This window comes from Nothobranchius furzeri, chromosome 5 (genome assembly GCF_043380555.1).
Source record: "Nothobranchius furzeri strain GRZ-AD chromosome 5, NfurGRZ-RIMD1, whole genome shotgun sequence".
In the NCBI taxonomy this organism is placed as follows: Eukaryota; Metazoa; Chordata; class Actinopteri; order Cyprinodontiformes; family Nothobranchiidae; genus Nothobranchius; species Nothobranchius furzeri.
This window is the reverse complement of record NC_091745.1, coordinates 54,762,969-54,986,496: the sequence shown is the minus strand read 5'-3', so window position 1 is coordinate 54,986,496 and position 223,528 is coordinate 54,762,969. Positions and strand designations below refer to the sequence as shown.

Here is a 223,528-nt window from a genome sequence, read left to right as displayed (position 1 = left end):
GCATAATAGTAAGGATATTCCTACTAAAAGTGCCCCCATCTGCGATGGAAGTAACAGCTGTGAAGAAGTTAGTTAGAAACTGTGATGCAGGGCTGATGGTGATGTAATGGTTTTTAAAATAGTGTCTGCATAAATCTGTATGACATTGTTTGGATGGGAGCTATTGTTATGAGTCTCTCTCCATCTTTGCTGTAAGAAAACATGTAGGAACATTTGTCTTGGGTTATCAGGGGATGATCTATAGTCTAGCCTGCGGAGAAACACGTGTTGAGCTTTAATCTAGAGTGCATAGGCCAGTATTCATGGCCAGCAGCTGGAGAAAATCACAGGAGACGAAGAGTCCACAGCAGAGAAAGGAGACGTATGCCTGCCTGGCAAATGCTGTTATCGTCCCTCCTTCCACCTTATTTATGTGGTGACTTACAACCAGTCGCCCCCTTTTCTCCTCCTTGTTGCCCAGATATTTTCATATGAATGAATGTCTTTTCATTTTCTCATTGACAAAGACAATCCAAGGCTCACTTTTGGTGATATCAGCATCATCAGACTTTTTCTCTTGTAAAAAGTTGCCTTTTCTGCTAAAAATGAAAATTTGCCAAAAAAGACATACATTTTCTCTCAGGGTTTGGATAAATTTGAAAACATTAACATTTACAACCACATTAACAGCTCTGTGAGGCCATAGCCAGTCAGATTAGCGCTCTGAGCTATATGCTAATATCAGTGAATATGGTTGGTTTAATTATCTCCAAACATACATTTGGTTATAAACCAAAGTCATGCCCCGAGCCATAGTTTAACTGTGCAAAAAAGTACATTATATCTCTCAAATAAAACTATGGTGCAGGATTAATTTGGTTTATGCTCTAGAAACACACACACGTGCTTTTCCTTTTATGCTGCGTGTCAATTCCAGTATCTCCTTTTCACAGAAGCACTGAAACATTTGCACAATCGCCTCACATCTATTTATTAGTTCCTCTTTTATGCCTCAGTTTCACGCTGCCTCTCTTGTATCGACAAGCGCCCACTGTGATATTTATGTCACATATTTAATATGGACATGGGAATGATTATCAAATCCATACTTGCCACGAGAGCCTGATCAGCCCTAAATAATGGATGAGCAAGGATGCGACTCAATTTGAGGCCGCACTGAAAGACCAGGCAAGTGTCGCAATAATCGACCCCCTCCACCCGCCCCAAACACCTCCCGTGCTCTCTGGAACGTCATTATTCCGGTCGATCTTTTCACCCCTCGCTTGACATCATTCAATGTAATCATCCTTCAATAAAAAACCTGCTTGTAATAAAAGGAACAAGTCGGGTCAATACACAGAATATGGAGAAGGATGACCCTGCAGTGGGACACGGCGTATAAATGGGCCTCTTTATCAAAGCAGATAGCCGCCTGGTGCCTTAACAGGAATTCGACCGTGGCTGGAGTTATCATTGCTGTTACCTTTTGTATCATCAGTGCTTGGACTCCGTGAATATGAGGAAGAGTGATGGCTACATTAATGAATCAATGAGCTAATGAAGCAGCCTTTGTGTTGGTTTATTGAAATACACTGAGGAAAATTGAAGACTTCTGCAGCATCTCCGTTGAATGCTCTGCTGTCATATCATCCGAAACGGCAAAAAGTAGAAAAAAATCAAAGGAAAAAAATTGTTCTATCCAAACTGCACACGTTCAGGGGAAAATGAAGCAATTCTGAAGAAAGAAGCAAAAAGTTTGCAAAGATCACACCGATACCAGGCACCATTCTTCACACAAATGCAAGCTAAAGCCGAGACCAAAGAGCCTTGTCTGGAATGAGAATAGTTTGAGGGGTCAAATTAGCTGACAGGGTAATCTTGTAGGGGCGACATGCCGAGCTGCTGATTATCCCTGAGCTAGCATCATTTTTGTTTATCAAAAAATGTTAATTGCCTGTTTTTACGAGTAGGAAAAGATTAAAAGTTAATAGCAGAGACTAAATAAACACAATGCAATTGCATGGGGCTCTAGAAGATGGTAATTAATTTGTGGCCACCCCTGAGCTAATTAGCTGATATAAAGCAGGAAAAAAGAAGTTAATGAGGCTTAATGTAACTGATACACTGAAAAGTTAGCGCTAATGAATTTATGAATGCGTGAGGAAATGCTCGTTCCAACTTTCACTCTGCACCTCCTGGAGATAGAAAACTTTGTTGCTGCTCCCGAGCTCGATCACCTTGAGTGCACGCTGTGTTAAAGTCTATATAAAATTTCATAGCTCTGTTAGATCCGGCGTGTGGAAGCAGCATCAGAAGTGCTGCCTCCATGCAGAGACAGAGATGGTAGACCATGGGAGGGCCCATACCAGCCCAGCGGTTTGTTGTTTTGTCGATCCTTAGGGTGTAGCCGGTCTGAAGATGTAGAGGCTTCTATATCAGAAGGTGTGAGGAGGTCAGTACGCCCAAGGAAATGGAGCTATGGACGACAGTAATCTGCTACAGGTTTCCTACGGGGCTTCTTCTGAGGATGATCCAGGGAGTTGTGTCACGGTGTCATCAGCTGCATGCCAATCACCGCATACACAAGCATCTAAACTGCTCCTGTCATTCCTTTCCCTGGATCTGATTGGGATGCCACTTCCTCACATGCTCATTCCGCTAACATCCTGTCCAGCTCATTTTACCCCCGATTTCACCTCCACACTCTCTGCTTATTTTAAACTGAGGTTCAAGGGTCATTTAAATGAAATGATAGGACCCTGTTGAGTCCTGCCATCATAAAGAGGTAGTTGACCCTGTCATACATACGATTTATCTGTGAGGCAAGGATCATCAGAGGTGACTAGTAAGCACACTTAACAGGCTGACCTGTCAAGCCTTCATGTGGTGACTTTATGTCTTTATGAAGTGTAGAATGGGAGAATAATCCCATCATAACATCCCTGTTGTATTATATAAATCAGCTCTTCTCTCTACAAGTTAGCCTCCTTCCTCTGTGTTTACTGCTCGTAATTTATCATCACACTCAGATGGAGGAGCACATACATTGTTTATGACATCCAGATAATAGATTTATGACTACCAGGGACCAGACTTTATTGTCATAAATGAGAACCCAAGGATTAGGGTGTTTGTATTGAAACACAGTTGGAATAGTTGGAGTTGGTCTCAAAAATGTTTGATCAAAAACAAAAAAAGTGAAGGAATTACGTTTTTTGTCTCATTGTGCACATTTGATTTTCTGAACTACGTTTATGACAAAAATGTTTGATTTATTAGTCCAGAACTCCCCATGCACCTTAATCTAGATTGAGGTGGCTTCACATTTTATCAGCAGCAGCTATTTGAAACATCAATGTCCAAACAGAAACAATTCTCTTACAGCCTGAAATATAAAGGAATAATACTAAAACTATCTTTTCTAAACCAAATTATTTAGTGTTTAGAGTTAATCATGCAGTGTAACCTGCAGATCCTCCACCAGAGGGCAGCATACATATTTAGGCCTGGATATGGAAGCTTTTTGATGAACGTACTAATCCTAATTCTCCATCCGTGTACTTGAAGCCCAGAAGAGGTTTGATGCTAATTTGTGACAATACTCCACATGGAGTTAAAGGTGTTGGGTGATGGAATATATAGGTTAGTAGTAGTAAAACCGCCAAAGTTTCCCGGCTATGTCTGCAGCTCACCGCTCCCCCAGGTGATTCGTCAAATGTGGAGAACAAATTTCACACACCAGTGTGACAAATAATGGGACTTTAACGTTAACTTACTTTTAGTGCCACTATAAAATTTACCTTGTACAAACCATTAGATACCTGAAATTCACTGAAACAAAGCAGATTAGTTTTGCTTAATTTCCTTTCGCTTGGCACATTCATTATTGTGAAGAAAATAATCAGAATATATTATCGAATTAGATTTTGGGTTCTATTTGTTCCAAACTGAGACACTGCAGGTGTACATTAGACCAGCAGAAGCCATCATGTTTCTGGACTGTGACTGTTGGGACTTAGTTTTGAATGGTCACTAACACAACAAATCGCTGACGATGCAATCTGTTGGGTTCCTTAAAAAGGAAACTTTTAACTGGCAAAATGAACTGAACTCAATGCACTGATAAGTGGATTAAATTGGAGTTTACTTTGTGATGTACCTTAAGACAACTCTTGGTTGTGATTTGGCAATTTATGAATAAACTGAATTGAATTGAGGGACCACACAAGTGGTGATTAAAATAACACAGACATTCCAGATTTAGTCCTACAATGTGTGGTGTGTCACAGCACAGCTACAACTACACATTACAAATGAAATTTGAAACGTAAATTTGAAATGAATTTTCACCACGCAGATATCTGCCAGTCAGACAAGAAATCCCATGAGATTAAACTTCACTTCAAAATAAACAAACATGGAGGAGGAGCATGCAGCGTGTTTTCATAACCTTGCTTTCTGTCTGGCTACAAAAATCAGACCAAGTCAATCGAACACGTTTGATATTTATAGTCAGACATGTCTCAATGTCTTCCCGAGCAGACCAAAGTACTCACAACACACCACACATTTATCCATCCATCTATGTTCATCTGCTTATTCATGGTCGGTTTTGGGGACAACAACTTAAGCAGAGAGGCCCAGACCTCCCCTATCCAACCACTTACTCTAAAGCATGTCCTGGCCTACCTTTGGGTCTCCTCCCGGTTGGGCGTGCCTGAAAAACCTCACCAGGGAGGCATCCAGGAGACAACCTAACTAGATGAATGATGACCTCTTGATGTGGAGGAGTAGTGGATCTACTCCGAGCCCCTCCTGGATAACCAAGCTTCTCAACCTTACTCAAAAGCCAGGTGGACATTGCAACTTTTTCACTCATAGCGTTCAGCTTCAGCTCAAACTCTACGATTTCCTGGCATGCAAATCTCACGAGTCTATGTACATCTAGTAGCAACACGTTGGACCTACAAATATGCTAAAAAAAAGCAGTTTTTACACAACACGCCAGATTTTTTGGTGTTGGTATTGATGTCTGTTGTTCTTTGGGAGTGCTATAGGAGGACAGGTACAGAACTCTATAAATAAAAGCGACGAACGTGCGTTAAAAGGGAAATAGCTGGCAAGCTGTGGTGACGCATGTTTGCGCATACACCGTGCAGGGTTCGAGTAGTTTTTGGGTCGCAACACCGATTCAACAGTGCAATACCCTCACAAGGAATGAGCAAAATATCAAACACGCCAGACATTCGTACGAGCTCATGATTGCTAAATGGTAGCTGGTCACTTGGTGTCAATCGCTTCTCGGAACCCCCTGTACACTACACGACGCTCAGTGCAATACTCGCCCCGATTTGTAGATTTTTGAACAAAAGGAAATTCGGCTCAAAAAATTAAACAAGTTGTACAGAGTATGCCTGGCTTAAAAGAGAGTTGAGACACCCTGCAGGGAAAACTCATTTTGGCCGCTTGTGTCTGCAATCTCATTCGTACGGTCACTACCCACAGCTCGTGATCATAGGGTAGGAACGCAGACTAACTGGTAAATCGAGAGCTTTGCCTTCCAGTTCAGCTCTCTTTTCACCATGACAGACCGGTACAACCCCTGCATCACTGCTGACGCAGCACCAATTTGCCTGTCGATCTTGTGATCCAACTTTCCCTCACTCGTGAACAAGACCCTGAGATACTCCTCCACATGAGGCAGGATGTTGTCCCTGACCTGGAGAAGGTCTTCTACCCTTTTCTGATTCAAGACCATGGTCTCAGAAGTAAGTTTTAACTGATAGGATTATCTTTAGAGCCATTACATTAATTGTGCACATCATTAAGTTTGTTGGAGGGGGAAGACCGGGTGAGTTATTGGCAAGATTATCCTGCTTTGTCAACATGTTGGCCCAACATGTTTGAAAGACTGAATTTTGGGTAAAAAGTTGCCTGTTGGTGAAATTAATCTATGTAGGGTAGATATGTGGTCAAAATCCATTGTATTTCAAAGGTTTTGTTCGAGTGTTCTGATGAATTAAATGATTTATCTTACTGGAGAATTGCAGGAGCATTCCCAAACAGTGTCCTCCTGGGTGAAAAACAATTGACATTGACTTGGCTCAAATCTTTTTGAGGCTCCGGTCCAAAACCTGTTGAGGGGCATGTCGAAAGCTCGCTGACAACAATTTGTTCCTTAATTCAAAACGCCAACCCGGTTGATCCAAAGTTGATTCATATATAGCCGGGCTGATGGGAAGGACCATATTATCAAGGGAAGCAGAAAAACCAAATCAAAGCAAATGAATAGCAGCTCAGAGGGTTGCCGTGGCGACCCTTATTTTATCCTCAGTAACATTGTGCGGTGGACAGTTGGTGCATAGTAATCAAAGGATGGAGATGACGGGATTGCCATAGTGGGTCAAATACTCATTTCATAAAAGCCTCCAGCAGAAAACTAAAACATGATGGGTCAAATACAGGTCTAAATGCCTTTTCCAGTTTTCCTATTTTCTCATTTTCTCATATCCGTCTGCACTCTCTCGCCTCTGTAATGGAAAACTATTTCACAAGCATTTCTTCGTTGGTGAGGGGGTCAAGGGGTCATCGCTGATGTCACTCTCAAAGTAACCAGTGGCAAATAGGTCCTGACATGTGCTCTCCACTGAGGGAATGAGACTGGACAGCTCCTCTGGATTTCCGACTGATAAGCCATAGAAAAGAATATGTGCTTCTGCCTTTTGAGAGACTAATACCAGCAGCTGAATTAAGGCACAAATAACAACTGGGTGATCTGAAGCAAGGTCCTGATGTTTTTTTTTTTCCTCTCTTCTTTTCCTTTTCTCCCTTGTTTGACAAAATGTGATTTTTTAAGCTGGATTGATTTATTACTCAACCGAGTTTCAGACCAATCTGCACATTTTCTCTAAGAGACTTCACATCACTTGACAAAAGTGAAACCCTTCAGTTGCGCTGTGTGCTTTACTTCATGTAAGTGACACTCATGTTCTTTTCCTCCTTCCACCGTCTTCTTGTCTTTGTCTCAAGTGTGAGAGCGAAACAAATTCCTCTTGTTCTCTGTCAGAGGCATGTGGGGTGCGTGACTCGCTCAACACATCCCCATCTAGTACTGATTTCTACGCTTGTTTGTTCTGTACAAGCAGGCAAAAAGCCACCATACAGCGAGAGCACTTCTTTACTGTCATCTCATCTGTTCTCTTGTCATAGCAGGAAATATAAGAGAAGTCATTAAAATGATGATGTCGACTGAATAATTGCATTTAGTAGTCTAACTACAGATATTTTCATCTAATTCTTTGCAGTTTAATGTTTACTCTTTTTTTTCTCTCCACTCAAAAGCTATTTTTGTCATAACCCTTAGAGTTGATTGTGGTAATTACGTAGGGTCAATATTTATAATCGACAAATATTCTTAATGTGTGTTTTTCTGAATCTACATTTCAGCTGAAAATGTACCACCTCCATACCACTGTATCAGTCGGCCCTGACCCCTGTCATTCATTTATTTTTTATTACTAACTTAAAATGAAATAGTTGTCATTTTACACAGACAATGTTTAAAGCTTAAGCATTCATGATAGGGGATATGATGATATAAATTATTTATTCTTTTCTTTTTGTACTAAGGGAGACCCCACACATATCCATATTGATTATATCGGTTTCGAGAATTTAGAGTTAGACAATATCGGATATCAGTAAACAACCCTAAGAAAGCCTTCTTCCTATTGGCTGGTTCCAGTTTTATGTCTAGCTTACTTCATGTAAACAAAAAAAACTTAGAAAATGAATTATGCTTTCTCATTTAGTTGTGTAGAAGCCAAATATGAACATAATTATTTATTTGCTGCCTACAAAGTACCACTATTACATAAGGAGAAGTGAGCGGGGCTTTCACATACTCCGAGTCCAAAACCAACATGGCAGCAGATCTAAATGGGATATTGTGGCTTCACTATTCTACAACACAAGAAGGTGGAAATAATATTCATAATTTTGAAAACAAAAATTGTGTGCTTACATTTAGTTGATTTACGCTGTTCCTGCGTGTTAGAGTGCAGCTTTTATGAAGGCCGACATATCAGCTGTATTAACCATTAGGGCACATTTAATTATCTATAATTATGGCTAGCAAATTACATTTAAATTAGACAGATTTTTATGTATTACATGAAATTTATGATACATATAACAGACCTATAGTTGAAAAGAGCCTTGTTTTTGATCGTCTACAGGTCAGTTTCAGTCTAACAGGAGTTCAGAACAAGTGGAAATGTTGACATTTACTGTCTTATTTTATTGCTAAAAACTATTTTAAATACATAAATATTAAGATCTTTGCTGTATTTTTCACTTTTTAGCAGTTTTTTTTTACTTGTTTTGTAAAATATGCTGCTGAACTGCGAGCGTCTGTTTAAAAAAGCAGTCTTTATTTTTGAAAATGTAAAAGGTCCTAGCTGTTCTTTTTTGAATAAAATAAAATGTTAACTGAGGTGAAATCAAGTCTCCTTGAATAAAAAATAAATATGAAGTGAACAAACAAAAATCTTACAGCGCAGAAAGTAAGTGTCCTCTTCAGTGGATGTAAGGAGCTTTTATGAGGAATCCTAAAGTTAACTGATACAAAAACCTTAACTGAGGTTTATTTTGACTGATGAAGTAAAATGCATCTTTTGGGTATTTTAAAAGTCAACTGGAGTCAATGAAACTCCAGGTGGAACAAATATGTGTTGACAGAAAAAGCAGTAAGATGGCTAATCCTTCATCTGAACAATTTCACATTCTTTTGCTAAAATCAAAACAATCTGACTGACAAAGAAAAGGAATTAAACTAAAGGGCATAAAAAGAAATCCTCAGAACAGATTCCTAGGGAGTCAATCTGAGCACGCACTTTTCAGCCGTCCATAACGGTATTTCATACCAATTATTGCCCCCACTGAGCAGGTGACAGACTGGTGTGCAGAAGGCAGCCACATACAAAAACTCCCTATAATCCCAGAATGACGGATTGGGGAGGAAGCCTTGCAGTGATTTGTGACAAAGTAACTGAACATAGACTCCTGTACTTAGAAACGTCAGAGCGGTTTGCCTTCATGCTTATGGGAACAGTCTGCGCGGTGATTTGATGCACGGGTTTAACTCGCTCTCGGCTTACGGGGGCCATCACCACTCAAGTTCTAAATTGAAAAATTACTGTAGGGTGTCTGGTTGGTGTTTACTGTGTAATAATCAATAAATATGATACATTTGCTTCAGACATTTTGTAAAACCCCTGACACGGATGCAGTTTATTTATTTTCAGACTTTTTTCTCTTGTCATTTTATTACTTTTTTTTTTTTACTCCTGTCCAATGTTTCCTGCAGAACTGATGCTGTCCTTTTCACTCTGACTGTTGCCTATAAAACCCATACACTCTTCCAGGGTGTAATTTTTGAAGCCTTAAAGCTTCCCACTTGTTATGTTTCCTTCACATCAATATGTCACCCAGCTGCTACGCAAGGATGTCAGCTTAATGCAACTCTGGGGTTAACAAAACACCATCTTTGCCTGCTGATTGATAGCCTGTCAGAGCTCACAAAACAGACAAAAAAAGTTTAGAAATTTGATCCACCTGTCATCTCGCCTGTGATTATGAATCTCTTCCTCTTAGGCCTGTTCAGATGCATTCTAGCTTGGATCTAGTTACATGAGTGAGAGGGCAAACCTCCAATCACTAGAAATGTGTGTGTGTGTGTGTGTGTGTGTGTGTGTGTGTGTGTGTGTGTGTGTGTGTGTGTGTGTGTGTGTGAAGAGAGTAAGAAAACAATCTTTTTATTTTGCCTCTAAAGATAAAAATCACAAAGCACTTCACAAAAACAAAACAAAACAACCTAAATATAAAAAAATAAAAAAATGATTAAAAATATGTTTAAAATGAGAAGAAATAAAATTTGTGAATGAAAATGTGAGGAAAAGAGAGAGAACATGAATAGGAAAGAGGGAAATCAGTGGATCTTGGGAAAGCTAGACAAAGAGAGAGATAGAGCGAAAGAAAGAGATAGATAGCTAGATAATGAGAAAGAAGAGAGAGAGAGAGAGAGAGAGAGAGAGAGAGAGAGAGAGAAAGAAAGAGATGGAGAAAGAGAGAGAAAGAAAGAGATGGAGAGAGAGAGAGAGAGAGAGAGAGGGAGAGACAGAGACAGAAAGAGAGAAGAAAGAGATAGATAGATAGAAAACGAGAATAAAAGAGAGATAATTATAGAGAGAGAAAGGATGACAGAGATATAGATGGAGAGCGAGAGAGAGAAAGAGAGAAGGAAAGAGATAGATGATGATAGATAGATAGATAGATAGATAGATAGATAGATGATAGATAGATAGATAGATAGATAGAGAGATGCTAGATAGATAGATAGAGATATGCTAGATAGATAGATAGAGAGAGAGAGAGAGAGAGAGAGAGAGAGAGAGAGAGAGAGAGAGAGAGAGAGAGTCTTGATATAAACAACTGGGGCCGCATTTATCAAGCTTGCTTACGAACAAAACGGGATCGGACAACTGCGTATGCAACTTTCCATGCAAACTTTGGGATTTATGTGCACAACTTTAAGTTGACTAAGGACCTGGCTTATGCACATTTTGGACATAGAGCACCTGCAGTGCTGTTGCTGAGAAGAATACAATTATGAAATCCTGCAGCATTATCAATTGTACTGCTTCGGTTTCACACTGAACACACAAATGCGCGCACACTCACACACACGCGAGCGTGCGCACACACACACAGCCTGAAGTGCAGAATGCAGAGTATCAGCAGGGGGACAGATTCAGACAGAATGTCATGCATCTGTGACAGTGTGTGTCCTGTCACTGTGACCCGAATGATCATGTGCCCTGGCTTCAACCACAGGAGAGATCTTTGTTTGGCTGACTGGTTAGCGCACGTGACTTTCACCTGGGAGTCTGAGGATCGAATCCCGATTGGACCATTTTTTTATATCCGCCACAGATCTCTGAAGAATTCACAACATTGACGGCTTCAGCAAGTTTGTGCCACTCCGTGGATTTTCTCTTATTTTTTGCAAAAGCACTTCCTTTCATTTCTCCAACACCCCCACAGGTATCTCAATTTCTGCGCTCTGTGAAATTGCGCTTCCTTGATCTGCCTTGATCTACAGTCATTCCATCGTCATTGGCGGAGTGCTGTAATAGCCAGCTTATGTATATGCATGAGATCCACAAGGCACTTTGCATTGACTATTTATGGCAGTAAGTGGGCGTGGTGAGGGCGGGATGTGACTAAAAAGCAGCTGAGAGACATTCTCGTTAGTTTCCGATTCATGAAGAGGAGATTGCATGCAGCTGTGCGTACTCCATGTTTGACAGATCACAAACCTAGCTGGCGTAAGTACATTTTTTTTTTGCTGAGCTCAAGTACAGTTTCAGTAAGGAAATGTTTGATAAATGAGACCCCTGGATACTGTGCTGATCCCGCCAAAATAATACGCCACCACACTGTTAAATCTGACGACTAATATCTACAATAAAAATGACTTAATTATAACTTACTCTAACCAAGTCAAACTAGTACAAAGTACTTGGAAAGTTGTTGAACTAGTTTATCTAAAGCCCTTTTCAGACAGACATTCTGGAACATTTGCGGACAATTCAATCCGGTTTTTAACCGGAACTGTGTTTTCAGACACACCACTTTTGTACCGGAACTTGTCCTTTCAGCTGCGTTCACACAGCAGGGAAAAGTTCCAGATGTCTGACGGCGGCGGGGGGTGGGGTGGGGTGGGAATCGGACTTAAGAAGAAGAAGAAGAAAATAACATTTCTATAGCGCCTCTCAAGATAAAAATCACGAGGCGCTTAAGCATAATTCTGCGCACACGAAGACGCATAAGAGACCTGGATGATGAAGCTCAATGGTTAAAGGAATCACTGAAGCGGTGTGAAGCGCTCCGTCGCGCGTCTAGACGGTACCGTAGGAGGCGAGCTGCCGTGGTTCGCCGCATGCTACAGCAGCGGGCTATCTAGGTGCGCACAGCGTCCCCCGGTCCCCTCCTCCTCCCCCTCCCACTTGTCCGGAACTACCTCACCAGTCTGAATCAGCCACCCTGTCCGTAACAAGTCCGGACCTGTTACTAGGGGCTTCGTCCGGATAAATTCCGGAACACATTATCCGGATGTTTGTATTCAGACAGAAAGTTCTTACGGACAGATTCCGGCACATTTCCGTTTTTCATGGCCTGTCTGAAGGGGGCTTGAGTTGTAGATCCCTAAGCTTTAGTGAACTGCAAGCAAAATTTTGAGTACAATGTACTCGTTTGTCTTACCCCTACTGCACACTGGAAGCAAAAGCGGCGCGGAACAGCACCGCTTCAAATATAATCCATTATAGTCTATGGCGTGTAGCAAACCAGTCGCAACGCCGCAATTTCCAGAAGCAGCACAGAAGCGGCACACCGCGCCGCTAAAGGTTTGTGTTCTGTTTTTTCGGCGAGCCGCTTCTGGGATGCGCCAATTTACCGCAGTTAACATAGGGCTAGACAGGAAATCACACATGGTTTCAGTATAAAATCCCCAGTAATTTTAAAAATAAAAGTATTGCAGCAATACAGTTTCATATATATGCAGCTTCCGTGTGACCTAATGGCTTATTTACTCACAGCATCGTTCCAGAAGTTTGGTGGTGTGTTTTCATGACTTTCATCCTGGTGGTGGAGAGGAACTACATCATATATGGCATCAAACAGCGATGTCAAACGTGATTTCCTTATTTTTAGTTTAAAGGCAGACTGCATAAACAAACATAATCTTTGAAGTCCCGAGGGATCCTGTGATCTCATCAGTCGAGCAAGGCAGAGAAGCTGCTTCACTGCTGAGACTTTCCCAGTGTGCAGTTGAGTCCTGTGATTGTCGCGATTAAACCGTTACACTGCTGTTCCGTGCCGCTGATGATTTCAGTGTGAAACTGGGGTGAGAAAAAAGGGGTGGAGTCTGCAAAATAACTCTGCAGGTGTTATAGCCGCTGTGGGAGTTCAGAATTAGCTGTTGAGGGGTTATTTTGTCCAAAATGATCTCTACAGAGTTAAGAAACACTCCTTCACTGGGTTTTAACTCTCACATCAGTGTTACATATCAACTGTATGACTTTTTTAGTGTTAAATTAATTATTCTTAATGTTAAATGAACAATTCTTAGTGTAAATTTGACCAACACTCCAACATTCACACTCAAATTTGCTGTGTAGAGTGCAAGTAAGGGTAGCATACACTTTAAAGTTTTTGACAAAAATCGTCATTTGCATGTTTTTACTGTGTGGGCATCGGAATGAGCCCCCGCACCGTGAGAACAAACATCTCAGCTCTAAAGCCGATCTTCATCCGCATACGTCACACGTCACGTGATCAGGAAGCAGAAAATCCATGTGTTAGGAGATCGTTTTGGGCCACTGCTGTAAAAAAAAGTGAGGCGCGAAACGGAAAAGCCTCTGCCGATCACAATTCAACAACGGATTATGAAAGAAACGTTTGAAACTTGCAGCTTGAAATGCGCAGATTCTTCCTGATGTAAGAGGTGAGTCTCCGCTTTGTTTTGGTTGTTTTGGCGTCGACATCATCCTAGCGCGCAACGTTCTGTGACTCTTAAAAAAACTGTAAAAACAGTGAGAAATGCTGGCAGCGAAGGGCTTTTACCGATCAGAAAACGGCTGGCAGCGAATGAGTTAAACACTGTGAAGTTCAATGAACTTAAATGTGCTAGTAGAAGAAACTCACACCATGTAACGGTTACTCAGAATAAAAAGTGACATGTACTTGTTTGATATTCAATTAATGTTTACTTCATAAAATCTAGTTAGTAGCAGTATTTAGTACCAGTAACTCATCTAAAGCAAGCGATGACTCCTATTGTAAAAGTTCTTTGCATCAAAATGTGATTGGGTTCATGGAGGTCAAACAGGACAAATAAATCATCAGATTGATGCTGATAATAAAAAAATAACGAATCAAGCAAAAATTTAAAAGCCTTAATTTTCTATGTCCCGGTTAGCTTTGTAACCCCCCCCCCCCCTCTTCCTCCCACAAACAGAGGAGGACATGTTGCTTTATCCATAACCTCACAGTGAACTGCAGATGACCCTTGAGTCAACTGCATTAGCTTTGGGGTGGTCAGACTGAAGTCGGTGTGTGTGTGTGTGTGTGTGTGTGTGTGTGTGTGTGTGTGTGTGTGTGTGTGTGTGTGTGTGTGTGTGTGTGCGTGCGTTCATGGGGTGCCAGAAGTGAGTGAAAGAAAAGGGGGGTGGAGGGGTGTTTCAAGCTCTCCATTACTGTTGTTTAGGTTAGGGGGGTTAACTCAATGAGGCTAAGTGAGTCTGAGCTGCAAATCAGATCAGAATACTTGTGCATGCACATATGCACAATTGCAAATGTACAACACAGGAGTAATCACATTAAGGGATCACTAATGCATTTTGTTGAATCCTCCCTCTATGGAGGTTTATTTGTAGCAAAACTGAATCGTATCTTGCTAATATTTGCAATGAACTTCATTACCCTCCAACCATTAAGCTGTCAGGATTTGAACTTGCAACCTAGAGGTGTTAAACCCATAAATCCAAGCTGTCTTCTTCCAACACAAAAACAAAAAACAAATCATAGTTTTCAGTTTCAAACTTTGGCGTCTGCCAGATAGCTCATGAGACAGATTTATTTGAGATTTTCTTTGTTTTGATTGTTTTGTTGTAGCAGGCTGGGAAGATGGGACTTCCAGCTGCTCTCGATGCGTGGAAGTCCTGGGAGTCCTGGCCCGGCTGCCCTCCCCGCCGGCCCCGCCAAGCAAGCATGCGCTGTTGTGGTGAGCGGCGGGGGGTTGATGGGGCTTAGTAGGCTGGGCCAGGAGACCACAGATGCCTCAAATGACTTGGCATGATGGGATAGTGAAGGGTTAGGAGCACGACTCACGAGTAAATCAAAACGTTTTTTCAGTGATATGTTGGGTGAGTTTTACCAGGAGGAGGAGGAGGAGGAAGGAGCCAAGTGAACAGAATAAAGGCAGAGAAACAAAAATGTCTTAAGTCATACTTGGGTAAATTCAACAATGATGTCATTTGGTTTCAGTTTTACATTTTTACTCCTTTCTTAGCCAGTATCTCACTAGGCTATAGCATGAGGGAAATTCTAGTCATACATTTTCAAATAAAAATCTTATAGGTGTGTGATTTTAGTATTCTAGAACCCATCAAACAATTTTCAGCTTAGTTTCTTTTTGAAAACTAGCTCGGGCACTAGGCCTGTCTCTCTACAAACATAGAGCACTGTGATTGGCTGGACACATAACTGTTCGGTCCAATGGTAGACCAGCTGAGGCTACAATGGAGCGTGGCTAGACTTACCTGCAAAGCTCTGTCTTTTGCTACGGTTGGTCTGGATTTGTAGGCTGACCAGGTAGTGGTCAGTTGACAGCTCCGCCCCTCTCTTCACCCGAGTGTCCAAGACATGCGACCGCAGGTCAGATAAAACAACAACAAATTCGATCATCGAGCTGCGGCCTAAGGTATCCTGGTGCCAAGAGTACATATGGACACCTTTATGTCTGAACATGGTGTTCATTATGGACAATCCATGACTGGCACAGAAGTCCAATAACAAAACTCCACTCGAATTCAGATCAGGGGGGCCATTACTCCCAACCACACCTCTCCAGGTCTCACTGACATTGCCCACATGAGCGTTAAAGTCCCCCAGCAGAACAAGGGAGTCACCGGTAGGAGCGCTTTCCAGCACCCTCTCCAAGCTCTCCAAAAAGGGTGGGTAGTCTGAACTGTAGTTTGGTGCATAAGCACAGACCACAGTCAGAACCAGTCCCCCCACGGCGGGAGGCTACCCTCTCATTCACTGGAGAAAACCCCAACATACAGGCACCAAGATGGGGCAACTAGTATGCCCACCCCTGCTCGGCGCCTCTCAGTGGGAGCAACTCGAGAGTGGTAGAAAGTCCAACCCCTTTCAAGGAAACTGGTTCCAGAGCCAGAGCCATGCGTTGAGGTGAGTCCGACTATATCTAGTCGGTACCTCTCAACCTCACACACCAAAGCAGGCTCCTTCCCCACCAGAGAGGTGACATTCCATCTGCCAAGAGCCAGCTTCTGTAGCCGAGGATCAGACCACCAAGGTCCCCGCTCTCGACTACCACCCATCACACACTGCACCCGACCCCTTTGGCCCCTCCCATGAGTGGTGAGCCCATGGGAAGGGGGACCCATGTTTCCTCTTCGGGCTGTGCCCAGCCGGGTTCCATGGGTGAAAGCCCAGCCACCAGGTGCTCGCGAACGTGCCTTACCACCAGGCCTGGCTCCAGAGGGGGGCCCCGGTGACCCACGTCTGGGTGAGGGAACACGGTTTCCATTTATATAATTCATCATAAGAGGTCTTCGTGCGACTCTTTGTCTGAGCCCTCACCTAGGACTTGTTATCCATGGGTGACCCTACCAGAGGCACAAAGCCTCAGACAACTTAGCTCCTAGGATCATCGAGACACTCAAACCACTCAACCATGGTAAGGTGGCAGCCCAGGGAGAGGCTTATCAGATAATCCTATCTTTTGCGGTGTGTTAAGAGCGCTGCAGTCTGATTGGAAGGACATCAGGAGCACTTCAATCATAAATCGGGGCTTTGAAACATGTTGGATTGTTTTGATCTGGTTTTCAGGGACAAATGAGCGTGCTACCCATTGGAATTAGGTGTTTAGCCAATCTGAAAGCGTGGTGATGAAAGCACGCAGCACACTCCTTCTCTGTCATGTTTGTCCACTTCTAAGTCGCGTTTTAAGTTGTGAGATTTCCCACTTGAGCTGAGGATCCTGCTACACACCACAGTAGGACCAAAACTGGTATATCCTTTTCTTTCAACACCTAGATTTCTCAACAGCCTTGAACACATTTTGAAACCTGTCCTGTGAATTTGCTTAAGACACTGGTTTACATGTTTCTTCTAAAAACATGACATTGATGTGACTTTTTTTTTACAAAGTCAAATAATGTCAAATATATTTTAAAAATCTGTGTCTGGCACAGAGAGAGGACCGATCTCTCTTGTCTGTGAATCTCTGACCCAGGACGATCCTGACTGGTCTTGGCTGACTGTCCATAACTGACTTGCGCCTTTCAGGGCTTCAAACCTGCACTTGAAGCACCCCTGATGACAGAAAGACAGAAGGGCCTCCATTAGATAGGAATTCATGTGGAAGCTGTGGAGCTGCAATATCATTATCAAGCAGGAGAGCTGCCAGCTTTCTGTTGTGGCACAGCTTGATCGTGGAGCGCTATTATTTGCTTTTCTTCAGAACAAACAAGCGTAATTGTTTTATTTTTATTTTAGGGGAAATTTTTTAGTCTCATATAAAAAGAAGAAAATCCCATGATACATATTAAACTGAAAATAAACCATCCAGCATCATATTTTATTTGAGTAATTTTAGGAGTCATTTATTTTCTTGATCCATAACATCCTAATCATGGCTTGTTTGATGTGCAACATTGGTCCATCAAGTTTTGTGATGCTTATTTTAACCACAATCAGTCCCACTTGCTCCCATTTCACTCACAGCTGGCACATGTGGGATTAATACTCTCTTGTTATAAACAGTAGCTTTGGAGGGGCCCAGGCTGGAGGATCGCTTGACAAAGATGTGAAGTTTATGCTGTGGCACACAGTTTGATATGAAAAACACGTACGCGGAAATGTACTGCATAAAAGAACATTACAAAATTAGTTAATAGGATGCATGCCAGCTCAGAGAAACTCACGCCTTTCCTCTTTTTTTTGTGTGCTCTCCCAATTTCAAACAGTCTCCTGCGACAGCGCTCAAGCACAGACGCTCACACTGTGAAAGGCACCAAAAAATATAGGTGATCAGGTGGGACCCAGTGAGGGAGGGGGAGCCAAACAAGTCCCTTTAACTTTCTAAAGACTTTTCAGCATTTGTTCTGCACACTTACCTACGCAAACTCCAAGGGGCCGCAGTGACTGGGGTCCCATTTCAGGCCCAGCGTGGAGCCGGAGAGCTCCTCAGCTGTAAAATGAGAGCGCCGGAGTGCAGTGTGAAAATGGATTAGCCTCGCTGAGATAAGGGGAGCCCTCAGCGAGCCATGCACGCCTTCAATGGGGAAAAAGAACTGCTGTACAAATTGTTTTTGGTACATTAAGTACCTGTTACTTTATTTCACAGATGGAAAACAATAACACAGGCTCTGGGGTTGGAACCACCGTTGCACTGAGTTAGTGAGAGGCTCGGCTCACCTAGCGTTCGCCCCTTTTTCTTAATATGCAAAGTGATTTTCATAAGTACTGTTGACTAAAAGAATTCAGCAGATTGACAAACATAACATATGATGATAAATGACGCAGAACCAGGCCGGCAGCAAACACCCCACTGAGGGAAAACATATAGAATACCCAGGCTAACAAAATAAAAATAAAATAAAATAAAACTGACTGAATGTTCCCACTCAGCAAACAGGGCAGGGACTGTTCATTAATAGGCTCGCTGCTGCAGCCCCCCTCCAAATTAAATGAGTGTGTCAGATCTGGGATGATTTATACATTTGGACTGATCTAACAGCTTCGTGGAACAGCTATGACACCCTGACAAGCCTACAATGGTTATGAAAAATGAGCCAATACCACAGCGCTAAATCTGGGACTTTCAAAGCCAAATGCACACGCAGAAACGAAACCTCACACATGCTTGTGAACATAATGAAAATAAAGTGGGAGGGAAGAAAAAACCCATAACAATCTCTGCGCAATTTTAGCTAAATCATTCACAGTTTATATGAATAGAGTGATGGAGACAAATTGGTCCGAGTGGAGTGTGGCAGTACGTTGCTTTTCTGATGTCTTTTTGTGGCTGCGAGGAGAGGACATCACATCACAGCAGAATGAGATATCAGGCTTATTTCTGAGCTTTGACTCAATAGGAAAACGTCCAATTGAGTTAGCGCCGAGGTGCTTCTGAGAACACCTCGATTCTTTTTCCGCTTCTATTAAATAAAGGAGAAAAATGTGTAAATTAATGCTTTGACTTTCTGGTAATTCAAATAAAATGTTACTTTGGTTGTAGGGAGCAGCAGAAACAATCTTTTCTCCAGTGACAAAAACTGTGTTTATAATTATGTTGTGAGGACGGCTAGTGGCCTGGCTGGCGTGCTAGATGAAGTGATAAAAACCAACATGATGAGATAAAGCATTTTTGCTTTTCTTAGTGTTGTCCTTTTACCCTCTCATCCTCTCTCTGATGAAAAACTGGTGTTCCTCAGAGCTCAGCAGATTTAGAGGAAACAATTACCAGTCCAGTGATCTCTGCTTCTCCAGTCCCACCAATAAACACCCAGTGCCCTGCGGTCTGGTCGGGAAAATGATACAGTTTTAAATGGGATAAATTTCATTGTTTCCTACAACCCCTCCTCCTTCCTCTGCTCTCCCCCCTTAGAGGTTTTATTTCACAAAAGTGTGAACACATTTTTTTGTTTTGATGGGGGCAAAAAAAATAAATAAAATAAACGCTGAAACAATAAAGAATATGAAAAGCCCATCTTCACAGAACATTAGGCATCACAAAACAACCCAAAGCTATGATCAGATATATCAAAACTGACAAGCAAAAGTTGATTGCTTGGTGTCTGCTGATTGAGCCATACTTCACCGGGCGAGCACAGCCTCGTAGTGGTTTTCAGAGTGCACCAAACCCTGCTGCAGAGATGCATTTATTGGTGACAGCTGGTAATATGGAGCTAGCCAGCTACAGTTGGTCAGTCCACACATAAACACCTCGTTAGTAACTTACTTTACATTATATGCAGCTCTTACAATAATACAATTCTCTCAATTTACAAAAAAGTTACGACAAAGAATGTCAGCTGTTTGTTAGCATTTCCGTACAATTATTCTAGCCACAGTGTGTAACTTTTTACCTGTTTACTATCAAATTCTGTGTAGTCGGTTCACAAACTTGTCCTCTTTCACATTTATGATCAACATCTATTCAAACTATTCTTCTTGACTTGAAATGTTATATTTTTTAACACCTTAACTGTGGTTAACGCGCCATGGTCATGCACCATCTTGAAGTACACCTTGGAAGCATGGAGTTTGCTGTAGTGAACTAAAGGGCCATGCTTTTCATCAAACACGACCAGAAGTTAACTTTTAGCTTACAGGCCAAACTTCTTCATACAGGTCAATCTGACACAGTGGTGCCAATATGAAGAAATGAACTTGAGCCAATATTCTTAACTAATCCTGCATACGTCCTGGTTCCTCAAGGCTGCAAGACGCAGGACTTTTATCTATCCTCTTTGAACAAAGTCTATCTTCCCTGGCTCTCACATGCATTTTAAAGTCTTTTATGAGAACCACGTCAAATTTGTCAGACGCTCGTCTTGTCCAACTCTTGGCAGATGCTCATGATGAGCTCCTCGCCTGCCTTTAGCTAGACACCAGCCTCCAAGTGGTGTCCCTGACTCCCTAACTCACCTCAGGTTGCTCATTGGTCTTTTAGTCAAACTAGAGCTCTCAATCTGGTCCCATCGTATCAGTTCCAACGTCCTTCTTCAAGATGCCTCCTAAAGTTTCTTCTACTAAAGTCTCTCCTCCTCCGGCAGCCTTTTGTGTCTCTCCCAACATATTCTGGCGTTCTTCCGCTAGCCGGTGGTTGAGTCAGCATCGTTTATTTTATCTCAACAGCATATCCCTGGCTCACACCAGTTTTTCTCTGCTAGCCAGTGGTGGCTCATCCATAGGGGACGCTAGGGCACCGCCTTATGAGTCTCATAGAAAGAGGAAGAAGAATATATAAAAAAATTTAAAAAATATATAAAAAAAAGAAAATTAAGCTTAATGATCTATACATCATACAGATGATAAGTGACGTGTATTTTTAAGTATAGTTTAAAATGTTATTTACACTTTTACCACAACCGAATTATCTTGCAATGTATTTCCTGTTCCGTTTGGGCGCAGTAATCTCTACCATAGACCTACGCTAACTGGTGCATGCGCGCTGGATCCCTCCTCCAATACAAAGAATAGGAGAGCCTTTGGGCGCAGAAGTATAGCGATTGTGAAGAAACGTGCAGAAGACTGGCTGAGCCTCAGCTCAGGTTAGGATAAAACCAGAAATTCTCCACAGTTCACCGTCCTTTGTTGTTGTAGAGCAGCTGAGTACACTTCATGTAGTTTTTTTATTATGAAGAACCCTAAAATGAAGGAATGTGACATCAGAGACTAATAAACACTCCCGTAGATTAAAAAAAAAGCAAAGAACCTGCTCAGTTTGACGTTGGACATTGGATTACACAAACCAAGTGTTTATTTTTTTTACAACACAAATTATTGTGACCAAAAATCAGCAAAGGTAAGACTGCTTACACTTTTGTCTTCATGAAGTTAGCCTTGTTTGTTTTGCTGCTGAGTTCCTTGTGTTTTGCTGTTAGAGTGATGGTCCTTCTTATGTTGTTGTAAAGACGAGAGTCTGGGCTTTAATTGAAATGGCTGCTTCTGTGGATAGGACCATGTTGCATTGTTGCTGCCGTGTTTATTTTCAATGTGTGTATTTAGCTTTTTTCAGCCTTATTATCTAGCATCAATTTCGAGGTAAAACATGTATTTTATCATAATAATGGTAAATTGGCATCCTCTAGTGCTGATATGGGGTTGGCACATCTAACATCTCAGATGGCATAAATGCGCTCCACAAAAAAAAAAAAAAAAAAAAATTCACCAGCCACCACTGCTGCTAGCCGGTGGCTAACCCCTCCTTTCCACTGGAGCCGTCAGCAGCACGTTACTGCAGCAGCACGTCATAGCTGCTGATAGGAACCAGTGTGGTCAACAGAACCTTTTCCACCGGAGCCGTTAGCAGCACGTTACTGCAATAGCACATCATTGCTGCTGATAGGAACCAGTGGTCAACAGAACCTTTTCCACCGGAGCCGTTAGCAGCACGTTACTGCAATAGCACATCATTGCTGCTGATAGGAACCAGTGGTCAACAGAACCTTTTCCACCGGAGCCGTCAGCAGCCGTCAGCAGAGCGAGTCGGCCGCGTCTCAAGAGCATGTCGTGGTCCTTACGCGCCGGTTCTATTTTCTTTGCGCTACATCTCTGAAACGGGTCAAGTTTGACATTATTGGGGAAGCAAAGACAGGAAATCGGACGCGGAAATGGAGCGAAGCTTCCAGAGATTTTCAGAATAAAGAAACGTACTGCCTTCCGGTTGCTTTACTTTAAAAAAAAGTTATCACCTAGCTAGCGGTCTCTTTTGTTTTTCCATAATGGACAACGAAAGGTTGATTACTGAAGTGGAGAAGTACACATGTTGTAGTTTTCTCCTGCTTTGTGTTGTGTTTACTGACGAAGTCACGCGTGATTTTGCTAACGTCTTGTGACTTTGTGCTCTGTCGGTGACAGCTGATCCCCTGCTGCTTCACGTCTCGTGGAAAGGGCCAAGCAGCAGCATATGCGAGCAAGACGGGCTGCTGCAGTAACTTGCTGTTGACGGCTCCGGTGGAAAGGAAGGGTAACATGCAGCCAGTGTTGTCAGCTCCCTCTCCACAGCGTCTCCTCGGCTTATGGCAGCGTTCATCCATTAGCTGGTTGCTAAATGGCAGCCAGCTTAAGCCTGGTTTATGCTTCTCCGTCAGCTACACAAGGGACAGACACGCACGGATTGACGGAAGCGTTTTGCTCTCATACTTCTCCGTCTCCTGGAGAGTGTTGCAAAGCAATTGCCTGGCAGGACCACAGAGGGCGTAGTGCTGTTCTGTGGTATCCTGTCATGTATCGGTCCAAGATAGTGTGTTTATATTGTGTTTTTTGTGTATATAAGAGACTTTTAACACGGACATGTTTGTCTCTCATTCTCCCACCGCTTCATGCGCTCCCCACCTCTAAACCCACGTTTCCTGTCATTTCCGTCCACAAATAAAACACTTGCTGCGCATCTTTTCACTCCTCCAGTCACGGGAGAATTAAACGTTCATATTTTTAGAGTTTTTTCGCGAGGTATTCTTCAAGCTTCTCCGTGTCTGCCGCTAGTTATCCTCGGCTCTCTTTGCAATGGCGGCGCTGTAAACAACAGCGGCGTCCTGACCAATCACAAGCTTGCGTAATCCGTCTCATTCGACAGATGTTTAAAAAAGTGGGCTCGACTCCGTACGTACTTGCGTGCCTGCCGGGGCCCTACGCAAGGACGGATAATGGCGTTGCGTGTGCTCCGCACTGACGCAGACGGAGAAGCATAAATCAGGCTTTACTCCAACGCTGCTCTCCGAGTGACGCAGGACTCCCCGGCTCACACGACCCCTCCTCCATGTGTTAATCTGTGATAGATGTGCTCTTCAAGTGGCCTGACAGAACTTGCTTGCTTCCTACAAGACTGGTATGTTAATGTAACTGATAGCTTGATCGTAGTAGTTTTATGGCTTGTGTGGGTTAGGCTTCAGCTTAAGCTCATGCTATTTATAAAGACTGGAACTGATGGCTGGAGTGAAAGCTGGAGGTTGTTGACATATTGCCTTTTTGATGCATGGCTGCAACACTTACTCTGAGCTTCATGGCGCTAAACAGTTGACTTTTTTTTTTACAAACAGGGCACACATTGCACAATGCCCCTTCAAGTTATAATAATTCAGGCCCACGTTAATGTCCTTATTTCAAGGTTACCTCTTTAACAAGTACTCCACTCTTCTGCCCAGAGATGGCGTTTGAGGATGTTTGCAGCAGCTGTTCAGGTTTTAGCTTTTATTATGAAGCAAAGCTTTATTTTTCAAACTTTGCCCTCCAGTTTGCACATAAACTTTGATTTGGGATGCTGTTTGTTCGTCTCATTAGACACAGATGTCTGCAGGGTGTTTTAATCAAAATGCATCATTCTACAGGTCACAAAAAGTTGATTTACTTTGACGCGTTGTTTCATCACATTAAACGGTCATCTGTAAAGCAGGGTGCCTAACAGCAGGATTTGATACAATTAAGCTTTCACCTAAACCTCTCATGATTGTTTAAAATTCTGCACAGAAAAAAAAAATATTTGAAGATTAAGTCACCCCATGAAATTAGAATTAAAGAATGTTTAAGTCAAGTTAATGTGGAAAAATAATTAAAATAAAGCAAAGAAAAGTTATCTGAAAATGAGGTATTTGTTATAGAAAAGTCTGTTTAGGTGTTTTATACAGAAGGTTACATTAACCCTATAACATTAATGAAAAGGCCTCTTATAAAGGAAAAAAACACTGAAAATATCCACTCTTGAATGAAAACAGACTCTGTTTTCTAACCGTGTGCCGCTCAGTTATGACAAGCACGCAGCAATATGATCATCTGTAATTTGTGTCTTTATCCCCAACATATGAGAGAAATAGATGGGGAAAAAACAGGGGATGACAAATAGGCCAAATGATGACAGGGCATGAGACGCTTGAGCTGCAGAAAAGGCCAAGTGATCTGAACAGTGCACAGCACCAGAATGATTGAATGATCCCATTCTGGGCTTTTTGTTAGACACCAGGCTGCGATGTATGAAGATTGATACACAAGTGCTCGACTCGCTTTGCTGGATCATCAAACGGATTGATATTATACTCCAGCCAAGGATGAAGACAAAGTAAGTGTTATCATACTCAATACTGGGGCTTGTCAGAGGCGGGAAATCATCTCGTGTCACTGGCTATGGGAGCGTTTTGTGGTCTGTGTTGAGAATTTATCAGGAAGATGTGGCGCTCTGTGGCAGGCGGCAGCTGATGGTAGAGGTCCTGGCAGTGCCGTAAAGATCTAAATCAGAGATTGAATTACAACACCCTGCTTTGGAATACATTTATTTCAATGCTATCGTGGTTCTCCCCGTAGACACTGTACACCCCTGATGTTCATGCAGCCATTTAATGTCACTCAAAAAGCATTATTCACCGTGATCATTATGGAGATTTGTTTATCTGTTACACAACAAGGGCTTCGTGTAGAACTCCTGTGGTTTATCAAGCTTCTCTCTCTCTTTTTCTCTTTCTCAACACATATCATAACCAGACACATCAACCCTAAAGCTGGGAATATACCAACGCTTTAACATTTCGTTTATACAGACAGCAAGTTCAGATTCTTGCTGCTGAACAGCTCGTAGTACTGGAGGATTTTACTAGGGGGCACAGTACGGAACTCAGTCCGGATAGAATGCCGGATTTTGGACAAACGAATTAAAAATGGCAACAAAAAAAAAAAAAGACCAGCAGATGCTTAATTTTGAGATCGTGACAGAAAAAAATACAGCATAGATTATATGTAAGAACAATAACCCAGACTCAGCTTGACTTTGGAAAGTATGTCTCGCTCATTTTGTCAGAGACAAACACTCCCCCTCCTGGTTGCTCGCATGTAGGGAGCCTAAGTCTCCTCCCTTCCCGGTAGGCTCATGGGTCCCTGGAAGAAGGAAAAAATGAATGAAAGTCAACGGGCTAAAAGAGCTATTTTCTAATTCACTGTGTCTAACGCCCCAAACCAAACATATGTTGTACTTTAATTTAAAGGAAAAGTAATGATGTGTGTTTCGACCACGCCAGTATACTTCATTTGTCATCTTGTAAAAATTTGCAATTGCTATCAGAAGTCGGCACGTTGCATATGTGACATCGCCACCGAATCTCTGCTGCACAGCGTAGCTGCTACTCACCATGTGGCAAGTTTAGTGTTGCCTCATTCAGAAATATGCACTTTCTTGGCATCAGAATGTGTCTCTAAAACTCACAGACATCATATGGGAAATCCATGACACATAACAAACGTGACTAGAAAATAACTTTTATTGCCCCATTGACTTATATCATTCTTTTTCTTCCAGCGACCCATGGTCCAAAAGTAGATGGGCGTGACTTAGGCTCCTTATTGCAGCTTACAAATGTGTTGCATTCATTTAATAAAAACGCACACAAACGACACTTCAAACAAACTCGGGTTATGAAAGGAAGCAGGATTAGCTGCCGCTAAAACAAAACCTGAATCTCAGCCTAAGAGCTGCTTCTCTGCTGTGATACTTGCTAGACTTGTGAGATCACAAAATCTTGCTGCACTTCTGGAACAATGTTGCAGGTAAATAAGCCGTTAGGTCACTTGTATTGACATAATCTACATATATATGAAATGCAATAGTCTTTTATTTTGAAAATACTGGGAGTTTTACACTGAAACCATATGTGATTTCCTCTCTAGCCCTGTGTTAACAGCAGAAATTGTCCTTTCCCAGAAGCGGCTCGCAGCAAAAATAGAACCCGATCCTACCTTTAGCGGCATGACGAGCGTCAGTGTCGCGGCTGGTTTGAATCACCCCATAGACTATAATGGATTCTTTTTGAAGCAGTGAAGTTGACATTCTGCACCGCTGATTTAGGAAGTAGAGATAAGGGTTTCTTCCTTCCTCAGACCAAAAACATGCATGGTTAAGTTGATGGTATAGTGACTCTAAATTGTCCCCAAGTGTGTGTCTCTGTGTGGTCTTGTGATGGACTGGAGACCTGTCCAGGGTGTCCCCTACTTCCTATTTGATGACTGCTGAAGTTAGACATCAGCTTCTTACATGACCCTAGAGACGATTAAGCAATACAAAAAAAAAAGGATGGATAATTGTTATAACTGATGGTTTTGATTCTGTTATATAAGTCTTTTCAAATAGAAATGCATTGTGGAATTCCATCTAATAACGCCAAATTGGAATTTAAGCCTCTCAGTGAAGTAAACTTAAAAACTATGTTTTTGACTGATGTGTTTATTTTATTTATTTTTTATTTGGGGGGGGGGGGGGGGTACTTCATGCAGAGATTTATACCACATTCTTCAGATGGCGCAGTTTTCTTAACAGTGTAACAGACAGGAAAGTGTAACTATGCACCTCTCTGTATGGAGTGGTTTAATGCACACTGTAAAGCTGTCGTTTGTGCATGCATGCTGTGTCCTTACCATGTTCTGTAGGGGAAACGCTGCAGGCCGAGCCACTTATGAATGTTTCACTCCACATTCATCATTTTTACATAGTCTCGAGTAGCTGTGAGGGCTGTCAAAAAGAATTACTGCTTTTCATCTTCATATTGAAAGTCCCAGAGAGGGAGGTTTGCTTGTATATCTCTATTGTTATGGCGAGCTGAACAGTTAGCCCATTTATGCACAAAGGGAAACACTTAGCTCAGCCTGAAGGTGTGATAGCTGCACAGGCTGAAAAGAGAGGGCAAAACTGTGTGTGTGTGTGTGTGTGTGTGTGTGTGTGTGTGTGTGTGTGTGTGTGTGTGTGTGTGTGTGTGTGTGTGTGTGTGTGTGTGTGTGGGTGTGTGTGTGTGTGCGTGTGTGTGTGTGTGTGTGTGTGTGTGTGTGTCTGTGTGTGTGTGTGTGTGTGTGTGTGTGTGTGTGTGTGTGTGTGTGTGTGTGTGTGTGTGTGTGTGTGTGTGTGTCTGTGTGTCTTTTGGCAATAGTAGAAGGAGGGGCGTCCTAGGTTTGAGTTTGGGGCCCTACCAAGGGACAAACTTCTCCAGCACAACAAACACATGATCCATCACCCTTTTTAGCCGGTGTCAGGACCACTTTATGTGACGATGATTTGATGCTGGGTTCTAGCTCTTCTTCTCACACGTTCAGATTGAGCTGTATGATAGTCTGAGCCGGGACCACTTTGCTGCTGCTGCAGCCAACCTTTAGATGTTTCCTATTAGTCCCACTGAATCACAATGAAAACCACAGTAATGCTATATATTATATAAAGTGGTATAATTTACATATGATAATAAAAAAAATCACCATTTCTAAACAACAAATTGAACTAATTAAAAGGTTGTGCCCTTTTTTGTATGATCATCTTACCTGTGATTGATTACTTTTTAAAATTTCCTCCTTTAGAAGAAACACAAGCAAGTGATTTCAACGCTAGTAACAGCAGATTTAATTCCAAAGTGTATTTCTACATCATAAACATGCTAATGCAGTCTTTTTAAAGCTTTTATACTACTGTGCTTCTGCAGTGCGATTTTATTCCACCAGCACATTAATTAGGCACAATTTTATTAATGTTAAAAAATGCATTTTTTTTATCAGTCAAAATATAGTTTGGTGATTTTGATCAGATTTTTTTTAAATTTGTTTCTGCAAAAGAACTCTTCATATTATAAAACAGTAACTAAAAATGTTACACACTAGAGATGCACCAAAAATCAGCTGATGGTCACTGGAGAGTAGATTTTTTCAGAGTACTTTATTCCTTTAAAAAGGCCTTGTTGTTAATGGTATAGGGTTAATGTAACCTTCTGTGTAAATTCAAAAATCCTGCACCATTAGCTTAACTAACAAACATCAACCTGAATCTCAAGAATTGTCTTTGGTCTATGAAAATTATATGCCAAGAAAAAACTGTATTAAACAATTTTTCTTCTCTACAAATCCATGCTCCACATGAAAAATTGCTTTTCAAGGGGTACGGGGTAATTCTCCCAGCCAATTACAAATCTACTAGTTTGAATTTTTTACTTTCTGATCGATAATTTTCTTTTATTAATAATCATTTTAAAAAGAACCTAATTTGCTTGTAATAGTTATTTTAAATAAACTAAAAACACCCAATATAAGTATCAGCAGATCAAAAGAAGAAGAAACATGTTTTTTTTTATTTAACGCTTCTACATGAAAATTACGAGGTGCTTCACAAGAACAAACATTAAATAAAAAATGATTTAAAAAATGTACATAAACAATTTTTAAAATATCATAAAAGGTGGAAAATTGAACAATTTAAACAAAAAATTAAGAAGGATGAAAAAATGAATAAGAAAAAGGTAATAGGCCTGCAGGATGCCAAGAAAAGCAGAAATGGTAGAAACAGCAGAAAATAAGCCATCTTGAACAGGTGAGTTTTCAGCTGCTTTTTAAAGGAGACCACTGAGTCCACTGATCACTTATTCAGGGGGAGAGAGTTCCAGAGTCTGGGGGCCACAGCAGCAAATGATCTGTCACCTTTAGCTTGGTGCGCTGGGTCAAAGGTCACACTACGATTACTAGCAAAGGGATTGGTGTGAGATGCAAGCTGACCAAGAGAGTCTCTGACTTTGAAAATCATTATTTCTGGGGCACATATGAGGATCTCAGTCTTATTATTCAGCTGTAGAAAGTTCCCAGCTGTAAGGTTATGAAGTTCATTGTTTTCAACTACATACAGCTGCCCCCTGGGCACAATAACACCGTGTAGAAAAACCAAGGTCGGGTGTTCCTCAGACTGTTTACATTCCAGGAGAAGAGTCCGAAGGAGAAGAAGAAGCTTTACTTAATCAAAGTACTTTATTTGTGATTAAAAATATTAAGCAAAACAGATGTTGATCAACAATAATCAAGTGAATGATCTGTGAAATAAATATGTCATGAAGTATGTTTAATGGAACCAGGACTACGGCACAGACAGACTGACCCTCATCTCCATAGAAACGCATGACACATTGTTCCAACCAATCAGAGCTTTCGGCTGCCGTAGGAGAATCTGGCTTGTTGACTTAAAGTGTCCAATCCGCTTTACTAAAACTTATCAACAATTCAGAGATATAAAACAAGGCAACGCCATTTTTAAGTGTTCCATTTTGACTTCAGTTCTATTCACCATCATCCTAAAGACAAGCGCAGCCTGGCCGGATGCGTTTTCTTTAAACTAAGAACTGTGAAACGGGAGATTTTCGTCGTTTAACAACCAGAAGACGTCCTTTCAAAATAAGAGCACCTGCTGACGCCGCTGAACGGTACCGGGTCGACCCTCCAGACGGGCTTTGAAACGTTGTGATCGCTGCACCGACAGCTCCACCGTACATCCGAGGTTTCCACACCTGGCAATTCCTGATCTACTTGGGAGACCCCACTGGGTACGTACACGGCAAAATAGCGGCTCATGTCATCACTTTATAAGCCTCGTGATATCTAGTCATAACAAAGACGACCAGATTCGATTACGTCATCCTAGAGAATCTGAACCAGACACACACACTCACACACACGCACCAACACAACATCCGAATCCATTCTCATCCATCACAGAGTAGTCCTGGTAGATTGTTTAGAATTTATAATTCAGAAATTAAAGATTCACAAACGATCCCATATCTCTCTCTTTTCTTGTCTCAAAGTCAATACAGAGTGTTTAATTAAACTCCCTGATGATAAAAACAGCCTATTCTTCTGTTTATAAAAAGTGGACTACTAACAGTGTATTAAAATACAACTTTAGATAGTTACATCACTTTGTTTCCGTTACAATATGGCGAGCCAAGCTTGATATCTGCACAGTTTATTACACTTTGTGCCGACTCTGAGACATTTTATTTGATATTTTTGGGTTCAGTGTCTGTGTGTTAGTGAAAGAGAAAAAGCGAGCGCTTCCTCATCCAGCTCTCAGAAAGGGGGGTGCACATTCATCACCCTCCAACAGGAGGCGCTGTTTCATCAAAACACCTTAAGTGCTGACGTGTGCTGGTGGCCATTTTGAGGCCTACATCTAAGGGTAAACATTTCTCCAGTTTTATTGCATTGGAACCGTCTGTTTATTGTTTGTCGTGGTGTTTGTGACACTGTGTGCATCCATTTGTGTAATCGGAGACAGAAGACTCCGTCGGAAATTTGTTTCCGTTCGATGAGCGCAGAATCCGCGTTGTTCTTAGTCGGAATTCTCCTTAGCACCTGCCGTAGCTTGATTTGCTCGGTAAACGCTGTCAGCCGAGAACAACCGCAGAGCGATACTGCATCCAGATTGCGTACGCTATTGAGACCCTTTCAATCACGGCGCGAGACGCCCGTTGGTTGATCGAGGCAATTTTGAGACCCTGGTCGCAACAGGGCGTTCGCTAGCATTAGCCGACGAGCTAACTAGCCACTCTTCTCGGTGAGGAGGCTCGGGAACGCGTCCCGCGCAGCTTTCTAGCCGTTCCGACGCAGCGGAACTGCGTCCTTTAATCCGCTAAACCTTCCGGTACGGAGTACTTTAAGGTAACGTTAGCGGCGGTTCTGAAACACGCTGCAGTGTTCAGAATCGTGTGATTGCTACGGGGATCCAAGCCGGGTGTCGGACGACGCATGCGCGGCGGTCCGCCATCTTAGGTGCCCGACACGTAGCTCGACCCGCCATCTTGGGCAGGTCAAATGACAATGATATTTTTGGCATTATTGAACAATTTTGCCCAAAATAATCATTCACCAGCCAAGCTTCCCTGTGACTACTTCTTTTAAAAAAAATCTACAGGTAAGGTTGTTTCTAAATAAACATCTAATTAGAAGGCAAATTTGAAGAGTAAATTAGTAAATACAACAGGATAAAACTATTTACTATTTTGGAAAATGGACTCAGAGGTAACGATGCAATTATCATCTCATCTTCAGGCGATGCAAAACACTTTCCTTCCAATGATGACTAACATGATGAACATGATCTGCAATCTTCAGAAAGACGTCGAGGGCGTCAAACAATTTGTGCGTGATTCTCAGGAGACCCGGTCAGAGACTCCGTGTTTGCCTGAGAAGCCGCAAAATGAGACTGAAATGCTGCAGGTTGATGTTTTCACAGGTTCTGATTCACAGGAAAACAACAACACCTCAAAGGAAGGAGACAACACCTCTCCGGTCATTCCATCCGTGGCGATGTTAGGCGATGAACCCGCAGATGACGACCGCAGTACCGCTACTACCACCGCCGTAACTGAGAAAATTTTGCTTGCACCTCTGGTCGTGAGAAAGGGATCTAATAGGCCCGCAGTGGAAGTCACTGTTAATCAGAGACATCGCTGTGTCGCATTATTAGACACAGGAGCGGACATCTCGCTCATCAGCGGAGCTCTTTACAGCAGCATGTGCGAACAAAGGGGGGAGGACATCTCACCCCCCACACTCATTTCGGGCCCAAAGGATTTTGACGAGTTCTATGGCGCTCCCTCGCCCGCGGCGGCGACGACTGAGGTCAACATCTCGATAGGAGGCATGTCCTTTAAACACCTCGTGTACATCACCGAGGAGATGCCGATGCCCATGCTCTTAGGGTTGGACTGTCTCCAACGCCTTGACGCTAGACTCAGCGGTGCGTCCGGACAACTGTTTGCACGTGTGCGGCAGCCAAAGCCGTACAAACCGTGGCCTGACACAGGCGGACGCCCTTCGGTGGCATGTCTTTCGCGGGGGGACGCGATTTTGACCTCACCACCACTCTCGAAGCCACCGGGTAGACCCCCGGAACTTCTGTTACAGATTGAGAAGGTCATAGACCAAGCAGATGCTCTCACCAACGATGTCGAGCGAGACCAGCTAAGACAACTTTTGCTAAAGTACCAGGATTTTCTTTCACTTGACCCCTTGGACTGTGGTCTGACCACTATCCATGAAGTCCGGATTCCTACCAGGCCCGATGCACCGCCGTCCTTTGTGCGGCAATACAAGATTCCCCTGGCGTCCATAGGACCGGTCCAGGAAATCATTGACAGCCTCTTGGCTAACGGGATCATTCAACCCTGCAACAGCACCTACTCGGCTCCGTGGTGGCCGGTACTGAAGCCTAATGGTAAGTGGCGACTTACCATTGACTACCGGCAACTCAACAAACAGGTCCCCTTGTCTAGGTGGCCTATGGCATGCCTGGAGCAGGAGCTTCCAAAAGTGAAAGATGCTAAGTACTTTTCCACCCTTGACATTGCGTCTGGATTCTGGACGATTCCCATCCACGAATCGGACCAACACAAACTTGCTTTCTCCTTTGACGACGCCTTCACGTCAGTCCCGCCAGCCAGGCCCCCTCAGACTCTTCTAACCCATCACTTCTACGACCAGAACCTGCGAACTCACCTGCTTGCAGCATTCTCGTTCGCACAGGCGTCTCTGGAAAAGTCAGCTGAAGGCAGAAAAACTTATTACGATAAGAAAGCCTCACATTCCGAACTCGATGTAGGTGACCAGGCCTGGTACTACATTTTCGTTCCCAAAACGGGTAACAACAATGCGACCTCGGGGAAGCTGGCTAAGAAACTTTTGCCCAGATGGTCGGGTCCATACCTGATTACAGATAAGATCTCTCCGGTCGTGTATCAGATCAAGATCGCCGACAAAAACAAGGCGCCCGTCTACAAATGGGTACACAGGGACCATATCAAACTGCACAAGGGTCCCACAGATTTGGCCGATACCAACAACAACAATCCACCGACTTCCAAAGGGGGGTGATAAATACGTCCCGTTGGTGCCACAGATTTCTATCTCTGATTACACAAATTTGTTTGTTTGTGAGTGTACATGGTTGTCTTTCCTGTTATACGTCACGTGCAGACTTAAGGTGTGTTGAGACGGATGTGCTGTGGGCTCCTGGAGTCAGGTAACAGTGAGTGGGTTAGGTCACATAGTACTGTTGTCCAAATTTTTTTTTTTTTTTATCTTTACTAATCACAATTCCTTAGGGGTACATTAACATGAACATGATTACTAACCACTGATTTACATTTTAGTACTGATTTACATTTCTGTTTTTTATAGTACCTTTGACCAGTTGATTTTAACAGTGAAAAATTATGTTTGTGATTATCAATTCTTTGATTTATCCTGCGGGGCTATAACCAATTTAGCCCCTGTCCTGACACAAGTATTTACAGTGAGGATTCACTGATACCAGTTAGGGTTTCTTTCATTTTTCTGCTTCTCGCATCATTCCTTTTTGCATCTTACACAGTCAGGGCTGCATCCATTTCTTCACTTAATCGGTAATTACACTTAAGACTAACACATAGTACAAAAGGCACTCATAGAGTTAGGTTTTTATTATTTTTATTTCTTTGATGACATGAAATGCACTTTTGTCGTGTCTACATTGAAGTGCCTACACTGTGCTCTCTCTCCTCTGCTGAGCTTGTGAGGATCCTGCGTCTTGGGGGTGGATCCGTGACTCGTCATCTGCATCGACTACTCCTGAGGGTGCTCCGGCTCGTTGGCCTTGGACGACTGTGGTTCCGGCATGGCTGCGGGGACACCTCATTCGTTGGGTTTACTGTCACCCGCTCTTCCCTTTTTGTGGATTACGATAAGTACTCTTTCAAAGTTCAATTTTTATTTGGAATATTGCCCTGCCTGCGGATACAACAATCGATTTTTAATTGGAATACTACCCTGTTTGTGGATACGTTCAAGATTTGCTCCTGCTTTGCTTTATTGCCCGTGAGGATATGAAGTTGCTGTCGCTTCGTTTATGGCTTCCATGGGGAATAATTAATAACCTGCTGACTTGTGTTCTTCCTGAGGAGTATGCGAGACTGTTCTCCGGCGTGGGATTCGTGCCTCACCACAGATGGCTGTTCCCTTGGGATCGCATCCGGTTCTGTTGTCAAGATTCTTCATAACTTGGGTTTGTTCAACGACCAAGTGGTCTCTTGAAGGACCACATTGACCTTGAAAAGGGGGGATATGTAAGACTATGAAGTTCATTGTTTTCAACTACATACAGCTGCCCCCTGGGCACAATAACACCGTGTAGAAAAACCAAGGTCGGGTGTTCCTCAGACTGTTTACATTCCAGGAGAAGAGTCCGAAGGAGAAGAAGGAGCTTTACTTAATCAAAGTACTTTATTTGTGATTAAAAATATTAAGCAAAACAGATGTTGATCAACAATAATCAAGTGAATGATCTGTGAAATAAATATGTCATGAAGTATGTTTAATGGAACCAGGACTACGGCACAGACAGACTGACCCTCATCTCCATAGAAACGCATGACACATTGTTCCAACCAATCAGAGCTTTCGGCTGCCGTAGGAGAATCTGGCTTGTTGACTTAAAGTGTCCAATCCGCTTTACTAAAACTTATCAACAATTCAGAGATATAAAACAAGGCAACGCCATTTTTAAGTGTTCCATTTTGACTTCAGTTCTATTCACCATCATCCTAAAGACAAGCGCAGCCTGGCCGGATGCGTTTTCTTTAAACTAAGAACTGTGAAACGGGAGATTTTCGTCGTTTAACAACCAGACGACGTCCTTTCAAAATAAGAGCACCTGCTGACGCCGCTGAACGGTACCGGGTCGACCCTCCAGACGGGCTTTGAAACGTTGTGATCGCTGCACCGACAGCTCCACCGTACATCCGAGGTTTCCAGACCTGGCAATTCCTGATCTACTTGGGAGACCCCACTGGGTACGTACACGGCAAAATAGCGGCTCATGTCATCACTTTATAAGCCTCGTGATATCTAGTCATAACAAAGACGACCAGATTCGATTACGTCATCCTAGAGAATCTGAACCAGACACACACACACTCACACACACGCACCAACACAACATCCGAATCCATTCTCATCCATCACAGAGTAGTCCTGGTAGATTGTTTAGAATTTATAATTCAGAAATTAAAGATTCTCAAACGATCCCATATCTCTCTCTTTTCTTGTCTCAAAGTCAATACAGAGTGTTTAATTAAACTCCCTGATGATAAAAACAGCCTATTCTTCTGTTTATAAAAAGTGGACTACTAACAGTGTATTAAAATACAACTTTAGATAGTTACATCACTTTGTTTCTGTTACACAGCCATCCAGGTTTTAATAGAGTCTAAGCAGGTGTGTATCAACTGCAGCTTAGACATCTCATGGGGCTTAAAGTAGATGTACAGTTGGATGCCATCTGTGTAAAGATGATAGGAGATCCCTTTAAAAGCACCCAGGATTTGCTGAAGAGGAAGCAGAAAAAGGAGGGACAGTGGACGCCCCAGCACAGAACCTTGCGGGACACCATGAGCAATGGAGGTAGAGGAAGACTGAAACTTGAGGATGGCCACAGAGAGCAACCACTCAGACAGAGAAGAGTAGAACCACTCCAGAGCAGTTTCTGATATAGGCCTACCCAGTCTCTCAGCCTCTCGAGTAGCAGGTGATGGTCAACAGTGTCAAAGACTGCAGTCAGGTCCAGCAGGACCAGAACAGAACAATCTCCTGCATCACTGTTAGTCAGAAGGTCATTAGAGACCCTAAGAAGAGCTGTTTCAGTAGAATGAGCTCTACAAAAACCTGACGGGAAGCAATCATAGATGTTATGTTCATCAAGAGCAGCTATGAGTTGTTTAGCCACAACATTTTCCAAGATCAGGAGTTCAGAGACAGATCTGAAGGTGCTTTGGTGTGATGGATCAACACTGTTTTTTAAGAAGTGGTGGATTACAATGTTCTTAAAAAAACTTGGACCAGAGAAGCATTAATTATTAGAGAGCACACTGGGGCTGATGGACACGACTGTCATGGATGGACCCTGGAATTGCATGTGAAAACCATCACACTGAAAATACTGGAAAAACTGGACCAGTAGTGGTCTCCCAGTTGATAACTGGTTTTAGACATAAAGTCATCAATGCTTCAGTTCTACTGAGTGGAATGGTCTTGATTAGAGTGGGTTGACATGGACAAGTGTAGCCTGGTATGGGTCAGCAATTTAAGGAGAGCACTTTAATCACCAGACTCCCACTTGGCAGGTGGGGTTACACCTAAATGCAAAATGTGCATGTGGCCATCATTGACGATAGTCAGGAATTTTTCTGAAGTTTCTGAAATAACAATAGAAACAACAGCCCTCTGGTGTTTATTTTACTTGTTGCAAGCTGTGATGTTTTTCTATTCCCCATCAATGGACAGTGTTGTCCAGCCATGCTGCTTCATTGTCCCATGGACCTACAACCGAGAGGGGCCCACGGATGGTGTGGTCCCGGTCGGGAGTATAAACTAAAATAAAATAAAATAAAATTTGTGCATACTCCAATAGCACATGCATTTGTTACTGCACCTGATCAACATTGAATAGTAAATGTGTGGGTTGGGTTTACACCTTCATCTGGTTTTGTGATTGATTACTATGGTGATAGCTCTGGGAAAGAAGCTATCCCTGAATCTATTTGTCCTGGTTTTATGTGACCTGTGCCGTTGGCCTGAGGGTAGCTGGTCAAACCGATGGTTACCGGGGTGAAAGTAGTCCTTGATGGCATTGCCTGTTCTACTGAGGTAAGGAGAGTTGGTAATGTCCTACAGGCTGGGCAGAGAGCAGCCAGTGATGTTCTGGGCTGTGCTGATGACCCTCTGCAGCACTTTCCTGTCTGCTGCTGAGCAATATGCATACCATGTTGTGATGCAGTACACTAGGATGCTCTACGGTGTCTCTGTAGAATGTGACCAGCAGCCTGTCCTCCAGGTCGTTTCACCTGAGCACTCTCAAGAAGTGGAGATGCCGCTGGGCCTTTTTCACCACTGCCACAGTATTTACAGTCGAGGAGAGATCATCAGAGATCTGCACGCCCAGAAACCTCATGGAGTGTACCCTCTCCGCACAGGAGGCCGTGTTTACATCAAAAACCGATAAAGTAGCATCTCCACACGCTCCAAGCCATTCCAACCTGTTCCAGACCCCTCAATGAAACCCAGGCTTTAGTAACTATTTGGATTTAAAAAAAAAATCCGAAAAAACTTTATTAAAGAAAACTGTTTTAAGTCAAAATCTTAATATCGATATTCATAACTACATTTAAGTTCACCAGTGAGGTGAATTGTCCCATTATGCTGTCATTATTTTTTCTTTAACACACTGTGTTAAAACATAAACATCATCCTTCAACTAAAATGCACTTATGATGTAAAATGATGCTCTCCAATCACATGAATCTTTGAAACAATGTCAGTAAGTTGTGTTTGTTATAGGCCGTGTAATAGTGTAATAACTCTGCTCCCTGTAAACTGTCCTGGGAGGCTGTGTGTAAATGAAACTGTTCTGCTACATTAGCTTCATAACACCATAATCCTTTCTCTATAAACCATTACATGCGCCGCAACATTTCTGATTTATGGCTGGCAGAGAACCAATGGGAAAAAATTAATGCTCGCAAAACGTCCCAGGGACAATATTGAGCAGATTTTAATTGTGATTTCATTCAAGTGGCTGTTAGCCGGATGATGAATGGGAGCTAACCTTCCACTAAGCCGAGCTCTGGAGAGACTCTTTAATATGACAATTAAGTGTCTGTCTTTTAGATTTTATTGTATCTTTCCCTCTCTATCATGTGGGCCACTCCACCCTCCCTCGCTCCCTCCTCTGTTTTCTTTTGCCTCCCTCTGGCTCACCCCGTTTCTGTCTCTCTCTTCTTGACATAACTTAATCCGTACAGTGCAGCTTTGTGCAGATTAAATTGAGACTCTGGTTTTCTCCATCTCACAGCACTTACTTATGTTTTATGACACTCACTAAATCAATTTTATGTAGTTATTGATTTTTCTCCCCCTGCGCCTCCTCCTTTTACCCTCCTGCTCAAATCGACATACCATTTTGGCTTTCGCTCTCTGATTCTTCTTTCTCTTGTCTTTGTGGTGACCTCAAAGTGTGTGACTGGAAGAGAAACAGCAACCTTTTTAAGGAAAGAAGGAAATCAGAGTAGAAACTGGTGGAAAACAAAAATGCATAACCAAAAAGTGGCAGGTTAAATTAATCATAAATGTCCTTTTCCTCAACTTTATTATTGATTTTCCTGCATGGCCTTGTCCTTGTTCAACATCTGACGGGATGAAAAGTCTTGATACATTTATTGTGAAGCTAAATGAAATCACTTCAGCTGTGTTAATGTGGGTCCTCTAGTAGAAGAATGCATGGTCACAAAAGGATCTTTTATTTCACCTTCATCATTTGGAGTGACAACGCCTCTGGCACAGAGCAAGCGTTCTCTCCTGACTCGGTATTAAACCCTGAGTGTCTTCAAAAACTGAGCCAAAGCGACTGAAGGCCAACATTTTCAGTGTTTGTGTGAATATAAGTGGACAAAACAGATGGATAATAGGTGAATACAGTTTAAAAAAAAGCCCAAACAAAACATGAATATAAAAGAAAGAGATGTGCTAAATGGGATTTATAGATATTTTTTTGTAAACACAGACCAAAGTTGCACATTGATTTCAGGAAAGCTAACAGGGAAGTACAGGGACCTGAATGCAATGAGAGCTGGCTTTTTCTCAATCAATTTGTCCCTGTGTGTTGGCAGGTGTCCAGGCTCTGCTGTGCCCCCGGTACTCCGGTGTTGGCTCCATCAGGGATCCCGACAGAGAGCTAAGCAGGAGCATCAATGTGACCATTTAGAGCGGGATCTGTGCAGATGCAGTGGGAAGGTCGAGCATTTGTGCAGCCCTCCTCCCTCTTACCGCTCGGTTCACCCTCTAGGACGTAGTCCTCATCAAAGTTGTTATTGAGGCCCCTGAATCGGAAATCCCGGTTTGGCAGGGAAGAGTGGTCTTTAGGAAGAGAATGACAGCTTTGAACTAACATGAGTGACTAAATCAGCTCTTCAACAAGTCAGAAAGATTAATACTCAGGGTTGCTTTACACCTGGCCAGCTAGCCTCTCAATTCAGAGGTTCAGACCAAAAAACATTAAAAAGTAAATAAATAAACAACAGAAAAAGTATCTCATTTGAAAATGTTTTGGGAGAAAATAATGAATATATTTGTCATTTTGGATGTGCATTTGAAAACTTACACAGTTAAATATTTATAGTTTTGCTTTATTCTTATGAAATGTTCTGCTTTGAGTTGCTTGTGTTTGGGTTTTTTAGAGGCCACTTTAAAAACGCCAAGGCAATTTTTTTGATATGTTATTTTCCATGCTTTTAACTAGGGATGCACCGATCAGGTTTTTTGCTGCCGATCACCGATACCGATATCAAAGAATGCGGATCACCGATACCGATCACGTGGATTGGCCAGAAATTTTCTACAACATTATGAGTGGTACAAATGACATAATCTGGGAATAAAGGAAATGTAACCTAATCTAAAATGGTCTGTATTAAGGTTGTCACTGTGTGAAAATTTAACCTCACGGTTATTGTGACCAAAATTACCACGGTTTTCGGTATTATCATGTTTTTTTTTTAAACGTGCTACATTTCACACAATTAAATAAACCCTGTATGTCAGGAAATATTGTCCTCAGTTTGTGTCAAAATTTTGTCTAAAATGAGTTATTTTGTAATTATGTTGTTTATTTGTTTAAATTTTCCCCTTTAGTCTTTAAAACACCAATATTTGCCCATAACTTCTTATTTTTTGTCTGTTTGATGTCATCATTTTAAAATTATTAGATCAGATGATACTCAGTACTCAAGTAGCCTTCTAATCAGATACTTTTTTACCCTTACTTGAGTAATAAACCCTATATCAGGAAAATATTGTCCTCGGTTTGTGTCCTTCCAGTGAGCTTTGCAGATGTGGGAAAATGTCATCAGGCAGTAATCATTGTTAAATTCATAATTATTCTAGGAGAGAGACCAACTCTTATCTGCCCCTGGGAGCCCCGTAATGCATAGCGTCATTTCAACATGGGGGTGTCTGCGACACGGTTTATATGCAGGTAGCGGCGCTGCGGCTGCTTTATATAGCGACTCGTTGCATTCTCCCTCAACCCAAATCCTCGGATCACGCATTTTAGCTTAAACGCTAATGTTAGCTTGCCTTGCGTTGACTGTAGAGTTGTGAGTGATGGTCACGCAGATGTGTTATGAGATTTGAAGCGTTGCTGCCTTTCACAGACACTTTTTCTGCACGTGCTGCAAACAGGATCGCCGTCTTCTATAAACTCTCTCTGCATTCTTCAGATATCCAAAAAATGCCCGTACTTCCGACTTTGTCTTCTTTGAGGGATAATAAATGTCCTCCTGAGCGCTGCCGTCTCCTCCTTTGGCCATTATTTCAGCTTTAGCTTCAAGAAAGTTTTGGTTGTAAACAACGAAGCGCGCAACTTCAGCAGATGATACGGTGGCTGGTAAGGGTCACCGCGCCTACACTGCAGCCACGGTAAACCCACCAAGATATTATAGTTTTAAAAAAAAACAAGACAGTTATTATTATTGTCAACTTATTTTTTTTTTACCGGGGTTTACCGCTACACTGGTTACCGTGACAACCCTACGCTGATCGGTCTGCTTTGATCTATTTTGAAAACTCCGATCAAAACCGATAGGGGCGCTATCGGCCGATTACGATCAAATGCCGATCCATCGGTGCATCCCTACTTTTAACCTAAAATAAATGTTTTAATGACTATTAATAAAAATACATTTTTGCTGTGTAATTGCTCAAGTTGGGCTGTTTTATGTTGGTTGATGGGTTGGTTGATAGATGCCACAGCCATCTTGAATTGGGTTGACTCCAAAGGGTATTTATTTTTGTTTCTTTCAATATGTAAACTATTTAATGTTTGTGTGATAAGACTTTATTTAAATGTTGGCAAAGGTGTTTTGAACTTAATCAAAAGTTTGATTTAGAGCCAAAAAAAAGTTCTATTTCTCTGGCTGATCGTAAAACCTATCAGTGGACACAAAAGGAGGTAGGTATAAATGATGCCACGATATTGTGTCTCAGCAAATAGGTAAAGTCCGAAACGTATAATTTACCTGGCTACAGGGGGCAGTACATACCTAATCTTTGCAAATAAGCAGTATTTTCATGTTCAAGTAAGACCTTATCAACGGATGGCCATTAGGGTCAAAAATCCCTGGGAGCCCAACCTCCAGCAAAATGACAAGAACATCAGACTCCCTTTCATTACTGGAAACGAGTAAAAATGTAAAAACAACAATGTTTATGAATGGGAACATTTTGTAATCGTTTGTTACAAATCAGTAAATGCGTTTCATCCTTGCAGGCTCCCGTAGAAGGAAACAGACACGGAAACCCGCTCCCATGTAGTTTAGACCAGATTTTTGGGATTATATTTTATAAAGCCACTAGCATTTTTTAACAACTGGGCATAGTTTAATTCCTTCTCAACAACATTTTGATGGATGCTTCCTGAGATTAACGGTAAAAAGTACACATTAAAGGCAGGATGAAGGGGGAAGAGGAGGCTGGAGAGGAGAAAATAGCAGATAGTGGGTGTTTTCCTGTTTCTTCCTCTTGTTTCTGCTCATGTGGAAAAGCTTTTCAAATTATGATGTGGATTGACGTGCAGCAGCTGTCACCTCTCCTGGGTCCTGTCCGTCACCTCGCCGGTCACCACTGACAGCACTATGATGGATTAGGAATTGTCATCCAGGATGCTTGTCACTTGTTTACAAGTGGGCCATCCCTCATCTCTCACCGCGGGCCGTATAATCTGGCCGACAATGCTCCAGCACACCTCCCACCACCTCCTTCTCCTGCTGCCAGACACGCTATACAAAACAACATCATACATTACAACAGCTTTTCTCTTCTCCCCTCTCCCTAACCTTTCTCCCGCTCCCATGTCCACATCTCCGGGCTGAACACAGTCAACACATTTGATGCATTAATATACGTTTTGTATTCACCAATCTCTCAGGAACTGGAGCCATGTCTTCTTCTGTCAACCTCTACCCCTGAGAACCAGCAGGGTTTTCTACAAACATCCCAGCGGGAGCTAAAGGGAGGCTCACATCCTACCTAATTCTGTTTTTTTGAACAATAAGTGTTCTTAAATCTGACCCAAACTGTGGATGATATATTTGTCACCACAAGAAACTCTGATGGAGTTCTGTTAGAAAGAAAAACATGTTTTCCTCTAACTTTGAGCCGGTAGTCATGTGATTAAAGGTGAAGCAGCACACTTACTTGTGTCATTTTCATTTGAAATTGCATATAAACAAATATGCAGCACAGTGTTTGAAAGCACGTCATTTTAATCAAATGAAGGTTTTTGTAAAACAAAACTGTATAAAATGATTCTAACTGATGACATCTGTATAAATCCCAGGGCAGCTGTGGCTACACCATAGCTCATCATCACCAGCGTGTGAATGTGTGAATGACTGATTGTGTTGTGAAGTGCCTTGGGGGGTTGTAGAACCCTAAGAAGGCACTATACAAATACTGGCCATGTACCCTTCATTTCAAGTCCTAAACTTCTATGCAAAATTTGAACAAACTTATAACATTTGATCATGATGACGTAATCTGTCCATTGTGGTTTGCAAAAAAGAAAAATTAAAATTTGAGATTATTGTCATAGTGATGATATAAAAAACTTGGATGTTCCACAAAAAAGCTTTTTTAAAGATACACAAAGATACTATAACAATGTGAGATCATACAACAACAACAACAACAACAACAACAATAAAAATAATAATAATAACACCAAAAGTTTCAGAACTAATGTGTTACATCTTGATGCATGGGATTGTTTTATTTCCCATATTTGCCTGGTAATTCTCACAACTTCATGATGTATTAAATTTAACTCGTTCACTGCCAGATGTTTTCTGATCAGAAAGCCCCTGACTGGCAGCATTTTTGAGCATTTTTACTGTTTTATGAAGAGTCACATAATATTATGCTCTATGGCCATGTAAACACAGAAGTTACCAAAAGGCAATCAAGTCATCAGTGGCTGTGAATGCATTAATAAACATTTAGTTTCTTATCAGCAAATTAAAATGTTTAACTCTGCTAGTTTTGACCTTTTTGGCAACTCTGAACTTAGTTTCTGTGTATTTTATGAACACAATGTGTTTCGTCCATGGGCTGAGATGCTAAAGGGTTCAAATCTCCCATGTTATTGTTATTATTATTTTTTCAAATTTAAGACTTTTAAATAAATAAAGATATCTAAGATTTCACATGAATATATGATACTGTAACGTCTTGGTTGCGGTTGATGATGGAGTGGGAGTGGCAGAAACACTTTACCGAACAGTGAATGACTCACAACCACTCAGGTTCTGGGGAATCCCACAAAGTCTGTCCTTTAATAAACACACACTCTTCAACAACCATATAATGCCCGGTTGAACGGCTGCTATCTCGCCAGACCTGAAACAAGCAGTGTTTATACAACCCGTAATGTTACTTGAGTGAGGGAGAGAAAGTTCTGTCCACGTGTCCAACTGCACACTTCTTCCAAGTTTTTCAAGAGCGGGGGGATAGTGGCGCATACTGGTGACATCATAACAAGACAACTTTGGCTGTCTTAAAGATACCACATACTTACGGCTGTTACAATACTCTTTTGAAGAAATGTTTTATTTTTCATGGAAAACGTCTTCAACTCACTTTATGGATTAATTTTCCCTAAATCTGTCACAATTTACAGTATTTTGAGCGTTCACCCCTCCCCTCGGGAATCTTTTCTGGATCCACGTCCACCAAAGCCAGAAACCTGAATTATTGGAGGAAACAACTCTAGTTGTCCGTGACTTCAAATAGTGTTTTTCGTTTTGGGACTTTGGTAGTTCATCCTAAAGTTGAAGTTTATGTTTATTTATTTGGCAGATGCTTTTATCCAAAGCGACGTACAATTGTTAATGTTGTGATCTGTAGGGGAAACCAGAGTACCTAGAGGAAACCCACGCATGCATGGGGAGAACATGCAACACCACGCGGAAAAGCGGCTGCCGAGTTTCGAACCTGCAACCTTCTTGCTGCGAAGCAACAGTGCTTACAACTGCGCCACCGTCTGTTAATCCTTCTCTGATGTTGTTGAGCGAAGAAATTCTCACACCAGTGGAGTTTTGTTGCTAAATACACGAGTGTATAATATATAGGGGACCCAGGGAAGTGGTGCGTTTTGGTGAGACGACAATCGGATGGTACAATAGTTTATTTCGGTCCAAAACGTGTTATTGGTGGAGGTATTTAGACAATTGCCAGAGAACCACTTTATTAACTTTATATTTTTTTTTCATCTCCACACTTTATTTATAGCTGTACTATATCCCAAAATTAAGAGGCACGAAAAAAAATTGTTTTAAGCAAATTTTGTGGTTTGCCAAATTTACTATACAGCTTAAATGGTAGACTCTTGACAGTGTTTTTTTTGTTTCTTTTCTTTCTTATACTGTGAAAGAGAAACTACACCAGTCTTAGGACTGTTTCTCAGAAGCTTTCTGACTAAATTGAGTCAAACCTTGATCAGAAGAATGTCACCGGAGAAAACCCCAGAGAGCAGACTCAGATCTTACGGTATAACATCTCCCTGTCTGTGCTTTGCTCTGAGAATGAGTGTGTTTATGCTCCCTCTGTAGGCATCGGCCAAACTGGAAGATGAGCTAACAAGTCTGCCTTTGTAGTTTGGTCTCATCCCTGGCAGCTGTGCTCCTTCAGAAGGAAATGTGTGGATGTTATCTACTCCACACTGCTGGGGCCCTACCAGTGCTCCCAGTGTGGCCCTTGAGAGAAGCCATAATCTTCTCCTATCTGCCTAATAGTTCCCTCTGTGGCTCTGGAGATGACAGGCCTGGGAGTGGGGGCAGCTCGCTGAATCCTGCTAGGAGCATATTGTCATTAAATTAAAAATTTCCGAACACTCCCCTGCTTGTGGCATAACCGCCGCCGCGAGAGCGATCATAATTGGCTCTGAAAACATGCGTAATTGCCTTCAGCTGGCGTTCTTTTACAGTTGACATTGTCGAGGCGGAGGCGGAGTGAGCGGTGAATTGAATGTGTGGCTTGTTTCAGAATGGCAGCCGTAATTTAAATATGGTACGTGTGAGCGGAAGATTACATTAAAGCTGCTAGATAATCACCTGACAGGGGAGTCATTGAATCGACAATCTGCCGCTGTGTTTGGGGGGAGCTGGCCACAGTGAACAGGCCTCATGAGGGTGGGAGGTGGGGGGAGAGTGGGGAGGTGGTAAAAGCATCAGGAAGAAGGGGAACAATCTCCTGGGTACCTCTCTTTGATGCAAAACAGTTCTGGATTGCCAGTTTAGCATTCCTGAACTCTGTCACTGCATCCCTCTCTCACCCTCTGCTACTTAAACAGACCACTTCCCCTTTAAGAGCTAACAGATGGTTAAGCTCAGGTTGCTGTTTTAGATTTTTTTTGTCTCAAAGTGGCAACACACTACATTTTTATTCAGCACTTCCACACCAGACCACCTGTCGTCAAAAAATAAATGATTTTAATGTAAACTGCAAGAATACTGAAGAAATAACAAGGATGCCAAAGCAACCACTCCCCATGATTCTTACTTCTTATTCAACTTTGTAATATTTCAAGTTGAGCTAACCTAAAAATCCAGACCAACCGTAGCAGTAGCAAAATAATTAGCTCTGCAGACCTATCTAGTCATACTCCAATGTAACCTCAGCAGGTCCATCATTGGTCTGAATAATTCTGTCTATCCAATTATAATGCTTTTTGAGACACATTTTTTGGGTTTACCACCAGAGCTGGAATGGAGAAACACCACAAAGATGTCATCTACTCAGGAACAGTGCTTGTTTGGAACAGCTTTGCTATCAACTTGGGAAGATTAAGACTTTTATTAGACTTTTTTGAGTGATGATTCAGAGAGACCTGAGCTTGATTTTTTGGTTGAAGTTACTACATTCATCTATGGTCACGAGCTTTAGGTAGCGACTGGAAGAACGAGATCATGGATACAAGCGGTCAAAGTGAGTTTTTTCCAGAGGTGTGGACTCAAGTCACATGACTTGGACTCGAGTCAGACTCGAGTCACTATTTTAATGACTTCTGACTTGACTTGATAAAATCTATAAAGACTTACGACTTGACTTGGACTTGAATCGACTTGCATCTGTTGACTTGATCATGACTTGAGCATATTTGATATTTTAGCGCAAAAGTGGCACTTTTATGGTTGTATGTTACAAAACCACCAATATTTTTCAAGAACTGGTATTCATTTAATTCATTTTCAACAATAGTTTGATGGATATTTCCAGAAATTAATGGTAAAAACTACATATTGTGTAGAAGCCATTATTTGCACTCTTTTACCAAAATAACTTTTAAGGGGAAATTTCCTAGGTTTTTTTTCCCTCTTTTTTAACAGATTTTGTCTTAGTTGTATGGTGTCCAACTATACACTATATTCTCTTTAATGCTGCAGGGCATGATGACAGATACTGTGATCACAAGAAGAGAAACAAGGAGGTATTTCTAACACCCCATGACTCATCTGGCGTATTAATGTTTTCACTTCTCAGAAAATGTTTCATGCACGGTTACTTTTTGCTGTCCTTTCACTTCCTCACTCCATCAAGCAACCAGAAGGGTAAGTGTTGTTTTACAAATATTTCAAAATCCCAGAATGCTTGTGTAGAGACATTACTGGTAAACTGATGCACAAAAAGAAAGTTATGAGGAGGGTTGAATTCATCCTCTAGTCTGCAGACTTTCTGAGCTGCTGAGGTGGAAAAAAGCCCTCACAAGTGCCTCCTCCCTAATCTACTTCTCCTTTCACCATTATCTTATATTTAGGTATAAACACACACACTGTTGCAGCCCGATAATATGCAATTAAAAACAAAGATCATTAAAAAGTTATTGGTGTCTGCCTAATTACTATAACTTCACCCCCCCCCCCACCCCCACCCCCCCATAATGAGCGTGCATGGGTATTGATTTGAAGCAAATCTCCCTTTCCTCTTGGAAAAAAGCAGGTAGTTACTTTGTGTTAAATCATTAATATAGTAATGATTTTTCAAGAACACTCTCAATTAAGACCAAGGCAGAAAATGACCCAGGGGAGTAAAAGCTCACGCTCTTAAAAGTGGGATGCTCCAAATATATCTTTGCTGCTCTCTCATCATATGGATGGGGCCTAGCCATGTTCCTGAATTATTTAAAGGGGAGTTTGTTGATTAGAATGAGTGAAGATGTGTTTGGGAGCTAACAGTCTGCATCTATACAATGAAATGAATGAATAAATAGTTGAGGGTAATGAAAAATGTGAGTTAGCCATTTGATGGTTTTAAAGTAACCTAACAACAAAAATAATTAACTATTCATTTGATGTACACTATAAGATTATTCCCTAAAGATCAGTTTTAATAGTTATCACTATTTACATGTACCAAATCCATTTACAGCTCAATTGTAGTTCCTGGTGTTCATGACATCCATGCAGCTAACCGGATAAACTACTTAACCATAGCTTGACACAAGGTCAGATGTCAGTCCCTGCCTAATAGCAGAGGTCAGAGAAACAAGACGCACAGCTGTTATGACATCTACTTGTGAAGAAACAGTGCTCCATCTTCAGTAACAAGGCAGATGGTAATATCTCCTGCAGGGGATACAGTTGATGATTTTAGTCTAACTACGTTTTTTCCTGCTTTATCTTGTTGGGTATCATGGAAGCTGAAGCAGCCACAATATGAAGCGCCAACCAAGCTTCTCACCAAAGGTAGGCATAGTAAAAAAAATTTTGGTCTATGGATCAATTAGCTTTCTTCTTGCACAGGATTACATAGTATCCCATACATATACATATTTTGCACCAACTATGCAGACATTGCAGCAACCTCTATTTCATTCATTTTATATTCAATTAAGCTTCTTTTTGTTATATAGCATCAATTCACGACAAAAGTCTCAAGGCAAGGTACACATTCTCATAAAGTTCTGGGGTCTCATTATCATTTATTTATCATTTATTGCGTAGAATCCTTACTAAAACCGTCCTTAGGCGCAGCAAAAAAAAAGTACTTACGCCAAGTAGGTTTGTGATCTATCAAACATGGAGTACGCACAGCTGCACGCAATCTCCGCTTCATAAATCAGAAACTATCTAGAAATGTTCTCAGCTGCTTTTTAGTCACATCCCGCCCTCAACATGCCCACTTATTGCTATAAATAGTCAATGCAAAGTGCCTTGTGGATCTAATGCATAAACATAAGACGGCTGTTGCATGGCTCCGCCAATGACGATGGAATGACTGTAGATCAAGGCAGATCAAGGAAGTGCTATTTCACAAGCAGAAGTTGAGGTACCTGTGGGTGAGGTGGAGAAATGAAAGAAAGTGCTTTTGCAAAACAAATAAGAGAAACTCCACGGAGTGGCACAGCGTGGCTGAAGCCGTCAATGTTGTGAATTCTTCCGAGAGATCTGTGGCGGATATAAAAAAAAATGGTCCAATCGGGATTGGATCCCCAGACTCCAAGATGAAAGTCACACGCACTAACCAGTCACCCAAACAGAGATCTCCCTTGTCCAAGTAGCCAGGGCACATGATCAATCGGGTCACAGTGAAAGGACGCTCACACTGTCACAGACGCATGACATTCTGTCTCAATCTGTCCCCCTGTTGATATTCTGCATTCCGTATTCTGCGCTTCAGGCTGTGTGTGTGTGTGTGTGTGTGTGTGTGTGTGTGTATGTGTGTGTGTGTGTGTGTGTGTGTGTGTGTGTGTGTGTGTGTGTGTGTGTGTGTGTGTGTGTGTGAGTGTGGGTGCGCATGTGTGTGTGCGCACACGTGTGTGTGTGTGGGGGGTCTTGTTCTGTGTGAAAACGAAGCAGTACAAGTGAAAATGCTGCAGGATATCATAATTGTATCCTTCTCAGCAGCAGCACTGCAGGTGCTCTCCATGTCCAAAATGTGCGTAAGCCAGGTCCTTAGTCAACTTAAAGTTGCGCACATTTTTCCGCTAAGTTTTCTTTCATAAATCCCAAAGTTTGCATGGAAAGTTGCTTACGTAGTTTTCCGACCATGTTTTGTGCGTAAACAGGCTTGATGAATAAGGCCCCAGTTAATTAAGCCAATCAGTAAAAAAAATTCCGATATAAGGAACCCAGCAAACTGCATTGAGTCACTGACTAGTGTCAGAGTCTTTACAGCAATCTTTATACTAAGGAAGCATTTACACATAGCTAATCGATCTAAACCCATGAGCTGTGGTACTTTATGCTGAATGTTAGAACTGTAACCCCCCAATCACACAATCATGCACATAGGACCTTGGAGGGTGGACAAGTAAGGGGTGCAGGTATGGACCCCATTTACGCATTCCTGTGGCAACCTGCCCCCCAATTTTATTTGCACATTGAACGCTTCCACCAACGACATTCCACGCAAACACACACTTAGGGCCTTGGGAGTGAGCACATTCAACGGCATTTGGCAAGGGGATCTTTCAGCCCCATCACGAGTGCTGGTGCCCACTTCCAATTTTAAACTGCACTTAGACACTGAGGGCTGTGGGTGCAAGTGGGGTAGTGTGGTGGCATCAGCTGGCGTATGCCAGACAATGCCCACACTGCCCGCTCACCACAGCCATGGAATACACCTCATCAACATGCACTAACACTATATTGGAGCAGGTATATATATATATATATATATATATATATATATATATATATATATATATATATATACATGGCCCCATTCTTTCTGTCCTTAACACGGATCGGTCGTCCTGTCCCCTTAGCAGAAAAACAGCCCCAAAGCATGATGTTCCCACCCCCATGCTTCACAGTAGGTATGGTGTTCTTGGGATGCAACTCAGTATTCTTCTTCCTCCAAACACAACGAGTTGAGTTTATACCAAAAAGTTCTACTTTAGTTTCATCTGACCACATGGCATTCCCAATCCTCTGCTGTATCATCCATGTGCTCTTTGGCAAACTTCAGACGGGCCTGGACATGCGCTTGCTTCAGCAGCGGAACACGTCTGGCTCTGCAGGATTTGATTCCCTGCCGTTGTAGTGTGTTACTGATGGTGACCTTTGTTACTGTGGTCCCAGCTCTCTGCAGGTCATTCACTAGGTCCCCCTGTGTGGTTCTGGGATTCTTGCTCACCGTTCTCATGATCATTTTGACCCCATGGGAGGAGATCTTGCGTGGAGCCCCAGATCGAGGGAGATTATCAGTGGTCTTGTATGTCTTCCATTTTCTGATAATTGCTCCCACAGTTGATTTTTTCACACCAAGCTGCTTGTCTATTGTAGATTCACTCTTCCCAGTCTGGTGCAGGTCTACAATTCTTTCCTGGTGTCCTTCGAAATCTCTTTGGTCTTGGCCATAGTGGAGTTTGGAGTCTGACTGTTTGAGGCTGTGGACAGGTGTCTTTTATACAGATAATGAGTTCAAACAGGTGCCATTAATACAGGTAACGAGTGGAGGACAGAAAAGCTTCTTAAAGAAGATGTTACAGGTCTGTGAGAGCCAGACATTTTCCTTGTTTGAAGTGACCAAATACTTGTTTTCCACCCTGATTTACAAATAAATTCTTTATCAATCCTGCCATGTGAATTCATGGATTTTTTGTTCACATTCTGTCTCTCACAGTTGAAGTGTACATATGATGTAAATTACTGACCTCTGTCATCGTTTTAAGTGGGAGAACTTGCACAATCGGTGGCTGACTAAATACTTTTTTGCCACACTGTATATATATATATATATATATATATATATATTAGGGCCGGGAATTTAACACGTTAATTATGATTAATTAATTAGAAAAAAATAACGCGTTAAAAAAATTAACGCATTTGATCGCAGCTTGCATTTCAAGCACGGCGGAACCTTTGTCATTGCACGTTTTCCTCGTAGACCGAATATCACTGACACACACAACAATGCACAGTGGCTAATGGCTACTAAAACGAAATAAAAACAGAAAGAAGTTGCCTTGCTTGGACTGATGCAGGATTTAGGAAACACAACCGCCTCTTTTCTTAACTTGGAAAATAAAAACTTCCAGACAACAACGGAGTCCGTGTTGCGGACATTTTTCAGAGATCATCTCTGCTGCGGCTGCCCGCCCGGTGGCACCGGAGACTTTACAAAAGTTGCGGTAAGCTATATTTTTAACATTTACGTAACATCTGTGCAGCGCTGAAAGCACCAGACAATAATTCTGTGCCCTAACAGTAGTTTATGAAAGTAGGCAGATAAACGAGAGGCACTTGGCTGCCGCTGGGAGAACGCTCTGTGTTCTCACTACTCTAAACAGTCACAAACAACGTGTCTTAAAGTTGAAAACAGAAGTTTACGTTAAAACAGAAATACTCTGAAACTTTTCTGATGATTTTCTAAACAATTCTGTCGGGGAATTCTATGTTTCTGAGACGAGTCGCTGTCTAAACATCACATTCATTACTATCAGGGGCAGCGAGGAACGAGGAAGTTGTGATCAGGCTGGAGATCACACCAGATCCGCTGCTGCAGGCGTGAATCTGCGGGTCGGCAGCATCCCCTTATTAACGTGACAGCAGAACTTTCCATGTAAGGAAGGTCCGCTCACCTGTTCGTCAGATCATTATTTCCTCGCCATGATCTTTTATAATCCCATCATCCTCCAGTCATTCAACTGGAACCAGTTAGTGTTCCTGATCATTCTCAGAATATGTCATGCCTGCTCTGGTGTTAAAAGTTAGTACATTTAAGTACTAGATCATATCTGTGCCTGTTCTACTGTCATTTTGAAGGATTATTATTTATGTGTTTTTACTACATTATGAGCAGAAATGCTAATAAAATCTCCCAATTATACAAACAAGTGAAACTGGAAAAATTAGAATCTGGTGCAAAGTCAAATTTATTTCAGTCATTCAACTAGACAGAGAGACTATTTAAAGGCTCAGGAACCCTTTGCAGGTGTTTTCTATTGGTAATTATAAATTTTAGTTGATTTGGGTTTTGTTTCATATCACACAGTAACATGTGAATAACTAAAATGCATTTTTTTATTAAAAGCTTTAGTTTACAGTAATAACCATGTCTAATGTTTGATTCTCTGTCTCATAATTTTAATTAAAAGTTTTACTTTGAGAGCGCATTTTCCTGAACGATTAAAATGTGATTGATCGAGATTAATTAATTACAAAGCCTGTAATTAATTAGATTAATTTTTTAATCAAGTCCCAGCCCTAATATATATATATATATATATATATATATATATATATATATATATATATATATATATATATATATATATATATATATATATGGCCATTAGGGTCAAAAATCCCTGGGAGTGTGATTTTTGAACACGTACTTTGTCCGATCTTTCAACCTCCAGCAAAATGATAATTACATCAGACTCCCATCACTGACAACAAGTGAAGAGGTAAATGTGTAAAACAAGTGTTTATGAATGGAGAAAGTTTTGTAAGCAATCATTTCAAATCAGTAAATGCATTATGTCCTCATGGGCTCCTGTAGAAGGAAACATGGCATCTAATATGGTGTCACCCAGAAACTTAGACCTGATCCCATATATTTTAGACCCGATTTTTATTGTTATAGAGGTATATGTTAAAAAGCCACCAATATTTTTCAACAACTGGGTGCCACTGAATTCATTTTCAACAACATTTTGATGGATATTTCCAGAGATTAATGGTGAAAACACATCATCGCTTTGAAGCACTAACATACAACTGCCCCCTAGTGGCTGGTTCCTGTACATTTTTTAAATCCCACCAGACTATTGCTTTAAAACCCAATATGACAGCACCTGTAAAAACACTAATACAGCTCTACTTTTTAGCTGTAAAAGAAAAGTAGAACTCTATTAACCACTGCTAAAGAAAACATAATAATGAAGTCAAGGGAATAAAGCCACAGAACAAAAATAGACATAGAAAGTTTAGTTTTTCTGAGGTTTCTTCCCTTATCTGTTGAGCTCTCAAAAGATCCATAATATATAAACACATGCAAACACAAATGGAAAACTCTAGAAATTAAGAAACCTCCTAAAAAGTATTCATTTAGTAGAAAATGTGGATGTTTTAGTGTTGCAGCTTTGAGATAATCTGTGAGGCTTTCATCATTTTCAGCTTTCTATATGTCATCTAGTTTTCCTTTGTAATTCAAATTTTCCTTCTCTGTGATCTCTGGACCTGCTTCACAAACCACCCGAGCCCCTCCCGTTCCAAAATGCTCCAACAATTACATCATTTGTCTGTCTATTATCTCAACACCTGCAAGAAAATCTGTCTCAATTTTCCCCTCTGCTTCTGATCTTGTCTCCCGCTCTGCTTTCTCCATGTCCCCACTGAGATGCTGATGCAGCCCCAAGCAGCTTCTGTCCCTCTTGGACACTTCCATCCAACACCACACATTGTTTCTGTGCCAAGAGCCTGCGCCAGTTCAAGCCCCTGTGCCACCAAACACTCATGGTAGCCCTACCTTTTGTTTTCTTTGCACTCTTTTGAGTGTTCCTGTGCCACACACAGGACTCAAGTAGTGATACACAAAAACACAGCTCACTCTCCCTCCCTCCCTCCACTCAGACCAATAAGGTTCTGTGAGAAGCAGACAGGCCTGGAACAAAGAGACCTTTGGGCCTGGACAATGATTCGTTATAGTCTCAGTAACCACACTTTACAGCAGTTTTCCTTTGAAATGCTTGACATTTTATTTTCTATTCCTTAGATATAGTCTGTGGATACACTGCGTCATCTTTGTTTGGCTTTATCACACGCAAAGGGCCATTTCACTCACTTTAATGTCATTTCCTAGGTGACCAGCAGGTTTTTGGCAACCATGCACAAAAGGCCAATTTGTCAAAGGAATGTGCAAAGTGTTGAAATAAATCAGCTTAATTCCCCCCAGCTTCATGCACAAGATGATATTCCATAAGCGTATGAGAAGTTCAGGAGCATTCCTTTCTCACCATTTGTGACACTGTGTGACAGATGGGAACGAGGGAGAGGTAAGGAAGGAGAGCTTCAGTTGTTGTTGTTGTTGAAGGAAACAGTTAATTACAAACTCATGTTTCACTTGTGTTTTTGTTGGCGTGACCTTTACTTTGGTTTTGCTTTTTTATGGTCAGTTTAGTTCAGTTTGTTTATTTATAAAGCACCTTTCATAATTTTAATCACATGATAAGAAGAAGATTAAAATAAACACAAGAACAAATAAAATCAAGCATTAAACAGTTAAAGGAAATTGATTAAAAAAAACATAAAAAGATTATGAAAACATTTTAAACAAGATAAAAACAAAACAGGCAATAATATGATCTCTATCACTGAAATCTGGAATCCAGTAGAACTTCACAACCATGCTGGATGACCTCAACTTTGCAGACAGTGTTGGAAAAGTCCGTTTAAAAACGAACTAGTTCAAACTTCAATTCATACATTCTAAAACGTACTAGTTTGTTTCTTAGTTCAAATTTTTTTTTAAATTATGAACTAAGTTCACTGTTCCAAAAACGAACTAGTTCATAGTTATCTATCTATCATCTATCTGTCTGTCTGTCTGTCTGTCTGTCCGTCCGTCCGTCCGTCCGTCCGTCATCTATCTATCTATCTATCTATCTATCTATCTATCTATCTATCTATCTATCTATCTATCTATCTATCTATATCTATATATCTATCTATCTATATATCTATATATATATATATATATATATATATATATATATATATATATATATATATATATATATATATATATATAGTTCCAATAGTTGGCACCTGTTCAGTCCACACTCATACAGATTTTACCCTACGATAACAAGAGGAAAACAGTATTTTAATGGGAAATTATTAAACAATCTTAGGAAGCAGGCTGAGGTAGCAAACTCAAAATGTAATATTAAAAGTGCAAAACATTAAAAATAATGTATAATCTTTCAGTTAAGGGTCTTTTCAATTTTTCTGAATGAACTTTGACTCCTGCACACAGCATAGATGTGGAAGAGTAGACGCTGCACCAACTGCTACTGCCTTGGTTTGGCCGCCTTTGCGGGTTCTACTTTTTATAAACTCTATGGTTAACAGAATGTTTTAGCTAGGCAGTAGCTTCGGTAAAGCTCCGTGGAGATCTGGAGCTAGAACGGCCAAAGTCAGCCTGAAGTTGAATGCCAGGAAGTGCAAGGTCATGAAAGCCAATAGCAAGAGTGAGGACAAGCTGAAAATGAGAAAAATAAGCAGAAGAAGTGGAGAGCTTCACCCATCTGGGTGCAAATGCTACCAAAGACAGTGGATGTGGAGCAAATGTTAAAGTGAGGGTCAATGCCTGGGTGGAGACGTATTTCATCCACACTTCCTGTTAGGAGAAGGCTTCTGAAAGAGGCGTCTCCTGGCGGACCGAGAGAACGGCACCGAGGCAGTGGCAGACAGACCGCACCCCCCTCAACCCCTCCCCGTGTGTGCTGTCGGAGTTTCTCAATCTAAAAACTAGTTGTTAACGAGCGCGTGCACGCAAGCATGCACTCACACAAGACTTCCCCCTCAGGAGAAAAGCAGAAACAGATTCTGCAGCATTCTGGAGGATTTCTTGCCAACCTCGATCATTAGATGAAAAGGGGAGGAGAGCATTTTTTTCAAGGAGGCGAGCGGCTCAGAGAGCCACCATGTCATAATTGCAGGTGAGTGGCTGAGCCAGGTGGAGGTGCAGCTGCCTCACCTGGAAACCAGTGCGGTGCAGCCACGTAGTACTTTGCTGATAGCGTCCCACTTTCAGCTTAGCCATCAACCGCAGCTGGTTCTACATAAATGTGGAGCAGAGTTTTAACCTGAAGATATAGATAAAATTATGGTTTTGGGCTGAAATATTACATTTAAAGTAGGTTGCACTTAACTGCCACACTAATGATTATACATGTGTACAGCACCATTAGACACTCATCTATACAGGTTATCAGCAAAAAAAAGTTAATTTAGGCATTACTTGCTCTTTAAAGACAGTGGCACCAGCAAGTGCACAATTCAAATAGCTATCAAACATCTGGCAAGCCAGAGACATTAATAAGAAGAGAAAAGCCTCCCTCTTCAAGAGTCTTGTCAATTCTATTATATGGATGCAAGACCTGGAAACTAACCAAGGAGGAGGAGAAGAAACTCAACATCTGCCAAATTGAGTACTTGAGAAGGGTCTTCAGGATCCGATGGCAACAACATGTTTCGAAAAAGACAGTTTTGGAGATGAAGACAGACAGAGAACATCAGTGAGGAGAGTCTGGCAATGAGACCTGGACGGGGCATGCCTATGCAGTACTGCTGACAGACAAGGGGAGCAAAGCCTTGAAGTGACGTGTACGCAGGTTGTGGGATCTTGAATTTTACTTGGTACTTGACCATGAGCCAGTGTAGGGTCACCAGCTCCGGAGTGATGTGTTCCTGGCATCTAGTACCTGTGAGAAACCTAGCAGCCGAGTTATGGACAAACTAGAGCCGTGCAACCGCATCCTGACTGAGACCGGCATACAAGGCATTACAGTAGTCTAGTCAGGACAGGACAAACGCATGCAGACTCTAGAGCCCCCTTCAGACAGGCCATGAAAAACGGAAATGTTCCGGACTCTGTCCGTAAGACCGTTGTGTCTGAATACAAACATCCGGATAACGTTTTCCGTAATTAAACTGGACGATGCCCCTAGTAACAGGTCCGGACTAGTTACGGACAAGGTGGCTGCTTCAGACTGGTGAGGTCGAGTTCCGGACAGGGAGGAGGGGGAGGAGGAGGGGACCAGGGGACGATGTGCGCTCCTAGATAGCTCGCTCCTGTAGCATGCGGCAAACCATGGCAGCTCGCCTCCTACGGTACCATCTAGACGCGCGACGGAGCGCATCACACCGTTTCCGTGATTCCTTTAACCGTTGAGCGCCATCATCCAGGTCTTATGCGCCTTCGTGTGCGCAGACTTATGCTTAACATAAGTCCGACCCCCCCCCCCCCTTCAGGCATCTGGAACTTCTCCCTGCTGTGTGAAGGCAACCGAAAGGACAAGTTCCCGTACAAAAGTGGTGTGTCTGAAAACACAGTTCTGGTTAAAAAACGGACTGAATTGTCCACACATGTTCCAGAATGCCAATCTGAAAAGGGCTTAGGTGTGCCCTAGAAAACAGGGTCTTCATCCAAGAAAGGTGTCTTCTCCTGTACTGTTCTGTCCCTCTCTTTCTTTCTCTCCCTCTCTCCCTCTCTCTCTCTCTCTCTCTCTCTCTCTCTCTCTCTCTCTCTCTCTCTCTCTCTCTCTCTCTCTCTCTCTCTCTCTCTGTCTCTCTTTCTCTCTCTCTCTGTCTCTCTCTCTCTCACACACACACACACACACACACACACACACACACACACACACACACACACACAGTCCAGTCATCTCAAGATCCTCCTATGTAGATTTTAGGTTTATTTTCCCTGCGAAGCTTGTGAATACTTTTACCTTGGCTGTTGTTATTTATTGGCCGCTGACAGGGCCGTGAATTCTGAGCCAAAGTGAAACTCATATTGTTATCAAAAGCATAAAATTCCTATCACTTTAGATGTCAGAGCATAGACAAGAAAATGAAGCAGGTACTCATAAAGACAGCGGGTGCTATAAATCAGCAGCAGGAGTACGACCAAGGAGACACTTGATTAAATAAGGCGAATTAGGTATTTTTGCAAAAGCGGGAAATAACATTGATCTATGCTGCTGTCAGCAGCGAAGCTTGACACCATTGTTTGTTTTCTGGCGTACTTGCAAGGTGTCAACCTCTGTCTGACTTTATGAGGGAACTACAGCTCTGCCCACCTCAGCTGGTATAACCTCCTGTTAGGAGGGCATACTGGTTTTAACTTACTTCTATAGCTGTATTTACAGGGACATGTGTGAAATCAGGCAGTGTTTCTTCCTCCTGCACCACAGGCAGCTGCAGACAATTTAGGGTTAGTCATGAGTGAAACTCTTTAAACAAGAGAACAATGAAATTTTACAAAATGTTATTGGAAATCACTTCATACGGATACATTTTGATCCCTCCAGTGAGTATAAGATATCTATATAGGAAGAGGTTTTCTGGTTATTAGAGCAAAACAAATCATAAACCATATTTAATCTTTGCAGCCTTGTTAATGGATATCATAGACCCTAAATACCTCTGAGAATAAGTTTAAATGTTCCAACTTTGACAATTTCTTTGGTAAAAACAGTCCAAAATACATAACAATGAATACAAATAGATGTATTTGATTGGTTTTCAAAAGCGAAAGTAACTTTTTCCAGAGAAGAAATCAACTGTGAGCTTTTTTCAACAAAGGATAATTTTAGTAATATTCCCTACTTATGATTTGGAGGTGTCTGCATTGCTGAAGCGACGGTTGAACCCCGCAGAATGGGGTGATGACCTTTCACCTCATCCATCACTTAGTGATGGACATGGGAAGCCAATCCTTGACAGGTTGAGAGGACAGGCGGGGGTGGAGGGTGCAAATAAGGTTAAGGGTAGGTTTGGAAACGGATCCTGGTGGCTGGAGGACCTAGGAGGGGGAGGAGGTGACTGGGGAGAAGTGTGACCAAGGATTAAGGTCAGGGATGTATGACGGACGAATCAAAGGAGCCACAGCTAGCTCGCTTAAGTGTTTGCAAGGGGACGAAGATGGATTATCTGACAGTTTGTGCATGTCGCGTCACAAATACATCATGCAAGTGTTCATTTTCCTTCGTTTGGCCTTTGCTCAACTGTATTGCACATAAAACTTTCTGACAGTTGATATTTGTGAATGAGGATCCCAGGTGAACAGAAATGATGAATCTGGCCCCCAGAATAACCGTCACTCCATCCTCTGACTCCTACTGATGGGTAATGAGTCTCAGAGTGCCACTTGTTCCTTACACCCACTGAAACAATGACCATCGTCATCAATCTTCAGAGAATGTGGAGAAGTGCACCTCTGTCTGAATGTAGTCCACCTCGGTCTCACTAAATCTGCGATGGAAACCCTCAGCTAAATAAACACAAAGACAGGATGCATTCAGACAGATGTTGAAGTGAGTGACATTTGACCTCCGACAGCAGCATATTCACCATTATCATTTCAGTCATCATGACTGTTAGATCATATGTTTTCCTGTCTGACCTAAATGCAGGCATGTCTAGACACGTCTTTCTTTCTTACTGCTCAGCCTATATTTTGCATCTCATCATGTCAAAAGTTTGGTTTTTTTAGGAAGTAAAAAGGTCTCCTTCCTCCTTGTTTTCAGACAGAAGCTTCCTAATTGGAAAGCGAAACAAGGAACAGACCAGGGTTCACTCTCACTCACAAAGCAAGGGTTTTGAGTGATTGTTTTGATTCTGATTTCATTCTCACTGTTTTCTTGTTTTCCCACCACAGCTCGTGTATTTATCATGATGAGAAATAAGAAGGCTATCATGACCTTGGATCAGATCTCATTCTGTAAAGAAGGATAAACGATCTGTTAAACCATGTCAAACATCACAGTCTGACACACATACCATCTCAGAGAGGATTTAAACTGGTTGAGCCTGTTGTTCCTGTCTTTTGTGATAATATTTGTCCAGATGACTACATATTGTCTTCCTCATGTTTTTGGGTGTTGCCAGTGGCTTTGGATTAACATGAGGACAGCTACACAAACAATGCTGTGCGTGTGTGTGTGTGTGCGTGCGTGCGTGCGTGCGTGTGTGTGTGTGTGTGTGTGTGTGTGTGTGTGTGTGTGTGTGTGTGTGTGTGTGTGTGTGTGTGTGTGAAACAACAAGCTGCCCTTGCTTCTTCTGTGTGCCAGGGCCTCTGTGAGTTGGACAGTTTGTGAAAATGACAGGACATGCCAACAAATTGCATCATTTCTGCCTCTGTGGCTGAGGACAATGGGCCACCATATGCTGAAGTGGGGAAATGAATGGAGCTCATTTGTACTGTCGCCCCCCTCGACCCTGCTGGGGCCTCTGTGGCACTGAGGCCAACACAGACAAGCCCGCTCTATGCCACGCTGCCAGGCTGACGTCCACCACCACATATACAGCACCCATTCTTAGAATTAGAATAACACTAAACAAAAATGATTATGAATGATTTTTACATTTCATGCTGCCACTAACATTTGGATGTTATAACAAAGTGTATTTAATTCATACTGTTTATGAAAAATGTTAATGCTATAAAAAATGTGTGTAAAGTACAGAAAGACCAAACATTTCAGTTCCTGCCTGTAAAAGTGGCCTTATGACAAAGTTTCTGTCTATGTCTGGCATTTCGTGCACGTGTGTGTGTGTGTGTGTGTGTATGTGTGTGTGTGTGTGTGCGTGCGTGCGTGCGTGTGTGTGTGTGTGTGTGTGTGTGTGTTTGTGTAGGTCTAGGATGATGGCAGATGATTAAGGAGTGGCTGCTCTGTTGACATGAGATACTAATGAGGATGAAATGAGAAGGTCAGGGCTCATCTCCAGGAGGGGGGGAAGTGAGGGTGCACCCTCCTCCCACCTCTACCACCTCCCTCTCCCCGTACCCCGAGTTCCCTCCATCTTTCGGATGGTCGGCTAATTTGTCTCTAAATCAGTGCAGGCCAGCGTGTAAATAAATATATTCATGCATGCTGACGTGTCACCTATCAGGCCTCTTCATCTTTATAATGGAGGTGATTAGCTGCTCAACAAGGCTAGCTTAGCATTATGACTAGCACTTATTTTTATATGCACTCATAATGTGGTCAGGTTGGACTCTGTTGTTATCTTTTTCTGTTTAACCAAGTTAAAACAGACTTAACAGTTTTTACAACACACAAAACATATATTGCTGTTAGCGGCATAATCAGTATTTAATGTTTATTTATTAACCGCCGGCCATTTCCTGATCAGAAAAGGTTCTCGCTGCTAGCGTTTTTTTAAGTGTTTTTACTGTTTTATGAAGAGTTGCAGAACATTGTGCTCTATGACGTCAATGCTCAAACTACCAAAACAAAGAGTAGACTCACGTCTTACATCAGGAAGAATCTGCGTGCTTTTAGCGATATCCGTTCTTTCGGAATTCATTATCAAACTGTGAGCGGCAGAAGCTTTTCTGATTCGCACATCGCTTTTTTCACAGAAGAGGCCAAAAACAATCTCTTAACACATTAATTTTCTGCTTCCTGATCATGTAACGTGTGACGTACTCGTATGAAGATCGGCTTTAGAGCTGTGATGTTTGTTCTCATGGTGCGGGGGCTCGTTCCGACGCCCAACCGCTAAAAAAATGCAAATGACGACTTTAGCTGTCAATGGCAGTGAATTAGTTAATCTTAGAAGATCCCTATTTTAAAATGAAAAGCAAACAATTTTCAGATTTGCAACATTTAAGGCAGGAGATTTTCAAAAATGTCAGTTTTCAGGAATATTAAGACAACAGTGTAGAGGGCAGTTGTAGCTCGGGAGGTAGAGTGGGCTGTCCAGTAATCGGAAGGTTGCAGGTTCAATCCCAGCTCCCACCAGAAAATGTTGCTGTTGTGTCCTTGACTGCTGGTGGTGGTCGTAGGGACCAGTGATTCTTGTGACTGGAAATTCTCCCCTCTGTCAGTGTGGCCCAGGGCAGCTGTTGCTTCATCGTTCATCACCATCAGTGTGAGAATGGATGATTGATACACTGTAGTGTAAAGTGCTTTGGAGTCCTGACTCAGAAAGGCACTATACAAGTGCAGATAATTTCTCATTAATCATTTAGATGAACTGTCTTCCTACACTGTGATCCTCAACAAAAACACACATTGATTTTAATAACTGAAGGCTGTTTTGTAAAAAACAAAAGAATATGAAAAGGGATGCAATTGCTGGAGACCAGCTATCAGCCACTGTTCTCAGATAGAGTAAAAAAATGATTAGGAAAGTTTAAATTTAAACTTAACAAGAATTTTAATTTCTGATTAGTTGCTTGTTGTTATTAACCTTAACTTTAACTGTTCACTTGTGTTTTGTGGAGAGACTGACAAAGTAGAAAATAATCAGGACGTTGAATAAAAGCTAAATGTATTTTTATATATTTGGTTTCTAAGAAAATACTTTCAGGTCAGGCCTGAGACACCCTTTCTCTTCTTCGGTGTAATTTGTTTAATGAATGAAGTACAATTAGTCGACAGTGGAGGTAGCCACAGGGCTGTGAGGGTTAGTAGGTGTGAAGTAGGAGATGAAGCTAGCAGCAATGTCACACCCAGAATTAACTGTAGTCTTCAGGTTAGCCCTTATATATACATTTGCACTGCCCAGGTCTAGGTTCAGCAACAGGGTATGCTCCAAGAATGAGGTCAGCTGACTACCTGAATGTACTGAATGACCAGGTTATTCTACGGGCATGTTCCAAGATGACAATGCCAGGTCTCAAATTGTGAAAGAGTGGTTCAGGGAGCATGAGACATGCTTTTCACACATGGATTGGCCACCACAGAGTCCAGACCTTAACCCCATTGAGAATCTTTGGGATGTGCTGGAGAAGGCTTTGTGCTGCGGCCAGACTACCATCATCAATGCAAGATCTTGGTGAGATATTAATGAAACACTTGATGGAAATAAATCTTGTGACACTGCAGAAGCCTATTGAAACAACATCAGAGTGAATGAATGTCGTAATCAAAGCTAAATGCGGTTCAACAATATTAGAGTATGTGACCTATTTTTGGGTGGCGACTTTTTTGGGAGGCCTGGTGATGTTTGTGCACACTACTGTAGCCACAAGCAGTACCATCTCATCTAAGTGCTAGGAAAAAATCTATCACCATTATGTTAGCATATGGAGGAGGTTAAGTATCTTGTTCATAAGGGAGGAAAAGATGGATTTGGAGTTCAACAGGCAGATTGGTGCTGCATCTGCAGTGATGCAGGCATTGTACCGTTCTGTCCTGGTGAAGAGAAAGCTGGACTGGAATGCCAAGCTTTTGATTTACTGGCCGATCTACTTTCCTACCCTCACCTATGATCACAGGCTTTGGGTAGTGACCGAAAGAGATCCCAGAAATAAAATGTTTTCTCTTTAGGGTGTCTGGGCTCTCCCTTGTGTCTCTTGGCTGGCCAGGGAACGCCTTAGGATTCCCCTGGAGGAGTTGGCCCAAATGGCTGGGGAGAGGGAAGTCTGGGCCTCCTTGCTTAGGCTACTCTAGAAAAACAGAAGAGGATGGATGGATGGATGGATGGATGGATGGACGGATATTACCATTACTTTGTATGTGTAAATTAGCTTTGAGGGCATTTGAGGAACCTTCATTCCTCTAGGTGCTGAGGATATTCAGGGTTGTAGGTTTTGCAGTTCTTTATTCCAACTGAGAACTCAGAAATTTTGACAAAATAATTTAATTAATAAATTCAATTCAATTCAGTTCAGTTTACTTATATATGACCAAATCACAAGTCAACTTGAGGCACTTCACAAAGCTAGCATTCCAACTGAACCTACATATCAGTCAAATTTTATTTAAAGTAAAAGTAAAAACAAAAAAAAAACTGAAGCATTTACAAGTTTTTTTAAGCAGTAGAGATATGTTGTCAGTCTCTGATTTATGCTGTGATGGGGCCAATAAATAAGGGATGGTTTAGGCAAAGGTGCCGCTGACGGCTGTCCAGTGGTGCAGAATAACAACGAATGTGACTACAGAGGAGCTTCTATTAAAGAAGGTGTGAGGGTCTCTATCAGCATGATAAACTGTTGACCCCCAACAAGAGGAAGGAAGTGCTCAGCCAGCTGCACGCCATTTTTCATCTTTCCAATAGACCTTAAAAGAGAGGTAGAAAGGAGCAGACTTAAGAGAGGGAGGGAGAAAGGAAACCGGGTGGGTCTGAAGATAAAAAATAGCTGGCCTTGTGAAGTGTAGTGAAGTGTCATATGGAGGCCTTCTAAGTCATGACCTTTGCGAATTTTAAAGAGTGCTCATCTAAACTCATTAATCAGAGGCTGATGTGTATCACAGCGACAGACCCCACACACTGAGGCTCCGCCTTGTCCAGGTGTCATTTATCTTTTTCTTTTAATGCATGAGAGGAAAAAGATTCTCAAGTTTCCACCCAGTTTAAGAGGGGAATTGTTGATGTGTGTGTTTGATGCTGGCTTGTTTTCACGTGTACATTTGTATCAACGGAAAGGTACAACTGAAGGTCAGTTCATTTCATTAGACGGCTGCATTGTTCTACAGATTTAGAATAAAATGTAATAAATCGAAGTATCAAAGATTGTGAAGACAAATGAAAAACACATTCTGAGGAATAGTTGGTTAGGTTGTGGCTGTTAGGGACAAGTCAGGGGAAGAAATGTACAGGAATATGCAGAATTTCAGTTGAAAACTCGCAAATCAAATTCCAGCCCTTCTAATGCACTGTTAAGGTGAGTTTTCACAATTTTACAGCACTTTACGCTGGTGATGGTTTACATACAGGTGAAACAAAACAAGTCTAAGTATTGTGCAAAGGTGCATTTATTTCAGTAATTCAACTTAAAGGAGCAATATGTGAATCCCAGTGAAATGATCACAAACCAGTCTACTGTCTCATTCATGTTGGAAGGAGGGTTACACTGAAACAGATTTCATTCTGTCAGTTTTTCTCCTTTCAAAAAACTAAAGAAGGACAGTGTTAGTGTTTATAAAAAGTGTCGAGCTAACATTGCAGTGCCGGCATTTTTCATTTCTCACCAGCAGGAAAAAAGCTCCAGAGCTGTTTTATAGAACCAAAGCCAGTAAACAGAAGAAACCCAAGTTATTTCTCATAACACATAGAAGCCATGGCATCTTCTTGTTTTACTCTAATAAAGTCAAGCAGATTAGAGGCTAACCCTAACCCTAAAGATGTTAACGGTGAATTACAAGCAAATTGTCGGCTCTAAAAACAGTCTAAGCTACCTTTTCAATGACTAACATCTCAATATTACAGTGACATGTATGTGTGAAGGGAATAATGAGTAAAATGTTGTGTTTTTCAGTCATTCAAAACTATAACAGCAAGCTAACAGCAAGATGGCCAATAACCATATACATTACTGTAATAAGTGTAGTGAGTGCTCCCTACCGTAAAACATCTAAGAGTGCCAGCACATAATATGACAATGAATTTATGCTAATGATAGTTATGACCTGCACTTGTATAGCACCTGTTTGAGACAGAGGGCTCCAAAACCCTTTACACAGTGTATCTGTCATGTTGTGGGCAAGCTGTTTAACCTCCCAGGTTAAACAGCTTGCTGGGACAAGGTGTTAGCGATGGCGATAGGAAGTGGTTCATCAGGGGTTGCATTCGTTTGGCCGGTTGATTCTGTCATGTTGTGGGCAAGCTGTTTAACCCAGGACATGAAGAACCACACAAAAAACAGGTAAGTAAAATGGTAAAATGATTTATTACCTGAGGATAAGAAAAACTAAAGGCACTGCTCCAAAAAAACAGGAACAGGACAGGACTGGAATCTAAAACGAAATAATAAACAATCGTGAAACTTGTGTCGGAACCAGAGAACCAAGAGAATAATCTATTTCTGGGTAGAACTGTTCTTACGGTCATAGACCAGGACTTAGCGGTGGTGGACTGGGTGATGATCAGTTGAGGAGAGGCGAGAGGACTGATGACTGAAGAGGAGGTAGTCAGGAGATGGTTGTATGAGTCCAGGGTGCAGGTTGGCAGGCAGGCGAGCAATGGAGAGTGGAGGCCAGAGGATCCTGAACGGCGACGTGGCAAAAAACCTGGCATACCTGGCAGGCGCTGATGTACTCCTTGACGTCTTTATACATGGATGGCCGCCAAAAGGTCCTTCTGATGAGGGTTATGGTTCTGCCAAGGCCAGGGTGGATAGAGAACCTCGCCGTATGTGCCCAATGTATCACAGCCCCTCAGGTGCTGGAAGGAACATAGATTTTGTGTGGTGGACAAGTACCTGGATCTGGTTCATGTTGTTGGGCCTCCAGAACCTTGTTAGTTATGTCCCAGGATATGGAGCCGACTTTGCAGGAGGGAGGAAGGATGGTGGTAGGTTCCACTTCTCTGTCCGAAGCGTATTGGCGGGAGAGGGTGTCAGGTTTGATGTTCTTAGAGCCAGGTCTGAAAGAAATGATAAAGTTGAAACTAGAAAAGAATAATGACCAGCGAGATTGAAGGGGGTTAAGTTTCTTAGCCTCTTTGAGGTAAGCCAGGTTCTTGTGGTCAGTCCATATGATTATGGGGTGTTCTGCTCCCTCCAACCAGTGATGCCACTCCTCCAATGCCAGTTTTATAGCCAACAACTCTCGGTCACCCATGTCATAGATTTGCTTGGCTGAAGTGAGACAACGGGAGAAGAAGGCGCAGGGATGGAGGCAGTGATCTGTTGGGGAGACCTGAGAGAGAACAGCCCCTACCCCAGTGTCGGAGGCGTGGACTTCCAGGGTGAACTGAGATGAAGTGTCTGGGCGTGTGAGTATGGGTGCTTGGGTGAAACTGTTTTTGAGTGAGTTGAAAGCCCGGTCAGCCTCCTGGGACCATGATAAGGGTTTCTTGATAGAAATGAGCTATGTCAGGGGTGCGGCGATCTGGCTGTAGTTTCTAATGAATCAGCAGTAAAAGTTAGCGAAACCCAGAAATCGTTGCAGTTGCTTACATGTAGAAGGGGTTAGCCATGTTTGAGCAGCGTCAACCTTGTCGGGGTCCGTCTTCAGCCAACCACTCTCCAAAACAAATCCTAGAAACTTAACAGAGGATGCATGGAACTCACACTTCTCGGCCTTAATGAATAACCGGCTCTCGAGTAGACGTTGGAGCATAGCTCGTACGTGTTGACGGTGTTCTGGAAGTGTTCTGGAAAAGATGAGAATATCGTCCAGTTAAACTGTAACGAACTTGTTAATATAATCAACTAGCAGGAGTTGACCAGAGATTGAAAGACTGCAGGAGTATTGGTTAGTCCAAATATTATTCCTAGGTATTCGAAATGACCAAGTGGGGTTTTGAAGGCCGACTTCCACTCACTCCCCCTCACAGATCCTTACCAGGTAGTAGGCGTTTCGCAGGTCTAATTTGGTGAAAATGGATGCATCGTTTACTGACTCAAAAGTTGAGGACAACAAACGCAGAGGATACTTGTTTTTTGTGGTGATCTGGTTTAGTCCTCTGTAGTCGATACATGGAGCGGAGCAACCCATCTTTCTTGGATACGAAGAAGAAGCCAGCACCCAGGGGGCGATGTGGACGGTCCTATGATTCCTGAAGGTAGGGACTCTGAAATGTATTTTGACATGCTCTCCTGCTCAGGTCTTGAAAGATTGTAAAGTTTACTTGTTGGTAGAGTGGCATCTGGAACAAGGTCAATCCCACAGTCATAAGGGCGATGAGGAGGCAGGGAGGACGCCCGGTCCTTGCTGAAGACCTGTTGCAGGTTGTGGTACTCGGAGGGGACTCCAGCCAGATCAGGTGGTTCCTAAGTCGGCTTCTCGGCGGTCTGGACGGGAAAAGGAGCTGAGAGGAGACAATGAGACGGACAGAATGGGCTCCAAACTGACACCAACCCGGTCCTCCAGTCAATGTAGGGGTTATGTGAAGCCAACCATTCATATCCTAGCACAACTGGGACTGTGGAGAGGGAAACACATAAAAACTTAGTCTCATGATGATTACCAGAGATTAACAGGTATATGGGCATGGTGCGATGGGTTATGGTTGTGAGGGCGCAGCCATCAAGCGAGGAGGCACGAATGGGTGTGGAGAGAGGAGCAGTGGGAATGTCCAGCTGCTGCACCATCGCTTGGTCCAGAATGTTCCTCTCACACCCAGAGTCCACCAGCGCCTTGGTTGGAAATGTTCATTGGAGGAAAGAAATAGTACAAGTTATATTGCACTGGGAATTTTGAGCACTAGCAATCCCACTTACCAGTAATCCGGTCCTACTGGTGGGCTGCGTTTTTTGGCCGAACAGGGCAGTTTTGGATTAGGTGACCCGGCTGACCACAATAGAGACAAAGACCCAGGGAGCGGCATCTCAATTTCTCCTCTGGAGTTAACGTTGCTCGTCCAATCTGCATGGGTTCATTGGATCCCGAGGAAAGGAGGTGTTGTTGATGTGTTTGGTGGGGACGTTGCAGCGGAACAGTAGCTGATTGTGGTCTGAACGCCAAAGTCTTGTGCCTCTCCTTGAGACGTCTATGTTAGAAGCGAGGTTGATAAGGGACTCGAGGTTCTCGGGTTCCTGGCAAAACGCGAGCTGATCTTTAATTCTTTCGGTCAAAGCTTGAGAGAAAGCGGCTTTTAGAGAGGCCTCATCTAGAGTTGATATGTAAGCTAAGGTGTGAAATTCTATGGCAAAACCGGGGACAGACTGTTTACCCTGTTGGAGATTCCTTATCTATTTTGCGATTTCTGTGGGAGACTCCGTCTAATCAAATAGTTGTCTGAATTCAGCTAGAAAAGCCGAGAGCGAACCTCGCAGGAAGCTAGCCTGCCGGCTCTTAGCCTCAGCCCATTGTAGAGCCCTACCCCGGAGTAAGCCGACTATGTACGAGATCTTGACCGAATCATTAATGAATGTGTCTGGTAACCTTTCAAAGGCTAACTGACAAAGTAGTAGGAAACAGCAGCATTTACCTAGCCTGGCAAGCCAGACTAAATAAATGTATTATTTAGTCTGGCCACGCTCCATTGACGGCTCTCGGTTGTGGGGCGGGTTCTACCATTGTCTCTCAAATGATCTCCGCATTCCACTGGACGATGAATGTGACATACTCTTGTTTCACTCTGTTGCATCATCCCACCCACCAGGCATATAGAGTGCCCTGATTGGCCCACAAAGCGGAAAAAGCTCTGTGATTTGTTCACTAAGCAGATAGAGCACTATGATTGGCCCACCATTATGGGCCAATCACAGCTCTTTATGTGTTTGAAACCCCTCTAGAGAGCTGTGATTGGCCAGCCAGAGTCCTGGTAGGAGCTGCGGAGGTTCCAATGGAGCATGCCTAGACCATTCTTTGCAAAGCAAGAATTTGGTCTAGTTCACTAGGCTAGCATTTACCTGGTTCGCCGGAGAATGTATCCGGCTGTGGTGACTCAGCGACCCGGAAACTAACCCCATGCTGCTGACCCGGAAGTGACGGTGGAGACAAAGCTACGGAAGTAGCGGGAGGAGGCGGCATAGACGTGAGCTTCTCATTCATTTGGCGTAAGGCGGTGTCGAGCTGGAAAAGACGTTGATTAGTGGTGGATAACTGTTCGAGTACTGACCGTATGGATCTTTCATGCTGGGACAAGGTGTTAGCGATGGTGACAGGAAGTGGTTCTTTAGGGGTTGCATTCGTATGGCCGGTTGATTCTGTCATGTTGTGGGCAAGCTGTTTAACCCAGGACATGAAGAACCACACAAAAAACAGGTAAGTAAAATAGTAAAATGATTCATTTACTGAGGATAAGGAAAACTAAATGTACTGCTCCAGAAAAACAGGAACATGACAGGACTGGAATCTAAAACGAAAGAATAAACAATCGTGAAACTTGTGTCGGAACCAGAGAACCAAGAGAATAATCTATTTCTGGGTAGAACTGTTCTTACGGTCATAGACCAGGGCGTAGCGGTGGTGGACTGGGTGAAGATCAGTTGAGGAGAGGCGAGAGGACTGATGACTGAAGAGGAGGTAGTCAGGAGATGGTTGTATGAGTCCAGGGTGTAGGTTGGCAGACAGGCGAGCGATTGAGAGTGGAGGCCAGAGGATCCTGAACGGCGGGACGTGGAACACAACTCCAGGCGTGGTTAGAGGATACGAGACAAGATACTGGAACAAGAACACACAGGATTTCATAGGACAAGTTTGCAGGAATTTCAGGAGATATACTGGGCTAGAAGCTACCCTTGGTGAGAGTATCAACCGGCACTGGAGTTGTGTCACACCGCTCCTCAAATTCCCTGGCCTTCTGCATAGCAGGATCAGGATCAGCTGGAGCTCGTTGCCACGCCCACCTGCAACACAAACAGCTGACTACCAGGTCTCCTCTCCTGCTGATTGAGGCAGACCGTGACAGTATCATTCATTAATTCATTCATTCATTCATTCATACACACATTCACAGGCTGGTGGTGATGAGCATTGACACTATAGCCAAAGCTTCCCTAGGGTGCACTGAAAGAGGTGAGACTGCCGTACACAGGTGCCACTAGTTGCTCCGACTACCAACAGAAGCCAAGGAGGGTTAAATGAGACACCACAACAGAATTTTCTTCCGAAGCTGGGATAGATCCTTCAACCTTCCAATTACACGACAACCTGCTCTGCCTCCTGAGCTACTGCTGCCCTAGCATCTAATCTACTTATCATCTTGTCTCCCACAGAATCATGGCTGCAGCAAGAGGACTATGTTAGTTTAAACGAGTCAACTCCTTCTAATTATTTAAATCATCATATTGCTCGAAATACAGGGCGAGGAGGAGGAGTAGCAACCATTTTTCAGTCAGACTTATTAATCAATCCCTTACCAATTAATAGTTACAGTTCTTTTGAACATCTTATTCTTAGTTTTCCTAATCCAGATTGCAAAACTGTAAAACCACTCCTGTTTGTAGTTTTGTATCATCCACCAGGCCTTTACTCTGAGTTTTTGGATCAGAGCTCAGATTTGTTTTAAATCTGATTTGGTACTAAATACTGATAAGGTCATTGTTGTGGGGGATTTTAACATTCATGTGGAAATTAAAAATGATAGCCTCAATGTAGCCTTGAGTAATGTCTTAGACTCAATTGGTTTTACCCAAAGAATACATAGCTCCACCCACTCCTACCATCGTACATTAGACCTTGTGCTGACGTATTGCATAGAGTGTGAGGAAATAACAATATTTCCACATAATCCAGTCCTCTCGGACCACTTTTTGATAACCTTTGAGTTTTATATAACTGAGTTCTCGAGATATGCAAGTAAATTTCATTATAGTCGGTCTCCATCTGACAACGCTGTTGCATCTTTTAAATCAACTGTTCCATTTTTACTATCTTTAGCATCTCAGAGGAACATAACAGAGGGAAACCAAATTACTTAAAGATGCATTTCCTTTGGTTACTGCCCCCATTCTAGACATAATCGATCCATCCTTAGTAAATGGATACGTACCACAGGATTTTAAGGTTGCAGTAATCAAACCTTTAGTTAAGAAGCCTTCTCTGGATCCAGATGACATTTTTATCCAAAGTCCTTGAGAAAGTAGTGGACATCCAAGTATGTGAGCATTTAAACACTAATGATCTGTTTGAGGAATTTCAGTCTGGTTTTAGAGAGTATGACAGCAATTAAACTGCATTAGTGAAAGTTACAAATTATGTTCTCATGGCCTCAGATAAGAATCTTGTGTCTGTTCTAGTCTTGTTAGATCTCAGTGCTGCCTTTGGCACAGTTGATCACAATGTTCCTTTAGAAATGCTTGGACATGTTGTAGAGATCAAAGGAACATCGCTAGGCTGGTTTAAATCCTACCTGTCTGATAGATTTCATTCTGTAAATGTGCATGACAAATCTTCTTTACACTCCAGGGTTACTTGTGGAGTACCACAGGGTTCAGTGCTTGGAACAATTCTTTTTACCATAAATATGCTTCCAAATGGAAAGATCATTACACAGCATGGGATAAACTTCCACTGTTATGCAGATGATACTCAGTTATATCTTTCCATTAACCCTATTGAACTTAATTGGTTAGTTAGATTACAGGCTTGTCTTGCAGACATAAAAAAAATGGATGACTCAAAACTTTTTTCCTTTGAAATCAAGACAAGACTAAAGTTCTCATCTTTGGACCTGAAATTCAGAAAAGGAAATTGCCTAGTGAATCATCTGACCTGAACAGCATTAAATACATCTCCGAGAACAAAATAAGGAACCTTGGTGTTATCTTTGACCAGGACATGCCATTCAAATCCCACGTTAAACAGGTTTGTAGGATTTCCTTTTTCCACCTTTGGAATATTGCTAAGATTAGAAGCATCCTTTCCATGAGTGATGGTGAAAAACTAGTTCATGCATTTATTACATCAAGACTGGATTACTGTGATTCATTTCTCTCAGGAAGTCCACAGAATGTAGTTAAAAGTCTTCAGCTTGTCTGAAATGCTGCAGCTTGAGTTCTGATGAGAATTAAAAAGAGAAATCTTATCTCTCCTGTCTTAGCTTCCCTACACTGGCTGCCTGTTAAATTCAGAATAGATTTTAAGATCCTCCTTCTCACATATAAAGCTCTTAATAATCAAGCTCCATCACACATCAGTGACCTGATTGTTCCATACGTTCCTAACCGAGCACTTCGATCTCAGGCTGCAGGTTTACTGGTGGTTCCCAGAATATCTAAAAATAGGATGGGAGGCAGATCTTTTAGCTATCAGGCTCCTTTCTTATGGAACCAACTCCCAGCTTTAGTCTGTGAGGCAGACACCTTGTCTACTTTTAAGACTAGGCTTAAAACATTTTTATTTGATAGGGCCTATGGTTAAAGTCTGATGTTAGCCTAGATCTGGACGGGTGGGGAAGTAGAGGGAGGTGGAGTGGACAGTCGGTAAAGACTACTCTCCCTTGCCCTGCCTCAAACATGCCTCCATCTAAAAGGCTAGGTTATCCAGAGTTATCTCTGTAGTTATGCTGCTATAAGCTTAGACTGCTGGAGGACATACTGGCCACTTGCCACGCTCAACTACTTTCTTCTACAATTTGCTCTTTAACTGTATTATTTCCTGCTATTTCAGCTGTTAATTTTATTTTTTCTCTAAGTGTTTTGCTCCCTGGAAGAATCTACAACGATGCTCTGCTGAGCTGTGGTGGCCTCATGGAAGGGGCCATCGGCTTGAATATTGTTGCTAATCATTTAAACATTCTCCCTCTCCTCATAATAACATTTTACTTTCTTTGACACTGAATGTGCTACTACTAGATTACCCGTTTAATTATAGATTCACAAGGATAAATACAATAAATTTTATCTCTCACCAAATAGAATATTTACTATGAAATCACAATGTATCCATAGAAACATTACTTGGTATATATGTTGTGGATGTGTGTGTGTGTGTGTGTGTGTGTGTGTGTGTGTGTGTGTGTGTGTGTGTGTGTGTGTGTGTGTGTGTGTGTGTGTGTGTGGGTGTGGGCTGGTGTTGGTGTTTGCATGTGTCTGTTCTGTCTTCTCGATCCTCAGTGAGTCGTGGAGGATGGCTGCTTATACTGAGCCAGGATCCTCTGGAGGTTTTTTCCTGTTAAAAGGGAGTTTTCCTCTCCACTGTCACTAAATGCTTGCTTAGTATGAGGATTGTTGTAAAGTCACTGACACGTGACTTTACAGCAATTTGCTGGGTTCCTTATAAAGCAAACTTTTTACTGATTGGCTTAATGAACTGACCTGTATTGGAATGTTTACCATGTGAAGTGCCTCGAGGCCACTCTTGTTGTGATTTGGTGCTATATCAATAAATTTGAATTGAATTGAAATGAATTTCACTGTGAATGACTCACCTTTGCTTGTTATATAGAATCTTCTGGTGCTGATCTGTAACCGGCAACAGCAATGGAAATCATAGAGCAGCAATGAGAAAGTAAATGTTGGCCTAGAAAAAAGGGCTGTAGTAAATGGCCTGTATTTGATATAGCGCCTTCTAGAGTCCTGGAACACACAACCAGTCATTCAGCCATTCACACACACACATTCACATGCTAGTGGGGATGAGCTACGATGTAGCCACAGCTGCCCTAGGGCGGACTGACAGAGGCGAGGCTGCTGAGCACTGGCATCACTGGTCCTTACGACCACCAGCAGCAGGCAAGGGGGGTTAAGTGTCTTGCCCAAGGACACGATGACAGCAACAGACTGAGCGAGGCTTGAACCTGCAAACTTCCGATTACAGGGCGAGCACTTAACTCCTGGCACTGTCGCCCCAGTAACCAAATTTGACCACAGGATGTCGTTCTTAAATAATTCATACACATTTCACCTTTAAAACATGAAACTAACATATTAGATAGACTAATGCAAAGTGAGATGTTTCAAGCCTTTATTTGTTATAATTGTGATGATTGTGGCTTACTTTATGAAAACCCCACATTCAAAATCTCTTGAATTACTGAAATAAATAGACTTTTGCACCATATTCTAATTTTTGAGCTTTACTTGTGTAACAACAGTACATTCATGCCTAAAACTACTATTTTACTTCTGTGTCAGATAAAAGTAGATGTTGAGTTACAATTAATTATAGTTACATTTACAAAAGTCTCACACTTCTAACACGGGAACTCAACTGAGAAGGGTTCCTGGTGGGTTCAAAACACCAGCAATGTCTCTGATAAAAATGAGAAGGCAGTTTTGTAATTGTTTTCAAAATGTTACCATCACATTGAGGACATTGAGATTCTTTGCAAATCTTTCAAGACACTTTTGACAGGTTGGCAAATCAAAACAGCTACTCTGCTGTGGTTGTAATCTTGTAAATGCCTACCACCAGCAGGTGAGACAGAACTCCTTGTTCAACAGCTGCTTTAGAAGAGCTGGACTTCAGGAATGATGATCAGTTGGTGTGTCAGCTTCCAAACTCCCATCTTCCTCTGAAACATCAGAATAAAAATGTTTAAGCAGTTTTTTGTTGTTAGAGTCACATCGTTTTTTTTTAAGTTGCAGACAAGAAAATGTGCTCACAAGTCAATGCCACTAACGATAAATCACACAACAAAAATACATTTTATGAACGCCTTGCTTGAGACCAGCCTGTTCGCTTTAGCTTGCTGTGTTTGATCAAGAGTGCGGGGCACAGGGAGAGGGAGAGGAAAAATGAGCCTGCCAGTGCTTAATTGAGCATACAGATTCCTAATGTGTCAGGCAGTGGCCTCGCAGATGAAGGATGACATTTTTTACGATGCATCTTCCTTTGTTTCCTCTTTAGGCGTAATGAAGTTGGTCTTCCAGTCGCCACCTGGGCCGGACATTCAGGCACCAGAGACACACTGTAGTCCCCATTCACAAAGTCTGATAGCGACTCAACATCTTCAACACCCCCTATCCCTAACCCTCAAAGTGAAGTTATACACACAAACACACACACACACACACACACACACACGCGCGCACTCACACACGCAATGAGAAATAAACTGAGGCGCGCTCATTCACATAAGCATGCACACACATATGCAGGAGATGTGTTATTAGCTGGAAGTTTGTGATAAACTCACACACTCGTGCTCACAGCATATTCATTATCAAAGCCGCAGACCTGTTTATTTTTACTGTCTCCAAACAGCAAGCATCCATTATCCAAAGTTTTTTTGTGTCTCTTGCTTGTCTTTTTTTCTTACATGCCTTTAGGTCATCCACTAATGAGCTAACACTGAGGAAACGTGGAAGCCATTAGACGAGGCTTGGCTGTTTGAACAACGGGGCGATGATATTGCACCTTATGATTACAGGCTTTTATATCAGCAGAGAAGTGATGTGAGTTACACATTCACTGCAGCTCTTCTGCCACCTAATTTACTTCACGTGGGCTGAAATGTGATCAAGTTTAAGTTCAACTTTCCTTTTAATGTGGTAACTCAGGCCAAGTAGTCCTGGTCACCCAAACCATGTTCAAGGTGCTCCATGACCATATGTTTGCTCATTGGGGAGTGGAAACAGGGAAGGGATGGACTGTGTGACCTTCACCCAGGTTGAGCAATGAATACTCCAGGCTCCGCTTGCTTGGGTTCATGCCAGGCGAACAAAGTAGACGAGCATCCCAGACTTGCAACTGGATCCCAAAAAAATTTAAAAATAAAAGTAAATGATGCAGCCATAGGTGGAAACTGAGAAAGTTAAAGGGAAGAATGGTCAACTTATTTAAAATGAGCTTAAATAAAAAGTTTAAAAATATATATTAATGGGTGTTTATTTCAGTAAAGGTAATTAATATAATGGTTACTGGCACATTAGATCATTATTTGTGTTTGGTTTCCTTTAGTTGGCCAATAAAGTTATAAAACAGTATTTTGACTAAATAAGCAGACAAACTGTACAGGGAGGGGGATTATGCTTCATGGCTCATTTATGCAATAGTCAGGTCTGACTGTCTTTCACAGCTTTCTTTATTCACTGTCTCAAATATAATTCCTAAATTTCAGGATCAAAGCCAATAAAGTAATAATTTAGCTACCAGGCAATGCAGATAACAGCACTCTTTACCACATAGAAAATATTTGTAAATATTCCCATAAGGGTTGTAGAACAGTTTTTTTCCCCTATGTTTCTGTGGTGACTAGCTTAAAAGTCCTAAATCATGCAAAATCCACAGTTTGGAGCCTGCAACTTTGTTTTATTGTCATTTCATCATGAAAAACACCTAAAGCGTTTTTTGGGCTTCACACATACACTTCTCTGATTAAGCTGCAAATCGTCTGCTGTCTGCCCAGCAGTTGGATGGGGTTGTTGCTGCGTCATCACGGCCCACTCCTCCCAATCCATGGAGTCTTGAGTCTGGATCCCTCTTCCTCTGGACTGTAAACACTACAGGACGTCTCTCTGTGTAGCTGGCAGCGAGTTTCGTCTCAGCAGCTGAGAAGAAGTAACTTCTTTCTCATCTAGTCTGCCCTTAAAATAAAGCCTAGAAACCAGTAATGGATTTTTGTTTCTGGTTTCCTGGTTTGAGAGAACAGGATTCCTGTATAATCTTCTACAGAAGAGTTTAATCTGCAGAAATAGTCACTTTTCTTCAGGAGCTCTCTAACACCGAGCCAGAATATGACCGTGATTTCAGACTGCTTGATGAACTATCGTGAGAACTGGAGCGGGATTCAGGAAAAATGCATTATTCATAAACAGCACCTTTCCAATTAAAACCCCTGACGAAGAGACCAGAGCGGTGATTACAACCAAAATGCTAGCCACAAGCAGAATGGTAATACACCTTTGTGGGTGAGTGTCAACGATGGACAGGGACAATGTTTTCAGGCTGGGAACCTGCTACTCACCTCAACTGCCATTTCTATGTTTGTGATGTGTCAAGAATTTTCTAGGAGGGTTTGAAAGGGACATGACAGTAAATCTGCAAGAAGCGTAAATCTTCGATATCTGGATCTACAATTTGGGCTATTTTGGAATTCACACAAGAATAATTGGGGCTTCTTCTAATCCATTGGGGGAGCCTGTGCAATGATCTCATTACCAAAGCACTTGCAGACAGCCCAGTCGGTGTGCCTCGACAGCATCTAGAGCGGGACACATTAACCCCTCAGTGTACAGATCAAAATATCACATTTACAAAAAGCCACAAAGGCTCATACTGTCCTGGATTACCTCTCGACCACTGTGCAGGTCTCTCTGTGGTATGTTCAGGTTTGACTGTTATATCATGTGGTGCTCTTAAGTACCCTCTAAATAAACCAAATCAATAAAAGGAGAAAGAAACAATGAAAGGCCGAAGAAGAAACCCTACGTAATTCTGCTAGTGTCCTCCCAAGTCTGGATAAAGGAAAAAAGTTGGAAAGGTGTCTTAGAAAAAGGGCATTTTCATTATTTTAACTTATATTTCTAATCAATTATCAGGGTGTATTTTCAGGGCTGCTCTTTTATACAGGTCTTTATTCCTTTCTCCTAAACCTCTAATACTGATACATATATATGGTCAATTATGCAAATATTGTCTTTAACATTTCAGTAAATCTCTAGATGACAATAGCAGCTATAGGTGTTGGCAGCGCTGCTTATACTTCCTTATATGTAAACACTGTAAACACATCTCGCCGGTTTTGGCACAGCTGTACTGGCTTCCCGTGACTTTCAGGGTGGGTTTCAAAATTTTACTCTGTCCATAAGGCATTGAATAGCCTAACCCTCCTATATATCAGAGCTTCTCACACCCTATGTGCCAGTGCGCTATGAGGTCAGCTGACCACTTGCTGCTGAGGACCCCCAAAACAAACTAAAGAGAGGGGGGAGTGGGCTTTTCAGTATGTTGCACCTGTCGTTTGGAACGCCCTCCACATCTCCATAAGGCTGTCTTCACCCATCTCTGTTTTCAAGTCAAGACTGAAGACTCATGTCTACAACTTGGCTTTTGGAGTATGACCATATTTTATGCTTGTTTTTACTGCCTTGTGTTGTTTTATTGGTTGTTTTACTTGTTTTTACTGCTTGTCCTTAGTAATCTTTTATTGAACTGTTTTTATTCTGTTTTATTATGACCTTCTGTAAGTCGCTTTGGTCAGCTTTCATGCTGTGTTGAAATGTGCTGTTACAAATCCATCGGTTTGGTACGATAAACAGAAAACTCAGATGTACTTTTTTAGTTTTATTTGTCTGAGTAAAAGTGATGTCAACATTTTTGCTAAAAGAAAAACAGACACATTTGCTGCTTATTTCATTGCCTTATGTTTCTTTGAGCTTAAGCTTATGATGAATGAATGCTGCTTCATCCTTCAGCCATAACCAGGAAGAGGCTGCAACTTTGATATGTACTGGGACTTTTCCATGCTGGACTCAGCATTTCCTTTAAATCTAAATCAGGCTTTATTCCTCTCTTGTTTCGTTATATAAAATCAATTCCTTCTTTTAGAAATGTCTCGGACCATATCAATTTCCAAAAGTATTGCATCAGAAACAGTTCCTCATTTTGGTTCTCTTATGGTAGACAAAACGTGGTTTTACCAAAACCTCATGGCATGAACTATAACAAAAACATAAATAAGTTTTTGTGCCAACTAGTAGAAGTAATGGGTCACAAAAATAACATTGCATTTGTTAGATCTGATTACTTTACATGTGTCTTAAAATCTACATTAGAATGCAGTAGTTTTAATTTTCTTTTATTAAACCTGTTTCTTATCCTTTTTTAAACCCTTCTGGAGTCACACCAGTTGAAAGCATAAGCAGCAGATTGCACCTACGCTGATAATTCAAAATGTCAGCGTGGTCGAGTCATGGGCGATCCTTACGGGAGGGGTGGAGGGCTGAAGGAAAATCCCATTACTCTCCAGATAATTTAAACATGTGCTGGCATTTATCTTGGTGGTCCATGTCCGAACGCTAAAGACAAACTCTTCTTATTAGTGGACCGAATCAAAGCCAAAGGCATTCCCACCCAAGAACTGTAATCCCTTAATGACCTCCACTCTCTAATTTGAAATTACAAAGACATACACTAGATTCCTAGGTATGGTAGGTCTTCAAAGATGCATAAATACAGAGCAACAAAACACAGATTTGACCTGGTTTGCTGTGGGTTTTTTCTGCTTCCACCATGTATATAAATGTGTGGACCAGCCAAATGTCCCCACAATGTGGACATGTCCACATGTTACAGGTAAATTTAAAATGTGTCCATTTAAACATATAGAAGCACACACACACACACACACACACACACACACACACACACACACACACACACACACACACACACACACACACACACAGGGAGATAGAGAGAGAGAGAGAGAGAGAGAGAGAGAGAGAGAGAGAGAGAGAGAGAGAGAGAGAGAGAGAAGGGGGGGGGGTCAAATATATAATCTTCTGAAAAGAATGAGACCCTCTGGGATTTTCTAAAAGTGGCCCCTCTCTAAACCTGGGTTGGGGGCGAGGGTGGGTGAGTGCTGGTGGTGTGCTTGGGAAGGGGGGGGGGGGGGGGGGGGGGGGACATGGCCACTCTTCACTGTAACTTGAGCCAGAAGGGGGCCAATCTGTCAAATAATTAGCTGTTGCCCAGCACAAAGGTTTTATTTGCAGGAATTTCATCGGAGCAAGATTGAAGAATATGTCTGTGTATTGTGCGGGGTCATGGGAACATCATCTCTTACTGGTGGGCCACAAAAGATGACTAAATGATAATGAGAGAAAGCTTCGGTAATTCAATTCCTCAAGCATAGGATTCCACCCCCCTCTTCTCCTCTCGGTTCTTTATGGGCAGCTAAATGCTAAACGTCACATTGATGTTGAAGTGGTTTATTCAGCAGGCATGAAAACACACACTGGAGGAGGAGATTTAACTGCAAAGAAGACAATAAATAAAACACAACATGGAACGTAAACAAAAAAAACAGTGTCTGACTTTTTTAGACATAAATTTAGACACAAATATTAAACTTTTACACTACATGCATGGAACAAAAACAATAAGTGGGCTTTTAATAAGATATTCAGGCATGTTTGATACTTTATTGGTGTATTGATTGCTCAAAAACACATGAATATATAATCAGGTTGTGCCGCTCTCTCCCAACTCCACAGACTTAGTCGTCTTTTTGTCCACCGAACCTCTGACCTGTAAAGGCAACCAACCAGGAAGTGGGTAGTGTTAAAAGGGATTGATTGGTTGCAGCCCTTTGGATGATTGTTTATATCAATGCATACTGGAGCTTTGACCCCTGCTGACCCATCTGTGGACCAATCTGCTGAGAGCTGCGACCTGCGTCCATTTGCAACAGTGCTAATTACCTCTGACGGGCCTGGCTTTGCATCAGGGTTGTAAAAACGAAACCCCACGGTGCCCTGATTGAAGAAAGACGCAGCGCAGCCACTCTACATCATGTCTTCCCTTTCCCCCCTCCCGCATGTCAAACACATTAAACTTAATGTACCAGCAAATCTTACTCAATTATTTGTATGTTGTTGAGGTGCACATGTGTGTTTATGGTGGCCCTAAGTGCTGCTCGTGTGTCGGGTGTATGTTCAGCTGTCGGAGAACACTCAACCATGCTGGTGTTTACATGTGAGGGGGCAGCAACACAGAAGGAGACAGAAGTTTCTGGGTCCACCAGCTTCCACATCCTGCAGCACACTGCAGGGAGAGATGAAGAAACTTGCTTTTAAGTAAAATAATTGGATTATTGCATTCTGCAATCTCACTAATTTTAATGAAAGCAAGGTTTACTATTTTCCAATTATTATTCTATGCTGATTTTGTTCCTAGCTAATAAAGAGAAGCACTGATGCAAAACAAAATGCCACGACTCCATTTCCTGCTCGTGCCTTAGAGCTATTCAGAGATGAGAGACTTACACCCCCCAAATTTTACAATTTTCACCCTCTTCGTCCCACATCAGACACTGGACTGCAAAGCATGCAGTTTACAGTATTTATTCTCTATCTTTGGTAAAATTCAACACTAATTATGTTTCTAACGCCACATACAACATTTTTTATTGTACAATTTTGAATAATTTACAAAAAAAAATTGTTATGACCTCATATTGTATAGCGCCTTTCAGAGTCAGAGTTCTAGAGTATTTCATTCATCCATTCACACACACACATTCACTCCCTGTAGGTGATGAGCTACAATGTAGCAACAGCTGCCCTGGGGTGCACTGACAGAGGCGAGGCATCTGAGCACAGGTGCCACCAGTCCTTCCAGCCACCATCAGCAGGTAGGGAGGGCTGAGTGTCTTGCCCAAGGACACAACAGCAGAAAACAATACTCTCTGTCCGGAGCCAGGATTGGACCTGCAACTTTACAATAACTGGACAACCTGCTCTACCTCCTGAGCTACTGCTGTTCCTAGTCTATAAGTAGATCCTTCTCTGTTTGTCCTTGGTAGCCATAAGTCAAAGTGACCAAACTCACTCATTCAGCCTCTGACAGAGCATTACATCAAATCCCCTCCCAGTCACAGAAATCTTCTATTCTTTCTTCCTTCACACACACACACACACACACACATACACACACACACACACACACACACACACACACGTCAGTCACTCCTACGCTCTTGATGTCAGTCTTCCACCAAATTCCGCGGATCACAGTACATCTGACAGTATTTCATCTTGGATTTGAGGATAAGTGAGAGTATTTCAGTTCAAGTCTGGAGCTTAGCGTAAAGATGCTGTTCAGTGGGAAAATCCAGGGTTTACACAATGTAGGATACCTCCACCTTTTCAACTCACTCTTCTTTTCTTTCTTCCCATTATCACTTCCTCATGGTTGCTCCCTCTTCCACCTCTGCTCAAGGTGTTGTTGATTTAGCTGCCTGACAACACTGCTAGCTCCTCACCATGTTGCTCAGGGGTTGCCTTATGCAAACGGATTGGAAATAGGCAGAACTCAGATGCTTCAGTATTCTACCAGGATGAAGATAAAGATCAGGAAATTGTATGATAGGAATTTTTACATCATACTTCAGAAAGCACCAATTGTAATGCATGTTTTTAAAGGTATGAATTTATATTTTATAAAGCCATGCTTTTATTTGACTTTTCAGGCTGCGGGTAAAGAAACCAGCTGGACACTGGTGATCTCATGACATAAAACTGCAAACAAGAAAATATTTGCTGAACCCAACAGTTTGTGTTCCATTTTTATTAATATAATAACAAATGTCAATTATCTGCTAAACAATTCATATATTCTCGACCGGAAAAGGGTGGCTTGCCAACTCCGGGTAGGGGGAGGTCCTACCTCAAGTGGAGGAGTTCAAGTATCTCGGGGTCTTGTTCACGAGTGAGGGTAGGAGGGATCGGGAGATCGACAGGCGGATTGGTTCAGCATCTGCAGTGATGCGGACGCTGAGCCGATCTGTCGTGGTGAAGAGGGAGCTGAGCCAGAAAGCCAGGCTCTCAATTTACCGGTCGATCTACGTCCCAATCCTCACCTATGGTCATGAGCTTTGGGTAATGACCGAAAGAACGAGATCGCGGATACAAGCGGCCGAAATGAGTTTCCTCCGTAGGGTGGCCGGGCTCAGCCTTAGAGATAGGGTGAGGAGCTCGGACATTCGGGAGGGACTCGGAGTAGAACCGCTGCTCCTCCGGATCGAAAGGAGTCCGTTGAGGTGGTTTGGGCATCTGGTCAGGATGCCTCCTGGACGCCTCCCTGGGGAGGTGTTTCAGGCATGTCCTGCTGGCAGGAGGCCCCCGGGTCGACCCAGGACACGTTGGAGAGGTTACATCTCCAATCTGGGGGTCCTTGGGGTCCTGCGGGAGGAGCTGGTGGAGAAGGCCAGGGAGAGGACGATCTGGAGCTCCCTAGTTGGGATGCTGCCCCCGCGAGCCGGACCCGGATAAGCGGAGGAAGATGACAACGACAACAACGACAATTCATATTTTGGATCCTAGCACAGAGTATAAAGTCAACACAATGCATGACGGTTATTGTAGGCCTTTGTCACCTTTTTAATTCAGAATACCAGCTCAGTGACCTAGTGGTAGAGTGTCCGCCCTGAGACTGGGAGATCAGGGTTCGATTCCTGGTCGGGTCATACCAAAGACTTTGAAAAAATGGGACCCAATGCCTCCCTGCTTGACACTCAGCATTAAGGGTTGGATTGGGGGGTTAAACCACCAAATGGTTCCCGAGCGCGGCTGTGTCTGCAGCTCACCGCTCCCCCAGGGGATGGGTCAAATGCGGAGAACAAATTTCGCACACACATCAGTGTGTGTGACAACTAATGGGACTTTAACTTTAACTTTATTTTCAAAATAAAGTTTTTGACATTTAGGTAAAATCTAGACCACTGATCTATCTAAGATGGGTGCTTTGGAGCAAGTGGGTCATATAATTCTCCAACACACACACACACACACACACACACACACACACACACACACACACACACACACACATATATATATATATATATATATATATATATATATATATATATATATATATATATATATATATATATATATATATATATATATATACATACACTAGCAGGTCAATTTATTGGGTACACCTGTCCAACTGCATGCAAATTATTAATCAGCCAATCACATCATGGCAACTCAATGAATTTAGGCATGTAGACATGGTCAAGATGATCCGCTGCAGTTCAAACAGAGCTTCAGAATGGAGAAGAAAGGTGATTTAAGTGACTTTGAACATGAACTTGTTGGTGGTGCCAGACGGGCTGATTTGAGTACTTCAGAAACTACTGATCTCCTGGAATTGTCACACAAAACCATCTCTATGGTTTATAGAGAATGGTCCAAAAAAGGGAAAGCATCCAGTGAGTGGCAGTTCTGAGAGTGAAAATGCCTTGTTGATCCCAGAGGTCAGAGGAAAATGGCCAGACTGGTTCGAGCTGATAGAGAGGCAGCAGTAACTTAAATAACTGCATGTTATACCCAAGGTATGCTGAGGAGCATTTCTGAACATCTCAAACCTTGAGGCAGATGGGCTGCAGCAGCTGAAGACCACACCAGGAGCTACTCCTGTCAGCTAAGAACAGGAAACTGGGGCTACAGTTCACATAGACTCACAAAAATTGGACAGTAAAAGATTGGAAAAATGTTTCGTGGTCTGATGAGTCTCGATTTCTGCTTCAACATTCAGACGGTGGGGTCAGAATTTTGTGTCAACAACATGAAAGCATGGATCCATCCTGCCTTGTATCAACAGTTCAGGCTGGTGGTGGTGGTGTAATGGTGTGGGGAATATTTTCTTGGCACACTTTAGGTCCTTTAGTATTAAGTGATTATCATTGCAATGCCACAGCCTGCCTGAGTATTGTTGTTGACCATGTCCATCCCACAGTCTACCCATCTTCTGATGGCTACTTCCAGCAGGATAATGCTCCATGTCATAAAGCTCCAATCATCTCAGACTGGTTTCTTGAACATGACAACAAATTTACTGGTCTCAAAGGGCCTCCACAGTCACCAGATCTCAACCCGATAGAGCATCTTTGGGATGTGGTGGAACAGGAGAGTCATACCATGGATGTCCAGCCAACAAATCTGCAGCAACTGCGTAATGCTATTATATCAATATGAACCAAAATCTCTGTGGAATGTTTCCAGTACCTTGTTGAATCTATGCCACGAAGGACTAAGGCAGTTCTGAAGAATAACGAGGGTCCAACCCGATACAAGCAAGGTGTATCCAATAAAGTGGCCATTGATTGTTTCTATTATATATAATTATCGTCATGGCAAAAATCAGACTAAATATCCCCACAATCTGCAATTTTTACTGCTTTTTGCTGTCATTGTTTTTATCATTTTTTCCCATATGGCTAATTGATTTCCATTGGCACCTAATGAGCTGTTTGGCTTGGTTTTCTGGACATGTAAAAGCTGTATTGTAAAATAAATCATCCAGTTTTTCATCAGTATCAAACAAACAACAAAAAATACAAAAATGTTTCAGAACATGCAGAAAAGTTTCTAGTATGGCCTCATTTAAATGTAATGACATAATTATATTAACGCTTCAATATTTCAGTAGATTTGCTGTATATGATGACACATCTGCCCAAATGTTTAACCCTTTATGAGGTACATTCCACTTCAACATGTTCATCAAATAGCCTCTAATAGCAGATTATGTAAGAGTTTGAACTGCACCCCCACCACACACACACACACACACACACACACACACACACACACACACACACACACACACACACACACACACACACACAACTCCAGCCTGTGTTAACCCTGGAAATAAAGAAATAAAAGCAATACACGAAGATCCTGAGTAGAATCTTGAATGCCAGTTGCTGGTGGGAAAGATGGATTGCCTGAATTCTCCACCAATCACCAAACAACACATTGGCTGCAGCATTGATTGATGAAGTATTTAAGTCGTCAATCTCACATCACCTGCTTTTCTTTTCTCTCTTTCATCCAAACAGCAGCGGGAACGCTATGCTGTGTCTGCACATCCGACAAATCTGAAACTATGGAAAACTGCAAAAAGAGGCTCAGCCTGTTTGGTTTGGACATCAAGTTTAAAAAAGACAGAAAATGGGAAAAATGCTGAGGAAAATAGGTATGTAGTCTGTAGCTTTTTAGCAGGAAATAGTGGTAATTTATTATAAACCACACACAGAAATATACTTATAAAGACATCATTAAATATGTCAGATCTTTTCAAGTGTTCTTCTGTTAAAAGGATATAAACAAATATCTTACCTGGTGAAGATGGCTCTTTAAATGACCTCAGTTTGGAGAAACAGGTCATTCAAAGTTCACCTTCAACAGGTGAGATATTGCTTCTTCATAATCTTTAAAAAAAACTCCCTGAAGTATCCGTTTAAGGCAATTTGTTTTACATTGTTTTATTTACTTTGCTGCAGCAGTTTTTTTTCTCCAAATCTGCAAACTATAAATGCCCCGCCTCACTTATAGTACTGTATAACAGGCATCCTTGTATGTAACTACGTCCGATATTATCAATTACAAATCACGATTAACTATAACAATATTGATGAAAGGGGAGCATTATTCTTCACCTCTGACCTTATCTTGGACCTATTTGTACTCGGTGATGTATTCAATATCATAATCATGCTTGAGTGCCCTTTGTTTGCAAAATGCAAAAAAAAAAAAAGTAGAGGGGAGAGGAGGGGGTGTATTAATGGAAGTGCGCTGGAAAGCAAAGAGAAAATATCACACCTGCAGGCATTGTGTTGACAGGGCCTCGGAGAGCAAACAGAGCTGGTGTCGTCCTGGAGTCATCCTGAAGAGGCCATTGATCCACCGGTTAACCTCTTCTCCTGCATCGGTGCAGAAGCAGACCCTTAGAGGAAAGCAGACCCCCTCCCTCCCCTCTCGCCCATTGTTTCCCTCCACTAATATGATACCCCCTGAAGGTCCTCCACAGACCTCATTTCTAATCAATGCATGTGGTTGGTGGGATCATCCTGTCTCTGCAAATTAATGACTTCACTTTTTTCTGTGGTTTCATGACATTGATTTGTTTTATTAGCTCATTGATCTCCAAGAAACAACCCCCTCCTTCCCTCGTCCCCAACCTGACCCAACCCTGGCCATCAGCTTCTTCTCTGCTTATCAATATGAGAGCTGATGGTGTCACATCTGAAGAAAACCATTCCAACAGATGGCTTTGAGCAACAATATCCAACAAGAGTCCCCAAAAATTGAAGTATCCAGGTTATAGTCATCTAGTGTCATTAGTTTAATCCAACTGTCATGGTCTAAATCACTTTGACGTTCATCTGGTCAGGGCTCGGTGGTCTTATTAACAGCCATATCCAACTCGCTCTTCTATAATTCCCTTTGAGATCTGAACAAAAGGATAGGAAGTGCTTTTCTCAGACAAGTCAGACTTCACTTCACAAGAGGAATTACAGCTTTTCATTTTCTGTCGCTGGAGCGTTTTAGTGAGGTGCCCCACTAGCATAACGATGTTTTTTTTCCCTTCTATTTATGACTTGGGCCAAACACAAGGAGCTGATTCACATCTGAACCGAAACTAAAGCATGCTCTCAGTTAGAAACAGAGGTGAGAAAACAGGAATGTAATAAACAGGAATTGACAGACTTATTTGCCCAGGTCTAATAAGACCAGACGCAAAGACTCTTGCAAAACAAGAGGGAGAACATCTCCAAATCTAAAGGAGTCACCGCCCATATACATGATGCTGTTTGCATTGTCCAAAAATCCAAAGGTGTTCTTTGTTTTCTTAGAACATTCTTTTGCTCTCCTTGAGCTATCAAATAATAATAATAAAGTCCATCGAAAAAAACTTGCTGAAGTAAACCAAGCTGTGAAAAGTCTGACTCCAGCCATCATCAACACCTCTTTCTATGCATGTTGGTCATTGGTCAATCATTCCAATGAGGTGAGCTGGTTTCCTAAACAACGCATATATACCTCTAACAATGCTGAATGATTCTGTTAAACCAAATGACCATATCTAGAGAACTTCCATGTTCAAAGATGAGAATAACCCCACTCCTCCCCACCATCAGACTGCATGTTTATCCAGCTTGTGGGAATTCCTGCTCCTTAGGATAGATCTCTAGCCATCATTACTGGCAATATTCCCATCCCACCCTGCCTGGCTCTTTCATGGAAATCACATCCCACACAAAGACACGATTACTCACTTTTCCTTCAGGCTGCTGACCCAGCTGAAGAGAAAGTTTAACTTGTGTAATTTAAAAATACATTTCTGAAACAGAATTTTGCAAATGAAATTTAACTGGCATTCATTTATTTAGCAGAACAACTTTTTAAAACTGAAACTCTTCCATTCCCCTTTGGGCAGATTGTTGGGACTGGTGATGAGCTGCTGTGTATTTGAATTAATGTGTGTTTTGCTCCTGTTACAACAGAAACATGTATACCGTAAATCCTCTAATACAGGCCGGTATTCAATTAAAGGTCGGGTCTCCAATTTTGGCCGGTGTCGGAGTTGGCGGAGGTGAATAATGGCCGGTCTCTTATTGTGGCCGGGTGGAATGTGGTAACAAGCAAGTACGGGGGGCGGTTGTGTCATCCGTCTCACTTTTGATTTGCCAGTGATAGACCGCGAGGGTAACTTTAACCGTGCGGAGACAAAGAGGAGGCGAAAATTTGATATCAAGTTCAAAGAGAACGTGCTGATTATGCTGCAGAACACTCTGGGCATCTGGGAGCAGGGGTCGTATGAACTAGTCAACTTCACTATAGTGACTTTTTATTCCTGTCGTCGACTAGTCGCTGTCACGTGATAATGACCGGCAAGATGCAGCCCTCGGAAAAGACAGCAGCCTGCTGTCAGCAGGTGACAAGCTCCTGCGCTCGGGGGGGGGGGGGGGGGGGCAACGCGCTGTGCCAGAGCGTCTGTACTGACACGTGATCGTTCATGTCGGTTCATTTCCTTTAATGTTTTCTGTCTTTTATTTGCGCCTGATGTGTTTCGCTGCTGTGGAGCGGGGCACATCACCTTGTCCTCCGGTGACGCACCGATCACTGATGCGGCCGCCAAGCATAGAGCACTCCGCTGTTTTTGCGGTCGGTAGATCTGCCTCCTGAGCACGGCCACAGTAACAATCAGGTGTCGCCACATTTAACACGCGATCGTTCATGTCGGTTCATTACCTTTAAAGTTTTCTGTCTTTTATTTGCGCCTGATGTGTTTCGCTGCTGTGGAGCGGGGCGCATCACCTTGTCCTCCGGTGACGCACCAATCACTGATGCGGCCGCCAAGCACGGAGCACTCCGCTGTTTTTGCGGTCGGTAGATCTGCCTCCTGAGCACGGCCATAGTAACAATCAGGTGTCGCCACCTCAAAAACTAATTTAACACGCGATCGTTCATGTCGGTTCATTTCCTTTAATGTTTTCTGTCTTTTATTTGCGCCTGATGTGTTTTGCTGCTGTGGAGCGGGGCGCATCACCTTGTCCTCCGACGCACCGGTCACTGATGCAGCTGCCAAGCAGGGAGAACTCCGCTGTTTTTGCGGTCGGTAGATCTGCCTCCTGAGCACGGCCACAGTAACAATCAGGTGTCGCCACCTCAAAAATTTATTTAACATGCGATCGTTCATGTCGGTTCAGTTCCTTTGATGTTTTCTGTCTTTTATTTGCACCTGATGCGTTTCGCTGTGGAGCGGGGCGCATCACCTTGTCATCCGGTGACGCACCGATCACTGATGTGGCCACCAAGCAGCGAGCACGCCGCTGTTTTTGCGGTCGGTATATCTTTTAGAACTGCAGTTCAAAGGTAACTCATAAGGTGAATATATATGAACCCAGGTAGCAGTTTCTCTTTAGGATTGAGAGGAGATGCAGGAAGATAATAAACAGACAGGACAGAAAAATAGTCAAATAAAAACAAGTTAGTTTTTGTACCTGGTGGTTGCAACAAACAGACACCATTGAAGGTAATCATAAGTGAGGAATAGAAAATGAAATAATTCTTTTAATGTTTAGAGCAGCAGGAACACTGAGAGGCTGCAGGCGCATCAGTGAGTTTGCGGCCGCTGCGCAGGGGGAGGGGAGAGATGGCTGAAGCAGAAACTACCGTTGTTAAAAGAAATGTTTAACTTTGAAAATGTGGGCGCAATTTTAATTGTCAAAAACTCCAGCGAACCATTAGTTCATTTTGCTCAAATAGAAATAGAGGCATGCCTCTAATACTGGCCCTCCTTCCAATAAAGGCCTGGAGCTTGATGAGCTTGACCCCGGGTTTCCACGGGAGCCGTCAGCAGCACGTTACTGCAGCAGCACGTCTTGCTCGCGTAAACTGCTGCTTGGCCCTTCCCACGAGACGCGAAGCAGCAGGGGAGCAGCTGTCACCGACAGAGCACGAAGTCACATGAGTGACTTCGTCAGTAAACACAACAACAAGCAGGAGAAAACTACAATATGGCTCCAAAATATTTGTGTTTTATGTTATGTCCGTTTTATAATCGCCAATATGGACCTGAAAAACAAAGGAGACCGCTAGCTAGGTGATAACTTCTCACGGGGACGCACAGTTAGTAACGTTTTTTAAAAGTAAAGCGACCGGAAGGCAGTACGTTCTTTATTCTGAAAATCTCGGGAGCTTCTCTCCGTTTCCGCATCCAATTTCCTGTGTTTCCTTCCCCAAAAATGTCGAACTTGACCCGTTTCAGAGGCGTCGCGCGTAGAAAATAGAACCGGCGCGTAAAGGCCGCGACATGCTGCTCCTGAGACGCGGCCGACTCGCGCTGCTGACGGCTGCCGACGGCTCCGGTGGAAAAGGTTCTGTTGACCACAGCGGTTCCTATCAGCAGCTATGACGTGCTGCTGCAGTAACGTGCTGCTGACGGCTCCCGTGGAAAGCCGGGGTGAGTCAAATACAGGCCCGGGCCTGTATTGGAGGATTTACGGTACATGCATGTCCCTCAGTGTTCACAAAAACTCTTGAGCTACTAAACTAGCAGACATGGAAGTGTCTAAGGCAGGACATTTCTCAAACATGTTGGACAATGTCCTCACGTGCTGTATCTACTTAACAATGGTTATTGTAGTAAATTGTGACATTTACACATTTTACATGTATTAAACATATTATACAGGGCACTTTTACCAAAAACTCCAGCATGCACATCACCTGGTCGGCCGAAAGGGCCATTTACCGAAACATTTTGAGTACTTGATCAGGGGTTATCAGGGAAAAAGCATCTGGTTAATTAATGCTGATTGGGTGAAATTCAGTAGGAACAAACATCAGCAGATGTCCAAAACATCTAACATTAGTAAAATTGTAAAATTTTCTTGTAAAGAAGAATTGAAGCACAAGCAAATAAGCACTGATCACACTGCATTAAAATAGAAAATTTTCCCCGATGTAATTTACAGGGCTTTGTGGTCTCACAGAGCGCTCTGAGAAAATTAAAAAATAAATGAATAAACGTTGCTTCTTCTGGTCATTGAACGCCACATTTTATATCACACGGCTGCTCTCCCTCATTCGAATGGATAACATTTCCACACTTTGACAGAATAAAACTAAATAATGCTACTGTGGACACTTATGGTGCAGATCAGTGACATCGCTCACTGCCGAAGCAGTCGCGATATGCTGACGGTGCAAAATCCTGAAAAGGTTGAGTTTGTATGGAGACAAAACAGCTAAGAGGACTGGGCCATCGCTTCTTCCGGTCATTAAAAAAAAAAAAAAAAAACCTAACTAACTATTTTGGGAGTCTTGCTTACTGCCCATGCTGTTGTCTATCTTTCCAAATAGAATAGATATAGCCACCTAAAAAGACAAGAACCCTAGCGGAAGTGTTGGTAAGGTTCTTTATCAAAAACTATCAAAATGGAACATTTAAAAAGTTTATTTGGGTTTAAATCCACAGACTGGTCATGGGTTCCTAATAATGGTCTAATGCAACATTTATCATTACTGAAACTCTACAGAAGGAATAACTTAAATAGCTGGCTCTCAAGCCAACCAGAAGACAGTTTTGGATTGGTAATATGCTTATTCCTGCTCATTTTTCCATTATACAGCACTTTGTGTATAACATATCAACTGACTGAAGAAATAGGAAAGGTCTTCCTGCACAAATTCTCTCCATTGGCCTACTAGCAAGAGCAAGAGAGGCTGACCAGAATCTGAAACACTACAAAAGAACCTGACATAAATCAAAAGTTTGCATTTCTATATTGTTTCATAATTTTACAAATGAAATGTTCTAAAAGGCTCAAAGTCCAATGTTTTAAGTTGATTTTATTCCACTTTACATAAACTATGTGAAGTAACTTTTTTTTAATTCCACATAATGTGTGTAATAAAACATCATTTGTATAATTTTCAGAATTTCACCAATAAAATGTCACAAAGCAGTTTCTTTCACATTGGTAAGTTATCTTCATTTCAGAAGAGTTGTTTTGACATTTGGGTCCTACTGAATGGCCACCTGCAGCAGATGTCTGAGAACGCCCAATCCAACTCCACCTTAATAACTGGCCACACCCACTGGACATCTGAGCCCGCCCCATATCAGTCCGAGATCTGCAGCCGGGGGTGCTTGGACAATACTGGAATGGATTTCCTCAATCTCCAGAGCTCTACTATTGCTTAGATATTTAACTACCTCAGAAACGTCTGCCACAGAGAATGGTTGATACATCCCAAGTCTTCCAGCTCTGGTTCCTCATTGTAACACATATTGGCAGGATTCAGGAGCTCTGCAAAGTATTCCTTTAACTCTGGACTATATGCCCAGTTGGCATTTGCAGCTTCACAGCATTGTGAGCATGTTAGGTTTGCCAAAACTTCTTTAGCACAGATTATTAGTCTTTGTCCCAAACCTGACATTTTGCTTCAGCAACCACTTCTGCTGGTCATGTCCTGGCCCTCTGGTGCCTGTCTGCAGCTTCCGGAGTCCCACAGACAAGTCATGTCCTTTGGGCCTCCTTTGGCCTGACTGTTCCTCTAACCTTTGGTGTCTACCAGCATAACCCACCATGACGGGAACCTCCTACCTCCAACCTTAACAATTGCAGAGTGCATCAAGGCCCATTCAGATGGATTTAATTTTCTTGCTGTCATATCTACATTTTATTAAAATACAAACAGTAAACCTCATCAGATATAACCCTGTAAGTTTTAGGTGAGGTCAGCCTCTAACACATGCCTTCTTCCCTCTTCTGTCTTTGCATAAATCCTTCCAGGGCTTCTGGCAGCAGTTTCCTGTTCTTTCATCTGGCTCCCTTGTGGTGGACTATTAGTCCGGCCTGTATACCTGCAAGTGTTTGGGAGGCAGCTGGCTCTGGACGCTCATTGCCTGCTCGGGCCCAGGGGCTGCTGGGACCTGGGAACGCTGGCACCAAATACCAATGGGTAATTAGACCTTCATTCGAGAGCGAATGTGGCAAGCATTAGACACAAGGCCCTTTCCGGTTCAATTCATATCTTCATCCTGACTTCCTTCCCTTTCTGACAATCTTCACATCTTTTTTAACAACCACTTTGTCTCTCATTTTTTCCACTGCTAGACTAGAGCTTTGACCTGTTAGTGTCTCAAAAAGGGGGGAAAAAAATTGAGGGAAATATAACACAACAAATAAGACAATTGTTTTAAAAACAGAAAGTTTGGAGATGGCTACCTTCAAAAACAATTAAAAGCATGCTAATTATTACTGGAATTGATAATAACAACCAAAGCAACTCACTGTCTAAAGCAGAAGCATCCTTTATTCTAAATCAAACAAATGCTTTCAGAGAATGGTATTAACCATTGTTTGTACTTGCTCATCCTTTCATTAGTGAGGACGAGTGTGCTTTCTTTGTGACAGTGCCCAATTTTCACCCCATGCAGCAGGAAAAGTGAGTATCCATGATATTAATTTCAAATGTAACATCACTTAGCTATGTGCCACTTTGTCTTTTCCTCCATTGTGAGAAACATGAAAGTGTTTGTTTCTCATGTGAGAGGGAAACTATTTAGCGACCCCTTCATGTTTTGTGGCAAGAGGTGACATAACCCATAATTCCAGTCAAACCACAAGGTTTGTTTGTTTTTCATCAGCTGTTTCTCTCTTATACTGAAAAGCTTATTCACTGAACACAAACTGGCCACTACAGAAAAAGAATATTTGTCACATTTATTTGTCACTTCAAGCAAATGTTAATTTTGAAATGTATTTTTGAATATTATTTCAGCAGTATTTAAACATTCCAAAATCCCTGCAGGAGTCATCGTCCAATGCAGTGGGAATGCTGCTGCTTTTCTACAACCATAAAACTTCATGTAGTAATCATGGAATCAAAATTAAAAGCAGTGTAAAAGTTTATATAATATAATATAATATAATATAATATAATATAATATAATATAATACTGAGGTTCTGCCCCAAGTGGAGGAGTTTAGGAATCTCGGGCTCTTGTACAGGCGTGAGGGAAAGCTAGAGATCAACAAGCAGATTGGTGCTGCATCTGCAGTGATGCAGGTGTTGTACCGGCCTGTTTCGTTAAAGAGAGAGCTGATTCAGAAGGCAAAGCTCTTGATTTACCAGTGGATCTACGTTCCAACCCTCATCTATAGTCACGAGCTTTGATTGGTGACTGAAAGAATGCTATCACGAATACAAGTAGCCAAAGTGAGTTTTCTTCACAGGGTGGCTGGGCTCTCCCTTAGAGATAGGGTGAGAAGCTTGGTCATTCGGGAGGGGCTCAGAGTAGACCTGCTGCTCCTCCACATTGAGAGGAGCAAGTTGAGGTGGATCGGGCTTCTGGTAAGGATGCCTCCTGGACGCCTCCCTGGTCAGGTTATCAGGGCACGTCTAACCAGGCCAAGACATGTAGGAAGACCTAAGACATGCTGGAGGAACTATGTCTCTTGGCTGGTCAGGGAATGCCTTAGGATTCCCCCAGAGGAGCTGGCCCAAGTGTTTAGAGAGAGGGGAGTCTGGACCTCTATACTTAGGCTGCTGCCCCTGCGACCCGACCCCAGATAAGCAGCTGAAAACTGATGGATGGATAATATTATATATTATAATAGAATTTTAATTTTGGAGCCATTCAAAGATGGTGGCAATGCATGTGGGTCACTATGCACAGACTAGCAGTTAGCTCTTCCATCCTGCTGGACATAAACCCATTTTCTCCAAACAGAGGTTATGCAGGAGGGGAGTAACAATGGGCAAATATGGTAAAAATGGTAGATATGAAATCAGAATAGATAAATATATTAGTAGTCCAACCTAATTTATTTAATTTCCTTAGAACAAATGGTAGTAACAGAAGTAAGAAAGCATGGTTCATCATCAGAGTTAATAGAAACTGTTAAGAGAGAGGGATAAAGCTGCTCAGAAAAACAGAACAGGTTCACAAATAAAGGCTGGACATTAACAACAAATCTCAAATGTAAAGAAAATCCAAGGAATGAATGAAAACCATAAATATTAGTCTCAAAAATATGTCTTGATAAATACGGAAAAAATAAAAAGCAGTTTTAATTAATGAAACATATTTTCAAATTTCTCTAGTGTTTATGTTCCTGGCACACCACTAGTACATCCAGTAGGGAAATAAAACTAATGAGATTTAAGTGATCACGAAGGAAAAAGTAATTCCCTCATTAGGTGCTTTTATAAGACACACCATGATGGCAAATCGATGTAATATTACTGCAATGGTATGTCTATAAACGTGCCATGCCGGCATGGCATTGAGAGAATATTGCGGCATTCGTTGCGCCTCGCTTGGTAGTGATATTGCCGCACCAGCCCCTCTGGCTGGATGGCTAAACACGTGTCAGCCCCGCTAATCCCTTTGGAGCGAGTGGTCGTGTTAGTCGCGTATACTGCATGCCGAGTGCCGGCCGGAAGGAAAGCCGGCCGGATGGACGCGGAGACCATGGAGCTTTTGGCCGTGCGAGCGGACGAACAGATTAGCCGCCTTTTTACAGGGGCGGTGAGACACAGCCAGCGGTTCGACAGAGTGGTGAAAACACTGGCTGTGCGGGGCGTCAAGCGGGACAAAAAGCAAGTTACAGCAAAGCTAAAGGTCCTGAAAAAGAAATTTCATCAGTCTGATGTGTCTTCCGTCTGGCACGACCCTGTACGTCACATGCGGGGGGACCGCCCAGCAACCTCCCTTTATCCCGTCTTGGTTGGAGAGGTGCCTGATGGCAGTTTATTCTAGATTCAGCTTTGCTACTATAAATGCCAAAATCCTCCCCAGGGTGCCGTGGCAAATCCCGTTTTGAAAACGCTATGGTCCTGTAAAAACAGCAATTAAGTCCTTGTGTCACAGGTAAGGGGGTGGGGGGTGGGGGGGGGGATCTCCTGACAAGCTGCTCTTTGTCTACTGTGAATTGAATCAGAAGGCTTGGAGGGGATGTTGCTTTTAGTGGTCAGAGAAAAACAGAGCATCCAAATTAGCATAAAGAGGAACAAAAAGAAAAGAGAGTGAGGAACAAAACAAAAAACAAAACAAAAAATGTTGTCAACAGGACCCCCCAGTGGAAATTTTCTATTTCATATATCTAATTATCCCTGTCAGATGGAGAAGAGTGACAAAAGCTTTCTTTGTTCTTTGTCTTTATCTCCCACAACTCTCTCAATTAATCTCAGCATACGAATATGACTAATTGTCTCTCTGTTGCTTTGCAGCTGCATAAATAATAATTTCCACCCGTGTTTTGAGTTGCGGGGGTGGTCATGCATCAATTTATGATATTTGGACACAATGGATTGTGCATAATTCAGGTGATTACATTAGCAGGCCGGGACAACCTCTCGGTAGGCATCACTCTCACCTGGCAGTTCCATAGACTTCATAATACCTCTATACTCTGCTTCTTTTGTAACAGATAGTTTTTATTTTTATTGCTGTCACTGGGATTGTTTCTTTGTTTGGAATGTTGCTATTAGCATTATAATTAAACAGAAATAAAAGATAAGGCTTGTTTATATAAGGTGCATGAGGACTCATCTGCAGCATTTATGTCTGTCATGTCGATGTGCATAAAAATAATTTAAACCACTAAATGTACAACTAACTTGCAGATTAAAATGCATTTATGTTTTGAATTTCAAGTTAGCTGAATTTATTTTCACATGTGTGACCACTTGAGAAATTTCAATGAGACTCAATATTTTACACTGAAAGAACATCTACAGCTGATCAATGTATTGGGCTCGACACACGGGAGGCGACATCGCCTCTCTTCCATTCATTTTCAATGAGGCATGCACGACAAAGCGATAATCGCGGGTCTCCCTCCTACCAAGCGAAACGCGAAAAACGTATGTGCGAAATTTTGCGCTCGTGCACGTGTTGTGCACAGGCAACCCAGTGACGCGATCCCAGAAAGTTGAAACATTTTCAACTTTTCATCGCTGTCGCTCGGACGAGGACCAATCAACGGAGGTTTCATTCACTGACCAATGAGCGGACAGGATGCTCTGTACATCTCCGAGTAAACATGAAGGAGAAGTTGATTATTATTATGTTTTATATAGTAAAATCAGAAGTAAGATTTCAAATAACTCTAGCAGCACCTTGTGAAACATCATATTTACCACCTTTTTTAACTCTGAACCGCTTAAATAACCTTAATTCCCTCCACCCTGACACAGCCAAACAAAACAACGGAAATTTCGATTTCACCATGGAACAGAAGGCATAGACGGCTTTGCCGCTGGCCACTGCCACGGATCGCCTCCCGTGTCAGGTAATAAAAGCGACGGCGACAAATTTCGCTGATCGCGGTCGTTTGTCGCCTCCCGTGTGTCGAGCCCATATGGAGTCAACGCAATCAAAGATGGCTTCCACTTAACCAACCTTAAGCCCGAACCACACAGTGTGTTTTTTTTTTTTTGGCTGTCCTAGACAAATCTCTTGTCGTGAACAGAGACAAAAAATGGTGAATGTGAGGGTGATTTTCAAATCTGTGGCTGTCCTGTTTTACCAGCTCTATGACAGCTTATAGAACCTTCACAACTAAAATCAGCCTCCACCAGTCTTCAAGCATGGCTTGAAAACATACGACTCCCATCTGCAATCGACCAATGAAAATACACCTAACGAATGATGCAAAAAGTACAATACGAAAGTGGAATTAGCAACATTAGCAAGAGTGGAAGCTACATGCAGGAACAAGAGGACCACTCCTTTTTGGAGTTCAGGTTTGAAGTCTAAGAAAAGAAATGTGAACGGCAGCTCTTTATCCTCTTTTGAGCTTTGTTGTTTTGGTTAGCTGTTGGCTTTTAGTGATGCATGCTTTCTGGAGGGCTTTTAGCGATGTATGCTTTCTGGGGGATGCACTCATGAAGTTAGCTTTTCCTGCTAGAGTGGGACATGGTACAGCCTGGCTCACTGAAATCTTGGACCGTACAGTGTGCTCTCTCTAGATTCTCTCAGTCCTGTGCAACAGCCAAAAAACGCAAAGTGTGGTCCCGACTTTAGAGGATACAGCAAATATTATAATTCCATTATTTTTGTTGGTATTAAACAAGTTTGGTGTCATCCTCAACACAAACTCTAAACACTAAGGGCCAGAATACACTTGCTTTTTAATGACACACATAGCTAATTTGTCCGAGACTTTATGTCTCTGATCGGGTCACCCATGGCAAACAGGTCCCAGGTGAGGGGTCAGGCAAAAACCCCTTATGAAGAAAAATATATATGGAAACAATGTTCCCTCACCCAGATGCAGGTCAACAAGGCCCCACTCTGAAGCCAGGCCTGGAGGTGGGGCACGTTGGCAAGCACCTGGTGGCCAGGCTTTCACCCATGGAGTCTTGCCGGGCACAACCCAAAGGGGAAACGTGGGTCCCCCTTCCCATGGGCTTACCACTCGTGGGAAGGGCCAAAATGCTCAGGTGCAGTGTGTGACGGGTGATAGCCAAGAGCTGGGACCTTGGAGGTCTTAACCCCAGCTACAGAAGCTGGCTCTTGGCATGTGGAATGTCACCTCTCTGGTGGGGAAGGAGCCCGAGTTATTTGAGAGGTTCTGACTAGATACAGTCAGACACTTCAATGCATGGCTCTGGCTCTGGCTCCGGAACCAGTTTCCTTGAGAGGGGTTGGACACTACTACTGTGTGTTATGAACTGAACTAGAGGACCCGTGATGACACCAAACACAGTAAGACATTTTAATTGTCTTTATTAGCCTGAAGCTAATTGGAGGAATTACTGAAGTAAACTCAGGTACAGGCAGAGTCGAAGGTAGGCCTGGGTCGAAGCCAGGTCGAGACGAAATAGGTACAAGGAGCAGGCCAGAGATGTGGTCGAAGACAGGCGAGGGTTGTGGTGGCAGGCAGAGTCCTTGGCAAGGGTCAGACATGGAAACGGGATCAGGAGGCTATCATCAGGCAAGATGCAATAAGGCTGGAAGATTTACTAGCAGAAGCGTTCAACAATCTGGCCGAGTGCTGTTGAGGCAGGTGTGTGGCATGAGCTTGATGGTGAGTTGGCTGTGGTTGCTGGGGAAACAGGGTTTGGCTGGAGCTTGATGAGGGGGCCAGGTGTGATGCATGAAGGCTGACGAGGTGAATGATGGTGCATGGAGGTCAGGACCTGGCAGGATCATGACAGGGGCCGCTGACTAGACCGGGGGCGGAGCCTCGGGCGAAGCCTCTTGGACGGGTGACGCCTCTTGGACGGGTGGAACCCCTTGAATGAGTGGAGCCTCGGGCAAAGCCTCTAGGACAGGCTGAGGTGGGACCACCGCTGGTTGTTGATGCGGTGCGACCCCTGGCACCACCGCTGGACGTGGATGCGGTGCGGCCTCTGGGACCACCGCTGGACATGGATGCGGTGAGACCTCTGGGACCACCGCTGGACGTGAATGCAATGCGACCCCTGGGCCCACCACTGGACCTGGATGCGGTGCGACCCCTGGGACCGCCGCTGGATGTGGCATGGTGCTGGTCACCCGACGAGCCCGTTCTCTGGTTCGGATTAGATCCAGGAGTTCTGTCATCTTGGTCTCCAAACCGGAAATGGAGCGTTCTACTCCGAGTCCCCATTTCTGTGTCTGCGTCGAATCCATGTTGTGGCCAGATTATTCTGTCATGAACTGAACTAGAGGACCCGTGATGACACCAAATACAGTAAGACTTTTTAACAGTCTATATTAGCCTGAAGCTAACTGGAGGAGTTATCAGAGTAAACTCAGGTACGAGCTAGAGATGTGGTCGAAGACAGGCGAGGGTCGTGGTGGCAGGCAGAGTCCTTGGCAGGGGTCAGGCATGGAAACAAGGCCAGGAGGCTATGATCAGGCAGGATGCAAAAAGGCTGGAAGATTTACTAGCAAAAGCATTCAATAATCTGGCAGAGTGCTGGTGGTTGACTGTGGAATATATAGCTGGTGAGGCAGGTGTGTGGCATTAGATTGATGGTGAGTTGGCTGTGGTTGCTGGGGAAACAGGGCTTGGCTGGAGCTTGATGAGGGGACCAGGTGTGATGCATGAAGGCCGATGAGGTGAATGATGGAGCATGGAGGTCAGGACCTGGCAGGATCATGACATTGTGTGGTAGTTATAGCGCTGCAGCACTGTTCCCCCCCACCCCACCCCCCCACCCCTCCAGCATGTTTTTACACTGAGTAGGAAATGCTCTGTGTCTCACTTTACATCTGTATAGTGACAATAAAGGCATTCTATTCTATTCTATTCTATTCTAGTTGCTCCCACTAGTAATTGGCCACTCCTGAACATTCGCTACCACAAACCCCTTCTAGCCCAACCATCTCAAGCCCTACTGCTTCATTTTTCTCCTTTTCCCCTCTCACTGAGAACTGTGTGTCCAAGCTTCCAACGTGCAGCCGCCCTACTAAATGCCCACTCGACCCCATTCTGACTAAGCTGCTCCAAGCTACTGCTCCTACAGTAGTTGCAGCAGTCACACATGTGATCAACGCTTCACTGACATCCGGTACATTTCCCACCTCTCTCAAGCATGCTCAGGTTAAACCGCTGCTAAAAAAACATCTCTTCCTCCAAATCAAGTGGAGAACTATCAACCTATCTCTCTCCTCCCTTTTTTGTCCAAAATCATTGAAAGGGTGGCTTTCAAGCAGATCACAGAATACCTCTCACAAAACCGTCTGCTTGACCCTTACCAATCTGGGTTCAAAAAGGGCCACTCCACTGAAACTGCTCTGTTAGCAGTGACGGAGTCCTTAAAAGAAGCTAGAGCGACTGCCAAATCCTCAGTGCTTATCCTGCTTGACTTATCAGCTGCTTTTGACACTGTCAACCATGGCTTCCTTTTGTCCACACTCCCTAGCATGGGCATCACAGATAAAGCACATGCCTGGTTTGAATAGTACCTCACAGGACAATAGTTCAGTGTATCTTGGCTTGGACAATCCTCTACCGTGCACCATTTTGCCACAGGAGTCCCCCAGGGCTCTGTACTAGGACCTCTTCTCCTTTTTCTTTTTTTTACCATGTCCTGTCTGGCTGTGAAGCATGCAGAATTGATGTCTGAATGCTGGTAACAAGCCTTACAGATTTACTCTCAGGTGGAGCATTAAAGCGTCTGCTTTTAAAGTCACGCGTGATACTTAAAACTTTATTGTTATTGTTTTTGAATGCTTTGTAATTCTGACCTGACACGGAGACAGAGGTGAAAGAGAAAGGAAAAGAAAAGGTGGGGAGAGGGGGGGGGGGGGGATTCCACAAAAATAAACACTAATGAACAAGAGTCTGGTTCTAGACCTGCAGAAAAAGACAAAAAAAGCAAAAGGGCAAAAAATGGGACACAACAACAATACAACAAGATCAAGCTATCACTGCGTCGACTTGATGAAGAAATATATAATCAGCATTGCTTAACTGAAGAATCACGATAATAAATCACAGTGCATTAAGTGCCCACCATAGTCTTAAGACCTGTGTTTAACGTGCCCAAACCCATACTTTTGAGAGCACCATGTGAGCACCTGTGTGTGTACACACGCTTGTTTATGTAAGGTTTCTCTATAGGAGCGTCCAACAGAGTGTGAGGGACCACAGATCCCCCCCCCCCCCCCCCCCCAAAAGATGCGCAGGAGACAGGGGGAGCTCATGCTCACACATGCACATACAACCCAAGACTTACAAAAATGCACGCCAGACACCCACTCATGCTCCCCATACACACCCTATTCACTCTGGTCCCGGTACTGCTGCACATTGGGTACAACCATCACCGGTAACCAGAGTTTGACCCTTTCTGCTGGGGTACTGATGAGCAGGCTCCCCCGCCCAACGCTGAGCACAGCAATCTACCACCCCAGACCCCAACCAGACGGCCAGATCTCCCTCCTAGCCTCCAGCCCCAGGAAGCCAAGCAACAACAGAGGTGGCTAAGACCCCCTAGTCTCCCTCCGCCTGTTCCAATATAGTGTTGTGTGATCATGAGGTGTATTACATGGCTGTGGTGAGCGGGCAGTGCGGGCATCATCCGGCCTATGCCAGCTGATGCCACCGCACCACCCCACTTACACCCTCAGCCTTCGGTGTCTAAGTGCGGTTTAAAATTGGAAGTGGGCACCGGCACCCGGGAGGAGGCTGAGATATCCCCCTGCCAAATGCCATTCAATGTGCTCACTCCCAAGGCCCTAAGTGTGTGTTTGTGTGGAATGTTGTCAGTGGAAGTGTATAAGGTGCAAATAAAATTGGGGGGCAGGTTGCCACAGGAATGTGGAAATGGGGTCCATACCCGCACTCCCTGACTTGCCCACCCCCCAAGGCCCTATGTGTATGTTTGTGTGATGATGTGAGGGAGCAGGAGGAGAGAAACATGCGGGGATGGGGAGGAATGTCTGATTGGGCTTAGCCCTCCAGGGAGCCAGCTCCCCTACCGGCCCCAATAGGCACCTCTGTTGTCAAACTGGCACCCAGGGCATGGAGACCCCAGCCCATCCTGCCAGGGCCCAAAGCAGCAGCATTACAGAGCCTCACGGAGTCCGAGGGCACCAACCCAGCCCCATCCCAGCAGAATATCTATGCCCATCCCTGCATTTGCACAACTTCCAGAATATATAAGACATGGGACATCCAGGTAAGGTTGGGTCCTCCCCCTCCTGGACCTCCCCCTCCCCTGTGATGGAACGGTTTACTGGGAAACCTGGACGATGTCCTGATTGAAACATCTGTGGTTCACGTGGTTCTGACTGCCATATGCATCGCTAAGAAAACTATCCTCTTGAATTGGAAAAATAGAGAAACTCTCTGCATTAACCAGTATAGAAATCTTTTGTTAGATCATGTTACACTTGGTATAGCCTCTGCTTCCACTTCAGATCAATCTCTCTGGGCTCCTTTGATGGTTCCATCACATAGCGAGGATGGGGGGCCGTTGATGTTGTCCTGCGCGATGGTGTGTGTGTGTGTGTGGGGGGGGGGGGGTGTCTGAGTTTGGAGTATCCGGATGTTCCCTGGAGGTGGGTTCACTGGGGGGTGCCTGGGACTCTGGAGGTGCTTGGGTTGCCTCGGGGGGTGGACTACTGGTGGTTGTGAGTGGGGCCCCTTGGGGATCTTGGCGGCAGCCATTGGTCACTGCCTGGCAGCTGCATTGCCCCTGGGCGGGTCTGGGTGGGGGCCTGGGGGCTCGGGGTTTGGGGGTGGCCGGCCCTGGGTGGGGATCTGGGCGGGGCCTTGGGGGTCGGGTCCTGACATGTATGCTGCCGGGAAGAAGGCAGGAACATGCAGCAGTGCCTGGCCCAGGTTCGGGGGCCTCAGGTAGACCTTGGCTCCTCTGCCGTTCCATCACAGGACCTCTTCTCTTTACCATATAAACCACCTCACTGGGTGAGATCATTCGATCACATGGCTTCTCCTACCACTGCTATGCTGACAACACCCAGCTCTATCTGTCGTTTCCAACGGACGACTACACTGTCTTTGCACGAATATCAAACTGTCTCTCTGACATATCAAAATGGATGAAATCTCACCATCTCCAACTCATTCTCTCTAAAACTGAACTATTTGTCATCCCAGCAAAACCATCCACACAGCACAATATCTCAATCCAAAATGACTTCCTATCTCTGGCTCCTTCAAAGGCAGTTCGAAATCTGGGTGTTGTGATTGATGAACACCTGACCTTTAAAGATCATGTTGCCTCTGTTGCTTGTTCATGCCGCTTTGCGCTGTATAACATACGAAAGATCAGACCATACCTAACACAACATGCCACCCAGCTCCTGGTGCAATCTACTGTCACCTCCCGCCTCGATTACTGCAATGCCCTTCTAACTGGTCTTCCAGGCTGTACTGTGAGACCTCTTCAAATGGTCCAGAACGCAGCAGCGCATCTGGTCTTCAATCAGCCAAAAAGAGCACACGTCACCCCTCTGTTCATTGAGCTCCACTGGCTACTGCTAGCTGCATGCATCAAATTCAAATTGCTAACACTAGCATACAAAGTCCGAGATGGTACGGCTCCCATCTACCTGAATCCTCTTGCAAAGGCTTACGCCTCGGCCCGGCCGCTCTGGTTATCACAGGATCGTCGACTAGCAGTGCCTACACCACGCTCAGGACAATCCAGACTCTTCTCATGCATTGTTCCACAAATGTGGAATGGCCTACCAAGCATTCCAAGAACAGGGGCTTCATTTTCGACTTTCAAGAAACTCCTGAAGACCCTGCTCTTCAGAGAGCATCTTCTAAACTAGCACCATCCCTGCACCCATCCCCCTTTCTACTGTCCACTCCTTGTTCCCTCCTCCTCATGATTCATCATGCTTCCTCACTGCCACCTACGACTGACTGGAAATTGTTTGTTGTTGTAACTGTTGTTATTGTTGTTGTTAGCCTCAAGGGCAACGTGCCGATTATCACTTGTAAGTCGCTTTGGACAAAAGTGTCATTTAAATACATAAACATAATCAACCCACTCTTTTGGAGACCTTGGAGGAGGTGCTGGAAAGTGCTCCTTCCGGCAACTCTCTCATTCTGCTCAGGGACTTTAATGCTCATGTGGGCAAAGACAGTCAGATCTGGGGAGGTGTGGTTGGGAGGAACACCACCCCCACGATCTGATTTCCTGCTGTGTTTTGAAATTGGACTTCTGTGCTAGTCATGGATTGTCCATAATGAACACCATGTTCAGGCATAAAGGTGTCCATGTGTGCTTTTGACAACACAATGCCTTACGCCGCAGCTCAATGATCAACTTCGTTGTTTTGTCTGATATGCGGCCACACTCTGGACACTTGGGTGAAAAGAGGTGCAGAGCTGTCAACTGACCACTACCTGGTTGTGAGGTGGCTCAGATGGTGGGGGAGTATGCCGGTCAGATCTGGCAGATCTAAACATATTGTGAGGGTCTTCTTGGAATGTCTGGCAGAGTCTCCTGTCAGAAGGAGCTTCAATTCCCACCTCCAACAGAACTTCCAAAACATTATGGGTGAGACGGTGACATTGAGTCTGAATGGGCCTTGTTTCATGTCTCCATTGTTGAGGTTAGGGTTACGACCTGGCACCTGCTCACAATGCCAAAACCACTGGTAAATGGTTTAATGGCTATGGTATTACTGTGCTCAATTGGCCTGCCAACTCTCCTGACTTGAACCCCATAGAGAATCTGTGGGATATTGTGAAGAGAAAGTTGAGAAACGCAAGACCCAACACTCTGGATGAGCTTAAGGCCACTATCCTGGGCCTCCATAACACCTCAGCAGTGCCAAAGGCTGATTGTCTTCATGCCACACCGCAATGAAGCAGTCATTTCTGCAAAAGGATTCCCGACCAAGTATTGACTGCATAACTGAACACAATTATTTGAAGGTTGACCTTTTTTGTGTTAAAACACTTTTCTTTTATTGGTCGGATGAAATATGCAAGTTTTTTTAGATAGGAATTTTGGGTTTTCATGAGCTGTATGCCAAATTCATCAATATTAGAAACAATGGAAGGCTTGAACTACTTCAGTTGTGTGTAATGAATCTAATATACATGAAAGTATAATGTTTATCAGTACATTACAGACAATAATGAACTTCATCACAATATGCAAATTTTTTTAGATGGACCTATTTATGTGGAGTCTCTGGGGATAATTTTGGCTTGAGAGGCACAGAGCTCTGATTTTTGGTGCGCTCCAGACAGATGCGCCCTGAGCACAGCCACAGTATCATTCTCAAAGTGTCGCCACCCCAAAAACAAACATATCGCGCAATCGTTTATGTCGGCTCATATCCTTTCATGCTTTCTGGCTTTTATTTGGGCCTTATGCGTTTTGCTGCTGCGGAGCAGAGCACATCACCTGTTTTGTCCTTCGGGCACTGGTGCGGCTGGCGCACAGCATGCACTCCGCTATTTTTGCGGTTAGTAGGTCTTTTTGAATTGCAGTTCAAAGGTAACTCATGAGGTGAAAAATATGAAGCCAGGTAACAATTTTTCTTTAGGATTGAGAGGAGATGCAGGAAGATAAGACAGAGACAGGACAGAATCCGCAAGTATTCCAGGCCCTCTGATATGGGCTGTTGGGTCCCTGTATGACCGGTGTCAGAGCTTGGTCCGCATTGCCAGCAGTAAGTCAAGCTCATTCCCGGTGAGAGCTGGACTCCGCCAAGGCTGTTCTTTGTCACCGATTCTGTTCATAACTTTTACGGACAGGACTTCTAGGCGTAGCCAAGGTGTTGAGAGGATCCAGTTGGTGGCCTGGGGATCAGGTCTCTGCTTTTTGTTGATGATGTGGTCCTGTTTGCTTCATCAGAACATGATCTCCAGCTTTCGCTAGAGCGGTTTGCAGCTGGGTGTGAAGCGGCCTGTTGCCCGTGCCAATGCAATATTAAAAAGCAAGTGCAGGCCTAACTGGTGGGAAGTTCTTATTTGTAAACTTTGGTCTAGACTTTAAAACTCAACCATGAACCATTGTATACATTAATTTGTTCAAATACTGTACACACTTATTCCCGTAGTTAGTAAAGAGCCTGTCACTCTCACTGATGTCCCAGAGTGAAAGGAGGGAATACCAACTTGAGCAGCAGTACTATCATCTTTGGTGTGTTCTTGCTGCGTCTTGGTTCTAATTCCATGCTGTCTTTCTTTTTTTAAAACACAGAAACGGTTCTGTTACCTGTTTTTTTTTTGCTATGTTTCGTCTGCGGCTGCAGACTTCCTCAGGCTGACTCTGATGGTGGCGTCACTTCCTTCTTCGTTTATCCACGGGCAGCAGAGGAGGTTGTTGCCCTCTGCTGCCCACTCTCCCCTCTCCGACAATGCAGTCCCATGCGCGGTCCAATGTGTAAACTCCATAGTCCCTGTTCATGGTCCCACATCCACGTCTCCTTATCTCGATTGCTTCTTTAATCCATCTTTTGTATTTTTGTTGTTCGGTGTTTATGATCTTTGTGTTGTCCCAACAAAAATACAAAAGATGGATTAAAGAAGCAATCGAGATAAGGAGACGTGGATGTGGGACCATGAACAGGGACAATGGAGTTTACACGTTGGACCGCGCATGGGACTGCATCGTCGGAGAGGGGAGAGCGGGCAGCAGAGGGCGACAACGTCCTCTGCTGCCCGTGGATAAACGAAGAAGGAAGTGACGCTACCATCAGCGTCAGCCTGAGGAAGTCTGCAGCCGCAGACAAAACGTAGTGAAAGAACAGGTAACGGAACCGCTTCTGTGTTTAAAAAAAAAAAAGAATGACAGCTTGGAAGCAGTACTTTCATCTGTGGCATCATGCAGCCCAGCACTGGACAAAACAATTTGCTCATCTTGTACTGTGTTTCTGAATGAAAATAACTGTTTTAATAAATTATTCTCTAAAAATTCAAATGTACTTTAGAATTCTACTCTAGAGTTTATATTGTAGGGGTTTCTGTGCACCAACCAAGTATTTTCACACAAGAAAGAGGGAGAACAAGACCTTCATGAGAAGGGTCGAGCTAAAGCAATGACATTTGTTAAATCGCTAAGATGTGTTCCCAAACACCCAACCAATATCACCACCAAAATAAAAAACTAATCTGCTAAACCTAAAATCAGAAGCTCACTCATTCACTCAGAGGATCAGAGAGGGAGGGGTAAGCAAGGAGGTTGTGTGTGTGTGTGTACGTGTGTGTGGGGAGAGAGGGTATTGTTACTTTTCATTAGACACATTCCTTCTCTCTGGACTCTTGACCAGTTGCCATAGCATCTCAGCTGACCACAATTCATATTTTTTTTCTTCCCCTCACATTCACCCGTTCTCTTCTACCATCATTTTGTAAACAAATTTGAAGTAATGAGCTTTTCATGCTCAGAAAAAAAACTGTTCTTTTATCATCAGATTGGGAAAAACTAGCAAATACCTCAGAGGTTGGCTCAAAGGGACCAGGATCAAATTATAAAACTAAATATATATAAATGTATACTGTGTTTATTGGTCTAATGGCTACATGTAGAATCAGATAAAAGTTAGGTATTAAAATTTTACTAACACAAATGTAAAGTCAAGTTTGGACACAAAAATCTAAGTTTCTGTTGAAAAGACTGAAGGGATGTAATATTATTTCAAATTTAATTTAATTAGGGATGTTCAATATAGACTTTTTTTTTTTTACAGATATACCAATATTGTATGACTCTTAATTTCTGATACCGATGTGTGATAAAAAACGATACCAATACTGTGTCCCCCTCTCACAATAAAAAAAACATTTTAGGTTACTTACATCACTTATCTCTAATCATGCATGCCTACATTTTAACTCTCCCACTGTCCTAATGGATGTGACCTCGTGAGGAAGTTGACCCTTGAGCAGGGTTGATGGTTCATCCCTTGGGTCCATGTGGCAGGGTTCCTCGCGGGGTCACCCATAAAGACAGTGGGAGGGTTAAACATGTTTTGTGCAAAATGATATCTACTTCAATTTAAACACTAAGAAGTTTGTAACACTTTAACCAATTCCTTTAAAAGTGGGGTTCAGTGATTGTGTTGGTAGAAAATTTCGATTTTCACATTGGACAGCACTCTGCAGCCCTCTGCTGACCAGAAACAGCGCTTAACAGTTTTGTAGTGCTGGTAGGTGACCTAGGGGGCACTCTTGACATGCTTAACAGCTGTTAGCTATTTTCTCTGCCAACAGTTAGCTTTTTCAGTTTGCCAATTGTCAATAACAAACAAAAGAAGAAGACAGAAAAAAAAGAAGTTTGTTTTTTTGCTGGCATTATGATGGAGCCTGGAAGTGTTAGTGCAGGGCTACCAACTCTCACACTCTGAGCGTGAGACAGACACATCCGACCCTCTTCACAGGCTAGCGCCACACCTGCAATATCCCTCGCTGGGGAATCCACACATCATTCTCATGCATGGGAAAGTTCAAGAGTTGGCATCCCTGTTAGTGTTAGCTCTTTGGTAGTGCTAGCTACAGCAGACTGCTGCAGGGTTGTTTCTGACTGTTGTAATTCCACTTTCATCCAGTAGGACGGAGACGCTGTTTAGTGTTGCTTTAAGTTAGTAACAGGAAAAGCTTATTTTGTCTTCAACAGCAGCAGAATCACATTCTCCCTAAGCATGATGCTAAGATGTGTGTGTGTGTGTGTGTGTGTGTGTGTGTGTGTGTGTGTGTGTGTTATTTTTCTGTATAATGCAGATATGGTGAGAAACACAAGCACTGGGAGAAGACTTGCTTTCATTGTTTTTTAGCGGTCTAGCTAAACAGCTTAAGATATTTGTACAAAACAATGTCGTCAATTTGCCGCAATGCAGAGGCAACGTCAGGGAGCCTCTGGTCATTTATAAGTGGTTAGGCTGTGGCGGTAATGTGGCGCAATCGTGTCCTTTTTACAAAAGATTAGACGATGGAGGTATACAAGGGGCAGTCTCTGCGCTGCTGCGGACTTCCGTTGATCTTGGACATAACTTGCGCTCATTAAGTTTTTTGACAAGCCGCTCCTAAAGGTTGCCCACAGTCCCGATGCAGTCTTGATCTGAGCTCCGGCTCTAACAGAGGCTCCTGTAGTGCTGCATTGCTCCAGTTTGCTGTCTCAGCTGATTTTGTTCAAAAAGCAACACTTACGGCCTGTTTTTACTTTCATTTTCAATAAAGTTGTCGGCCGGAGCTCGGCAGTAACTTACCACAACAGACACCTCAAGTGACAGTTGGTTTACGATAAATTTTAATTTCTACCACCTGATTTAACACACGGTTACGCGTCTCACTGTTTTTGTATTTTTGGTTTGGTGCTTGTATCTTTAGCCAGTTTTGGAAAACAATGGCATCAGTTTGCCACAATGGTGTAGTGGCCGCTTATAAGTGGTCAGACCATGGCGGTAATGTGGCACAATTGTGTCCATTTTATAAAAGTTTTGGCGATAGTGGCATAAAGGGGGTATGGAGCGATCTCTGCACTCTCCACACAACTTGCTTTTTATTGCAATTGAAGCCGCAATGGTTACGTTGTTGGAACAAACTGCTCCTAAGGGTGTCTGTCCCCATTAGTCCCCATTCAGTCTCTCCTGATCTGAGAGAGACGCTCGTGGAGTGCTGCAATGCTCTAGTTTGCCATCTCAGCTGACTTTTTTTTTCAAAAAGCAAAACTTAAGGCCTGTGTTTACTATCATCTTCAATATAGTTGCCGGCCGGAGGTCGGCCGTAACTTCCCACGTAATTATGGCACCTCCCTCTGTTGTATGAGACTGACTATCGTTGCAATAGTACTACCAAGCGAGATGGTACGAATGCTGCAAAAATTTTGCAACGTCATGCCGACATGGCACGTTTATGACACACCGTTGCAGTAATAATACACTAATTTGCTGGTATGCTGATAAAATTACCTAGAAAAAGTGGTAATGGTCCTAATGAAAATAAAGCCCTAATGTGAATTTGAAAATAAAACCTATCAACATACTTCCAATCCTTTCATTTATCCAGATACTTTAAGTTCTGGATTTTTGCTTCCAAAGAACTAAAAAAAATATTTGGAAAAAGAGAGAAATGGACTGGGTTAATTAAGCAGACTTCTAATTCATCTAAAGTCACAACTATAAAAATGTCTGGATTTAATCCACATACATTAACTGACACCTGTTTATTTTAAGTCCCACAGTCCAGCCACCAAAACCCAACATGACATTCCCATCTAGCAGAATTATTCAGTCAGAAAACTTTCCATACACACATCATTTGCATTTTTCCATCAAGAGTCAAGTGTCCACAAAAAAGCATGATAACAAAGAGACTAGAATTTGATTAGCATTCAGTGTATTAATGGTTCCAGGACAAGGGCTGTTAAGTTTGAAATTAACATGTAAACAGTTGGAAAGTCTCCACTGCCACCCCCCTGTCCCTTTCTCCTCAGCCCCCACCCCTTGTTCCCTTTTTAGCGCCTTGATAAATTTACATAAAGTCTCGCACAAAGGCCGCCTTGTTCCTTTAAATGGGCTACTTTTTAATGGAGACATATATTTGCAGGATTATATCAGCATTCAGTTGCAAATTGTGAGTTTAATACAGCAGTTGGGGCAGTCTATGAATAAGAGTATCGTTTGAATGCGAGGGAACACCTGGTGCTGAGGGGCTGGGCTAAGAGGGGGGTCTTGGAGCTGACCTGGTGACAGTGCCAAGGCTTCACTTGTTCCCACTTTTCCCACTCGGATTCTCCCAGCCTCAGCCTCCAACAAGCCTGTAAACTTTATTTTCTAAGATGGCTAAGGAATACTGCAATACTGGGATTGGTGATGTTTGTGAGTCAAGTGAGCACTTTTTAAAACTATAACATTTAAATGGATCCCAACAAAAATTGTTAGATATGCGACTATTTACACAGATGTTCTGAGGTATTAATGTATATGGAGAAAAACCTGGGAAAACTTGACAATCTTCTTCACATTTTTTTGGCAATGAAGCTGAATCTGATCAGCAGTCTGCACTAAGAACATTTGCTGTGACAAGAAAAAACTCAGAGAGATTTCTTTTTCTATTTATTTGCATTGGCTGCATGAGAACAGAAAGGGGTAGGAAGGGGTGATGGAGGTGGCTGGGGGGGATGATGGAGGGAACTATTAGTACTATTTGGAGGAGAGAGGAAGGGGTACAGAGTCTATTCGTATGCACCCTGCATCCACTCAACACACAATCAGCCCTGTATTGCGATTTAGCAAATTTATACCCAGGATGTTGGTTTAGAGTGTTTCCTTAAAAAAAGTAAGAGAGAGAGAAAGCAAGAGAGGATTTTTTTTCAAGTAAGTGTCTGCTTTCATGAGCAAGAGTGATTGAGGCACACAAACAAACCTTTGTTTCTGAGCTCACAGATGCAAGGCCCAAGCTCTGATTTACCCCCCGCCCCACAATTTACTTGCACTTTTTTTAAATAGTCAGAAACTATGAAAGAACCAGCTTATTAAGAGTCAAACACCATGAATATAAAACATTATTACAACCCGCTGCAGTCATTGTCCTTTATGGGTCCCTTGCCTTTTAAACAAGCTTCTAGAGACATTAGCTTCGGGTACATTCGATCTCTGTTTACACGGACACTAACTGAAATGATCCGATCATGCCATGAGTATACATGCACCAAACATCCAATCAGATTAAACATGTTGAGCATGTGCAGAGTTGTCTTTCCCAGAAAAAAAAATGTAAACAAACGTCATCTTGTCCGCACGATTTTCCCCTCACATTTAATTTTTTATTCTCTAGCTTTTTCTGTTGACAGTTTTTTTTCCCCCATTATGGACATACTTCACATGGCACCTGTATGCTTTTGTTTGTAGTGAATGCTTTAACTAAGCTACAGGCTCAGTGTTGCGTACTACTCAGTGGCGGCTGGTGAAAAATATTTTTGGTGGGGCTGTGCTATTTTTTATTTTTAAACAAACTTGTGCTTTCTGAGCTTTGTGCACAACTTCACTATTTCCTGAATTAAGCACAGCTCTATTATTTCCTGTCTTACATCATTGGACAAACTGATTAATCCAGGTGTGTCTGACTATTGGCACGCTGCCTTGCGGACCAAGGTTGAAAAATACTGCATTAAATTGCACATAAAATAACACGGCCATAAATGGTAAATAGGCAATGCAAGAGGCAAGTAACAAAACCATTTTGTTTAATTTCAACATTTGAGTGAACACCAAAAATTATGAGCAGGTCACTGTTACAGTAATGGTAGTAAACACCACTTAGACAAAATGCCAGAAATTTACACTGTTAAATATTTCTGGAGTGTTGTGCCAAGGTCAACTTTATACAAAGATCAAGTGGATGCATTGTGTGTGTGTGTGTGTGTGTGTGTGTGTGTGTGTGTGTGTGTGTGTGTGTGTGTGTGTGTGTGTGTGTGTGTGTGTGTGTGTGTGTGTGTGTGTGTGTGTGTGTGTGTGATACCTCATTTGTACAGAAATTTTGCCCTTCTGTCCTTCTGAGTGGCAAAGCTCTCGATGAGCTTTTTATTGAAGTCAGGAATGTTTGTGACAAGCTTTTTTTTCCATGGAGAGCATGGCAAGAGCATTCAGCCCATCCTGTGTCATGGTGTTCCTCAGGAAAGTCTTAATCCTCTTTAAAGTAGAAAAGCACCTTTCTGATTCGGCTGTGGTCATGGGTGTGGTGACAAGAATCTTCTTTTGTATGGCTCAGGATGGTGTGAAAAACCTGTCATATGATAAATAAAAAACAACAGATAAGTACATAGGAAACACTTTCATAGGAAATAATGTCATCAGTATCCTCTTACAAATGTCATATTTCCCAGTTTTTGGGACAATAAAACATTTCTGATACTCAATCAGATGTTTTTACATTTGAGGTAAAAACATCTAATTGAGAATCAGAAATGTTTAATTGTCCCAAAAGCTGGGAAATTTGTTTGCTGCAGCAGAAGTGCAACAAGTAAAATGGAATCAGATTGATGTATGTACAAATTTACATGAAATACACATTTACGTGATTAAATATGTATAATAAGTATGTGTGTTGAAATTAGTTTTTACAGTTATTGCACATTAAACATGTTATTAAACAAATGTCCCGGTTTGTGGGACAACCAAGGATTTCTGATTCTGATTGTCTTGTTCACAGAAATGTAATGTACAGCTTACCTCTGCACCCAGCTGCTGCTGTTCCCTGCATGGAAACGTTAGCTCTGCTGCCTAGCATGGCTAGCTTCACCGTGTTATTGTCCATGTGTGCCCGGGATTACTCGTGTTTCTTCCCCTTCTCAGAAAAATGTTTCTTGTCTGTAACTCCTGACTCATCCATGCCTTATCTGTCCCAGCCGTTTTGAATAACAAACACGGAAAGCAAAATAACGCATTAGCGTGATTGCATCCAGCTAACCAAGCCTTCTTGGTGTACCAATTTCGGGAGAAGCCTAGTGTGTACAGTTTACCTCTCTCCTTCTCCTGCTGGCTTATACGTCGGGCTGATCTGGTCCAAGCTCTTTGACATTAAGTTTTTCCACCATAGTTCTCCTCTCGAACGGATAGTGGAGAAGAGACCGAACTGAATTCAGTGGCTGGTGAGATCCGGTATTCATGCTGGTTGTAGTCACCGGCGGCGTCCATGTTACATCTGCGTCACGACCAAAAACGACTCTGCCGAGTTCTACCGAACACCAATGAATCCTTTGGCGGTAGCTCCATCGCCCATCATGCTACTGAAACGTTCTGAAACAACGTCGACGCTGATTGGATACATTCCCATTCCTACCCTTTGATATTCTTGTCAGCAATTGGACAGCTGGTCTCGACCTGTTTGGGCGATTGAAAAACAGCACATAGCCTCCGCCGCTCGGCAGAGACCGGCAGAGACCGGCAGAGACCAATATAGATATATATATATATATATGATTTATTTTTGTTACAAAACACACAATTAACTTAGAATATGTGATTATTGTTAATTTTATTTATTTATTTTTTTTAATAAAAATTAAAAACACGGAAAAACTGGGAGGGCGGCGCCCTATCGCCCTCTACTGGCCAGCCGCCACTGGTAGTACTACTGCTCCTCCGCCACAGCAGAGAAGAGCAGGACCACTTACTAATGATCACTCGGTCACTACAGCTCCTCCGACTTCTCCTGAGCGCCTACAAAGGCAGAAAGACATCACGCTAAAGTCGTACGCGTGCCCAGATAGAATAATTTTACTCCAAGAATGTGTACGTGGATGTCAATCGGAATGATGATCGGACAAAACAACCTCTCTCAATCGGAATAGACTTCCATTCCGATCGGGCCGTATCGGATCAGAACATCCTGATTGACATGTTTACATGAAGAATTTTTGATCTGATAGGGCATTCATTCCGATTTCTTGTGTCCATGTAAATGGAACTAATGTGTCGTTTTTACTGTTAATCTCTGAAAATATCCATCAACAGGTTGTTGAAAATATTGGCGGCTTCTTAACACATAACCCTAAAAATTGGTTCTAAAATACATGAGCTCTGGACGACGCCAAATTAGATGCAATGTTTCCTTCTATGGGAGCCCCTGAGGACAAAAAGCATTTACTAATTTGTAAAGAGCGGTTACAAAACTTTTGCCATTCATAAACTTTGTTGTTTTCCACATCTACCTCTTTGCCCACTGCCAGTGATGAAAGGGCGTCTGATGTGCATTATTTTGCTGGAGGTTGAACGATTTGACGAAGTACTCATTCGAAAATTGTGCTCTGAGGATTTTTTACCCCAATGGCCATCCGTTGGTAAAGTCTTACTCAAACACAAAACTACCTATTGCTTGCAATGATTTATACTGCCCTCTATCGCCAGGGAAATTAAACACTCTCACAAAATATCTGAAAAAATCTCGAGTCAGACACAACCAGCTAAAATCAAAGGCAATTAAAAAAAACTGAAGGGGATCACATTTTCTTTCCCTTTGATGGTTAGTTTGACAAAATTATAGACAGGGGTGTTTTAGTACTATATACTAAAAGGACTTTCATTTTGTAAACAACTTTGCTGTGTAACATTAACAGACATCAGTGGGACATAACCTGATTATCTCTGTCCCGACTTCCACACCAAACCTCCTTGTGATCGACATTGAACCCCACAACTCCCTATTCTTCCAACTATAATTTCATAATTTAATATTAAAACAATATGTTAACATATATTGGACTTCAATATTCCACAACACTAAATATCTTCAAAATATATTGAGATTCTGTTAATTTTATTGTATGTGATTTGTGATTTTAGGCTGTTCGTGAATGGCATGCAGGTTGCTGGGTGGATACTGTGGGGAAGTGGCAGTTCAAGGTGAGGAAATAGTTGGGATGAAATGTACTCACTACGTTGTTTTACATGGTACAATATAGAGAAGTTTGTCCCATGTTTTGATTTTCAAGCACACGTTTATAGCGGCATGCTTCAGCGATGAGGCAGTTCTCAGAACCTGAAACACGAAATCAGATTAAATGAATTATTTTGGTAAGTTTCGATGAGAATACTGTAATTTCCAACATTTGTATCTACACCTCTGACATTTTTAACATATTTTCTAAGTGTTAAAGGTGCTTTGTACACACTTCTAGGCATGTCCGACTGCCTTATTTTAGAGCTTCTGCTTCCATCCTGACCGATTATTAAACCGATGTCGTGAGACTTGACTTTGACCCTCACCCCTCCCTCCCCTCTCACACACAAACACACACACACACACACACACACACACACACACACACACACACACACACACACACACACACACACACACACACACACACAGCAGGAACAGGAAGCAACATGCTCAGCAACTAAATAAAAAGGAACAAATGCATATCTGAGCTTTTTTCACTGAAACCAATTAACAGTAATTCAGATTGTAATTGTATAAATTGTAAGAAGTAGCTCATTTTTTCACAGTAACTGATTAGTCACACTTTATTATAATTAAATGGTGTAAAGTGGGCTCTCCAAGTCCAATCAAAGCACTACCTCTAATCCTGTGCTCTTGTATCATCTTACCAATAAAATAAAATAAAATAAACACTCTTTAATTTACATGGATGATCGCAGTATATTTTGTTAGGTGTGATTAATGTGTTGTATTTGCTGAGAACACAGTTTAAGTCAGCAGGCCAATGACAGCTTGTTTATGTCAGTTCCAATTAATAATTAGTTTAATGATTTGTGCTCTTGACATGTGCCCTGAACAAATGCAGGCAGGAAAATGCACACTCAGTGCACTTTGCATAAATCTACCATTTCAGCTCAGGTTGAAGGGGAATGAAGGGAAGAAAAAGAGAGGTGGGGGAATTATAGGACTCAGATGAGTGTGATTGGCGGTTCCCTAGGCTCTTAGGGTTACAGAGTTCAGAGAAAAGCCGATTATTGCTCTCCCTCAGGTCAAGCCTTCATAAATAAACACGGGGAGAGCCCGAGGCACAGTGTTTTGGTATGATTAGCATATCATACAGCCTATCGACATGGTACTTATCATATTACAGCATGGCCGTCCTCTGAGCACACAGAGGTTACATGAACGGGGCTGCTGAGCATACATCTCTGTTCATTAGGAGGTTCCTCTGGGAGGGAATAAATCATATCAGCACGTGGTTATGGCAGCCCAGGCGTTTGACTCAGTCATACAGCGGTTAACCAAGGCCTTTAATAACCCCGACAGGAACTGACAGTTAGCTTTACAATGAGAAACAGAAGAGGAGACGAGTGGCAAGCACAGGAATCACAGAGGAAAGAGACCTAGATGTAGCAGTGAGCTTAATGCTTTTTACACTTTAAACAGTTCTTTGCCTTTTAAACATTTATTTGTTTGTTTGTTTGTTTGTATAAATGCTTGAACCATGCAAAAAAATGAAATTCGGCTACGATATAAGATGAAATGTCGATAAAAATCAAAATACTATTTCCAACTTTGGATTGGTGCTAGCATTTCAACTTGCGTGCGCTATGTGTGAATCATTTATTTTGAAAATGACTCAATTTTTTTTATCACAGTGGGACAGTAATATAAATTAAATGCATCATAATTACAGTGTGCAGTAATAACATTTTCTGACAAGCACTTTATAGCATTCTGTTATCCATATAGGGTCAGGGTTGCACCCCCACCCCCCACATATCTGTGGAAAATAGTCAACTTCACAGGAACCACAAAAGTCATGAATACAGTTACAACAAGAAAACTGCAGTCTTTACAAAACACAGAACAATTAACAAACAATAACCTTTATAAAAAGGCTCCAGGCTCACAAAAATCATTTCTGCATGGCCCATGATGAACCCATCACCTGCTCAGTTTGTGCTCCATCTGTTGCGCCAAAACCATTGAAGGTGAATTCCCAACCACTCTAAACAGATACAAAAAAGTATATATATATATATATATATATATATATATATATATATATATCTCCACAGGAAAGGTCACCAGCTCCGCATCATACATGCTCGTGCACGATCTGTGATTGACATCTGTATGTAAGTGGACGTCTAACACTATTGACTAATCCTGAACAGTGATCAACTCAAGTTCCTTGGGGCTTGGGATGGGGGATGGGCTTAGCAGAACAAAAGACGTATTGCCTACATTGTATCACAGTACAGGGTGAGACGATCACAAATTTCAAACAAATTCCACATAATTCCGGAAAGGGGAAAACTTTGGATTGCTGCTTTAAATCTTTGTCCTATATTGTTACTTTACCAAAAAGAAAATGTAATGGCAACAATGTATTTTAGTGTAGTAATACCAGCTGAACTATTCTAATATCTACTTTTTGAAGCACTGCTGCACTAGATGAGGCCTTTTCAACTTGCCAAGACGATTTAATGTAAAGAAATAATCAACAAAACAAAAAAAAGAGAAATTAGTTCTAGCAATGCCAGCAGAAGAAATGTCTAATGGATGAGAAGATTAGTCCATAGGGAATTATGCCTGCCTCTTCAATGGACTAGAAGTTACCCCAACTCTCAGACACTGTAAGAGTTCAATGTGGGTAAACCATTTTTATCCCTAAAAAGCTCAAATGTCAACTTGGACCATAATTGGTTGGTAACCATTCTGACCTGAGAGGATGATGAATGGTATCTGGTTTTAAGCCCTCCTGAGCCTGGTGATGGTTAGTGTTCTCCTTCTTCCAATCAAGCATGGCCTCCTGGTGGCCTACACTAGGGTAATATATTCTAACACAAGCTGCCGGGGATGCAACTGAGTGGATATACAGTAGGTTAGAGGACGATGCAAAGCAAAAACCCTTGTATTGGATGGTTGCCTTGGTTCCATGGTAGTGGCACAAAGCTGGGATGACTTTGTTACCATGTTACCCCAGTAATCACATCCACCACTGGCATGAATTTTATCCAAACAAACTTCAGAAATTAGTTTTAGTTTCAGAGTGCAAACACAAAACAGACTTAAAAAGAGGAGTGGGGGCTTAAAAGCTTTAAAAAATGTAATTGTTTTTACAGTAAAACTGTTCAGATGGTTGGTTAGCTTTATTGTAAATTTGTCTTAGTAAAACAATGAAGGGGACATGTTTCTCCACTCAGTGCCTTGTGTTTGTATGTGCAGTTGTGCATTCTTAAACGATACCATCCCTCTCATGCACACCTCCCACATCACCTCCCTGCCTCCCCCACCCATGCAAATTAGAATTTCACACACGTTGCGACAAGCTGCTGGGTGCTCTGTGATTTCACACGACCAATTAAGGCCCTCTTGGCAGTTGTGTGAACAGTTTCATTAGAGGAGATAATATTGCAAAGTGAAATGATAAGCAATCATTATGATTAATGCGCAGACATTACATTGTTCGTTAATGAGGTGTAAATGATCTCATTATTTTTTGAAAGAGTACAGATTAGATTAAAGTGGAGTGGACAGCGCTTCTCGGTGTTCAGACAAGTTAGTGTTAATTAGGCCCAATCTCCAGGAGCAAATGAGCCGCAACCCTTTGGTAAACAATTAGGCTTCCATAGCCCCAGGCATAGATGGACAAGGATAGGCAAGTGAGCGGATGGATCACTGAAGATATGAATGCTGAGGGAGTTTTAACGTCTAAATGTAATTTACTATTAAACATCCCCAAAAACAAACTGAAGCTACGCTGTACTGAAACCAACAAAAACATACATCCACAGCTGACGTGGAGTTTTTATTTTTGGACTTTATTGTTGGTACAAATGTTTGAAACAACATAATTCACTAATCCTGGGTTGATTTAGAAAGTTTTCCAAAGGGAAACTTCTTGTGTTACAATAACAGCTAAAAGCATTATTGTACTTTTTCAGTGTTGCATACTCACAACACAGTAAAAAATATGAAGATGAACATCTTGCAGCTGTTTTCAAGGTAACGCCACACTCTTCACTTTCTACTGTTTACCTTCTGATTACAAAATAGTTGAAAGGATGAATGTCAGGTATTTATTATTCTACAAAAACAAAGGTTAGCCCATTGATGGCAGAATATCATTTAAAAGATGTAATTATTTATTCAAATGACACCTCTTTTGTTTAAAAAAAAGGTTTTTATGTGAAGTAAAATTAAGCAAGACAAAAGCTTTTGTGTCTGTGCCTTGAACTTGGTGATGAGATTCACTCAAAAGACAGATTATTATTGTTTCACTGAAATATTGTGTTTAGAGACATTCCCCATTGTCTCTAAAAAACAAGAGAAAACTGGATTTAAAGGTAGTATCTGAACTTCTGCATTCAAAATCACTTTGACTGAAGCTTTGCTTATAAAAAGGACCTCACGGTTTCATGTCTGAGTTCCTACATCACACCTGAACGTCAGCGGTCCTCAGTGGGAAGCGTCTGCCTCCAAACATGGATTTAACCATCCTGTCTTTCTGTCCTGACAACTATGCTCCGATTATGACTAGAAAAGCAATGCTGTAATCCCCTCCTGCCACAGGAGTTATGTTTCAGACACAAGGCCCTTATCAGTGATTGATAACGTTTAAATCAAAAACATAAAAGCATTAGGAAAGTCAATATTTTGCCAACGACTGAAGGTGACCCCCGGTTCCTGTGTTTGCAGTTTGTGCGCGGAGGGCTTTGATGGTAAATTTGTAGGGTGGTTATGTGGGGAGGCTATTATGGATTTGCTATCTTGGCCTGAAGTGTTTGGAGCTGATTATGTGATTAAATCAATAATAATTTCTGTTTGGGCTCCTTTGCTCCTCTGCTTCATCTTCTTTTTCCTGTGTAGTTGAGTGGAACGGTGGGCGGGGAGTGCTGTACACATGAAGAAATACAGACACAGACACGCTCTCTCACTCACACACACACACACACACACACACACACACACACACACACACACACACACACACACACATGCCACAATGGGCTCACCAGAGAAAGTCTGAACATTTAAGCAGTGTAGTATTCTGATCCATAAAGCAGAGTCAAAAGTTGATAATCAACAAGATAAAGCTATAAAATTCTCCACAAAGTTTAAGACAAGACACGTAATCATTATCATCAGTCCAAAACGAGGTGACACCTAACACCTCAGTCGAGTCCATCCTTGTGTTTTTCTTTATTCCCACCTCACACAGTGGTTTGCCGACTTACGCCAGCCACTCCTTAGCAACTACTCCGCCTCTGCCAGGTTTGTTGTCATGTCTAGACTGCAGGAAATGCAGCATTACGTTTGTTTACAACCAACAGGAACTAGAACAAGAAGCTGTTACGTGATTAAAGAGTGCTACCCAGAGAGTGTGTGTGTGTGTGTGTGTGTGTGTGTGTGGCTCAACCCTCTGGGTTTGGCAACAATCACCTGGTTACAGGCAAACCAAAAATGGTGAAAGAAAGTGATTTGCCATGTGAGGTGGTGCGATGAAAAGGTTGCCTTCAAAACTGTTTTTGGTGATATTCTTGCTCCTGTAAGTAAGGAGCAGCTGTGGTGTGAGTTTGTGGCTGTTTGTGTACTTATTTATTTAAGGTTTCTCTCACTACTTACAATATGCATTTAGTGTGTGTCTGTGGGTGCTTGTGTGTGATTGTGTGTGGCTGAGTTGACTTTCAATCCCTCAGCACGCTCTTAAATCTATACCCAATAAAAATCAGCACAGGCTTGAAAAACAAAACCTGGGGAAACATCTGTAAAACATTGATTCTGCAGATTGCAAACCAACTGCATGGCTAATGAGAAAAGAAATCATTTTTGATTAATTAACCTAAAATTGGAGAATCTAAGCTGCCACCAGGGAGATGACAAGTGCTGCAGGCCCGATCACACGGGAGGAGGATGTACAGTAGGGCTGCTTTTTAGCTCCACTTCACTTTGAGGAGGAAGCAGGAGGCTTTGGGAACGTTGGCGGTCGAGGTATGGCTCCCATTACCGGGCCAAATATACCAACAGCCTCTGTGGTGATCAAATAGGAGTGAAATATTTTCCGCTTGAGGATTGAGCCCATTCATTCATGAGGGTAAACATGTTTGTTAACTGTTAGCATGCATGCCATAGACTTCCTCTACTGCATTTATGTTGTGTTAGCATTAGCATTGGAACTGGTTCACACAAACTCACTACAACTTTATTTCTTCCATGTTTTTGAGTGAAATGATGCAATTTGGTTGAAGACTGTGATGCCAGAAATATAGAAAACTAAAATATAACAAGCTAATGACATTACATCAATAACTAAAAACACATCTACAGACTGAACCTCACTGTACAAAAATAAGTATGTGCGCGATAAAACAGAAATGAATGTCGTGGTTATTCTCTGCCAGGACCTTTTCCGTTAAGTGTCCTGAGATTGTATTCAACCTAATGCAGATTTTTGAACAAATAAATAAATAAATGGTGAAAAGTCATAATTGAAAGATTTTTTTCAGATTTTAATTTTGTTGTATTTTATTAGACATTTTATGTGTTTAGGGCGACACATTTTATTAATATAATGAAGCAAATTAAAATAATTGCTAAGTTTGTTTTAAGTACTTTAAATATAAAAAAACAATTTTATTGAAATATATTAAATAAAAACATTTTGCTTAAAAATCAAAACAAAAAAAATTTAATCATTATTTGGTATGTTAAATACATTTATTTAAAATAATTCAGATAGAACAAGTAAGTCTTACGCGTTCTCTCCAAAAAAACAAAAAAAAAAAAAACATCAACACCATGTCCTCAGGTAAAGGCTGTCCCACAGGGGAGGGACAGAAAGACAAAAAGATGCCTCACTGTGGATTTGAGCTTTTCCAGGGGACCTGAGGGACAGTAGGACATTGTAAAGCTGAATCGACACAGATTTATAGCTCAGTCCCAGTTTCCCAGAATGCATTGTCACTCTGTCACAATGGCATTAATCTGCAGTCTTTGACCAAAGACAAAACGCAAAAAAGGGGCAAGAAGCAAAACTTATTTATGCGTGATCTCATTTTTATCAGCTGCCTGTCTGCCGATGGTAAAATGTGGGAGTATCAAAAGCTCCATGTACTCTAAAAAAGTCATCACAGATTTCTGGAAGAACGATAAACTATTTAAATGTTATTTAAAACTACAAAACCTGCAGGAAAAAGCTTTTTTTCAACAGGAAAACATGAAATTGAAAAACTGATCCTAAGTGTTTCTTAATTGTGAGAACAATTCTTCTTAAAAATAAAATGTTTCTTACTGCAGAAAAACACTAAACTCTTTAAGGGAATTATCTGTTCTATAACAGAAATCCCAGAAGTCTTTTCCCACGATTTACGCACAGGGTCTGATTAATCAGCTTCATAAAGGAGAGATTTTGTCTTAAAAAAAACAAGAAGAAAACCTAAATCCTCATGATTAATATGCTCTCAAAGCCTCTCATAGCCATGGTAACCAGGGCAGTTTGTGGTGCCATGTGGAGGATCCAGGCTCTGTCACTCGAAATAGTTACAGTCTCTGCTGTCAAGACTCATTCCAAGCTGGAAACCAAACAATATGCTGCAGAAGATAAATGCTGTTATGTAACATCATCATGTAATAAACAAACGATCTGGTGTTATCCTGCAATCATGACGCATAAAGCACAATCTGCCCCACACAGGAGCTGTTGTTGGACTGAACACAGGTAATTCCTCCCAGTTAAAATGCACAATGATAAATAGGAGAAGAAATGGCACATGCTAACAGATGCTGATACATTTAAACCAAGAACTTTGAGTCTGAGGTAAATTTATACTAAACAAAACACTGCGTGGCATTTTACTGCTAAAAAAGATATGAGAAAGTCTCATGCCAGCATGCAAAAGGCCAGATTTATCTGTTGGTTGTTTCTTCAAGTCAGCCGTCTCAAAGCAGCCAAATCTGGGTTTTCAAAGGTAAATAAAAGGAAACCAATACAATAAAAAAAGAAGATATAATACTACTGAAGATCAAATTAAAACAAAAAGATGCAAATTTTAGTACAAAACATACAACATTTAATAATTCTCCATACCACTGTGAATTTCACATAGTTTACATAGAATTCCATGGTTATTTCTACATGTAAATATATCCAGCTGCAGCAGAATGGACCACTTCTGGTGCTATCCTTGTGACTACTCAAAAAACCAACATGTGATAGATCCAGCTACATTCTCTGGTGCTCTGGGAGAACATTGGAGACATGTGGGCATGTATCATTCATGCTTCCATTGGCTCCTCCCATGTCCCAAAGTACTCACAGGTGACTCAGTCAACATGCAGCAGCTGCAGTCAGACGACCTTAACCCTTTACATCCAGACTGCAAATTCCTATTATGTGTATAACCTCTTCTTTCCATCGGATGCAAAATAAAGGTGTTTTATTCCCGAGCACCCTTCCAACCAGGAGCGATTCTGATAAGAAATGGGAGCAAAAACTTTCCACACAGTTGATCCCGTGAGGTCATAATATCATGGGAGAACTGCAACACCACATGGGCTTTTGGGAGTTCACACAATAAGAAGCAAGGAAAAAGATGGCAGCGTGTATCCAAAAAGGTCTGTGACTTATTTTCTATTCTGCTTACATTGGCTGGGGTTTCACAGGAAATGTCGTTCATTCATCTGTACGTAAATTTTATTTTGAAAGGTTCTGGTTGTTTTACACTGCTGTCGTGTTTGACTTCCTGTCTGGCCCAATGTAAACTGCAGAGTTTGACGCGCTTTAGAACCGAAAAGCCAAAAAAAAAAGAAGACTGAAAACATTCTGGGACGTGTCCAAATTGTTACACTCTGCTGACGGTGGAAAGGAAACCATCCACCATAACGGCGGCTAATTGCTGCGTAGCAAGTTTGGTGGCTGTTTTGCGACACTTTCACATCTGCTGGAAAGAAGGGGCTGCAGTATTATGATCCACCTAATTTTTACAACCAACCCAGATAAGAGACAAGGGCTGACATTAGCCCTTTTAAGAAGACACACCACGCCGGCAAATCAGCATAATATTGCCACCACGGTGTGTCTTATGAACGCGCTGTGGCAAAAGCGTTGTGGGAATTTTACGGCATTCATGCCGCCATGCTTGGTAGTAGTATTGCCGCAACACCAGACTTGTGAATGCATTTTATGCAATACCGAGGGTGGTGTCATGATCGCGTGGGGAGTTACTGCCTAGCTTGGCCGGCTACAATAATGAAAGTAAAGACGATCCATAATTGTGCTACATTGCCGTCATGGTCAGACCACTTGTAAATTACCTAAGGCACCCAGATGCCGGCTCAGTGATCTAGCAAATTTGCATCGTTTTCTAAAAGAGGCTATTGTGGCATTTAAACATATTTAGGGCCCTTTTGGGGTTTCGCAACTCTTGATCAGCATGAGGAATCCAATGCATTTAGCGACTTTCATAAAATAATTGTTTTGAGCTTAAAGTAAAACACATCGGTGAACATTTTCTGTTTCACATGTTTGTCTGACACATGCAGCAGAAGCAGAATTGCTGTTTTACATTAAACTGATATTTTCAGGTTAATTTAATTATAATAAGATAGTTGTTACCTTCAGACAAGCCAAAATATCTCTTTGAGAGAACACACCTGGTAAAGTGTGCCGTGTATCTTGTGTAGATCTACATAAAATCACCCAGGGAAAGGACTTACAGGGTGTTATTGCACAAACAGTTGAGAAGCCTGGATGTTCAAATAAAAGAGAAAAAGAGAGAGAAAGTCACCCACTGTGACGGAGCTGTGATTTGAAGTTTACTGTTGATGCCTCGAATCCTTCAGGTGCCTGATGTGAGTCTCCTTTAATTTACTGTGTCAATAACACTGCAGTGGAAACACAGCCAGCATGATAGATGGAGACATTTTGCATGGACTTCTCTCCAAAGTGCCAATTGTTGAAAGTAAAATAAATAAAAATCTGCCATTATCTAAATCACCTCACACACTTCTGTGGTTCTACGTGTAGCTGCTGTTTGGGAACTGATGTCAGCTCTGACGCCCAATTTTCCCCCACATGCACTCTGTTAAATTCCTTTGACAAAAGTGGTCAACGTGGATAAATAATTAATTTTTTTATATGCCATTGTCGACTCACATTTGCCAGAAATTTGTCTGTAAAGTTTGATTTACCTTCATTACAACTAAAGACCTGATTGTTGTCTTGGACAAAAGGTCGTAACAGGAGGCCGCAAAGTTCAATTAAGGAAGAGAGGAGAGGTGAGCATTGATTTAAAAGACAGTATTTCAAACTGCACCCCTGAGCACAGGGCACAGCTCTCACACTGATGACACTAATTCTGCTGGGAAATGTGTGTTAGTTGGTGTCTAGACATTTTATTACTCAACCAAAGCAAAAGTGAATGTCTTCTGCTCCATTTTCAAGTCTCAGCTCCATAGTTACAGGCAGCAAAAGCTCAAGCTGACATCCTTCAGTAAAACCTAAAGACACTGGTGAATTTCTACCAACTTCCTTTTCAGCCTGACTCCATTTTATGAGATATATTCTATAGCACGTTGATACCAGATCATATAACTCCATACAAACCAAAGTGATTTATTTACTGCTCAATCTATCATAAAAGACAAACCTTTTGCAAGGCTTGTTTCTATCCTTTTAGTAGCTCTGTGAAAAAGTTCTGTAAAAAAATCTCGCCTAATTTATGCTTTCACTGAGTCAAATGTTCTTGGATTCTTCTAAAGTTCTTCTGACCACTTTAATTCTTCTGGATTTTAAGAGTTTTCCCTTGTGCTATGTGGAGCTTTAAACATCAAAGAATATGGGTGACATAAAGAGGACAAGGCAACATACAAACATAGATGGGTTTTTATAAAACCGAATATCATTCCCCAACTATCTAGGAAAAAACTTGTGTCCACACCACCAGTTTTAGTAAAAAAAAAAAAAAAAAAAAGAAAATCCAGTGAAACACATTCACAGGGATGCCAAGCCTGTAGGTGGCAGCATTTCCCCAAATCTTCAGTGTCTTTGCCATAAAACGTTCCTTGGGCATGGAATATTTAGGTGCCGGGTGTTAAGACCCAGCATGTGGGACCGTAACGCCAGCAGGACCATAACGTGCAGGAGCTGTAACTGTGGGACACAACCATCATTAACTCTGCTCTTTGCCAGGGGGCTTCCAGAGCAGTTATTGAGTTGGTAAAAACAAGCTAGCAAGTGTAAACACAGGTCGCACATGTGACATCAGAGCATTTTTGTCACAGGCAGTGACATTGCAAAACCTAGAACCACGGTGATTTTCTTCCACAACCAAATGCTGACAATGGATAATTCACAAATTTCTACTTTAAGTTTTTAAAGAATCATTTGAGACAGGCCAAACTATTAAAAAAAAGATCTTATTTTTGTATACCCGACAATGTGCATGATCCGAACCTGTTTCTGAAAGATGTCTTTTCAGCCATATCTTCACCACTGATGGCTTTTGAAAGGAGAAGTTTTGTTGATTTTCTCTTCTGCATGAACACATTGTTCTTAGTGACATAAAAACAGCTTTGGACAGATGGGATTTTTAAAATTGTGGGCTTCAAATGTGAAGTTGTTGAGAAATAATGATAAAGAGACCATTTCTACATTTTACTATATATGCTTTAAACCCCCCTCCTCCTCCTTTTTTCCACATTCTAACTTATTTTATTCTGAAATGTTGAATCATTAAAAAAAAGTGAAACATCTCATAGATGATTTTACACGTCCAAAAAACCAAGTTAATTTTTATTTTATTTTTATTGGATCATTTTAAAAATTGTTTACCTTGAAATATGTCTATCTTTCTTTAGATGCGTGTTATTAAAATATACATAAATATTTTGGTGAAGTTTTCAAATGCACTTTTGGTGTTTTAAAAATGCAGATGAAAACATGGCTGTGTTAAAACCAGCAACAACAAATACACACAAATATAATTTTAAACTTCCTGATAATATACCTTCTCTTTTTTATCATTTAATTTGTGTCTAATGCAAAGCTGCAGACTTTAAAAAGTACACACACACACACACACACACACACACGGTTGATTAGCAGGGCTCCTGTGAGTGTGTGTCACATTTTAGTGGAAAATTACAGCTCTTTCAACAATTCCTCAGTTGGAATCCCATTCTAAAGTGGATTTTATCTGCAAATCACAATTATTTTGTTCATGCTCCATTTTAATGGGCACACCCGCTGGGCTAAAGAAGACACTTTGCTTTTCATAAATGTATTACTGCTGGGCAATCATTAACTTATTGTTAGCGGTGCGAGTGATGGCTTATTGACATGACAACATTCAAATAGCAGTTTTGCCTTTGAGTCGCGCATCCATATCAGTGAAAACAATGTCATCTAGCCCATTTCCACCACTCCCCTCGTGTGCTTGAGCTCAGTGACCCATGAGAAGAAGAGAAGAAAAGCACAGCAGAAGATAAATGTATGCTGCGTTCGAGAAGGTTTTCTTTATGATGAGGAATAAGAAAAACAAAAGCAATGGATGTCACTGCAAATGGAGCAAAAAGGGCATGGAATGATGGACTGAGATCCGTCTGCTGAAAATGATAAAGTGTTGATGCCAACTTAAGAGAAAAGTGATAAAAAGCTCAGACTGTGGTAAAAAGAGAGCCGGGACCATAAATTGGAATGTGTGAATTATCTGTAAAGTGAAGCTTGGTGTTATATTTATGGCTGCAGGAGACTCACGGAATGAGTTTGCACAGATGGTGGCCATCCTCGGTCAACATTCAAATAAAAACACAACGAGCATCTCCCTCTGTGTCCAGCTTATTTCTCTCTGGGTGAGAGCAGACGCAGATAAAAGAGCAGGATGTAAAAGTGTTTAAGTAGGCACAAGTAGTAAAGGAGAAAGAAGAATCACTATTCACTGCTTGTGCAATCCTTTCTGCCTTGTTGAACTTTATTAAATTCTGTCGTTTGTTCCTTCCTGTCTGGCTGCTTTTGTCAGCCTCTTCTCATGCAAAACTGTTCTTGTTTTGTTTTTTAGCTTGAGTTCTGTAAATGGGATTCACACCAAAAGAATTCATTGGAAATCCAAATATCCCATTGAAGCGGATCAAAAATCTGCGTCTGTTTTCTGAGTGCTAACGACTCATTGTGAGGAAATATCTTAGTTAGAATGGATTTTTTATCCTGACTGGTTATTTTCAGCTTTTAAGAATCATAAAATAAAAAAAAGAAAACTAAAAAAGGGTAAGAACTAAAAATATAATTTTTTTTTTTTTGTAATTTGGACGGCAAAGACCACAGCAGACAAAATGCTTGAGGGAGGAGCAAGTTTCCGAGAAAAATCTATATTTGTCATATTAATATTATATTTAATAAATTAAATTAATAAAAATGGCAAATGTGTGAAAAAGAAACAACATATTTTCTGAAACTGTAAACTCACGTGTTTTTGAGAGAAAGAAGAAACAAGAATAAAGGGAACCATTTTTAAATTTAACCAAAACTCTCAAATGTTTACTGATTTTTAATCATGAACTGGTTAGAAAAAAAACCTAAACCCATAAAGATTGTAGATTTACAGGAAATAAATCTGGATATAATTTAAGGTGTAAGTAAAAGTATATTGGGGAACATCTTGTATCAAAAACAAAGGTTTAAAAAGGCTTAGCCTACTTGATAACATGCAAAATGCTGTTGAAAGCTCATTTACATTTTAGAGTTTAAAGAACTTTAGTTTTAAAATATATTTCTGAGAGTTTTTCTAAATGTAAAACAGGCTGATGCAATCATGGTATTTAGATCTCGCCTGAAGGCTCAGCTTTACTCTAATGCTCAGGAACAGTAGTAGAAGGAGGTAGAGCGGGTTGTACAGTAATTGGAAGGTTGCACGTTTGACCCCGGCTCCCACCACAGAATGCTGCTGTTGTGTCCTTGGGCAAGACACTTCACCTGCCTCGCCTGCTGGTGGTGGTCAGAGGGACCGGTGGCGCCAGTATTCGGCAGGCATCGCCTCGTCGGTGCGCGCCAGGGCAGCTGTGGCTACATTGTAGCATCAGCGTGCAACATCTCCATCAGTGTGTGAATGTTTGTAAATGGGTGAATGACTGATTGTGTTGTGAAGCACCTTGGGGGGTTGTAGAAGGTCATTTACCATATTTTATTTTTGGCTGAAATTGCTTGATTTTAATGTAACTTGTATTGTCTTGTTGCCACGATATTGCTTCTTATCCTTTTTATGTATATTTTACTGTACAGCATTTTGGTACTCGTCATTTTTTTTATTAGTGCTTTATGAATACCTTGGACTTGGATTTTCATGTTCAAATCCAAGAATTTCTGCGGTTTATGGTGTAAATGTTTTCATTTGTATAGTTATATTCTATCATGGCCCTAAAACCTGCAGATCTACGGACCAATGGAAACAGAAGAATTGTCTTTGTAAATGTCCTTAAATTATGAAATAATGTAGAAAATGTGTGACTCTTGCAACTGAATCCGGTATTGAACAAACCAATCAAATGCAATCAACCACTTCTTTGATCTCAAACAATAAATTTAGAACATATAGCTTTTGAACCAAAAGCTGCAGTTTCTACGTTTAATGATCTTAAATCCTTCTACATTTGAAGTTTAACTGTCTGTTTATCACTTACTATCCCTTCCATCTCTTCTCCTTTCTCTTTGTCTCATTCTCTTCCACGCTAAGTTTTATTTATTGCCTTTTTGGTATAATTTGCAACAGATTTGGATGTTAACCCCACGAGACCCCATTAGTTTTTGTTAATTTGTTTCTGAATATTGCGATACGAGACAGCTTTGCTTAGTAATGAGTTAGAAAATAACAAAAATTAAGGTTGAAGCATAATTTTGCGTGATAGAAAATGGCTCAGTTTAATGAGCCACTCAGAGTTTTTATTGCAGCTTCGGTCAGGCTCAGGCTCCTATGCTAGGAATCACCTGGGTAGAAAAACACGATCTCAGAATAGAAGAGAAATAAAGATGTCATCAGACATCATTTAAAAACGGACATTGAAGTTGCAAACCAAACATTAGGCTATTGAACGCAGATTTTGAACTTTGTGTGACTTTCTGGTTTATTATGAATTAAGCCCTAGTGTTTCCAAGGTTTCATGAAGGCGGCCCGAGTCCATGTTGAGGTGATCACGTTACATGAATCACAGCTTGTCTTGTGTTTATTTCACTCCCTAAGAGACGAGCCTGGTCCTAAAGCATGCGTGTGTGTTCCTGGTCATTATTGCAGCTATGAAAGCCAGACTAATGGATATGAAAGTCTGATCAATTGGCCAGGAAAAGGAGATTAAGAGGGCTGAGTCACCATATTCCTTCTTCTTGACAACCATGTCATGTCCCTCCAGAGACGTCGCTGATTGATGCCTATCTTTCATCAGTTCAGCTTTAATCTGACAGCCTCTATCCATCATAATCATATCAGCAATAAAAGAAAAATCCATATTCCTTTTGGCTTTTCTCCCCCACCTGTGGAGCACAGTACATGTTCATCTTTGAGAAAAAAGGCACAGAAAAAGCAGACAAATAAAGGAAAGGAGGTACACATTTACCTATTGATCACATTCTGAGAAAATAAAAGATTTGGAGAAGAAAAGCCTGTTCTGTTGAACAAACGGTGATGGTGAAGTGATGTTCTAGTAAGAAGTGGAGCGTGCTCTCCTCAAGGCGGCCAAGCAAACAAACAAATAAACAAACAAACAAACGGGCGGGTGAGCGAGAGTGCAATCACTGACCTTTGTTCAAAGAAGCCATCTAATCTGTTTCCACTTTACTTAATTAGAAAAAACAGAAGGATTTTTAATGCGGCCAGTGTTAATGGGAAACAGCTCACAGGTGCTAATTAAACAGAAGAAAAAGTGATCTCTTTGGTCACTTTGAGAACGTCAATCTGATTATTCAGCCACAGCAAACCTGAGCAGCCTCTTTCGAACTCTCCTCGGTAAAGTCTAGTAAAATCACAACATATCAGTCATTCTGCTGTAAGTTAAGAGACTTTCTTCGTCTAAAAAGAAGAAAAATGGTTCTGGGTTTTGTCAAATATGGGTATTTAGTCATTTAAGCCTTTTCTCTCTCTCTTGGTGGCGAATGGTTTTTCCCCACTGAACGCTAAATCCTTACGCAGATGCTGATTAACTACTGCTTTACAGGATCAGCAGAGGAAACATGTGTGCCCTTGAGGTGGCTAATACATTCATTTCCTCTGTGATTCTGTTAAAAGAAGACATTGCAGCTGCTGTGCCAGAAGAGTTGGTACATGAATGAAACGTCGTAAAGTTTTGGATCAACCCAGAAACTCAAGACAATGTTGACGTTTATTCCAAAAATTTAAATAAAGGCAGAACTATGGAGTATGAATAGAGTGTTGGGAAAAAGAACACACACACACGACCTAAGATCACACACACACACACACACGACCTAAGATCACACACACACACACACACACACCTAAGATCTTACACAAGAACAGCTAAAACTGCATAACTACGTATAATATCTGCTGACAAGGGTTATTTTACACAGTTTGCACGATCAAATACACCTGAAAGACATTTGACTGAAATGAGTAACAAGCTGCTTGCAGAGGAACAGAGACCTCGGATTCACCAATAACAACTCTTCCATTCCAAATACTTTGTGAATCCAAAAATATTACAGATTTTTGTCAGAAAGGTTTTCCACTCAGACTGAAACAAAAATGACAGAAATGTGACTCCATCAATGAAACAGGAAGCAGTATCTCATTACTGACTAGTTATTACAAGATGCTAAAACTCGTTATTAAATGTCTCATTAAAATTTGTTTTTAATGTTGTAATGAGAAAGCAGGTAAGAGTAAAGCAGCCACGTAAATTGTGGGGTTCTACTAAGAGCGCCCAAGGTTATTCCAACTTTTAAGAAGTAACAACAAAAATGGAAAAAAAAAAAACCTCATCCTGTCACAGACAGAACTCAGAAGGACCCGTACTGACTCCAAACACTGCAAAGCACCTTTACAAGTCTTTATTTGATGTGGAGTTAACAGAGGTGGGCGAGGCTGAGGCAGGGTCAGGAGGAAGCATGAGTCAAAACCAGAGAGATCCGTGAATGCTACAAGGGGCAGGCAGGAGGCAGAAACCAGAGAATGGTCCGAAGGTCGAGAATCCAGGGGATCAGAAGCAGAGAACAATCCAGACAGGGAGCAGGCACGTGGGCAGGTAGAGAAACAGGAACAAGGTCAGGATCTATGATTCAGGCAGAGGTAAGGAGTGCTGGAGAATTTACTGGCATGAGCTTTAATAATCTGGCACTGAATGACTGGATGGCTGGTTCTTTTGTAGCAGGGAAAACAGGTGTGAGTGATGAGCTGAGGAGTCAGAAGCAGGTGAAGTGGATGAAGCTAATTGTGGTAGTCAGGGAAACAGGGCTTGGCTGGGGCTTGAAGATGAGACCAGGTGTGCTGCATGAAGGCAGAGGAGGGTGAAGGACTGGGAGTCAAGACACATCCAACAACGGGTGTGTAACTCAAGACGTTACACTAGGTAACTTTCACTCTTCCAGCTCCTCCACACACACAACTCTCTGCCAAGGCAACAGCTTAGCAGAGGTTAAGTGTAACAGGTACATAACCCTAAAAGCACCCAAGCATTTCCTACACAGAGAGAACTAAAGGACATTGAACAGAACACTCAGGCCCTGTCCACACGCAGCTGGGGATCTGCCAAAACGTAGATATTTTTCTACGTTTTGGCCTGTCATCCACACGAAAACGGAGTTTTTTCACACGAAAACAGATCTTTTTAAAAACTCCAGCCAAAGTGAAGATCTGCGTTTTCTCCGTTTTGGGTGTCTGCGTGTGGACGGACAAAACCGGAGTTTTAAGGTCCGCAACGTCACTTTCCGCGACAAAAAATGCTGACATCACGTGTGCGACCTGTGTTTACACTAGCCGACAGCATGGAAGCCCTCAGAGCTGCGCTCTGTCACTACCCGATCCATCAATTGTCCAAGCGCTTTTTGCTTTTTTGTTTTTGCAAGTGGAATTACTGCTCCTTGCAGAAGACCACAGACGAAGGACGAGGTTAAGAACGGGGGAAGTACTGCCGCCTACAGGTCTGGCATGTCCTTAACAACGTATTTATCCGGGTACGTATGGACAGAGTTTGTTTTTAAAACGCGGTGGTGTGGATGCAAGTTTTTGGAGGGGGGGATATTCGTTTTCAAAAAACCCGGCTACGTGTGGACTAGGCCTCAGTCCGTAACTACATTTCTATAAATATATAAGAATCATGGTGTTCAGATAGTGATGTGAATTAACTGTTAGAAAAACGTTTATTTTGTTGTCTCGTGTAATATTGAGAAATATTGCATGTAAGTGTGATGGTTTCCTTGTCAAGCTTGTACTAAAATTCCATGAGGAGTTGTGATTGAATTGAATAACATTCACATTTATTAAGTTCCACGCTACAGAATGGGTACAGCCTTTTCTCTGAGCCAGGAAGTCCCCTTCCTTGTGCCTCCAGCGCTCAAGAGTCAAGAGTCATTTGAATTTCATTTCTCTGTATGTCCTGCACATGTGGAGAATATGACAATGTTTCACCACACACAATTCAAAGATCAGACATACGTGGGTAAGACACATAACAAGAATCGGTGACTGCGGTCATTCACAACATGAGTCGCGCTACCTTAATAGTTAGATGAAAAGGGTGTTACATGAGGAAAGTTCAGGGAGGGGAAAAAAAGGCATTAACAGGGTTACACCAGCAGGGTGTAGCACTCCAATGCAAAAAAACACCCGACATGGAAGCACAGACAGCACGTGTACAACATCAGAGTCCAATGGGGAGGTGGGGGTGGGCGGGATCCTGAAGCCTCCAATGGGAGCTGCCACTGCGGCGCATCGACCAGCTGCAGAACAACAGGTGGGAGGGAGAGATAAGGAACAGAGAGCACATTGAGGTCCCTGCAGATATAGCCTGAAGGGAGAGGGTGAAGGTCGGGACACAGCATCTGTCGGCATTCCTCCTTTTGTGGGGGTGTGTTGAGGCAGCCTTGAGAGGCTGCTATGGCGTCAGATAAGGATAAACATAACTTTGTTTAGGGTAGACAGAGATAATCTTCCCCTCCGTCTTGTAGTCTCTAAGTGGTCATTCATGTCCACCAGTGAAGCCAATTTTACATTCCACATCCCCGCATCGTCCGGCGACCCTCTCCGAGATCAAATCCATCTTGCACACTGACACAGGCAACGCCGCAAGGACATTGTCCAGCTTACGGTTCACCTCGAGTAACGTCCCAGTCTGTGAGGTCACCGCACGAGCGGCACATTCCGTGGGTACGGGTCGCACTCCAATCGCTCCCGTCTTCCCAAATTTCCAGAAAACCAGATATCCTCCCACTCCAATCAGAAGAAATCCAGTGATCATCAGGCCGAATATCCACAAATCTTCCACGTCCTCGATGGACAGCTGAGAGAGGCACACGATTCGCCAGACCTCCCAAGAATCGAGTGCATATCCCGATGCGAATGTCCCCTCGGGACAGGTGGGAGCCCCCTTCTCCGTTCTCATCGTAGAGAAAATTTTGTCAATCACGTTGAATGACCAATTAATTAAGTCCATATTTCCAAAAAGAGAGTAGTGGTTTCAGGAGAAATGCAGAGAAGTGCTCTGTAGGCAGACAGGACAAGAGCCTTGGGAAAGCCGATAAGGGAGCTGAGAAAAAAGCGTCTGTACTCTCTGAAGGCTGGAGAAGAAGCTCCTCTCATCTGCTGGGCGTGACCTCCATTTTGCCCCTCCCATTGGGCCCCGCCTGATTGCTTCACTTGATCACCTTAAGCCCAACGTATATCAGCACTCCCCGATACAAAAAACACTCATAATACATACAAAACACCCTCTCAAGGAAAGAAAACACTTAGACATAAACAATCATCAAACACACTCATGTAAGATTTTACCAGGAAATTAACCAAGTGTGCACCCCGGTTGTCAGATAAAATGCAAAAAGTAACTTCAGTTAGTTCAGTAACTAATATATGAGACACATACAGCAAGTAGGTGGCTTCAAAGTTTTTAAATGTGAAAAAGCACACACAAGTCAGAGGTTACTTTGAAAGACAGAAATGAACGTTCTGCAAATTTCTGTGGACAACAAATCCAGATGATTGCCGACTTCACTGACAAATTACTTCATAAAAAAGGCAAGGATTCCCTCTATCTCTCCATGTTCTCCATCCATTCTTTCAAGAAATTATTCCATTATTACCATTAGTAGCTGTGTCATTATTTCAAGATATGAGTCATTTGTGTGAGAACCTTTCTAATGAATTTTACAATTCTATAATAACAAGAAACTAATTAGTTTTACTAAGAAACATTCTGATTATTATCAGATACTGCTTCTTTTTTCTCCTTGCACTGACGGTAATCTGCTTCGATAAAAATTACTAGTAATTTTGTCGGCATGGTAAGGCTACCATGAAAAACCACTGATACCAGGAAGCAAGGCCATAGAATTGTAGGTTAGAGATGGAGCTACTACATGTTCAAAAAGCTCCATTTTGGTTGTCTACACAAAGAACAAATGACGTGTGTGTGTGTGTATATATATATATATATATATATATATATATATATATATATATATATATATATATATATATATATATATATATATATATATATATACTCCCATCTCACTCTCTCGGGTGGTCTCATCCTTCCAAGCTCGGGTCCTCTACCAGAGGCCTGGGAGCTTGAGGGTTCTGTGCAGCATTTTAGCCATTTCTAGAACTGCACTTTTTTGGACTGAGATGTCTGATGTTTTTCATGGGATCTGCCTTAGCCACTCCTCCAGTCTAAGGGTTACTGTCCTGAGTGCCCCAATGACCACGGGTCACACCGGTGTTCACTCTCCAGGACTTCTCTAGTTCTTCTTTGAGACCCTGGTACTACTCTAGTCTCTCGTGTTCCTTTTCCTGATGTTGCCATCACTTTGCATCATCACACCAACCACATCCTCTGTTGTTTTTCCACCGCCACAATGTCTGGTTCGTTTACCATCACCTTTTTTGTCAATCTAGATCTGGAAGTCCAACAAGAGTTCATTCTCTACCACCTTAAGGGATATTACCCACTTTGACCTTGGGACTTCCAGTCCATACTCACAGATATTTCTGTACATGATGCCAGCTACTTGAATCCACATTGAATGCTTGAAGCTGTACAACATAAACAGGAATCCGAGAGCTTTCATTGCAAACTCAATGGGACTGTGGAAAAACACCCTTGAGGCCAATTGCAAGTCAATTGCACAAGTCTCCATCAAATGTGGCATATACCAAGGAGGCGCCCTGTCTCCACTACTGTTCTGTATAGGTCTGAACCCTCTAAGCCAAATAATAAACAATCCTGGCTTTGGATACCGACTAAAGAATGGAACTTCAATCAGCCACCTTCTCTACATGAATGATGTAAAGCTGTACGCCAAGAGCAAGCAGTACTGATTTCATTCTGACTTGACAAATGTTGACAGATGGTGACAAAGATAGTGAAGGTAGTCCATACAGAAGGGATCTTACTCCCAGAAGGAACAATTGAAGACATTGAGGACAGCTACAAGTACCTTGGTATCTCAGATGCAAATGACAACCTTGATGAAGTCTCAAGGAAAGGGCCCACAGCCAAAAACCTACAACAGGTAAGGACCCGAGCTTGGAAGGATGAGACCACCCACAGAGGGTGAGATGGGAATTCATATATATATATATATATATATATATATATATATATATATGTTTTATGTTTTATGTTTATGTATTTAGCAGACGCTTTTGTCCAAAGCGACTTACAAGTGATAGACATATGAATTAGGGCTGGGACTCGATTAAAACTTTTAATCTAATTAATTAAAGGCTTTGTAATTAATTAATCTAAATTAATCACATTTTAATCGTTCAGAAAAATGTGCCCTCAAAGCAAAACATTTAATTAAAATTATGAGACAGAGAATCAAACATTAGACATGGTAATTGCTGTAAACTAAAGCTTTTAAATTAAAAAAATGCATTTTAATTATTCAAATGTCGCTGTGTGATATGAAACAAGACCCAAATCAAATAAAATCCCCATCCCCACACATTTCTCTCCTCCTGCTCCCTCACATCATCACACAAACATGCACATAGGACCTTGGGGGGTGGACAAGTCAGGGAGTGCGGGTATGGACCCCATTTCCGCATTCCTGTGGCAACCTACCCCCCAATTTTATCTGCACCTTAAACACTTCCACCAAAGACATTCCACGCAAACACACACTTAGGGCCTTGGGAGTGAGCACATCTAACAGCATTTGGCAGGGGGATTTCTCAGCCTCATCCCAAGTGCCGGTGCCTACTTCCAATTTTAAACCGCACTTAAACACTGAGGGCTGTGGGTGCAAGTGGGGTGGTGTGGTGGCATCAGCTGGCATAGGCCAGACAATGCCTGCACTGCCCGCTCACCACAGCCTTGAAATACACCTCATCAACACTCTCTAACACCATATTGGAGCAGGCGGACAGAGACTAGGGGGCTTAGCACACCTCTGTTGTCGCTTGGCTTCCCGGGGCTGGAGGCTAGGAGGGAGATCCGGCCGTCCGGTTGGGGTCTGGCCTCTGGTGCCTGGGTTGTGGCTCCTGGGTCAAGGAGTTTAAAATTTTTGGCATCTGCCTGACCAATCCCGGTGGCTGCCTGGTGGGGTCTGGATCCCTGGGCTCTGATGGGTCCCCAGCGGGGGTGGTCGCTCCTGGGTCCCGGGTCATAGGGTCCCGGGCTCGGCCAGCTAGGGGGTGGGAGGCTGCAGGCAAGCCTGTGGGCTTGCCGCTGATATCTCCCGGGACTCTGCCAGCTGCTGGTTGTGGCCCCCTGGGGCGATCCTCTGCGCCTCTCGAGGGGAGCGGGGGCCTGTGGAGTTCCTGTGCTCTGGGGCAACTCCTGGATCTCTGGGACTTGGAGCTCCCTCCGTCTCCTGCACAGACACAGAGGGCTGATGGGGGAAGCAGGGTTGAGTGGTGGCACCAGCTGGCGTAGGCCAGATGATGCCTGCATTGCCCGTTCACCACAGCCATGGAATACACCTCATCAACATGCACTAACATTGTATTGGAAATGGCGGAGGGAGATTAGGGGTCTTAGCACACCTCTGTTGTCAATTGGCTTCCCAGGGCTGGAGGCTAGGAGGGGGAGCTGGCCGTCTTGTTGGGGCCTGGGGTTGGTGGGATGCTTTGCTCAGCGTGGGCCGGGGTGCCTGCTCATCATCACCCCAGCAGAAAGGGTCTGACTCTGGGAACCGGTGATGGTTGTACCCTTTGTGCAGCAGTACTAGGACCAGAGTGAATAGGGTGTGTATGGGGAGTGTAAGTGAGTGTCTAGCGTTCATTTTGTAAGTCTTAGTTTGTATGTGTGTGAGCATGAGGAAGGGAGTGTGTTACTGTGTCTGTGTATGGCTGTATATGTTAGGTTGGGTCTTGGACTCCTCTCCTCTCCTGAGACTTCTTGTGCTACTGCACATCTTTGCCTAGCCTCCCCCTGCCAAATTTGGTGTGGAGTGTGGAGCCTTGGTCTGCCTGTGTTCGCGGCTCCCAGGTCAGGGGGTTTAAGAAATTTGGAGTCTGCCTGATCGAACCCGGTGGCTGCGTGATGAGATCTGAGTCCCTGGGCTCTGTTGGGTCCCCGGCGGTGCTGGTGGCCCCTGGGTCCCGGGTCACTGGGTTCTGGGCTTGGCGGTGGGAGGCTGCGGGCAAGCCTATGGGCTTGCCGCTGATATCTCCCGAGACTCTGCCGGCTGCTGGTTGTGGCCCCTCGGAGAAATCCTATGCGCCTCTCTGGGGGGTGGGGGGGCTGGGGCTTTTCTGGTTACAGTCTCCCTGGGGTCCTTCCGCTCTGGGGCAGCTCCTGGATCTCTGGGACTTGGAGCTTCCTCTATCTCCTGCACATCTTTAGGGGGCAGATCTGTGGCACCTCACACTCTATTGGATGCTTCTATAGAGAAACCTTACATATACAAGCCTATGTACACACACAGGTGCTCACATGGTGCTCTCATAAGTATGAACTTGGGCATTTTCAACACGTCTTAAGGCTGTGGTTGGCACTAAATGCACTGTGATTTATTATTGTGTGATTGTTCAGTAAAACAATGTTGATTTTATATTTCCCCATCAGGTTGACACAGTGATAGCTTGCTCTTATTGTATTGTTGTGTGTCCCTTTCTTTTTTAATTTTTAATTTTTTTTAATAATAGTTTGTTTCTCTTTCTGCAGGTCTAGAAGCAGGCTCTTGTTCATCATTGATTGTTTATTTTGGTGGGACCGTTGCACAAGAGTTAAATGCTCTCCCGTAATCGGAAGGTTGCATGTTCAAGCCCCGCTCAGTCTGTTGCTGTTATTGTGTTCTTGGGCAAGACACTGAAAACCCAACTTGCCTGTTGGTGGTGGTCGGAAGGACTGGTGGCACCAGTGCTAGGCAGTCTCGCCTCCCTCAGTGCACCCCAGGGCAGCTGTGGCTACATTGTAGCTCATCCCCACCAGTGTGTGAATGGGTGAATGACTGATTGTGTTGTAAAGCACCTTGGGGAGTTTCAGGACTCTAGAAGACGCTATATCAAATACAGGCCATTTACCATTTATTTACCATTTACTTTGGGGAGAGGAGATTATGGGGTGATGTCACATATGTGACGTGCTGATTTCTAGTTTGTAGTCATGCTAATTACAAACTTTTACTAGCTAATAAATCTAAAGTATGTGACTGGCATGGTTGACACACCAATCATTGCTTTTTATTTAAATTGCAGTACAACACATGTCTGATCTAGGGTGTAAGGCAAAGCGGATTAGAAAATAGTGTTTTTAGCCCCATTGACTTTTTATTTTTCATTCTTCCAGGGATCCATGGTGCGGAAGTAGACGTAGGCTCTCTATTGGCGCTGATGTAACTGCAGGCCGTCATCTTAGACATGTCACCCGGTGCATTCATTGGGCTAGAAAAGTCAATAGTCATCCCACATAATCTGTTTTCAATAGTTTGAATGAGGGGCCCATCCAGTATGGCGGAGAAGTGTTTACACTCCTGTGCTCAATGTTGCCTCTACGTATTTTGTTTTCATTTCATTTCGTTCCCACCTCTTGTAGCCACTTGCTGTTTGTTTCATAAAAATATTCGTACTGATTTCAAAAGTAAACGTTCTTCTTCTAAAGTGGATCCACATTTTTTTTCTGATTGCTGTTTGAATGTGGGACTACTTTCACTATTTAAATTAGTTACCCCTGTTTTGCCTGTTCCCATCAACTCTTGTTGCTGGTTCAAAACTGTATGGCTGTGAACCTTCAATATTTACCATTAATGCATATTCATATTCAGAATCTGGAGCTTCGTGCTGCTGCTGCAAATCCAAGTTTTTTTCTGAGCAAAGTAAGGAACGTTTTTCTTCACTTTCTGTTTTTAGACGAATGAGCTCGGAGAGCCTAATTGGAACAGTAATAGCATCTTTTTTTAAAAATATCTTCTTTTTCTTAAATGAAAATATAAAGTTTAGACCTGTTGCAATATAAGGGCCTCAAATGTGTTTAACATGGAAGATGCCCTTTATGACAGTTCTGAAGGCAAACGGGGGTCCAACCCGGTACTAGCAAGGTGTGCCCGATAAATTGGCCAGTGAGTATTTTTTTATAGACTTAATTGTCAACGCTCTGTGATTCAGGCCTAGTCCACACGTTGCCGTGTTTTTTTTTAAACGAATATCCGTCCCTCCAAAAACTTTCATCCACACCACCTCATTAAAAAAAAAACTGTCCACACGTACCCGGATGAATAAGTTGTTAAGGACATGCCAGACCTGTAGGCGGCAGTACTTCCCCTATCTTAACCTCGTCCTTCGTCTGTGGTCTTCCGCAAGGAGCAGTGATTCCGCTTGCAAAAACAAACAAGCAAAAAGATAAAGCGGGCGCAGCTCTGAGGGCATCCATTCTGTTGGCTAGTGTAAACACAGGTCGCACACGTGATGTCAGCATTTTTTTGTCGCGGAAAGTGACGTTGCGGACCTTAAAACTCCACACGCAGACACCCAAAACGGAGAAAACGCAGATCTTCACTTTGGCTGGAGTTTTAAAAAAGATCCGTTTTCGTGTGGAAAAACTCCGTTTTCGTGTGGATGACAAGCCAAAACATAGAAAAATATCTACGTTTTGGCAGATCCCCGGCTACGTGTGGACAGGGCTTTACATCTGTACATAAGCAGATGTCTAACACTATTGGCTAATGATCAATGGTGGTTAACTCAAATTTTATGGGGCTCTAAGAGATGGGGGAAGGGCTTAGCACAACAAAACAACATGTTGCCTACATTATACCATATAAAAGGGTAGGACTGTCACTTTGATGGATTTATTAAAAAATATACACAATTCTTGAGATGGGGAAAACTCCAGATAGTAGCTTTACGTAATTTATTGCAATGAAGGATATATTTGCTGCCTTTTCTACTCCTTTGATGGTGTATGGCAGACTGCTCCATCTGATTTGCTTGGTGATGATTATGTGATATGGTTCGATGCTCTTATTGGTCCTAGCTCTATTCGTTTACATGCAGAGACACTTTGAAAGACAACTGTAGATTCTACCCCACTACTGAACTCATATGGGTCATGGCCAGACTATATATTTACCTATTTAGGATGACTTGTCAGGCTAGCTGTCATGATATAAACATTTAAAGTGTTTTATTTGAATCTGACAGTCCCTAAATGCCACTAAATTGTTTGCTGTGCTTTCTTAATATTTACAGCATGAATAGAGCTTTTAAACCGGTGATTTGTACATGGCATGGCACCCGGCAGCTGATGACCTCCGCCCCTTGTTATGTACCCTTAACCACATTAAAGCACCCCCTCCCATATATGGGCAGTGTGTGGTCTGTCTCTCAGGGAAGCCAGGGGATGCAGGAAACAAATTAGCTATCTTGACCTTGGCCCAAGTTTCCCTTCCACCCTTCACCTCCTCCTTCTTCCACCCCCTCCTCCTCCTCCACCCTGTCCTTCATCAGGCTACTTCAAGGGTCAGCTGGCTGACAACACACCCTTGTCACTGTCCACGGTGGAAAAAAATTAAGATCAGAAGCTCAAACGTGGAGGGCTTGACATGCGTCATAGAAAATTATGTTTACGAGTTGAGTTTTAAAGTCAGTCCGTGTGGTCAGATGAACAAGCACAAATGTCATATTTGTGGTGCGGAGTGGACGAGGTATTTTTAGTTGAAAGAGATGTAGGGAGACTTATAAAACAAAAATCAGCTCCATAAAAACAAAAACCAAGCTCACGTGAAATAAGAATAAAGTAAGGTTATCAAATAAGGAGATGTCCCGACCTGTTGAAGTTCAGAGCAACTATCATACAAGGTGAAGGGAAAATCATTGTATAACTGAGCTTAAAACCTCAAAAAAACCTACAGTTCTGCAAGCATCCTATCAGCGATGGATATTGAATTATAACTAGCAAATTTAATTCTCCAAGATCACATAAAAGCACGTCTATGTTGAGTTTTATTGGGATAAAAACACACCTGGGGTGTTGAGTGGAGAAGTGTATTAATCCTCACACTCTTCATTGATCCTTGATCTCATGGGTAGTTTATTCCAACATATATTTCATAAGGTGATACATTGTGCATCAATAACTGCTTGAAGCTTTTATTGATTCACACTTCCAACACATGGGACTGTCTCTCCTGGCAGATATAGCAAAACTCCTCCTCGTTATGCCGTCTAATTATGACATCAATCAATAGTTTACATGACAAAATGTCACTGGAGAAAATAAAACTGTATTTGGAGCATGAGGAGGTATAAACAAGTCATCTTTGTGTGGTTAAAATGAAACAAGAACGTGCTCAGAGGCACTTGTTTATAGCTCACCACTTGGAGCTTCATGAGCAGCATGGGGACGATTTATTTGCTGTATGATTCAACTGGTGTTCTGGGAATGGACTGCAAAAAACAACCCCAAAATAAAATAAAAATACATACAGTAAATGACTCAAGTACACAGATTTGGCTGTGTACCAAACCGACCATATCCTTATGACTTAACGGCAGCTTAAGCCAGAGCAATTTCCTCTGCAATTCCAGCAGTCAGCCGAGGAAAATATGATGATTTCTGAGAAACGTTCAAATAGGTTTTGTGTTTTAATCCACCCATGCTACTGTACTCTTTAGCTACTTGTTATCTATCAAAAGAAGCCATGAATGTAAAACAGGATTTTTGGTGTCAGGCATTTAAATAAAATCTCCTACTACAGGTGTCTATTGAGTGTTCATTTTATTCATTGGAATTTTATTTAAAGTTTTATTGAAAATTAATCCATCAAATATAATAGGATTGCATTCTCCTTTATTTATTGGCTGTTTCTGATGTGAGCTCTATTATGAAGCTAGAATATATTTACATATAAATATGAACAAATTAGGTTTTGTCATGACTACAAGCCTTTAAAAAACTTTTCTATGAAGATTTTTTTTCTTTTTTTTTTGCATATTATTATTTCATTATTGACAGTTCTACAGTTATACGCTATGATGTGGTATGGCGGCATTTAAAAGCTTTTCTAACTTTTTAAAAACTGTGTTATATAAATTAATTTGACATTGTTTCTGTGTAATATGAGAATTTTTGTTCAAACATGTTTGACCAATAAAATACAGATGGACATTAAGTCCTGCACCAATAATAATAATATTAACAATATCAAAACAACCGCAATGATAATAATAATAATAATAATAATAATAATAATAATAATAATAATAATAATAAAAATAATAATAATACTAATAATAATAATAATAATAATAAAACAACAACAACAACAACAACAATAATAACAATATTAATAATAATAATAATAATAAAAATAATAAATGGACAATTCCAAACTACTTGAGTGACCGTGTGTTTCCACAGCGTTTGTTATGGTCTGATTCAAAGGCCTGCTTTCGCTGGTGATGACACTGACAAGTTTTGTGTCTGCGAGTTCTTCTAAAGTCGGATCACATGACCGGCAGTCAGAGTCCAGACAGCAGGAAGTGAAAATGCCTCTGCAGCCACAGTACAGGCCAGATCTCAAACACGGCTTTCCCCTTTTTCAAAACAGCAACATGTGTTTGATGACCAAGGACATAGGATGAGCTTCTGTCTAGTGATGCAACTAAAGCACAATGGAAGGAAATCCAAGGACATTTTTAATACTAGAAAAATAAGTTAAAAAAAGATACTTTAGAAACAAATTCTAATTATAAAATGAGTTTTTGAAATAAACACTTTTTTGTAAGACAATTTTATAAGATCTATAATTTTAGGACAAATTAATGGAAAATGTGATACGTGACAATTTTGAGTTTGTTAAAAGAAAGATTTGGTCTTCTTTAAAGCACGTTTGTGTTATCAAACAGAAATTCAGCTCACATTAGAGGACTTTTATCTCAGGCGTTTAATGATCTGAGTCCTGGAAGTGATTTGCTTTTAACAGAAACACACTCCAGGTACCTCTGATTTTATTTTGCCATTGTGTGCGACACCGAGCGCGGGAGAGAGGAAGCCAAACTTGGGAGGTTTTACAAAGCTTGCAGCAGATATGGAAGTGTGAAAATAAAATGTGAGGAAGGGAGATCGCTATTTGGCAGCAATGAAGGAAGACATTAAAAAACAGCCTCTTGCTGAGATAGTTGCTCTAAATGAAATACCTGCAGATTGTATGTTGCTTCGCATTTGCAAGGGTATTCAGTTTTAATTAGGGTTTTGGAGACATCTTTTATTAGACTGTCACTAATCTCTCTCCATCTCTTCCACCCACATACCTCTTTTTTTCAAACACACACACACACACACACACACACACACACACACACACACACACACACACACACACACACACACACATACCAGCATTTATAAACACAAATTTACAGCCACAGCATAGGAGAAAATACTAAATGACCTAATATGTCTGCTGTGTATCATAAAAAGTGAAACAGACAATTTTACCTTTTCTTTGTGGAGAAAAAGATGTACCTCTGTTTTAACTGTTTTCTTGGGGGCAAGGGTGATAATTAATTTTGCTGAGGGAGAATCACGTGAGCCTGTAACAAGAATATTTAATAAATGTTAAATTGTTTTCCTGCCTGGAATCCCAAAATTATGAGCTCTAGCAGGATTAGGATGCTTCGAGACAAGAAAGGAAACAAAAAAGCACAAAAAAGCTACAAATCTGAGACTCGAACAGGATTTATCAGTTTCATTTAAAATGAAAAAATAAATAAACCCAAATAAATGTTTATTTAGTCATTGCATTCTTACAAAGTATTTTCTCATATCAGTGGTGAACAGGAAGATGTGAATCAACAGATTCTTTGGATAAAAATAGGTTTAGTTGTACATAATGAATTCATTTGAAACACATAAAAACAGTAAGTTGTGGCTATAAAACGTCCTCTGCCGACCTTGTGTTTTATCTGTGTGTGGTGTGGTTGGCTGGCTTGTCTCCCTCTCTTCATTCCTGGCCCTCTTCCATTGTTAGTCACCTAGTTTATTGGCTAGAGCAGCCGTGGCGTACTGGACATCATCTGAAACTACAAACGACAGGATGCAATAAGCTGGAGAATAGCAGCAATCTGAGGAAAGTTCTCCATTCACCAGAGCTCCCTAACTCTCTGTCTTCTTATCCTGGGCAGAAAATAAAAAAATCAATACAGCCTTACTGGGCTTGATAAAAGTGCTGGACAGGGAGAGAAGCAACGCTGGATATAGTAAATTAAAGTGATCAAAATTTTCCAGTCGACTCAGCCCGCAGCCTACATAAACTAACAACCCTGTCTCCACAACTGTCCATCACCCCTGCCCCCACCACCTCGCCCCCATCTCCATTCTCCACCTCAGTGTTATCTCACTCTTTCTCCTTCACTGGTTTTCATTGCTTTTCTCTTATTGGGTTCTTCATTTTAAATTTCATATGTAAAACTCTACAAATTATTGTAACTACAAGCATGTTTCCTGCTAAAATGCAAGTGGAAAAGTGTGTTTTGTTTCAAAACTAATTTTCATTTTTCATCTAAGTGATGGATTTGGATCAGATTTAACCACACAGCCTTCTAAACCTCAGAGACCGCCATGATTCGACACCACCTATGGGGATTTTTAAAACTCCCTGTCAGACTGGTTTTAAAGCATTCACTTTTACTTTTGACAAGTTTTGATGCATGACATTTAAAGAAAAATAACTTTCTAGAAATTCTGTTTCTGGGATTTCCAGAACTCTGCGAAGAAAATACATGGATTTTGTTTTTCTATGTTACAAATTCACAAATTGTATTTTAAAAAATTATCATATTGGGTTCAGTAATTAAAAAAAATGTATTACAAATAAAACAGAAAACAAAACAATCAATTTTGTTGCAAATTTAAAATTATAACAAAAGTTCATGAAGTTTAAAACAAAGAGAAAACCTGCATCAATTAAAAGATAAAAAGCACATTTTACAAAACAAAATCTCAACTAGAAATGTTGTTACATGAAAACTGTTGCTACATTTCCAGAAATAAAACAGCATTCTGCAAAACTTATTTTAAGAGAAAATGTGCATAATGCCATTAAATAATTATAGTTTTACAAATAAATATCTATTGTTTAGCACTTATGGTTCTCAATTTTTCATTTGTCTTGAACTACAAAACACGCACCTTATAAAATCAAATAAACTAGAGAAAACACACAAAATTCATTTAGTTCCAACAGGTAACACATGTGAAGACACAATTCACCAAAAACCCTGCACAGGCAGACAAAGCATGCGTAGGAATCAAAAGAATATTTTACAAAACACAACAAATGCGAGGTGCTTTTCTGATGAGACGAGGAGAATCTTCAAAAAAAGTTTTTAAAATCTGTTTCTCTCTTTGTTTGAATTCATTTTTAAATAATAATAAAAAAACAGTCCATCTAAAACATGTTTATCATTTCTTATGGACAATCTCTGCTGTTCTTGTGTTATGTTGGACTTCTGAAATATCAGATTACTAACAACAAGAGGCTGCATCAAAAACAGATTTTTAATTAATATCATTTTAATTTTTAGGGACCTCAAAGGCAAATGTAAATGACGTTATTTATAATGTCTTAGTTTTATTTTATTATTTGGAATCCCTATTTAAGCATATATAGAATATCTCTCTCACTTTGTTGCTTCTATTGGGAATGCATGAAGGTCAGAGACCCCCCCCCCCCCCCCCAACCTTTTAGTGCCTAAATGTTATTTCTCAATATGAGTCGCTGCAAAAAGTAGGTCAAACATTCACAATCACTTCCTGATGTGAGTCACTCTTATGCAAAACATTGACGATGAGTCGGAATAACACACATGTACAAAACAGAGGCATTGACACACACACACACACACACACACACACACACACACACACTTTGTTTTGTGATTTATTCTTGAGTTTTGTCGTTATGTACTTGTGTCTTGTGTGGGTGTAAACAAGCATTATGATTGCTCTCACATTCATTAGCTTGTTAGCTTTTATGTTGCAGCAGCATAAACATAATTCTTTATTTTCAAAAGTTTCATCGTGAACTTGTAGACCTTTATTTTATTGACTTACTTATGTAATTTTTATGAATGAATCTCAACATTGTGACGTTTCAGCCCAGTTTTCCATATCTGATGTTTCAGGAAAGTGTTTGGACTATAAGTGAGAAACTTTGCCTGGATACCAGCTACTAAAGTCAGCTCCATAAAAAACATTTAACACTAAATATATAAATGTTATGGTAATGATGCAGGAGTTTGTATCTAAAAATAATCCAGTAATCTTAAAGATCTTTAGGCCTTTTTCACTTAGGACACCTTGAAATAACTTTCCAAGTAATCCTGGCAAACGTTGAGGTCAGATCGTTAGCCGATTATAATGATAGTAAGCATATTAGTGTTAGACAAAAGGTCAGGATCAGGGTGATGTTCGTGAACATGTCAGTAAAATTAATAAACAAATAAATCAAAAAGGAAACAAAAAAAAATCAAGGTCCAGTCTTTAAAAGTTGAAATAATGTTACTGGATGTATCAACAGACAGCTGAGATGCAAACACCTAAAATGTTTTATATAATCCTCAAATATAAATTAGCAAATTAATTTAGAATTTAAATAGCCTCTTTTTGATATTTAAGCTGACTTACTTGAATGTGACTTAAAAGAGGAAGACAAAGTTCGATAAATTCTGAAACTACATCCTATTGTACTTTTATCAGTTGTCCTTTCTTGATGAAAAACATGCATATCATCAGCATACATTTGAATATGGATGATATAATTACAGGAAACAGAAAGGCAAAGCTATATTTATTTATTATTATACATTTCATCTAGTAATTGCTCAACATCAACTATAACACTTGAAATGGTTTAGCTGCTAATGCCAACAGTATTTAAAAAAAGTTTTTCTCCAGTCTGTTAAAGTTGGTTAGGTATTGTGCAGCCAACATTTTTTTAAAAGGAGTCCACGTCACTACTTGGACTAACATAACATACAAGGATGTCCCTATCTCAGCTCAAATGTCAGATCAGGGTCTTGATCGTGGCATTTTCCTTTGATCGTATGGGATGTAAACGTTAAGATCTATGTAGATAAAATGTCTCCCTGCACTGTGATCCTCTCCGGAAACACCTGTGGACGGGTTTACTCATTTTAATGGTAGATGGCATGTTTTCTGTGCTGCAAGAAATTTTGCTCTTTGTTTTTTATTGTAAACTATTTTCTATTTTTAGAGGGATGGGTCTTTTTGCAACCTGTGGGTCAAAATAACTACATTGAAAATTTCACCTACAGTGAAAAACACTGAAAACAACTTAAAATTTGGATTAATGTTGACTTGCTTTCTAGTTCAGTCCAACTCACCCTGTCATCACCACTGCTAGAAGTTAGCACGGCCACACACACTAATTCAATTATAGTAATTCCGGTAGCAGCTGACTCACTTTGCTTATGCCTGGGCCCTGACATCCCCCATCACACGGCCCCCTTGGCACCTTATCCATCTAACAGTAAGAAGGGATTAATAGGGATTGTAGAATCCAGTTTAGTCTCATGGTGTGTGAGCTTTAACACAGGGCTAAGCTCAACACTGATAACTGCAATTTGATTGCTGTTCTGTTTTGTGTGGGACAATGTTCACTTATCACTATATCATCACTTCAGAAAGGAAAATCAGTCTGTTGGTGGCAGAAAATCTGTTTCTTTTTCACTAGAAGATTATGGGGTTAAAAAATAGTCATGAAACAAAATTAATAATTAGATTCAAATCTGCTCTTTAGTTTCAACATAGGACAGCTGATGTCAGAGATAAAATTCTGATGGGAAAAGTTTTTACAGTCATGTCACAATCGTTGTTTAGACTGTAAGTCAGTCCATGTATCGGTCCTTGCTGTGAGTGTGTTGTGTGATGCTCATCATGTGTGGCAACCCCCAACTGACACCAAGGCCGATTAAAGTGACCTTTAGTGCATGTTAATGTGTGTGCTGTTCCGCGCGTCCCTAATGTGTGTACGCGCAATGTGTGTGTCAGGAATCGGCTTAAAAGAAACGCCATTTACTCAGACCATCGTTACTGTGACCTAATATCCTGTTGACCTAAGTTAGACAGCAGACAGCCTTGAGACACTTAAGTCCAGCCCAGAGCTCCGTGCACATGTCCTGTTAGCTCTCATCAGTGGGACCAGCGGAGGACCATTCTTTCTGCCAAAAGCCTGAACAGGCATTCACACTCTTCTGCAAATAAAGTTTCCACATCGTTTACTGTAATCATCCACAATCAAATCAGCTATGAGGTGATATTCCCTCACTCACATAAATAATGTAAAATTACCTTAATGAGTGTTACATCAGATTATATAAAGCTAAATTCTTGCTTTTAGACCAATGTAACGAGATGTTTGCTTAAAGCGCAAGTCACCCCCAAATCAGCTTTTTTGCTGATTAACCATCTAAATGAGTGTCTAATCATGCTGTAGACCCATGTAGTCAATAATTTGGCGCTTTAATGCATCTTGGTTAAATTTATTATTTTCTACCTAAAACTGTTAGCGTTGCAACCTCTTCAGGTAAAAACTCTGCACTGCATTTGAATTTAAATCTGCCATTGCTATTGACTAAGAAGTACCTTACGACGTCAGCTGAAACCATATGATGTCACAATGCCATTGTGAGCCTGTGTATTTGTTAGCGGTTCCACCTTCTCAGTCTGCCAAGCACCAGCATTTGTTGATTTTTTTTTAACTGGAAGTGGAGTAAGACTCTGGTAGGGGGTGACTTGCTCTTTAAATAAAAGGACAAGCATTCTTTGACACAGGTCACCTTTCATGTAAGCTAACATTGTTTATCTTGAAAAATTATTAAGTTAATGCAATTTTATTGTGTGTGTGTGTGTGTGTGTGTGTGTGTGTGTGTGTGTGTGTGTGTGTGTGTGTGTGTGTGTGTGTGTGTGTGTGTGTGTGTGTGTGTGTGTGTGTAAATAATTTTTTATCAGCATGTGACATATCCTTGAGGGGTTATGGCCTGCCATGCCATACATGTGGGGTTCTTTGTCACCAAGTGGACGACCATCCTACCATCTTTATCCAAGCCAAGAACCAAGATAATAAGTCCAGCCTCTCTTGTTGCATTTGGTGTATGTGATGTGAATGACTCAGCTACAAAGTCATCCAATTCTACCTGAATATCAGTAAAAACTGACTAACTTATAAACATTTCAGTAATTGTGGCTCCACTGTGGCACTCCTCTAGCTTGGCAAAACATCCTATCTATGTGAATGCACTGTCTGGCCACAACCCATTGACGGCTCTTCATCGTGGGGCGAGATCTAGAGCTGTCTCTCAAACTGTCTCTGCATGCTATTGGACAACAAACAATGTGACACACTCACCTCTACAGATGCTAGTCAACCGGGGAGTCCGTCATACACTGTTGAAGAAGACGCAAATACATCCTTTTTCTGAATAACTAACTTAAGTATCTCTATCTGCTCTTGACTCAAGGAAAAGCCCAAGTCTAAATAGTCCAAAGTTGATGCCAAAGCCGTTTCAAATGAGCAGTCACCATCTTAGGTTTGCTTAGTTGCTCTAACATCCCGCCCACCAAAGAGATAGAGCGCTGTGATTTGACTGGCAGCAGCTACTTTTAGACATTCTCATTTAAAATTTGTAAGGTAATTCATTTAATCTGATCAGTCTGTATGTAAAGGTGTCTAATGCACTTGTCGCTTTTCTGAATGCCTCCATGACTTAAAATTAAAGTAATTCTTATGCCCTTAATCTCTCAGTTTGGCCAGTGTAATCATAAGGCTTATTATTTTAATAAACATTCCACTGACAGTGAAGCAGCTCTCCAACATGTAAGTCACACACATTTGATCGATGGTGTACTTCTCTATGAGTTATAGAGATGGGGTTCTTCTCAAAGGGCTTATTCTCAAACGTTGACTTTGGTCTCCTTTGGCTGATAACCCATGGCAGATCCTGCTCGCCCTACACTTCAGATGTAAATGAGCAGCAAAAGTGCTCCACGCCACTGGTCAGATGGCCAGATCTGAACTGCTGAACTTTAGATAAAAATTAGAATTAAAGTATACATTTTGCAGCGCAAGAACGCTTCTGTGACGCGTCCAAAATGCATCGCCTCACAGCCGGTGGAGACTGTAATGATGACTAATTGCTTCATTATAGATTTTGCGGACATTACACGATGCTTACACATTGAGTGGAAACCTGGGATAATATATAAACAGCGGGTTTACTGAGAAACCATTTTTTTACTTTTTATTTTTGAAAATGATCAGTCCCTCTGAGTTTAACATGCAGGCTGAACGAGGAAATCGTCTTCTACCCCTATTTCCTGCATTAGCTTCTGCTAGAAAATAGATGGAAACTGTTGGGTTCAGAAGAGCCTGACTGATCTACGTACATTGTCACTGAAAGATGTGGAACACTGAAAAAATATATTTTTAAAATTGTATTTCTGATTTAAGTCGGTCACACTGAGTTTTTCATGCAGGCTTAACACAAGAATACTCCCCTACACCTATCTCCTGTATTAGCTTCTGATTGCTGGGTTTCACTGATGTGACTCTGCAGTCTCTGCACTTGTGCGAAACTCAAATGAGGGACAGGAAGTGTTTTGCTCCATTACAAAACAGCGCGATGGATGAAAACAATTTTACTAAAGCTTCAAAATGAGCTGGCACAGATGCGATATTGTGAAAAATTCCACCTTCCTTTAGGTTATGACCCATTAACATATAATTTTAAAGTTGGACTTTTCATACACTGTGGATGTCAGGCTGATCAGACTGGATGAAGGAGACGAACAAGGTGAGACGTTTAACAGTTTTATTATTTCTCTGGTCGTATCTCTGTGAGGAAGAAACGATGACTGAGATGAGAAGCCGGTCACGGCGTCTTCCATATATAGCCTTGCTTGGCTGTGACGTGGAGGGAATCCCCGCGAGGAGCACGCTGGGAGCTCCCCACGAGGGGCATGTCGGGAGTTGTGGTCCGAAGGTCAGCCGGGAGATACCTGAGTCCTGACAGGACCCCCCGGTCCAGGGACGGCTCCAGAAGTCCCAGCGCGACCCCGGCGGACCCAGAAGTCAGAGATCAGGGAAGGGTCCAGGATGGACCGAGCCGGCTCCCAGGAGCGTTCCTCGGGGCCATAGTCCTTCCAGTCCACCAGGTACTGCCAGCCCCGACCCCTGCGGCGAGCGTCCAGGATGCGCCGGACGGTGTAGATAGGCTCACCGTCGAGGAAGCGGGCAGGAGGCGGCGCCGGAGCCGGAGGCAGGAGAAGGGAGGACTCCACGTAGGGCTTGAGCCGGGAGGTATGGAAGGTGGGATGGATGCGGAGAGTAGCCGGCAGCCGCAACCGGTACGTGACCGGGTTGATGACCCTTTGGATGGGGTATGGGCCGAGGAACCGAGGGGCGAGTTTCTTGGTCCCGGCACGGACCCGAAGGTCAGCCGTGGACACCCAGACCTTGTCCCCAGGAGCATAGGAGGGACCAGGACGGTGTCGACGGAGATGCTGGTGAGCATAGCTGGTGTTAGCTCTGGTTATGGAGGCTTGTGCTTTGATCCAGGCGCTCTTGCAGCGTCTCACCATGGCTTCCGCTGCCGGAACGGCGACCTCGGGTTCTTGGTGGGCAAAGACCGGGGGCTGGAAGCCATAGCAGACCTCGAAAGGGGACAGCCGAGTGGCAGATGAGGTGTGAAGATTGTGGGACAGCTCCGCCCAGAGGAGGTATTTAGGCCACTGCGAGGGTTGAGCCGAGACAAAACAACGAAGGTACCGACCCAGCTGTTGGTTAGCCCGCTCCGTCTGGCCATTGGTCTGCGGGTGGTAGCCTGAAGATAGACTGACCGATGCTCCCATCAGCCGACAGAAAGCTTTCCAGAACCGGGCCGTGAACTGGGGCCCCCGATCCGAGACCACGTCGACTGGGAACCCGTGGAGGCGCACCACGTTCTCCAGGAACAGTTCCGCTTTGCGTTGGGCTGAGGGGAGACCCGGAAGGGCGATGAAATGGACAGACTTGGAAAAGCGGTCCGTAACCGTCATGACAGTGTTGAGGTTATTGACCGGCGGGAGACCCGTGACGAAGTCCAGCCCCACGTGGGACCAGGGGCGGCTGGGCACCGGAAGAGGTCGGAGGGCACCAGCCGAGGCCTGGTTGGGGTTCTTGGAGCGGGCACAGACGTCACAGGCGCTGGTGTATTCTTTCACATCCCTCGCCATGCCTGGCCACCAGAGGGCTCGCTGGAGGAATTTAAGAGTTCTGGAGAAACCAGCGTGGCCAGACAGGCGTGATGAGTGGGCCCAGGACAACGCCTCGCTGCGACAGGCCGTGGGGACATAGAGGCGACCCGCGGGGGTCTCTGGAGGCGCGGGGTCGTCCCGGAGGGCGTTCTGGATAGCTTCCTCCAACGGCCACCTCAGTTGGCCCAGGAAGCGGTGTTCCGGGAGGATTGGCGCTGGCTCGGACGAGGGCGTGGAGTGGGTGAATTGGCGGGAGAGGGCGTCCGCCTTCTGGTTCTTTGCTCCCGGGCGGTAGGCGAGATGGAAGTCGTAGGGTTCAAAGAAGAGGGCCCAGCGAGCCTGGCGAGGGTTAAGCTGCTTGGCAGATTTAATGTGGGTCAGGTTCTGATGGTCAGTCCAGATCGTGAAAGGCCGAGTGGTGCCCAGAAGCCACTGCCTCCATTCCTCCAATGCCCATTTTATGGCCAGTAACTCACGGTCGCCCACACCGTACTTCTGCTGGGTGGTGGAAAACTTCCTGGAGAAGTAGGCGCAGGGATGGAGCCTGTCGTCGGGCCCGCCTTGAGACAGGATGGCGCCGGCGCCGACGTCATAGGCGTCGACCTCGACCACAAAGGGAACTGCAGGATCTGGATGGCGGAGGATCGGGGCCGAGGTAAAGCGGGTGACCAGGTGGCGGAAGGCCCGAATGGCGTCGGGAGTTAGACGAAACAGCTGGCCAGGGGAGCCTGGTCGAGTGAGAGAGGTGAGAGGGGCTACGAGGGTGCTATAGTTCTTTATAAAACGGCAGTAAAAGTTGCAGAAACCCAGAAAACTCTGCAGTTGTTTCAGGCTGGTTGGCAAGGGCCAGTCCTTCACCACCTGGATTTTCTGAGGGTCCATGGTTATCCCTTCGTCCGAGATCATGTAGCCCAGGAAGGATATGGACTGCTGATGGAAGGAGCATTTCTCGGGTTTACAGTACAGGTTGTGGTCCAGGAGCCGGGTCAGGACGGCGCGAACATGATGGATGTGTTCGGCCTCGGATTTGGAGTAGATCAGTATATCGTCCAGATAGGCGAACACCCACCGTCCCAGCATGTCGCGGAGGACATCATTAATGAGACGTTGGAAGACAGCAGGGCTATTGCATAGTCCGAAGGGCATAACCAGGTACTCCCAGTGGCCGGTGGGTGTTATGAACGCGGTCTTCCACTCATCCCCGGCCTTTATACGGACCAGATTGTAGGCGCTCCGGAGATCCAGTTTCGTAAAGATCCGTGCCTGGGAGATGGCATCCAGAGCGGTAGTGAGGAGCGGCAGAGGATGGCGGTCCTTGACCGTGATTTTGTTCAGACCCCGATAGTCTATGCAGGGGCGAAGATCGCCTTCCTTTTTCTTCACGAAGAAGAAGCCAGCGGCACCCGGAGAGGAGGAGGGTCGGATGAACCCCTGCTGGAGGGCCTGGGCGATGTATTCTTCCATCGCTTTGGTCTCGGGAGGCGCGAGAGAGAAAAGGCGCCCGCGGGGAGGACTGGTTCCGGGTAGCAGCTTGATCTCCATATCATATGGCCGGTGAGGTGGCAGGGAGGTGGCGCGCCGCTTGTCGAACACCGCAGCCAGGTCCCGATAGGGCAGCGGCAGGTGGGGCGGTGTGGAGCCGGGGCCCCCGTCCGGAAGACCCGCCGAGGATGGAGGAGGAACGAGGTGGGTCTGGCACGAGGTCCCCCAGCCCAGCAGGCGGTTCTGGGACCAGGAAATTTGAGGGTCGTGGAGACGGAGCCAGGGGAACCCCAGGATTAGAGGAGAAGAGGGAGCAGAAATGACCAGGAAATGGAGGGTCTCCTGGTGGCCTTGGGTGATCATACGGAGTGACTGGGTTCGGTCTCGGACTGGGTAGGGTTGGAGAGGCCTACCGTCCACCGAGGTCACTGGTATAACTCTCTCCAGGGGTTGTAGGGGGATCCGTAGGCGTTTTGCCAGATCTAGGTCCATGAAATTGTCCGCGGCCCCCGAGTCCACCAATGCGTTTACGTGGAGTGAGGCCTCACCATGGAGGAGGGTGACAGGAATAAGGAGACGGTTAGTAGCGACAGGGGTAGAAGAAGACCCAGACTGAGCGACCCCAATACTCAGTGGGGCCCCCCGTTTCCCGATCGTAGCGGGCAGTCCAGGCGTCGATGGTCGGGAGAGCCACAGTAGGCACAGAGGCCCTCGCGCCACCATCGTTGTCTCTCCTCGGGGGGAAGGTGGCCGAGCTGCATGGGCTCCTCCGCCAGCATGGGTACAGAGGCTGGCGTGGGTGAACGAGGGCGAGGCACCGGCGTCCTGGGTGGACGCGTGGATAACTTGGGTCGAACCAGAACCCGCTGGTCGATGCGCAGCGCCAGATCAACCACCTCATCCAGGGTCTGAGGCAGCTCCCTTCCCGCCAACTCATCACGGATGTAGGGTGCCAGCCCCTCCAGGAAGGCGGCCCGCAGAGCGGAGTCATTCCACTGCAGCTTGGCGGAGATGGTGCGAATCTCCGACGCATAAGCGCACACCGAGCGTTCTCGCTGGCGGAGTTTGAGAAGGCGTGTCTCTGCTCCCACTTCGCTGCTGGGGGGAACAAAGGTCTTCCGGAGAGCGGACACAAACGCAGCATAGTCGTTGCAGGCAGGGGATTTGGAATTGTAAAGCGCAGCAGCCCACTCCGCGGCGCGTCCGGAGAGCAGGGAGGTGAGATGCGCCACTCGGGAGCGCGCAGATGGGTAGCGTCCAGGTTGGCACTCGAACTGCATGTCCAGCGTGGCGAGCAGACCATCGGGGCTCCCCGTCTCCCCGTTCCACCTCTCCGGCAGGCTGAAGTGGGGCTCCTCCCTAGGAGCAGAGCGGGTTGGCTGCTGGAGTGCAGCGATCTGTTGCTGCTGATCGTTTGCCTGTTGTTGGAGAGCCGTGAGAGCCGTGGATAGACGCAGGGTGTGGTCGGACAAGGAGTTCACCTTGGTGTTGAGCTGATCTACCATGGAACGCAGCTGCACGTTCTCGTGGCGGAGACGATCGATCTCCGTCGAATCTACTCGGTTCTCAGTCATCCTGTCAGGCTGATCAGACTGGATGAAGGAGACGAACAAGGTGAGACGTTTAACAGTTTTATTATTTCTCTGGTCGTATCTCTGTGAGGAAGAAACGATGACTGAGATGAGAAGCCGGTCACGGCGTCTTCCATATATAGCCTTGCTTGGCTGTGACGTGGAGGGAATCCCCGCGAGGAGCACGCTGGGAGCTCCCCACGAGGGGCATGTCGGGAGTTGTGGTCCGAAGGTCAGCCGGGAGATACCTGAGTCCTGACAGTGGAGGATTTACCCAGCGCTGAAGCAATCGGCATAACAAACTACTTTATGCTGCCTTCCTCATATTACACTGCAAACCAAATGAAAGCCTTTTACAAGCCTGGAAGCCTACAGCTATTTTATTTCAGGTTAGTTAACCGTTTAGTGATCCGGAGAAGCTTCAAATGACTGTCATCTTGTTTTTGCTCGGGTAAGAAGTGAGTTGTGCTATTTTAATTCATTAGTTCATATTGATTATGCTATTGCTAATGCTAAAGATAAGGATGTGCTAGGATCAACAAGTAACACATTTTTCATGCCTTTTCAAAACCAAATTTTTGGTACATTTGTTTGATTTTAATAAGATAAATGCCACGTTACAAAACTAAGCTAACTGCTAAAAACAGTAGCATGCAGAAAGCTATTGGCGGTGAGGATGTGTGAAGCAGTATCAAACTGTTCACCTGAAGTCTTTATCAATCAATCAATCATCAATCAATCAATCAATCAATCAATCAATCAAGGCTTTAATTATATAGTGCCTTCCTCACCCATTACGGGAGGCTAAGGCACTGAAGAACAAAACACAATCATGATAAAATAAATTAAAACAATGAACATGAAACAACAGAATTAAAAGCAACAAATCTAAACTACATAAAAGTAAGCCAACTTCAAGCCTGTTCAGGAAATGCAAAATGAAAAAAATGTGTTTTCAGGCGACTCACTGACTGTGGGAGCTGGTTCCAGAGTGACAACGCTAGAAATGAAAAAGCCCGGTCTCCACGAGTCCGACACCTAGTTCAAGGGACCACTAAAAGGCCCTGATCATAGGAGCGCAGAGTGTGTTGGGACATATCATTTCAGGACCGGGGTGTTTCTAAGTACCGTATTTTCCGCACCATGAGGCGCTATTAAAAACCTTTGATCTTCCCCTGAACCGGCAGTGCACCTTTTAATACAGATGCACGTTTTATACATGTATTAAGGACGTAAGTGAAGCCAGCCACACCTGCGTCCGCAGGAAAACAAAGAGCCAGCCCGTAGCACCGCCCACCTTCACCAAATAAAACGTGTGGCACTGCTCCACACAGCTATACCAGTAACCAGCCATGGCACCAGCGAAGAGACACGCTTACTAGGCAGAGTTGCACTAAGAAGATGGCAGACAAAAACATCCAGCCCCAGCACATCACCAACATGGACGAGGTCCTGCTTACCTTCAAAACCCTGGTGAACCAGACCATGGAGAAAATGGGGACCAGCACAGTGTCTGTGTGGACGACCGGCCACGAGAAGTCCTGCTTCACCGTTGTGCTCGCCTCCCAGGCTGATGGCCAGAAGCTGCCGCCGATGGTCATCTTCAAGTGGAAAACTTTACCCAAAGAAAAGTTTCCCGCCGGTGTGATCATCAAGGCGAACCCGAAGGGCTGGATGGATGAGGACATGATGGCGGCATGGCTGCGGGAGATGTACACTAAAAGACGGCACGGCTTCTTCCACACTTCTCCAGCCATGCTGATCTGCAACTCCATGCGGGCCCATCTCACCGACGCCGTTAAAATCCAGGTGAAGAGAATGAACACGGAGCTCACCATCATACCGGCTGGATTAACCAAAGAACTCCAGCCGCTGGACATTGGGGTGAATCGGTCCTTCAAAGCGAAAGTCCGAGCAGCGTGGGAGCGCTGGATGACTGATGGCGAACACACGTTCACCAAGACTGGCAGGCAGCGCCGATCGACTTTTGCCACCATCTGTGAGTGGATCGCTGATGCCTGGGCCAACGTTTCCATCCAGACTGTTGTTCGAGCTGTCACCAAAGCCGGGATCACAACGGGAGAGCCGAGCAATGACAGTGACATTGACTCTGACGGCGAAGAGCCGGGCGCGTCGGAGCCGAGTGAGCTGGGTTCAGTGCTGGGTCAGTTCTTCATGTCAGACACGGAGGACGAGGATTTTGAGGGATTTATGGACGAGGAATGAAAAAAATGTGACTGCTTTTTTCAGTATTTCTGCTGAATAATTTTTACAGCTGCTATGGACAAATCTGTACAGAGCTGTGTTGCTGTGATCTGAAAGGCCAACAGCACCTGTGCGTAAAGATAGGACTTTAAACATGTTGCTTATATTAAACAGCTGTACAGTGTTGCCACGATCCGAATGGGTAACAGCGCCCTGCGTGAAAATGGGACATTAAATATTTTTATATTAAACATAAGCAAACAGTTGTGTTGCCGCTGTCTGAATGTGCATCTTTGCTCCAGCCGTGCCTGTGCGTAAAAATGGGACTTGTGTTTGTTAAACAGCCATACGTCTGATTGTGCATTCTTGCTGCTTAAAGCATCCATGCAAAAAATTACACTGACAGTTACGAAATTGTTATTTTTATCGTGAATGAGAAGAATAAAGTTTGATTTTTATCTAATGCCTTCGTTGGGCTTATTTTACCAATTACGCACTACTAGGTTGAGTAAGACTTCTCTGCTCGGCTCCCGGGTCATTATAGCCACACAGTGGCCGCACATAGTGCTTTATCTCCGGCCGACTCGGCTCCTCTTTCCTGCAGCGGTAAGATGGGCTTAGCGCTGCATTCAGTCAGTCATGCTGTTACCAGAGTTTAAATCTTCATTCTTGCTGCTAAAAGCACCCGTGCATTAAATTGGGACTAAATGTTACTTTAATAATGAGAAATTAATTTTTTAGTATGGATAATGAGTGGAGTAACATTTGACTTTGATCTAATTGCCCAATTTGCCTTAATTGTGCTGACCAGGATGCTCGTTTGCTTTGCTGGTGCGTGTTTTGATCCAGTGAGCCTTATGTGCGGACCAAACTTTTAACTAGGACGCTGATCGGCTGTGCGCCCGATAATCAGGTGAGCCTTATGGTGAGGAAAATATGGTAAATGTTTAATAAAACGCCACAAAACACTTAAATATATCTTACCTGTTAGAAAGTGATCACTGTAAACTCTAGCATTGTCTGTTTCAGTTCCTGTTTTAAGCTGTTGTTTACTGATCCACTTCTTCCGCCCACTTATTTTTGTTAAGTTCTTTGTGGTGCACTACACTCTGGAATTAAAAAAAAAATTCTTTGTCCCGATTAGAGTGATTGTAACAACCGTAGACCTCACAGAATGTCGGAATTTTAACGCCCGGTCAACAGAGTAAATAGAGTTCTGTGCAGTACCGGCTACTTCCATACCTCATCTACATTTAGTGATGTGGATGCAACGTCATGTGAAACCCGGCAATATGAAATAGACAGTGAAATTCTAGGATTTGAAAATCCTGACAGATCTACCTCACACTGTCACTTAACATTCATGGACTCACCCATCTTGACTCACAACAGGAAAGGCTGTTTAGGAAACAGCAGAGAACGCCTCAACTAGTAGAACCTAACCATTAGCATTAGCATCTTTACCACACAGCTGAACTCCTACTGGTGTGTGTTCTTTGTAGAGATAAAAAAAAAATCTATGTTGCAGAGAAAACAGAGTCAGTGGTGGAGTCAAGTTGCTGTTAGCCAGAGGTGAGGTGTCCAATTATCAGGTGATAAGACTCCAAATCCTGCCGACTGAAGGTACTTTCTCTTTTGGCTGATTCAATGTCCTCAAAAAGGCACACTGGAGCTTTTTCTCCCTAGAAAAACTCACAAGTCATTCATTCCTACCAGAGACCACTGCAAATGTGTTAAAAATATGAATAAAGTTGACATAGTTAATAGTACAGTTATAGGCAAAGATTGTGCTGAATGCGCAGTGCTCTGAGAATGTGATGGGGTTGACTCAGCTAACAAGACCCAATTTCTGGCTAAGCAACAATAAAGTTGACTGTGCTATAAACAAGTTTTTTATTTTGTAAAGACAGTTAGCTTTGGTGGCCATACAATGTATTAGGCTGAATTTAAAATTTAATTAGTTGCAGATTAAGGCTTAATGAATCTTTCTGTTGTGTTTTAGTGGAAAATAAATGTATGGTTTATAAGATATTTAGCTAAAAATATGAAGAAGTTGAATTAAAATACTATGACAATGTTTTAAATAAAATACTCTGAACATTTAGTGCTTGCCATTTTAACTAGTGATAACTTCAGACAGAAATCTAGCTCAGTATCTGCAAAACTGACTGAGCTGCAACTGTTTTTAACTGAGGTGTCCAACTTGAATCTTAAAGTTAAGTCGTGAACATAAATTCAATGATTGCTTTCTAAAAGTTTAACTAAAATCTTCCCAGTTGTTTGTGAAATATTTTTTTATGAATGCTGGCCAAAGTATGACATTTTTATTTATGTTCTTTTTCAGAAAAGCATCGATAGTCAAAGTCTTATTTTTTTTCATAATTGTGCATTATAATATTTATTGAAATGTCAAAAATGATTTTAAATCCTAATGAAAACTTAAGTGAGTTGACCTTTTAACACCTAAAACTTTAGGAACCAATTCCTTGCTTGCTTATTTAGGACACACTCAGTGCGGTTACATTCACATCTAAGTTGATACGGCAATAATCGACCTCAGCTGGAATGAGCGTCTTTATCTTCGTGTACGTGACAAAAGTGCGTTCACCTCCTGCGATGGTGGATGGCGACATGCCCGCTTTCATGTTGGCATTCTTCTGTTCGGCCAGTAGCAACACAATAACTATCAGTTTGAGGATTTGTAGGGGTGAACTGCCTTTTGCTTTATCCCAGTATTCTCCTGTTAGGTTAGCCAGGGAGACAAGTTTGGTTTGTCTTTTGGTTCCTTTAATTTGTAGGTAAGATGGTTGCTTAAGTTAGAGGTGTTTTGTTTGTTGCTTTGGCCTTGGTTTACCCTGAAGCTTAATCCTCCCTCGCCCTTGGTTAGCCCTTAATTGAGTATTTGGCTCTTGTGTCAATAAATTATTGTAAATAATTCCTTTGGTGTGGTTGCTTGGGATTGGCGGTTAATGGTGGACCACCCTTTATGTTGCGGCCAGGCCCCTCCTAAACAGGTCGTAACAGACGTTGTCAGAACCCAAGCCCCCAAACCGGCCTCTCCCAGCTAACCGGCCTCCATCTTGGACCACATTTCCCAGCATGCTCCTCGCGGGAACTCCCGGCATTCTCCCAGTCACACCCAAGCCTATATATGGAAGACGCCGCACCGGCTCTTCACTCAGTCATCGTTTCATTGAAACCCCTGATCAGAGTTCTCTACCGAATAATCCAGACGTCAAACATCCTTACCGAGTTCAACTCCCGTACCCAGTCGACCATTGTGACAGGATGACTGAGTCCGTAGATCCAGCGGAGTTCGAGCGCATGAAAAGAAAGACGGAGCAAATGGAAAATGAACTCATTCAGCTCCACGCCCTGATCGATCGGCTCCACACCAAACAAAACTCCCAGACCGATCTCATCCTACAATTATCCACAGCCCTCCATGCTCTCCAGCAGCAAGCCCTCGCTCCACCAACAGAGCGGCTGCACTTTAGTCTCCCAGAGAGGTGGAACGGAGAGACGGGGAGCCCAGACGGTCTACTCGCCACCCTCGATATGCAGTTTGAGTGCCAGCCAGGGCGCTTCCCCACTGCGCGCTCTCGGGTGGCGCATCTCACCTCCCTGCTCTCCGGACGCGCGGCTGAGTGGGCCGCTGCGCTTTATAATTCCAAATCACCGGCTTGCAATGACTATGCTGCTTTTGTGTCCGCCCTCAGAAAGACTTTTGTTCCACCCAGCAGCGAAGTGGGAGCAGAAACACAACTCCTAAAGCTCCGCCAGCGGGAGCGCACGGTGTGCGCTTATGCGTCGGAGTTCCGCACCATCTCCGCCAAGCTGCGGTGGGATGACTCTGCCCTCCGAGCCGTCTTCTTGGAGGGACTGGCGACCTACATCCGTGATGAGATGGCGGGAAAGGAACTGCCCCAGACCCTGGATGAAGTGGTCGATTTGGCGCTGCGCATGGATCAGCGGGTTCTGGTTCGGCCCAAGCCCTTCACTCGCCCATCCAGGGCACCTGGCCCTCTTCCTCGTTCCCCCACGCCTGCTCCCGGACCCGCTTCTACTGATGAGCCCATGCAATCAGGACACCTTCCTCCAGAGGAGAGACAGCGACGGTGGCGCGAGGGTCTCTGTGCCTATTGTGGCTCCTCCCACCACAGACGCCTGAACTGTCCATTACGTTTGGGAAACGCAGGAACCCACTGAGTATCGGGGTCGCTCAGCCTGGGTCACCTTCAGCCCCCGCCTCTTCAAATCGACTCCTTCTTCATGTTACCCTCCTTCATGGTGAGACCTCACTTCAGATGCACGCGCTGTTGGACTCGGGGGCCGCTGACAATTTTATGGACATGGATCTGGCTAAGCGCCTACGGGTCCCCATGACCCCCTTGGAGAGAGTTGTGCCTGTGACCTCGGTGGACGGTAGGCCCCTCCAACCCTATCCTATCCAAAACCGAACCCAGCCACTCCAGATGATTGTCCAAGGCCACGAGAGACCCTCCAGTTCCTGATCATATGAGCTCCCTCCTCTCTTCTAATCCTGGGATTTCCCTGGCTCCGTCTCCACGACCCCCGGATTTCCTGGTCCCAGGGCCGCATTTTGGAATGGGGGACCCAGTGCCAGGCCCACCTCTCTCCTCCTACATCCATGCCAGACCGCCCGGACGGTGACACTGGCCAAACACCGCCCAATCTGCCACTGCCCTACCGGGACCTGGCTGCGGTGTTCGACAAGCGGCGCGCCACCACACTGCCGCCTCGCCGCCCGTACGACATGGAAATCAAGCTGCAACCAGGAACCAGTCCACCCCGGGGGCGCCTTTTTTCTCTCTCTCCCGCCGAGTCCAGAGCCATGGAGGAATATATTGACCAGGCCCTCCAGCAGGGTTTCATTCGACCTTCCTCCTCCCCGGGTGCCGCAGGCTTCTTCTTTGTCAGGAAAAAGGAGGGTGATCTCCGCCCCTGTATCGATTACCGAGGTCTGAACAAAATCACAGTCAAAGACCGTCATCCTCTGCCGCTCCTCACATCTGCCCTGGACGCCATCTCCCAGGCGCGGATCTTCACCAAGCTGGACCTCCGGAGCGCCTACAATCTGGTCCGTATTAAAGCTGGAGATGAGTGGAAGACCGCTTTCATCACACCCACCGGTCACTGGGAGTACCAGGTCATGCCCTTCGGGCTGTGCAATAGCCCCGCCGTTTTTCAACGCCTCATAAACGATGTCCTCCGCGACATGTTGGGACGGTGGGTGTTTGCCTACCTGGATGACATCCTGATCTACTCCAAGTCCGAGGCCGAACACCTCCACCATGTTCGCGCTGTTCTAACCCGGCTCCTGGACAATAACCTGTTCTGTAAGCCCGAGAAGTGCTCCTTCCACCAGCGGTCGGTATCATTCCTGGGCTACATGATTTCAGATAAAGGACTAACCATGGACCCTCAGAAAGTCCAGGCGGTGAGAGACTGGCCCCTCCCGACGAGCCTGAAACAACTGCAGAGTTTTCTGGGTTTCTGCAACTTTTACCGCCGTTTTATTAAGGACTTTAGCACCATTGTGGCACCTCTCACTTCTCTCACCCGACCAAGCCCTCCGAGCCAACCGTTCCGGCTGACTCCAGACGCCGTTCGGGCCTTCCAACACCTAGTCACCCGTTTCACGTCGGCTCCTATCCTCCGCCATCCGGATCATGCAGTCCCCTTTGTGGTCGAGGTCGACGCCTCGGATGTTGGCGCCGGTGCCATCTTGTCCCAAGCCGGGCCCGACGACAGGCTTCATCCCTGCGCCTACTTCTCCAGGAAGTTTTCCACCACCCAGCAGAAGTACGGCGTAGGGGATCGCGAGCTGCTGGCCATAAACTGGGCATTGGAGGAATGGAGGCAGTGGCTACTGGGCACCACTCAGCCGTTCACCATCTGGACGGACCACCAGAACCTGACCCACATCAGATCAGCCAAGCAGCTCAATCCTCGCCAGGCCCGCTGGGCCCTCTTCTTTGAGCCCTATGAATTCCATCTCGCCTACCGCCCAGGGACAAAGAACCAGAAGGCGGACGCCCTTTCCCGCCAGTTCACACATCCAACGCCCACGTCCGAGCCGGCACCTATCCTCCCCGAGCACCGTTTCTTGGCCCACCTGAGGTGGCCACTGGAGGAGGCTATCCAAAACGCCCTCCGAGACGATCCAGCACTTCCAGAGACCCCCGCAGGTCGGCTCTACGTCCCCACGGCCTGTCGCAGCGAGGCATTGTCCTGGGACAACTCATCACGCCTGTCTGGCCACGCGGGCTTCTCACGGACTCTTAGGTTCCTCAAACGAGCTCTCTGGTGGCCACGTATGGAGAGAGATGTAAAGGACTATACGAGTGCCTGTGACGTCTGCGCCCGCTCCAAGACATCCAACCAGGCCTCGGTTGGTACCCTCAGACCTCTTCCGGTACCCAGCCGCCCCTGGTCCCATGTGGGGTTGGACTTCGTCACAGGGCTCCCACCAGTCAACAACCTTAATACCATCATGACGGTCACTGACCGGTTTTCTAAGGCTGTTCACTTCATCGCCCTTCCGGGCCTCCCCTCGGCCCGACGCACAGCTGAGTTGTTCCTGGAGAATGTGGTGCGTCTCCATGGATTTCCTGTCGACGTGGTCTCGGATCGTGGTCCCCAGTTCACGGCCCGGTTCTGGAGGGCTTTTTGTCATCTGTTGGGAGCATCAGTCAGCCTATCTTCGGGCTATCACCCGCAGACCAACGGCCAAACGGAGCGGGCAAACCAACAACTGGGTCGGTACCTCCGTTGCTTTGTCTCGGCCCAACCCTCGCAGTGGCCTAAGTACCTCCTCTGGGCTGAGTTATCCCACAATCTCCACACCTCCTCAGCCACTCTGATGTCCCCGTTCGAAGTCTGCTATGGCTACCAGCCCCCGGTCTTTGCCCACCAGGAACCCGAAGTTGCGGTGCCGGCCGCTTAATCCCTGGTGAGGCGCTGCAGGAACGCCTGGATAAAGGCGCGGGCCTCCATAACCCGAGCTAACGCCCGTTACTCTCACCAACACCTCCGCCGACACCGTCCTGGTCCCTCATATGCTCCAGGGGATAAGGTCTGGGTGTCCACGGCAGACCTCCGTGTCCGTGCCGGGTCCAGGAAGCTCGCTCCCCGGTTCCTTGGGCCTTACCCCGTGCAAAGGGTCATCAACCCGGTCACGTACCGGCTGCGGCTGCCTGCGAGTCTCCGCATCCATCCCGCTTTCCATATCTCCCGGCTCAAGCCCTACGTGGAATCCTCCCTCCTTCCGCCTCCGCCTGCCCGCTTCCTCGACGGTGAGCCCATCTACACCGTCCGGCGCATCCTGGACGCTCGCCGCAGGGAACGGGGCTGGCAGTATCTGGTCGATTGGGCGGACTACGGCCCTGAGGAACGCTCCTGGGAGCCGGCCCGCTCCATCTTGGACCCTGCCCTTGTCTCTGACTTCTGGGACCGCCGAGGTCACCCTGGGACTTCTGGAGCCGTCCCTGGACCGGGGGGTCCTGTCAGAACCCAAGCCCCCAAACCGGCCTCTCCCAGCTAACCGGCCTCCATCTTGGACCACATTTCCCAGCATGCTCCTCGCGGGAACTCCCGGCATTCTCCCAGTCACACCCAAGCCTATATATGGAAGATGCCGCACCGGCTCTTCACTCAGTCATCGTTTCATTGAAACCCCTGATCAGAGTTCTCTACCGAATAATCCAGACGTCAAACATCCTTACCGAGTTCAACTCCCGCACCCAGTCGACTATCGTGACAGACGTCATGGTACATGGATTGATTTGCGAACACAGAAGAAGTCCAAACACTGTTTTTGTTTTTTGTTTTTAATGGAAGCGCAGCACAAAAGTTTGCTGGAAGAGAATTTTAGATTTTTCTTTTTGTTTAATTTAGTATTTGTAGTTTGGTAGAGTGATTAAACACGGTTAAAGTGTTAAAGGAAGCCTTGTCCTTGTTTCTCTGCGGTGCCCACCATTAAGGCATTTTATTTGAGCAAAATGTATTTGTTTTTCTGAACATAGACTACCAGGTTTCTTTCTTTTATGAGTTTGAGTAAGAAATAGAATGAATCACTGCTGCATTCGATGCACTCTGAGGAGATGGCATTTGGTCGCTGCTATTGGTCACTTTCATTTTTAAAATAATAATAATTCAATATTGTTACATTTACATCTATCCATTTTCTTCCGCTTATCTGGAGTCAGGTCACAGGCGCAGCAGCCTAAGTTGAGAGGCTAAGACTTCCCTCTCCTCACCCACTTGGGCCAGCTCTTCCCGGGGAAGGCATTCCCTGGCCAGGTGAGAGAGGTCCCTCCAATGTGTCCAGGGTCTCCCTTTAGGTCTCTTCCCAGTTGGACATGCCCAGAATACCTCACCAGGAAGGCATCTAAGAGGCATCCTAGTCAGATCCCTGAGGCACCTCTACTGGCTCCTCTCGATGTGGAGGAGCAGCGGATTAACTCCGATCCCCTCCCAGATGAACGAGCTTCTCACCCTATCTCTAAGGGAGAGCCCAGCCACCCTGTGGAAAAAACTCATTTAGGCCACTTTATCCGCGATCTCGTATTTTAGGTCACTATCCAAAGCTTTCGACCACAGGTGAGGGTAGGAACGTAGAACGACCGATAAATCGAGAGCTTTGCCTTCTGGCTAAGTTCTCTCATCACCACGACAAACGCAGCACCAATACGCCTATCGATCTTGCGCTCCATCTTTCCCTCACTCGTGAACAAGACCCTAAGATACTTAAACTCCTCCACTTGGGGCAGGACCTCATCCCTGACCCAGAGAATACATTCTACCCTTTTCTGAATCAAGACCATAATCTCAGATTTAGGCCTAGTCCACACGTAGCCGGGTTTTTTTTTAAAAACGAATATCCGCCCCTCCAAAAACTTGCATCCACACCACCGCGTTTTAAAAACAAACTCTGTCCACACGTACCCGGATAAATACGTTGTAAAGGACATGCCAGACCTGTAGGCGGCAGTACTTCCCCCGTTCTTAACCTCGTCCTTCGTCTGTGGTCTTCCGCAAGGAGCAGTAATTCCGCTTGCAAAAACAAACAAGCAGAAAGCGCTTGGACAATTGATGGATCGGGTAGTGACAGAGCTTAGCTCTGAAGGCTTCCATGATGCCGGCTAGTGTAAACACAGGTCGCACACGTGATGCCAGCATTGCTTTGTCGCGGAAAGTGACGTTGCGGACCTTAAAACTCCGGTTTTGTCCGTCCACACGCAGTCACCCAAAACGGAGAAAACGCAGATCTTCACTTTGGCCGGAGTTTTAAAAAAGATCCGTTTTCGTGTGAAAAAACTCCGTTTTCGTGTGGATGACAGGCCAAAACGTAGAAAAATATCTATGTTTTGGCAGATCCCCGGCTACGTGTGGACAGGGCCTTAGAGAAACTGATTCTCATCCCAGCTGCTTCACACTCTGCTTTTACATAGGCATCTAAGTTGATCTAAAGTATTAAACTGGGAGCCTTTATTCTAGTTTACATGTAGGTTAAAAAACAATCTCTTAAATGAAGTTCATTACATCCCGGTAGGTGGCAACATGCGTCCTTTCATGTCGGCATTCTACCGGTTAGCAAATAGCAACACAAATAGTAAACAAACGCTGGCAGGAGTAAAGCAACAAAGTAAAAACAGGAAACGTATAATGGCTGAAAGAATGGACAACAGCAACGCTGCAGCACAGCTTATTTGGTACGTACTGTACTGTTTGATGGTGTCAGCAATGATATTATCAGAAGACTAATTCCACGGTCTCGTCACTTCCGGAAGTTACCGGTATCAGCTCGGATTAACTGTTTACATGCAGATGCAATTGGTTTCCTACCAAGTGTCATGTTGTGAGGGTGGAGATGGTGGACCAAGTGTGGTGGAGGGTTCCAGGAGGCAGAAGAGCAGGCACGGATGAAATAAAAATGGTTTAATTGTAGAACGGGAGAGACGGGACAAAACACGCATGAACAAACAACAATGATCCGACAAAGACAGCAACAAGGAGGGAGGTATAAATACACAGGGAAATAAGGAACACATGGGCAGAGTAATGAGGGACAGGTGAGAACAATAAGGTTAATCAAGGCAGGAGAGACACAGTCAGGGAGGCCGGGGTGGATCATGACACCAAGACGTCCGTCTATTTAGGGTTTTTGGTTTTCTTATGTGCATAAAACACACTGAATGACTCCAGTACATCACATTGACCAAGTTTTGCACAACAGTAGTTCTCACATGGAATTATTAGCTGTGAGCTGCAGAACAACTGAAGGAAGCAGCCATTAAACCACCCACTCAAAGTCAGCCAATGGAAGCATTGGGTGACTCAAGTATGAAGATTAGGATTACCAAAGTTAGTAGATAACCCCACAGGTTGTGCTGTAGGGTTTTACCTAAAAATAGACGTAGATCAGACAAACTTTCTGTGTTGGTCTGTGGCTTTGCAGCCCTCTCAAACATGTGATGCTAGCTGGAGATTGTGCACAGTTTGCAGCAGGCACTTCTGGAGCTTAGCTCAGCCATATACTGAGGGTGATCGATGGGTTTGTTGCCATGTAAACACATACATCCATACCTCCCCTATGCAGTCCATGCACACACACTCATAAAGCACACACAAGCTTGATTTTTAAAGGGTCCTAAATTACAGCTAAGCAATTGACTGATCAATGACAGAAATGAGTAGCAGCTGCAGACTGTTAACAGGTCCGCTTTTGTCACTTTCTTTGTTTTGCTCCATTTTTATCACAGATTATAATTCTCTCAGTGTTAGAAGGCTGCAAGCCCCACTGAGGTATTAATTAAAATCTAAATACTAAATATTGATTGATGCCTTATCGGGGCATAGCAGTTGGTCTGCAGCCTATTGATCCAGCCTGTGATTTATTATCATATTTAGGAAAAATCATTTTGTGTGATTATACGAGGTAATGGATTCTTAGCGAGGGCGTAATTCTTTTTTGTATCATGTTTAGTATGTAAAGGATGAAGCAGGTTTCTCAAATGCATTTGGAGATGAGTGATATCCTCGGTCCTGTGTCCCCTCCCCCTGAATTGCCCTCTCAGCCCTGCCCGACCTGTGAGGAACCAAAGCTTGTCTAAGAGAACGATTACCCCCGCTCCTGTCATTGGGAATAATGGGTACTGGGATTACCTTTTTAATCACAACAAAGATTAACAGATGGTATGAGAACAGTTATTAGCAAACATCTTGCACTCATCAAATCAATAAGATGATTTGTAATCAGGCTGTTGGAGCGAGTGAGAAGGGAGCTGTGGATGTTCCCAGTGAAAGATCCTGACAATCAGAGGCTACTGTGTAGCAATTACCTCTCCACCAAATAGGTGATCTTCCTCCACTGGCTGGCAGTCCTCCAAAACACACGCCAGACTGATAGCAACACAAGGCATTAACACGGCAAAACACAAAGCACCGCATGGGTAACCTTGTATTTGATCAGGTGTTAGGTTGCTCTGTGATTTCATCTCACTTTGCGCCTTTTAATTTGGTGGGTTTCTCCCTGTAGTTGAGGGGAAAAATCTAAATGTTTACACACACTGTCTCTCACTACAAAGGGCCGTATAGCTCATTAGCTGGTAACCATAAATAAGTCAGTCTAAGGGACAAAGGAAGAAGAAACTACTGAGAAAAAGGGTTTCTCAGACAAATATTTCTCCCCGGAGACGGAGGCAGAGGGAAAAAGAGAAAAGATGAATGTTGACACAACTCAGCATCTGCTACTGTAAAGTGAAGAATGTAAAATCACCCCACAGCAAACAGGACGTGATCTTTCTCAATCTCAAAAGCTGTTCTTTCTCTCAGTATATATATATATATATATATATATATATATATATATATATATATACTATTTTACATATAAATCTTTTAATTACAGGGATTCAAACTGTTTTTCTTTTTTATGGAAAAATGTAGATTTTTCTCATTTCCAAACAAAATACTTTTTGTGTTTTATTAGTCTAGATCAGCTAAAAAACTTCCCAGCCTATAAAAGCTCAGGTCACACGAGGATGTTTGTTTCTTTTTAACATTTATTTAAATTCACCTTCACAATATTTAATTTGAGAATATGATTGTGATATTAGATTGCAGTGTGACGGTAATGTGATCATATATGTTCTTAACTTTATTGCAATATGTACTTGATACTCATCATATGAATGAGAAAAAGTTGTTCTGCTCCAAATCGGTTTTATGGTTAGTAAAAAAAAAAAAAATGGAGATTTTCATTGAATAAATACATTGTTCTCCAGTACTGATTTTCTGAATTTGTGAAACTCATTAAAAACTTTTCTATTTTTCCTGTTAATTGGTCCTAGATTGAGCTTACATTTGGGAGAATTACTCAACCTCACATGATCCTTGACATGGTTTCTTGCAGACTCTCACATTGTTGCTTTAAATCTTGTAACTGACATCATACAGTTCGGTTGTTTATTTTACTAAAGGAAGAGCCAACTGACACTGCTTCACATGGTCTGATGTGTGTTAAAAATCCTCCATGCTAGGGATGTGTATCGGTGAAACTATGGCGATACAATATGTATCACGATACGGGGGAGACGATACAACACATCACGATATATTGCGATATATTCGGCCGGACGATATTTGCAATATTCTAGACTGAATATATTTTTGGAAATTTCAATAAACAGTTCAAAATGATACTTAATATGTTTAACACGAGCTATCCAATGCTGGAAACAAAACCCATGGCAAACTGCTGCCAACTAGCAGTCAGCGTTTGAATTGTACCAAAAGACAAGAAAATACACAAACGTTTGCATGTAAATTCTTCCAAAAATTAGACATACAACTTTTAAATATCGATATAATATCGCAGGAAAAATATCACAATATATTGCCATATCGATATTTTCTTACATCCCCACCCCATACTCATTAAAACACTGACTATTTAGACACACACCATCAGATAGTAAACTAATCCCCACAACGTACATGAAATGGTAAAATCCTTCTTGTACGCTAACTTTCATCACCATGAAGCTGTGATGCAACAGAGCATCTCCCTTCTTGGCTCACACAGCTCCAGCTGACACAGTGAGACAGCGGAGACGTGCACTTACCAGGAATGAGCATGGCAAATGGTGCCAAAACAATGACAGTATGAAGTAACTGATGCTGTTTAAAAATGCAACGGCCTCTATTGAACAGACACTGAGGCACGCACACACACACACACACACACACACACACACTCACGCATAAACACACACATGCATGCACGTGTTCTCTAATGTGAGATCATTTTGAAAAACTTTACACTTTAAATATTAAAATTACTTCCAGGTGAACATTTTCACACTGAAATAATAAAGCTCCACATGGAATAAACATTCAGTAGAGCAGCCAGACACACACACACACACACACACACACACACACACACACACACACACACACACACACACACACACACACAATCACTTGCCAAGTAGCTAATATCTTCCCAAGGTCAACGCTGACAAGGAATTCCAATGAGATTAAGTGTCATCAGTGTGGCTTTAGCCCTTTTCTGCTCATTGTTCTTAGAAACAGCTTGAAAGACAGAGAGGACCAAAGACTTCACACCATAAAACCTCTTCCCTTCCTCAGAGTGGGACCTGGATCAAATGTTTGATATAAGATGTGATGGTGCTGCACAAACTCGGATGGTTAGACTGCTCTCATATCTAACTCTGACTGACTTCAACTTAAATTAATACTGTTTGAGGCATCTTTTGTTTTGAAATCCTCAAGAGCATCATAATATTTTCACTGCTGTAAATTTGGCCAACACATTCCCATACACCTGATCCAGATTGTCCCCGTCTTAATTGTTTACGTGTTTGTTTGGAGGCAGCAGCCTCCTCAGCGGGTCAGGACTCTGCCTCTCACACTGAATTGGACACATACTGTAGTTTATTGGTGGTGGCAGCAATGAGCATTCTGTCATCTCGTCTCAAGTGCCAACTCCATGTCCAATTACGCCCCAGCGACTAATTCAAATACAGTAGTAGGAGAAATGGGTTGATCCAATTCATTTGAGGTAATCCCAACTGAACCAGTCACATCAAATTTTACTCATCTCAGGAACGCTCGCCTGTCAGACTATCTCAGGTTGACTTGGCCAAAGACAGATGGGACGCTCATGAAATGACAACAAGCAGATGGGATTAAATGGTTGTTTATGTGGTCAGTTTGTTAGTGAAACTGCTTCAGCCCCAGATAAAACCACATTACTTATGCTTAATGTCCACAGTTATGCATGAGATTATGCACATGCTGAATACTTAACTCGCACCACAACAAATACTTTAAAACAACCTGTTACTGTTTGCAGCACTTTCAGTTACGAGTGCTTTGACAGTAAAAATGTCACAATTAGGTTTAAGGAACCAACTCTTTTTAATATTTTGTCATTTTCTATTAATAATTAATAATCAAAGTTCACTGTGGAGTTCCGCGAGGGTCGGTACTCGGCTCTAAGATATTTCATTTATATATAAATGATATCTACACAGGTTCAAATTTATTTAAATTTATTGTGTTTCTAATGATACAAATATTTTGTGTTCAGCGGAAGATATACAGCAACTTGTACAAAAGGTCCAGAAAGAATTAAGCTTAAGAATCGGTTTGATAAAAACACACTGTTGTTAAATGTCAGCAAAACAAAGTTTATGTTATGTGGAAATAAAAGAAATAGTAAAGAGATCTATTTGACTGATAATGAAATAGCCATTGAAAGAGAGTATGAAATTAGGTTTTTGGGGATACTGATTGATCATAAGCTCTGTTGGAAGCCATACATAGAATATGTGTGTTCTAAATTAGCCAGAAGCATTGGGATAATAAATAAACAAGGTATTCTCTATCACAGAAAGCACTACACATACTTTATTGTACAATGATTCTACCATACTTATCCTATTGTGTCGAAGTATGGGGTAATACTTATAAATCTAATTTATTAAAGATTTGTGTTCTCCAAAAAAGAGTGGTAAGGATAATTACTAATTCTGGATATAGAGATCATACAACTCCATTATTCTATAATTCCAGATTACTCTTAATTTTTTAACTTAATTCAAATTAAAACTGTCCTAATACCGTATAGGGCCATGATGGGTGTACTACCAGGTAATTTGCAAAGGATGTTTAAAACTCATGAGGAAGGTTATGAATTGAGATGCGTTAAAAACTTCATTTTTCCATTACACCGAACAACTTTGAAAAGTATGTGTGCATCTGTGTGTGGTATCAAACTGTGGAACAAACTTGACTTTAAAATTATGTATAAACATTAGATCATTTAAAATGTTGTATAAACAACTTATAATTGACTCATACATAAATAGTAAGTGATAAAACTGGTAATTGGTAGCAAATGGAATATTTTATTTTGTTGTTTATTGGTTTTGTTTTCCTTTTTCTGTAGATTCATGTGAACAATTGTTTTGCAGCTGTATTTTTATGTAGTAAGGTGAAGATAGAATGACCTGCATAAAGAAAAAGTTTTTTTTCTTTCAAATTTGCTAATGTGAGCAAATGTGATTTATTAACTGAATTGGGGCTGGACTAGATAAGCTTTTGCCCCTTCCAGCTCCCTCTCAAACGGTTTTATGTTATTGTATGTTTTGTATTGTTTTCTTCAACAGCATATGTTAATCGTATTCCACATTTTTTATGCACCAGGAATATGGAGGGGTGCGTATGCAATTTGATGTTTTTCAATGGTTTGAGATAAATAAATAAATAAATAAATAAATAAATAAATAAATAAATAAATAAATAATAATGAGGAATTACCAAAACAATGCAGCCAAGATCAGGAGTCTGAAAGCATTTTTGTTCCGCCCACTAAGTAAAGTTTGTCTAGTTGAAATACTTAAATGAAACTTCAGAAACAATATCCCGAAACAAAATCCCTAAAAACAACTTGTTACCTTATAAAAATGCTTATAATAAACTGCATTTTTGCATTACTGAAGATGAAAACAAACACTCATGAATATGCACAAATGCTTTTACCTAAACCCTCCTGTTATGGAATTTAAACACACAACAATGGAAGCATATGTGTGTGCACTTTGTATTTGTGGAAAATTATTATCTATGAAATTTATTTATTTTAATTTATAAAGATGGAAATTGTTCTAATTTTAACTGTGACGTTCAGAAGTTCTTCTTGGAAAAAATGTTTGAACTTTTGTACAGTTTTGATTATCAAAGACCAGTCGTTATTTAAAATGGTCAGGAAAACGTCTTATCTCTTGTCATATCAGAGCTTCAAATCACACATTTGTGACATAAAATATCAAAAATTAGACTTTACATTACAATTATGTTATTTTGGGTCCAAGAACCAGATTTGGCCCTGGAGCCGCAGATTGCAGACCCCTGATCTAGACAAGGATGTGGAAAAAAGTTAGCAGAAAAAAAATATAACCATACTGATAGTTCATAATAATCTTTTTTAATGCCTATAATCTGTTATAATAACTAGGCAATCGGAACACTAAGGCCACATAACCAATTCCGTTTAGAATAAACAGAAAGGTAATATTTGGCTGAGAAGCATTAAGTCGATCCTGAAACTGCGGGACTATGACACATATGCACAGAGGATGATGATTCGGCGTGTTAAGTCCATCTAATAACAGAAGGAAACTAACCAGGCAGCGCGTCTGATTGGTGCGGGTGGAGCCCGGGGAATGCGCCATAGGCTGCTACAGTATCCTGCTGTGCGGCGCCGCAAAGACCTCTGATTGGACGCTGACGCAAAAGGCTCTATTTTTTTAAACCTGCGCAACTTCTGCCGCCATAGCAAGGGCTGCTCGGACACGTGTGTTCATGTCGCGTGCTGTCCCGCTGCTGTTTCACAGCTCGGGTTCTACGCGGATTTCCGCCTTTGGAATGAAACAAACAGAGAATAGAAAGTTAGTTTACCTGGTTTAGCGGGAGCTTGCTCGCCAGCCGGCCTCCCTCTGCTCGGTATCCGCAGTGAGGCGCAGCTGCAGGGAGAGGGAGGAGAGGAGAGGAGCTGTACAAGGCTGCGCTTCTCAAAGCAAACAGGGCCGAGCTGGGTAGCCTTTTTTCTTACCTTACCACACAGATCCAGAGGGGGCGAAGTGGGTAACAACGGATGTTTGGGTGATTACGTGTTCCTCTTCTCCCATCCTCCTCCACCCCCACCCCCCAGTCCCCTCCCGCTGTAAAGAGCCCAGCAGCCTGAAGTTAGGAGCGCAGAGAGGGTCTGGTGAGCATCTGGTGTCGGACGAACATCGGAACGGGCTTTTAATGTCCACGCATGACTCCGGTCAAATGGAAAATAATAATAATCAAAAATGTGTTTTTATTTGCCTGTTTTGTCCAAATCAAGCTGTATACATTCACTCCACTCGACTAATTTAAGTCTCTGTGAGGAATAAACCAATTTTCTTGAAGTTACCCACACCCCCACCACCACCCCCCTTGGATTAAATCCCCCCCCCCCCCCCCCCCCCCAATCACCAACAAAATACAGCTTAGACACACACAGAAGATTGTGAGGGCTCTCTCTTTGTAAAGGCGCGCGGATCTTCATTCCTCCCGCCTTTGTGATGATATTGGTGATGATGATGGCCAAGTGGACAGTTTGATTTTTGTGTGGTGAGCTAGTTATAAAGAATCAATATTATATCAAGGGGGTAACTTTGGTGATAAAGGACTTCAGCCACTGTGGCCATTCATCATAAGTCTGTAGCAAGCAGATAGGTCAAAAGAAATTATATTGCTCTAAAGAGTGTGTCTCCTTATCTCCCGGTGCCAGGGGAGCGCGGGACACGCCGATCGATACAGTAGCTGCCGTGGACTCCTCGCAATTATCAATAGCTGATTTTGTCTTCCTGCAGGCTGCATCTATTAATACCAGATAATAACAACAGGCTTTGGGACGCGATTTCAAAGGGGATGATGCAGAAAAAAAGGAAAGTTTAGGCCCATAGCCTTGTTGTCGACTGAATTTTGTCTTTCATTTGAGGTGTGTGTGTGTGGGCGGCGGGGGGGGGGGGGGGGGGGGGATAGACAAGTCAGACAGATATGAGACGAGGAGGGAGAGGGGGAGGGAAGGGGGTGGGAAAAGGGAAATTAATTTTATTCTGAATTTCTTGTGCGCAAATTCTCTGAAATGTTCAGAATTATGAATAACTTAGAATGTGGCATACATAATGTTAACATTTGGATATTTTACATTGTGAAAACGTTCCACACAAGTGTGTTTACGCATGATCCATATCCTGTTCTAAAGATGTCAATGCAAATATTTTAATTAATAAAAGAATAAATGCAAACTTAAGAGTTAAAGTGTTTCTTTAATAAACTATTTTACTTTACTTTGTTACTCTATAAGAATAAAGTTTATTTATGAGGAGCATTTTTGATGAATGATTCTGTTGTTTAATGTCATGTTGTTGTAATTTTCAAAATAATTTAGTGATTTCTGAAACTATTTGGGGCATAAATGTCGTATGGATGCGAAAAAGCTCCTTTCATGGGAATTAAAAGTGGAATTCCACAATTCGGTCAGATTATTTTGACACCGGGTATTATTATGATGGAAGGTCGGAGCGGGTGCCTGAACAGTAACGTGGTGGTACATCCTAGTGGTGGCTGAAAGCAATGGGCTATGGGGGGTTGACTCTCTCTCTCTCTCTCTCTCTCTCTCTCTCTCTCTCTCTCTCTCTCTCTCTCTCTCTCTCTCTCTCTCTCTCTCTCTCTCTCTCTCAAACACACACACACACACACACATACACACACACACACACACACACACACACACACACACACACACACGGCGCAGTCAGAGCCGTGTCCAACAACGACAGAGATCGACACTGCCACGAACGGGGCTGCCAAAAGATCATTTCAAACTTCCACGTGAGCCGCTCAGAAGGAAGAGACTTTCTAAAGTTACAAAAAAAAAAAAACAGAAACGTCAGAAAAACGAGCGAGTTTGTTGGAGAGCGCACCGAGGCGAGCCGCGGGAGCTGAAACGCGGCGACAGAAGAGGAGGAGTAGAGGAACTTCCCTGCGACCACAACAAAAGCGACTCCTGTGAGTTCTCATCCCGGTGGCTGCTGCTGAGATAACGAAGCTTTTTTCTTTTTTACTTTTCTTTTTTTTTCGCGCCGCGCTCTCTGAAACAGAAGAAGACGCGCGTCAAAGTTTGGAGAGCTGAAGTTCCCCAGCTGTTGGTGCGTTACAGCGAACATCCACTTTAGCGCTCACGTCCGACATGAAAACAAACTTTAAAGCCCTGAAGCATCTCAGAGGCTAAAAACGTCGCTTGCTTCGGAGGAGGAGGTGGAGGAGGAGTGTGCACTCTTCTTTTTATGAAAGAGGGAGAGGGAGAGAGAAAGTGCGAGAAGAGAGCCAAGGTTTGGAGACTGCGAGGAGAAGTTGTGGCATCATAAAAGTTGAGTGATGCGCGTCAGAAACGCTGGAAGAGGAGCGCTGGAGAGCCAGCGCGCTTTGTGAAGCAGACAGGAGAGGAGACCTCCCTGTGAACTGGCTAAAACGGGGGATCTGGTTTGTTGTGTTGTTGAGGGGGGACGGAAAAAAAGAACGACAAAAAGAAGAGAGACGGATAAAGTCTGAGAGAGAAGCGGCTAATTGCTTAGTCCGTCCCTCATTACCATATCCAATGCGCGTCCGCTGGACGCCAGCCAATCCTCCCCACCTTCACACGGTGCCATTAATCGCGAGGCATTATTCACTATCATAATTATTATCCCGACATGCGCAATCCGACTCACAGCAACAGCAGAAGCAGCAGCAGGAAGAGCGACAGCAGCACTGGCTAATTTCAGATTTGAGCCCACGCCACGATCCCAGACTGTTTGCGAACTTTTTTGATCCGTCCGCTCTTCGCTGATGCAGCTGCAAAACGCAGGCGCATCCCGGAGCGTAAACCCAGCAGCACCGCCCGCATCAGCAGCAGCATGTCCCGACGAAAGCAAGCCAAGCCGCAGCACCTCAAGTCGGACGAGGATCCCGCTCTAGCCGGGGTGATCTCCGAGCACGGTGAGTGGACCCATCAGCTGAGCGCACCACAAACACGCAACTTCCTCCTCTCTCTGCGCCGACTTCAAACGTTCACTTTACTCGCTTTCTATGAGTTTAAATCCATTTATATTGATTTTATTCATCATTTGTATTGCAATAAATAATAATAATTTACTATAAATCTGTCATGACACGTTTATTGAGTTAACGTTTCTGATTTAAGGCAGGAAGATGTTTAAGGTTGCCGAATTTAATTCCCTCTAAAATCTGCGTGTCTTCGTGTTGCGTCACAGTCGGCTGTTGGCTGACAGATGACCTTTAGGATTAATTGAACAAATGCAAATATTAGGAATAGCTGAAAGCGGTTCACACCTGCAGCTTTTACATTATGAGCTGGAGGCCTTTATATTTTTAGAGGCCTTCTTTAAACTAGAAGGCATTTAATATTTTCTTTTTCTATAAACATCTAATTTGGCTTCGTAAATCTGTTCTGCTTGTGCACGTGGACAGAGGTGCAAACACACCAACTTGGGAAAAATGCAGTGAATTTGGTAAATTAAAAGATAAAATGGAGATTGTAATCTAATTTTTTTGTGTTTAAAAAATAAACCCGTTATTTTTTAACTGTTTTAATCCTAAGACGTGTTTATCTTTTGTCCCTCTCGGCGCTCTCCTGGCTCTAGGAGGGACAAAATGCGGAGTCTGTTGCAGGTCGAAGCCTGGTTTTGTCATGGAAATGTTTTTTGTTTACCCCCCTCACATAAATTTAGCACACTTGATTTGTTCCCTTTCGCTCACAATGTGGACAAGATCGGCTGACAGAGCCTGTCCTCGCCATATGGAGAAAGGGATTATTTATCCTCCATCCTGCGCTCGCGCTTCTGCACAACAAAAACATTATTATAGAGTTAAAGTCAAGGAGGTTTAATTATAACACAGCGTGTCAGCTTCATAAATGTTTCAGATTCATTCAAGTGAAGTGTGTTTTATTTTATTATTGTTTTCAGATGTAACTACAATGCTTTTTACTCTAGTTATAATTAAAAAAACTTAAATTGTCACAAAACTTAGGTTTTTTACCCAAGACCCATTTTCATTTATTTACACACACACACACACACACACACACACTCAGAGAGAGAGAGAGAGAGAGAGAGAGAGAGAGAGAGAGAGAGAGAGAGAGAGAGAGAGAGAGAGAGAGAGAGAGAGAGAGACTTTTTGGTGTTTCTTTAGAAAATAAATGCATGATGTAACCTCAGGGGAGTGACTGTCTTTGCATGTTGAAATGTTGGTCTGTAGGGAGGTGTCTCTGCATGTGTGTGTGTGTGTGTGTGTGTGTGTGTGTGTGTGTGTGTGTGTGTGTGTGTGCGTGCGTGCGTGCGTGCGTGCGTGCGAGGGTGCAGGGGGGTCACATTAATGACTCCTGGCTCTTTTGTCCGTTTACTCTCTGGGTTTTTGTAATTTACGGGCTGTTCACACTCACAAACACAAACACCATGACTGTTTGGGGTGCGGAGATAACCCCTCTCTGATTTTTGCTCAGATACACAAGCACAACATCCATCAGGTTCCTCTCCTGTTGGACCGCGGAATGGAAAATAATACTCTGTCTTCCTGTTGAATGAGATGATTCCCTTTAATTTGGAATTCAATGGAAAATTCAGACTCAATTAAATGAGAAAGTAGCCACAATTCCAGGTTTTTGGATTTAAAAACTCTAAAGTGTTGGCACCTTTCTTTAAAATGACACACACACACACACACACACAGGTTTATGGGTAATCTATACTGTAGCCTGACAATACCATTGTGCGCTGGAGTGGAAGCTGCCTGGAATGTCCTTGTTGGATAGTGGCTCACTTGTATTCGGAGGCAGACACAGCAGTGGAACAATCCCGAGCTTTCTGGCACAGCACACTGAGCCCATACACACTTAAATCAACCTAATAACACCATCCAAAGCTACTTTACAGGACAAGCTCCTAATGTCAGACCGTCCGTGCGTCAGGGCAGCATGATCTGGTTCTCCCCTCCTATTGAAGAACACCGCTGGTTTCTGGACTTGACAGTTTTGTTGCATAAATATTAGAAGAAATCCAAAAGTTCCGAGTGTAAATCACTTCCTGATTTGGGTGGTGTGGGTTTTCTATGAAAATGACAAAGATTATAATTATTTCTCGTCCAAATTGACCTGACATTTTTTTCTATGGCACCTCAGAGATGTCATGTCGATGTCGCGAACAAAAACGTGAAAAACTCAGGTGCCAACAAGCCCGTATCCAATCCCCCTGAGGCCTTCCGGACACTTGCCCCTCGGGGGGCATAGGGAGGGGGGTGGTGTTTATGTGTTAGCATGGTGAGAGGAGGAGGAGGAAGGGGGAGTCAGCTTAGGAGTGCTTTTACAAAGCTTGCTGACTTAACCTTTGTGTCGTCCCAGCCAGCCAGATCCTGCCTGGAGATGTCAGGCTCTTTGTACAATTAGAACATGTGTGCCGCTGACCTTGGCAGTGCAGCTCACTTGTGTCCTAGAAAGTGTGAACAGCGATGAGCTTTTCACCACACCTCTGCTCCCATCACTGAGGGGCAACATGTGAGGGGTTGGGGAAGTGTGTGTGTGTCGGGGGAAGAGTGTGAAGTTTTCAGGAAACAGAAATCTCGTTCAGAAGCACAGTAAACAGTCGGATGTTATAATTTCCCGGAGGACATTTTTTAAATTCATTTTATTCTAAAATCTAAAAGGAGGAAGTGGGAACCTAAAATGTCCCTTTATAATCCAGTCAGGGAAGTAGTTTGTTGATAAGTAGAAATTAAATATGGCAAAGTGCTGAAATCCCGGCTGACAGTGACAACATAGTTGTGTCCCACTTCCCTGCGGTGGGGCTTTGTTTGCCTTTTGTTTTAATCCCTTCTCACCACTGTGTGCGGGCCCGAGGACCACCCACGTAGTTGTGCCAAGGATGTCTTGAAGAAGCCACTCAAATATGGCTGCATCTTAATTACTACTCAGCACTGAAAACACACGCTAGCAAGCACGATCCTGAAGGAGAGGAAGAACGCGGCATGAGACGGAAGGACAATTTAACACTAGGCAGCAGAGTGTTTGGAGGGTTTAGCTGAAAGCTACCAAGTTACCCGCTGGAGATGCTCGTTTGGTCATTAATGGGACTTTTAGATTAATTTAGACGCGGTATTGTAGTTAAAATAAACAGAGAAACAGTTTAATGTAAACGTCCTTCAATTTTTCAAAGAAGCTGATTTATTAAACGTCTCATTTGCACATAGAGGATGGCCGCCTGTCGGACCTTAAAGCCACATCCTCATCGGAGGCTCATTCTCTCACGAGTCCAGCCTCAGAATGCCGTCTTGACGAGGGATGGAGTCATCTGGACAGAGTGCCGTCACTGAATACTGTATTGCAAACGCTTGCACAAACAAATCGTTAATGTTTTGGCTGCTCCGCATCTGCAGGCGATGACAAAGGCCTCTGTGTGTGTGTGTGTGTGTGTGTGTGTGTGTGTGTGTGTGTGTGTGTGTGTGTGTGTGTGTGTGTGTGTGTGTGTGTGTGCAGATATGACTGTACCACTCTGCAGCAGGGCTGACCAACCCAGTGACACACACACACACACACTCCAGCTTAACGCGTTCAGGCCTGTGCTGGTCTGAGGATGCTCAGGATCGTTCGAGGAACGGCTCGCACACACTAGTGTCCAGGAATTGTTTTACATTTAGGAAACACAATTATTTTATTAAGTTTCAATCGGGTATTTTTTAATTACAGCAAATAATGTTAACAAAGTCAATGCAAATATTTTTCATAAAAACTGATTATAAATTTCAATATATGCACTTTATACATTTCAACAATTTACTGATTAATAATTATAATTCAGTGGTGAGGTGTTCCACACCCACAAAACAGACTAAATCTCACATTCACTTTTACTTTGATTAAAAAACAAGCTAAATGATTTATTTGAATGTTAGAATGGTGGAAGAATCACATGAAAATTGTTGTCAGTTGCAGGAGGAGGCCTTGTGTGTGTGTGTGTGTGTGTGTGTGTGTGTGTGTGTGTGTGTGTGTGTGCTCTCAGCTGGAGGTGCAGGGATGCAAGTTCTATGATTGTTTGAAAGGAAATGATTTAAAAAGGGTGTGATGAGTTGCAGAAATGAAAGGATTACAGATTGATTTTGTAGAATATTCCCTGGGAGTCTTCAAAGTAGCCCCGCTTAAATGACTTGGTCTGATTGTGATTATTGTTAATCCTGGGAGGTTAAACATATTTTATTCTGTTGTTCTTTAGATGAAAATGAACGGCACAAGCACCTCGTCTGCTAGCGGGTTAGTGGTTTGAGATGTTTCAGCAGAATAACCAAAGCACGGATTGAGTGTGTCCAATCCTGCTGCTGGGTGCTCTCATCTAAATATTTACATCCGGATAAATAAAGACTTTTAAAGAAATGAAAAACCGATTGGATTTTTATTCCTTTTCTCATTCTATAGGCTGAAAAAAATCAATATCCCCTACACATACATAGGAACACACACTTTTTCCAAACACATGACAAGCGTAAAATGTTTCTTTGACAGAGGCGCGGCGCGGCACTGCTGCACGTTGATGCTTAATGCAAATGCAGCTGTTTTATAATGATGAGTGTAGACTTTTTTATTAAAAATTTAATTCCACTGCAGGTTTGGAAACGATCAGGTGGTTTGTAGCTCCATCTTGGGTCGTTGTAATTACCTCTGACTAATTGTTGCAGCATTCAAACCGACACAGTCAGCAGCATATTTCTTCATCTTAATTGTTTATTTTCTCTTAATCTTCCTAAATGACAGCCTACACAAGGTTTAACTAGGCTCCTTTTTTATCAACCAATTAAAGGTTTTGATTTAGAAAAAATATGATTTTATTTTGAGCGAAAGGAAGCAGATATGTCAAATTTTGAAGAAAAGAAAACAGTAGAAATATGTTTTTAGTAATTTTCTGTAAAAGAAAACAGTCCTTAATGCATGGATTTAGAAAATTCCTTTTAAAAATATATTTTACAGCTATTTACTGTAAATTTAGATTAAAGGAGTTTTCTAATTACACAAGATGCAGTTGTTTTTTTCTTCTGCGGTAACATTGTCTAAGCAAAATGTGCCTGTGTGCGTGTGTGTTTGTGCATGCATGCATGTGTGTGTGCGCACATGTGTGTGTGTGTGTGTGTGTGTGTGTGTGTGTGTGTGTATTTGTGTGTGCGTGCGCACATGCGTGTGTGTGTGTATTTGTGCGTGCATGCGTGTTTGCACACATGTGTGTGTGTGTATTTGTGTGTGCATGCGCACATGCGTGTGTGCGTGTGTGCATGCATACACAAGGTCAGTCTCATACAAAGACCCCTACTTGTAATTGTATGAATGAATAAAAGAGATTGACAGTAATACCAATCTAATAACTAATCAGCTCAACATAATGCCTACTCATTTGTGTTGACCTTTCAACCCTCAATTATGGAAATGTGCTCTGCTGTCCGCCGCCGGGTTAAGGAGCTTTGTAGCCCGCTGTCACGTGTCACTTACATTTCCAATCCCCAGCTCATTCATCACTTGTTTTCTTCTTTAAATGAAAGATTGCTGTTAATGTTTGGCAGCAAGTTTGATAAATAAATTAGCTCATGTTCATTGTTGCAAAAGGGAAGATTTATTATGAAACATATCATGGATGAAAGGCTAAATAAAAAATCCTAGGATTTAGAATCAGATCTGTGATGCTGATTCTAGACGAGAACAGAGAGTCTGTCAGGAATCATTCCGTTTCTAATTAATTAATTCAAGCACACCAGCCGACCATCATGGTGCTTGTCCCCCCTTTGGCCACAGACTACACATGGGTGTGTGCGTGTGTGTGTGTGTGTGTGTGTGTGTGTGTGTGTGTGGCGGGGGGGTTCTTTACTAATGAGTCACTGTAATTGGCACATCTCCCCTATGTCTGCCTTCCTGTAGCTCACTCCGGTTTACTTCTGCTGTCGTTAAGTTATTTGAAAAAAGATAGAAAATCTGTATAAATGAAAAGCAAACAAAATTCACAGGGTAGTGGTTCAATAGAATGCTTTAAAAATGTTAACTAAAATTAAAGGGAATATATTTGAGGAAGCACACACACATATTCCACAACTATACTTAAAAAGAGAAAACAAACGAACAAGGGAGGCTGTTGGACTTGGTTTTGATCAGGTGTGAATTGGGGCTCAGAGTCTGCGCCGGTCTGTTTGACTCTTGAGGGCTGCGTGTGGGAGGAAGTGGCTTGCTGCAACTGTGATTAAACATGTGTAACTAATCAGAGACGCTGCTGCCATGGCACAACAATGTCATTTCTAGACTCTTATGGTGAAAAGAGGATGGGTTAAACACAACTCACAGTTTTTTCAGAGTAAAAACGGAAAATAATTATACTTGGGATGGAGAACATTTTTGTTTGAGAGGATTTAAATTTTCAACAAAAGTTTTAACTCTTCAGCGCTTCAAACATAACCTTTGCGAGGCAAAATAAAAAGGCCCAGTCATTAAAAATTCAGGTGGAAATGACTGAGCTTGATAGCAGAGGGGAATCCTAATGGGGCCATCAAAGTCCCTATTTGTACCCAACAGATGAGGCAGCTGTGAATTGTATGAAATATTGGAAATCAATAGGTTCTATGGAATTTCATTAAGCGGCAGTATCCACAATTGATAGGCCCTCATAATATGATGGATTGCACAAAGAAAATTATTAGCTGGCTCTATGGAGAGGTGTGAACGCACAAATCTGGTTCTTGAGAATTGGTGAACTAGGGTAATTTGTTCAGAGTGAAAAAATAAATAAATAAAGATTATTGATTTTTGTTACGTTAAAAGAGAAAAGAATCAGAGGTTAAATATTTGCTGTGCTCCACTGCAAAATATGTGTGGATTCTTTATTGATTAATTATTCATTTATTCTTCTTTCATCTTCCTCCCCTCTTTCCTGTCGTTCACCCCCCACCTCCAACCCTCTCCCCACCCTGCAGCCCGAGGTGATGTGCTGGATGATGCTGACAGCGGGAACGAGAGCCGCAGTGGCAGCGAAGAGACTCACGTATGTGAAAAGTGTTGCGCCGAGTTCTTCAAGTGGTCGGACTTCTGTGAACATTTAAAGAGCTGTACCAAGAACCCCTTGGTGCTCATAGTGAATGACAATGAGGACACGCCTAACCCCTCCCAGGAGTACCCCTCAGAGCCCTCGCCTGCCCTTAGCTGCCCCAGTGAGCAAGATGACAGTGAGGATGCCAGGGAGGGCAACCAGAGTCCTGCTGGTGAGGGGGATGACATCCCAGAGACAGATCCCTTAAATGGGGTCAATGTCCTGGAAAAGGAGGACGAACAGATGGAGCTGGAGCTCTCCCCTGAAAAAAATATAGAACCTGAAGAAAGAGACCTAGCATCCCCTGAGCCAGATGGCTCCCTACCTCAGCTCAACGATGTAGTCCCGTCTGCTGTTACAAGCTACACCATGCCGAGCACCAATGTTACCTTGGAAACCCTGCATGGCACCCGGGTTGCAGTTGCCCAGTTTTCACAGAGTGTAAGGGCAGCAGCAGGCAGTGGGGTTTCCACCATGGCTATTCCCATGATCCTGGACCAGCTTATGGCCCTCCAGCAGCAGCAGATTCATCAGCTCCAGCTAATAGAACAAATTCGAAGTCAGGTGGCTCTCATGAACAGGCAGCCTGCTCCACAATCTGCTCTCAGCCACCATCGTAACGCTGCTGCTGCTGCTGGAAACCAGGGGCCTGCATCTTCCTGTGTCCCTCCTGTTGCAAGTCAGCTTCATCTGCATGACTTTATCACACCCCCTGTCCATCAGCTGACTGTCAGGTTGCCAGCTACTCTAAATGGTCAAGGCCCTTCCCCTCTGACCTCAGCAATAGAAGGGCCTCTTTCTCAAACATCACAGGGTGGCACTCAGCAGTCTAATTCCTCAGTCCCAAACACGTCTACAAGTAATTCTGTCTTTCCCACCTCAAGTGGTGCTGGATTATCATCTCTACATCCGTCCTGCTCATCTACTGTCTCGTCTAACGTCAGTAGCACTTGTAGTAGCATAACTGGAGGTGGCGGCATCAGTAGCAGCTCAGCTCTTCCCAGGAACTCTACCACCCCTCCCATGCTAAATCACAATAGCATTCTTAGCTCGGCCTCCAGTCTACCACTGATACCTCACAGCTCCTCAAGCAGCGTCATCTTCCCCAACCCACTGGCCAGCATAGCAGCCACGGCTAACGCGCTTGACCCCCTTTCCGCTCTAATGAAGCACCGCAAGGGAAAACCCCCCAACGTGTCAGTGTTTGACACTAAGCCCAGCTCTGAAGACCCCTTCTTTAAGCATAAGTGTCGATTCTGTGCCAAGGTGTTTGGCAGTGACAGCGCTCTGCAGATCCACCTGCGTTCCCACACTGGAGAGAGGCCCTACAAATGCAACATATGTGGCAACCGTTTCTCTACCAAGGGGAATCTGAAAGTCCACTTCCAAAGGCACAAAGAGAAATACCCACACATTCAAATGAACCCTTACCCTGTGCCAGAGTACCTGGACAATGTGCCCACAAGCTCAGGCATTCCATACGGCATGTCATTGCCTCCAGAAAAACCTGTTACCACATGGCTGGACAGTAAACCTGTCCTCCCCACTGTCCCCACCTCAGTTGGACTCCAGCTACCTCCAACGCTCCCGAGCATGATTGGAGGTTTTTCTGAGTCCCCAAGTCTAACTCCTCTTAACAGGTCCCCTCAGAGGCCTTCTCCACCCACAAGTGAGTGTGCATCTTTGTCCCCCAATATTGCCTCTGACTCTGGCATGACCACTACTTCACCTTCCCCAAAACCCAGCTTTGGAAGTGATGCACCTCCCCTCTTGAAACCTGAAGGCATTCTCTTCTCCCCAACTTTCTCTACTAGGCCAGGAGAGAACACAACCACAACAACTACAGTAACTCAAGTGCTTCTTTCCTCTACGGTCACCTCCACAACACCATCAGGCAGTGGTCCAGTCACTGAGCCACTCAATAGCCCTAATTCCGTTTCTAGTTCTGTTTCCCATCCTGTGCTTCCAATGCTATCTGACCAGTTTAAGGCCAAGTTTCCCTTTGGAGGCCTCCTGGATTCAATGCAAACCTCAGAGACATCGAAGTTGCAGCAGCTTGTTGAGAACATTGACAAGAAGATGACTGACCCCAACCAGTGTGTCATCTGTCATCGTGTTCTGAGCTGCCAGAGTGCTCTGAAGATGCACTACCGTATCCATACTGGCGAGAGGCCATTTAAATGTAAGATATGTGGACGAGCATTCACCACCAAGGGAAACCTAAAAACACACTTTGGTGTTCACAGGTCCAAACCTCCACTCCGAGTCCAGCACTCCTGCCCTATTTGTCAGAAGAAGTTCACCAATGCTGTTGTGCTGCAACAGCACATCCGCATGCACATGGGAGGGCAGATCCCTAACACCCCTGTCCCTGAAAGTCTGCAAGACATGGAAACTGACATCTCCTTTGATGAGAAGAGCTTAGATGCAATGAGCAACTATGATGATGACCTCCTGGATGAAATGGAGCAGGCGATGGATGATGAAGTTGACTTAAAAGATGGGGAGGTGGACCTGTCTAAACCATACTCCCCTGGAGGCTCACCTCCAACTTCCATCATCTCCAGCATTGCTGCGATGGAAAACCAGATGAAGATGATTGACTCTACCGCTAACATAGCCCGCGCTTTTGGTCAGAAGCCTGCACATAACGGCAGTAGCTTTGTAGGGGAGACGGACTGTTTTACCACAGATTCCTTGACTGCAGTGGGGGATGTTGAGAGTCAGAGCTTAGGGAGCCCCGCTTTGTCTGAGTCCTCTGACTCAATGCAGCATTTGTCCCCAGCTCATAGCCATTCTGAGAGCCAGACATCCAAGTCCCCAGTTACAATCAGTAATAATAACAACTGCAGTGCCATGACAGCAGAAGAGGGCCAGGAGAACAATTCAGCTGGCTTGACAACAGTGAAGTCAGAAAAATCAGAAACCCCATCTCCACTTTCTGCAAGTGAAGGGACTGGGGCTCTTGACCTGACTGCCACTCAGCCTGGCAGGCACTTCATCAAAGAGGAGAGCCACTTCAACATGCTGTTTCTAAACAGAGATCGTGGTGAGTATCAGACTGGAACTGGGAAAAACGTTTCTTATCATAAAAAGTAGCAGTATTAGTACAGACCTTATCTGATTGGGTCAATGTTCTACACAGAAAAGACTGGTCAGAGTAATTCAAAATGCTGCTCTAAAACAAAAATATTTAAAATGATAGTTAAAAATGACCCTATGTTGGTTTAAAAGACAGTTTTGCAGATTTTAACTGAATCTCTCGTTTCCCAGGGCTTGGTACTCCTAATTTAGCCAGCACTGCATCAAACATGATCAAAATGGAAATGAATGGACATGGCAAGTCTTTGAGCGACAGCTGTCACATGCCCATGGGCATCCAGGTTCCAGCTGCAGCACCACTGACCACAGTGAGCCCCAGCATTAATCCTATGTTGGCCCCCCCACCTCCACGTCGCACCCCTAAGCAACACAACTGCCACTCGTGTGGGAAGAATTTCTCCTCAGCCAGTGCTCTGCAAATCCATGAGCGCACACACACGGGAGAGAAACCCTTCGCCTGCTCTATTTGTGGAAGGGCGTTCACCACAAAGGGCAATCTGAAGGTGAGGTCACATACAGGTGACTGACATGGGGTCATTTTATTTAACACTTTATTTATGGATATGTATTGTTGAAGAATATTATGTGTCACTTCACATTTATAGTCTTTATTTCATTCATTAAAATGACAATGTGTAGTTTTTACTTTTAGTCTTTGGATCAAAGTGTTGTTGAAAATAAATTGAATGCGGTTGAAATATATTGGCGGCTTTGTAACATTTAACCATAAATATTAGGTCTAAAATACCTGGGAGCGGATCAAAGTCTCTGGGCGACGCCACATTAGACACAGTGTTTCCTTCTACGTGAGCCAATGAGGACAAAACCCATTTACTGATTTGTGACACGCCATTACGGAACTTTTGCTATTCATAAACATTGTTGTTTTACGCATTTACCTCTTCGCATATTGCCTGCAATGAAAGGGAGTCTGACGTGCTTGTTATTTTGCTGGAGGTCAAACAATGACAAAGTACCTGTTTGAAAATTGTGCTCCCAGGGATTCTTTACCCTAATGGCCATCCATTGGTTAGGTCTTACTCAAAAACAAAAATACCGCTTGTTTGCAATGATTTGGTATGTACTGCCCCCTATCGCCAGGGAAAATACACACGGTCACTTTAAATGATTTGGTAGAAGCTAATATAAAACTGTGATGGCTGCACATTTTGAATTTATGACTAACAGTGTTTGTTTAGATGTTTGAATATAACTCAGAATTTTATAGTATACCTTTTCGGTGGTCTAGTGGTAGAGTGTCCACCCTGGGAAAGGAAGATGTTTATGTTTATTCATTTAGCAGACGCGTTTATCCAAAGCGACTTACAATTTATAGCCTATAGGGCATGTAGTGATTTGTGGGGGAAACCGGAGTACCCGGAGGAAACCCATGCATGCATGGGGAGAACACGCAGAAAGGCCGCAGCCGGGTTTCGAACCTGCAACCTTCGTGCTGCGAGGCAACAGTGCTAACCACTGCGCCACCATGCAGCCCAAGATCGGGGTCCAAAACCAGTCGGGTCATACCAAAGACTTTAAAAACGGGACCTAATGCCTCCCTGCTTGACACTAAGCTTTGGGGGGTTAAACCACCAAATAGTTCCCCCAGCGTAGCCACAGCTGCAGCTCACCACTCCCCCAAAGGGATGGGTCAAATGCGGTGATGCATTTCACCAGTGTGTGATGATGACTAATGGGACTTTGTTTATTTTGTTGCTCTTTTAAGGTTCATATGGGAACCCACGTGTGGAACAACGCTCCAGCCCGTAGGGGTCGGCGCTTGTCGGTGGAGAACCCGATGGCACTTTTGGGCGGGGATGCCATGAAGTTCAGTGAAATGTTTCAAAAAGACCTGGCAGCTCGGGCCATGAATGTCGACCCGGGCTTCTGGAACCAGTATGCTGCTGCTATCACCAACGGCCTGGCCATGAAGAACAATGAGATTTCTGTGATTCAGAATGGAGGCATCTCCCCGCTGCCTGTCAGCCTCGGTGGCGCAGGAATCACATCACTGGGGTCTCTTCCTGGAGGGATGGACCGCAGCGTTCATGCCGGCAGTAGCCCTCCTATGACGGGGATGGAAAAAGCTGGACTCGAGGTTGCTGCCAATCGTCCGTTTTCCAGATATATGGAGGAGAACAAAGAGATTGGCATCAATTAGAAAAACGAAAGAAAAACTTTTGTGAAATATTCCAAGGTTTGACAAAAACTAAAGTATGATGAGAGAATTATTATGGAAAGAAACTGCTGACCCAGTCTAAACTCATGCATACTAAACTGTGTACAGATTAAATTTACTTTTTCTTTTTTCCTTTTTTCTGTTGGTTTTGGAAATATAGTATTTAGTATTGATTAGAGGCCTTTGCCTTTTCACCTTTCCCTTCTCACTTGATATTTCGTCGACGCAAAGAAAACTCTTGTTTGAGAATATGTCGTCTTGCAAGATAATGCATGGTACTTATTTCTTTTTATCAGTACGTTTGACTGCTTTTATGAATTCCTTTGAAAACCAGGATCCTGCCTATGTGATAACGGACAAGTGTCTTATCTGGACGGGGCTAACAGTTTTGTTTATAGACAGTCTGACTTTTGTCCAGCAACCCTGTTTGTGGTTGATCTTTTAAATATAAAGGGCCACTGACGGGCTGAAGAAAAGAATGGAATGTAGTGTTTTGTGCTCGCCTGATCATTTTTTTCCTCATGAACGAGAAAACTTGAAAAAACAATGTTTAAACTGTTTTAATCTTTACATTTAGTCTCTCAGCATTGTCTACTAATGTTGTCCCGTGTCTTTAGTATTTATGATATTGATGAAAAAAGCGGGTATACAAAAATATATTTAACAGCCCAAGCATTTGATTGGTTCCTTTTTTTATCTATAAACTGCAGGCTTCCCTCATGAAAATCCCAGTCAATAAAGACGAAATGTCATTTTATTTGATCAACGGAGAAAAATTGTAGGTTTTATTTGGATATTTGTTGACATCATGTACAGTTTGTCACATGATAAAGAGGCAAAAGATATCCAAAGCTGCTATGACCACACCCAGCTTTTAACCTTTGTAAAAAGAAGAAAAAAAGAGACAAAGGTGAATCTTTTGAAGAAATATCTATGTATAGAAATACAGACAAATCTAAAACAGGTATGCATATTTTGTATCACATAAGATAGATATCATGAGTTGAGAGTATTTGTCATGTTTGTGAATGCACTTTTTAAAAACAAGACGTTTTGTCTGTGAGTTCCCGTTAACCCTTTTGACTGATCTATCTATCACGTGCTGTTTCCATTGTTTTCAGCGTACCACTCCTCCTCTCGCTGACAGAGACGGGTCTCTGCTGTTGCATCTGTGCGGCTCGTCCGAGTGGAAACTCATCACTCAATCAAAAACCTTCTCAAATAAAGGGAGAAAACAAGTGTGTTTGAGCGGTCTCCTCTATTCACATGTCATTTTCTCTGTTTCACTGGGATAAAGTATAAATGGGAATATGAAAAAAAAATTATATATATATATATATATATATATATATATATATATATATATATATATATATATATATATATATATATATATATATATAATTACATATATAAACACACACACACACACCATTACTCAGACACAACCTTCCACTGTCATTACTTTAACCAAATTCAAAAGAATAAAACATATTCTGAGAGAAATAAGAGAATCTCATTTCTTTGTCATGAACAAGCAAAGTGATGTAATCCGATCCAAGGGGTGTGTCCACACTAATCTTGGTTAAATGACTATTGTCATTTACGTCTTGAATTCATCACAATGCAAAGTCAAATCTCCATAGAGTTTTATACATTTCAGTTTCAGTTGGTGGAAAAAGATGACAAAGTCATAAAATAATGAATTCAAAAGTTATATGTAAAGTTGAAGCATAGCTTTCATCAGCTGATGCATTTAAACTGCAACTTTATTACAACATAATTCCATTGTTTTAAAATGGTGGATAAATGCAAACGCAAGTAATAACTCCAGTGAAACCAGTACATTAAATGCCACTGCCAGGTGCTGACAGCATTTATCAGTCTGAGTTACTCATGCTTGTTATTTATTTATTTATATATATATTTTTGTCCTTTAAACCAATATTTTTCCACGGTGATGCTGTAAGTAGGGCTGTTTTAGGCGGGCTGGTCTGGTGAATGCATGCTGCCGTTGTGCTGTCAGCTGATCACAAGGCGTTTAGTCAGTGACATTGTTTCATAATTAAGAAATTTCATACTGGCTGAAAAAGCTGCTCATCTCACTCATTTTTGTGTGGAAACAAAATAAATTCCACTCATGCTTTCACTCATGCGCTCGCATTTAGCAAATCATTTTGCACACAGCGCACATAGACTGTTGTTTGACTCTAAATGGTGATTCTTCTCAGTTTTATCATTTTATTCAACAGGCCTCTGCTTGTGGAAGCCCTGTTTCACCCCAAGGAAACCCAGCTGGGATGATGCTGTTCCTGGAGAGGTTACTTAAGGTCAGGAACCACAACACTGTATGGTAGAAAAAAAGTTGTTATTCTGAGTTTTTTTTTAGGATTTTTATTATTTTTTTCCATTAAGCAATGGTAATGTCCAACATCTGAAGCGCATCCAGTTTTATTTTACTAATAAATAACTTTTAATAGAAAACAGGGGAATGCAGACAAGGGATTATTTCAGCTATGTCCCTTTAGGAGGATTTTAACAAGTATAATTTTAGAGTAGGTTACAAGGCTAATTATCAGAGTAAACATCACATACTTTCGCCTTTTTCTCATGAAACGTGGCAGATCGCTTTTTTTTGTGGCCATGTTTGTTTGTTTTATCTGGTCTCGATTCATGTCTGCGTGCTATCTGTTTGAAATGTGACATTTGTGCATGGCACAGTGTGAACAGACAGGCCATCACTGGGACGGGGCTGTCGGCTGTTTGTTTAATGCCTTGCCTACTGTGAAAGTCTCCCTGAAACAGGCGCAGTAAATATCCCCATTGATCCAGAGGCAGGGGGCCCTACGATGATGTAGTGGTGAAGAGCCTTGGGAGTAAATCTAACCGACAGTAATCCAATCCCATTCTCAAGGCTGTGGGATCTGAGATAGGTGCTTTAAATCCAAAAGTGTGCTTTTTTCTCCTTTTTATTTTTTTGCACAGTTTCTCTACCTTTGTTGCTTCAGCTCTTCTTGTTCTTCACTTCCTCGTCTCAGCTGTCGAGTCAGTCCATAGCTCGCCGAGGTGATTCGCACGCCATCCTTTATATTTGTTTGAATTTCGAGCTGCTTTAATGATGCCACAAATTTAGTCCCACGGTCATTCAGCTGTCACATTCACTCCCACACTGAAGCATGTGCATCCACCTGAAGTACAAAACTCTAAAGTTAAGAGAGTGTGAAAGGTGTGTGTGTGTGTGTGTGTGTGTGTGTGTTTGTGTGTGTGTGTGTGTGTGTGTGTGTGTGTGTGTGTGTGTGTGTGTGTGTGTGTGTGTGTGTGTGTGTGTGTGTGTGTGTGTGTGTGTGTGATAAGCCTTCTCAGCAGGTAATCAGTGGAAGGCAAAGATACGCTGGAAATTGTGAAACCCCATTAGCTTGGAATTTTTCCTTTGATAGCTGAAAACAGCCTGGCTAGCGCTTGCTTGACTGGCTGCTTAGCTGCTCCAGCAAGTGTTCGTTTTCATGCACGGCTTCTAAGATGACAAAGTTATGCACTCCAGATCCCCTGAAAGAGGATTGTGTGGTTAGAAATTCAAGGTCTTTCCTGTTTGGGTTGTTAAGACTTTCTGAGGCATGGCGGCCTTTAGCCTTGCGGCACTGAAACATTAACAGTTTGGCATAGTGAGGGATCAACCACGTGGCATGGCCATCAATGGCTGGCTTACCTTTAAGCTTAAGCTAAACTCAAAACAATCTGCGACTTTTAGCTTAGACATATGTGCATTTGACTCATCCATTAAAGTTTTTGATCCAAAAAGGTAAGTTACAGGAGTGGTTTACTTGTTTAATCATTAACTTTGCAGTGGACTCTAGTAGGAATGGGTGAGGGTTAGGGCCCACAAACCCTGGCCCAGCAGGACCAGTCTGCAACACCAGAGCTATGTGCTTCAAACGGCAGGATTTGGAGTCATATTTCCTGATGTTTAGACATCTCACCTCAGACTGGATAAAAGCAATACAACTCTACCACTAACTTTGCTTGGGGACATGGATGTTTTATCTCTACAGATAACAAGCCCGGAGGAGCTGCTGCCATGTGTTTGAGTTGCTAATGCTAGCTGTTAGCTTTGGTTGAAAGAAACATTCTCTGCTGATTCTGGATGCTAAAACAGCATTCCCTGTCATGAGTCAATATGGGCAATTCCCATTCCTAATGATACACAGAGTGGTGTAACGTCCAGCACTGGTCAGTTTTCATCTAAAAACTGGCCTACATTCCACGGGTCACTGGAGGACATAAATTCCAGCTCTTAGGTGGATTTCACATTCTACCTTCTAACAAGCAACAAGGCTCTCCAAACCTTGTTGACATTTCAGGAGGAACACGATGTCAGTCTGCGTTCCCAAAAAAAGCCTTCTTCTGATAACACCGCAGAATTTCTCATGCCTCTGAATAAAGTGACTATTTTCAGCTCGTATGAGTCAATCAATCGTGAAATGGAATCAACAAATGTTATATGAAATTTTCAATATTGTTTTTGATTGATCTGTGCTTACATTATTGTGGTTGAAATGAAACATTTTGATATTATGATCAGTAATTTTAAATTTAACAAGTGAATCATTATCTACACTCAGACACAAGGTTCATTAGAGTTAAATTAAAGTTAAGTAAACGTCATGACACGTAGATATTTTCTTAGCCACAAATCAGAACATCCTGTTTCTGAAAGAGGCGTGACGTTCTGAGGTTTGCTTGTGAACACCCCTTAACATGGCACATCCCGGTTGGCCAAGTAAACCATAATATGAGAATATTAAAGCAGAATCACTTACAGTGATTCAGCACTTCAACTTCGACTTCCAGCTTCCAGCATCCTGTGAGATTCAGCATTCAGTTCTAGAGAAAGCTACGGACAGGCCATCCGTAGCAAACCCTCTTTAACCCAGAGCATTTTTGACAAGCTGTCAAAAACCCTGCTACATGCTACAGCTGACACAGCAAAACGGTTCCTTCAGCTATTCAGAAACAGCTGTTCTAGACGCAAACAATTTAATCTATCTGTTGTGACTCGGAAACATCTCTGGACTGGAGAGTCGGTGCTGCATTTATTACACCAATCCTCGGTGCCTAGAGGTCATCCGACCTCCCTGACCTTCGGATCCACAAAGAGGGTCTCCACAGAAAGGGTGAGGTAGACACACAGATTGCGTCTGATGCCTATTTGATAAGAACCAACTTCATAGCTTAATGCAAACCAAATTCTCCTTTTTACACCCAGAACTCAGTTCTTCTAGATACGAAGGTTCTGATAAACATTCACACATAGTCACCATACATCACATCCCATCCTCTTAGTTTCATCTATCACAGTGGCCTTGGTTAACTTGTCCTGTTTTTATTTGTTTAGAAAATAAATTTCTTATCTTTTATAAACCTGACTCTGTCTGAATCGAGACAAAGTGTGTTTGATCACTGAAAAAGAAAAAATATCCTAGAATCTTCTGATTAAACATCCAAAGACCAAGCAGGTTGATATTCTATATTTATATTGAGTATCACAGCTTATTGGTCAGAAGTAAAGGTGATATATTAGGCTTAAAAGCACAACATTTACCATCCTACATATAATGGTGAGCCAGCCAGGAGAGCATTGCTTTTCAAATCCTAGAGTTTCACTGTAGCTATTTTCTAGCTAATGCAAGAGATATTTTCATGTTTAGCCTAATGGGCTAGCGGTCAGCGTTTGAATTGCACCAAAAGAAAAGAAAATATACAAAAGTTTGCATGTAAATTCTTCCAAATATTAGATACACGTAACAAATATAGAGTAACTGATTATAATCAGATATTACCAATAAAAAAAAGTTTTCTTTTCAGTCAACCACACCTTTAATTACGTTTTCTGGAAGTTTGGTTACATGTAGAGATGACTCTTATACCAAGGGCGAGTGGTCAAAGTAGTTTGGTATTACGCACCATGGTGGTAAAGCAAAGCAAGAAAACAAGAGTGTATGGGGAGGTCTTCAAAGAATCAATGAATGCATGAAACATAGCGGTGGTCCACCTGAAAGAGAACATGTCATCAATTAAACAAACTTGGTGAACAGGACCAATTCATCAGAGTGCGTTGCAGATCAGCTATTGGGTTCAGCTTCGACGTGACAAATGCCGGACCTCCTCTGTGTTCCCAAGGTTGCCGATCGATAGAGATCATCATCGTGATGTGGCCTTTTATCTCACAACCTGCTTTCTTAAGCCTTATATTATTCCCAACACTGATATCTCAGTGGAGGAAGAAGGGGTGAGAAGGGCACCTAGTCTGATTGTGTCCTTCAGTCTCAACACATAAAGACATTTGGTGCACACACCTTTGATCAGAAATTTTCCAGAAGCATTGCTATGCTCCATATGTCCTGCAGACCTTTCATTGTTTATCGATTTTTGGTGTTTGCTCATTCAGTTTTTCTCAGAATTATTTTTTTTATCTCCTCATGCCCGCTTGAATTACACCACACACCCCATGAAAAAAGTTGAAGGGCTCAATTAGGGAATAGTGTGTCATAACTTTTGGGATTTTATGGTACAAACTAAATGTAATTAGCAAGAAAAGGCAAAGAAATACTTAGATGATGACTAATGTGGCACTGACTCATGCAGTTTTGCACATTAACAGTTTCATTTTTGTTTAAAAGCTCCCAAAGATTTTACAAACTCCTTACTCCCACACACTTTACATTTAGATTTACCTAAACTATGTGCTTTTTTTCTTCTTCTTCACCTAGTATGTCTCTTATTGCTACAGGCCTTTCAGTCTTCTCTCAGCTCTCTCCAGAGTGTGAATCATGAGGCTCACACACACTTTCCGGCCCAAGTAAAAAAAGTCACCACCTGGATTTAACTAAGTAAATAGTTAAAAGCCTCCTATTGGATAATTACTGCATGGGTGATTATCTTTCAGCTGGCAACAAGTTATGTCAGCCCAACTGATGCAGCGAGATGCTTTTTGTTTCTTAAACAACCCTGTGGAAAGACACATCTGGTGGTCGTGAAAAACATGTTAGTCTGTGTGAGAAGGGTCAGATCACTGGCATGCATCAAGCAGAGAAAACATCTAAGGAGATTGTAGAAACGACAAAACTGCATTAAGAACTGTGCAACGCATTATTAAAAACTGGTCTGATGAGTCCAGATGGACCCTGTTCCAGAGTGATGGCGCATCAGGGTAAGAAGAGAGGCAGATGAAGTGATGCATCCATCATGCCTAGTGCCTACTGTACAAGCCTGTGGGGGCAGTGCTATGATCTGGGGTTGCTGCAGTTGGTCAGGTCTAGGTTCAGCAACAGGATGCGCTCCAAGAATGAGGTCAGCTGACTACCTGAATATACTGAATGACCATGTTATTCCATGAGCATTTTCCAAGATGACAACGCCAGGATCCATCAGGGTCCAATAGTGAAAGAGGAGTTCAGGGAGCATGAGACATCATTTTCACACATGGATCGGCCACCACAGAGTCCAGACCTTAACCCCATTGAGAATCTTTGGGATGTGCTGGAGAGGGCTTTGTGCAGTGGTCAGACTCTACCATCAACTTTGAGACATCAGTGCAACACTGGATGGAAATACATTTTATGATATTGCAGAAGCTTATTGAAACAACGCTACAGCGAATGTGTGCCGTAATCAAGGCTAAAGGCAGTCCAACAAAATATCCGAGTGTGTGACCTATTTTTTGTGGCGACTTTTTTTTTATCTGACGAGCAATGAGATTACTGTAGTAACCCTGATCACCCACTGATAGGAGCTTTAACATTTCTGTTGCTGTAAGTTCCTGTTTATGCATCTAAATGAAAACACTTTGTTTTACCCTAAATTACTACAGATTTAAATCCCAAACTACTACTGGTCTTTATAAGAAACGATGATGTATGTATGCTAAAATTATTCTACACATTTATTATTCTACATTAATAATTCTACATTATTCTGACAAACAGGTCTTTGTTTGCTGAGGATTACCCCTCACACGCCTGCTCCCGCTTAGCGGCACTTATTCAAATGCATCAAATCTGGCTGAGAGGAGTCCCTCATGGGCTGCCATTGATTTGTGCCATTATGGAATTCCATGCCAATAAACTGTCATGACTTACTGTAACAATCCAATGATTAGACTCCACTTCAGTCACATGACCATCAAGAGCTTCCTCATTATCAGAGGCCATTATGAGAACATTGAGATTTACAATTGGGTTATACAATGACAATTATAGGCTCATTTCAGCTTCAGGCTGATGATTTAACTGAGCTTTTACTGTATGGAGCCGCCACTAATTGGAGCGTTATGTACATCTTGATAAACTGAGGTTTTTTAGTTTTACTACATTTTGATTTGTGAAAGTATATCAAACATGTACTGATCTGATGAACCTTTCCTATGTCACAAACTATATGGCTCAGGTAAGAGAATGAGAAACCAACTAGGTAAAATTCAAAAGCGTTTAAACAGAAGAATATTTGTGTTAAAATGTTTCCTTACAAATAAGATGTTGAAGAACTGACAATACAGTTTCCTACTTATTTAGCTTTTTTTAAAAGCTTCTTATCACCAAAACAATAGAGAATAGTACTTAAAATTGACAAAAATGTAACAAAACTATAGATTAGTAGTTTTAGAAGAAAAATTTAACACTTTTTGAAAGGTGATTTCAAAACTGACAACTTAAAAAAATGGTCAAATACATGACCATCAGCATAAAATACCAGTTGGGTTTGGAGCAAATTTGTTTCAGTCAAAATTGTCTCACTCTTCATGTGTCTTACACTCTGGCTTTGTCAAATCTGTTCAGTTCCTTTGCAAGTGCTGAAACGCTACACCTGGCTCGGCGTGTAAAATATGCATGTGGACACTATCGGTTACATGCTTCTAGTCTGATCCAGCTGGGAGAAAATGAGGATATTACAACTCACTCTGTGTTTCACCAGCCAGCCCTAGTTTCCAAACACTGATTTGAACCAGTCCCTGCTATCTGCTCTACATTAGATGAGATTTCAGGCTCCGCTGCTACTGCAGAGATGAATAAATCAGGTTGGGAGGACTCTTGAAATACAGATTTGTATCTAAAATATACACATAGGAGCTGAATTAAATTCTAATTTGAGTTTTAAGCTTTTGCAAATGCTTCTCTTGCATTTGCATGCTATTTGCAGACATTTCCAGCAACATTCTGGCTGAAAAAGGTGATAGGGAAGCAAAACAAAAGGCAGAATGATGCAGATCACTGAAATTGGACAAGTTCTTGACGTACATTATGGTGTACATAAAAAACATCAGAAAGCCAACCTCAGCACAACCTGCAACATCTTTCCTCGTACTGTTTGATGCAGCGCTGATGTTGGGAATCTCAAGACTTGTCACTGTCAATGATTGACATGATGATGGGATCAATGTAAAAGCCTTGCTGCCAAGCAATAATCCATTCAGACTGATCACGTTTAAAATTGCCTGGGGGTATTGATTACATGCGTAGGCCTAGAAAAAAAAAACATAAGCACAGCAATAATAATTGAGTTGGCCGCAGAAGCAGGCTTTTCCCCTTTTATGCTTATTGCTGCTTGTTCCATTAACTTCACATTCAGCATCTAAGATCATTTGGTTCAAATGCTCATTTTGAAGTGCTTACTTGTGAAAACATGGTGTTCAGCATGGTATTTTGGAACAAAAACATCAACAGTTGAAGGGAAAATATGTAATTGGGGTTTGTGATATTGTCGTTTTATCTTTGGGACTCTATGATGCCACGATGGCTAAAGCCAGTTCCAAACATTTTAGTTTTGACCCAAAAAAATGAAAACCATTGTGACTCAGGACCAGAACTATCACTAGTGGTTTGATTATATCTACCCACTGTGTTTGTTTCTATTTAGATTGCTCTGATAAATGATTTCCTGCACACAGATGTCTCTAACAAACTCATTACTCTGCCCTCATGTTCACAGTCTTCTTAATCCAAAGTATTCCCAAAAGTCATCAAGATACTTTTTGGTAAATGTGAAATAGACCTGATCCTTTTGGTCAGAGTGCTTTAGGCCTAGGATCTGTCATATGATGCCATTTTCCTTCACTGTTTTCTAAAAGTTGACCTCTGACCTTGATTCTAACCAGGTGAGGCCTGGGCAGGATGTGTCACGTGTTTCTTCTTGAGATCCCCTAGCCTACTTTGTTTTGTCAGACTCAGCTGAAGTAACCCTGGCCTGGTAGGAATCAGACCTGTGAGCGGTTGAACTCTAACCTAGCAAACCATCCAATATATGTGAATGTAATCTGGCCACGACCCATAGACAGAACTCAGTTGTCAAGTAGAAATCTACGGTTGTCTTTCCAAGCTATTGGATAAGAAAGCTTCTCAGTGGCCTAGTGGTTGAGTGTCTGTCCTGGGACTAGGAGATTGGGGTTCAAATCCCATTAGGGTCACATCAAAGACTTAAAAAATTGGGACCTAAGGCCTCCCTGCTTGACACTTAGCTTAAGGTGTTAGATTGGGGGGTTACACCACCAAATAGTTAGCCACAGCTTCCAATGTGGATGGGTCAAATAAATAGATGAGTTTTACCAGAATGTGATGATGACTATGGGACTTTAAAACAACGTGACATACTTACCCCTGTTGCAAGCTCTCGCAAGCCAAAAACAATGGAGGTAATAAACAAAGTCATAAGGAGCGCAAAGATAAGCTTGAGCTTGCTCGTGCGAGTGGAATCAGGCAGGAGTGGTCCAGCTGAACAAGAAGCAGCAAAGGAGGTGCGGCAGAAGAAGGCCAACTGAAGAGACATCTCAGGATGTGAAAGTGCTTTGTGAAGAAGTTTTAGACTTTGGGTGGAGACTGGAACCAGCTTACAAATACAACGATCATATGGGTTTGGCTGTCTTGTGTTTGACTAAGATATGAAACTGACAAATAATCACATTGTTTTTCTGTCTTGTGATAAAAAGATGTATGTAACTGGCAAATGATTACATTGTTTAGGCTGCCTCATCACTGGTTGAGATATTGCTTCACAATGGAAAATGTTTTGCTTGGCAGTTTTTTAGAATGATATAAAAGGAGCAGTTAGAGACAGACAGAGCAGTGGTAGAGAGTAAGAGAGTAGAGGTGGGATAGAAGAGGTCGTCCTCCGTCCAGAGGACGACGAGAGAAGTTGAAGAGAGAGTGTGTGACAGTTATAGCTGACACAAGTTGACGAAGTAGCAGCGACCAGTTATTCTCAGGAAGATTTTTAGAAGCAGCATCCTCCTAAGGGGATTTGTTAATCTTCAATTTACTCTTTTTTGTATTTTTTAATTTTGAAAAAAACTTTTTGAAAAAATAATCCTCGTTCTCAATTCTTAAAGGTCTCTATAAGCCTTTGAGTTGGGAGCCCCGACCAGACCTAAAGGAGAGGTAAGCCACCTTGACTTGCTTGTTCCTGTGCTTCAGGACTTGTTTTCAGGTTGTGACAGATTAAGAAAAGATACCTTAGGTAATGGGAGATAGTCTCCCCTCCTCCTTGGTAGCGGGACACCCTAAGGATTATAGATCATAATGGTTCGATGGTTCAAACAGGCTCTGTTTTGCACTGAAAAAGCCCCTGTTTAGCGTGGGAAGGAACCATTTCAAAGGGTGGATTAATTAGATTAATTGATAAATCCATGTTAGCCTGATCAACTAACAGGAATCATTTTCTAGCTACCACCGCCTACATTGCTGACAGAGGCGCAAATTAATCCTGATAGGACCCAAATAATAGTCACCTAGATGGCCTCTAGTGAACTTCCGCCCTAGTATTTAAAATCATTATATAACGGGAGAGTTAAAAAGGAAGTGTGTTATCACAGAAGAACCAGTACGACAATCTTCATTCCACCTTAAAATAGAAAACGAGTTCTAATTAGGGAGTCCAAACCAGGGTCAGTACGAAAAAACTCACCTGCGGCCTCAACCTCCCTGAAAACGCAGCGTATTCTAAGGTTCTAATGGAACCAGGTTCTAACGGAACCAATAAAAGTACACGCTCGCGACACCCAACAGATATCAGTTAAAGTGCCAGTCTACCATGCACTATTGAAGAAGATGCAAATATATCCTTTTTCTAAATGAACGACTTAAGGACCTCTATCTGCTCTTGACTCAAAGAATAGCCCAAGTCTAAAGTCGATGGCAAAGCCGTTTTAAACAAGCTGTTGCCTTCTTAGGATTTTTTTTTTCATTTATTTGCAGAAACATCCCACCAAACTGCTAGAAGGTTGTGATTGGCCCACCAAACCTACAGAGTGATATGATTGGCAAGACACAAAACTGCTGACACCAATGATGAACCTGCTGAGGCTCCTATGAAGGGTGGCTAGACCGACCTGCAGAGATAAATCCTGTTGCTTCTGATACGGTCTGTCTAGATCGGTGAACCTCAACTGGTGGCCCCCGGGCCACATCCGGCTCGCCAGACCTTTGCACTCACCCTCCCAACCATTTGGGCCCTAATTATAGTCTAGTTGAACTCAGCTTTCCAAATATTTTTATAATGTTTTTAACATAAGACCAGCTTGGCTTGAGTAGATTTTTTCCTTTAAAACTGAAACAATCAATAAAAAAACTGTAGTTTATGTTTTCTGAGTGCAACAGCACTACTACAGGTTGGGCCATTGGGCCGTTGCATAACATCTTCAAAGGTTATGATTTCATTGGATCCTCTTCCATTTAGTGACCCACAGGGGGTTTCATCCCATCTTTGAGGAACCATTTGTTGAAACAACAAATGACAAAGTTAAGTGTATTTATATAACAGGTGGCTGCTTTAGCAGCCTACATCACGGTATGTAGGACAAAGCTGTTCATGATCACAGTAGACCATTGCATTACATCTTATCATTTCCTCGGGAGCTGAAATTTAAACTGAGACTCATCAATAATGTACCCACAATCTCCTATTCAGACGCTCTCAATGGCATCTCAAGCTGCTGCAGTATCTCCTGACCTCTCACCATCACCACTTCTTCAAACAAACTTTCTTTAACGTGAATTATCAGCCATTCTCCACAGTGACGACTTGTAATGTCCTGAGCCTTCATTTAGGAACCTGATTTTTCTGCATAGATTTTCCCATTAGTCCCAAGATTCATTCTGTCGGTTTATTAAAGCCCACACACATCCAGCGTCTCTGTAATGACCCTTTTCTAATACTGTGTTGTCGGAAATGAAAAGTCGAGCCTCTTCCTTGGATAAAATAATATTCTTGACTATGCAGGCTGACAGATGCTCCTCTATGCATCTCTCTTACTCTCTGAATTATTAAATACTCTGAATCTGGTTAAGCAGTGCACATTTTCCTAAAGGTCAGAAAGTTCATTAACTATGAACTGCCATTGATTGTGTCCTTGTGTGTTTCTCTGCTCGGTGTAGATTTACCACTGAGCAAGTATAGCTGTTACAGCAGGACTGTCTTCTTTCTCTACATTAATCTTAGCATTGCGTGTATTTACTCCTGCTCCAACGGGAGTAAAAGTAAAACAACAATGTCAGTTTTAAATATTTTATTAAAACCACTAGCACTGTGATATTTCACCAGTAATACAAATTACAAAGAAAAACAATCGGTAACAATACCAAGTTTTTGGAGCAAAAAAAACTTTTGAGCATTAAGTTTACTCCCCCTCCAAATCCCCTTGCTTGATCTTGAAACAGAAAAATCCATGGCGACTATGAAAGCCGCCGTATCTGTTTCACAACAGTCCGCTGGCATCGATCAGCTTGATGCAGATAACGATCTCTATTTTGATTGAACGTGTGCAAAACTCCTCATACTTTACACAAGTGACTTGGATGTTAACCCATTTAAAATCATATCAGATGCTGCGCGACGGGAACCGCCCCAATCAGTAGAGATGATTTCATACAGAGGGCTCTTGGGTTTCAGCATCATAAATAACTCATGGTAATCCCATATTTCTCTGACTTCTCTCATTTGAGCTTGAGACGGAAAGAAGGCAGTTGTGACAAACATTGTTAGCACGCCTGCCAAGCTTCTCTGACCTGGCTTTATGTGTCTTGGCTGCTCTGGTTTCGTTGTCAAAGGATCTATGAGGTGATGTCCCAAGATACTCAAATCCTTACTTGTTTTAATCCCTTACACACAAAAAGGCACACAGGAACAGCTTAGATCCAGCCTTTTTCACTGAGTTAACCACCCATCCAAACATTTAATAACAATATTTATGACAAAAGACACACACACACACGAGTCTCTGTGTGAGGAGTTTTTGAAACGGCTTGATTCATACGTCAGGAGCACCCCTGCTGAGATTGTGCAATTTTCCAAAGCCAGCCACTTGCCAAGCAATAATTATGCTGAAGTTTTCAATTACACTCCTTCCATTTCATTAACAAAAAATGTTTGGCTATTGTATAATTAGATATATGAGCTTACCACCTACATTTAACATAGCCACTACACAGCAGCTTGATGGAAAACAGAGAAGAGGTTATGCATGTGCACATTCACTGTGATTCGGTAGCCTGCTGTAAAGCCAAATCAGCTACACATTATGAGCCTCCTCCTTTTTCCATCATCTGATGGGGTCCTTTCATCTACCCAACATACACAAGCCTATAATTGAGTATCATGAAATGTTTGATGAAGTTTGGGAGGTTTTGTTAACATGCAACGCACACATGTTATCAGTTGTTGGTGCCTGTAATTAACACGTTAGAAGGTGCTACAGGCATCCTGCTGAAGGGTGGTTAGTTACTTTAAAATGTGGTAGGGGATTAAAGTGGAAAAACAATGTTTTTTACGTATGCTTTGGACTTTTGAACTTGAACCCCGCCCCCCGTTTCCGCTTGCAAAGCATGAACAGTTGATGATATTATATAAAAAATTTAACTGTCCGTCATCGTGGATATCGGGCCATCTTAAGTGGCTGTACCCTGTCGCCACACAGGCTTGAGTTTCAGAGCAGAGCAATCCAATACAGGCCACACAAACTCTCCTGCGTCCTGTCATTCCGCCCCTTCCCTTTTACATCCATCTCAACAGGTTTTCACCGAAGGCCCAGTCTGCTGTCGGGAAGGAGCTCTGGTGACTGAAAAGAGCTTTAATCTACATTTTAAGAGAAGGTTTTTTTTTTAACTTACACATTGAGGGCAATTCAAATAAAAATGGTCCGCTATCATGTCGTGTTTTACCAGATTGTTGTCATGCAACGCCTCTTAGTTTGAGTGTTTTCATTTGCAACAATATTAAATCTTTTGCAAAGAGGCAGTGGGTATTTTTTGCAGTATTTCTCTCACTTTGTACAAACTAATAACCAATATTATATATCAGGAGATGTTTGCAAATTTAAACTGAAAGGAGGTGACTAAACTGTAAGGAATTCAGTTGCCATTAAACTCTAAAGAGAGGTTATACTGGTGGCGCATGCGTGTTTGGATTCCAGAGTCTTCTATGGGTCGAGGGCACGCGTATTAAAGTACAGAACAGCTGGTTCTAACTTCCAGAATATCTCTAAACATTCTAAGGTTCTCTGTTACCCTGAGTTGCAAGGATTCTTGAACATCCATCCATTTTCGGTCTTTAATCGGGAGTTGGGTCGCGGGGCAGCAGCCCAAGCTCTCTCAGTGACTGTCGTGAGTAAACCTTTCCGCTGCCGATCCACACCGCTGATGCTTCCAGTGTGCAACAGGGGTAAGCCCAGACACCCTGCGCAGAAAACTCATTTCAGCTGATCGTATTCGCGGTCTCATTCTTTCGATCACTACCCAAAGCTCGTGATCACAGGTGAGCGCAGAAACGTAGATTGATTGGTAAATCGAGAGCACTGCCTTCCAGCTCAGCTCCAGGATTCTTAGACTTGTCACTTGAAAAGCTTCTTATTTTAGTTTCTGAAAATCAGAAGGGATGTGGAATAAGTTCTGGGATGATGGGTGTTCAAATTCTACATAGAAATGAATGAAATTTATAATAACAGTTTAGGATTGAATTATGTGCATATAGGTTACCTGGCTGTCGCAATTTGTTAGCAGATTTGCAGTGACCTGGTCATATACAAAACAATTGCAAAAGAGTACCAAATGTTTGATTTCAACTAAATTGTTAAGAATATTTCCTTGAGATGCTGCATTTTCAAAAGCAACATTCAACACTTCAACAGCTGGAAACTGGAGCTCTTCTAGCCCCAGCAGAAAACTTTAGGGAACTTTGTGGCAAAAGTGCAGTGTGTCTGTGTGTGTGTGTGTGTGTGTGTGTGTGTGTGTGTGTGTGTGTGTGTGTGTGTGTGTGTGTGTGTGTGTGTGTGAGAGAGAGAGAGAGAGAGAGAGAGAGAGAGATAGAGAGAGAGAGAGAGAGAGAGAGAGAGAGAGAGAGAGAGAGAGAGAGAAGAGAGAGAGAGAGAGAGAGTCTGCTGTTAGCAGCTAAATACTTTAAAATTATTACAATGTTTGACATAACTTTTGAGTGATATTGGTTTGGTCAATATTGAACATCCATCTGTGCGCTCTGAGAGAAGCCCCAATAAGAAGCAAAGCAGGGAAGAGCGATCTGATGACGCAGAGATAAAGTCAGCCGTGGACAGAGTTTTAATGAGGCTTGCCTCTCTGTGGAGAAAGAGAGAGAGAGAGAGAGAGAGAGAGAGAGAGAGAGAGAGAGAGAGAGAGAGAGAGAGAGAGAGAGAGAGAGAGAGAGAGAGAGGCTACATGTTGGGCTGTAAAGTGATCCCAACCTGATATTCTCCGGCCCTGAGACAGAATTATTAAACGCTCATCCTCTTAATGCAGCATCTTCAGTGTCACATTTCACAAGTCCTCACAGACACTCACCTGGTCGGATATGTTTTACCAGAGGTAAACTGGCACTGCCGTGTCCGATACATCCACAGCTTCTGCTAGTGGTAAATGTGCTCATCCCACAACAGCCACACAATGCTTTTTACTATCTGTCAATACCTCAATATTATGTATATGAGCCCTAACTGGCTGACATTAGTGATATAACTGCATTTGGTGGTCATCAGTTGCTAAAATGATCTCAGAGTGGTGTCCACTTTTAAGGCCATTTTAATACTAAATGGATTTTACTTCTTTGTGCATAAGGGCCAGCCCCCCTCAAGCCTGTACTAATTACATCCATAATCAAATGCCTTCTGCGTCTCCCTGTTAATGACATTGATCTTTAGAAATATCCGAGCCTATATTCTGTGAGATTATTGGATAAACCACAGGGCGAAGTCTGCGTGACCCCAGGAGGAAGACGTTGTTGCAGACATAAGTGGGTATTAAATGGATATAATTGACAGTGACCCTTCCTGGCACTCTGTGTTGCTGAGGCCTGTGCTCCATGGATCATACAGAGGGGATGAATTAGGCAGGAGAAAATTAAAATTAAGAAAAGGGAGATGGCCTGAGAAATTGATCACAGCTTAGCTGGGGTGCTTAGCAGCAGATATGGGCTGCAGATGCAGCATTCAAGCTCAAATTCATTGGCAAAAATCCATCATTTAGAAACTTTTGTTTTCAATTTGACACCAAAAGCCTCTCCTATTGCTGATTTTCTATTTAATCTCTTTATTTGCATCTGAAGCACAAATTCCCTGTGCACAATGACAAAGCTAATAAAACCTACAATATGTTTGTAAATTATCTAATGGTTCAAGAACTCATTTCAACATTTCATTTGTGCCCACTGTTTGGTTTCTGCTCCACTGTTGGCAGGAGGAGGGTAATTGGAGTGTTGGCCTGGTGAATGGCTGCCAGCCCGGGTGGGCAGATTGCATATGATGATCATGTTTTGACCAGATGGCTGGCTGGCACCGAGGCTTCAACTGGCAGTATGTGTGTAAGCATGTTCATTTTAGTGTTTGTGCAGATGAGGGTTAAGTAGGTGGAATTAGCAACATTTTTGTTGCTGCTCTTTACTGAAACTTTGTTCACATACACAAAGACACAACAGACCTCGGAAAAAAAAAACGCTCTCTGAGGCCTAGTCCACACGTAGCCGGGTTTTTTTTTTTTTATCGAATATCCGCCCCTCCAAAAACTTGCATCCACACCACCTCGTTTAAAAGAAAAACTGTCCACACATACTCGGATAAATACGTTGTTAAGGACATGCCAGACCTGTAGGCGGCAGTACTTCCCCCGTTCTTAACCTCGTCCTTCGTCTGTGGTCTTCCGCAAGGAGCAGTGATTCCGCTTGCAAAAACAAACAAGCAAAAAGCGCTTGGACAATTGATAAAGCGAGCGCAGCTCTGAGGGTATCCATGCTGTCGGCTAGTGTAAACACAGGTCGCACACGTGATGTCAGCATTTTTATGTCGCGGAACGTGACGTTGCGGACCTTAAAACTCCGGTTTTGTCTGTCCACACGCAGACACCCAAAACGGAGAAAACGCAGATCTTCACTTTGGCCGGAGTTTTTAAAAAGATCCGTTTTCGTGTGAAACAACTCCGTTTTCGTGTGGATGACAGGCCAAAACGTAGAAAAATATCTACGTTTTGGCAGATCCCCGGCTACTTGTGGACAGGGCCTTGGTCAGATATGCTGCCAAACAGAGATTAGAGGATTTTTTTTAATTTACATTCATGTTATCTGCAGAAGTGCTCCTGTTTGGCCTCAGATATTTGCTAAATTAAGAATTAACTCCACTTTATAGTCTGCTTCAAAAGGAGCCTTTGCACTTCGGCCAAATTTAATCAATCAAACACTTTCAAGGTGAGTTTTCAGGATTATCTTTAATCTTCCGTTGGTGATGATTTACATACAACAGCAGTTCGCACGTAAATGTTCTGTGCTACTCACGTTCAGTTAGGTCAGAGCAGAATTCAAAGATTTCCTTATTTATTTTTCAAAAATTTGGACCAACAAAAACTCCGTCTGCTGGGAGAATGTTGCCTGTTCTACTCTAAACCGAAACTCCATAACATCTGTCTGAAAAAGCCTCTAAATCTCCTAAAATGTGTACCATTTTAGCAGAACTGAGCCAATAACTCGCCGGGCTTTGGGCATTTTCATTGTGGTTATGAGCAGCTGAGGGTTTAAGTAGACACCAAATGCCTGAATCATTTTGTTTCCAAAATCCTTTTAATTTTCTGCTTTTCTTTACAAATTAAAATAAGTTAAATTATTGCAAAGCGATTAAATACTTATATTTAGGTCCATTGCATTGGGAAAACCTGTGTTAGAGCATGTTTAAAAGTACAATAACCTTCTGAAAACTTTTTTCAATTTAAATGAGCGAGTTTTTCGAATTTACATTTTATAACGTTGCCTTATATATAACAACTGGTTTTCTTTGTGGAACCTTATTGTGAACAATATCTTTAGATTATTTCTGTGCTGTAATGTCTGATTTATTTAATATTATTCTTGATTTAAAATCTTATTTTAGAAAATGTTGTTTAATTGTAAATGCAATTTTTTTTAAACATAATTTCACTTTACTTTTTAAACAATTGTTTAATCACTCTTAACTAATGAGATTTTGGTCATTTCTCATTTAATCTTAATCAACAAAAACTAAATTGATGTTTTGTTTTCTTCAGTGGAGTATTAGTCTAGTTTTTGTATGGGCTTTTAATTTTATTTCCAGGATGCAGCTGTTGTTTTCTCTGTCGAGTAACCATGGTAACAGATGTCATCCTTATCTACTCTTGATGACACCCTGCTTTCCTGTATTAAAACTTCACCTTCTAATTACTAGTTTTTGGGAATAAAATGTTGTTTTAAATGAAAATAAACTCATTAAGACAAAGATTTTGAGGCAGCAATTAAGTTTTGCCTCCACTTGAGTCTTCCTTCTACCCATCTCAGAATATTTACATATTAATGGAAAAAATATAGAAACAGTTTAAAAACATATACTAATACATACGTGTAGAAATGGGTGTATAGTATGGAATCATTTTGTTGCCACTCAAGCAAAACTATAAGAGAGCAGCATTCTTTCATTATTGTTTAGTTTATCGTTCTAAAAATTTACATTGTAACATAATAAAGCTGCATTTCTTTTCTTTTAATTTTAACCCAAAACCCCAAAGAAGATACATTATGTCATCTACGGCCAATTTTTTTGTTCCAAATCTTATATTTTATATATGTTCCTAGTATTTCCTGTGTGGTTAAGAAAATGTTAATGTGTGAATAAAAATAATTCCTGCATGAGAAAATGTAATAATGTTACGGTTGTTTTTAATTCATTTATTTTAATGTATTAGTTTTTTTATGTATTTGTTTCTCCAGTGTCCCCTAGGATATGGCCTCACTTTTACTGTGATTAAATGAAAAACGTTTTCACGTTGGTCAAATTCTCTGCCTTCTTTTGCTGTAGCGGCAGCAATATGCTTCCATAAAAGTGTTCCTACTCTACATGACATCTAAACGTTTGCAGAAAAAAATGCAAAGACTGTTTTGGGTTATAAGACATATATAGTATGTTGTTGCTTTTCTCTTTTGTTCATCAACATGTTTGCTATAATTTGGATTTTCCTGTTTTTTCCAGGATCAAAGAAGCGGACACCTGGCTAACCTCACTGTGGTGGCCTGTCTCGTGTTCTCCTTGTAAAATATAACCCTCTTGGAAATGTATTACTTTAGAAGATGACAAATGACTCCAGCAAAGTTTTGTACATGTGGCCGAGTAAAGTTTATCTTTAGGCCATGTGCAGCTGTCAGCCGCGCTTCCAGAAAACTTTAATCTTTCCTTTCCGAAGCTCACTTCCTATTTCTGAACAGGGGACTTGATTGGAGGCAGACTGGGGGTGTTTTGACACCCATCGGAGGAAATGAGTGCAGCAAGTGGGCCTGCTGCTGCCACCGCTGTAGCTGTGAAGCCTGTTTACCGTGGTTGTTTCACTGTCACTTTGCACTCTGGCTACTTAATTAGAGCTTTAGGATGGAGGGGGAAAGAAGCCAGTCAGAGGAGCACTTCACAGAGTCAATCAGTCATGAGGCCAACCGGCTACACAAAACGGGTGCTTTTATGGAGAATAAACATTAATGAGATCTTGTTAGATGATGATGAATGGGTCACGTAAGGCTGCATAGTAAGCAGTTTATTAAATGTTACAAATATGCGATCCAGATAATACAGAAGGGTGAGGCGTTATGCATCTCAGCTCAGTGGGGGCAGACATCATTACAGGCATGCCCACTGCTGCACAACAAACAAATAAATTTAAAAAAAGCATGGAGCAAAGCAAACTGCCAACAGTAAAGACTATTGATGTGGCCGGCAGATTTCATTACTACACTCTGCTGTTTCAACTAATGACTAACTTCTTCAGCAAAAATCTAACAATGTGAGAGGAGAGTGAAGATGGAGCAGGAGGGAGGAAGGGAGTGTTACTGGCATTGCTGTCAGTAGGGGGCTCAGGCCAAGTGGGAAAACGTCAGCACTGTCAATGGGAAGGAGGGCTTGATGCTGCAATGATAGGGCTCTGTAATGGGCACTTTGAAAGGACAATCACTGCCTTCGGTGAATCATATAGCCCAATATATAATTCATGTTTGCGTCTGTGAGTTTGTGCCAGAGCACGAGAACAAAAAACTATTTGTAGACTGGAGAAACTAAGCCATAGGTTATGCATGACATTTTAATGAGAAGCAGCATTGTGGCTCATACGATGATTCATAGTACATCTTGATCTTTTGTTGTGCTGTTTAATTTCCTTGCTCTTCTTTATATGATTACTATTAGTATGTCTTGTTACTTGACTTTTTATCATGTAAGTTTTTACACCACGGCAAACGCCTCATGCATTATTTACATTGGGAACATATGATCGTCTGAAGGGGGATGGTCAAATTAACCTTCACCTTTGTTACAGCTAATTAAACCCTTGTTGGAAAATATCTCTTATTAGCAAGCATATTCCGTTATATTCCACCTTCAGCCATTGCTGAAAATGGATGTGATGCCATCAGTTCCGTTGTCGCTAAGCTACAAACCCAGCACCCCAATGCATGTGTGGCTATATCTGGTGATTTTAACCATGCCTCGCTCTCTGCTTCACTTCCAACATTTCAACAGTTTGTCAGCTGCTCCACCAGAGAAAACAAGGCAATGGATTTGTGTTATGCAAATGTAAAGAATGCATACATGTCCAAAACAAGACCTCCTCTGGTACAATCAGATCTCAATCTTGTTTTTCTCTGCTCGGAATACACACCACGTGTTCAGAGGCAACCTGTGACAAGAAGAACTGTTAGAAAATGGTCACAGGATGCTGAAGAAGCCCTGCAGAGTTGTTTTGAGACCACAGATTGGATGACTCAATGCCAAGGATATGAAGAGGACATCAATGCCATGACTGGATGTGTCACTGACTATATAAACTTCTGTGTGGACAACATCATACCCACCAGAACAGTGAGATGCTTCACTAATAACAAACCCTGGATCACCAGTGAACTGAAGAATCTGCTAAATGAGAAAAAAAGAGCCTTCAAGGAGGGAGACAGGGTATTACTGAGGAGTATACAGAAGCAACTGAAGATCAAGATCAGAGACAGCAAGGAGGCATACAGGAAAAAGCTGGAGAACAACCTACAGAGGAACAATATCAGAGATGTCTGGTCAGGGATGAAGAAGATCGCAGGCTTCAAGCAGAGGAAGGATTGCACAGATGGCAGCCTGGACACAGCCAATGAACTGAACAAGTTCTTCAATAGGTTCAGTTCAGGAACAAACCCAGCATCCTCCTCGCCTGTCCCCAGCCAATCAGACATCCCATCCTCCTCTGATCCAACATTTTCCTGTCACATGCCAGCTCTTTTGTCCTCTAACACAGTCATGGACACTTCTGGTTCTATAAATCTGTCTTCAACCAAGTCAGGAGATGCTGCTGCCCCATTTACCTCCCCCTCCCACCTATATGTCTCTAGAAGTCAGGTGAAGAGGCAGCTGGAGAGACTGAACAGGAACAAGGCTGCAGGTCCAGATGGTGTCAGCCCCAGAGTACTGAAGGTCTGTGCAGAGCAGCTCTGTGGGATTCTGCAGCACCTCTTCAACCTCAGCCTGGCCAAGGAGAAGGTTCCAGTCCTGTGGAAGACATCCTGCCTTGTTCCAGTTCCAAAGAAAACTCGCCCATCAGTCAATGACGACTACAGACCGGTTGCCCTGACATCCCACATCATGAAGGTCCTGGAGAGACTCCTGTTGGTCCACCTGAATAAGCAAACTAGAACATATCAGGACCCGCTGCAGTTTGCTTATCGCCATGGAGTTGGAGTTGAAGATGCCATCATCCAGCTGCTTCAACCAATCCACTGTCATCTGGACAAAGCAGGCAGCACTGTCAGGGTCATGTTCTTTGATTTCTCCAGTGCATTTAACATAATCCAGCCTGATGTACTTTGCCAGAAACTCCAGAAGACACAGGTGGGGGCCTCAACTTTCGCCTGGATTAAAGACTACCTGACAAACAGACCACAGTTTGTGAGGCTGAAGAACTGCACATCAAACCAGGCGATCAGTAACATTGGAGCACCACAGGGGACTGTACTCTCACCATTCCTTTTCACCCTGTACACCTGAGACTTCCAGCACAAATCAGAGACCTGTCATCTACAGAAATACTCAGATGACTCTGCAGTTGTCGGGTGTATCAGAGATGGACAGGAAGCTGAGTACAGAGACCTGGTGGAGCGCTTTGTGGCATGGTGTGGAAACAATCATCTGACCTTGAACGTGAACAAAACAAAGGAGATGATTTAGACTTCAGAAGAAACAGGGTGGAGTCAAACACTGTTTCCATCATGGGAGAAGAAGTGGAGGTGGTTGAGGAATACAAATACCTTGGAGTTCACTTGGACAACAGACTGGACTGGAGAAAGAAAAGCAAAGCCATTTACAAGAAGGGACACAGCAGACTGCACTTCTTGAGGACGCTTAGGTCCTTCAATGTCTGTAGCAAGATGCTGCAGATCTTCTACAAGTCTGTTGTTGAGAATGTAATCTCTTCAGCCATCGTCTGTTGGGGTAGCAGCATCAGAACCAGGGACCTGAAAAGGATCAACAGCCTAATTAAAAAAGGCTGGTTCTGTTCTGGGGACGACTGTGGAACCACTGGAAGAGATAATGCAAAGGATTCTCCAGAGAATCAAGAAAATTATGGACAACCCTGAGCATGATCTTCACAAGACTGTCCGACAACGGAAGAGTGTCTTCAGTCAGAGGCTTCTTCAGTTTCGCTGCAACACTGACCGCTACTGGAGATCCTTCCTGCCAACAGCCATTGTAATATGCAATAACTCTTTGATGACTTGATTATTATTATTATTCTGAGCTACTACAGCAATCAATTTCCCTCTGGGATTAATAAAGTATTTTTGAATGAATATATTTGAATCAAACCAAACTTGTGACACCAGGATGTAAGTATTATTTTTTTTCTGAAAAACTGAAATATTAGATGCCTATTGTTTCAAATGTAAAACTTTATATCATCGTGTTTTCATGGCTATGGTCCCATAACATCTGGGAAGTTCATAGAAAATGAATAAGTGTTTTATTTTATCTGATATGAGTGAATACTAGGCCACTGAAAGGTGATCTATAGGGGTTGACAGAAGATGTAGGTGATCTTTACTGAGGCAGAAATGCCGATTGTAACATCTTTTCTCATGGTGAAAAACTCACGACAGAGAAAAAAATTAAAATAAATTATATAAGAACAATATACATTTATTACTTTTCAGTACATTCCCACTTTCAGCTTGAAATTCTTAAAAAGCGGTATATTCCTTTCATTATGGGAAGGGTTCTGTCTGCTGGAAGACCATCAGACTTCACACAGTGCTACAGCTAAGTAAAGTTTATTTATATAGCACTTGTTACAGAAAAGAAAACCAAAAGACTGTAAAGTCAAAAATTAGATATCATAAAAATAATGGAAAGATAATTAAAACTGAAAAAGGTCACTATACAAATGATCAAAACAAAAGATTAAAGTAAAAGCTGTTTTTAATAAAAGTGTCTTCAGCAGACTTTTAGATGTGTCCAGACTGTCAATACAATCTAAAAAATAGAGGAACTTAATTTCAAATTCAGAAAGCAACAGTCTGGAAGGAGCGATCACCTTGACTTTCATATCTGGACTTAGGAACTTGTAGAAGGTTCTGGTGGGTGGAGCTGAGGGCTTGGGTTGGAGCATAAAACTTTAACAGTTCAGTAATATAGGGAGGGGCTTGACCATGTAGAGTATTGAAAGTTATAGTCAGGATTCTAAAATGAACTCTAAAGTTAACGGGTAACCAGCGCAGAAACATCAGAATAGGAGTGATGTGTGCTCTTCTGTTTGCTCCAGTTAGGAGCCTCGCTGCAGAGTTCTGGACCAACTCATGTCGGCCAAGTTTATTTTTGTTAAAACACGTAAAGAGTGTGTTACAGTAATCTAGACGGGAGGGGATAAAGGTACGGATGACCATTTCAAGTTCATGTTTTGACATGTGTGGAGATATTCCTCAAATGAATTTGAAAAGATTCAGACCAGTGCATTTGAATGGCCTTCAAGGGACATAGACTGGTCAAAAACAAGACCCAAGTTCCTGAAGTGTGATTTGATGTTAAATTACCAATTTGTTCACTGATTAGAGGAACCATGCTCTCAGGGGAAATGATAAAATATGAAGGAAGTTGTCTTCTAGCCAGCTAGCGATCGCTGATAGACACTCGACTATTTCAGACAGTTTTTGGAACTCAGAATTCTGTACTCATTATTGGTCAGCTATTTCCTGATCAGAAAAGCCTCTCGCTGCCATCTAGTGTTTTTAGTGTTTTTTGAAGAGTCACAAAACATTGTATGATGATATCAACGTCAAAACTACCAAAACAAAGAGTAAACTCACTTCTTACATTAGGAAGAATCAGCGTGTTTCTAGCATTATCCGTTCTTTCATAATCCATTGTTGAATTGTGAGCTGCAGAGGCTTTTCCGGTTCACGCCTCGATTTTTCTACAGCAGTGGCCCAAAATGATCTCCTAACACATTGATTTTCTGTTTCCTGATCATGTGACATGTGACGCACCTGGATGAAGATCAGCTTTAGAGCTGGATTTAAAATAACAACTTGTGTCGTCAATGGCAGCTAATGAGTTAAAGGAACAGTACAGCTTAATGTCATCTGCATATAGGCCAAGAGGGTGTATATACTGTAAAAACGTGAGTGGACTCATAACAGAGCTTTGGGGAACCCCACATTACAGATCCGTAGAATCTGACATGATTTGGTTTAAACAGACACTGACAATTCTGTTAGAGAGGTCACAGAGTCATGAAGCCTGTTGATTAAGGTGCTGTGATCAACAGTGTTAAAAGCTGTAGGAAGAGCCAACATAATATAAATGGTCACTGCCACCTGTTTTAAACAACTTTTTATTAGTTGCTAAAGTTGGTTTACAACTTGCCAAAGACACAACTTATATGCATATTTTTCATTTTGTCCAAGGTCGAGACAAGGCTGTCAGCGCGCTTGGTGAAACACAATGCAAAGTATCGTACTGCCAAGATGAATATCTAGAACCTTAATAATTTTAAAAGTATTTAACATTTACCAGTAATAACTGAGACAGAAACAAAATATTCCATTTGTTTTACTGAAAATACACTGATAGGAATGAAATAAAACCATTAGTTGTATCAAAAATACCAAAACCACAACATTTGTCACAACAATGGGTCGGAAATAAGTTAGACAACAAAGCTGTATTAGTTCTGGAAAAAAAGTATGACAAAAACAACCTTCCACAGTCTGGAACAAATTGATCAGATTTTCAATGTTTCTAATCTCTTTAATACAAAGGTATGCATTTTCATTCAATGTTATGTAAAAACCATAACTGTGAAGTCCTCCAACAGAACTGAACAATGTTGCTTAAATTTATTTTCACATAAATCCGATTGCCTGCTGCTTCGCGTTCCAACAATGAAATACAAAACGCGGGGGCAGCGTACTTTTGCCTATGCTGCTACGACACTCTGGAATGCTCTTCCTCTTTCGGTGAGGCTGGCACCATCCCTCCTCCAGTTCAAGTCGCTACTTAAGGCTCACTTTTACGACCAGGCATTTTTAATCCCTGACTTTTATTGTTTTACTATGTGTCTTTTATTGACCGTGATTATCTGCCTTGTTGTGCATTTTATTGTTGACCGTGTTTTGTTTTAAGTTGTGTTTTTACTTTTTTATTCTGTACAGCACTTTGGTCGGCTGCCATGCCGTTTTTAAATGTGCTTTATAAATAAAGTTGGTATGGTATGGTATGGTATGGTATGAATCAGTTAATAACACAAGCAAAGTGAAAAACACTGGTTGGTTGAAATTTACTGAAAGATAAGTTTAGATTCTGTTTTTTTTCATGCTTTTGAGAACCTAACCAGAATACGTGTCTCCTGTGGATTAAAATGGTGCTCCTCAGATTTACTGGATTTGTGTGTGAATGCCACAACACACGCAATGTGATGAAGAAAGGATTAAAAGTGTCATTGTGCTCATCAATAAGCTGCAGTGGCGACGTGGCCGTATCGCATTGACTCCTGCGTATTAATACTCCTGGTCCTATTGGACCATCAGCTGATTGTTGGGAATGTAAATGATGCTGCTGATGGCTCCAGTGACTGATGGCTTAAATTCCAATTAATCAATTGCTTCATCAGTTTCCCTAATTCAGATCAAATATCTCCTGAGTGCGCACTCTTCTTTCACTGGTATTAGAGGAAATAAATGTTCTGGAAGTAATTTTCATCAATCTCATGTACATGTCAATATTCCTCAGAAACCCAGTCCAGGTTGAGGACTTATTGCCTTAAATGTGGGTGTATGTGTGGAAGACAGAGACGGGAATATTCAGATAGTTAATGAAATAAGAAGTAAATATTTTATTTAAAGATTCTACTGAAATCAAACTAAGTGAAGATCGAAATATTTGAACTTTTTTTGTTTTGGTTTTTTTACATTTGTCTGATAGAAATCATGAAACTATTATCTGATTTGTTTTTTTGACACTTCTCTTACACGTAAACATCAAAAACTCCGAGCTGCACCGATGCCAAAGGAATCAACTGTTCATAAGTTGGCTGTAATAGGATATTGACTGACAGATTTAATAATTTAGTTATGCTGAGACTTAACAGTTTTTTTATTAGTTGCTAAAGTTGTAAAAAATTCATGGAGTCAGAAGACACATAATAATTCCTACTTCATTTACTTTTCTCTCCTCTATGCTTTTTAAAGTATCTCCTGAAAAGTCCTCGATGTTTAAGCATGCAGAAGGAAAGGTACTGTAATTTGATTTATGAATGTGATCCCACCCATGCGCTAATCTAATTCATCAATGTTTCAGGGGAAGCAATTGTGCATTGTGCTACAACTCTTCATGGCTCTATTATGAATCCTGAATATCTTTGTCAGCAGGTGTGTAACGGTACTGCTAAATATTCCATAACAGCTAAAGGAACTTTTCTGCTTTGTTTTCTGTTTTTAACAATAGTGCAGGAGATATTTCTGAGGATTAAGCCACTTTGTCACTGCTCATCTAGACTCAGATAAACTTTATTAAAGGAGCATGGGGCAGGAATTGTCCAAAAACAAAAAGTACATGTTCATTCTTGAGAAGCTTATGGGTGATGAAGCATTTTAAACTAAAAAGAATGATGAAACCAGTTTATCATTCCATTTTGTTAATCAGGCTGTGTGCTGCAAAATGCAAAACATTCCTGATCCGAATTTCCCATGCTGTTTTACGGATATGACGTTAATTGACGCTTCAAGCGCGTTCTCGACAAGGTTCAAACCCGGAAAAACATTTGGAAGCTTGCTAGGTGGCGGTAATGCGTCTTTCACTACTAGCCACGTTAAAACCCCAAACAGAAGAGGAAGAACCCTGGAAATGGATTCTACAACTAGCAAACGACCAAGCGCAACGCAAAGCCTACTAAAGAGTGGCACAAGAAGAAGGTTTTATCAGCGGCATCTCGAGAGTCAAAAAGAAAATATGATAAAAGTCGGTCAGGGACCCGAATATCTATTGGTTACGCTCTGGAAGAATGGAGGCTGCTTCAACTGGATTTGGGCCTGAAAAAGGATGCGGACATGGCGCATTTTCTAGTGACCAGGTAAGTGTTTGTCTCCTTATTTCTGCTGTAGGTTTCAGTAACGAGTAGGTAAACATCAGAGCTGTATCTGCACAATTTGAGAAAATAAAATAAAACTTATGGATTTAGATAATGCTGATTTAGGTAATCTAACAAATCTTTGTGCAGATGAACAAGAAACTTATCTAAGCTAACGGTGTTTAGCATATGGCTTCCTGATCAGTTTGAAAAAGCTAAAAGCAACCAAGGAGTAACCGGATCACTTCTACGTTTTGTGGACGACACGCCGCATGTGTTTGGAGATAAATGGGTGCTCAGTTTATTCTGACGAGAAAAGTAAACATAGCTTGATTTGATTATATGATGTCACCGCTCAGCCGGAGAGAGCTAGCGTGCGTTAGCATGTTAGCTGCGATCACGCTTCAGTTTGTAGAAGAGAACGGACATTTTCCAAACCAAAGATGAGTCTTTAGAATTATGTCATATTTGATCTACAGTCCAACCTCTAAGCAGGACTGTTACTTTAGTAGATAATGTTATTCGTGGGTTTTTTGTAACAGAACCCCTTCGGAATTGTTGGTCTTTATTTTCTAGACCATACAGGTTTGGAGCAGATGGAGAGAGAAACACCTTTCGTTGGTAGAATGTGGAGTCAAAATGATCAGAAGACCAGTCTCTTCTTCACCGCTGCAGAGGGAGAACACTGCAGCTCCAGCTAAACCCCGCGGTTAGCTCATCCCTTACGAAAAAGAAGTATACTTTAAGTATCTAATTTCAAGTATACTTAAGTGTACAGAAGTTTATTTGCATACTTGTTCTTAAAGTTTACTTCAAAGTATACTCCTTGGGACTAAATTGGGCCGCTAAAAGTATACTTGAAGTATACTACAAGTATACTTCAAAGTAATAATTTAAGTTTATTTGTAGTGTACTTCTGATATAAATGAGTATACTTTTCTCTTTGAAAGTACACTTAAAGTAACCTCACAAGTGTACTTGGAGTGTACTTCAGATATAATTGAGTATACTTTTCTCCTTGAAAGTATACTTATAAGTTTACTTCTGATATAATTGAGTATACTTTTCTCCTTGGAAGTATACTTAAAAGTAACAATATAAGTTTACTTGTAGTGTACTCCTGATATAGTTGAGTATACTTTTCTCCTTGAAAGTATACTTATAAGTTTACTTGTAGTGTACTTCTGATATAATTGAGTATACTTTTCTCCTTGGAAGTATACTTAAAAGTAACAATATAAGTTTACTTGTAGTGTACTCCTGATATAGTTGAGTATACTTTTCTCCTTGAAAGTATACTTATAAGTTTACTTGTAGTGTACTTCTGATATAATTGAGTATACTTTTCTCCTTGGAAGTATACTTAAAAGTAACAATATAAGTTTACTTGTAGTGTACTCCTGATATAGTTGAGTATACTTTTCTCCTTGGAAGT

The 223,528-nt window shown here is 42.5% G+C and overlaps 2 protein-coding genes across 2 annotated transcripts; one reads left to right on the top strand and one right to left on the bottom strand.

Annotated features, from left to right (window-relative positions):
- Positions 1-65,774: 65,774 nt before the first annotated feature.
- LOC139070189 (uncharacterized) lies at positions 65,775-180,494 on the bottom strand. Its single transcript, XM_070551924.1, has 9 exons — positions 180,373-180,494; positions 179,780-179,877; positions 179,497-179,579; positions 177,615-177,742; positions 177,461-177,525; positions 70,253-70,362; positions 69,958-70,177; positions 69,809-69,869; positions 65,775-69,586 (listed from the first exon to the last, which is right to left on the bottom strand). Exons 1-9 carry the CDS (start codon positions 180,492-180,494, stop codon positions 69,562-69,564), a joined length of 912 nt encoding a protein of 303 aa, XP_070408025.1. The 3' UTR covers positions 65,775-69,561.
- On the top strand, positions 179,301-194,217 carry sall3a (spalt-like transcription factor 3a). Its single transcript, XM_015949421.3, has 4 exons — positions 179,301-180,574; positions 187,586-190,747; positions 190,972-191,303; positions 192,527-194,217. Exons 1-4 carry the CDS (start codon positions 180,493-180,495, stop codon positions 192,959-192,961), a joined length of 4,011 nt encoding a protein of 1,336 aa, XP_015804907.2. The 5' UTR covers positions 179,301-180,492; the 3' UTR covers positions 192,962-194,217.
- The last annotated feature ends 29,311 nt before the right edge of the window (positions 194,218-223,528 follow it).

Bases quoted from the DNA above. Each gene is read 5' to 3' on its own strand.
- sall3a (XM_015949421.3), top strand. From the start codon at position 180,493: ATGTCCCGACGAAAGCAAGCCAAGCCGCAGCACCTCAAGTCGGACGAG. The intron at 180,575-187,585 runs GTGAGTGGACCC...CCCACCCTGCAG, and splicing joins CGGGGTGATCTCCGAGCACG to CCCGAGGTGATGTGCTGGAT. The intron at 190,748-190,971 runs GTGAGTATCAGA...CTCGTTTCCCAG, and splicing joins GTTTCTAAACAGAGATCGTG to GGCTTGGTACTCCTAATTTA.
- LOC139070189 (XM_070551924.1), bottom strand. From the start codon at position 180,494: ATGCTGCTGCTGATGCGGGCGGTGCTGCTGGGTTTACGCTCCGGGATG. The intron at 70,178-70,252 runs GTAGCTTCTAGC...TTCTTGTTCCAG, and splicing joins GGTTGATACTCTCACCAAGG to TATCTTGTCTCGTATCCTCT. The intron at 69,587-69,808 runs GTAAATGAATCA...CGTCTTTTCCAG, and splicing joins TTTAGTTTTCCTTATCCTCA to CTCGACACCGCCTTACGCCA.